At 36.3% G+C, this 286,954-nt stretch overlaps 22 protein-coding genes and 1 non-coding gene across 44 annotated transcripts in view; 12 read left to right on the top strand and 11 right to left on the bottom strand.

The window, feature by feature from the left end:
- Positions 1-3,899: 3,899 nt before the first annotated feature.
- On the bottom strand, positions 3,900-30,398 carry LOC106668561 (follicle-stimulating hormone receptor-like). 9 transcript variants are annotated; one of them, XR_001340768.2, is made up of 17 exons: positions 30,311-30,397; positions 14,214-14,367; positions 13,941-14,015; positions 12,304-12,378; positions 12,155-12,229; positions 12,024-12,089; positions 11,848-11,916; positions 11,541-11,615; positions 10,053-10,170; positions 9,883-9,966; positions 9,458-9,593; positions 9,002-9,107; positions 7,009-7,301; positions 6,601-6,826; positions 5,945-6,322; positions 4,452-5,882; positions 3,903-4,387 (listed from the first exon to the last, which is right to left on the bottom strand). XR_001340768.2 is itself a non-coding variant. In XM_024225296.1 (16 exons), exons 1-16 carry the CDS (start codon positions 30,324-30,326, stop codon positions 5,786-5,788), a joined length of 2,037 nt encoding a protein of 678 aa, XP_024081064.1. In that variant the 5' UTR covers positions 30,327-30,397; the 3' UTR covers positions 3,900-5,785. The 9 variants fall into 9 exon arrangements, 8 of the variants coding, with proteins under 8 accessions (XP_024081064.1, XP_024081065.1, XP_024081068.1 ...); XM_024225296.1 differs by having other exon boundaries at positions 3,900-5,882; positions 9,002-9,101; XM_014397430.2 differs by having other exon boundaries at positions 3,902-5,882.
- A 28,305-nt stretch (positions 30,399-58,703) lies between these two features.
- LOC112126369 lies at positions 58,704-60,950 on the bottom strand. The gene is made up of 2 exons (XM_024225308.1): positions 60,918-60,950; positions 58,704-60,841 (listed from the first exon to the last, which is right to left on the bottom strand). Exon 2 carries the CDS (start codon positions 60,832-60,834, stop codon positions 59,266-59,268), a length of 1,569 nt encoding a protein of 522 aa, XP_024081076.1. The 5' UTR covers positions 60,835-60,841; positions 60,918-60,950; the 3' UTR covers positions 58,704-59,265.
- A 24,036-nt stretch (positions 60,951-84,986) lies between these two features.
- On the top strand, positions 84,987-90,132 carry LOC106670829 (tRNA (cytosine(34)-C(5))-methyltransferase). Of its 2 annotated transcripts, XM_014401461.2 has the most exons (14): positions 84,987-85,254; positions 86,691-86,768; positions 86,836-87,286; positions 87,345-87,485; positions 87,548-87,677; positions 88,209-88,339; positions 88,407-88,557; positions 88,613-88,834; positions 88,898-89,030; positions 89,105-89,182; positions 89,241-89,391; positions 89,456-89,599; positions 89,662-89,732; positions 89,802-90,132. In XM_014401461.2, the coding sequence occupies exons 1-14, from the start codon at positions 85,192-85,194 to the stop codon at positions 89,916-89,918; spliced, it is 2,061 nt and encodes a 686-aa protein (XP_014256947.1). In that variant the 5' UTR covers positions 84,987-85,191; the 3' UTR covers positions 89,919-90,132. The 2 variants fall into 2 exon arrangements, with proteins under 2 accessions (XP_014256947.1, XP_024081051.1); XM_024225283.1 differs by lacking the exon at positions 86,691-86,768 and having other exon boundaries at positions 85,065-85,254.
- A 1,155-nt stretch (positions 90,133-91,287) lies between these two features.
- Positions 91,288-93,485, top strand: LOC106670830 (partner of bursicon). Of its 2 annotated transcripts, none has more exons than XM_014401463.2 (3): positions 91,288-92,878; positions 92,942-93,080; positions 93,151-93,276. In XM_014401463.2, exons 1-3 carry the CDS (start codon positions 92,740-92,742, stop codon positions 93,200-93,202), a joined length of 330 nt encoding a protein of 109 aa, XP_014256949.1. In that variant the 5' UTR covers positions 91,288-92,739; the 3' UTR covers positions 93,203-93,276. The 2 variants fall into 2 exon arrangements, with proteins under 2 accessions (XP_014256949.1, XP_014256948.1); XM_014401462.2 differs by having other exon boundaries at positions 91,298-92,878; positions 92,942-93,066; positions 93,151-93,485.
- A 3,777-nt stretch (positions 93,486-97,262) lies between these two features.
- Positions 97,263-98,064, top strand: LOC106670752 (bursicon). The gene is made up of 2 exons (XM_014401334.2): positions 97,263-97,518; positions 97,590-98,064. The coding sequence occupies exons 1-2, from the start codon at positions 97,488-97,490 to the stop codon at positions 98,024-98,026; spliced, it is 468 nt and encodes a 155-aa protein (XP_014256820.1). The 5' UTR covers positions 97,263-97,487; the 3' UTR covers positions 98,027-98,064.
- A 1,623-nt stretch (positions 98,065-99,687) lies between these two features.
- On the top strand, positions 99,688-103,682 carry LOC106670900 (U3 small nucleolar ribonucleoprotein protein MPP10). The gene is made up of 8 exons (XM_014401569.2): positions 99,688-99,934; positions 100,933-101,455; positions 101,653-101,920; positions 101,979-102,163; positions 102,236-102,382; positions 103,044-103,152; positions 103,217-103,365; positions 103,433-103,682. Exons 1-8 carry the CDS (start codon positions 99,867-99,869, stop codon positions 103,583-103,585), a joined length of 1,602 nt encoding a protein of 533 aa, XP_014257055.1. The 5' UTR covers positions 99,688-99,866; the 3' UTR covers positions 103,586-103,682.
- Positions 103,683-103,720: 38 nt separating this feature from the next.
- LOC106670904 lies at positions 103,721-106,152 on the top strand. The gene is made up of 8 exons (XM_014401574.2): positions 103,721-104,002; positions 104,058-104,187; positions 104,247-104,365; positions 104,442-104,530; positions 104,602-104,722; positions 105,273-105,458; positions 105,530-105,708; positions 105,772-106,152. The coding sequence occupies exons 1-8, from the start codon at positions 103,844-103,846 to the stop codon at positions 106,037-106,039; spliced, it is 1,251 nt and encodes a 416-aa protein (XP_014257060.1). The 5' UTR covers positions 103,721-103,843; the 3' UTR covers positions 106,040-106,152.
- Positions 106,153-117,291: 11,139 nt separating this feature from the next.
- On the bottom strand, positions 117,292-120,705 carry LOC106670835 (probable phosphatase phospho2). Its single transcript, XM_014401471.2, has 3 exons — positions 120,406-120,705; positions 119,885-120,201; positions 117,292-117,709 (listed from the first exon to the last, which is right to left on the bottom strand). Exons 1-3 carry the CDS (start codon positions 120,540-120,542, stop codon positions 117,456-117,458), a joined length of 708 nt encoding a protein of 235 aa, XP_014256957.1. The 5' UTR covers positions 120,543-120,705; the 3' UTR covers positions 117,292-117,455.
- A 48-nt stretch (positions 120,706-120,753) lies between these two features.
- Positions 120,754-130,179, top strand: LOC106670834. Its single transcript, XM_014401470.2, has 14 exons — positions 120,754-121,330; positions 124,049-124,167; positions 124,225-124,485; positions 124,540-124,670; positions 124,803-125,034; positions 125,106-125,205; positions 125,590-125,670; positions 125,729-125,899; positions 125,990-126,479; positions 128,398-128,523; positions 128,580-128,683; positions 128,744-128,970; positions 129,034-129,266; positions 129,325-130,179. Exons 1-14 carry the CDS (start codon positions 121,274-121,276, stop codon positions 129,399-129,401), a joined length of 2,409 nt encoding a protein of 802 aa, XP_014256956.1. The 5' UTR covers positions 120,754-121,273; the 3' UTR covers positions 129,402-130,179.
- Positions 130,180-130,392: 213 nt separating this feature from the next.
- Positions 130,393-136,428, top strand: LOC106670815. 4 transcript variants are annotated; one of them, XM_024225304.1, is made up of 15 exons: positions 130,393-130,634; positions 132,409-132,527; positions 132,584-132,841; positions 132,907-133,037; positions 133,098-133,329; positions 133,387-133,486; positions 133,539-133,619; positions 133,684-133,827; positions 133,886-134,102; positions 134,156-134,266; positions 134,328-134,404; positions 134,467-134,681; positions 134,745-134,977; positions 135,081-135,140; positions 136,010-136,428. In XM_024225304.1, the coding sequence occupies exons 1-15, from the start codon at positions 130,542-130,544 to the stop codon at positions 136,045-136,047; spliced, it is 2,109 nt and encodes a 702-aa protein (XP_024081072.1). In that variant the 5' UTR covers positions 130,393-130,541; the 3' UTR covers positions 136,048-136,428. The 4 variants fall into 4 exon arrangements, with proteins under 4 accessions (XP_024081072.1, XP_024081071.1, XP_014256902.1 ...); XM_024225303.1 differs by having other exon boundaries at positions 130,394-130,634; positions 134,316-134,404; XM_014401416.2 differs by having other exon boundaries at positions 130,394-130,634; positions 134,316-134,404; positions 135,081-135,175; positions 135,706-136,312.
- A 1,005-nt stretch (positions 136,429-137,433) lies between these two features.
- LOC106670813 lies at positions 137,434-145,180 on the bottom strand. Its single transcript, XM_014401414.2, has 16 exons — positions 144,730-145,180; positions 143,026-143,348; positions 142,834-142,965; positions 142,576-142,757; positions 141,480-141,636; positions 141,287-141,407; positions 141,103-141,227; positions 140,872-141,043; positions 140,608-140,800; positions 140,015-140,147; positions 139,834-139,959; positions 139,580-139,761; positions 138,469-138,619; positions 138,288-138,408; positions 137,847-137,957; positions 137,434-137,771 (listed from the first exon to the last, which is right to left on the bottom strand). The coding sequence occupies exons 1-16, from the start codon at positions 144,889-144,891 to the stop codon at positions 137,499-137,501; spliced, it is 2,664 nt and encodes an 887-aa protein (XP_014256900.1). The 5' UTR covers positions 144,892-145,180; the 3' UTR covers positions 137,434-137,498.
- A 556-nt stretch (positions 145,181-145,736) lies between these two features.
- LOC106670812 (DNA replication ATP-dependent helicase/nuclease DNA2) lies at positions 145,737-151,854 on the top strand. Its single transcript, XM_014401413.2, has 15 exons — positions 145,737-145,912; positions 146,985-147,235; positions 147,301-147,435; positions 147,500-147,746; positions 147,809-148,014; positions 148,074-148,215; positions 148,405-148,535; positions 148,588-148,785; positions 148,916-149,323; positions 149,586-149,727; positions 149,791-150,186; positions 150,242-150,435; positions 150,492-150,672; positions 151,100-151,423; positions 151,497-151,854. The coding sequence occupies exons 1-15, from the start codon at positions 145,907-145,909 to the stop codon at positions 151,656-151,658; spliced, it is 3,123 nt and encodes a 1,040-aa protein (XP_014256899.1). The 5' UTR covers positions 145,737-145,906; the 3' UTR covers positions 151,659-151,854.
- LOC106670816 lies at positions 151,852-154,006 on the bottom strand. Its single transcript, XM_014401420.1, has 4 exons — positions 153,294-154,006; positions 153,107-153,223; positions 152,033-152,294; positions 151,852-151,943 (listed from the first exon to the last, which is right to left on the bottom strand). Coding segments are annotated over exons 1-4 (411 nt in total). The 5' UTR covers positions 153,325-154,006; the 3' UTR covers positions 151,852-151,942.
- Positions 154,007-155,256: 1,250 nt separating this feature from the next.
- Positions 155,257-188,248, bottom strand: LOC106670831 (dual specificity testis-specific protein kinase 2). Of its 2 annotated transcripts, none has more exons than XM_014401466.2 (11): positions 187,825-188,248; positions 164,478-164,599; positions 162,917-162,965; positions 159,149-159,298; positions 158,989-159,071; positions 158,644-158,902; positions 158,430-158,574; positions 157,180-157,301; positions 156,601-157,126; positions 156,364-156,539; positions 155,257-156,305 (listed from the first exon to the last, which is right to left on the bottom strand). In XM_014401466.2, exons 1-11 carry the CDS (start codon positions 187,963-187,965, stop codon positions 156,090-156,092), a joined length of 1,989 nt encoding a protein of 662 aa, XP_014256952.1. In that variant the 5' UTR covers positions 187,966-188,248; the 3' UTR covers positions 155,257-156,089. The 2 variants fall into 2 exon arrangements, with proteins under 2 accessions (XP_014256952.1, XP_014256951.1); XM_014401465.2 differs by having other exon boundaries at positions 158,644-158,905; positions 187,825-188,247.
- Positions 188,249-189,920: 1,672 nt separating this feature from the next.
- On the top strand, positions 189,921-191,249 carry LOC106670832 (gastrula zinc finger protein XlCGF8.2DB-like). The gene is made up of 2 exons (XM_014401468.2): positions 189,921-189,993; positions 190,070-191,249. The coding sequence occupies exon 2, from the start codon at positions 190,082-190,084 to the stop codon at positions 191,180-191,182; it is 1,101 nt and encodes a 366-aa protein (XP_014256954.1). The 5' UTR covers positions 189,921-189,993; positions 190,070-190,081; the 3' UTR covers positions 191,183-191,249.
- A 2,752-nt stretch (positions 191,250-194,001) lies between these two features.
- Positions 194,002-202,838, top strand: LOC106670848 (protein AF-10). 4 transcript variants are annotated; one of them, XM_014401496.2, is made up of 12 exons: positions 194,002-194,413; positions 198,502-198,581; positions 198,644-199,009; positions 199,128-199,266; positions 199,443-199,589; positions 199,834-200,118; positions 200,575-200,782; positions 200,847-201,631; positions 201,701-201,827; positions 201,907-202,002; positions 202,066-202,135; positions 202,195-202,838. In XM_014401496.2, exons 1-12 carry the CDS (start codon positions 194,305-194,307, stop codon positions 202,276-202,278), a joined length of 2,496 nt encoding a protein of 831 aa, XP_014256982.1. In that variant the 5' UTR covers positions 194,002-194,304; the 3' UTR covers positions 202,279-202,838. The 4 variants fall into 4 exon arrangements, with proteins under 4 accessions (XP_014256982.1, XP_014256984.1, XP_014256983.1 ...); XM_014401498.2 differs by having other exon boundaries at positions 199,146-199,266; XM_014401497.2 differs by having other exon boundaries at positions 194,006-194,413; positions 199,446-199,589.
- A 2,300-nt stretch (positions 202,839-205,138) lies between these two features.
- On the bottom strand, positions 205,139-224,984 carry LOC106670862 (autophagy-related protein 9A). Its single transcript, XM_014401517.2, has 12 exons — positions 224,650-224,984; positions 220,236-220,416; positions 219,926-220,145; positions 219,716-219,840; positions 219,338-219,653; positions 207,487-207,665; positions 207,276-207,407; positions 207,053-207,206; positions 205,867-206,316; positions 205,547-205,812; positions 205,356-205,496; positions 205,139-205,290 (listed from the first exon to the last, which is right to left on the bottom strand). Exons 1-11 carry the CDS (start codon positions 224,747-224,749, stop codon positions 205,361-205,363), a joined length of 2,259 nt encoding a protein of 752 aa, XP_014257003.1. The 5' UTR covers positions 224,750-224,984; the 3' UTR covers positions 205,139-205,290; positions 205,356-205,360.
- A 6,198-nt stretch (positions 224,985-231,182) lies between these two features.
- Positions 231,183-233,983, bottom strand: LOC106670784 (pre-mRNA-splicing factor ISY1 homolog). The gene is made up of 6 exons (XM_014401373.2): positions 233,894-233,983; positions 232,646-232,668; positions 232,411-232,574; positions 231,692-232,045; positions 231,516-231,625; positions 231,183-231,452 (listed from the first exon to the last, which is right to left on the bottom strand). The coding sequence occupies exons 1-6, from the start codon at positions 233,894-233,896 to the stop codon at positions 231,285-231,287; spliced, it is 822 nt and encodes a 273-aa protein (XP_014256859.1). The 5' UTR covers positions 233,897-233,983; the 3' UTR covers positions 231,183-231,284.
- An 89-nt stretch (positions 233,984-234,072) lies between these two features.
- Positions 234,073-250,423, top strand: LOC106670781 (bromodomain adjacent to zinc finger domain protein 2B-like). Of its 2 annotated transcripts, XM_014401371.2 has the most exons (8): positions 234,073-234,519; positions 242,333-242,410; positions 243,006-243,244; positions 246,522-247,077; positions 247,142-247,279; positions 247,342-248,148; positions 248,219-248,384; positions 250,116-250,423. In XM_014401371.2, exons 4-7 carry the CDS (start codon positions 246,529-246,531, stop codon positions 248,360-248,362), a joined length of 1,638 nt encoding a protein of 545 aa, XP_014256857.1. In that variant the 5' UTR covers positions 234,073-234,519; positions 242,333-242,410; positions 243,006-243,244; positions 246,522-246,528; the 3' UTR covers positions 248,363-248,384; positions 250,116-250,423. The 2 variants fall into 2 exon arrangements, with proteins under 2 accessions (XP_014256857.1, XP_014256856.1); XM_014401370.2 differs by lacking the exon at positions 242,333-242,410.
- Positions 250,424-251,353: 930 nt separating this feature from the next.
- LOC106670785 lies at positions 251,354-259,218 on the bottom strand. Of its 2 annotated transcripts, XM_014401376.2 has the most exons (4): positions 259,154-259,218; positions 258,817-259,079; positions 251,994-252,258; positions 251,354-251,505 (listed from the first exon to the last, which is right to left on the bottom strand). In XM_014401376.2, exons 2-4 carry the CDS (start codon positions 258,975-258,977, stop codon positions 251,452-251,454), a joined length of 480 nt encoding a protein of 159 aa, XP_014256862.1. In that variant the 5' UTR covers positions 258,978-259,079; positions 259,154-259,218; the 3' UTR covers positions 251,354-251,451. The 2 variants fall into 2 exon arrangements, with proteins under 2 accessions (XP_014256862.1, XP_014256860.1); XM_014401374.2 differs by having other exon boundaries at positions 258,817-259,180.
- Positions 259,219-263,119: 3,901 nt separating this feature from the next.
- On the top strand, positions 263,120-275,106 carry LOC106670780 (exosome component 10). 3 transcript variants are annotated; one of them, XM_014401368.2, is made up of 11 exons: positions 263,129-263,412; positions 264,646-264,779; positions 264,846-265,449; positions 265,534-265,677; positions 266,902-267,395; positions 267,455-267,617; positions 273,379-273,588; positions 273,647-273,805; positions 273,865-273,936; positions 274,489-274,770; positions 274,846-275,106. In XM_014401368.2, exons 1-11 carry the CDS (start codon positions 263,344-263,346, stop codon positions 274,909-274,911), a joined length of 2,397 nt encoding a protein of 798 aa, XP_014256854.1. In that variant the 5' UTR covers positions 263,129-263,343; the 3' UTR covers positions 274,912-275,106. The 3 variants fall into 3 exon arrangements, with proteins under 3 accessions (XP_014256853.1, XP_014256854.1, XP_014256855.1); XM_014401369.2 differs by lacking the exons at positions 274,489-274,770; positions 274,846-275,106 and adding an exon at positions 274,111-274,291; XM_014401367.2 differs by lacking the exons at positions 273,379-273,588; positions 273,647-273,805; positions 273,865-273,936; positions 274,489-274,770; positions 274,846-275,106 and adding an exon at positions 270,088-271,273 and having other exon boundaries at positions 263,120-263,412.
- A 749-nt stretch (positions 275,107-275,855) lies between these two features.
- The window catches only part of LOC106670783 (D-3-phosphoglycerate dehydrogenase), a 21,677-nt gene continuing 10,578 nt past the window's right edge, over positions 275,856-286,954 (bottom strand). Inside the window, exons 2-8 of the mRNA XM_014401372.2 lie at positions 281,224-281,375; positions 279,658-279,723; positions 279,308-279,594; positions 278,708-278,814; positions 276,539-277,112; positions 276,338-276,469; positions 275,856-276,263 (exon numbers count right to left, since the gene is read on the bottom strand). Coding sequence (XP_014256858.1) covers positions 276,130-276,263; positions 276,338-276,469; positions 276,539-277,112; positions 278,708-278,814; positions 279,308-279,594; positions 279,658-279,723; positions 281,224-281,375 — 1,452 coding nt within the window. The 3' untranslated portion in view covers positions 275,856-276,129. The remainder of the gene's footprint in view (positions 276,264-276,337; positions 276,470-276,538; positions 277,113-278,707; positions 278,815-279,307; positions 279,595-279,657; positions 279,724-281,223; positions 281,376-286,954) is intronic.
- Positions 278,211-278,283, bottom strand: Trnae-uuc. Its single transcript has one exon. It is a non-coding gene; the product is annotated as a tRNA-Glu (tRNA).

A 286,954-nucleotide genomic window follows, 5' to 3' on the forward strand; every position in this document is an offset into this window, starting at 1 on the left:
GACGTAGCAAAGTTGATTAAAATCTTCTTATTAGTAAATTAGAAAAAATTAATCAAGAAACAAAGTTGGTAGTTTTTTTCATAATGGGAGAAAGAGGAAATACTCAAAAATTAAAAAACCCTAACAGGTATATTTACGTGACATGCTTCAGTAGAAGACAACATAAAACAAGTCATCCGCACTTGGACTTGGAATACTTGAGAAACTGAGACAGATTATTAATGAATAATACAAATAATTGAGGTCCAAATACAGTGCTTTGCGGAACTGCGGAGGTATTTAATCGAAAGAATAATGTACTGCCTGCCACTACTCACTGTGATCGTCTAATAAGAAAGGATGATAAGAAAGAAAAAAGAGTATTAAATAATTAATGAAATTATATATAATACTACACGAAACTCGTGTATATATAATTAAATAAAATAACCAAAGGGAGATAAATTATAATTAATACAACATAGCCTGTATATAAGCTGAATGCTGGTAAGATCAAATCTGCGCACGTACAGACTTGATCCTGTCACTTCTCGCAATCCACCGGCAATTCCAGCTTTTGTAATTTATAAATTACCGGCAGCCCTCGAGAATCATCCACCCAGGCTGTTGGCAGTCTGGGGTCAGACTCGGTCTCATCTATCCAGCCACCGAGGTTGGGCTCTTAGTGCTTTCAACAACTAATTGATTTAAGCACCAAATAATAATTTCCTAAATCAAAATGCATTCAAAACTCATTATTAAAAACATTCTTTCTTATTTACATACCATTCACTAAATTAAAGCCGGGAACACACTTACCCGACGCCTTGCCACGGTTTGATAGGGTGTGCACATCTGCCCGATTGTTAAATTTGATGACAAAACCGTTTAATAAATTGTTAGTTAAATTCATTATATCAGAAAATGTTTTTCCGGTGTTTTGATCAATTTTCTACCAAACCATTAGCATTATTTTTTTAAAATAAAAACTAATGAATTTTTGATCTCGGTATGTTATAATTAATATAACGACAATACACGCTACAATACAGATACTCGCTTCAGTGCTCAAGCACGATTCTCATATCGGGTGGCATTCCCATCGGGTGGGATACATGCTGTCTGTGTGAAGTCAAGGAGTTACACCCTTTAATTAGGTGGGACACAGCAATCTTTCTCTACATGCCGGACACATACGCGGGCATTGGTCCAAAAGTAAATGTCCGTGTGTCAACCTCGCATGGCTTATCCTTAATCGGGTGAGGACGATCTTTCTCTACATGCCGGACACATACGCGGGCATTGGTCCAAAAGTAAACGTCCGTTTGTCAACCTCGCATGGCTTATCCTTAATCGGGTGAGGACGATCCTTCTTCTATGAGTTAGGCTCTCCGAGGGCCACCTGTCGATAGTGCTCTTGATACGTGAGCTCTTCTCACACCGACGCTGCCATTTTCTTTCAATCACGTTTTTTTTAAGTCCGGAGCAGCCTCCCCACCGCCTACACCTTTTCGTTACCCTTCAGACCTATGTGTTTAGGTATCTACGAGATTTTTTTCAAGAAGCTCTCCAGTTCAAGGTATGCCTCCAACAAGAGTACGGACGACCTTAGTAGCGATAGTGTCCGGCATGTAGAGAAAGATTGCTCTATGTGTCCCACCTATACGACGAACATAGTAGTCGTAGTACATTAAGCTAATGGAATCGTAAGTCAATGTTCGGTTCTAAGTAATTTATATAACAATAACTAGGATTTGGAAAATTTTACTTATTACAATTAAATAATTAAACGACTGTTGTGTAATGCATTTTAGTCGAATTTACACTCAAAATGTTTTTTACAATTTTATCAAAATGTGTACACTCTATCAGATCGTCATTAAATAGAAAAAATGAACGATAATATTGTTATCGCTGTCTAATAATGGATAGAATTTTAACTCCTCATGTTATGGATTTTGAAATAAAGAAGAAATACTTTGTTTGTTTTTTCAAAATCAAAATTGTTTATTTCATCAGTTATACAAGACGGTTGATCAATCGGCGAACATATTCAATAAAGAAAACATTCCTATCAATCTAGGACCCCTTCTCCAAACAGCCCATGGTTCGGGATGTTCTCCTTTCCCCCAATGCTTTAAAATCCAGAAATGTGAAATTCTTTGGGGAGAGAAAATATTTGGGAAAATGAAAATGTAAACATTGCCGCAAAGCGTGCCATCGCAAGGCTTGCCGGGCGGAAAAACAGGAAGAACTGATGAAGAGGTCTTGACTTGTCTGAAAATAGAGCTCTATAGGCTCACTCATGGATATAAAATGGCTGAAGAATCACATCCTCGTTATGAAATCTATACGGAATTTATCACAGTAAAGCAAGTAACCAAAGAGTGTGTTAAATATGACCAGGCTAGAACACAGCAACATTGCGTGGCCAGTCAATTGTCTATGATTTTTGGGGATAATTGCTCGAATCTGCCTTTTTACGAGCAGTTAAATTATTGCTCAAAATCTAGATTACTCTAGCCAGCTGGGTATGGGGTGGATTGAGCTTGTTGTGGTCGGCGCTTGTGTCTCGGTGCGGCGGACCCATTTGAGGCCTCGGGATAACTGCGGGGGCCACAGATTTAGAGGGTGTGGATGTTGGCAGTGGCATGCACACCCCTCAGATGATCTGCGAATTAAAAATTCGTTAATTTTTGGAGTAAAGTGGAGTGCCCAGGGGTGCTTGCGTCGTCTCCTTGTCCATTCCCAGAGCTACTCAGTCACCCGGTCGTAAAGTTTATGAGATTGGCGTAATATAACTTGTGGAGGTTGATCACATTTTTATGACGTAGAAAAGTTTTGGAAGGGACTTCACAGATTCACGACGATGAAGGAGACTGTTTTCCATCAGTTTTGATACAGAGTTGAAAATGTAAGCACATATTGTACCAGTTTTTTTCAAGGATGGAAAGATTTAAAGAGAGATAAAGTTAACAGCTATACAATTGTATTAAAAAATAAATAAGTGAAATAAAATAAAACGCTTCAGCTGGATATTTTTGTAAATGTTTGCCTTTTTGTAAATTCAGAACGTTCATCAGCACTAATTGAACTAAGTTTCATTCGATTCGGATAAATTGTCAGTGGGCTAAAATTTTACATAGACCCCACTTATCTGAGGTGTACGCCTCTCCTATTAAATGGAGGATCTAAAAGGGACATCTGTACAATGTTCCGCGACAAACGACACATCTTTTATTAAACTCTTTTCATTGGAAATATAGTTAGATTTCAATTTTGTTTCCAATTTGGTTTGCAAATTTCTCTTTTGTAATCGTAATTGGTGAATATAGCATCGGAAATGGAGGAAGATACACCTCCAGCAAACCAAACCACCCGATAAAAATAGTATTTGCTAAAACCGAAAATGGTGCAAGAAATATCTTGTAATTTCGCTGACTGAAAATGAAAGGAAAAAGTTATTTAATTACTTCAGCCACTTAAAGGTATGTAGAGTGAACAAAAGTTACGCGCCAAGCATAGATGATAAGTTTTTGTGAAAAAGCACGATTCTCTTGGTTGTAAATGGTGAAAAGGGTTTAATAAACATCCAAAACCTTAAAACGTTTGAAACCATTCCAATATCATTCAATCTCCACCGGTCCCTTCCTTTATAGGTCTCTCGTACTCATTTGCACCAATAAGGATCCGGCGGGTATTTTATGCAGTCAACATTTTCAGTATTATTCGGATATCGTGAGATGCGGCCTGGTGTGACGTAGGTTTTAGAAAAACATTTTCTTTATCATGCCAACGTTTCGATCTTTATTGAGATCATCTTCAGGGCTCAAAGTGAGGAAAAATATTTCTAAATCAAAATTAACGAAACCCACAGAATAATGCCTTCAAATTTTGAGTGGGCGCAAGGGAAAACAATAGAAAATAAAATATCTTGGGCACAATTCTTGTTAATCGAAAAATTTATTAAAGAAAAATTTTGAAGAAATGATGTTAAAAATGAGCACCTCACCAACTATATCGAGACATAGACGTCTGGCGGAACGTGACTGAATGGAGTCCAAAATTCCAAATGGCAGAAGAAGATCTTTGAACTGAAGATCCTAGTTCGGCGAAGGAAGACGAAGAATTCCTCCCAAACGTGCAAGCTTGGTGTGTCTAGACAAGCCAGAAGAGAAAAACGAGCCGACAGAAGTGATTGTCCTCGTAAATACCTCCCGGAAAAAGTCAGGCTTCCTTTGTCCTTTTTCTTCGACTTCCTTCTTTCTTTGATCTAGTATATGCCGACAATAGGGAATTTTAAAACATGTCCCTTTGGGTTTTAGCTCGTGATACGTTATGAAACAGCGAAAGTGGCTATGGCGCAGATTACGTGGATGCTGCCGCCGGAAATGGAACATTCATCGGTCTATAAACAAAGCAAAATTTGTGAAATTTGTCTTAAGGGAAAAATGACTAGGAAATCATTTAACCATTTAGAAAATGAAAGGAAGCCTAGGCGAATTTTGTAAGTTGTGAGTTCAGATGTAGCAGGTCCTTTTACACTCTTAACTTATGATGGCTACAAATACTATGCAACTTTTATCAAACATTATTCACATTTTACATAAGTTTACCTACTAAAGAGAAAATCAGAGTTATTTTAGGGAATATCATGCCGAAGTCTCCGCATGTTTTCATAAAAAATATTGTATTTTCGTTGTGATAAGGGAAGAGAATATGTCTCAAACTCATTTATTCAGTACTGTAAGGAACATAGTATCACATTAGGATACAACATACCACATAATCCAGAACAAAATGTAATTTGCGAACGCATGAATCGCACAATACTAGATATGGCCAGATGCATTGCGTGTGCCAGATGCGTTTAAATAAGGAATTATGGAGAGAAGCACAAACATCAATATATATAATTAACAGACTTTGTACAAAAGCAAATGGGAAGATACCAGCTGAAGTTTGGTTCAATAGGCCAGTCAACCTAGAAAAAATGAGAGTATTTGGAAGTCGGGCTTTTGCACTTGGGTATATACCCAAGGAGGATCGAGATGGAAAATTATTAGAAAGGTATAAACAGCTTATTGGATACAGCAAATGGTTATTGATTATGGGATCCTGATGAGCGCAAAGTAATTACTGCTTGTTCCACCACTAAAGTTAGGCTTCAGGGGCTGTCAACATGTAGGTCATTTCATCCCCCAACGACCTAGACACATTCTCACTTATTCTTAAATACAACCTTTTCATTTACTTCTATTATGTTATTTATTTATATACCATTCACTCAATGGTGGTAGAGTACTCATTATCTAGTACTACAGTATAGATCTAGTACTTACAGTAAAGACAACTGTGTATTTAATTATTTTACTTACTCACAAGTCCATTTTAACATTTTCTTTGACCAACTAACGGAATAGATGTACTACAGTTGTTATTAACAAACATGTTTTAGTGTAATTTATTCGATAAGGATCAAATTACAGGCTCATCACTCTGCAGATCAGGAGGAAATCTCACAATTTATATTTTAATGAAATTATTAGTAAAATCATCGTTTCAATTCTTGACATTGTCTTATAAACAGTTAACTGTCTGCATAATTTACTTGTTTTCAAATACTACTTAGTGTTCTTTATAGCAGGATAATTTGTTAAAAAATAAGAACAATGATTTTTTAATCACATTTTGAGGTAAATTATTGTTTATTATGAGCATTTGGATTAAATTTGTAAGAGTGATAATTCTATAATAATATCACAGCTTTTAATATAAATTATTTAATAATACTTTATTTTAGGAATTAAAGTTGTGTTTCACCGGTGTTTCGATTATTATTTGATAATGGCCTAGAATATACAAATGTATATTTTCTAGCACATTGATGACACATTCCATGCCTAGAAAAACCCAAGAGTTAATTATTTGTCGTCATATTTAAAAGAATGTTTATAAAATTTACCTTGCTAGTAACATAACAATGTCCTTTCTGTATTGTCTTGTTAGGATAGCATAAAGAAAAGGGTTGGCACATGAGTTAAGGGGGTAAAAGAATACTAATAAGATTTTTGATTGTGTAACACTTATTAACGGAAAGCCGGCGACTGCTGTGACAGAGAAAAAAGCTATTGGAGCCCAACATATGAAATTAGTTCCAACCAGTATTGTAATTTTTTTTGCAATTGATCCCTCTCCTCGAGTTCTCGTCTCATAGTTCAAAGACAAATAAATTTGTATATAACAAAAGCACATCAATCCGAATCCAAATGCTGCCATCGATAGTAACACAATTACATATGCTAATGAAAACTTGTCACCAATTTCCATTGGAAGGCAAATACTGAAAAAAATCAATCAAAATTAAATTGTCAAAGTGGTAATGGCTATTGTTGGTCTGTGAGTCAGTAAACATGTTCAACTGATCGACACTTGATCATTCTACCAGGTCTATTCTTGTGTGTTTTAAAATTCTCTCAGGATTTCTTCACTGAAGACGACAAAGCCAAAATGTGTATGAGTGACCTCTAAACTTTCCAGAGTAGACAGACCTAGTTTAATCAAGTGTCGATTAGTAATAATAAGAATAATAAATGATTGTCAACTATAATAGGAACTCACCTTGTATTAGAGTAACTGCTAACACCGCAAAGTGGTAATATTGCCATAGTCAAGGAGTAAATCCAACCTGAAGCCATTATCTTAAATGCTAATTTAATGTCAATGATATTACTATAAAGAGCATGCCTTATTGCAAACCATCTTTCAATAGTCAAAACGCAAAGTGTAAACAGTGATAACTGACTGGCAAACACAGTTAAAAACCCAGCGATTCTGCAACCGTAGCCTAAACAAAAAAAAATTGCCATACACACACGTATATATGCATATAAATAAATAAATATATATATATATATGTGTGTGTGTGGTGTGTGTGTGTGTGTGTGTGTGTGTGTGTGTGTGTGTGTGTGNGTTTATATAATTATATATATTACAGTTATATATAATTTATAATCATTTTATTCTCACCTTCTTGCCACATGTATGCAAAATTGAAATATGTCTCAGTAGAAATGAGATCCATTATTGCTAGAAGTAGCAAGTAAAATGCCATACAGAGATCTGCAAATGCCAAGTTGCCCATAAGAAGTCGAGGCACATTTTTTTCACTTCGAATAAATATGTGCACAGCTAAAACTGCAACATTCCCAAAAATTGCAGACGATAAGACTATCCAGACACTTATTCTTAACCATGCCCAACTCATCATATCTTCACATGGGTTTAGGGCATTAGGCTGAGGCCGACAGTCAACTGGTTTCCTTAAAGCATTAAAAGTAAAATATAATCTTGATATTGATAGAAACTTAAGAGGAGAACAACTGATGATAGAAAATGACAAATATAACAAATATATTTTTTCTGATATGATAACAAATTTCAAAAACAGAACTTCAATAAAGTATACTACTTACACTTTACAAACCAACCTTTACGATTCTTCTAGAAATATTTTTATTTGCAAAACAAACCTGTTTCCTCCAAAAATTGGAACAGGGTACCCAAATATTCGATGCCATGCTACAGAAGAATTTTCATATATGATTGCATTCCCATGTGCTCTCTATATGGAACCAAAAAATTGCACCCTCCAGACATATATATCTGGGCACCCAGACCGCAACCACCATTGTTCATGTTATCTCTCCAACAAGAGCACAACAAGAGAGTTGGCGGGGATCTGTCGTGGACAGCAGTAATTGTGCTGAGAGAGTCGGTGCAGTCAAGATAAGCAGAGCCACCATTGTCTCGAATCACCTCAAGCATATGCGAAATCACATATTCAGATTCACGTATTCAGCTGTGAAAACACTGCAGTGCGGTGGGACCATAAAGCTGATGCACGTCACACCCTGACTGATCTTAGGCTCGTCTGTGAAGATGAGGCAAAAACCGGTGTACCTTGATCTAAGTTCTAAGATCTTACTCAGTAAAGGTATGGCAGAATAGACGACTTGGCTAACATGGCAAAATGGTCCCAGATGAGTACAGCCGGAAGGACCCAGGAGATGCCCAGTTCAAATAATGTTTCCAGTGTCATCTCTGCCCTCCCTAAGGCTTCGAGGAAGTATATTCACAGGATCACATCCTGGTCCGAAATCACTCATTTATTAGGCTGTACTGACATCTAAAAATCGCACCTGAAAGCAGTTGTCCCCCCACTTCTCCTACAACTATTTATGTATTAATAGTGAACCATACAGTTGTATATCAACAATTACCTAAAGTTCTTTTTTATTATGTGGTAAGGTGCTCTCTCTCCAAATTTCAGATGCAGCACTCCCAACTCACAGGCAGGCCAAAGGACTTGTTCTGAACACCTGCACACCTCTCGAAAACCTTCATAATAGATTCTATTGAGCTTCTGCAGGTGCATTTCTCAGGCTGCAGAATAGGCTATGCAATCATTAAACAAGGTCGAGTCGAACATTGTCAGGAGGGTCTCGCTCCCTGTCCACTCTTCACCTGAATTGACCGATGAACTTTAATAATGTTATCACTCTTTTGCCTTCAGTGTCAATGTTTGGCTGCCATCTTAATTTTTGATCAAACATGAGGCCGAGGAACCTAGCCAACTCTACGTACCTTAGCGTGGTGCCTCTCAGGCAGAGATGTGGAGGGCTGTGGGCCTTCCTCAAACTGCAAACTTGGACACACTTGGTTTTCAATGCGGAGAAGGTAAATCGGTTCCTCGGCTCTTCCAGCCACAACATTTATATACCATATGAACATCAAAAAAATTACATTTATATCTAGTGATATTAAAAATTTAGCTGTTTTATTATGTTTATTTTGTTGAAGGTTTAACAAGATGCTTCAGACATGTTAAAAATGTTTTAAACTGAATGCATTATAATAAAATCTCTGGTTGAAACAAGATTTAAAAAAATTCTTGTTATGATATGTGTGAAAAATAAAACTAATTTCAATCGTACATGAAGTAAAAGAATTTAGAAAGTACCTTCTTGTTATTTTCCCACATAGCTCATAATTTTTTCCATAGCTGATTGAGGCAGAAATTTGGTGAAAAATTCCATGATGTACCTTTTTTTCAACTTCTCCTACAACTATTTATGTATTAATAGTGAACCATACAGTTGTATATCAACAATTACCTAAAGTTCTTTTTTATTATTGCTATAAACTGATTTTAATACTTTCTTATTCCAAGATAGAATTTATTAAACGTTGTTATACCCATTGAGGCTACTTTTATCAAAGTTTAATTACTTTTTAAAACAAGAATATCAATTGTTTAATGAAAACAACACTAGTTTTCTTAACAGTAATTAGAAACTATTTTTGTATAGTTTATTATTGATATATTACTTTAGAACTTTTTTATATTCAATTTAAACAATTTAAATGCAATTAATTGTTACATAGTTACAAGCCTTATCTAAAACTATCAAGTTACCATCCACATTAGATGGATTGATCAAATTTGATGAATTATGAAAAGCAGGTACTATTTCTCCAAATCCTTCTTCCATATCTCTTTCATTTCTCCTTGAGACAGATTTACAAAATCTATTTAATTGTTCAATGTACACCTATAAAAAGAGAGGCACCTAAAATATAAAATGTCATTATGAAAAATTAGGATTTAATTATTTCATCTAGTTTACCTTGTTAAATGTGACTAAAAGACTTAAGTTAACTAGTTAAATAATTTTTAACTAAATATAAATGGTATATTTTGAGAGAATGTATGATTCAATCGAGGGAAAAACGAGAGTTTAAATCAAGGTAAGTTGTAAAGAATGATTTTACAGCTTCTGTGAGCATTGATTTCTGGAACAACAAATGAAATCTTAAATACATAAAGATATTAAAACTTACTTTGTGCCTTTTGGGGTTGTGCTTCGCTGGATATTGGAATGCACAGCAGTGAAATGAATATGTTAACAATGCTTTTTTTAGATTCTAAAATTTAATAGTTAACTATTATTCATTATCTAAATAAAGTAATCAATCATGGTAATATGCAGGCAGAAAGTTTTTTGACTAACTTTGAGATCATATATTGATGGAATTGTACGCAGTGTCTTGGTATTTTCCAAGTTAAGTATTTCAAGTTCTTCAAGGCCAAGCACTGGTAAATATGATAATGAAGTATCTGACAGGTCACTGAAAGAACATATGAATAATTAAAAAGGGATGAATGTAGCACAGTGGTAAATAAAATGTAGTGTTATTATTTATTTTATGTGACAATTAATAACTTTTTACACAGGACACACAATTGGATCGAGCTTTGACACAATTAACTTTTTTTTGCACATTAAACGTTAGTTTGAGCAAAAATTTCTATTACGATGGTGATAGTGGCCAAAGTAGTTTCTGTCTTACATGTCCAAATAACCGTTAGGAGTTGTGGATGAGGGGTCAGACTACTTTACAATCCTTTTACTTATTATTACTAATTCAATTTCATGTAGTGCCAGGATTCGAACCCAGAACTGCTAACATGGCAAATACAAGTCAGACGACTGCAGTACCCTTAGAATTATTATCATTGTATTTTCTCTTAATATGGATAGATTGATTATTTAATATAAAATATAAACTTCGGGAAAAGGAAAAAATGTATATAACAATTTTTTTTAAGTGACTGGTTAAGTTGAATTTTTGCTATACGAGAAATGCATATTCCAATAAATCTTTAGGCATGAGAGATGGTGTATAATTGATAAAGACATGGAGGATACCTTCTTATAAGAAAAAGAAGGAAAAGGGAAAAAATTATTACAGAAATTGAATTTTGTAGCAAAGGTCTAAACTTTAAATCACAATGCTGAAAAATAGTGTTTTTCAGTTTATTCAGTTTTACCCCGAGGGTGCAGAATTTCACTCAAGGGGTGTTTCCTTCTTTTGTATTGATGGCAACTTGCATTCTACATAATATTGATGTTAAAGGTTGTAGATAGACATGCAAAATGTTTTATTTCCCACTAGCCAAACAATTTTTTTTTAAACTTTCTTTGGGTTTTGCACTCGCACACCATTCCAATTTTTGAATAGAAGCCCCTTGGGGTACTGCGGTAGCCGAGTGGTTAGTGTGGCTCTTGGCTTGTAGAACCTGAGGTCATGGGTTCGATTCCCACCATTGCCTCTGGCCTTTTTTTCATGCACAACTACCCCTAAAAAAGTTTTCCCCTCTCGCTAAAATGCAAGATAAGACCTAAAGGCATTTGGCATTTCTCTATCTTCTGTGCCAGAATGATTGGTAACATCAAAATTACAGATTATTACAATCCAATAATTAAAACAGTGCGAGTTGGTTTATCTGTGTTTCATTTGTTTCAACTTTTAAATACAATTGTAATAATACAATTTCATATTATATTCCAAATCGGTTATTCCCATGAGAAATTAAAATAGTGAAGGTGGCTTGTGTGGTCGCCATTCAGTGTACATCAAACAGGCTTAATGAAAATTGGATATAAATGTTCAGGTCGGCATTGATGTCAACAGTTTGATTGATATGGATAACTTACATCTCTCTTAAACTTTTAAGTCCTTGAAACGCACTAACAGCAATGTCACTCAATTCTTTATTCCCTTTCAAACTTCTGAAAAAATACAAAAACAATTTTTCAAAAGTTTTATTTCATTTAACAGACTTCATATTAATGTCTGAAATATAGCTTTTATTCAATATTTAACAATTAAAAAAAAAGCTTCTTACTTATTCTACAAACTTATCTTTGTCTAGAAGAAGTTATTAAGCTTTCATTAATTTTAAATTCCATTGTAAAAGTTTCAAAATATGTACTTTTAAATGTAGAAGAAAGTGATAATTACAGTTTTGATATTTCAGAACCATTAAAGGCCCATCCTTCAATCGTTGTAATAGCATTGTAGTTCAAAAACCTTTAAAATAAATGTACACAATAGTATATCTAACTTTTCATCTATTACTAATTTAATTAAATTGGAAAAAAAAAAAAAAAAAAAAAAAAAAAAAAACAGGTTCTCACATATCATCTGTTCGTACTCTGACATTATTAGTCCTTATAATCCTTATTTTATTGTTTTCAAAATCTCTGAAAATGTTTAAAAATTATTTTATTATCCAAGGAGTTAATAATAATTTGATAAAATAGCTCACATTCTATGCATTGGAATGTGTACACCAAGTCCACTCATTTTAGGTAATTTTGATAGTGGTGTCTGAATAACAGTGCTGAAAAAAAGTCATTGCAGGAAGTTTTTGCATAAATATTTATTAAAAATTATAAACTTGCATGTCAGACTTACAGAAAGTTCAATTGTTGAAAATCTTGCAATACACCATCATCGATTGTAACTAATCTTCTCATCCTCGTGATAGACCTTTAAAGTGATACAACAAAATGACTTTATTTTTAACATTAGTTTCAAAATATGGGGCTATGAATAACTATGTCATTTTAGCCCCCTAATCAGTTTTTAACCTGAACACACACTCGCTATTTAAAAATGTGGACTGGGATGGGGATATGTGTTGGAAAAATGTCTTATCGTTGAAAGAACTCGCATGTTAAAAATAAACAAATAAAATGTCAAGCTTGCATGCAAATAAACTTAATTAATAAAATTAACTTAAGCGATGGAGATGGGTTGGTGAAGAATGATGTCGGCTATGGTCCAAGGTAATACGCTGATGCAAAATGAAAATGGGTTGGTGAAAAACGACACTGTCTGCGATGACCCAAGATGACAACAATAAGATGACTCAAATTTACAGATGAAGTCGAACAGCAACAACCACATGATGTCAAGATATGTCGTGTAGCATTGTCAGTCCTTCTGACAGTTGTCCCTGGAGGTGAGAAATCGACGACGGATGATACAAAATGGATAGGTTAAAGGGCATGAAGCAGTGCCTCGTCATCAAGGTTGTATGAGGACTGACCATCAATCAAGGCCAAGGATCCACGATAAACAGATAATCCATAGGGTGTTTACCTTTTTTAATCCTTGGTGGGTCGGCGTATATGAACGATAAATTAAGACAAACTAAACATTTATCACCTGATGCAAGTGCAATTAATTAATACCATAAAAGTAATGAAGGAGAAAGAGACCAAATAAAGAAAAAGAGATAGATAAAAAGTTAAGAGAGTTTACATGGAAAATGTCACCTTAATAAACTCTCTGCCAAGAAAATGTCAGGAAAATAAAAAATATGGGTATTACTAATAAAAGAATAATAATATAATAATAATAAGAATTGGACAGGCAGGTGGCACAAATGGCACCTGCCTCAATGGTAGCAAAGTTCCAACTTTTTTGGGATTGTAAGGACCTGTCAGGCACTGTAGAAAAGAACAAAATCTCCATTGCTTGGTTACCAGAGCCGAGAGGCAACGAGGTGTCCAATATATATTAGTCACGGAAAATTCAGTCAGGACATCTATCACTTTTGTGGCATACCAAAATGCCAAACAATTCATCAGACAGTAGGTTAAAAATAAATCCTTGATCCAATGGGAAGGTATAACAGGATAAATGCAAGCAAAGTTCATTAAAGAAACTAAAGACAGAACTATTTTATAATCTTAGGATGTATTAGGACTAGAATGGTAGGACTGTTCACTGGACACTGCAGACTCTAGAGGTATATGTATAAATTTAGGGCAGCAGATATTGATAAGAAAAATAAGAAATAGCAGAACATGTCCTCCTCACTGGCTGTAAGTAGCTGCTTTCCTTTCCGTTTCAACGAGTGAATTGATATACTCACTTCACCTCAATTATATCTATTATTTCTATGAACCTGTCCTCTATTAGTGTGAAGGCCTGGTTTTATTTTTGTTAAGAATAAATTTTTTTTAAACAATTATTTATAATAATATAATACTATAGATGAATGATAAAAAAGCAATATTTGTGTACATTTGTTAGATACTTACAATTCAGACAATGTAGCTTTATAATGCTCCAATGAATTAGCATGTATGGAAGTAATATTAGCATTTATAAATGACCTGTAAATAAGATATTAATGAATGATATAAAAAATATTTAAAACAGTGAAATTTGAAATTTATGACGGCTATATTTAAGTTTCAAAATGAGTCATTATTGATGGAAATAATGAAAAATATAAGAAATTGATTTTGAATTCATAATATTTTTTTTCTTTTCTACTACTGTCTCATCAGTTACCTTCATATAATACTCACAAAGAATGTAAGCGACCAGCATATAAGAATGTTGGAAATGTATCTATTCCTCCTTCACAAAGACACCTATTTTTTCCATCATGAATACATGTACATTCGTTGTGTATAGATCCATAAATTCCAGCTAGCAACAGAGACAGTGTAATTATCAAACCTGTAAACATAAAAAATAATAATAATTAAAAAAATTAAATTAAAGAGGGAAAAAGTTGGTTATGGCGAAATTAGTGAAATTGTGCTATGTGAAGTTCAAAAAAGATAGAAAAAGCCAGTAGAAAAATCTTATAGAATCTGGTTAACTAGAACTGTCTGAAATGTAATATGTAGAGCATGGATTTATATGCAATAAAAATTCTCAAATATAGCACATAATATGCACCAATAAAACCTCAAATATACAATGTTATATACACTAAAACCCCCCCTCAAATATACCATATAATGTGAAGGAAAAGTAACCCTTGACTAATAATTATTTTTTTCTTAGCCTAGACATATATTTTTGCTTTAGTCAAGTGAATTTTGAATGAAAATAGGGCAGAAAAATTTCACTCACACAAAAAATTGTACAATTTAAAATATAGAAAATAAATGATTAAGCATAATTAAGGTCATGATATGAATTAAAATTGACAATAAGATAAATTTCAAAGTTCGTTTATGTAATACTCAGCACCCATCGCTCAACAAATATTTGTAGTTTGAAAAAGACTTTTCGATGTTGCCAAATGTCGCCTCCTACCCTAATCTAAATTTAATCTTAATAATTGTAGGAACTTAAAATTACTAGATCGTTGATCCCCCCCCCCCGGTTAATGCTTTCTTTTGAACCTTATAAAATGCATTTTTGCTTACAATTAAAGTTATGGTTTGGAAAAGTTTCAAAAGTTTTATGTTCTACTACCACTATGTTTTTTCTCCTGCACGAGAGCCTGGGAGATGTAGGAATAGAGAGCAAACTGTCTCTTTTCTCGCAGGGCACATAGAACAATGGGATCAGATCCCTTCTGTAAAATTACAAGTTGCCATTAAGAAAGTAGCAATTGCCATCAATGGATCATGTTGAAAATTCATACCTGTTGAGACAACATCCCTGGAAAGATACAGGCCAAAGACTTTGTTAAGAAAACTAACTTTTAAAAATTAAAGCCTTCCTGCAACAAGGTTGAATAAAATTCAGAATCATTGTAGGTCTGCTCACTGGACATTGCCAACTCAATAGGCACTTAAAAATTTTGAGAGTGACTAGAATGATTTCATGAGAAATAAATCAGTTTCTTCTAATTTAGTAATCTTTCAAAACTATATTTTTGAATCTTTTCACCACCATTACTCTGTCGATGCAGACTTCACTAGTCTTTGACTGTTATCATTAATGTTCTTCTACTTAAAAGCTGACAGCGCAAAACCCAGGGAGGGCACAAGAACTGTAGTTTCAGGAATAAATCCAAGAACTGAAATGACTATAAACGTAGGCAGATATGCTATGATTTTTCAGTCAGAAATTATTGGAATTGAAGACTGTACTGGGGAAATAAAAAAGGCTTGGGATCCACTCTGAAGACCCCATACAATAGACCATTCTCGCCTACCGCGAGGCACCTTGCGTGGTGAAGAATAGATTGCCATGGTGTGATGGTAGTGGCGAGGGGTGGATGGTTAGGGATGGCTTGGGGGCGAGAGAAAGTGGGTGTTTAATTCATCAGGGGACAGGGTAGGAAGAGGGTGAGTTGGGTGTGCGACATATGCCAAGGTTCCGAAGGAGCTTCCATTTTGCTCTAGCATCAGGAGTGGTGGAGAGAGCCTCTTGAAGGTAAGTAATGAAGGGCTTTGGCATGACGGATATAGGATTAGGTTTTATTGCGAAGGACTCGTCTTCAGGAAGTTTGGTGCGACAAAAGCGCCTTCCCGGCTTTTAATTAGGGCTCTAATTTCGTCGTTTAACCAGGGTGCTGGTTAACGTATAGTGTCATGTCACAAACAAGGGGGCATGTTTGTTAAGAGTATTGAGGAGACTGGAGGTTAGGAAGCCAACCATGGAATCGTGGATGAGCCAGAATAAATGTTAGCCCACTCGATTGCCTCCAGATCCGGCATCAACCCTCGAATGAAAGAGTATCAACATGATGGAACCTTATGGTTTTGGGTGCAAGACATTGGGTAGGAATATTATATGTAATTTGGATCAGGTCGTGGGAGGAGAGAAAGGAAATGGGGTGTTGGGAGGAGGTTAGAATTTTATTGACGGAATCCACAACCTTAAGATCAAGCCAAGTGGATACAGAAGCAGTGTGATGTGTGGGATTAAATGGAATACATGAGAGATGAAGGGAGAACCATAGGTTTTCAAGGAGTCTTTTGTTGTAGGAGTCAGAGGAATAATTCGCGTTGAAATCACATGTGATGATCACGTGGACTATAGAGGGGAGTAATTGTTCAGGGTGGAATGGAAGTACTTAGGGAGTGGAACCTGAGGGGGTCGGTAAACAACTACAAAAAGGAGATGGTGGGAAAAGAGGGAAAATGAAAAAATGAAATCCAAATGGGGTGACCCGAGGCAAACCTCAGAACTTCTCAACTCCCTTCCCAAAGGAAGTGTTATGCATTTTCTCAATTGACCATTGCTACTCTAGCAACATCTCTGGCAAAAAACCTCCACCAGTAATACCAACACGAAACAACAGATGGCGTGAGCGTCGGCGCATAAGGTCACCAATAGGAAAGGACCCGAAGACAGGGAAAAGTAAGAGAAAACAATACAACAGAGATTCGAAACCAGTCGGTGTGTATAGGTAGATGTATTTAGATGGATCAAGATTAACCAAGACTGTTTACCACTGTTAGCGGTTAACTTTCGGTTTAGTGGGCCATTATGTAGAGGAGGCATAAGAAGATAGTTATACTGTTGGACGGTCAGGCAATACTGAAAGCATAGCCTCATGAAAGGTAAAGCCAAAATATGTCTGGAGTTGCATGGAATCATGTCCCCTGCATTCCAGGCACTAAGGACACAGCGGTAATGAGAAGACCGACATATTAGCCAAGCAAAGCCAGTATGAAACTTTTCGGTCCTTAATTTTATAATTTGTAATTAAAAGGGACACAAGATTGTGGTGTCCACCTGCAGTTACCACGGTACCCGCTAGTTGTCACCGTTGGTTCTGGAATGTTCTCGCCCTCCACTCTTCAGCCCCGTCAGAGTAGAGCCATTTCGTAAATAAGCACTGGTTTCAGACTCTTCTCCCCGACGAGTTCCCACTTCACACCTTGAGAGTCGTTTCTCCGACGAGTTCTCCACAGTCACTAATCGACCACCGACAACGACAACAAGGGTCTCGCAGGATTAGCGTCGAACTCGTGTACTCAACAGGGCCAACTTGGCTACTGGCCAACCTTTGCTCTCGGTTACCTGCTGCACCAGAGTCCATTCAACCGCTGCAGAGTCAATCGACTCACTACCACCGGACCACTACCAATGGCACACAGACGCGCGCGCGCACACACACATGGTCCCGGTTTCGATTCATCGTTATTTTAAAATCAATTACAAAATAGAACTGGAAAGTGTAAGTGCACATTTCAATCCACATGTGGTATTGGAAGATATTTTATCATAAGGATAATAGAAACGTGTGTGGTGGTACCCAATTGTTCCAGTCGTTTCTTACATATGGCCATACATATCGACTACATATTAGATTGGCGTGGTTTGCATCCCGGGTTAAGCTAGGTTGTGAAGAGAGTCAAAAACATGTTTATGTTATCTTTATGGAATGTAGGGTTTTGGAGTATAAAAACTTTCTACCAGTCAACGGAAATTCAGTGCATATGACCGTGAATTATTAGCTGGTTTTAAAGCAATCACTCATTTCAGACATATGGTAGAAGACAAGGTGATTTCGATCTACACTGACCAGAAAACACTAATGTATTAGATGATGGGAGAAAGTTTTTTGGTGAAAAAAGTTAAGGGTTCCCACCTTAAGTTGTAGAGTTATTGTAAAGATGCACCAATAGCTAGATTGGAAGCATCTGTCATGATTGCTACTGTCTTATTTGAGTTCGGGTGTGCCAGTAGTGCTGCTTCTGCTAGGCTTTCTTTGCATTTTGTAAAAGCCTTTTGGAGTTCTGATGTCCAGTCGATAATTTGTTTACTTGAATTCGGTGGGCCTTTAAGTAGGTCGTGCAGTGGAGATTGAATGAGCGGAGCGTTTAGTATGAATCGACGATAAAAAGTAAGCAGTCCCAAAAATAGCCGTAGTTGTTTTATTGTCTTTGGGAGAGGAAAGTGATTCATTGCCTTTACGTTATTCAGGAGAGGAGTGATGTCGTCTGCTGGGACTGTGTTTTCTTAGAAAGAAACGACTGTTTGTCCAAAATGAACCTGGAAAACATTGGTAACTATCCCGTTATCGATGAGGCGTTGGAAGAGTCTTCGGAGGTGTTCTTCGTGTTGGTCTTGATTTTTGGATGCTACAACGAAATCGTCGAGGTATTGAAAACAAAAGTCGAAATCTCTTGTTATGCAGTGCATCATTCGTTGAAATGATTGTGATGCATTGCTCAAGCCATACATCATGACACACATAAAGCCCAAATAGAGTTATTATAGCTGTTTTCTCGACATCTTCGGGAGCTACGGGGATTTGATGAAATGCTCGCAACAGATCAATGGTCGAGAATATAGCTTTTCTGATAGGTTATGTGTAAAGTCTTCGATGTGTCGACCAGGATATTTGTCTGGTATTGTGCGAAGGTTCAATGCGCGATAACCGCCGTAAGGACGCCACTTGCACCCCTCCTTTTTTGTCAGATAAAGTGGCGAGTACCATGCTCAAGATTTTCTGGCTATTCCATTTTAATCATAGCATCAAACTCTTTTTTCAATGTTTAATTTATCTGGGGCTAGGCGGCTTGCTTTGCTAGATACGGGGGAACAGGTGTTGAATTTACATGATGTAAAGTGGTGTTCCTTAATTTCCGTAAAGGAGCCTGCTGGACGTTTGTGGTTCGGAAATTCGTTAACAGTGAATGGTAAACACTAGAAGTTTGAATACTTTTGATTTGGATGTTCGGCACGTTTGCTGGTGATGAACTTTGACAACTAATTGGGTATTATTGACCAAACGTTTATGGTTGCGAACGTCTATAATAAAGCCATAATGGGCAAAAAAATCGGCCTATTTTGAGACTTTAAGAAGTCATTTTTAGATAGATAATATTACAAATTTGGTTTCATCTGTGGAAATCTCAGAGCTTTGAAATTATGCTATCAGTTGATCACACCATAACCATGGGTTATTTTTCTGGAATTGCGGAGGTTTGACTGAAACCCTGGCCACTTCTGGTTCAATAACAACAGGTTGATCGATTTCTTTCTCGGCCATGATTAAAAGTATTTAAAACTAATTTCTATAAAAATACTTATTTTTTACTTGTGTCCTGGCTTACTGTTGCGCTGACATTTTGGATGATCTGCGTCTGTGGCACGTGGTCGGAGCTTATCTGCTGAAATCGCCTTGAATCCTTCGTATAACGTCGGGGTCACCAATATGTGGTATTGGAAGATATTTTATCATAAGCGATTATAGAAACGTGTGTGATGATTGGATGGTGGTACTTTATCGTGGGGGATAACAGAAGCGTGCAACACCTCGAGAAAAACGGTTTTATTAATTATCTATTAATCCCCTGGTGGCTGGAAACAAAATACAAGTTTGGTGGGTCGCCACACACATATCTCCTTTTTTTAAATTACAATAATCTAATTGAAAAAGCTTTCAAGTGAAAGCTTTCTTTTACTGTTGTATCATAAATGTATTGAGATATCAGCATTATTATTGGACTTGAGGGATCAAATAAGATATATTTTTAAAGAAATCACTCTATAAGAATAATGAATTTGTTAAAGAAGAAAATTTAAGTTTTTGTAACATTCAACATATTTCAGTTTGTAACATCTGGATAGAGGGGTGGTAGAGATTTATGAATTATTTTGTCATTGTTTGAAAGTATTGAATAAATATTCGGTGTAATTTACAAGACAGGGAGCCGCTTGATTAGAGCATTGTTTTACTTAACCAAATAAAATATGACTTTATCTCCTATGGTAGGATTAGCGATTAAGGCAAACATTACTAAATACGAGATAAACACTTTCACGTCCAATTTGGGGATTTGAATTTTTTTTCTGTATTTTAACAACCTCCATTATCCGGGCATATGGTCCTCATATATGAATACGATGTACACAGGTATACCGGGTGTCCTTTGAGGATGACCTGCTGAATTTCTCTTGAACTAATGACGCTAACAACAAACTAAAATGAAAAAGTTATGGCAAAAATTTGGAAAAAAGAATTTCTTTTTTTGTTAATTCCTATAATTTGCTTCTTCACTAAAGTAAACATAAATTGCCTTTATTCTTTATATTTCGTCGTTGTTTGTCATACTCGCATTATGTTTTGAATCTTCAATTCCGGGATAGGTGGATTAGGACCTCGTGGCCGATCACAACCCAGCAACCGCAATTGAAGAACTGCGGTAAAATATAGAAAATGCTTGTCAATCCATCGAACTCTATCGCTCTGTAACCCTGACCGGTGAAGATTGGTTAAAAAGAGCATATCGTTGCATCTTTAGTTATGCTCAGATATGCAGGTAGTTCGAATATGAAATGCGATTAATAAATAGCAAACCAAATGACTGTTTTTTCATACTTTTTACCGTAACTTAGTCATTTTTTGACCATTTTATACTCTGATTGCACCATTGTTTTCAGCGTAAACAATCCTTTAATTTTTTTATAGCGTCATTGCTTCAAGAGAAATTCAGCCGGGCTATCTACAAAGGACACCCGGTATTTCGCGTAACGAGAAGACACTTCTGATTCGAAGGACACCGTCGTTTGTCTTGTTCCTATGAAAATCCCGCCGGTCTGTCTACATTGATCACATTTTTAAGGCGTCGTTCTGGATTACTAAACTCTTCCTCATTTACGGCCGTCGTTTCGGAAGGATGCACCTCTTCTAGAAAATTTTAGGATGTTGGGGTATTGTTGGAATCGAATTGGTATCACAGGGCTTTAGTATAGCATTGTCAACGTTAATGTGAAGGCGGTTTTTGATTTGATCTTTATGAAATTTTTTACGATTTTTTAAAAAATAAATAGATCCTATAATGTCTTCATAATGTGTCTTAATAATTCCTTTTAAGTAACTCATTAAAAAAATAAATTCCATTATCCTGGGTTTCGATTTTCCGTGGACCCCTCCTGGGCCCCGACATTACCCCGGATAATGGAGGTTTTACATCCGTTGGTGAATATGGTAATTTTTTAATACAATTAGGAGAATTAGATCGTTTTTTTTTTAATTTTAAGTTTGTCTCTTGAATATGACATCAGAACAAGCTATATATCTTTTTTCTTCAAATTATTGGCTTAAAATCCCAATGGCTCATTGCTTAAAAAATGTACTTGGACGAATTGAAATCCTGGGTGATGTAACATATTGCAGAGAAACTTAAAAACTTTACACATCCTACATTAAGAGTTACAATCTTATTATTTTTCGAATTTAACGCATAATTTGTATCTGGTATTTTTTTTAAGAAATTCATTTTTATATTTTGTTGGAATGGGGTGAAAGTTAAATAATTCTAAAATTTCATCAGAAAACAGAGGTAGTTGGAGGAAATGCGTTATCCTATGATCGTCGTCGGTCATACAATTAATTTTTAACATATTTTCGAAATTTAGTACATTTTCAAATTTTACCTCGAAGAGAAGTTGAGGTTTTAAATACTGTTGTAAACGTTTTAATCTTTAAATAACTGGTTCCTTTAAATAACTGATCCCGTTTTACTTGGGTACATGACTTGTAATGTACAAATTGTTAAGGAATTTTCAATCTATTTGGTTATCTTTAATTTGATAATTGGATAAATGGAATCGAAATGTTCTTTGCCTCTATTGTATAGGTTTCCTGAGATAAATTTTATAACTGATCCAAGTCCATGAAGAAGTCCTCGTCGTTTTCGGTTGGTTCTGTGGACGCTTATATGGTCAATTTTTTCGTCAATAAGTGATTTGGAATAATTTATTAAACTACAAAATGGTAATGTTTCTTCTAGAATTGTTTTGTTTGTATTGTGATTTTGAAATATTGGTTATTTAAAATGTCCATTTCGGAAGTTAAGTCTTTTAATTCGTAATAATGGATCATGGGTATGTTTCGCGGTTTGCATTCTTGCTTTTCCTAAAGTAATTAGCAGAATTCCGTTTTTGTGCGTCACATCTTTTATCTCGTAGGCGAGGCTGAATTTGAGTACCGCGAGAGTCCCTGCATCATCATCGTGTTTATTGTCAAATTGATAAGGCAACTTCCTTGGACGTTTTGTATTAGATAAATGAATATTCGGTTTCGAACTATAATGAGATTTTTCTATTAAGGCCGTCTTTAAAATAGGTTTTTTTATTTTATCTTTTATTTTTTAAATCGTGGTCTCAACTTATTCTGTTTCTGTTTGTTTTTGATATAAACTGTGTCTCGAATTTCCGTTAATTCTGCTCTCGTCATGTTTTTCTTATTAATATCGTTTTCTTTGCCGATCAAATTATTTTCATTAATTAGTTGGTAATTTTTTTTACTTTCTCTTTATTGTTATTTATATAATTGTTAATCAATTGGGCTTCTAAATCTATGTGCAGTGGTGATAATCATTCTGTTTGACTGTTAAGCGGGAAACACGAATTTTGTGAACGCACGAGGAATTTTGAGGACATTCCATGTTCCATTAAAAAGTGTAAGTATTTTTTGGATTGGAAAATGGATGCGTTATCGGACACTATTTTATACCAAAATCCGAAATGGTTGAAAATTTTGTCCCGTAGTTGCGTAATAATCGTTGCAGCTGTTGGGCTCCGGATCGGCATATGAAATGTGAACCGCGTAAAATCGTCGATGCCACAAATATAAATCGGTATCCATTCGATACTGGTAACGGACCTGCTGAATCTATAAAAAGACCTTCTCCCGGACGATTTGACGTGAAGCTAGACATATCTCGACTATCGATCGGATTCCTTGACAGATAATCCGCTATGGAATTATTTTTCCCCTTAATGTGTTTCACCTTATATCGATATGACATAAGGCGTAACGCGAATCGAGCATACTTTGTTTTTATTTGGCATGTTGATGACGCTTGTTAAAGCTTTATGGTTAGTATGTAATTCGAATTCTTCATTTTCTACGTAAATATGGAACTTCTCTAGTCCAAAAGATATAGCTAACGCATCCAGCTCATAAGCGGCATAATTTTGTTCGCTACCCTTATGTTTGCGATAGGCAAAAGCTACTGGCCAATAAGCCGGGAACACACTTACCCGATGCAACGCTATGCGATGCCGCCCGATGCTACCCGACACAAATCCGAAGTCCAATTTTACAGAAGGTTGTATACCCCCGTGCACATCTGCCCGATGCCATGCAACGCTACCCTACTCTACGCTCTGCGTTCCCAATGTCCAGATTTTCGTCGGATAGCATCGAGTACAGTCGAAGATAAAAGAACCGGACACTCATATTTTTATTCAAACTATATATATACATATATTTTTTTAACTGGGGCTTCCTACATCTAGGTCATTTCAGCCCCCAACTAAGTCAATATTCTATTTACACTTTCAAACACTACATTCATACAATACACTCATATCGTTTGGTCGGTGGAGTACTTGATATTCCTCCACCGACCTATACTCAAACTAAACAAGATTGGGGTCGATGGAGTACTTTTATAAATATTCCGCCATCGACCCCGAACACACACTCATACGCTCACAACGTTCGAGGGGCGATGATGATGTTATATTTCACCCTCACCCCTCGCCATTCACACTAATAAATACATGCACTCAGATAAAACATATAGACACACAACACATAAGAAATATTATATACAATAAAAAAACCCAATTTCCCCTAAAAAGCGGAACAGCGGACCTTGAAACTAGCTGCAGTGCTCAAGTACCATCTTCACATTGGATCCCCCTGTAGGGAGCCAAGGCATGGCATGTTTCCAGTAAGTGGGACACATCGAGCAACCTTTCTCTGCATAAGGGGCACCTGCACGGGCTTTGTCCCAAGAACAGGTGCCCGTGTGTCAACCGTGTATAGCCTATTCTTAATCGCGTAAAGACGATTCCTTGTTTCCGGCTCAGATTCTCGGGGGCCATCTACGAATCGTGCTCTTGACGCGCAAAAGCCTCTCGGACGACCCGGCCCACTGACGCTGCCATCTTTCTTTTATCAAGTTCTTTACTGCTAGCTTGGCGTCAGAGGGCCCGGTCGCGATGGTCGGGTCTGGAGGGTAGGACGTCCCGGCCTTTGCCGCCTCGTCCACACGTTCATTACCATCCAGCCCGAAGTGTCCGGGGATCCAGACAACAACCACCGTTTTTCCGAAGAGCTTCAACTCGGCGAATTTTTCCATCAACAGCACGAGAGGGTCCACAGAGAACCTGTCTCGCAAGACTCAAACAGCGCTCAGAGCGACACCTGTCTTCGGCCGACTTTTGATTTTCCTTTCAACCCATACTCCGGTTGAGAAACTGGTACAAAAAGGGATGTTTTGGAAATCAAAAGTCAGTCTAGATCAGGGGTACAACTAGTAAAGAGTCGATCAGGAAGAGAAGCAGCCACACTCCGTTCGGGACTCACCAAGGGGTCTCAGCCAGCCAAGACCAGCCGTTGCGACTCATCGGATCAGGTCGTCGGTTAAGAAACCGAAAAGGAGCTGATAATGCTATAAGGAGCTGATCGTGGCGAGGGTCGTTTTGGGTAAGTCCCTTTGTTAATAGACTCATCCCAGATTTGGAGTTGTGGCTGACTACTAGATTAATTAAAATTTTGTTGAGGTTGTGTACATTTAAAAAGCAGAATTGTTTTCGAACATATGTTTTAGAATATACTCTCTTATTAAATTCTCGAACCTCACCTTCCCCTACACAAAAATATGTACAGAGGCGCTTACGCCAACTAGCCTAAGCGCTTTGTTCGGCTGTCGGGCCGTCTCCGCCTCTTACCACTGTGTCAGGTGTGCGGCTAGTCTGGTCAAGAAACCATACCAAAAAAAGGCAAGAATATTCACAACTTTATTAAAACGCTTATCTCCGTCCTACAATAAGTCGGAAATAGAAGAATTGAAAGAAAGGTTGAGGGTAGCTCATCAATTTAATAACCGGTTTGAGCAAGTAGAAAAGCAATTACGGGAGCAAGTTAGAGCAGAACAGCGTCGTTCCTGGCAATTGAAATTTTTTGTTTTCCAGACGGAGCCAAAAATGCGGGTATCAAACTCGAAAGTAGACTTTATGGTGGAGTTTGAAGTAATGTCTACCAAACATTCGTATTCACTTGAAGATAGACTGGTTAGCTTTGTCGAAACTGAAAACGGTTTGGCCGCCCGCCCATTCATGGTCTTGGAACGGTTCATCTCGAGCTGTTGGAAATTAGTTCTTAATGCACGTCTCCAAACTTCGAAGGTGTTCACATATTTCAGCAATCGACGTCCCGTTCAAGCTTCAGTTTGTTTTCTTTTTAAAAAATCATTTAACACATGAAAATACTCTACCTCTTGCTTCTCATTAAATTCAATCCAAAACTGGAGTTTTCTTTTGAAGAGGAGAACTTCATCAGCATGAAAAATTTTGAAACTCTTCTCTCACAAAGAACTCATCTCATTCATTTTCATGAAAATGTCTGATAAATACGACGGTATACACTGCCATTGCATAACATTGAAAACGTTGGCCAATTTGACATTGTGGTTCGTAAGAATTCAGAACGTAATATCTGTAATCTTGAAAGTGCAATCCACGAGACAGCCACCTCACTGCTGTATCTATCATCTTGGCGGATGGGAACGGGTAGTGAATCGGTTGCTCCTACTCGAATATGCTTTGCACGTAGGTGTAGGCTGAGCTCGATTGGAGGCTTTTACCGTAGGCGGTACTCCTCTAGGGGGTGGTTAGCAATTCCACTTTAAACAAAACCGCCGCTGGAGCGGATCCGGTAGTTTCACCGCTAGAGAAGCCCCATTACTCTGGGAGGTAGAATGGCCTTCTCTACCTAGGAAGTGCGCGGGAGACCAGGCTGATGTATTTCGGCTTAAGTAGCCCTTTGCGCGCGGCATACGGTCTGATGCTTAATGCAGACCCGACCATTTGGAATGGACAAGCGGGGAGCGTTGTATTGGGTCTTCGGGGCTGAGCTGCCTCTACACCAATGCTGCGGCAGTAACACCATTCTGTCGTATGTGGAGGTGCGTCAGCTCTCATCTTGAGAATCAAAACGTTCGATAAGGCCGAATAGGCTAGGTGCGGACGTTAAAAATCCTCGTTGTCCTTTTTAGGACGACCGAGTATACGGGAAAGCATTTACTTATCATCGAGGGTTGTCATGGCCCCTCGGGGCTGAGCTGCCTCTTCACCAACACTGCGGCTGTAACACCCGTCAGTCGTATGCGGAAGTGCGTCAGCTCTCATCTTGAGAATCAAAACGTCCAATAAGGCCTAATCGGCCAGGTGCGGACATTAAAGATCCTCATTGTCCTTTTAAGGACGACCGAGTATGAGGGAAGCTCATGTACCTATCATCACAAAGTATTGTAAAAAGTCTTGACTTCAATGGCCAGACTTGATATAATTAATAATTTGTAAAGACTCATTCCAAACTTTCTAAGAGAGGCTAGCATGTCTGTGGAGAGCGCATTGACTGCTGCTGCAATACTGCAAAACATTTATTTTAGTAATCACTCTGCTCGTTCAGCCAGTCATTGCTTTTTTCACCATCTGTGCGCATTTCAATGCAATTAGATCATGGAATGGCGTTAGTTGTGACAAAATTCCAACTAACTCATCAATTCGGCTACCTGGCTGAGTAGGCGATAGAGAAACTGAATGCTTCCTCAGAGAGCCAAACTTTAGTCACCGAATCATATTGGAGTAAAAACCTGATTATTGAGAATGACACAAATTGGTAGTGCATTCGCGAGAGAAATGGAAGAAAAGAAAAAGAAAGCTTTGAAGAAACATTTTCGAAGAACAATGGCTTTCAATGTACAGAATTGGAAAAATCCAGGATGTTCCACAAGCAGCAGTTTCCGGTAATGAAGGAATGACTAGGAAACTGATCGACCTAGTCTAGTCCTGTCCGTCTCACTTACCTCACTTATTTTGGTTATGTGAGAAAAGCATAAAAACACTCATTGGCTGCAGCGTGGAACGTAGTGGTGACAACTAGTAGATATAACATGGTATCCACAGTTGTCACCACACTGTATAATCTCTGGTCAATGCTTAGTAGAGCCTTGGCTTTATGCAGAATGTGGTTTATGTGTCTTTTTCATTTGAGCCTTTAGTCATAGGTCATACCTAGGTACTTTCAATATTATATATTCATGAAATACCTTAATTATTTTCTAGAAGTTTTATACTTAGGCTGTAACAATTTACTTTCAGGGTAAGGATTTTCTACTGCACTTCTCGGAGAATGTATATGTAATGTCAAATCTTAACAGTCGATCTGATGAAACCACTAGAAACCCTTTATTATCTGGATGAAGGAAGACAATAGAGTCTTGAGTTTAACAAATCGTAATTCTATTCGAACCATTTGTCACTCCCGGTGTTATCCTTTTCTCTCTAGCAGCGGACACCGCCAATATCAAGCAATCTGTTTGATCAAAGCATCCGTTTCCTATCAGACTTTAAAATATGACAGTTCAATCTTATTTAATGAAAATAATCCTTGTTTATAGGAACTATAACTTTCATTTTACACACACAGCCCACACATTAATAAAATCCTCCCAATAAATAAAAGATCCAGAAAGATTTAAAGGCTTAGAAAATATACGTTTTTGTTATAACTATAAAAATCATCATTAAAATTTGTCCCTTATGATCGCAGACTTTACTGTTTTAACTAAAATAAAGATTTGATTAAAATACACGGCCACAGTGTTATACGCTTTCAGAAAATGATTAATGAATTGTAAAAACAGAATGGATAATGAAAAGAGTAAACATGAAACATAATCTTATCGTGTTTTAGGTAGGTATCAGTCCTGGAATATGTTTTCTTCATACTCAAAATATTCATTCAAAATGATTCATTAGGTAATTCTTTATTGTCTTTGTTTAATGACTGAAATGCTACAACTCTTTTCTTCTTGTCGTGTTCGTTTTAACATAGTGATGGTTCATTTTTTCTTAACTAAATGAATTATGTCTGTTGAGCTGGATGAATCAGGGATGACGATTTTACAAAACATGTAGAAACTCTTAGGTGAAAACATGTCGCTTTTAACAATTTAACATCAAACTAGATTAGTCGATTGCTAGTGCAGATATACAGTAAGGTAATGCCTACTTAAAACTAAATCCACTAACTTGAGTTCTACTTAGATAGCAGACTTAGAACACACATAATACAAATGCAGACAAGAGCTTAACCGAAAATACGGACAACACAGACCCAACTCGCCTATTGTACCCAAATCAGAAGTGAGTGTACACAATACATTAACTATATACCCACACTAATTAGATCCATTTGGACTTTCGGAGTCGAGCTTTGGGGTTCAGCAAAGTCATCCAACATTCAAAGAATCCAATCCTCAAAAGTCCTCCATCCTCATCCTCAACACTCTCTTCTACTTCACTAACCAAACCATTCACAAAGACCTAGACATCCCATTCATGACGGACATGACCCCAATACTGTATAATCCTCTCCAGCTCTCCTTCCACACCAAACAACTAGCTCAAGACCTCTCTTCAACGTCGTCAAACAATCCTCCACGCTGTCTAAAAAGACAGTGACCTCGTGTATCTCGTATAGTGTTTCCTTTTTGAGATTAAATGCATTAATTAGCGTGAATACGTATTGAGAGAGGGCCAATAGTAGATTATTGGGTACGCAACTACTCTACTTGAGTGAACGGTATATAAGTAGGGACAAAACGTATTTTAAAATGCTTAAAATGCGTTTCATGCTGAAAAGACCTAGCTGTTTAAGTGCCTGGAGATAATTTGCCCGGACTCCCAAAGCCCGAGTGGGTTCTCATTGCTTGCTGATTTGTGCACGTGTGAATGCAAATACATGTGAAAAGTTAAGCTTATATAAATCATTAATGATTAATCATATATAAATATAGTACTAATGTCAGTATCAATGCTGTTATTTAAATAATTTTAAAATAAAAAAAATTAAAAAGTACCATTGCTTATATTTAGTCAGCTCTCAACTCCATTGTGGTCTAGATTAATAAGTTTTCAACTTGTTAATCCACCTGCCATTGATTAGACGATAATTGAGTTATCAATACTCTCAACACTACGAGATAAAACTATTAGCTCCGTCCGTTTTTTGTGTGTTTTTGTGTATAACTCGCTTGTACTCGTCCTACCGTTTAAAGGAAAGACGCTAAGAAAGTTTTTTTGAAAAACGTGATAACTGTGGATTGAGATTATTGAAGTTTTTTTGTAAATTATTGTCATGAATAGTTAAGGATCGTGCTTGGCTTAAAAAAATGATGCTACACTGTAAAACATGGGATGGACGATTATCACCCTTGTTGATTTTCTTTCCTCAAGCCATAGCCAAATATGAAATTTGCTACTTTATTTAATTTTTTAAAGTAGCATGTACAAATTTTGTTAATAAAAATCTCTGTGCAAACCGTGAAAAATCTGTTTTTTTTTAAACAAAATTTTTTCATAATGTCCATGTTGCACGTAAAATATTCTAATTTAAAAATAAATAATAGCTCAAGCTATTTCAGCGTTGGATTATGTACAAAAAATAATAGTAGTCGACTCTCGATAATTCGAAACTCAAGGGACCACAAAAATAAATTAAATTATCAAGAGTTTGGATAATATGTTGTGCGAATTATGAAGAAAAGAGATTTTTTTGAATGAGAAGAAGAATCTCTTTTTTTTTTCGATTTACCAAAGTGAACAGCAGATGAGTTTGAATTATCAGGTTTCGAATAACAAGAGCTCAGGTATGTTAATTTCTAGCGCTTACTTGGGGAAAGGTTCATCTTTCTCTCATTCTCCAGAGCGTCGTTGACTGGTTCGACTGTCGTCTAAGACGAGAAACGACTGAATAGATAAGAATCTAGAACGGTTCACCGAGGCGACATGCGCACGCTCTTGAAGCGCAATAATAAAAATTGCCAATTAATTTATGTTGTGAGATTTTTCCGTGTGGTCTGCGGAGTGATGAATTTGAAAATTGGTCGTTACCGATCGTTTTGGCCTGCCTTATGATTGCAGCGTTGTCTGACGCATTTCGCCTTCTTCATACCAACTACCAGAGGAGTGTAAGCAGACCAAAATTAAAAGGGTTATACATTATCGATCCTACACAGGTTACGCGATTTAATTTTAGCATAAAAAATAAATAAATTAAAAAACTTCTGGCTGCTACAACAGGATGATAAAAAATATTACAAACAAAAGTTTGCAAGACGGTTTATTTTGACCTTACCTAGATTCTTCATCAACCAATGACATTTAAGGTTAAAGTTAAGAGAATTCGCCCTCTTTATGACTTTACACAACGCGTCCAATATTGGTCTATTATGGAATCTCCAGTAATATCTAGAAGTCTTCTATAAGTTAAAAGCTTTTTATCAAATCCCAAAATTTTGTTCAGGACTCTCGTAAAGAGTCACTCTCTCAGAGCGAGGGTAAAACAGCGAGAGAGAGAGAGAGAGAGAGAGAGAGAGAGAGTGAGTGAAACTGTATGAGAAAGAGAGAGGGACAGTGTGAGAGAGGAGGGGGATACGTGAGAGTGAGTAAGGATTGACTTTTGTTTTATTTATACATACATCACTCAAGATTTGGTCTCCAGAACCACAATGGCTCTACTCTACTTAATCCTAACAACTTGACAGAAAATAAATAAAAATAAAACAAATTAATTTCTCCGTGCTTAGAGAATTATTTACAAACAATTTACGAGTGCAGTTGTGCAACACCAGATATCAAACACTTCTAACAAAAAAAAAAAATTGCTTTTGAGGTATCATTTTACAAGTCAACAATTATGTTGATTAGCATACAAGAATAAATTTTGTAGATAATTAAATTAAGATATTTTTAAACTTAAACTATATATGTTTACATTCATATCAAGAGACATTTTTATGCTTTTAATTTTTTATTTACTGCATTTAATTTACAAATTTTAAACTTTTTAATCTGTCGGTTTTATATATATATGTTACATACTCGAGTACATCTCAGAGATATTTATTTCGTGCATTTCTCAATACTTGTTTTACCTTATTTCTAATTTTCTTATATTTTGTATTATCATCCTCGCTTTTCGTTCTTTTGAAAATTTTATGCAGTTTATCCCTATATTTCATCAATTCCTTAATATCTTTGTTAATCCAAGGCGCCGGATTTTTTTTTGTTGAAAATAGTTTTAATGGGGTATGTTTGTAGTATAGATCAGTAATTAAGTCTTTGAGTGACTCGATTTTATCATCCAATTTAGTCATATTATAAACTTGATTCCAATCCATTTGCTCAGCATCAAGTAGTAGTTTATTCACATCAATACTCTTTGTGTCTCTATACATTATTTTTCTTAGTTGTCTATTAGTTTTAATATTTATAGTACAGAAAATCATGTCATGGTGTGATATACCTGTAGCTCGTTTTTGTCCATGATGTTTTACTATATTAATATCGTTTACTATGATAAAATCAATAAATGTGTCGGAAATTGACGAATGGTGAGTATTTGTAAAAGGTAGGATTTTTAAATTTAGCTTATTAACCTCTTTCTTCAGAATATTTCCATAATTACAGGTTACATTATTCACATTAGAGTTTAGATCGCCTATAATAACAACATGTTCATATAAAGGGATCAATTTGCTGATATTAGTAAATACATACTCTAAGTATCCAATTTTTGGGGGCTTATAAATCATACATAACAATATCTTTTTACTTCCTATTCTAACATGAAGAAATAGGTATTCAGGCTTTCGGTCGTAATTTGAGGGAGAGGAGTCTATGATTTTACATGAATAATTTTTTTTAATGAATACCCCTATTCCCCCACCTCCTTTATCCGTTCTGTCATTTCTAATAAACTGATATTCGGGAAGGTTTTTCAAATTTACATTCAAATTCGGTTTTAAGAACGTTTCAGATACTCCAATAATATCAAATTTCCCGGAGCCAAACATAATAACAAATTCATTCCAGTTTCTAACTAAAGAGCTAGCATTTACATGGGCGATATTTACATTATATTTATTTTCTTTTACAATATTTTCAGATAGTCCTTCGCTCATTGTGTCTTAAAGAAATAAATATAACAAATCAACAACGTTAACAATACACAAATCTGATAGTGTGATATCAAAACAAAAGCGAAAAATACATTGAGCATGCATTTATAAAAATAAACCAGTGAAGATCAACAACAATTCTACTTTTGATGGTATTGATATTCCAGCAATAACAATGATCAAACAAAACTATATTTACTTTATTTATCGTGCCAAAAATCGAAGCTGTGTTAGTACAAATTAAACATGAATTTTCAAATGAAATACAGATTATTACTTTATTTTGTTGTGAAATTTTTGTGGTATTAGGTATGTGTAAATTTATCATTCTGAGTGTTAGTGTGAGTGTGAATATATATTTTTGTTTCATAATAAAAAGACTAATATTTATTTCAGGGCGATAAAATCATTATTTGTCCTAATAGTTATTACATCACTGTCACTTTCTTTTCTAATGCACAGTTTCATATTTTTATTAAACCATAAGAACGTAATTTTTATCTTTTTTGATGATTTTCGCATCTCTTAACAGTTTACGGTTAGTATAGGTGAGATTATTGTTTATAAAGATTCTCTGCTCTACTTCACAGTTTATACCAATTTTGGATGAAGTCAGTATTAGCCGTTCTCTTTTCACTTTATCCATAATTATATCTTTATCAATTTTTCTTAGTAATGAAACTAAAATTATGCCTGGATTGTTCGTATGTGGATTCCCTTTTAACCTGTAACAGTTGTTTATTCGCATTGGGTCAATCTCAACTCCTATATATTTAAATATATTTAAAGTTGTTTCTAACACATTTTCATTTTTTGAAAAAGCCACTCCGTGCAATTCTAGATTATTAATTAATGTATTTTGTTCAATTTTACTGGTTTTTGCCTCGATATCTGCAATTCTCTTTGTGTTTTGATTAACTAATACCATCATATCACTGATATTATTTAAGATCGATTCGATATGTTTTGAATTTTGTTCAATAATTTCAGAGTTTTTAGCACACATTTCGGAATAATGATTCAAAGAGTCAGTAAACTGCTTACGCATTTCGTGAAACTCACTCCGCATGTTTCTGATTTCCTTAATAATTTCGGAAGAGTCGTTTGATGTAATCGCCTTGTCGAATCTCCGAGATCGTCTTATTTCTTGATTGCAAGGTTCGCATCTCCATACGGTTTCTCCTTGTTTCATAAACATGTAATCTTCCTTTGTAATGTTGACGCATTTAATATGGTGTACCGAAATACATTTTGCGCACTTTAATCGGTAGGCATTGTTGGCAAAGCCTTGTAAACATGTGGAGCATTTGGAAGACATGTTGCCGCAATGACTGCTCGAACTGAAAAAAAATGAGGAATGAGTAAGGAGTGAGAGAGAGAGAGAGAGTGAGTGAAACTGTAAGAGAGAGAGAGTGAGAGAGAGAGAGGGAGAAAGAGAGAGGGAAAGAGGGGGGAGGGAGAGAGAGAGAGAGAGAGGGAGAGGGAGAGAGAGACAGAGAGTGAGAGAAAGAAAGCGGGGCAGGAATGAGTAAGGAGTGAGAGAGAGAGAGTGAGTGAAACTGTAAAAGAAAGAGAGAGAGAGGAGAGGGTGAGAGGGGGATAGGTGAGAGAGAGCGAGAGGGAGAGAGAGAGAGGAGAGGGTGAGAGGGGGATAGGTGAGAGTGAGCGAGAGAGAGAGAGGGTGATGGAGAAGGGGTGAGAGAGTGAGGGAGAGAGAGAGGGAGTGAGAGAGAGTAAGAGGGGTGGGAGAGAAAGAGAGAGAGGGTGAGGGAGAGGGTGAGGGAGAGAGAGTGAGAGAAAGAGAGCGGGGTAGGAATGAGTAAGGAGTGAGAGAGAGAGAGTGAGTGAAACTGTAAGAGTGAGTGAGAGAGAGGGAGAGAGAGGAGAGGGTGAGAGGGGGAGAGCAAGAGAGAGTGGGAGAGAGGGTGAGGGTGAGGGAGAGAGGGAGAGAGAGAGAGAGTGTGAGAGAGAGTGAGAGAAAGGGAGAGAGAGTAGAGAGAGTGTGAGAGAGAAGAGGGGGATAGGTGAGAGTGAGTGTGAGTGAGTAAGGATTGATTTCTGTTTTATTTATACATACATGTCTCAAGATTTGGTCTTTAGAACCACAATGGCTCTACACTACTTAATCCTAACAAAAGAAAATTAACTTTGGAAAATTTTTCGCTTGTACGTTTGCACTATTGTGTATTGATCAAATTGTATCAAAATATGAGAAATTTCTGGTATATTTATTTGGGATCATCCTTATTTATCTCAAACTTTACTCAATCGTGACCCAGGAATGGAAATAGTGCGTACCCCCTTCTGCCTGACGCCCTTCTGAAATAACGATTGATGATTTCTTAAATTTTATTTTTGTTATTTCGTACGGAAAATGTTTGAAGTGCTTTTCTATATCTGAACATGGATTTCAAAGAGTCTGTAAGTCTTTGAGGTTCAGAAGCAAACATTAAATTTCAGCATGTTGTTCCTGCAACAAATTTCCAAAGGTTTACATAACCAAAAATAAATAAAAGAACTATTTTTTGTTAAGGATTAACAACAAATGGACTAATCTCAAATGGTAAACGTTGGTATAAAGTGAGATTATTTCCGCTGCGATTAGGAAATTATTTCAATTCAACAAATAAATTTCATAGATTCTTCAATACTCTTTCCGTTGGTGTAATAAAATGTAATTTAGTACTAATATTCTACGAGATACAGAGGACCTTATGAAAGAAATGGTGAAATAACATGAAAAGTGAAATATCTCGAATAATCTGGATCTCGGAATGGTATGGATGAAAAACGTTAAGGTCATCACCAATGCAAAATTAATGATAAGAACAAATTTACATAATTCAATTTTTAATAGATAGTTTCAAATTTTTTTGAAGACCGAGTTAGTCCCAACATTGCCAAGGACTGTAACACTATAAATTTGCGACCATCTATTAAAAACTTAATTATATCAATTGCAAGCATCTTTAAGATTATTTTGCTCTGATTATGAGCTGAAAATAGTTCGAAAGCTTGGCAGATGACAATTGATTTTTTTCATCCAGATCATACCAAAATCTAGATTATTCTTAAGTAAAACACTGGTTGATATATCTAACACTTTAGAGCGAAATATCTCATATAAAATTGAGAATCAGATTTTGGACAATAGGAACTTTCTAGACATATTGGAGATGTAGGATAACCTCACTAAGTATCGACGGCTGTCATGAGACATCCTGTTTAAATAATTGGATATATTTGCAACGTTTTAGCGCTTTTTTTAGAAAAGTGTTATTTGAATTTAATTTGCAAATGTTTCATTTTCTTGGCATTGTTCAGTTATGAATTTGTTTTTCAAAGCTGTTTTGAAATCGGCCTGATTGCAATGCCATCTTTGGGAATTGACTTCAATTGTATTGAAGAGCCGATAGATTACAAATCGATGTTAATGAAAAATAATGTATAAGGACAGAATACGACATTTATCTACTTTTTCCCCAGTGACCGTCACGGTACGAAGTCTTCGTTGCCCCTTCATCTGACTCGTTTCAATAAAATTCGATCTTCACGTTCCAACCTCCCAATGTTTTGTAAACAGTCGGGTAGGTCCGTGAAAGGTCCGATCGATATTCAACGATCCAAAATGGCCGCTTTTATTCTGGAGCCGTATCTCTAGAGACTCATAACATCGAGGGTGTTGCCATGGATACAATAGCGAGGGGATCACACTGTACATAGGAGGGATAGAAAAGAAAAATGTTAATTGTAATCTAGGCCTTGTCCTTTCGCGCAGCTGTTGCACCTTCTTCGAGAAGGTCGAAACAGCACTTCTTCCCTGTTGCGTACAGTAGTTCCATTCTAGGATTAGATACTATAAGAACTATAAGAATATAACTTGAGGTAGTAGTACTAATGTGTATGAAACCAACCAACCTTCTACTGGTGTTTAAAAGTCCGACGATGAGTTTTTATACTGATGGATTGTCACAATCACATTACTACACTAAATACTAAAACACAGTTCTTAAGTATATTGATGTTATTTAATTTTTTTATCGGTTCTAAAGAATTGTTAATACCGAATGTAGGTTTGAAATTGGTGTGAGTTTTAACTTAACTTAATTTTAACTTTTTAAAATTAACTTTAAACGAATCAACAATAGGACTCAGCCACCCTATCACATCATGAATCATTAGGTTTCCGTTGTTTGCCATACATTGGTGAATTATCGGAAAAAGTTAGTAAAATTTTTAAACAAGAAGGTTTTAGAGTAGCTTTTAGAAGTACGGGTTCACTTAAAAACATCCTCTCAAAATCTAAAGACAAGGTAGGCAACTTGGCAAAAGGCGGGGTTTACCAACTCAATTGTAATGATTGTGATATTAAATATATAGGACAAAGCGGTAGAGAAATAAAAACGAGAATAAAAGAACACTTGCCTAAATCGAGCAAATTTTCGGAATTTAAGGACCATCTAAAAGACACAAAACATAATTTCAATTCAAATTTAAATACAGTATTTACTATTATAATATTTATTTGTGTTATAATTTCCGCGCTTCGCACGTTCAAATAGAGCGCCATTAAAAAAGCTGCTAATTGGAACGTCGCGTTGGCGGGGGTATCAGCGGGTTCATTTTTGCAATTCATGTCGAGAGACGGGGTTGTCGAAGTCCTTCAACCTGATGATGAGCTAAAGGGCTCGAAATCCGGATCGTTTCAAAACTGTGAGTAGGAACTATCCTTTTAAAAAGGACTGCTCCTTATTATTTATCATTCACATTGGTTACATTTCAGTGGAGGTAGTAATATATATTTTTGTATCAATTCGTTGATTTCTACTTGGGTTCTGAACGTCTAGTTTGGTTGTTCCCATCATTTTGGCCTGCCGATCCTATTGCTATTGGTCTCTCCGAGAATCTTGAGTACTGAGTCTGCTAAAATCAAACTAAAACTACAAATCTGTTTTAGCGTTTTTTCCTAGAAACGAGTCGCAATCCAGGCTAGGGGAGCATCGACAGGTTCTCAAATAATAAACACTTCTACCCCTAGCAGACCTTTAATCCACGAAAAACCGTTTGTACGTGATTTCTTCAGATCACTGTTGGATGTACACCAAGCTTTTGACCGGGTACGGCTGTGGAAGCTCAAGTTCATTTTACCAGAGACCGCGGTGGCCAAGTGATCAGGACGTCCGACTAAAGTGGTTCTGACATGAAAACGAGATACCCAACGGTAGTTAACCTAAAAAGGCCTCCTGTATGACGGAAATTACTTACTTTTCCTATTTATTATCTTATCCTAAGATAAAATCATACCTATCGTCACTTACAAATATCCAACAAAATTTTAAGATGTACTATCTAATATCTTCTAGCAGGTGTCCCACAAGGAAGCTTCCCTTTGAATCCTTTCCTCTGATAAAGATGACAGAGCTTCCGATAATGCTCAAGACAATTAAGGTCATCTAACCAACCCAAATCCACATAAAAGTAGTCATATTAAATAAGTAAACGTTCTCATCACAATCTTTCCACAATGTTACCATATTTGTTGCAAACCCACGAACGATAATCCCGGATTCTACCTGGGCAAACGTTTGAACCGGCACATACGACTTAAGCGCAAGTATGTAACGTGTAATAGCTACATAAACTGCTGGCCCTTATTCGGATATACAGACTTGAACTATATGGGACTTCCAAGCGTATCAACTTAACCAAATTCAATCCCTTCAATCTAAAATTCTCAGAACAATAGAAACGCCTTTTTCTATGTTTCCAACCACATCACCATACTGACCATGTTCTCATGTCACCCCGCACCCTCCGTTACAAGAGGTTAAACTAATCTCTCTGGGAAAAACTATCCCATCAAGCGAATCCCTTGGTCATACCGTGCCAACCACTACTTTACTTAATCCTCGCTGGACCACAACTCAGAAGGCTGGTACCTTCCATCTTCTTAGACCTACTGACGGTGAAATATTACAGCTATTCACCTTGCAACTGTAATTCACTCCACATCCCGACACACATGACCCATAGCACACTACCCTCTTCCGAAACAACTTGAAATCGCTCTCTCTCTTTGTCCCTACCACCAAAATCTCACTTGGTGAAGTTAAAAATGGCCATCATCAACCTTCCCAGAAACAAGTATCCCGGCTAATTACCTAGAAAATTCTTCTTAAGCTTCCTCACAAAACTAGAGTACAGATTCTCCCTCCATCCGCGCCAGCTTAAAAAACAAAACAATGTTTCTTTGTTAGCGGTACAAAGTCTCCTACTTATCCTCGGGAAAGTACTTGAGAAACTACCTCTCTATCCCGCCTGCAAGAAGTCTTATCTACATAAGCAGTTTTGTCCTAGAATCTTGCTTGTTCCAAGTGTTCGATAGCGGCATCATGGTATGCTACTGAAACTCATATCCTTCTTTTCATAGATGTTTATCCTACGTTCCTTCCATGTTACTTACCGAACCTCAAAGTCTCTGATTCCATCCTACCTGGTGTTTCTCAAGGGAGCATCCTAGGTTACTTTTAATCCTATATACGACAGACTCCCTCTACACTCTATTATACTCACTCTTAGCTTACACTCTTACGTAACCTTGTTGTTGTAATGCTTTTTACATTGTAGAATAAATAATAAAATAAAAATAAATAATGTTTCTATTGCAGGGTTATAATTTTCATCTCTACAGGCAAGATACTTTTTTTAAAGGTTTGACGAGTATTATCAAATAAGCCACTTTGAGTAAAGAAGTACATCGCCTTTGTAGCCTTATTACGTAAACATAAATGAATTTACCGTCAGAGTTACGAGCAGTATGTATTCTATTAACGAAGTACGATTCACTGTTTTCTTTTGATAGGTAATATCTTCTAACAACTTTGGAGCCTTGCATTTTTAGTTTTAGTTTGAAAAAATGACTTACTATCTATTTGATATTAATATATACATATGTATATATATANTAATACTTAACTTTCGAAGCCCACACGCTTCATCAACCCAAAGGTCTCGAGTGTACTTATTAGTTTTACAGTGTAAATATAAAAATGTATCTTTTTCGCGTTTAAAATTAATTAACAATTAAATAACATCATCTATTATAAAAACTTCTTGCTCATCTAAAAGGCAAATTAAAATAATCGGATTTTATTTATGTACAATATATGAAAAACTTCAGCCTAAGCTGATTTTGCATAAAAAATGGTTTGGTAAGGAGAGTTTTTTTGTTGTATTTTATTTTGCTTTTGTCATAATAAACAAATGCATGTGATGGAATTCCGCCTATGGATCCTAGACATTGTCACCAACGGAGAACACACACCGCAGGCAGGAGACAAATTATAAGAGAGCTTGGAAAGAAGAAAAGAAAAATTACATGGACAAACATAAACGACAAAAAGACAGCACAACGATACAACAAGCACAGACTCGTAAGAAAAATACTTAAACCAGAAAAAAACTGCAACTATCTGGTAGCCAAAATTTGGAAAGGAAAAAAGAACGAAAGAAATGATGGGGAAAGATATTCGTTTTCTGCACTTCATAAACCAAAACGAAAAATAATTTTTTTTTCTGAAATTTGTTTTAAATGTTTTTTAGAAATTCAACAAAATAGCTATACAAAAAAGCCCTTTAAACTACACCTAATAGCATAAATTTTAACTATGTAAATAAATTGTAATTGTTGATGTAAAATTAAAGCTTGAGGATTTTTTATGTCGATTGTCTTAATTTTTCTCACTTTCGATAACATAATACATAAACTTTGTTGATACATGAAAGAAAAAACATTAAGCTTTACAACTGTCGTAATAACATTGAATTTGGATAAAATTCAGAGATTTTAGAGATCTTTAGAGAAGTTATACATGTTTAAGTTGAACAAGGAAATTAGAGAAAAAATTGCCCTCCAGCGGATCATGCCCAAAGATGTCTATTTTTTATTACAATGAAAATCTGTTTATAAAGGCTTTAAATAATGCTTAAAACAAATCCAAATTTGTAAATAGTAGAACAATGTTCAGAATAACAAATCCTAAATATTTCTTTTGCCTACTGTACTCGAAGTGACTTTTGGTTTTAGAAACGTTTTCTTAATTATTTTCATTTACTATAAGATTCTACGGATTACTAACTAAATAGAAAAAAAAATCAACCGATTTATAATAATTGAAATACATGCACTACAAGGGTAGAAACACATACTTTAAATATTCAAGTACTTAATTTTTAGGACAAAGCATGAATGCTCGAATAGTCTAGCATTTTTTGATCACCTAAAAACTTTCATAAAAATCAGTGATCCCACGTCCATAGTCTCTCCTTTAAGAGGCAAGTAATTTACATATTTTACAATCTCTCGATGCGGAATCTCACAACATGTTTTTAATTGAAAATTTATAATATTCATTTTAGTATTCAACCTCTATCTGAGTGTACTTAATCATCCTGGACACGAGTATCGATTAAGCAACCCATGTGCTTTGGTACGGTGCATATTGTTGATCACCTATTGTTCATTCTGAGTCGTTCAACGGGTCAAATCACCTTGTTGAATCGCTTCACAAACTATTCTCATGTCAAATTTACACAAACAATTAATTTCCGATTTGTAATTAAAATAAGCATTTTTATTTAAAAAACTCTAATTTAATTTCGAAAAATTACAGCAATGCAAATATTGGGAAAATGGAAATGTTGCTTATTATGCTTTGATAATAATGAACACATTTTTGCCAATAGGAATCGGTCTGAATTCTTAAATAGTTACTTACAAGAATGCTCTTCTTCAAATATGAAAAATATTTTAAGAATGACATTCCTGTTATCATACGAATATTAAAATCTGTGAAAATAAACAAGATTTGAGGTTTTAACCACTCGTCAACATAATTTACGTAACAACGAAGGATGGTCTCACAATTTAACCTGGCTTAGGCGGCTATTATGCAATAAAAAGTACTTCGGAAAGAGTATTTATGAAAACCGTGTTACATAATATGTAATATTGAAGTTTACTTTGTATCTGTAGACTTTATGTTTTGTTTGAGTCAATCGAGCACTGCAGTTCACAAACAACGATGCTGAAACCGCTGTTTTATTATTATTATTATTATTATTTATTTTTAAATATGGGTTAAAAACATCAAGATCTACTTACATTTTGCTCAATAATTCATCATTGACTCTCATAATTTTTTTTTTCTTCAGAGCCTTCAGTTGTTCTTCAATGTTCGTCCCCGCAATAGTGAAACACGCAATACCTAATGAATGCCGTGTGGGGAAGAATTCATAAACGTCAGTTTTCATTTTTACGGGAAACTTCAAACTTACCTGCGCGTTTCCACTAGGTTGGGAGCATAGCCACCTCCGTAGAGCGTGATTATTAAGAGATCGTGGACGGACTAATCAAAATGAAATTTCAAGGCTTATGTCTCTATCCAAAGATTTTTTAAACCAGCTCAGAGCAACAACTATTCGTTGAGTAGCTATTGTCGGCAGGCGAAGCAAAAAAAAATCTATTTATTTATTATATGCTACAGATACAATACATAAATTTATGTTTGAATATTACGGCCTGGACACTTTTATTCAGTCAGCCATTTCTTCCATTCTTTCGACAACGTTTGACATAGATAGATAGAAAGCTAAGTAGAAAGATAGTTAAATAGTTAAAAGATAGATAGATAGAGAGTGAGAGAGAGAGAGAGAGAGAGAGAGAGAGAGAGAGAGAGAGAGAAGAAAAAGCTAATGTAAACATAAGTTAAAATCTTTTTATTATTATTTTTGACAATTATTATTTTTTTATTTATTTATTATGTTATTTATTTTTTATTTATTATATTATTTACTACTACGTCCACCCGGGATAAGCCTTGATAATGACCAAGAAATGTACAATTTTACGGTACTTTTTTCTCAAATTGTTATCAGTTAATGTTCCAAGGGCTGAAGAACTATAACAAAATAAATTAACGTGATAATTATAACAATTGCCTAGTACGCTTACATAAAGGATCAGTCAATTTTAGGGTATGCTGAATCTCTTGACTTGTCTTTAATTAGAGTTGCGTTGGGATAATTGGTTCCTCCAATCTTTACCTTTGCACCTTGTTTAATGTGTATGTGGAATCTTTGACTTTTCCCACAGCAAACATTGGCTTAAACAAATTAAGAAATGTGTGGTGTTTAGTGACCGTTAGTCAATGATTATTAGGAGATCGTGAGATGCGTTCTGGTGTGACGTAGGTTTTAGAAAAACATTTTCTTATCGTGCCAACGTTTCGATCTTTATTGAGATCATCTTTAGGACATGGGATTTATAAACATTGTTTAAATTTTACAAATACATGTATGAGGTGAAAAAAAAACGTTGGTACGACAAAGAAAATGTTTTTCTAAAACCTACATCACCCCAGACCTGATCTCCCGATCTCCGAATAACCAAATTAAGAAAGTTGAACAGAAATGAGCTTGTCCAAAAAGCATAGTAACTGAGTGGGATGTTTGTATTATTTACTGTGTCTTTAGAAGTTTATAACAATTAAAGAACCAATTTTATATTAGACAGAAGAAACAGCTGGTCTATAATAAGCAATTCCTTTCCCATTTGTTTATTAAATAACAAGTAAATAAACAACGAAATAAAACAAAGTGGACCTTGGTGGCCGAGTGGCTACCTACTATTTGCCATGCTAGCGGTTCTGGGTATTTTAAAATTGTTTGACTCCTTGTACGCGACACCAACGCTGGACGTTAAGTAATTACTTTGTTATTTGAACTAAGGATTAAACATAATCAAGGATTGAAAAATATTCATTTATGAGTTCATTGTCCATTTGACCTTGGCGAGGGGTCACAAGCTGGATTTAAAACACGGCGCTGCGCCTAGGCTAAACCATCGCAACACATCTGTTTTACATGATAATCGCTGTTCATATTAAGGGAGGTTCCACGTATTGTCGTTCATATTGTCGTGGGGCCCAACGCAGCACAATGCAATTATTTTATTTAAAAAGAAGTTTTTATATTTTGTTACACTTAATTTTTTTATTTACATTAATTTTGTTTAAAAAATTAAGGCACTCATTCTTAAAACGTAAAATTTCACTGATTAACTAGAAACTTAGCTGCTAATAGTTTAAATTATCGCAGGTCGGAAGTGTTAAAACAAATTTTACTCACTATTACATTAATACCCATAAAATTTCAGATACTAATGGTTTTAATTATAACTAGGAAAGGTTGGGTCAATAGCTGGCCCTAGTTTCCCTTCCAAAGGACAGAATAACAAAGGACGGAGAGGAACGTAGCCAAGTCGATGTTGTTTCCTGATTAATGATTGTTACAGAGTGGTAATGACCCCTACTCGCCTTCAGGAGATAATAATATATTTTACCTGCTGCCCTCTTCAAGACACAACTTCACTCCAATCCAATTTAAATCGAAAAGCATACTAGCCCAACGTAGTAAAATAATCACTTTATTACTGGCGCACAAAAAAATCAGACAGAATACAAGAATATCTAGGAGATACGGATCTAAATGAAGAATTGCTATTATTTAGTTTCGTAATCAAAAGGACAAACGGCTAAATAGTAAGTGGTACGTTAATATAACAATATACTAAATAAACTACACTTAAATTAAGGAATTAAGCACGTTTTAATTAAAAGCCCGTCAGTTTGTTTACATAGTCTAAATACAAAAGGGTTATTACTATTTGCAAGGGGTTTTATCATATTTTAGGACAAAAAAGAAAATATATAAACGGAAAAGAAGTGAATACGTTTAAGTGTTACAATGATTGGTCAAAACTTGAATCAGCTGACTTACATCTTTTTTCATTTGACTAAATTTACGACATTGAAAACTTAAATGCACTAGTGAGACAGATGATATATATATATATATGTGTGTGTGTGTGTGTGTGTAAAAAGATGTTTTTTTATTTATTTATTTGTTGTTGATTGTAGTCCTTTCTCAACTTTATCTTTCAATGGTGAGTAGTACTTTTAACCGCATTACTGTTGCGGAAGCCCAACTTCACTAGAGGGAACTTCCTTTTCAGAAAACTTCTCAACTGTTCCGACAAACCTTGGATATAAGGAAAAGTGACATAGGAAATTTCAAAATCATTTTCATCTTCTAGGTTTTCCGAATTTTCGTTTTTGTTTGGGTCTATCTTCCATAAATTATTATAGTTACTGAATTTATTTACCATTTTTCTCGGGTACCCATTTTTTTTTAAATTTCCCTAACCAATATTTTGTGTTTAGTGGTAACACCTTTCGACGACAAATTGAAAACCCTTCTTAGTAATCCCATTAGCACGTTAACTTTAGTTGACCATCAATGGGAGGACACATATAGTATTAGCCGGTTCGATGCCATGGGTTTTGAGTACCAACTCGTACTCAGATTTCCATTAACCTTATGTGTTACTTTCACATCCAAAAACACTATACAACCGTTGCCCTCCACCTCAAAGGTGAATTTTAATCTTTCATGGTAAATGTTAAGTATTTCCAGTTCCTCATCAATTTTATCAATTGGAAGGGCCGTCGAAATGTCATCAACGTATAAATACCAAAAGGGGGGAGGGGCAAAATCATGTTTCGCCAAACACACGTTTAACAATTCGGACATCACCAGATCAGACAGCACTGGACTCAACGGATTCCCCATTGCCACTCCAAAAATCTGTTTATTTTTGCCATCATATTGCAAGTAATCAGAAGAACAGCAAAATTCTAGCAATTCAAGAAATCTATCTTTTGGTATACTTGTGTGTTCTTCGATTAATGGCCATTGATTGTTTACAATTTCTAGTATCAACTCAATGGACAAATTAGTAAACCAGGAACTCACTTCAAAAGATACCAATTTATTATTAGGTAACTGAAAGTTCATTATTTTCTCCTTAAATTCAAAATAGTTAGGTACGTTATAGGAATTAAATTTCCAAAAATGGTACAGAGTAATGATGGGCCTAAGTGGGTAGTTTTGTTTAAGAATTTTCGGCAAACCGTATGCTTTCGGCGCAACCAGGTTGTGGCATTTTAAGTGATATCCTTCTGTTGAGGGGAAACAAACCCGTCCTTTATTATATTAGCTATTAGCATATTGTTTTTCTTTGGAATACTAGGCGTGATATTTTTCTAGATAAATTGTAAGTATTTATTTTATTATATTTCTAACGGCAATTCTCGGTGTGCAATTTTTCTTTGTTCTTCTGCCTGTTTGATTCCTCTGTCAATCAAACGGCAACAGTTTTTGAAAAATAATAAAACTCAATCAAGTCCAGACCAGTTGAACTCAATAACGATCAACGAAAATACATCTGCCTTTTGGAACAATTCAAATTATTCTGCTCGTTTGTTTAAACAGACGTGAAAACAACATTCCCTTATTTCTTTCATATTTAATATGTAGTTCGATCCACTCGGAATTACAAAAAGGAGGGAAAATTCGAAAGGCTGTAGGTTGAGATGGGGAGTGTCGTGTAATTAAGTTAGATCATTCGTCCAATTTCTTTGTTTATTTGGAAATATAGTGTAAGCTGGGCGACCACCCATCTACAACCAAATAATCGGGCTTACAATAGTTTGGTATTTGTATTATTATTAAGAGTATTATTTTTGATTTGCAATTTTTATCTAAGTAATGACTCGGTATTTACTCCAGTTATCACATCAATTTGTTATGAGCCTTATTTTTCTCACTATTAGAACATTTTTGCCAAAGATTGAAAGAAGAAAAATTAAGCTTACCATCGTATTTGTATAAAACCCAGAGGAGTTACGAATTTGTAAGTGCAACACCAGACATCAGTGACAAAAAAATTTCTCCCGACTTATCCAGTCAAAAAATATAATTATTTCAAAAATCTGAATACTAAATTTAGTAAAATTTTTAAAAACGTAAATTTTTAGTCAAATTTGTCGCCTTCCAAACGCTTCTAATTATTTCTAAAATTACAAAAAATGGATTTTACTTTAAAACGACACCACCGATGATATAATTGGATATTATGATATAATAATAATCGGGGATATAAACTAAAACGTTTCAAATTTTTTGTTGATTTCATCCTTATTTTTATCACTTGTAATGACATAAAATCTAAACGTTGTTGATATGAGGAGAAAATAGAAAGAACCAGCTTTCCAACAAGTGAAAATGAGAAGAGAAAAAAATTTTTTTGCCCTGGGGTGACCATACGAAGGCAGAGACAAAGGTGCCCTTGTCAAGGTCAATCGAGGCAGGGAAGAGGCCGAAGACGAGAGGGCAATTTTGGAAGCCGGAGGCCCAGCCAGGGATCAGCGGGGACATTGGCGAGGAGTGGGGCACGGCCGGCGAGGACAAGTTAAAAAATTGAGATGAAAAAGGACTGTTTTGTGGCCTATTTAATTATTTTGGGACTTTTTTTCATCGTCGTGGAGTAGAGATTTCGCGTGGGCGAGGGGAGAACCGCTCTGGAACGAGAAGGAAGAAAATGTAGACGAGGTTCGAACTTTTAATTTCTTTTATGCGATTGGTTTTCTGACCGTTTTGTTTTTTTGTTTTATTGTTGAAGAGAGTTGTTTTATTTCTTTTTTTCCATTTTATTCACAATACAGAGGACATTGATATTTTACTTTCTTGTTTTTTTTCTGTTTTGTAATTTCACCCCGAGGGTTTCACTGTTTCCCGTAACGGAAAAAACAGTGTAGCGCCCGATTATTTTATTTTTTTGAAAGCTCTTTTAAAGTTATCCGAAGAGAGAAATGTGCTTAATTTATGTGATTACTCACAGATTGGTATCAAAAACCAAGGAATACAGATCGCTACCTCAACTTTCCATCACACCATCCTCTTCATGAAATAATAAAAACGGCCAAAGGGTGACTGGGGGGGGGCAATAAACTTCACAGAATTATTACCCTAAAGCGGGGAACACACTTACCCGATGCAACGCCATGCAACGCAAACCCGACGCAAATCCAAACTCCGATTTTCCATAAGGTTGTATTACCCCCGTACACATCTGCCGATGCTATGCCACGCTAACCTACTGCTACGCTCTGCGATCCCCACTGTCCAGATTTTCGTCGGGTCGCATCGAGTATGGTCGAAAGTTATTCGTTTGGAACACCAAAGGCCGTTTAAAAAAAAGATTTATTTGCTTTAAAACATACAGAGAAGATTACAGAACAGAAATGACGCGAGATTCGTCAGAAGGATGTCGTACGTCCGAAGAACGGGGAGAAATACGCGCTGTTTAAGTTAAGCGCCGGGTTTATATGAACTCGTAATGCAGAGTCAGCTGGGGCAGTTCCTTCAACTCTTTACTCCTCCATCCCCAAGATTGAAGCTGTCCTCAACTTGCGATTTTTGGCAATGCTTCAGAGGCTGGTACTGTAGGAGAATGGCAATTTCCTCTGAAAATTTTTTCCAAAAAATCCTACTACATTTACAAAATAAATTCTTATTGATAAAATACTTACAGCATAGCAATATTAACAATATTATTATTATTGTTGACATTACTATTGTTGTATAACTGTTAGTATTTTCTTCCAATTCCTTTAAGGGTTTTATATTCATGTTAGCCTTATGAATTTGCTCAAAAGTGAAATTAGTATAGTGTTTGAGTGAAGGAAGTTCTGATGGATCACTTCACTTTCCCAATAAGTATATGGTTTAACAATATTTCTGACTTATTAAGAGCTAACAGTTGAGAAAACTTTGGCTATACAGTTATGTTTACATGATTAATATTAATAATAGTTTTGCTTATATTATACATAAGAAATTTATTAACTATTGGAATATATTTAATAAAAGGTTTGACATGGTTTATAATTCAGTTTTTACAAGTAGATAATTCTTCATAATCTAATAATTCACTAATACATTTATTTTAATTTAATTATTTTAATTAAAATAATTATTAATATTTTAATTAAATTTTAACAACATTTTTACAATAATATTTTTCATTTATCAAAGTGCAGTTGCCTGTGAGTAATCCTTATATCTCAGGACAAAGGAGGGATACTCATGTATAGCAATTGTTTCATTGTTTTTATAGAAAGGATAGGACAAAAGAAAAAATGTTTCATAAACAGGTGATTGCAGGGGTAATTGAATAAAATAGGAGATGTACTCACTGTGCATAGAACAATGTACAGTACTTAGCTGCCATAATGTAGCTATTTCGTCTGAAATTAAAGATATTTTGGAGGTGCTGAGGACGTTAGCTAATTCTTTATCAGATAAAATGCTGGAATGAATAACACTGAGTTTACAATATTCTATACTTGTCGTTAGGTCGACAATTTTGTTGAAAAGAACCATAAGCGTTTGAAATAAAAACGAAACTTGCTGGTTATGTTCTAAAGTGCATGACTCATTGGTAAGATAACTGAAGTAGTTGCTAACTTTTAAATTATTAAACCGAATGAGTTGGATATCTTTATTGAAACTGCCTATTAATTGTTTATTTACTGATAGTTGCTTTTCTACATTATGCTCTATATGATACTCATTAGCTTGAACCTTTTCAAATATTTTATCATATTTTGCTTTATCATTTGCATCCATGTTACCTGTAAGCCAAGAAATTCAATCACTAAAGCTCTCCGTGGCCATTTCATTTGTCGTCGAGAATCCAATCCGATTACACGACATTTGAAAAATGGCAAAAAGGAGGGAAAACTAAAAAGGTGGGGTTGAGATAGAAAGTTGGTGTCCTAGTGGATCGAGGTCACGATAGCTGAAGTGGTGGAGCAGCCGCGTATCTAGCCGAATCCCGCTCGTGCCATTGCCTTTTTTATCTCAATTAAAAACCTTAATTAATTGTAATATATTAATTGGTCAATCGGACCACGAAATTAGTGAATTTAATGATATAATAACCTTGAAATATATGCACAACAAACAACATGATCGTAAATGAAGCACACTCACGTCGGAAGTTTAAATCTGTAATGGTAAAATAGTTCGTGCTGTGCTGCTGTAAATCTTTCTAACGTACAACATTATTGACCAAGAGATTTGTAAAGTACAAACTAAATGAAAGATATTTAATAATTAGATTCGATGGAGTGGAGATAGGCGTTATATCCATTCAATTCATCCCACGAATGTCTGCCATGTCGAAAAGACACGCAATGATTTGGGTGTCATCGAGTAATGGACAGGTTTCCTCTTTCAGTTTTTTCGTGCAGTCGACGGGAAGGATGTTCCTTGAACCCTATTAAGTGAGTTTCATATTTAGTTCCATCTATATAAGTTTTTATTTCAATCCACACCGGAAACATCCTGAGCAATTATCTTCACATAGTAGTGAAGTAGGGTGATTTTTTTTAATGAAAATGTTGAATTTGTTGCCTTTTTTGAGAAAAATTTAAATTTAAGAGATAGGTTCCATAAACATGTAATTAGAATAAGAAGATCAAACCTGAGATATTCCCTCTCAGAAAATCCACACAAAATAAAACCCCAGAGGTGCCAGATGGAGTGAATTTATGGTTAACAAACTCACAACAAAACTGGCAAACACATGGCTACAGCTAATCCGGGTCAAATTCAAGAGAAGCATCTAAGAGAAAACAGCTACGATCTGGATACTATCAACGATAACCCTATTTGTAATGATGCTGAGGAGGAAAATAACTGTCACCTATTATCTTCGAATGCAAAGCAAACCGCTCATTGGAGCTTTGAAAAATAATCGCCGCAAGAACAGACTACTTTCCCCTTATAAAGTTGAAGTGAACTAAATAACATGTAAAATTTCAGTAAGTCACAATGCTGCAGTGCTTATGTACAGAATATACAGGATGTCTTGGCTAACGTCATACAGCTGGTAGAGGTTTTTTCTTTGACTGTTGGAGATACAAAAATGTTCAAATTGGAACTCGCCTTTAATATTTAAAAAAAGAATTCAAATCGTTAATTAAATATATGTAAACCTTATTCCATGTTGTGTGATTTCTAAAAAAAGATTATAGTTTAAAAAAAAGAGCTGTGATTGATGAAAATCGGACAAAAACACTTGAAATAGGTTTCAAGTTGAAAGCATTCATGAAAGAATTCTTGTTCATAATCCATGTTCTGTTTATTAAACTACTTTTAAGCACGGTTGTGAGCAGGATGTTGAGTGAACTTGATGGAACGGTGATTTACGTCAATCCATTGTTATAAACTGGATGTTTACTAACTTGGTACAGTGTAATTTTAACTTTATTATAAATGTCCAAAACGTGTCATTCAAGTAGAGACTGCAGTTCATTAATTTAGAGTAGCAGAGAGCTCTCGGTATTTTCATTATGCAACAATGGTCTTCCGACCGTCCAAGTCGATGTAAAATTCAAACTGCTTCAATTGGGCAGATGAGAAGGAAAATTCTAAGGAACTTTTCGAAACCTTAAAAAAACCATTATGGTCGTTTAATGTTCGTATTTTTATAACAGTCCAAACAATCAGGCTAATATTTGAACTTTGATAATTCATTTTGAAATAAAATTACCAACATCTTACAACAAATATAAATGATAAATGGCGAAGTGAGTGTATTGTTCAATATTTTTTAAAAATATAGTTCCTAACCACAGTTAGATGTCTTCAACGATCCGATAGCGCACCATCAGGTTTAAGGAATTTACAACTACGTCGGGGTTCGAACCGGCCAAATACGCCGCTGCTCTAACTAGTTGAGTTGTCGTTACTTCGATCCACTCATAACACTGACTTTTTCATCTCAACCAAGACCTTAGATAAAACATATAAGTAGTTGAAATAATTAATACGGCCAATTATGATTGCTAAAAATATATGTATTCATATAATAATTACTGTTTAAGCGTTTAATAATGATTCGAAAGATGTTGCAGAAGAAGAAATTTAAAGAACGAATTTAAATAAAGATAAATCAATAAGGTGACTAAGTTTTACATAAATAGGGAAAAATGAACCAAATAATGTTCAGCCCGAGAATAATCCAATAAGGACTCAAGACGAAGACACAACTTCGGGCTCGAGTTCGAGGGAGTCTCCAGCTAACAGCTTTGGCGCATGTTCTTGGAATTGAACTTGTTCTTCTCGGCAAAATATAACAGTGTATCATATGCCTACTCACGAGAGTCCAGGAAACTACCAGAATCCGAGTTCAACGAATATCTTTGCGTGTGTCACCCCTGAGTTGATCCGCCACGATTTGTCAGTCAAGTTGCTAAAATGAAATAGGGAAAGCACTCGCAGGGAAGTTTTGATTAAATTCAAGCATCCTGTTTACGTCGTCTCTCGGAGCCCTGAGTATCTGATGGTCTTTCCATAGTTTGTTGCTGTCTCTCCATTTTAGTTTTATTCCTGTTGGAGGTTTCTCTTTGGTAAAATTAATGATGATTTTCTGCGCTGTCCTTATTACCATGTGGTGTAGAGGGACTAATCCCAGTACTTTTTCCATGCTAATTGTAGGACATGTTCTCATTGCTCCCGTTATGCAGATGAATGCAAGTCTCTGTATTTTTGTGAGTTCTTTTCTTTTAGTTACTTGTTCTGCTTTATCGGCCCAGGATGTAGCTCCGTATGGAAGTATAGGTCTTACTATCATGGTGTACATCCATAGCAAAGTTTCCGGTCTGCATTCCCAGTTCCGTCCTGCTATTCTTCTGAACACCATCAAAGCTCGCGTCGCCTTCATGATGGTAGAGCCGATGTGTTTCTTAAATGTTATGTTTTATCTAGTGTGATGCCCAGATATCTTTTTTGATTTGTATCACAGTGTTATGGAGTGTTGTTTGCCTCATGTGATATAGTTTCCTTTTCCGTGTAAAAGCGACTATAGTTGTTTTATTAGGGTTGATTCCTAAATCAGCGGTTTTACACCATTCTTCTATGATTTTTAGTCCTTCTTGAATTATATCACAGAGAGTTTCCTTGAATTTTCCCCTGGCAATTAGGACTATGTCGTCCGCATATCCCTGACATTTTATCCCTTTACGATTCAGGGTCTCTATCAGTTCATCAACTGTTAGGCACCATAGAAGAGGTGACAGTAACACCCTCGAGGACAATACTTTTTAAAAGGATAGTTCCTACTCACAGTAAGTTGTTTTGCAACGATCCGGATTTCGAGCCTTTTTGCATGTTTCTTTGTTCTGCGCTCTATCTAATTATAATTTTTTTCAACATGTGTATGATGTCTTTTATTTTATTTTGTTACGATAACGATTGTTAGTTTCATTATCGTTATATGTATAAATGTGTAATTTAAAGAAAACACGCAATCTTATTAGGCGTTTGGGGTATGAAAGAATAAGCAAAATTATGTTGTTCTGTAAAAATACAAAAGTAATTTATTACTAAGAACAAATGTAAATAAAAGTTTTATAGTACAATTTGACCTGTAAACATACAAAAGAAACGACAATTAGAGCGATTTTCAACCGTTTAACAACATCAACGTAACAATTACGTCAACAATTATTTTCAACACAACATAACAAAATTTATATTTATGGAACAAAATCCCGATTTTATCTTCTGTTTTCCAACCCTCTGTACAGTATATTAATCTTTTTGTGTGAATGTCTGTTATGGCTTCGACGATCCTGCTGGGAAGAATATTTTTTCTAGGATACTCTTCATCTAGTGCATGCGGCCCGATGTATTGTATATGTTCAATAGCTGTATTGCCGTATTTGGTGTTTATACGTTGGAATTTTTCTATTTCGTATTCAAATCCAATTCGTAATTGTGAAATTTTGCCAATGCAGTTGTCTTTTTTTGCCATCGTCGACATGTATGAAGCGAACGGGGAGGACATCTCGCTGCGCCTTTTTTTTATATATTGTTCTTCTATACATCCTTTGTATAAAATAGACGATAATGTATAGATAAGTATTATTAGCTAGAGCATTGTATCGTGGTTAATAAGTTAAAACATACTTACCAATACGTGTGTATGCACACTTCGAAAGTCGGTGATAGAGTGAGTCGCGTAAGACATGATCGTACAAGTTTATTTCGTCACACCCCCTCTACATGCCCAACCATCCTCCTCTTACATATGCGCTCGTTGCCCCCTCTATACACAAACCTATGTACTTGATCATATCTCCAACTCCGACTGAATTTTTAAACTCTTCTAAAAATTTTAACTAACAATTTTAATAAATGTCATTTAACTAAAATTAAAAAATAGCTAAGCTAATTTTAATAAAATAAATATCATCATTCACATCTGTAGGAAATATGCTTTTATTAGAGGTCGAAAAGCAACTTCTCGCTTGTATGGATTTCTCAATTCGTAGAAGTTACCGTGTTATCGCATTAAAATAACATCGTGGAGACGTTGATGTGAGAGATGTGGTACCATTCTTTCGTTGACGGTCGCGGGTTCGATCCCTGCTTTATCCACAGATGTTTTAACAAAGGTGGTCAGTACGTCCTTACAAAGCAGCAGTTGAGTTTAATAATTTTTTTTTCATAAATTCGTTTTATAAATCTCCCCATTCTGTTTTATGGAAATTCCGATTGAGCCAGTTATTTACTCGAAGACTGGACACGTTTAGTTCGCATTCCTCTGGAGGTTTGAAAACCCAATGTTGACTTGAAAAGTGATCCAAATCTAAAATTGACAATTCTTTTATAATATATGCATTTGTGCTGTCGACAAAGCATTGCATTTCAACGACACATGCTCTGTTTGAAGTCATGATGGCGAATGAATCGAATGTGCTGAGTACATAAATTCATACCATTCTACGTACGATATTCGTGAAAGGATTATATTCTATTATTTTTCATGTATGATTAGACAAAAAACGGTGGTATCAGAAGGAAACGGTTTACTAGCTTCGAATTTGAGCCTCACGTGTACTAGACCAGTTTTTATGGATTCGGACTGATTGGCACAATCGATTATGATAAGTGGAGCATCGTCTCTGAATTGAGATAATGAAAGTAGAGGGGATGGAGATGAATCAGCGTAGAAATTTTTTTGGAAATTTTTATACATATAGAATAACATTCCGCATTGGTTATTTGAAAAATGTATGTTTAACTCATCATATGAATAACATTTTGAATTTAAGTAGAGTTTTACATTCGTCAAACAGCAATGATCAAATTTATTTGAATCCACCAATGAATGGATTTGGATTGGCATTTCTAGATAACTGGAATGCCAAAATTACGAAACGAGGTTTTTCCATTTGAGTAGAAGTTTTAACCGCCCCCAACCACCTCTGAGTCAGAGGAAGGAGCGGGTTCGTACATTTCCCAGCTTCTAAATGGTACAGATATAACTTTCTCCTTTTTTAAATACTTCAACATTAAAAGTCTTTGATATTCGTTTCAATAGAGACAAGTAATTTTCAAAGAAAGATTCGTCAACTCTATTTTCGCTTTTTCCGAATTATCTGTTGAAATGAAAGACTCATCTCTGGACCGTATCAGTATGAGCTCTTTTTTCTCGTTGATGATCTTTTTTTGGTAATCTTCTGCAAAACCGAGTAGCAATCGTAATGGGATGCAAGCATTGAAATGGCCTTCACTCGAATTCAAACTTAGAGTTTTAGATCCTGGTGAGATCCAGCCAACGTTTTCATTTATGCCGTCACGCTTGATAGAACATAAACCCTTTAAAGTACTTGAAATCCCTTGATTTTTAATCTTATATATTTCTGTTCCACATATTTCGTATCTAATTTCATCAAATAAAAAAGCGAATGCATTCTGAGTTAATTTACCATTCGCTGGTACACCCGATCCGTCTTCTTTTAAAAATTTCCCTTCTAAATAGAGAAAACTCTCACATGGCAATGTGTAAATATCTTGGTGTTGAACAGTGATTCTAATCTCATCACCAGGCTGTAATTTAATGCATACTGTTAATGTGAATGTAGTTCAATACCTTCTATGATCTCATCGAAACTTGGACGTTCTTCTACATTTAACATTTCCATTGTGATTTTGATGACTTTTATCCAAATTAAATATTGCACATTCGTTTGTACGCAGTTTCTTAGGCAGATTATTTCTCATAAAAACACCCCTAAAACCCGAAATTTTATTTGAACGACCTATTCCAGAAATGTCAAAATTTGTTAGGCTCCATTTTGGACAAGTACGTAATAGATCTTTCGCTTTCTTCGACAAAGGGTATAATTTACAACCACCGATTTTCTTCGGAGTTATTCGTTTAGATTTGCGTCTTCGGGCCATGTTCATTCGTTGGGGGTTCCACACAAACTGATTAAAATATTTAAAAAAAAAACGATTGTTTTATATGTTTAAATTTTTCATATCGACCCAACTATTGTGTGTGGAATCGAAACCGAGCCATTTTACTAGGGCTTTTCCTTTATTTTTCTTAATGACTTTTTCTACTAAGTAGCTGTCTGGATATTCAGCTGTAATTCTTCTTGATAAAACCCTCTTGCTATTTCCTGGCCTGTTGAATCCATCAAGATATACGTCACAGGATTGTTATTTTTAAATTTACGGCACTGAAGATCTCTTTTGACCAACAGGGAGTGTAACCTTTACTAAATTCTGCTTTGTATTTCGATATCCTTACGTGATTCCCAATTTTGAATTTTCTTTTCTTTTTATTAATTTTATGTTTTAAAACGAAAATATTTTCTAATAAATGGGTTTCAATTTTACAGCTGCCGGTGCCATGCCTATAGTTCGATGTGTTTTACTGTTGAATTCATTGAACAGCGATTGCAGCAATTGTAACCATTTGTAAGATCCTTGGAGGCTAAATGTTGTCCAAAACATCGTTTTTAAGGTTCTAATCGCTCGTTCTACGATGGATTCCCTCATATTACTGAAGGTGGAATAATGATTTATATGGAATTTTTTAGACAGAGATTTTGTTTCTTTATTGTAAAATTCTTTACCTCGATCGGTTTGTAAATTTTTTGGTACACGAACCTCGGATGAATGTAAGATTTTCTTGAACGCGCCGCTTATTTCTTTGGCCGATTTTCTTTTTACTTCCATCGCCCAAATATATTTTGAAAAACAATCAATCACGACCAATATATATTTGAAACCTTTATTTTGGTTACTGTGAGGTATCACTTCTATCATCCGCTTGCCATAAATCGTCGATTCCCTTCAATATTACTTTTCGCTTTTTGAAATTTTTTCTTGCGGCTCGATGAATTTCTTTTCCGATTTGTCGTTTTAACTCTGACATGTTTGTTACGTGGATACCAATGAGGAAATGATCAGTATCGATGTGATATGGGATTTTATACTATTATCCGAGCTTTTTGAAGTTTATTTTCAATAAATTCTATTTCAGATTTACTAATCTGGTCACGAGAGGTCAATAAAATTTTTAACCTTTCTATTAGGTGATTGAAATCTACTACCCCGAAGCCACGTTTTGGTTGCGGAATCTTAGGCAGCCCCGTTTTTGACTTCTGAGGCTAGCATTTAAACATGGAGGAAATCACAGGCCATTTGGGATGCGTACGAATAGCATATTTTATATCTGCACTGCTACTGTAACGTTTTTTGTGAGCGTTCGTATGCGTTAGAATATTTTTATAATGTTTTCTATCATGAGCATCCACAAACGTCAAATTCGGGTTTTTCATGAATATCAATTCCATGAGTCCCGGTGTAGCGATGCATCTTTCTTCCCCAATCTCTAATTCATTATTTCCAATCGTGTCTATACTGTCACCCATTGTAAATTATTTTCCATCGTAACTTACCCCATAAGTTTGATTCAACCCTCCTAGGTCATTATTTAAAAATTTCATAACGTACTTAGATGGAGTCTCACCAACTTTTTCCAGAAATTCAAAAGCCATTTTTATTCCTTCAGGAGTTCTAAATCCTTCTCATATGTAATAAATCTTGCTTAAAAATGATAAGTAAGTTGACATTATCTCTTATTAAATGTTTTGGGACCCTCGAGTAACTTTGACATAGGTAAAAAGAATCTATACCACTATGCCGTCCCATGCAAAAATAAGATCTAACCCGATCCTGCTTATCACAAGCTATATCATCGAATATGAAAATTAATTACAATTAATTAAGGTTTTTAGTTGAGATGAAAATTGGTCAAGCGGGCCACGAAATTAGTGAATATATGAAAATTAATTTGAAGATACATTTCTATCTGCGGGGACAACGTCATTATTTTTGAACAGATAAAGACCGATTTCACTTAATTTGGAGAATACTACTTTAAGTTGAGGGTATTTTGGCTGATACAGCGATTTACTAAATATAAAAACATTTTGAAATGATAAACCGTTTGTATTTAAAATAAATTAAGCATTAAATGTGTTTTCCCGCAATTAGACGGTCTAGATATTAAACATCTTACACTATCAGGGGAAAGTACTCCTGCTACGGTACTCTTTAATTGATGGTTACTATCTTACTTAAGCCAGAGTCACGTGTTCCTTCACTAAACGCATCTTTTAGACTAGTCAAAACTCATATCATCAATCCATTTTATACATTCTGATGCTATGTCTTTCAACTGTCATTTCATCATGGGTTCTAGAGTATTTCCGCAGAAAGAGCTCAATAAAAAGGTTCGAATAGACATAACAACAACATCATTTTCAATAAATATATATTAACAAAATACGATCAATACGTCAACACAATAGAAGAATAACATCAATACAACTGTTACGAAGGTCAATCAACGCTGCCCTACTGGACCTACAGGATCAAGAGAAAAACAGAAGAGGGAGTCTTACGCTGATCGCAGTACCGTGAACATCGGCCAAAATAAGTGAACATTTTTATCAACGGTGAGCCATAAAAAAAATACTCATTCGGGAGAAGAGGATCTATTTTGTTTGTTCATTAAGGGAGAAAATTAATTTTTTGATTCATAATTATATTTTGATTGTAAGTTAATTTTTTTATTTTTAATTAAAACGTTTATTGTAAAAAAGGAAATCTTTAGTTTTGAATTTACAAAACAAATTATTAGGAGGTTATATATAAAAAAGAGAAAATTATTTTTTTTAAATTTATTTAAATTTAATACTTTAGGATATTACTGATAATTATCATAAGAAATTATATTGTTCATGTATATTTTTTTTNATTTTTTATTATAAAATGACTATCATAACCGCTCAAATTGTGAATGATCACTGGAAGGAAATTTGGTACAACTGCTCTTAAATTACAATTTTTATGGGCAATACCCCTGAAACGACCCGTTATGTGATTGTGATCACAGACTGATACGTCAGACGTTTCAATTTGTTTACCGCAAACGCAACAAACATTAGAATTTTGAGCGGCTAGCAGTTCCTCAGGAGTAGGGGGTATCATAGTTTTCTGATTTTTGCAGATGTCTCCTACCTTAACAGCCAAATCATAAATGTATTTCATAAAATGTTCCCCGGCATTCGGACCTCTGTATAGGTATGGACAGTGTGGTAAATCATTACTTTCATTTTTTACTTCTTCCGAAATTTTCAAATATACACAAAAGCTCATTAGTGAGTGTTTGTTCCACATACGTGTGTATCGATAATTGGGATTCGGTTGACAATCGGATATTGGCTTGAGAATACATTCGAAATCGGCATATACAACATATGGAAGTTTGTACACCCTTTCCACGTTTTTGAATTCAACAAATTCTATGTCTTGTGGAAGGATGACCCTAAAAATTCTGACCGTTGAATTTTTCTTTATTCGGGCAGTGATGAAAACAGCGCTTGCAAATGAATATTTTCGATTTATGGTTGGAAATTTGAGAGGACACCAACCTTTCAAAATTCGTTATAAACACATAATGATTTGTCCCTTCACTGTTAGAAATGACTAACAGATCCCTATGATCTTCCAATTCTTCGTCAACAATTTTTATAGGATACACATCTGATTTATCATTGATTCCAAATATATTTATACTTATGTGATTAATTTTTTCAAACAATGATACATCTTTGATGTGGACGGGATATTCCACGCAATCAAAATTATAACCGTGTGATAGGTTTTTATAGTTATTAACCCTGTGAGGGTTTTTGCGGACTAATTTCGCTAGGATGGCATATTTAAAACAGAGTGAATCAGAGTTTTGAACGTTTATGCATGCTTTTCTATTATTGATTTTCTTCGGCAACGGTAAATAGCTATTACATCGCAGGGGGTTGAATTTATTAATTTTAATTCTCAAACCGTCTATCGCTTCCAAAAACCACCCACTTTTTTTCATTTCGGCTTCTTCCAATTCTCTCTTTAGTTTATTAAATGCTACATTGAGAAACGAATCTAGATCACTAGTGATGTATACTTCAACGTTTCGTGTTTTAAATGATCTGTCACAAATATCGTGTACTGAATTTTGGAATACACATTCCAACACGAAATTAACTTTTAATGACTTAAATATTTGTAATGCATTTTGTATATGCATACATATTGTTTCTTTAATATCATTTAAAAATAAATTAATATCATTATTGAAACGTGATCGTAAAAAGTAAGATTTCAGGCTACCCTCACATGCTGTTTCATACTCGGTGCCACGGTCGGCCAACAGAGAAGCTTTATTAGGCTCACCTTTTAGTCTTTTATTTTTGTTTTTTCCACAGAATCCTTCATGTCTTTTTAGATTGTGGAAACTATGGAAAACACCATTGCATTCTTTGCCACATGACATTAAAAATAAATTTTGGCATTGCTTTTCACGTTCTTCGCGCTTATTCGATTGGAAGAAAGCATGTCCGCATTTACTACATCTATAGGACCTTTCTTCCAGGAAGTTTTCTATGCACTCTTCTTCATGTCTTATACATGTGTAGACGTTGGCAAACGATGAACCACAATATCCGCATAAACATGCAAATATTTCGGCCATTTCACTTTCTTCCTTTTCAGTATCACAATGCGCTTCATGAATATTGTCTCTGTTGCATTTGCATTCATTATATGATTCTTCACTATCTCTTTTGGTAAGTTTTCCACATGACCAACATATCTCGCTTGACATTTTGTTGAAGGTCTCTGTGTCCATATATTCGGGCAATGTTCGATGTTCTATAGAAGTACGGCAAATTTTTCGTTCATGTCTTAATAAATTGTCTCGACGAATGAATTTTCTTCCACATTTCGAACAAGACAAATTAACGGCCGTATTGAAACTTCTACGACATGAGGATGCGAGTTCATGTCGCGCAAGAGTGTATTTATTTTTGAAGAAACGTCCACACATATAACAAAGCATGATGGAGCTGCAAAAAATGAAACACTTCAGATTTAGAATGAATACTTTATAATAGCAGTGATATATATTATAGTTTATCTTACCGTTAAAATAATTTCAGACTTCAGCAAAACAATTAAAACTAACAAAAGAATCAATCTTATATTCTACAAAAAAAAAAACTATAAATAAATTAGTTAAATAATTCACTACATGCAATGTCTGTCACCGAAAACTTACAATACACTAAATCAAACAAAACAACGGAAGAATGAAACAATTAAAAAAGAAATTGATATTTCCTGCAATAAAAATATTATTTAACGTTGTGTACAATCATACATTTTAAATACATAATGTATTATATTCTTACACAACTGGAATATCAGACGGGTTAAGAAACAGTTTAAACACAGGTGTTGTTTCAAGACCAGTTCGAAACTAACTGAATGCAAATTTANATGCATAAACGACTCTAAAGAGGAAATTCTCCACACGACAATTTGAAACTTTTGGAACGTTTCAACGCTTAGTGACGCCAAACGCAAAACACGGTTAATTGAAAATATTGGAGCGCTCCACCATTTAATACTCTCAGGTAAAGCTGGATGAATGAACCATCTGGATTAGTCAAATGTGCCATTTAAAATTGGTCGACGTCAAATGTGAACCGGTGTTAAACAAAACCTGAAACTTTTGGAAGGTTTTATCTTTCAATGCCGTCAAACGGTGTCAAATGAATTCCTGAAACTATTGGAACGTTTCAATGGTCACTGACGTCAAGGCCGAAACATGTTGGCACGATGATTTGAATCTATTGGAACGTTCCACTATTTAGTTGCTTTCAGATAATAAAAATAGTTGAATCGACTATTTGGAACAGTTGGAACGTTTCAGAGGTTGAAAAAGGTTAAATGCCATCTATAAACCTGAAATTTTTGGAACGTTCCACCGTTAAATTTTCTGACTTATTCACCAGAATATGGTGGTTTTCTTAAGATTTTGATAATAATTAATTAGATAACGTCAAAATTTGAATGATATGAAATAGTTTCTTACTGTAGAGGTAAGATTTAGCACAAAATTGCAATTGGATATAGACAGATAAAACCAGCACCCTCTGGTTTTTCTCTTTCAATTGGATTCCAAGTGGTTTCCGGACGGGCTTGCACAATAGACGCGAACCATCTCCAATGACCACTTGAACTTTTCTGGTCCGATCCGGGGGGAAGACACTTCAGCCGCTTCATTATCCGATCGATTCTTTGTCCTTTTGAGGGTGAGGTGGGGGTAGAGAAAAATCTCGACGGGCTTGTTTGTCGACGAAAATGGTTGATGCCTCCAGCCTGATACCCCATACAAGGACAAAGCGGGAATCCGAAAAGGAGGCACCCAGGATCGCGTCTCACCCCTCGCGGAGGCGGTGGCACGGGGTGGGATCCGTCCCCGAATCGATTCGCCTGAGACCCCCCTCGAACCGCAGTTATTCCAAACTGGGTCCGGCCGGCCGCCCCCTGCAGTGAAAAGGCGAGAAACTGTTGTAGACTCTTTGTTTTGAGCGATCCACTGAATAAGAAGTGAGGCCAGGTGAAGGCCCTGTGATTGGCCCGAAACGACCACTTTAATATTCAACTATTGGAAGTTTAAACATTGTGAAGTTTTAAAATTTAGAACCCAATTAAAACGAACGAATTAGTCGAAATCATAAAAATAGAGTGCGCTACTTAATAAGGCCTACTTCTCAGTGGAAATGTTTCAAAAGTTTCATGTTTCAGTTAACTAATTAGGCGAAAACGCCAGTTTTATCGCTGATGAGACTAACTGTTGGAACGTCCAATAGTTTCAAATCACCGTGTAAACAAGATTCGTCATCGAGGTTAATAGCAGTTGAAACGTTCCAAAAGTTTCAAGTTTTCGGATAACGAACTATACTTTCGATGTCTTTCAAAGGATATGTTCCAACTTTCAAATGGTTGATATAGTCGGTTTTATCGCTGATGGGACTAAATGTTGGAACGTTCCGATAATTTCAAGTCACTGTATAAACAAGATTCGTATTAGATCGAGGTAAGTAACAGTTGAAACGTTCCAAAAGTTTCCTGTTTTCGGTGAAAGAGTTATACCTTCGACGTTTCGAAGAATACGTTCCAACTGTTCAAATGGTTTATACAGCCAGTTTTATCGCTGATGGGACTAAATGTTGCAACGTTCCGATAATTTCAAATCACTGTATAAACAAGATTCGTATTGATCGAGGTAAGTAACAGTTGAAACGTTCCAAAAGTTCCAGGTAGTTGACGCCGTTTCACCTATGACATCATTAACTGTTGAAAGTTCCAACTGTTTCAGTCGATTTCGTGTGAAGCCATCTCATCTTTTCGTTTAATACTGGTTACTTCCAGAGCCACCACGTCTTTGTCTGGTAATTAAAAGAATAACAACGTTTCCTAGTGATAGAATGTTAAATAAAATGTATTTCCGAGCGTCCCATTCAGGAGACGATTTATCTATAATTTATGACTGTCCATAACAGTAAAAATGTGTTGAGGAACTCCGGTGATTATATTCCTCTGGAGTACATCATCTTTAAACTCCAACAACAGTTGATACGATCCAACAATTCCAGGTTTTCGTTTGGTACCATCAAAAGTGAAGTTTCGTTGGTCAACAAAATTATCCAGAGTAACGTTCCAACTATTTCAGGTGTTTCCGTTTGAATCTTTTACACCTTTGACGTCAGCTACAGTTCCAACTATTTCTGGTTTTCGCATAACTCCTTTTTACCTTTGACGTCAGCTACTGTTGGAACGTTCCAACCGTTTCAGATTTTCGATGGAAGACTGTCACCGTTGACGTTATGCTTTGCTTTACGGCATTTCACTGTTGACGTCACAGTCGAGATTTGAACGCCTCTCAAAAACCTTCACTTGGATTTTAATTCGGGTTCCTTTCTCAAAAGCCTGATTGGAAAACTTCCCGCATTCGGAAATTTACGGCTGAAGCGAGGCCGGGCGGGCCCAAAAAAACACCGCAGATCCGAGGAAGAATAAACACAATTAGCCCCCGGATCGGAGGGTGAGAAGTTAATAAAGTTAATAGGGGGATGGATTCAGACCCTAGCCGGTTACAGACGTTAATTTCAACTTTTGACGGGGAGCCTTGGCACCGACCTATGTCCGAGTGTATAATTTAAGTTAAAACGGAACCCTAGACTCGAGGTCGAGCCGTTATTTTCCAACTCGAATCGAAATAAACCACAAATTTTGGACAGAAGGGTGAAGATAATGGACTAGGTGGACAACGAGGAGCAGACAGCACTCAAAACCTTTCTAATTAACGCGATACAACCCTAAATTAATTATTAAAACCACCCCACCTTGTAAAAGTTTTTTGTTTGTTTGTTAATAAAGGGTTAATTAATATTGAACCCCCTCTCAGAGGTGAAATACAAGAGTGTAATTACAATTAATCTCTTAATAACACTGGGAAAAATTTAGCCGAATTGCTTACAACCCCCAGACAAGCCGAGTTTAGGAAGAGAAGGGTTAAATAAATTAAGTATAATTAGTTTAGAGAAAAACCCACCACTTGTAATTTTATTGTGTAACTTTTGACTTACCCGGTGTCGAAGGCGATTGAGGAATTGTAGAGGAGGCGTGGGTCGGTGTTTGCCGTGTGCGAGGCGGTGGGCAGGAGAGCGAGCGAGGCGAGCAAGCCGGCCAAAATCGACGTGGCGAGCCTGGCCGTCATCGCTGCTTCCCATCAGCCACCACCTTCTTTTTCTTCTTCCTCTTCTTCTCCTCTTCTTCTTCCCTTGAGCTGGACTTCATTCCGACCCGAGCGCCTCACCGGACCACTGGTCGAAACGGCGACGGCAACGCATCGCCCCGCCTCATCCGCCTAGGAATGACACGATGAAGACGAATCAGTGACGTTTGGAAACCAATGGCGAGGTAGTTTGGTGGAGGGGTGCGGATAGTTGTTGGGAAAAGAGCGAGGTTCTTAACGCTACGTGATGGATGTAGGTTACCAGGGAAAAAAGTGTCAGAGGTGACTGCACGTGAAGTAGTTTATGGGACTAAGCTGAAAGGGGGAAGTTGTTCACTACCGTGATGGATGTTTTTTTTACTAGTCTAAATGGGAAGAAACTAAGAAGTTTTTTTACGAGGGTCTTTCAACTACGAGGTTATGTGAAACCTCCCGGTGCCGATGTTTTTTGAAAAAAAAAAACATTTGTGAGTGCTATGCATTTTCTCAATTGACCGTTGTAGCTATAGAAACAGCAAGCACACACACCCTTCACAGATGGCGCGAGCGTTGAGATCAGCAACTAGAATGTTCGCATCACACTACAAAGCCACCAATCAAAAAGTAGCTCCACCACTCTGGAGGGGTCTTGTCACAAGCTAGCCTGGCTACCAGTTGGGGGAGGGATAACAACTGCCCTCTCCTGCCTGAGGATCGAATAGGGCTCAGCCCACAGGTGTGCACAAGACTTGCTTGGAGCTAGAAGGTTGCCCTCAGGACCGACTTACAATACAAGTACATTGTGTTGGTGTGTGGTCGAGTTTAGTTACTTACGTTACTTCCCAAGTGGATTCGAGTTGTGAAAGTCGAACAATACAAAATTCACATTTACAGGAAGGGATAGAAGTTGAATAATGATGAATAAGATTGGTTCACTACATATGTTAGATGCTGGCTACTAAGTTAAAGGAAAAAAAAGAGCAGAACGCTGTTAGAGTTACAGGGAAAAATAGTGGGCGGTTGTTTACAGCACGTGATAGACGTCAGAAGAAAGGGTGGGAGGTTGTTCAGTTGTCTCGGGGAAATTAGTGGGGGGTTGGTCAGTGGCCTAGGAGAAATTAGTGGGAAGTTGTTCAGTGGTCTAGGGGAAATTAGTGGGAGGTTGTTTATTAGATGTGATAGGGGTTGTTTACTAATCTAGGAAAAATTGTTAAGGTTGTATACTATAGGAGAGGGAAAAGGAGGGTTTGTTTATTTGCCTTGAGTAGTGGAGATGAGGTTGTTTATTAACATTGCCTTGAGAAACTGAATGCATAATATAAGTTAACATTTTGGGTGTTTTTATGTAAGCTTATAATTTCTATGTGTGTATATATATTTTGAAAATTTGTGCAAGCGTTCATATTTTTTGTTTTTTTTTCGATGCCTCCTCGGTGGATTTATAACGTTTCAGAACAATCGAAGTCCCCCCCCCGCCCACGAGCACCGTTATTCAGCTGTGCGGAGGCATAGACATTAACCGTTGTTTATTGGAGCCATGCTACGTACCCTGGCACAAACGGTGAAATACCGACATGTCAAAACCGGCCATAAAGTAAAAAAAAAAGTGCAAAGGTTCAAAGAAAACAAAAACAAATTGCAAGTCAGTTGTTGCAACAAATTCTTGGCCACTTCTACTTCTACTTTTTCCATTTCCCGACTCCGACCGGTAATAAAATACCCCTGGAAATCGTTTGGAAAGGGGCCCTCCTTTCACCTTCCAAGCTAGGGGTGAGAAAGAATCAATCAACGTCATAAGTGCACGAACGGTTTCGGTCGATTCAAACGAACCTGGCAGTAGAAGAAAAAAAACCGAAGATCTTTCCGACTCTTGGTAAAGGGGGAAAAATAAAATTTTAAATAGTGGCGAGTGAGAAAATTAAGAAGTTACAATTAAAAGTTTTTCTAATTCAAGGCTTTATTTAATGCGGAAAGATTCCGCAGGGGGCGACACTGAGAAATAGGCTTTGCACAATTTTTTCAATATATTTTAGATATTTTTTTCTTAAGAAAATCACAAACCTTTAACATTTCACGGATAGCCGATTATAAGGGGATTTCGAATTTAAAGATAATAGCATTACCATACGACTAAGCCGGCCTTAAGGCCCCGAAAAGCCCCGCTGAAGAAGAGAAAAAACCTAATAACCGTAAAGGCCGAGGCAATGTCAGAATACATGAATAAAATCCCCGTTTTGGTGAGTGGTAGGTTCAAAACCACCCTTTATCAACTTTAAAACTTTTCATTATCGACGAGGAGGCGACAAAAAAATTGACTTTATCAATCTTAATCTGACAAAGGGATGGTTCTTGTTTCTAAGGGAAGCTAGGGGTTGGACATCAGAGGTGATCAATCATGGAATGAATGATGAGAGTTTTTCTTTAATAATTGAAAAAAAGGTTTTTTATGACCGCATGGGTTTGATTTTGTCATTCGTCATCAGTTTCCCTGTCGCCCGTTTGTCTGTTTGTTTTCGCCGATAGGAAATCCGCGTAAATTGGCCGTTTATTCTACCATATGGACCTTTTTTTCATATTGTATCTGATATCAGGCGTTTCTCTAATATTGTTTTTATATTCTCTGTTATAAGCTGATCACATCGAGCGTTTCCTCGCAAACCCGTCAGCCCTCTGGAGACACCCAGTTCAGTCGCTCCGAGGGTTGATCCATTGTTGCTGGAAGAACCCAGTCGAGTAAATGATTAGCACAATCTGTCCAATGTAAAACCTTCAAGTTCCGTCAGAAGGCGCCAGGGAAAAGTGGGCTTCGGGCATTTATTGTCACGATGTATGTTCCACTTTTTTCTCATCATGGTTATATAATTATCTAGATGGTTGGTGGAGAAAAGAATTACACCATTGGCAGTTCCGATGTGCCATCCTCCAATCTGATTCTCCGATCTGACACTATCATCAACGATAGACTCTAGAGTTTGTAAATTTGTCCACGTACGGATTTATACGCCGATTTGGTAACGGTGGATTGATTGGGCCGTTAAACGGCCCTTGTTAATCTTCCCTGACGAAGAGCCCGGTATTGGCAATCGACGAGGCCATTGTGCCTCAAAACGGTTTGGATTAGCTTAATTGATCCGGCCGGAAGGAAAAATGGATTAGCGTCCGGGTTTTTTCTACCCCCCTCCTACTAGTACAAAGCCCGGCGGCACGTAAAATTAATTCCCCCCCCCAAAAAAAATATCTCTGATATAATGGGTTTTTTTTCAGTTAGTCGATTGCAAATTTTTGGAGTCGTAATTTGGCGGGAGCTGGGTACAAATGTCATTTTTTCGAAATTCCGCCAAGTAGCAGCACGGTAGATTGAACCGTGTACTGAAATAATTTCGCTTGAATTTGGAGGGGAAAGCCGTGTTTTTTAAAGTCCGCCGAAAAAGTGGTTCGAGATGAAATATACTACTTGAATGGCAGGGCGTGGAAATACTTTAAATCCCTCAGATGGCGCCACCTGATGTAACACTCTCTTTAAAAAAAAAGCTAGTCCAGGCGATGAAGTGTGCTTAAAAGGGTAGCATCCCTTTCTCTAATGAATATTAAATAATCTTATCAATCGGAAGATTTTTAAGAGGCCGGGTAACGATTTCACATTTGGTGTTAAGTTAGAAGCAGGTACGAAATTCGGCGAAAATGGGAGATGGGTTGAGAAAAATCATGGGACCGTATGGTTTCTCTTTTCCCCCTGGATTTTTTTTCATCGATCCTTTGGCAATAGTAAAGGTCTCTAGGCCTATCTTCTTTCCAATTAATTTTTTTCTCAGAGTATGGGGACCTACGCGGGAGTCTAATCCGGGCAGAAAATTTCATTAGGTTACAGAAGCGACTAGGGGTATACTGAATATTATTGTAGATCAAAATGAAATTGGGATTTTATCAATTAATTTCAAGCCGAGGCAGGAGTTCCACCAGGAATATAGAGAGAGAGGCGACACCTGTTATCCACCGACTTTCCCGACACCTGTTAGTTCAATAAATATAGACCTCTGTTCGTTCGGGATGGTCGCGGTACTCCTCGGTTTAACCATTGATCAAGTATGACGTCACGGTTACTCTATGGCCTACCCAATTGAGACGTGATGTCATTGATTTTCTTTGGTTAAATATCCGAGAGCGCAAAAAATTGTCCTTGATTCAATTTACACCATTGTTCGTTTTGTTATTGACGTCTGTGTGAAATGTTCCGGCATATAAATACGACGGTTTTTTAACGAGGGAGAAATAAAACCGCTCAGGTCAATAAAAGAAGCCATGGGACTCGGGTCTATCCATAACACGAAAAACGGAAAATCTAATATCGCCTCGATCCTTTAATTCCGTTTCGTATAAAATATTATTGGATTTTGCCTTTGTATAAAGTAGATTATTCAACGTCTAAGGCGGGAGAGATTCACATTGGGAAAGTTGATATAGAGACTGCTAAACCTAAGGAAAAGGTGAAAAAGTCAAAAGTTAGCTTTGAATCTCCCGCTATCAGAACGGACAGAAGAGTCAATATAAAAATGATAATTAAAAAGTTAAAAAAAGATAAGGTAAAAGATTAAAAGATAATTAGTCACTGAGAGCCGTATTTTTGAAATTCCGCCAGTTGGAACCAGTACGGATCGTGATATGATGACGTAACATGGAGGTAATTGTAATAAGTTGTAATTCCGCCAGCTGGCACTACTATCGATAGCCACCTGATGAGGTAATGCGGAGAGATCTGAGGAAAATGTAACTTTTTCGAAATTCCACCATGGTTTGGTGGCACCACTATGGATTGCTATATGAAGACGTAACTTGGGGGAGCTAACAACTAAAGTAATATTTCTGAAATTCCACTGGGCAGCACCGCCATCGATTGTAATGATATTATGACGTAATTTGGCTGGAACTGAGGACGTTTTTACAAAAAAGTTTTTTTTTTCCTTAATTCCGAAATGTAACTATTTGATGAATACGAGATTTGACAGAATGCTCGCTCTGTTTCTCAACCTATAAAAAATTCAAAATTGTTATTTCAACTAATCGGTAAGAATTCTCCAGGAGGTTGGAGGAAGAGAAGAACGTTGTGAACGACGGCGCCTTGTAAAACTGAAAAAAAGGAAGAAAGAATACGGCAATAATCGTGTTTTCCGTATGTTCGTTTCCTGCCGTGTCGGCGGAAAACCGACGATTCGTAAAGGGAGGAAATGAACCAGCCTGGGCGAAATGGACTTTTCCTCTCGGCCGATTTTCAGGGGCCAATGAATTCACGATGTAGGATTGTTTTGTCACTCCTCCCCGCATCCGTCACGAGTGGCTCTTACTATTAATATCCTATGAAGTAGTAATTAAGGCGGTCGTCTGTGGTAGGTGAGGGGAGTATGCAAAAAGGTTCAAGGAAGCAAAACACGAAAGGATACGGGGCATATTCAATTCATCCATGTCTCATAACAAACGGAAATGATTTTTAATAGATGAAAAAAAACTAAATTAAAGGTGTACCCTAGCTTAGAGAAAAAAGACTATTGTACCCAGCTCCCACCAAATTACGCCATGACCACTTGGGCAAATTGGTCGTTCCACCTGGCGGAATTTAAAAAAATCGACTTTTGGCCATCAGCTCCCGCGAAATTACGTCAAGACACCTTATAATCGATAGTGAAGTAACCTGGCGGAATTTCACTCATTCATACTCATTACAGTTGATAGTGGTGTTACCTGGCCTAATTTCAAAAAATGTACTTTTGGTCATCTTCGGCGGTGCCACCTGAGGGAATTACGAAAAATATGACTTTTTTCGCCACAGTACTGCTTTTAATGGTTGATAAATTTGAAATGAAACTATGCTGTTTTTGAAATTATGCTAGTTTTTCGGACACACATAGTACTACGCGATGAGTTGATTGAAAAAAAGAAACGGATTTTTATTCCGCAATGTGGCGCCAGAACTACTTAACACAGATAATTTCCAATCTTCCACGGTTAATTGACCCTCGCCGAGTGAGTTAATTTTCCTTGTAACTTTAACTCCAAAAGAGCATAAATGGTTTTTATAACTTGCCAGTCTAGGCCGTAAGACCCACTTCGCCGCCGGCACCCGGATGAATATAAATGCACCTCCCCTCGACCCGTCTCCAACCCCTTTTGAATAATCTCCGGCGTTATCGGTGGCTTCCCCCCTCGTCTTGGTAATATGGCACAAAACCGCCGGCGTCACGGAGATAAGATTAAAACCGAGGGATACGGGATGATCAGGTACAGTCCGGTCGGGATGAAACCCATGTCCCCGGCGATTCCGTGACTAGGCGCCCTTAAATAAGGGCAAGGGTCGCCTTTAGGGCCCCAACGTGATCTTTGGCCCGGAATCGTCCTAAAACCCGCATGACGTTCCCTAACGAAAGCGTTTCAAAGTGAATGGGAAAGAGAGAAAAACATTGTTTTGTGATAAATTTTGAGCATCTCTAGAAATGTCGATTAGTATTGAAAAGCTAATGAAAATATAATAAAAGGTCCAAGATAGCAGGAACCACTGTGAAATACCGAGGGACTGTAAGGAATAGGACGTGTAATCCGATCTTAGCCCGTTGGTGGAAAAATTCAGCCTTCCTGTGAACTCTGGACTGGTTGAATTCATATTTTCGAAATTCCTCCAATGAACAATAAAACATTTCACCTGCTGATCACTGAAACGTTAGATTTTGGAAATTCCGCAAGGTAGACTGACTATTGTAATAAACTGTAGGCGCTGCCTCAACTTTGGCTAGTCGATCTCAGCTTGTTCGTTTCACTTTGTTGAATTTTGAAAACCCGGCATGGCATTTCGTTCTCAATAATACGAAATTAAATATGGCAATGTACAATCGATGGTAGTGACACCTGGATGAATTTTAGAAAATCGACTTTTGGTCATCAGCTCCCGCGAAATTAAGTCACAACACATTACAATCATGGTGATGCCAGCTGACGGAATTTAAATAATACGACTTTCCTTTAATTGAGCTGTTTTCTGCTTTGTGTTTCTCGATAAATCGAATACAATTTGATTGCAATACTCCTCAACTTGTTGCTTTTTCTGTCTCATTAGTGCGATCCGATTAAACGGCTCGTAAAGGCCAAACTATATTCCAACAAGTCCCCATTGTCTGATGCCGGATACAGTTTAACTAGGCATTTTCCAGCCTCCGGTGCGGGGGTCAAAGCCGGCTGGAATGTCTGGACATCCCTGACCGAGGCGCCAGTCCAGGTGTACGCTGGAATGTTGCCAATCTAGATATTGAACTGATTGCGCTTGGCTCCACCCCCGGAGTCGGCTCTGGGCTGTTAGTTTTGATTCTATTTCATTAAAAATGAAGAAGGGGGAAAAATGAAAATAACCCTCTTCCTCTACCTGGCCGAGCCCATTAACCAATTTCACGCCCGGCCGGCCATTTCTAACCCTCTCTCACTCTCTTTACAACCGCCAAATAAACGAACGGCTAACCCTTCCGTTGGAAAAAGGGCCTAATTTGTCCATTTCGCGGCATCGTGTTAAATTTCAAAAAGGGCAGATGGGACCGAGGGACAAAGCGATAAAAGCTTTGTGCAAGTACTAAACGGCTCAGGGGGCGGTGCGCGGGGGTTAAGACAACATTGGTACAATACCGAACGATACAAGAGCCCCCCCACCCCGATAATTGTGCCGTTTATCTATATGCTTGAACAACGGCTACAATTGAAACGCATGCGATAACAGGAGAAAAAGGATTTTAAACTAAAATAGGCGAGACCACACGCACCCAACAGGGTACAAACAAGCGACCATAATATTCTTCACCACCGCTCACATTAACAAAAACAAAAGACAAGAAAACTACAAGTCAGTAGTTAAGGTGTGATCCTCCCTGGCTCCATCTATCGGAATTAGAAGGATTTGGCTGTCAAAAACCTAGAAAACAGCGAAACTGTACTCAGTATTATTGGCCAATAATAAAAAACAAAAACTGGATTCGCTTCATAGATCTCAGTTGATAAAATGCTTCGTGGCTCCTTTCTATTGAAATTCACAAACAAAATCGTATATCGCTAGAAAAAATAAGGATTGAGTCAGTAATTATGGTGAATCTCCGTGTCTCTATCTTACGTTATTTCAAAAAATACTCATGTATTAAAATTAAAAAGGAACATTTTATTTTGTAGGCAAACTTACGAATGAGTAATTTGCGTATCTAATAACCTCTAATACTCAACACCGAATTCATCTTCACGAAGCTTATGATTGTACACTGTTAGTCAAACAGACGGAAAGAGGGGTACGGAGGAACAAGATCTGTACCTGTCACCTCCTAAACCCTAAGAAGTAAGAACCCTATACCTAATGCCCCAATCTAAGGTGTTCTGCGACCCGTGCCGATCGATGGATGGTACAGGAATAACTGTAACAATATCGGAGCCTCAAGAATACGGTGTGACTCCTCTTGGGGAATCGATCTTACACCGGAGAGAGTGCTAAAGATTCCCTCTTACTGGTGGAAATCATATGGATAGATAAAAAGAAAACAAACAACGGAGGAACATGCAAAGGAAGACCTCAAAAACTAACTTATCGAAATTGAAGAGGGCTCCAAACCCTCTACAACTCCCATTAATCAAGAATTGGACGCCATTCTCCTCCCGTCACCTTCTGAAGATGTGGCGATCTTCAGGAAAAAGCGAAATCCGAAAACTAAACCACTCAAATGAAGGAGACAGAGAAGGTTGAAAAACTCCAAGAAAGTCTTAGGGTCGCAAAGGCGTAAAATGGCTTTCGTACGAGTCAAACAAAAAGGGGAGCATTCCTGAAAAGAATCAGGAAAGGGAAGCAAAACCCTAATGTTCACTTTCGGACTCCGGCACCGAGGTTGAACACTGGAAGCGTTAACCCCAAAAAGCCAAGGCCAACGTCAACCAAAAGTGGTAAAAGGTCATTGGCCCTTTTGAAATGGGGGGTAGGCACTTCCATCCTCAAGTGGAATTGCTCCTAGGATATGTGGATTGATGTGGAACAAACCATCCAACTAACATAGTATATGTATATCCTTATGTTATACATTTATGATTATATAAAACATTGCCAACCCAATAGTACAATTATATTTTGAGTTAGTTAGGAATGGTTAACACGCTACCTGCGTTATATGACCAGTCAAGTTCTGCTATTAAAAGTTGACAACAGGGTCTCTCAACATTTCCCTGTACGTTCTAGGTTAGACAGGGTTGCGTCCTTAGCCCCTTGCTGTTTTCGTTATTTATTAATGATCTTCTTGACTTTTAAAGTTTGGAATTCGCTGTTCTAGTGTAATAAGCCTTCTCTATGCTGATGATGCAGTCATTTTGGCCACATCTCCACCTGCTTTCAAAAGAAACGACGCTTTAGAAAATTATTGCTATCAATGAAACCTGGTTTCACCTCGCGAATTTCACATCCAACTACATGCTGTACTTGAAACATTAGCTGACGTTTTATTTGTATACACCTTCAAACTCCACCTTTCATATCTAAGCAGGACCCTCTCACTGCCTGACTACAGACTCCCCAAAATTACGGCAGTTGAAATAATTAGCGATAATTTATTTAAGGCACTCAATTCTCTAGCCCAAGATCTAAATATTAACAGCTTATTTTGCTTTAAGAAGACTGGATCCCTAAATTTTCGGCTTTGAGGAGTCGGCTAGAAGTCAGTAAGAGTCGACGAGGAGTCGGCCAGAAGTCAGCCAACAGTCGGCCAGAAGTTTGCCAGGAGAGCCAGGAGTCGACCAGGAATTGACCTGGAGTTGGTCAGGGGTCGGCCAGGAGTTGGCCTGGAGTAGGCCAGAAGTCAGTGGGAGTCGACAAGGAGTCGGCCAGTTGTTGGCCAGGACTCGGCCAGAAGTTTGCCAGGAGGGCCAGGTGTTGGAGTTGAACCTCCAGTAGGACCGATGCTGGCATTCCAGTACTGTAAGTACAGATTTGTCAATCAGTTGGCGGGAAAGTTAGAGAATAGTTGGAGGCGATTTCGAGGCTGCGGCCGAATCTTGAATAATATGTTCCTCAAGCGGCTTAGAGTAGACTAGCTCACTCGGAGCACCCTCCGCACGTCCTCGATCGAGCCGCTCACCACATCCAATAATATTCTAAAGCTTTCCTCTATCAATTTAACCTGTTTCTTCAAATTCAGGTGCGCACTTATCTGCCTTAATTGCGCCCTCTGAGAGATGGTGTCCCATTCTCTCGGAGTTTCTACTTCTTTTTTTGGGAACTACTAGAGATTTGAGACCGTGTTTGATCGGAAAACTTAATTCCCCAGATTGCTTAGACCTGGTTGGGTTTGCAAATACTGTACTGGAGTATGTCAGAGCAGTTTAATTTTTCATTTTATATTGAGAAGCTCTAGCAGTTTTAATATAATTTAATTTTTTTAAATTAATTTTTATTATTATCTTTGTATGTGCATGTTATCTTCTACTCAAGTGATTCTCAGCCGACCACCACCTCCATAATAATAAATACTGTATAAGAACTGTTTTTATTTTTATTTCGGTTACACTTCCTTAAGTATACAAATGTATTTTCTTTTTGTAAATAAATTTCTTTCTTCATTCATTCATTATGTTTTGAAAGCGGTTTTTTTAAAGAATAAAGGAAAGAAATCGCTGCTTTCCACCGAATCCCATTATCGGCTTGTTTTCCCGTCAGACGTGTTCAACCTAACACAAAGGCCTCGACGGGTTGCGTTTGATTTCTAAGCAACATCGGGAATTATTCATCAGCCTGTGGGACGATTCTCTGATAAAGAAGAGAAGAATCGGGATTTAAAAAAAAAAAAAAAAAAAAAAAAAAATTTAATGATCCGGAAAATTAAATTTGTTGGTGGGATCTAAACTTTGAGGCACAATCGAGAAAAGAGGGCCGGATTAAATTTCCACGAGCTGAAGAAAGAAAGCAAAAAACAGCGAGTATCGGCGGGAAGGGGGATTACAACAATACAAATCCGTTTAAGATTATCTGCTGAGGCAAGTTTTTATCGGCCGAGACCGAGAGGGGGCGAAGTTCGGGAACGGTATCGGACCCTCGATCCTGGGGGAAAAACAAATTGTTGTGTTTTTTCGCATGGTAGGTAAATTTTTCCGAAAATGGGGTAATGTTTTTTTTTCTTGTTTCAGCCCTAGTGGAAGTTTAGACTCCGGGATAGCGGAAAATTTTGAAATTCCGCAAATAGTTTGAAGGGTAGTTTGCCACTTCGGGCCGACCCGAGGCCGTATCAAACCGTACAAATTCAAATATTAAATTGGCCAAATTTCAGGCTTGTACTCTAACAAAGTGAATTGTTTAAATTCCACTAGATGGAACCGGGAAGTATAACACCATTGCTTTGTTTTTATCGGTCAATAATAATACGATGGGAGCGTTCAGTCTCGCTTTTTTTTTCTGACGAGATTCTTTCAATTCCATCATAGGAAAGAAGAAAAGGACAAAATTCCGGTAGAAATTTTACAACTTGAAACAAATACGTTAAAATCTTTACCGTTTCCGACTCTTTTTCAAGATCAAAAATCCTAAAAATAAAAATTTAAATAAAATACCTGGCCGAAATAGAACAAAAATGAATATCTCATGCTGGTTTGTTTACAATTTTGGATGGTAAAATTGAGGCAACGATTCCAAAGGTTATCTTGAATCATGCAATTAAAATATGGAGAAATTTGGCAAATTTTTTTGTCGGTTGTAAAAGCAAAGGTTTTTGGGAGAGTACAAGAGAAAGAAATTCTCACATATTTGTTAATTTCAGCAAATGTTTATGAGAAACAAGATACCAAATCAAGCATTGGACCTGGCAATGGAATCGAAGGAAATTTGACCAATTTTGGTCGTTTTTCACCTGCTCTCATTTCGTAAGCTAACTTAGAGGAAATAAGTTTGTACAACCTTTTATACAGAATAATATCAAATTTTGATAGGAAGTCAATATGAAAACATTATAGTAATAGGGATGTTGCATCTACCGAAAAATTATGTGGAATTTTGGCTAATTTTGCCTTTTTCCTAGCCCACAACCGCCAAATGGTAAATACATATTCAGAAAAGAAAACCGTCAAACATTATATTAAAAAAAAAGTCGGATTCTGATATAAAATTAATAGGAAAAGAAAGTAACTCGTCGAATCTTGCATTAACCGAAAACGCTTGGGAAAATCTGGCCAATTTTGGTTCTATTTCCTTGCCCACAAAACCAAAATCGCAAATTACCTGAAAGGAAATAAAATTAGCAAAATTAACCACCTTTTAAAAGGAAAGAAGTCAGATTTGGATAGAAAACCGACAAGAAAACAACGTGCCAATTGCATCTACCTTTAAACTACGCAGAAATTTGGACATTTTTGGCTCATTTTCCTGGCCCACAACCAACAAAAAGTTACCTTTCTTGAAGCAAAAAAAAATGTTTAAAATTTTACATCGGAAATGACTTATTTTCATAACAAATCCCCCTAGTTTTTGCCAGCCCAAATCCCCCAAATCGTAAATCCGCTTAGAGGAAATAAAACTGTCAAACTTTATACGTATAAAAAGTCGGATAATGAAAGAGAAAGTAACAAGTCGGTACACGAAACTAACGAACAACTATAAGTAAAATGTTTTGTATTAAAAAAAGTCGAATTTTAATATCTAACTAGTAATATAACAAGGTAACAAATTGACTGTTGCATCTACCAAAAATGGAATTTGCCCATTATTGGCATTTTCTGGTGACAACAACCAAAAATTCGTAAACTTTCTTAAAGAAAATGAAACTTCCAAACCATTTCTATTAAAAAAATAGATTTTGATACTAAACCGAGAAGAAAAACAAGGGAACAAGTCGAATAGTGTGTCTACTGACTACTAAGTTATTTTGCCATATTGGGTTGTTTTCACTCGGCCATCTAACGAAAATCGTAGGCTAAGTTAGAGGAAAAATATTGTCAAATTATTTAATATATAGAAAACTAGAGAAAACCGTATTCCCAATCGATTATTGAATTTACCTAAAAATGACGAGAAAATGTGCAAGTTTTGGCTGTTTTTCCTAGACGAACTACCCCCAAACTATTTGAGAGGAAAAACGATATGAAAATTAGTCACCATATCAAATGTTACATCTAAAGAAAAAATACAGAAGGATTTAGGCATTTTTGGTGGGTTTTTATAGCCCAAATCGTATTCCTCCAGGTTACTGAAATAAAAACTAATATGAAAAGAAAGTAATAAGTCTGATGTCGGGGACAAAAACCACCAAATCGTAAGCTAAATTAGAGAAATAAGATGTTATAATTATTTATATTGAAAAAGTTATATTATGATAGCACAGCAAACCAATATGAAAGTAACGAGTCGGATGGTGCTCCTAACGAACAATTATGGTGGAATTTGGTCATTTTTGGATCTTTTCTTGACCGAAACCCCCCCCCATGTAAAACGTAGGTGTAAGAAACAAAATTGGCAAAATTTTTATACTAAAAAAGTTGGATTTGAATAGCTATTTAGTAAGATAACAAGGTAACAAGTCGAATGCTATATCTACCGAAAACCTATTTGGAAATTTCGCCATTTTCTGGTGGCCACCAACTCTCAAATTTAAACTTGCTTGAAGGAAATAAAAGTTTTAAACTTTTTATATTTTAAAAACTCGGATTTTGATAGTAAATCAGGAAGAGAAAATGTAAAAAGCCAGTAAATGTAAAAGTGCATCTTCCGAAAGAAAAAAAAACTGTTTGTTAATTTTTAATACCAAAAACTTTCAAATCGTAAACCTACTTAGAAGAAATAAAAAAGTAAAACATTATGCATAAAAAGTCCGATATTGAAAGAAAAAGTAACAAGACGGTTGATGCAAGCAACGAACAACTATGTGGAAATTTGGCCAATTTTGGTCATTTCAACTCGAAAATCATAAACTACCTTAAAGGAAATAAGATTTTCAAATATTTTAGATTAAATAAGTACGAGCTTTGAAGACAAAAAACAATTATGAAAACAAGGTAACAAGTCGATCTACCGAAAAACTATGTACAAATTTGACCTTTTGTGGTTGCCAATAACCCCCAATCGTAAACTTTCTTAAAGAACATACTTTCGAAATTTACATATTAAATAACTCGGATTTTGATAGTAAAACAAGAAGAAAACTATGCCAAATCGAATATCGCATCTACTGACAAACTACTAAGATATGTTACAATTTTTATCCACTTTCTCTTATCCCAAATCCTCAAATAGAAAATTTTCCGGAAGAACATTCAATCGGCAAAGTTTTATAGTTATAGAAAGGTATTATGGCCAAGAAGAAAAACAAGATAGCAAGTCGAATGTTGCATCTTGCAAAACACTATGTGGGTAAACTTGGCCATTTTTGACATTTTCTTGGGGCTAACAATTCCCAAACAATACACGTATATAGAGAAGATAATACAATAAAACCTTTTGTATTAAAAAAGAACGAATTTTGATAGCAAACTGTGAAAAAAACAGTGTTAGAAATATACTACATACTACGGACATAGTTTGCCCTTTTGAGGAATTTTTCTTGACACAACCCACCGATCGTAATATTGCTTGAATTAAAAAATTATAAGTTAATTTAGAAAAAACAAGATTGGAAAATTATTTATAATTAAAAATCGAATTGTAATAGCAAACCAATATGAAATCGGGGTGAAAAGTGGGACATTGCATCTACCTAAAATTTGGCCATTTTTAGATTTTTTCTAGGCACACCACCCCGAATAGTAAACTATATCAGTTAAAAAGATTGTAAAATTATTTATTTGTAAAAAGTCGAATTAGGATAGCAAACCGATATGAAAATTATGAACTGAAATATTGGGTCTACCGTAATACTAGTGGGAAATTGGCCATTTTTGGCACTTTCTGATGGTCACAAATCACATATACAGAGTATATAAAACTTTCAAATTTTTTAAATAAAAAAATTGAATGAAATCCCCAACAAGCAAGAAAACAAGATAACGAGTCGAATCGAGAATAAAATATGTTGTTAAAACAATACCAATTTTCATTATTTTCGCCAAATAAATACATGTCATTGTTCAAAAAATTCGTCAAAAGAATATAATGCTGTTTTTCACAAGTAAAATTTGATTCTTCCCCTAAAACTCTTTTCTAGAATTTTTTTATCAGGTATTACATTATAAAATTGTATGGACCAATAATTACAACCGTTTTCACATCTTTTGAGGTTTAACCTCTCGGGTACTAACTTATCACAATTTCTCTTTTCATAACCTTTTACATCTTTGGCTGTTTTACGAGCCTATCTCCACTTAAAGCTATACATCACACACTCTAATATGTACAAACAAGGTAGTGTTAAAATTTTAAACCTTATAAAATATTCTTTGCTAATTTACATTTCCTAAAATTCGCAAGGCTTTTCGCTCCTGTTTGAAGACAAGCTTAGAATGACTGGAGTGGCCCCCAGAGCATTAATGCATAAGTCATATGAGTTTGGAAGCAAGAATAATATACAACGAGCAACACTTCGTTTGAGACGTTACACTTTAAGCGTCTTAATAAATATAAGTGTATGCTCAGTTTTGAAACTAGAAATTTAAAATGATCATAGAATTTAAGGTCTTGTTCAATAAATCCTAAATGCTATAACATATTTTCATCGAAACCATCAATATTCGAGGTTTTTTGTTTTACAACAGACACTAAACTTGAACTTCTTTTTGAAGGTTAGCTCTCTTAATGAATCTTCATTTATTTGTGAACTATCAGCAATGTTGCATCTACCAAAAAACTATGTGGAACTTTTGCCATTTTTGGCTTCAAATAAACCCAACTTTAAAAATTGCCTAAAGGAAATAAAATTTTCAACTTTATTAACTATAAAAGTGGGCTTTTGATAGAAAATCAAATATGAAAGCAAGGTAACAAAGTGAATATTTCCACTACCGATATACTGTTGAGTAATTTGGCCATTATTGACACTTTTTCCTGGCCTGCGACCCCCAAATCTTAACCTAAAGTAGTAGGTTGTACACTTATTAATAATAAAAAAGACGAATAATGTTAGCAAACCTATATAAAACGAGCAGAAAAATGGGATCTTGCATCTAACCAAAATACTATTGGGAAATCTGGCCTATTTTCAAATTTTCAATTTTTGCAAATAAAAAAGTCGAATTGAGATGGCCAAATAATAAGAAAACAAGGTAACAAATACCAAGTCGAATGCTGCATCTCTCGAAAAATTATGTAAATTTTTTTTGCTGCCAACAACCTCCAAATTGAACGATTACTTAAATGAAATAAAATCCTAAACCTTTTATTCTAAAAAAGTGGGCTTTTGATGGAAAATCCAATATGAAAACAAGTCAAATATTGCTTTTACCGAAATACTTTTGGGAAATTTGGTCATTTTGGTCTTTTTCGTGATCCAAAATACCCGGATCGTAAGTTACGATAGAGGAAATAAGACTGAAAAATTATTTGAAATGAAAAATCGGATTAAACTAATATGAAAAGAAATTAACAAATCGGATGGTTCATCTAACGAACAACTATGTGTAAATGTAGCCAATTTTGGACATTTAGTTGCCTTCAACTACAAAATCATCCAATAACTTAATAAGAATAAGATTATAAATAGATAAAATAATAAGATTTTGAAGCATTTTACTTTAAAAAAAGACGGACTTTGGGGAGAAAACAAACTATGAAAACAAGGTCACAAGCCGAATGTTGCTTTTTCCGAAAGACTGTGAAATTTTGTCTTTTTGGCTTTCTTTAAGGCTACCAACAACCTCCAAATTGAAAAATTACCTAATAAAAAAAAACTTCAAACCTGTTATAATAAAAAGTTTTGCTTTAATGAAAATTCAATATGAAAACAAGGTAGCAAGTGGAATATTCCATTTACCACCATACTATTGGGAATTTGGTCATATTTTTTTTGGCTCACGTCCTAAATTAGAAGATTGACAAATTATTTTTTAATTAAAAAGTCGGCTTGTAAAAGCAAAACAATATGAAAACAAGGTAAAAATTTAGATATTGCATCTACAGAAATACCATTTGAAAATATGGCAATTTTTGGTGGCCAACAACCCCTAAAACGTAGAATTGTTTGTAGAATATAAAATTGTCGAATATTTTATATTGAAAAAATTTGCATTATGATAGGAAACTCATAGAAAAACAAGTTTTACAATCGATTATTGAATCTGTCAAAAATATCTTTTTTCTTGACCCACAACCCCCAAATTTTATTGCTTGAACTAACATAAGATCGTCAACTTTTCAACCTGGAATAATCAAGTCCCATCTGAAATCCCGTGATGGTATAAAATAAACAAAAGAAATTTGGAGAAAAAAATTGTTTAATGCAATGTGTAATGTAGGTAATAACTAAGAACCCTTACCCTTACGAACAAAAATTGTTAATATTAATTGTTGGTTGTTATTTTATATTGGGTGGAATGTTGAATTGGGGGGGCTAGATGCCAAATTTTTAATATTTTTTTTGGCGGTGGTGGCTCGAGGGGTGGGTGTCATAACCTCGATTCTAGGGGGTGCGTGACCTACTTTTCGCCCCATCGCGGCTTTTCGAAAAAAAAACATAGGACGCCTTAAAAGACAAGACGAGAGAAAAAAAATTGACCGCCTCCCGCAGGGAAGAGAACGGCCGAAGGCAAATTATCGACCAAGGCGAGGCACATCGTACAGGGCAAAGTAGGAATTTGCTTCCTTGTTTTGATACTTTATTGTCTGTTTGGCTTTTTTATAGTATTCGATTGTTTGAAGGTGTTCTGTGCCGAATTTGACCGAGGTGGGATCGTTTGAACGCTTGTTCGGTTGTTTTGTGATGTTTTAGTTTTGTGTACTTTTCGTTTGATTTGTAGGTTTTTTTAGTTTGTTTGATTTTTTTATTTATTTAAATTATTGAGGGCTGAAGGTTTTTTTTATGTATATTTTAGTGTGAAGGTGTGTCTTGTCGGTACTTACCGCCTTCCCTGGATCCTTGGCCTTCGTCCTTCGTCCTTCGCCCTTCGGTCAAGTCTCTCCAACGCCTTTGTGATCCTCCGGGTCGATTTTTCTCCAGGCGCGCGGTCTCTCTAATATCCCCAGTCACAGACTGTAGGTCCCCTGGCATCCTTTCGGCATCGTCGGCCCCTCGGCTAAGGGTGGGGTGTCGACGACTCCAGGGCGCATGTCGACCGCCCCCCGAACGGCCTCCGGACCCGGGGCGGAGGCCCTGCCTTTTTCAACCCCCGAGACCTCGGCCGGCTGCCGGCGGCGCCTTGGTACGCCCGGAACGCCGCCCCCGGGGGCGAGGTACCGCGCGGCGGATGCCCGACGAGGTCGATACCCAGGTCGCCGGCCGAAAAGCGAAAAAACAACCCGGGAGAGAAAATTTCAAATCAAGAAACATACAGGATATACATATAGGATATATAAACATATAGGATTATTCTTACACAAAAAAAACTTAGGATTTGAGCGTAGTAGGCACAAAAGATTACAAACATTTTGGAGTTGGTGGGTACCAGAAATGGCCACATTCAGCATAGTTTTTCGGTAGATACAACATTCGACTTGATATCTTGTTTTTCTTGTTGCTTGTCAGTTTTGTTTCCTCCCTTCTAATCGGTCTTTTTTTTATATAAAACGTTTCAATATCTTTTTTTTTTTTAAGTTAGTGGTTGATTTTATTGTTGAGGGATTCGGAAAATGACCAAATTTCAACATAGTTGTTCGTTAGATGCACCACCCGATTTGTTATTTTCTTTTCATATTAGTTTGCTATCATAATCCGATTTTTCAATTGAAATAATTTTTCAGTCTTATTTCCTCTATCTTAGCTTTCGATCCGGGTATTTTGGATCACGAAAAAGACCAAAATGACCAAATTTCCCAAAAGTATTTCGGTAAATGCAATATTTGACTTGTTTTCATTTTGGATTTTCGATCAAAAGCCCACTTTTTTAGAATAAAAAGTTTAGGATTCTATTTCATTTAAGTGATTGTTAAATTTGGAGGTTGTTGGCAGCAAAAAAATTTATATAATTTTTCGAGAGATGCCGCATTCGACTTGGTATTTGTTACCTTGTTGTCTTATTATTTGGCCATCTCAATTCAACTTTTTTATTTTAAAAAATTGAAAGTTTGAAAAAAGACCAGATTTCCAATAGTATTTGGTTAGATAGATATCCCACTTTTAGCTCGTTTTCATATTGGTGTGTTATCATAATCAGACTTTATAAACATAAATATATTGATTTTTTTGGAATTTGAAATTAATTTGGTAGGTTGTTTTCTTGTCTGTTTTCTATCCAAATCTGATTTTTCCTTTTAAGAAGTGGTTAATTTTATTTCCTTTAAGTTAACTTACGATTTTGGTATTGTGGGCAAGGGAAAAAAATGGCAAGATTTCCCCAAGGGTTTTCGGTTAATGCAAGATTAGACCAGTTACTTTCTTTTCCTATTAATTTTCTATCAGAATCCGACTTTTTTTAATGTAATAATATAAATATAAATATAATAAATAATTTTTAATATACTCAATATATATTTACCATTTGGCGATTGTGGGCCTCGAAAAAAAGGCAAAACTGGCGGAAAATCCACTTAATTTTTCGATAGATGCAACATACGAATCGCTATCATGTTTTCATTTTTTTTTTTTTTTCTTGGCGTTATGAACTATGCATATTAACCATGTGACAATTCGTATATGTGTGTTCAAATTTGGGGGGGTTATTGTGAAAAAAGGGCCAGGGGCAACGGTGGGAATCGAACCCACGACCGCGGCGTGAGAGTCTCTCATGCTAACCACTCGGCTACCGCGGTCCCCTATGTTTTCATATTGACTTCCTATAAAAATTTAATATTCTTCTGTTTTCGTTCTATTTCGTCCAGGTTTTTTATTTAAATTTTTATTTTTAGGGTTTTTGGTCATGAAAAAGAGTTGAAAATGGCAAAAATTTCAACTTCATTTGTCTCAAGGTGCAAAATTTCTACATGAATTTTGTTTTTTTCTTCCTCCCTATAACGGAATTGAAAGAATCTTGTCAGAAAACAAATAAAGAAACGAGGCTGAACGCACCCATCGTATTATTTATTATTGACTTATAAAAACAAAACAAGGTCAAAGTGTTATTCTCCCTGGCTCTATACACCGGAATTTAGGCAATCCCGTTGGATGGAGTACAAGCATGAAACAGCGAGACTAAGCAAACCCATTTTAGTATAGAGAAGAAAAGAAAAAACCTTATTTTTAAAAAATGGACAATTTTGTAAAATTGTAAGCGTACATACTACAACATTATTTCTTGGTTCCTTTGGTCAAAACCAACTGGCCAATTGCTTTTGCTGCCCAAATTAAATGTTTTTGGATATTTCAAACTTGTGAGCGACATCAATTGGTCAACAATGTCGTCATCATTCCTAAGTTATAGAGGCCGGTAGAGAGTCGGCCAAACCTAAAGCGTGCCACCACTCTTGCAGTGCTGGAAAACTGGAAAGGTTGCAACCACGCGTGTCAAACACATTACACAGTACTCGCTACTCAGTAGTTCGTCAATAGTTTCTTTAGTAATAGTAAAGACCGGCTGAAAAAAATGGGCGGTGGGACGAGGCGTTTTAAGAGGAAGTTCAAGAAGAAAACGGTCAAAAAGGGCGAGGTGGGTTGAAGTTTAGACGTATGGTCACTTTTTTTTTTAATAAATAGCCGACCGAAACCAGATTCCACAGTCAAATCCAACCGGGAACCGTCTACGGATTTTCTACCTTGTTTTCTAATTCCATGTCAATCTGATCCTGGCTTCCAAGTCAAATATACCCCGATAAAGAACCTTTCCTTTGCTCTCTGGTTCCATATCGACCAGACCCTGTCCTTCAAGCCAATTCTAACTCTCATCGAACCTTCCAACAGGTTCTCGCATTAAATCCAACAAGCTAGCAACTTTGGCCTGGCTCTCTGGTTCCATTCATTGCTTACTGACCCTTTTCATGGCCGTCTGGTCTCATATCCAGCCAACCAGCTAGGACCTTCCCTGGCTCCATGTCAACCTAACTAACCAAACCCTGGCTTCCTAAGTCAAAGCCAACCAGCCGGGACCTTTCCTTGGCTCCCTGGTTCCAAGTCAACCAACTAACCAAACCCCTGGCCTCCTAAATCGAAACCAACAGCCAGGACCTTCCCTTGGCTTCCTGGTTCCACGTCAACCAACTAAACAAACCCTGGCTTCCTAAATCAAAGCCAACCAGCCAGGACCTTTCCTTGACTCCTCGTCAACCTACTTAATCAAACCCTGGTTTCCTAAGTCAAAGCCAACCAACCAGGGGCCTTTCCTTGGCACCCTGGCTCCATGTCAACCTACCTAACCAAACTTTCTAAGTGAAATCACACTAGCCACAAACCCATTCCCTTCTTCTCTAGTTTAATATCAACCTTTCCCTGGCCCTCTAGCAATCAGAACCTGGCTTCCTAAGAGAAATTTAACTGGTGGCAAAACCTTTCCAAGGCTATCTGGTCCCATATCAAACTTATTCTGGCTTCCTTAGTCAAATCCAACTAGTCAGGAGCTATACCTTTGCTCGCTGGTTCCATATCATCCTACTACAGCTTCCTAAGTCAAATCCAACCAGTCACTGGCTTCTATGTTAAATCCAATCAGCCAGGAACTTTCATTTGGGTCTCTGTTGAATATAAACCAGACCCTGGCTTTCTAACTCAAATCTTTGAAATTTGGCTTTGAACCTTCCTTACGGGGGTTCCTGAGGTCAAATCCAACCAACTACCAAAACTCTCCCTGGCGTCCTAAGAAAATTTCTCTTGCAAGCCTCAAACTTTCCTCTGGAAAAATCATACAACAAACCTCTCTAGTTGGGTTACAAGCTCTCTAGTTTAATACCAACCAGAACCTGGCTTAGGTCAAATCCAACTGACCACAAATCCATTCCCTGGCTTTCTTGTTTTATATCAACCCGACCTGGCTTCCTAAATCTAATAATACCTGCCATGAACTTATCCCTGGTTTCCTATTGGTTTGTCTGAGTGAACCAATGAAAAGTGATGGTATTTATTTGTCATATTACTTTAGAGTGTTTTCTTCAGGAAAACACTGAAAATGGGGAGAGAAGGAGTTACAAGGACATCGTCAGAGAGAACAAAGAATTTGAAAGCTACTATAAAGTCTGTACCGCTCATTATTTTTAATATAAATGTTATGTGGGTAATAAATGTGTTTTTTGTTTTATAGATGCAGAAGATAGTTCCAGACGAAGAGTGGGACACTTTTTTATCCTACATGAAGAAGGACCTGCCAACTGCCTTTCGTATTACGGCATGTTCAAAAGAGGAAGCGCGCCTGCTCCTCAAGATAGTCCAGGGCGATCTGTTCGCGAGCCTCCTCGAGGCCGAGGGCTGCCGAGCCGACCTCAAATGCCTCCCCTGGTACCCGGACTCGCTCGGCTGGCAGTTGACGATATCTCGCAAGGACATACGCCGCTCTGAGATGTACTTCCGACTCCACAATTTCCTCATGGCCGAGACGGCAACAGGCAATATATCACGCCAGGAGACTGTCTCTATGATCCCACCACTTATACTTGACGTGAAGCCGCACCACAAGGTGCTTGATATGTGCGCCGCGCCTGGAAGCAAGACGGCTCAGCTTATAGAGAAACTCCACGAAAACGATCCAGTCCCAGGTAAGAGATTGTTGACGTTCCATTAAATTATTCAATAAATTAAATTTATTATTGTCAGATGGTCTCGTAATTGCAAATGATGTTGACAATTCGAGGTGCTACATGCTTGTTCATCAGGCAAAACGTTTGAACAGCCCGTGCTGCATCATCACGAATCACGACGCTTCAAACATGCCCAATTTCATGGAGAAAGCCGAAGGTATTATGAAGAGAAATAATTGGAACGTTAAATGGTTAATTTATTTTTCATTTATTTTATAGATGGGACTGAACGTCCAGTCAAATTTGACCGTGTGCTGTGCGATGTGCCGTGCAGTGGTGATGGAACGCTAAGGAAGAATGCTGACATCTGGGTCAAATGGAACATCAACAATGCCAACAGCCTGCATGGGTAGAAAAATTTTATATAACTGCCCAAAAGTGTATCTGTATATCCTTGGATTAAGGTCAAATTCAACCTGCCACTAGGCCGTACCAGTGTACAAAGATAAAAGAAAACCTGCTCTTATGTTTGCAAAATCATTTTCAACATTCCCATGGTGAAATCCAACTTGACATCTGTTATTGGTACCATGGTAACAAGGTCAAATCCAAATTGCCTTGATTTGCTACCACGATTCTCAAAGTCAATTCCGATTTGTCGTGGGCCCCAACCCAGGTTACTAAGATCAAATCCTAGGTAATCTTAGCCAGGGTACTAAAGATAAAATCAAACTTGGTCTTAGGTTCCCAGTATCATTTAATTTCTCAATATCAAATCCAACTTGCCTCCAGGGTTCCAAGGTGCAATCCAACCTGATCTTAGTTTCCCAAAGTCAAATCCAACTTATTTCCAGTATTCGAGGTCAAATACGACTTACAATGAACCTAACCAATGTCATCCAAAGACAAATCAAACTCACTTTTCATTAACCACTTTCAGCGTGCAGTATCGCATATTAAAAAGGGGAGTTGAGATGCTTGCCGTGAATGGCCGGCTCGTCTATTCGACGTGTTCGCTCAACCCTGTTGAGGATGAGGCAGTCATCCAGCGCATACTCCACAAGGCTAAAGGTATAATAAAAAATTTTTAAAAAATACAGCGGTAAGAAAGACATGGTTAATTGTGTGAATCTGATAGGTGCGCTCGAACTTGTCGGCGTTTCTGGTTTAGTCGAAGGTCTCAAATACAGGCCTGGGTTGAGGAGGTGGTCACCTGCTTCGAAAGACCAGGAGAGGATACTCGAGAAAATCGGCCTTGATAATGATGTCGACTACAAACTGGAAAAATGGTGATTTTTTTCCCTAAACAATTTGTTTAAATTTTTGTTAAATTTATGTTTAAAGCCTTAGGATATTGCCGCATGATGGCGATACAGGTGGTTTCTTCGTTGCCGTAGTCCACAAGCTTTCAGCACTGCCTTGGGAGGCGCAGCCCAGAGTAGATGATGATCTTTCTACAGGGGACAAGCCTAATTTCAAGAAGGAAAAACGGCGCAGGATACTCGGCTACAGGGAAGACCCGTTCGTCTTTTTCAAAGGAGATGAGGAAGTCTGGCATTCAATACGGTTAATTGATTTTAAAAAATTATTAATTTTCATTTTATTAAATTTTTTATTGTAAAACTTTAGGGAATTTTATAAAATTGAGGATTTAGAGCCGACCTGCCTTCTGACAAGGTGTCTTGTCGGTAAAAAGAAGAATATCTACTTCACTTCCAAATCCGTCAGGGATCTCGTCGACCACAATCAGACCAAGATCAAAGTAAAAAAATATATTGTAATAATAATAATAATATTCAAGTCAATAAAAGAATCATTTTATTTTAAATTCCTTAGATTATAAACACTGGTGTGAAAGTTTTTGCAAGGTGCGACAACAGGTCGATGCAGTGCCAATTTCGTCTTGTACAAGAAGTAAGTCAATGTTTAATTTTTTTTTTTTTTTTGTTAATTATTTATCGTTGAATTTAAGGGCCTGTTCAGGATCAAACAGTACGTCAAGGGGCGCAGGGTAGTCGTACCAGATGAAGATATACTGAAATTACTGCAGAATTTCGACCCGCACAACCCGACTGACCTGTCAATCCTCACAGAGGAGACTAAGTCTGGGGTCGAAGGGATTTGTGAGTTGATTTTTTAAAAAAAATAATAGTAATAAGGCACTCTATGCTGATTTTTACCCCTCAGCTCAAGGCAGCTGTGTAATTGACTGCAAGGGACTTTCAACGTCTTTCGTTGGATGGCGCGGTAACAAAAGCCTCCGGGTGTATATTTCCAGGCCTGAGGCGATCCACTACCTCCGTCTCCTAGGCTTCGACGTCTCGATTTACGGTATGAAACACGATGACCATTGCCAAAATTATTTCAACTGATGATTTTGTTTTCTTCCCCAGATGTAAATAAATTCAAAAAGGAAGTCAAAGAAGACACCAAAGATCCAGATGCTGTCGAAGAAGATAAAACCGTAGATAATAATTTTATTTGATCTCCCCCCCCCATAGATTGTTTTACAATATGTTTTGTCCTTCTACAGCTTACAGATGGGCAGGATGAACTGAACAAACAGCCTACGCCGGATGGAGAACTTCAAAACCCATATGAAAAGCTGGATCCGGTAGTGGAAAAGAAGGACATTGAAGTTGCTGCCTAGTTCTGATAACGAACGATCGACTAGGTGCTATCTTTATAGCAAAGACGCTTCACTGTTAGCGTATGGCACATAATGCTATCAAAAAACCTTGATACGAACATATCTATAAAAGCTGTGAAAAAGTTCAACCTGAATATATATATACATAATTTAATTCACAAGATCATCCATGTTCAAGCGATATCCTGCAGAATTATACAAGATTATTAAACAACAGTGTATTTACTTTAAGACTCCTATTTTCATAACATTCTGTCGATTTGCACAATAACCACATTCTCATTATTTCCGTATGAAAGAATTTTCAAGCAATATTATGCTGATTTAGACAAGATTCTACAGGTTTATATACAAATCCTTGAGAAAATTGTGCAAGATTTTTACTATTTGCATGATTCCCAGAATTTTTAAGCAAGAGCCTGTAGAATATTAAAGTAAATCTGAAGAATCTCTCCTAAGTATGCAGAATCTTGCCTTAATATGCTGGAATCCTCTGCAAACGCGATGTCTGTTGGTATAAATATGCTATTAGATATATAGTAAACCAGAAGAATTTTATCTGAATGTACAGGATCAATCATAAATCTAAGGGTCATGTGTAATATTCTTAGGGATATTTTCTATATTCACAAAATCTTTAAGTAGATCATGTATAAAATGTGTCTCTCGCTTAAATAAGCTGTAATCCTTTGTAAATCTGGGAATTATTGTGTAAATTTGGCAGAATTTTGTGTAAATCTAAGGAATGTTAATGTGATTCTGCAGATATTTGAGCAAGGTTCTTCAGGTTTGCTTAGGGTTCCAGTAAAATAAGGAATCTGCATATTTAAGAGAGATTCTGATTTTTTTAAGATTCTGCACACTCGCTTGGTAAGCAAATTTGAGAATCCTACATGAGATACTCAAAGGTATTGGGCAAATCTGCAGTCGTCTTGCTTCAATCCACTGGGAATCATCTGTAAAATGTAAATATGATAATCTTGGATAATTTTCTGAAGGATATTTTGAAAATCCGCAGAATTTTCAAGTAAATCTGTAGAATCTTACATATACCTGTAGATTTTTTCTTAAATATGCTAGAATTTTTCCTAAGTGAAACTGCAAAATATTACAGTAGATATGAAGAATTAGAATTCCCTTACTCTTAACTTATTTGGCTGGAATCCAACACCAACCTGAAGTCTTTTGATAAAGATTTTAGATTTATGGACAAATCCAGCATATTTAATTAAGCAGGACCCTGCTGATCTAAACAATATCAGTGAGAAAATTGTGTTATAAATAAATATTTATTAAAAATAATATTTATAAATAATAGATATTATTTAATTTATTATTTGATGAAATAATATATATTATATAAATATTATTTATAAATATTTATTAAAAATAATAAATATTAATGATTCCCAGTATATTGAAAAATAAATATGTAGAATCTTTCCTTATTTGGCTGAAATCCTACACAAACCTGAAGTCTCTTGCTCAAAATATGCCAGAATCTTTCAGTTAGATCAAAAGAATTTTGCCGAATCCTGTGTAAATCTGCAGGCTCTTGCTCCAAAAAAAAACTGGGCATCAGCTGTCACTATTGCAATCTTGCATAATTTTCTGAAGCATATTGTGCAAATCTGCAGAATGTTAATGTAATTCAGCAGAATCTGGCATAAATTGGCAGAATCTTATGAAATCTGAGAAATCTTAAAGATAACATGCATATTTAGACTAGATTCTTCCCGTTTACTTTAAGATTCAAGCATATTTAAGCAAGAGACTTTGAGCGAAATTCTCAGATGTAACTAGATTCTAGCATATTGAAGCAAGTCTCCTTATTTTGTCCATTTTGTACAGATTCACTTAAAGATTCAGCAGATATACACAATAATCCTTCAGAAAAATTATGCAAGATTGACAAAAATTCAGCTGATTCCCAGTTTATTGGAGTAAGAGTCTGCCGATTTATAAGGGATTCTGCATATTTAAACAAGATTCTTCTGTTTTATTTTAAGATCCCAGCATATTTGAGCAAGTGACTTCAGGTTTGCAGAGGATTCCCACCAAATAAGGCAAGATTCTGCATATTTATCTTTCAATATGCTGGATATCGTCAGTAAATATGTTGCATGATTTTCTCAAGGATATTTTGTAGATCATCAGGCTCCTGCTTAATTAAATATGCATCATCTATAAATCTAAAATCTTGCCTAAATTAACAGAATCTTCAACTAAATCTGATCTCACTTGCTCACATATTCTGGAATCTTAAAGTAAACCTGAATTAATTTATTTCTCCGATTTGCCAAAGATGACAGGAACTACTAACAGTCAAGAGCTAACGACCTAGGCTAAAATTTTGAGAGAAAAAAAATTGTGTTGTACAATTTAAATAGACTTCTTTCCACAGTCTAAGCTGTTCATATATTATTAATATGATATCTTTAATTGTTAAAACTTTATTTTTTTAAATAAATTCTTACAATTTAGTGTTAGATTTATGAAAGATTGTTTTATTTGTATTTCATGACATTTTAATATTAAAAATCTTAATTGAATGTTTTATTTGTTATTAACCATTTAGAATTTTATCATCGAATGTACTAAATAAATTATACATTTACTAGAATCGTCAGAACTAATAAACCACCCCCCATTTTATTAAACAGTCAATTTGTTAATGATTATAATTTAACAGCTGGCATTTACACCAGCTTTCAACATGCAATAAGATGTTATTAGGGCAGCTTTCAGGCACAGCAGGTGCCCCCCCCCCTGGTCTCGAGAGGGTGGCCGGTTTATAAAAGGCCGGTCCTTCGTCGACACCATGCCAGTGGGGTTGATCCTTCTTGCAAGTATGCACGTGAACCAATTCGCCCTGGCGCTGGCCTGTGTAGCCTTGGCAAGGGGCCAAGGACAGGACGAGGCCTGTGAGACCCTACCGTCTGAGATACACATAATCAAAGGTATACTGTGAAAATATATATATATATATTTTTTTTTTAAATAAAATATTAATTTGTTCTTAGAGGAGTTTGACGAGTTAGGGAGGCTTTCAAGGACATGCAATGGTGACATAGCGGTGAACAAGTGTGAAGGCGCATGTACATCGCAAGTGCAGCCGAGTGTCATAACGCCTACGGGCTTCCTCAAGGTTCGTATAGTTAGGTAAAATCTTTTTTTAAAAAAGTGTTCACAAAATACCAAATGATATTTATTAATTTACACGTCCATCCAGGAGTGCTACTGCTGCAGAGAGAGTTTTCTTCGTGAGAGGATTGTCACTCTAACACACTGCTATGACCCGGACGGTATGCGCCTCGAACGGGATGGCTCGTCAACTATGGACGTGAAGCTGAGGGAGCCTTCGGACTGCAAGTGTTTCAAATGCGGCGACTACACACGATAGGACTTTTTTGTTTGTTTTTTGTTGTTTTTTTTCTCCGCCCCCATCATTTATTTTATTTAAGCAATAAGTCAGTGCTGTAATTATAAAATTATTATAACAATTGTACTGTATAAGTTATAAGGGAATTTGTGCATTTATTCAATTGACACATTTGAAAAAATAAATTTATCGCTATATCTTTGTATTTTTTCTTACTCTCTCTGTTCATATTTTACAATTCCACCATAACATCTGACTTAAATAAAGTTCTTGGTAAAGTTAGATAATTTCACCTTTGGGAGCAATGAAAGTGTTGAAAAACTGTTTTTAAAAAAAAAACCTTAAATTAAAATAAGTCTTGACTTTTTCCAAGACTTTGGTTATGTCTAGACTACTTGTTTTTGTGTTAAGACACAAAGGAAACGGTGAAAAGCTAGGAAAGAAACAAACAAACAAAAACAGTGAAAAGCAAGGAAAAACTAGAAAACACCAAGAAAAGCTACATGAACTGCTATCCGCAAATTTTCATCAAAATTATGGAAAAATAAATAAACTTTTTTTGGAAAAATAAATAAACTTTTTTTGGAAAAATAAATATAAATATCAACAAAAAATGACTCTTTCCACATACTTAGTTAAGTTCAGAATGCTTATTTATGCCCAAAGGTCCAACAGTATCCAAGCTGGGACAACAAGAAAAACCCTGGAAAAGCTCTTATCCTCAAACTTCTGTCAAATTATCTAAAAGTAAGTATAAATTTAAACACAAATCTCTTTCAAAGTTCAGACGATTTGTTGAGATGCTGAGAAAAAAGAGAGAACCCCAGGAAAATATTCTGAAGCTGTCATTCTGTTACTTTCAACAAATTAAGCTAAAATAAGTTTAAACTGATTTTTTCTAAGTCCTTAGTTTATTAGAAGTGAAAAATGATGTTTTCACAGTCTTCAGTTAAGTCCAGAATGCTTATTTTTGACTATAGATACATCAACAAACAAAACTAGGTGGGAAAAACGAGAAAACCTAAAGAAATCTTTCAGTAGCTCATAAACTAATATTTTCATCAAATTAGGCTTAAATAAGTTTAAATTTCAGTAAAAACTGATTTTTTTTCCAAGTCTTTGATTAAGTCCAGAATGCTTATTTTTTACTATAGATTCATCAGCAATCAATCCTAGGTGGGAAAAACAAGAAAACCTAAAGAAAAATGTCAGGAGCTTACATACTATATTTTCATTAAATTAAGCTTAATAATTACCTTATTATTAAGCTTTCTAAATTAAGTTTAGAAGTGAAAAATGATGTTTTCACAGTCTTCAGTTAAGTTCAGAACACTTATTTTTGTCTGGATATACAACAGCAAACAGTCCTAGATAGGAAAAATGAGAAAGCTTAAGGTAATCTGTCAGGATAAAAATATAAATAAATATTCTATAGCTATAAAAATTGATCTTTGAGTAAAATCTGACTTTATAAAGTCCAGCATGCGTAAGTTAGACTTGAAAGGTATGAAAGTCTAGAGATGCTGGGAAAAAAGGAGAAAGAAATCCAGTAAAATGTTCTAAAGCTGTCATTCTGTTAATTTCAACAAATTCAGCTAAAATAAGTTTAAATTTCACTGATTTTTTCAGGCTTCAGTTAAGGCCAGAATGTTTGTTTTTTCGGTGAAGAAAAACAACAATCTAGCTTGGAAAAACGATAAAATCTTTGGACATCTGGCAGATCTTGTGCTGATATATGCAGTACAAAGAAAAAGGAAAATTAATTAAGAAGAAAGAGGTGATTAATCAGGCAAATGAAAACTAAAAATTTGTTAATTTTTTGTCATTAACAAAAAAGAGAAATAATGAAATTAAGAGGTGAAAAAATTAAATCAACTAACACAAGAAATGTAAAGTAATAATTACCATATTCTAAAGTGAAGAATAATATAAACAATTTAAATGTTATAAATAATTTATTTTTTGTCTGATATCGATACGTCTAAAAGTCAATGAATGCATAATAAATAGATGGGTGGTGAGGGTTGTTGTCCGGGAGTGGGCGGCTGGGGGCGGCCCCATGCTGAGCCGAATGGCTCTTAACAACGTTTTTAGGGTGGAGGTGGCTTTTAGGCCCAGCAGCGTAAACAGACGAGGGCGTGTAAACGTGTAAGCATGTCCAGGGTCCGCTAAGTGCCCTCGTTTGATATGTTGAGGTAGCGAGGAAAAATGAGAAATAAAATGTACATAAATTATTAATATATCAAATATAAGATTTTCATAATCTTATTGTTTCACATTATCTACTATTTATTATTGGATTACTTTAAATAAAGGAGGAGGGGCTATTAATTAATTTATTTACTATTCTGCGTTTCTCTTTATTCTGTCTTTGTCTGTTAGTTGGTCTACATTAATTTTCTTTCTCAGTCATTGACCTTCTGGATTATCTTTGTTTCTTTCCTCTCTCCTGTTCTCTCTTAACTAATTCATTGACCATTCTCTTTTCTCTTTATTCCTTCCTTTCTGTATTTTACACGCACTTCAACCTATTTTATTTCTTTAATTGGAATATCTCTAATTTTTTATTCCTATTTAGTCTCTTGTTTTGTCTTTCACCTTCTCTTATTTTACCAGTTTCTCATTATCTCTCTGACTAGTTCGCTTTAGATCTATCTTTATCACCTTTCTGCTCTTACGCTTCTTTTTTCTTTTGATTTCTTTCTCCTATGCTGGTCCATATTTCATTTTCTATCTCACCATTTCTGTTCCATCTTCAGAAATACTATAAATAAAGTATAAATTTATTACTATAGCGTAAATTTGTACTTATTTTTGCATTATTTTATGAGAATATGAGTATAACAGCTCCTGTTAATCTATACTTACTTAAAACTCAGAAAAAGTCAGGATTTGTTGAAATTTAAATTTATTTTAACTGAATTTGTCAAAAAAAAGTATCAAGATAACAGTTTCTCTTAGCTTTTCCTTAGGGGTTTCTAATTTTTTCTGAGCTTTTCACCATTTCTCTTGTATCTTCAGTCAAAAACAAGTGTTCTAGACTCTTGCTATATTTCCTGGGTTATCTCTTTTTTGCCAGAATCTCTAGACTTTCATTGCTTCCAAAGACTAAATTATGCAACTTGACTAAGGACTATATCTGAGTCAGGTTTTATTCCAAGATTAATTTTTTATGATTTAATTTGATGAAAATATCAGGACAAGAGCTCCTGACAGATTTCCTTAGGTTTTCTCATTTTTCCCAACTAGGACCGATTGCTGTTTTATTTTCAGTCAAAAATAAGCATCCTATACTTAACCTGAATACTTTGAAAAAATCAGTTTTTGCTTAAATTTAAACTTCATGTTAGCTTAATTTGATGAAAGTAAAAGGATGACAGCTTATTTCAGAATATTTTCCTGGAGTCCTCCTTTTTTTTCCCCAGCATTTCTATACTATGGTAGCTTCCAAAATCTGAACTTTGAATGCTAGACTTTACTAAGGACTTTATCTAAAACAAATTTTATTGAAATTTGCATTTCATTTAGCTGAATTTGACCAAATTATCAGATATCAGATTTTGTTAGCTTTTTCCTTAGGTTTTTTTTTTAGTTTTTAACCATTCTCTTTATTTTCAGTCAAAATCAAGCATTCTAGAACTTGGAAGTCATTTTTTGTTTAAATTGAAACTTGTTTTAGCCTAATGGGAGGAGTACCAGGACAAGAGCTTCTGTTACCTTTTATTAAGGGTTTTCTAGTTTTTTCTGGCATTTCCGAGTTTCTGTTGATCTTCAGTCAAAAATACGATTTTTAGGGAAAAATAATTTTTAACTATTTCTTCTTTATATTCAAACAAAAATAAGCATTCTGGATTTAACTGAGGGCTTAGAAAAAAATCGTTTTTTGGTGAAATTTTATTTTATTTTAGCTGAACCCCTTTGATCAACATAATTGTACAATTATCTTTTTACAAATGGTCAAATGTGAATAAATATTTCATCTATTATAAGAAGCGTTTTGTAACAAATGGCAAGCTGGATTCTTAAACAATATCCCCCTCACACCGGGTGGTATGAGGGAGGAGAGATGAGGTCTGGGGATTGGACAGGCAGCAAGCTGAGTCCCACCTCCCCCCATTACACCATACCTCGTCTTATAAAACTCACTCTCCTTTTGCTGCGGACCTAGTCTTACAGCAGAGAGCGAGATGACAACTTCCAACCTCTTCTGGGATATAGGTAAGTGAAATTCAAGATTAAAATTTATGCCTGTTTGAAATATATTTTTTATAATTTATTTCTGCTTTCAGTTCTGCTTGGAAGTATACTAATGAGCCAGACAGTCTTGTGTGAGAAGCAGAACAAGCCGAGGAGGCTGGACGAGTGTGACGTGACGCCTGTGATCCATGTCCTCCAGTACCCAGGCTGCGTCCCAAAGCCAATACCTTCATTTGCATGCCAGGGACGGTGCAGCTCTTACATACAGGTCTCTGGCTCAAAGATATGGCAGATGGAACGGAGCTGTATGTGCTGTCAGGAAAGTGGCGAACGAGAGGCGAGCGTATCTCTATTTTGCCCCAAGGCAAAGCCGGGCGAGAGGAAATTCAGAAAAGTCATGACAAAAGCACCGCTTGAATGCATGTGCCGACCTTGCACCGGTATCGAGGAGAGCGCAATCGTGCCACAGGAGATAGCCGGATTCACAGACGAGGGACCACTCAACAACCACTTCAGGAAACCACAATAAACATAACAATTTTATTCTATTGTAATATTTTGTTCACACCTGAGAAAATAATAATAAAAAAAATATTTCCAAGCCAAACTACATCACTTGAAATATAAACAAAAACATCAAGGTAAATGTCTGCCATTACCTCAAAGACTATTCTTCAGGAGCTTTTTAATCAAAAAGTTTTATTTAATTGTAAATATGTATTTAAAAATATCATGTACTATAGAAGTTGACACACCCTGTATTTAATATTGCATTCATTACAATTAAGTAGATAAGCCCCCCGCTTTTTGATAAGTTGTCAATTTTGTCTTTAGGTTTTGAGAGAATGTTCCTAAGTGAGCATGTACCTCTAAAGCTACTGTACTAGTAGCGGTATATTGGAAATTAATTGTTGAAATTTATATAAGTTTATAGAGATTTCTCATTTTTAGACTTGATCAATTTTTTTCTCTTCATTCCCTAACATTTCTTTTACAGTCAATGGGATTTTGGGGTAATGAGCCCACCTCAGACAAAAGGGAGGGCATAAGTATGTGTAATAAATCTAATTGATAATCACAAAGGCATGTCAGTGATATATGAGGTGACTGTGGTTCATATTTGTGTGCCCTATACATAATCGACATAGTACGAACTCAAGCCTGGAAATTTGGAAGAATGTTTCCCAAGGTTTAACAGTCTCATTTATATTTTGTAATTTATTAGAAATGGTTTGTTTGCACTGATTTTCCCATTTAAGTATGAAAGCAGACTTTATATCTTCAGGATTTATTAAAACTGAGATGATGGGATTGTGCTGTGCAGCTTAGTCAGCTAGTTCATTTCCCTTATTCCTGACATGACTTGATATCCAAATAAAGAAAACAGAAAAGCCATTCAAAGTTTTGCAGTCAGTGCATTCAGAACTAATGAATTTTTGTAGTACGGATTCTAAATTGTTTGAAGCGCACTATAAGAATTGGAAAATATTTATTTTATGGTGACTGATAGAGGAATCAGGGATCATCTAAAGAATTTAAAATGGCAAGTATTTCTGCATTATATGAACTGAAAAGTAAGGGTTAACGAAAAATAGAAGGGTGACTCTCAAATCTCAATTACATAAGAACAACCTACCATGTGTGATTTTTTGGAACTATCAGTTAAAGATCAGATTAAAGCATCATCATTACATTGGTTTAGTTCAAGGCATTTTTGTTTGAACTCTGCAGGTTTGTTTCCTGTTTTCGCGTATTTGTAAGAGAAAAATCAAATTTAACTTCTGAAGAATCTGAAGTAGCCAGGGAGATCTGATAGTTCACCAATGTATAGCAAGCAACGAAAACCTAATGATTAATTTTTTGTGGGGTAGCCGAATCCGATTGTTGCTTCTATTAAAGATATTTTTTAAATTCTTTTTACTAGCAACCTATCATTAAATATTTCTTGATATCCACCGTTTTTAGCTAAAATTATTGTTTTGTATATTTTGTTATTATTGATATGATTTTTATTTTACTATGTTTATAGAACTAAATTTATTTCTAAAGTATGTGTATATTTTAGAGTGTTTAAAGCCTTATTTGCACCTTTAAAATAAATAAATAAAATAAAATATCAAGGAAAAGGCGAGGCGGCGGACCTCGCTGTAAACCACGATGCATCGATTTAAAACATCGATTAATTTATATAAGCCATTGGCTGTTATATACCTGTCAGGTTCGGCCGCATGTCTTGCTATGGAGTATGCATGATCCTCAAACCTTCCTTTCATTCAAATTTAACTCAAATTTTATTTATTTATTTAAATTCACGATGAGTCAAAAATAAAATTAGAATAAGGTGTAAAATTGTGGGCGAAAAAGGCGAGATGGAAGTTATCAAAAACGTCCAAGATATTCTGGACCTGCCTGAAAACTACCCACTGGACTTCCTCAGGTGAAATATTTCTATTCGTATTATTAACCCAATAATTAAACTTTTTTTATAGTTTTTCTAAACCGTAAAAAGATCAAATTTTGAGAGTATTTTCCTTTTTCTGTTTGATTTTGAGTTTCTGCAGTGAGACACGTCCTCTCTGGAGTCTCCTCCGTTTAGGTCCATATTGTCAGATTTGACAGTAAACTAATTTTTTTTTACTATAGAACAGAACAGAATTTTATTTAAAAATATCTACATTATACATTATATACGATTATTTGGAGATCGTGAGATGCGGTCTGGTGTGATGTAGGTTTAGGAAACATTTTCTTTATCGTGCCAACGTTTTAATCTTTATTGAGATCATCTTCAGGGACTGGGATTTTTAAAAATTGTTTAAATTATACAAATATATAGGATTTGAAAAAAAAAGAGTTTATACAATACTAGAAATTTTAGACTCAATCAAAATACTTGTACTGTGTAGATGTGCCATTATTGTGTGTCGTGGGACAGATTTACACAGAAAACAAATACTTTGAGTATAGAATTTCTGGCATTGAATAAATTCATTTTTTCCCCATGCTACATGTATTTGTATAATTTAAACAATGTTTATAAGTCCCAGGCCCTGAAGCTGATCTCAATAAACATCTAAACTTGGCATGTTAAAGAAAATGTTTTTCTAAACCTACATTACACCGGACCGCATCTCACGATCTCCAAATAATCATTAACTAACAGTCACTAAACACCACACATTATACACAATGATAAAGTGAAGTTTCTGTCTAGCGACGCTTATCTCCAGCTAGTTAGAATATAACAAAAATTTTATTATTTACATTATTTTTTTATTGAGGGAGATGCTTTTATGAAATGATTTAATAAGTTGTTTGATTAATTTTTTTGTGTGTATTTTTAATTGTTAATGAATGTTTTTTTTATTGGTATTGGATTTGCTTGGTGGTTTTGGTATAACAATTTTTAACGTAATGGTTTTGATTTTTTTTAAGAGGGGAAAAGAGCCAGGAAGCGAGGATAAAGAGTGTAATTGAGTCGTTGTACAATGAATTGATCCAAGGGAGCGATGAATATGACAAACTCCTTGTTGAAGGATTCATGAACGAGCAGATATGGCAGCAGTTGGACCGTGTCAATGTCGAGATGGATGGACTTGTCCCGACTCTTGCCAGGTGCGTTTTGCACAAGGGCCGGCTTAGGTACCCGGTCGAGACAGTTGATCCAACAAGGCAGGAAAACAAAGATGTGCTGGAAGACAATGATGAGGTGGAAGACGTGGAAGAGCAGGAACACAAGCCAGTGCGGAAGAAGGTCACATTTCAAAATGAAGAGCCAGCTGAAGAGAAAAAAGATAGGTTTTTCAGCCTGAGTGACATGGAAAAATTTGTTGAAATGGAAGAGAATGGCGAGGATAATGATGACGATGATGAGGTCGACATGTTCCAAGACATACCTTCTGACGAATCAGACACCGAGCAGGCCAAATACGATGACTTCTTCGGAAGCCCCAAAGAGGTAAAATCCCATTTCAAAAATCCAATTTTATATTTTTTTTAGATAATTTTAATTGATAAATTACTTAATATCATCAGATTTTGTCCATCTTGAGGTTATGTTGACTATTCTTTCTCAGAAATGAGGTTTAATTTATCTTTCTTAATTTTGTTTTTGGCTTTATTTAAATGAAAGTAATCATTTTTGACTTTGTGAAGGATTCGAATCAGGATGATGGGTACGAGGAGTCGAGTGGAAGTGAAGGCGAGCCATCAGAGCCAGATGACGAGCCCGAAAGCTTGACGCCGAAGTTCCAGTCGAGCTTCGAGCGGCGCCAGGAGAACCTGGACAGGCGAATACGCAAGCTCGAGGATGCAGCCCTGTCAGAAAAGCCTTGGGTCCTAAAAGGCGAGGTAGACTCGTCAAGCCGTCCTGTTAATTCTTTACTCGAGGAGGTTGTAGAGTTCGACATGACACAACGGCCTGGTGTGTTAGAACATTAAATCTCAGTCTAGCTCAGTCGGCTAATCTTTTGATTCTACAGCTCCTGTCATTACCGAGGAGGTGACAATGAAGCTTGAAGATATCATAATTAAGAGGATTCGTGACGAGACGTACGACGACGTTGAGAGGAAGGTTAAGCCTATTAAGACACCCAACGATTTGAAGAAAAAGATCGTCCTTGATCAGGAAAAGAGCAAACTGTCCTTGGCGCAGATATATGAAAATGTAATTTTATTTATTTTTTTCCTTTTGTTTGACACACTTCTGAAATTTTCTCTTTTTTCCCCCCACCTTCAGGAGTTTCTCAAGCAGAAGACGAAGGAAACGAATGATGTCAAGACTGAGGAAGAGCTGTCTGAGGAAAAGAAAAAGATCGCAGCACATATGAAGAAACTCTTTTATCAGCTCGACACACTCTCGAATCTACACTACACGCCCAAATTGGTAAATTTCATATTGTCTTTGTCAGTTGGAGGGATGTTTTCCACTCTTGGTTCTAATCGTCTGACTGATGGGTCTAAATGAAATGTTTCATGGATCTGGTTGTTGGAAATGACTCAGATCTAAGTTGTCAGTGGCCACAACTGGTGTTCACAGTGACTTAACTGAGGGGGTTGGAAAAAGTCATTTTTGTTGAAATTGGAACATATTTTAGCTGAGTACAACCAAAATATCAGGATATTAGGTCCTGTTAACTTTTCCTTTTCGACCTATTCACAGTTTCTGTTATATCATCAGTTAAAAATATGCATACTAGGCTTAACCTATGACTTAGAAAAAGTAATTTTTTGTTGAAATTTATACTTATTTTTGCATTATTTGACATAAGTACAGGATAAGTGCTAATGACAGATCTCCCTGTGTTTCCTCAGTTTTCCTTGCTTTGACAGATATCTGTTGGCTCTTTAGTTGATAAATAAGCATTCTGAACTTAAATGCGGACTTGGAAAGAGTCATATTTTGTTGAAATTTCCACTTATTTTTTTGTTTGAAGGAAGGATAAAAATAACAGGTCTTGTTAGTTTTTCATTTTAGGAAAATAATTACTAGTTATCTGTCATAGTGCTGTCTGTCAACTATATATAATTTTTTTAATATTTTTCAGGGAAACACAGAATTAAAAATAATAACGAACACACCCGCCATCAACATGGAGGAGGTAGCACCGATCGGGATGGCAGACGCCAACAGCCTTGCGCCAGATGAAGTAGCAGGTTTGTTGATAAAATAAACACATTTTTAAGAGTAATGCGTTATTATTTTCATTCATGTTTACAGGGAAGTTCAAGAGGGACTTGATCGGCAAGGAGGAGAAGACAAAGACGGACAAGAAGAGGGAAAAGAGGAAGAAGAAGGCACTCCAGGCTAAGAAGGCCAAGTGGAACCGGGAGAAGTCTGGGAACGGTATCAAGCTCACGAAGGCCAACGTAATTAAATGAGACATTAAAGTTGGTCAAACTGTTAAAAACTAAACTTTTTTTCTGTTGTTTCCAGACCTTGGAGAAAGACGAGTCGGGCAAGACTGTTAAATCGTCGACAGCGTTCTTCAACAGACTACAGGACGAAGTGGAAAAGCAAATAAGGAAGAAGAGGCAGCCCGAGAAAGTAGACAAGCCCAAGTTCGACACCAAAAGGCTCAAGCTTTAAATGGAGTGCACCTGGCGGGAATTTGTGTATTATTCTACACTATATATTTTAATTTTTGTTTATTGTTTAATATTGTAAATAAATTGTTTTATTCCAGTTTTCTGTGTTTATGTTTAACTAAATCCATATGATTGTGTATGTGTTTTGTTTTGTTTAATTATTTGTATTAGAGTTATTTGTACTTTAATTTTTTTTAGATTTTCAATCAACAAGTTTTAAAGGATTCACCTTTTAGTTTGAGAAAGTAAAAAAAAAAAGATGGTGAGGTTGAAAAAGCCGATCGATAGCATGACGCTGCCATCGATGGTGAGACGCTGTCACCACAAGGTGAAGGGCAGTGAGTTCGTGAGAGAATCAAAGGATTTAAAACAGCTCAAAAAAGATCGGATCGAGTTTGCCGAGAACTACTTTTCAATGGTAACAACTACAGCGGTCTGTTTTAAGACGAGCTAAACAAACACGTCATCTTCAGAGGCTGCTCAATCACGACAGGCTTAAAAAGTCGATAACGCCGAAGCAGTTCAAGGCAGTTAAGAGCATCCTGAGCATGTCGCAGAATTCGTCTGTACGTACGGGGGAGAACAGTTTTTTCCCAACACCAGGCAAGCCATTACAACCTATCAATAATTCCCCAAATTTAATCAAATTTGAATATTTTTAGTCCCTACGGTTGTAAAGAGTAAATCGTCATCATACAGCATAAGTTCCTTTGATTATAAAAGCACGTTAATTTTAAACACACCATCATCTTACAAGCAATTGGTCAAAAGTGCATTTCCTGTTAAGTAATTTAATTATAAATTTTAAATCCACACGGTGTAAGTCAAAAATAACAATTTCTTCCCATAAATAATAGACACCGGAGTTCTCGGTCGACACATACACCGAACCATCATACAACACTAAGGCGTCGACAAAGTCTAGCTACGATGAGACACATACAATGTGAATTTCTACTTAAAACCCCAGACCCATGCAAGTTTTTTTTTTTTTTTTTTTTTTTTTTTTGCCTCCAGGCAAGCAAAAAAGGGCTTGTGGATAACACAGGATATGATCAAGAACTGTACATTCGGGAAGAAACAAAAGACCGCAGTGGAACTTGACTTGAGCAATGATGAGGTGGATGACTTTTCTAAGGTACTTTTACTCATTTATTGTCTGAGGTCATGTGTTGCTGTACGCTGTTGTGGGATGGTTGTGTGTGCGAAGGTTGGTTGACGATAGGCTTGAGCAGTTTTCAAGTCGAGTGAGTGATGTTAGCTGGTTGCACCATTAGTCTAGTTTAATCAGGTTTTAGTGCTGGGTATGCATTAGCTTCTGCTTGGAAGGTCTACTTATTTTATCATTAAATGTGTCAGCAAGAGCTCGGTGTATAGGAGGGCAAAAAATTCAGGACCTCCAGCATTAGGATGCGAAGAGTAAGAATAAGCAATAGGGCAGTGGGGCATATAAATAATTAAAGATTGCCTGGAATGTATGTTAGCAGTAGCAGTAGGTTAAACTTGCTTCTTGAACATACACTATGTATGAATAGCAGGCAGAACCCTATATTGAAAAAGTATGCTGGTACTCCTTGAATATGTATGTATCAGGAGAACAGAAGTACGCAGGAGCTACTGGATGCTAAAACTACACAAGATCTCTTGAAAATAGATGTTTTGTTTATACTTTTATTTGTTTTAATAAGGTCGCACGCGAATTCCTCAGTTGGGTTGACTCTGCTGATTTTGGCAAGCAGAAATTCGACGAAGCTGGTCTGAAGCAGCTGTTCACCGTTGGCTTCGATGATTTCACGAGGCAGTCATTGTTAATACAGCACAAGGAATTGAAGTGCCTACCCAAAAATATCTCATCAATTTTCAATGACCCAGATGTAAGTTTCTTTTGACATCCTTATCAAGTTCCATATTTGTAAGATGACATTTTTGTCCTGTCATGTCGCAGCAATCAATTCGAGCTGCAATCCACAGGCAGATTCTATGGGACATTTACTATGAGAATAAAATGAAAGATTCTTCGAAGAAGAAGAAGAAGGAGACTTATGTTGAGTGGTTTGAAACAAGCATTGTACCTGAGGAGATCTTCGACTTCAGCTTCTTCTGGAAAGACATGCTTGAAGAGAAGTAACAGATTTGGATTTATATACTTTTAACCTTCGTATCATCCTTCTGATCCTCATGTTTCAGCATAATCAATGACTTTGCCACCTGGCTCATCTCCCACCCTGAAGAGTACAAGCCCAAATACCTGGAGAAGGTGGGCCTCTTCGACAAGATTGAGAAGGAGCTCAAGGGCAAGATGCCATTGTCATTGAAATCATTGAACGAGCGTTTCTCCGATTTGCTCGCCCCAGACAAGAGGGATAGGTCCAACTTCGAGTTCCTTGCCTACATGGAAGAGACTTATGGGCACATATCCACCCTTACGGAGGACGGTTATGTCGAATTGTGTTGACGCAATGTGGGACGCAACCGACACCGCCAACGGATGCCACAACAGTCCGCAGTTGTTTATAATTTCCAGTATTTCAATTACAATAAAACCAGTATTGTTCATATGTGTACAAATTGGGTTGTTTTTTATTTTCATTATGTTCGTTTTGTCATATAAGTCGTCGTCACGTATGAAAAAAAACTAGAGCATCAAAACGTAAAACCTGGGTGGCCACGGTGTTTTATGGTCGTTGCACAGTCTATTGATAGACTATTCGCTATGTCCATAGTCATACAGTCATCCACATTGGAACTTCTAACAATGTAAAAAAACCATCAACCCGCTTTATATAAAAAAGTCTCTGGAAGATAGTCAAAACACATCTGACAAAATAAATCCTATTGTGGAAAAGACAATTTATTTTCTACCCATCATCTTATTATGGAGTTTAATAAAATCAAGATGGACACCAACAAAAAATCAACTTAATTGTAATGATAGTGATATATAATATATAGGACAAAGCAGCAGATAAATTAAAACAATAGTTAAAGAACATTTACCTCACTGAACAAATTTTCTGAATTTAAAGACCATCTAAATGAAACAAAACAAAATTTAAATTTAAACACAATAGTGTTACCCAGTTTCAACAAAGGGCGGGACTTGGGGGGGGGGGGTGAGAAATTAGAAATGGGAGTACCCTGTTCCAATTCTTGGAGGGAAAAGGGCTGTTTTATCGAATATAGTTTTTGTGTCGCTAGCATGTGCTAAGAATGAATTATTAGTATGAATGTTTAGTGTCCATTTAGTCGATGGCGGAATATTGAGTATCCCATTGACCCTCAATTAGGTTTGATTTATAATATGTGTAGAGGGTAATGGAGGAATATCGAGTACTACACCACCCTAATTAAATTAATGGTATATAAATAGGAGAGAATGTATTTAAGAATAAGTGTGAGTAAATGAGTTTGGTACTGCATGGGGTGGGTGATGAATTGACCTAGCTATTGTCAGCATACAAAGGCCAACCCCGGCGGCTGGAGTGATAAGACCGAGTCGGTCTGCCTCTCAACAGCCAATATCTGGGGTGGATGATTCTTGCGGCTTCTGGAAATTTATTGTAAATTGCAAAAGTAGGAATTGTCAGCGGACTGGGAGAAGTGATAGGCTCAACCATGTACATGAGTGTATATAATATGTATGTACATACATGTGAGGATTTGAGCTTATTTTCTCCAATTTCTTCCCATTCAAGAGAATCTTCTTATTATAATATATATAATAAATATTTATACTAACATGCTCACTAACCTGACTGCCAGCAGAGAGAGTTGATTTACCATTTGTAAATCCCTCCTGGGAAAAGAAAAAATTCAGTTAAAAACAGAGAATAGAAGACAAGGTGCATATAAAAAATGCATGTTGTATAAATAACATTTACCCCCTGAAAACAATAATCCTCGCCTTAAAATAGCTATGATGAACCAGCTTACTGTACACACTCGCGTTCAACACTCACAGAACAACTTAACGCACTGTTTAATACCGCTTTTTGAAAATGTAGGAATAAAAACGGCACAGCTCCACCTAGAAAATAAAAAACACAAAAAATGTATAAAGGTTACAATAAATGAAATATAGTTTACATAAATTTTCTATCAAATCATAGACAAAATTGTGTTAAATACACAAACTTACAAAAAGAGAATAATGTAATATATTGTGCAAATACTAAATAGAATTTCCATACAAATAATTTTAAAAAATCTTATGTAATTTTGTTTTGACCTTCAACGGCAATTAACTTTTCCCCAACCAATAAAACGTAGATTTTTGACAACATTGATATAATGTATAATACAATATTGTACCTGTAGTGTTTATTATTGTAAAAGAATTTATTTCAAAAAAATAAAACTGACTTAATATTACCAAATGCTTTTGTTGTGGGTGCAAGAATCAGTTCTGATTATGATTTTAGTGGAAAGTGCAGAGTGATTGAAATAAACAGCATCAATTGTATTTTTTATTTTTTTATTTATATTTTTTTAACACTCATTGAAATAATTTGTTCAAATTCAGTAGATAGATGAATTAGTCAGGATGCATATTATACGATGCTCTTCGAAAATCAGTACATATTCTTATACATTTTATCTAAGGTCTTGGTTGAAATGAAAAAGTCAGTGTCATGAGCAGGATTGTTGTGCCGAAGGACATGGGTTTGAATCCCACTTGTAACACTAACTTTTTCATCACAACCAAGACCTTAGATAAAAAGTATAATCAATTGAAATAATTATACTTTTTTTTAGTGTTGTGAGCGGGATTTGAACCAACATCCTTAGGCTCAATATGCCATTGCCCCAACTACTTAAGCTATCATGACTTCACGAGTCAATAGCTCACGTGGTGAGAGCTGTGGCATATTGAGCCAAAGGCCATGGGTTCGAATCACCGTGTAACACTAACTTTTTCATCGCCACAAAGACCTTAGACAAAAAGTATAATTTATTAAAATAATTTTATTATAAAATAAAAATTTTATTATAATAATAAAAATGCTTTTTTCTCTTGAAAAAATATTTGATTTGTTGGTAACACAGAAGGAAAATTTTACCAAAGTCACCAGACGACCCGAAGAGGTTGAACCGACTCATTGTGTCGCAATAGTACAACCAATTAATCTATATGTAAAACTGGCGTTTGATAAATTATTTCATTAACGATTTATCTAAGTTTTCAACGAAAAAGCAGCTTTTATTAATGTAAAATTATATTTCCAAATAAAAGCTCACCGTAAAAAAGCCGTGTCGACCGCCAGTTGAAACCTGAATCGTTTGGGAATGGCGGGAAACGGCCAGTGATACAACGACCCTTCTGTGGAAATAAAAAATTTTACATACCCCCAAACCCATTCCTAAAATTAATAACAAAAAATTAACGAAGATTTAAAAACTAATTAGTTATTTTTAAATTGAAATTAATTATTATAATTTTTAACAGAAATTTCGAGGAACTATCAGGTCAATGCCAGCTTGATTAACAATCTTCTGAATGTAGTAAATTATGGTTAAAAATTTTTAAAAATTGGACCTAATTAGAAAAAAACTTGCTAACAGTAATCGGTTAATATTAATTTGAAACATTTTCTAACTTTCATAAAATTTAATTTGTGAGACAATTGTAAGATTAGTTATTTATGAATAGGTGGAGAATAACATTTCCGCCATTCGCCCTCTGGCGGCCAACGAGTCGAATCACAAATTTTCAGTAAAGAAATAAATTGCTCAAAAATGATTAAGGATATTTGTAATTTATTCTTATTCTATTAATTTTAATTAAATTAACCTATATAATCTTGTTAGTTCGGTAAAACAAAATAGAAAATACAAACCAAAAAAAAAGTAAATCCTCATTTTTAATAATGGATTTACTTAATAATAGTTAAAATTGCTCATTTTGTAAACAAACACCTTTTCTCCATTTTAATCCGGTTGTATTCTCTTTAACCGTGGAAAGGCATAATCTTGAACCAGAAGTTCGTAATATTATTGAGAATGAGGTCACCGGCAAGTGGATATCGCAGAAACAGTTGGCGTTTCTCAGAGCGTGGCCTCCTGGGCTTTAGCCTGATTCCAAGAGACTGGAAGTGCCAATAGGAGACCTTGTAGTGAATCTCAGTGTATTATGATGCTAAGGGAGGACAGAAATATTGTCACTGCTACAAGACAAAACTCTTTCCAGATCCTAAACGAAGTCAAGTTGTTTTGGCAAGGCCTTTAGCAACACAAACGATTGTGGAAAGTTGGCCTCACATCATATGGCCCTTTGAGAAGACCTGCATCAATAGCCCGCTACCAGCAATTCAGGAGAATATGGTACAGCGAGCATCTAGAAGAGAACACCAATTGGAATGCTGTTATGTTTACTGATGAGTTGTGTTTCTATCTGTATAGGGACAGCAGGTGCCGAAGAGTCTATACCAAGAACAGGAGATATGTACAATGCCCCAGTGCTACCCTCAGTGCAGTTTGGAGGAGCCAGTGTAATGGCCTGGGCTGGGATTTATACAGGATTACGAACAGGACTTCATATTGTTGAAGGCGACCTCACCGCAGTCCTTTATGCCCGAGAAATTACCGAGGGATACATACCTCAACCAGGGATCTCATTGCAGGGATTTTCAATTTGAGGATGACAATGCCAGATCTCATAGAGGCGGAGTTGTTCATCGATGTTTAGAAAACCTGAGAATTTCCCATCTGCCCCTTCACCATTATCTCCAAACCTCAATACCATTGAGCATGTGTGGCATGCGTTGCAGAGTTCAAACACTCTCCACAGCCAGTTGACCTACAACAACTAAATGCAGCATTGCAACATCAACGGGGTGAAATTCCTGATGAAACTAGTGACAGCCTTGTTAACCATATGCCTAATAGGTGCATAGAGGTTTTAGCTAACAGGGGGCATCATACAAAGTATTAATTGTTAAAACATATTATTATGCTCAATAAACAAAATTATGGAATTAAAACCTTTTATTTTTAATTATTATTTGGAGAGCATGAGATGCGATCTTGTGTGATGTAGGTTTAGAAAAACATTTTCTTTATTGTGCCAACGTTTCGATCTTTTTGTATCGTTCTGTGTCATGGTGCAAGTGTTGTGCAAGACTGCATCTCACAATCTCAAAATAATCATTAATTAATGGTCATTAAATAATTTTTTCAACCTTTTTTGGTATTTTTCAAAATCTCTTAATTAAATTTTCCTTTTGGTAAAAAACATGATGTTCTAATAAATTTTAATGCAATTTATAATAAAAATAAACTAAAAATGCTAGGGAAAGTAAATCCTACCAAATTGGCAATATCCCTATTCATTTTTGAGCAGTTTATATACTAGTTGATCATTTTATTCGTTATGTAAGGATTTTAACGTGAAGTACATATGTTACAAATTATTTTATCAAATAAATCGAACCTGTTGCAAGGCAGCAGGAAATAAAAATATTGTTAGTAGAGGAATATAGTGTATTAAAAACAAAAAAATTTAAACAATATTTAAAGAAGATGAACATCCAGTTGGTTTTTACATCAGTAAACAACCTCATCAAATGGCTTGAATGAAATTTGTGGTACAATAAATAATAACCGAAATGATAATCATACACCATGGATGAGAGTAGGTGATTTATGTGCAAGGAATTTAATGACACGCTTTACATCCAAATAAAATTGTCACATATTTACTTACTAACTGGAAAATGTATGAAATTGTACTAACTACTTTACAGAAAAAATATGCCCCTGAGGCAGATAGAGAAGAGGCATTCCAGGGCAAAGACAAAAAGTTTTGAAAAGAACAAGAAGAGAATATAACAAACCCAGAAAACAATATGAATTTCAAGAAGGGGATCATGTGTATGTATCAAATAGTAATTATTTAAATAGAAATAAATTGGATGAAATTAAAAATCAGAAATAATGAGTTATATCTACTCCAGAATAATACCATTAAATAACAACAACTCCAATATAGCAGGTATGCTGGAGGAGGCAGAAACATTAGGACGCTACAGAAGTTCCTCAATATAGATTAAAAGATAGGGAAATAATGACGACCCTTAGATGACCATTAGGCAGGGACACTTCAGGTGTTCATTGATATAAATGCAAATATTGGGGAAGAACAATGATGCTTCTTGGCTGACCATGAGGCAGGGACACCCCAGGAGTTAATAGCCGACTGAGAATGTATTTATTGATCTTCCTCTTTCCTTTTTCAGCAGGCTTCCCTTGGCTTTGGTTCCCCATTGTTTCTCACTCATAGTGTCATCTCCGTTGGGGAACTCCTGTGGTGTCCTGAATGTTGTGCCCACCTCCGTCGTATTTGTTATATTGAACTTGTTAATATTTATTGGAATTATTCTGGAGTGGATACAAATCATTATTTCTAAACATAATATACATATTTAAATGTGAAAACAATTTGGGACCATTTTCAACTGAAAATATCTTAATGACATTTCTACCCGCCTTAGATTTTAAAAAAGTTGTATATTTTTCCTGTTTATATATTTCTCTCTTTGATTTGACCGAAAAAGCAGCTTATATTTAAATAAAATTATGATATTTGAAAAAAAGCATACCTAAATGAGTCACGTCTTGACAATAATTCCAACCTGAATAGCTCATGAGAATGGCGGGTAACGGCCAAGGATGCAAGGGCACTTCCTTGAAAATAAAAAAATATTACATTCCTTAAAATCCTTTCCAAAAATATTACAAAATAAAATTAACTAATAGTTAATAATTAATTATTTATTTTTTAAATTAAATTAATTTTGAAAACTTAACTTAATCGTCGGCCTATCAGATCAATGGCAGCTTGATCAACCATCTCACAAAAGTACTAAATTATGCTTAAATTGTTAAAAGAATTGGGCGTTAGAAAAAAAAAAAAAAATACAATATTCGGTTGCTATTATTTTTAAACATTTTCCTTTCTTTTTTAAAATTAATTTGTAAGAGAATTGTAAGATTATTTATCAATAGGTGGGGAAATAATATTCCCGCCTTCCTCCCTCTTTCACCAAGGCAGCAAAGTATCAAAGTCACAAATTTTCTCTCTTGAAAAAGGTAGTTTTCATTTATGACATTTTTTTAAAGATTAAAATATTCTAGATCTGTGTTTTTTAATGAATTGCATAGCAATTGATCAGTTTTATATTATTATATAATTTGGATATTGATTTATTTTGGTCAATGAATTAAAAGCCTGTTGGTACTTGGCTACTGGCACCTCCGGTTGGCTCAAATGGCAAGTATGTTAAAATTCCATATAAACTATAAAAAAAAGTGTTTTCCTTTTATTTATAAAGAGAAATTTGTTCAATTTTATTTGTTTTATTGTTGTAATATAATTTAACAAGTAGGCTGACATTTTATTCGCATGAGTCTTTAGTGACTGGGAGATTTTTGGTGGCCCTGACAAGGGTTGGTGTTGTTTTGAAGCATGGCATTGACACGATGAATGAGGCCAAGACTGAGTGTGTTGGTAGAGAGAGCAGTTGGGAGGTCTGGGGATCTGAGTTGGCTTACTATATTGGTTGAAGGGACTCTGGTGCAGCAGGTAGCCGAGTGCAATGGTTTGCCAGTAGCCAAGTCGGATATGGTGAGTAGACTTGAAGGCTATGAGCAGATCACTCCGCCTGACACTTGTTTTCATAAGCTTTCTGTGAAACTTTTAAAAATGGACAGAAGTGACATTTTTGATGGCGATAAATAAATTGAATTGGTTCAAACATATCCCGTGCTTGGGAACAACAGTGCATGATTAAGGGGATAAAGTTAAAAAATAAAATGCATGGCAAAATGTGGGTGAACCCACATTTCTCTACTTTTACTTGTTTTTATCTAAAAGACAGCCAAATAGTTACAGCTTTTAACTCGTCCATTATAAAAATATGACAAAATCAAACATCTAGATAAGATTATATAGGACCCAGCCTCCTCATTAAGCTTGAGGCTTTTTACCTAGAGTTCATATCCAACTAGAGCATTTCTCGGTATTTGTAATTCCCACCAACCTAGGCAATTGTTGGGAACACCAAGGCCCATTAATGTCCATCTATATCCCTAATAAATCTAATATAGCATCTAGGTCTTTAAACCCCTTGGAAGAGGATCGAGAAGAGATGGAGGGGAGGTGACTGAATCTAGTCACCAGGAGAACCGCTTGGATACTTTTGTATCTCCTACCGGTATCACATACGCGTCTCTTGTACTGATCACCTCCATGTGAACCAGGCCTAAAAGTTGATAAATCAATTAAATCTGTCCAACATTTTGATGATTTGTTCGTTATGTTTTGAATAGAGATGTGTAATTTATTTATAATAGAAATAAAAATTGCAAAATCTTCAAATTTTTTAGACGCTATTGGGTCTAAGGAGATAACAGAGATAATCATCAATCCTACTTCAAGGTGATATTCACGAATATGAAAAAAGTAGGAAGGGAAAATGTACCTGCAATATTTTAAAGAATTTCCCACATAATTAAAACCTATTGTATCAGCAAGTTAAAAGTAATATAAACTAGATAGCTTAATTTTTTTGTGATGTTAATATCAGTGTGTGATGGGAATATCAGTTGATGGGTATTGGTATAAAGAAGACGACTTCGTATCCTGGCCGACCTAAATTGAAACGGCCAGGATACGAAGTCATCTTCTTTATACCAATACCCATCAACTGATATCCCATCACATTTATAATCAATGGTCATGTAGAGTTATATTAATTTTTTTTAATTACATCCAATTGTGTTAAAATATTAAGCGTTCAGATTGTTGGGCAAGCTGGCTTGAAATCGGATAGGCCAATGATTCCCTAACATCATTAATTTTTTTGTGACATTAATTTTGGAAAGCATTTTGAGGAATATAATATACATTAATTTTTTATTTTCACAGAAGGTTCCTGACATCAGTGGCTCTTTTCTTGCCATTCTCACGGACAATTCAGGTTGCAACTGCTTTAAAGCTTCACTTCTTCGTGGTAAGTTTTTTTTTCTCAAAATATATTTTTTGTCACATAATGTGTATACTATGGTGATTTGCCACCTGGACGATGATGAGTTATCACCCTCTCACCACCGATTTATAACCAGTGGAGAGATAGAAGAGCATGGCTAAATAAACAAGGAAAAAAGAAACATAATGCCAACCTTTGGGGTAATAAATAAAATTTAACAAATTCGTCAAAATAAAATCCAATATAGATATTTGGGTTTTGCGCTTGTCTTGCTATTCTCATTACCTCACTTATACACAAAAGTCAATCGCTCAAACTCACCTGCCTTCTAGCCGGTGACAACCTTGTTTTATCTATTATTTTAAACTCATTTATTCTTTTTAGTTCAAATTTGAATAATTTCAGCATCACATTTCAAGCACACTTGAGGAACATTTCTGCTTTTTAACAATTTTACAAATAAAACAACACAACATGCACAGTGTAAAAGTTGACCTGGAAACTGTCAACTGTGATGTTCACTTTTCAAATCATGTTAATGTAACTCACCATTTGAATTGAAGTTTTCATTTGAGCTATAAAAGTTTGACTGTATCAAAGTTTAGTTGATCACCTAAAAGTTGATGAACCAAAGTTTCTCACAACAGATTTACTTTATTTTTTATTGGTCAAAAACCAATTTCTTTTAAAAAAAAATTATACAAAAGGAAAGAGAGAAAAAATATATACAATAGAATGTTTATAACTAACTCAACATTAATAAAGAATAAAATACTAAACTATATATCAATGAAAAAGAACAACATAAAGATTTAATTAAACACCCAGTCTATACAATTATAATGACCAGGAATTATACAAAAAATAATATAATAAAGCTTTATAAAAACATGCATAGTACTTTTTTTTACTAAATACAATTATTATGCTTTAAGTAACTGATGTTTTAATGAGGAAACAGAAGAATTAAATAAATCAACATATATTGCATATGTTGTTACATTCTCTCATCACGCAATGCATCAGGGAGAATATTGAAAAATTGGTTCATAATTAATTTCTAGATCATTGCGCCACCATGGACCCTCACACACGCCTGTGAACATCTGAAGAGCTGGTTTTCTCCTACTCAGGGTATGCCTGGGCTATCCTTTTTTTTTTCAAGGAGGTTAGTTACCAAAAGAATGCATTTATTATTAAAATAAATTTAAGGGTTAACAGGAAATCCGTCGAGTTAATGGTGTGGGACATATGCAGTTATTAGGGTTGCAACTATGTAGCATTGCTGGTCAACTCCGATTCAAAAAGAACTTAAGAACCAGAAACATGGTAAAATATAAAAATAAGGGGAAAAATAGGAAGTACACCTTGATCTTTCTTGTGGTTACGATTATGTCTTAGAAAATCTTGAAAGAGATTACACTGATAAAAAAATCTACATAAGATTGGACAGCCAAGCAGCTATTTAAAGCATTAGCATGAAAAAAAATCACATCAAAATTAGAGAGTGAATGCATTCAAAATCTCCAAAACCTGGGGAAACACAACAAACTGATATCTTATTACCAGGACACAAGGGAATTTTGGGTAACAAAAAAGCAAATCCAATGGCCAAAGGTGGATCTGCATTCCATAAGCCTTGAAACTATTCTTGGGATAACAAAATCAAACAGAATATTCTATCATAGAATGGATAAAAGAAATACATAAGGAGACATGAATAAACCATAGGGGCACTAGACATAGTAAGCTTATGCTAAAACAACCCTCATCATCAAGACTAGCTAACTCATGGCTAATAGGACTAGCAGCCACTGGTTTCTGCGAAAACATTTACACAATATGGGCATATTCAATGATCTTACTTGTAAGTTGATGCAATTTATGCGATGAGGAGGAAGAAACAGCCATATCATCTTTGAAACAACTGCTCAATGTTGACATTACCTAGGATACAAAAAACAAAGGAAAGGAATTGTAGGAACATCAGTCCATGACCTAGTTCTTCTTAGGAGAAGGATTGACTCAATTGCACTAAACTAAGGAACTAGAAAGTACAATAAGCCAGAAATCTGCAGTGCTTGGTGAACAACCCCCCTCCCCATTTCCTAGTAATCATCATCATCATCAACTATTGTAATGATGGTACCTTTTATTCAAATGTGCCGAGTGGGACAGTAATAATAATAATTAAAAAAATATATTATTTAGCAAATCTTTGCTGCGCAGTGGAAATAATACAAATAAAATAAAATCCAAATTACAAAAAAAATATTACAGTCCTTTCTATAAAATAAACAAACCAAATTAAATTATTCAAAATAAAATAGAAAAATCTCAATTCAAATAATCATACAAAAGAAAAAATATTTTTGCCAACCTGTGAATTGTTTGATTTGATATAAGTAGACACGTCTGCTCTCATGTGCTACTTCTTGTTATAGCGAGAACAGCGCTAGTTTTTTAAACTATTTGTTGGGCCGGTGAACTATTTACATTTTCATATAGTAAAAACAAAAATAACAAAATTTTGTTGACCTAAACAAATTAAATTTAAACAAATACAAACTAATAATTTGTTTTATAAATTATTGTTTGTTTGAAAATAAAATAATATTTGATTTATCATTAATAATAAATTAACCTGAAAATGGAAACATAATAAATTGATTATTACATAAATTGATTAAAAATTTTCATGACACCTTAAACACAAAAAAGATCTACTTTAATATTTTTATTATTCATAACATAAAAAATATAATTAGCTTTCAGCCTTATGTACAAGTGGTGCTCTTTGGCGTATAAAAATGTGACTGATTAAGGGGGAGAGCAGATGAGGAAAATTGCTATTTACATCTTGACGAGGCAGTATCACAGGGCTTGTCACAGTGGGGCATACTCTTTGATCACATCCATTATCTCCCTTGTGTGCGACCATGGGCAGACAGTTGCCTTGATTTCATCACATTCGCTGAGCTTCCTTGCCAGTGGGAAGCCAACCCTGGGGAAGACGAAGTCGTCCTTCGTCAGTCTGAGTGACGGGCAGAAGTCATTTTTTCCATCCCCAATGTAAAACGTCCTCGAGTATTCTTTGCCATTCAGCCTGTTCCGCTCTTTAAAAGAGTCCAGGATGTATCCTAAATTGAAAAAAATAAAATACATAAAATAAAATAGAAAAATAAGTCTGGTAAATCATATGAAACATTAATTAAGTAGGATTTTATGTTTTTTCTTCTTCTACGAGAGTTTTGAAAGTAATAAGAGGTCAATGCGAGCGAGAGAGAGAGAGAGAAAGAGAGAGTGAGAGAAAGAGAGAGTGAGAGAGAGAGAGAGAAAGAGAGAGAGAGAAAGGGAGAAAGATTGAGCGATGTGTGTGATAACTCAAGGATGGTAGTTTGTTGGATGATGACTGGTGCGCAGGAGCAGTGTGAATGACCCTGAGAGTGCTCCTGAAACTACCACAACACGTATCTTCATCTGGGTAGAGACGAGAGCCACAATGCACAGGCAGAAACAGGCTCCAATAGCTTATTTGCATAAAAAGGAACAATTGAAGCTAAAGGTCTAACTTCAGATGAACAACAATATTTTATTGGGTTGTCCGGAAAATAATGCAGGATTTTAAGTTTTCATTAAAAAAAATCTATATAAAATATTCTGTTTACGTTTACAGGATTACTCATTTGTATGAATGTCNTATTTTGATTAAAGAACATTGCTTTAAAGTAACTAGTTTCTTTTTTTTTGTTTAATACCAAAATCCTGCATTATTTTCCGGACAACCCAATACATGTTTCTAGGGATGTCTACAACGACACGGCTTACATTTAATAAAAAATTTCCAAATTAATGTTGACTATGTTCAGTATATATGTCTTTAAGTCAGAGTATGCATCAGGAGCTGGTATGTATGGAAATAAACCAAAGACTAGAATGTTTAAAAACTTTGGGCAATATGCCACTTTCTATTTAACGTGTGTAGAGATTAGTGACCGTTAATCGATAGTTATTCAGATATCGTGAGATTCTCCCGACCACATCTCACGATATCTGAATAACTTTCTATTTAACACCAAGGAGATCAAAAGGCTACACAGTGCAGAGGGACAACTAGGAAGCCACTGGGGGAAGAAAAAAGAAAAATATATATATAAGCTTTTGGATCTGATAAAATACTTTAAGGTTAACGAAGAGTTGAAGATAATAATAATTGCACGACAGACCAATATTATTCGCTTTAAATGGCAAAAAGGAGGGAAAAACTCAAAAGGTGAGGTTGAGATAGGAAGTTGGTCTCCAAATGGATCGAGGTCACGATAGCTCAAGTGGTAGAGCAGCGGCGTATCAAGCCGAAGATCGTGGGTTGGAATCCCGCTCGTGCCATTGACTTTTTTATCTCAACTAAAAACCTTAACCAATTGTAATTATTCGCTTTGTTCATTCGTTAAATCAGTCAGTGAATTATTCACTAGTTCAATAAGCAAGTCAATCGATGACTCTTTCACTCTGTCAGTCAATGAGTCATTCACTAGGTCAACAAATCAGCTACTAACTCACTCAATCCGTTAAAGAGAAGTTCACTAGCTAAGTAAAACAGCCATTCACTAAATTGTTCTCTCCTTCAAAGAGTCATTTACTAATTATATAAATCATTAGTCATACGTTAATACACTCCATATGACAGGGTCGTTAATTAGTTCAGTAAATCACACAGTTCATTGGTAGTCATTTGGTCTTTTACCCAACAAATCGTTCAGTTACTGATTAATTCTGTCAAAACTGAATATGTATAAAGATAAAATCACATAAAAACTGGAGGACATTCAGTATTAAGAAACCAATGCAGGTATTGCCAGGCAGAAGAAGAAGCAGCAGAACATGTCCTCCATATTGGTACAAAGGCCTATGCAGGCTGAGATTCCTCCTCTTGGAGGAATGAAAAGACAAGGCTCTTACTTTGTCAGCTTTAACAAAGCTTTAGGATGGACAAAACCTTAAGAAGAGGTCTAAATAAAAATAGAGATTGCACAATAAACCAATTTTGATCGGGTACAGTAGATTACTTTTATCTTACAACATAGATTACAAACGTAAACAGAAAATTTAACTTATTTGCATGTGTGTCTCATCAAGTAACAGATATACTTTATCAACAAATTATCATCGGTCAAAAAGAGGTCAAAAGTATAAACTTAGTGAAAAGGGATGAGGAAGAACATAAACAGTTGATTAAAAAATTGACTTTTGGCCCATCAAAGTATAAAATTTTCAAAAATATTTTACAAAACAATTAACAAGTTGTTTCGACTCACCCTTGCACAAGTTGACAGTCGAGTGCCTGCACCAGTCTTGGTTCATGTACTCTTTAATGAGCAATACTCCACGTTCAAACTCAGCCGGGTTCGTGAAAACGTCTGCGATGCTGTTGAGCAGGTCATACTCTTCGAGCCAGGCTCGTATGAAGAAAGAGTTCGAGTCCGATATGATGATCGCATCGGCGTTGAGGTGTTTCAGCTCATGGAAGAACGTGAGGAAATCCGGCACAGGTGGTATAGAAGATATCGCCTTCCTGATGTGCGTCTCTGTGTAACCATCTTTTGCGACAAGGCGGAACACCTCTTGCATATACCTATTCATTAAATATTCATACATAAATTGAACTTCAGCTTGGATCGATTGATCCATTGAGAAACCTTAATATATTGGCCTAAAAGATGGATGATTGAGAAATCTCTCCACCCGGGTGTCAGTGGTGGAGAAAATTAAAAAGATTAATTGATAGATTGATGATTAATCTTTCTTTAATTTAATCATCTTTTGTATGTTTTCTTACCTCGTCCAACCATTTTTGCTGTGTAGGTTTTCAACTTCGCTTGGCACTCCGCCCCTGAGCAGGTCCCGGACAACTATGTCGCTGTTGTCGTCTATGATCGTATGATCGAAGTCCAACGTGACAAGGGCCGGATTCATGATTATGATGAAGAGTTGAAGATCATGAATATAACAAAACAAAATATGAAGTTATAACCATATAGGAACTTTCTAGATAAAGAGACAATGCGCGCAACTTTGATAATGATAACAAATTATATTAAAAGTATTTTGTTAATTTTTAATTTTCTTATTGATTGTTTTCTTCTAATTTTGTTTCTGTATTGATTTTTTTACCTTGTTAGCTATTTTGCTCGAACTTATTTCGCCATGTTTTTTCTTTTGTTTTGTGCTTATTAACGAGTTTTGATTTTTTTTAAATTTGAGTTTTGAATTTTCGAAATTGATTTTACTTATATTTAAACACGCAATTATAGTTTTTGTTTCGTGTTTTGTTTTTGGTTGTTGTTTTTTTCCCCCGGACGCAATGTCAAGCCATCGCGGCAACACTGTCACCAACCAGCCGCAGGCCGACGATAATTACATACGACGTCCGACTGGTTTGTTCCTGACCTTAGGTCCTGGACGACGAGGGCGAAAATAGAGAACATAAAAAGAGGTGGAAGACGCACAGAAAAAAAGAAAAAAAAATTAGAGACGGACGTAAAAAAAAACTAACACTACCCAAAGATTAAAAAAAAAAAAAAGAAATAAAAAAACAAACTAAGGGAAGAAAACGTCGATTTACCCCTTTCGCGTAATGAAAGGGGGCTTCGGTGTTCTCGACAGACGACATCCCGGCCACCTGACCCAAAGCGGACGGAGGAAATATGAATTTGAAGAAATACGGCAGGCAGAACTTACTACAGAAACTCTACAACAGACAGGTAGTTTACAAAAGACAGTTTTAATTTTAACAAACAGAAAACTTTAAAAAAAATTAAAATTAAAAAACCTGGAGATATGTTGTTCAAAGGGACTCCAGAGCAGGATGACACCCTGATTGACTTGACAAGCAGAGCGATTCAGCAGAATGGGGAATCTCTGCTCGCAGTCCACTTGTCGGATAATTTTTCCATTTTGACAACCGGTGATATTGCTAGATGTTTTACACCTTCAGAGCAAATTAATTTACTGTTTAAAAAAAGACCCCCTGTGGTCAGTTAATACTCGTTTGATCATTGTTTAATAGCCTGCAGTCTTTTGTACAAATCATCATGTCTATCATGTTTCCTACTACAAAAGGGAGCAATACTGAAGGGTGTAATGGTCTGTTTTGAAATTACATGCCTAATGGCTGGACCCCACATCACCGCACCAGGTCCACACTGTGTGGTGACCAACAGTCGGCTGACTTGCAGTGACTGTAACAAAGGACCCCACTTGTCCTTACCGTGTTGGACAACACACTCAGTAGTACAGTAGTTTCAAAGCTACATTGTTTGAAGCATTTCGTTGAGGAAAAAGTTAAGCAGTTTTAAAAATAGTGAATTAGGGATGATAGCACTTGCTTTAGAGGAAGAAGATGTTAATTGGCAAAGAAATCATCGCAGAAGAAGAATGTGGGTTCACGACGCATGGAAAAAAGTTGTGTTGAAGGGGAATTTTACTCGCTGCTTCCACATCTAAAGTGCGAAGAGACAAAGTTTTATGTAAAATTGTACTAAGATTATAAAAAGACACTAGAGAATAGGTAGATAAACAAAATATTAAAAAATAAGCTCTTTGCTGGAGCTTACATGATCCGTGTCCGTCAAAAATTAAACTAAACTAGTTGGGCCAGTGCGATGTGTAGGTGCCGAGTCGGAGCAGAGGTGAGGACTAGCTGACTCTCTTCCATTGCCCTAATCGCTCTGCATGAGATGCAAGAAGATGGCCGTCACACGGTGGGGTCTAGCCTTAAAACATTTTCAAACTAATAAAATATTTGTGGATCATCTGCGGCCTTTTGTAAATGTTTTGTCATGTCTGACATATATCGAATCTACTCGTTTAGGACTTAATAATGGTTTGTATTGAAATTGCCTTAAACATTTGCTGACTCGAACGATATTGCTGATCATCTGTGGTGTTTATTTGTGATGATACAAGGAAGCAGGGTTTGTGCTCCCCAGACAACGTTCTGGCTTATTGTACCTTTCTAGTTCCCTAGTTCAGTGCAGTCTATCAATCCTTCTGTAGAAGTATTGTCATTGACTTTTGTTGCTACAATTTGATTTCCTAGGTTCTTCCGTATGCTAGGTTATATCCCCATTGATCTGTTGCTTCACATTCGAAGATATGGGTGGCTGTTTCTTCCTCCTCATTACATAATCTACAGATGGGATCATTGTTATATACGCTTGTTATGTAGATGTTTTCTCAGATGCCAGTGACCGGTTAACAGTCCTATCACTACACTAATTCTCTCCAACTGCAGCAACGAGCTTGCCAGTCTGTGTTCATTCATAATACATTTTATATCAAACCTACTGCTGAAGGGTGTATAATGGTGACATTCTTTTTAGAAATTGAACATCTAAAAAGTTTGTCAACAGTTTGATGATGATCATACCAGTGATCCATTAATGCAGCTCTTTGTGTGTCACATACCCCATGAGAACAGCCATGGAGGTCAGGCCATTTTTTTCCTTTCAATAATTACTCATCCACTGTTGTAAAAAAAGTTTGAACGTCATTATTTCTGACATGTGTCAGTTTTACTGTGAAACCCGAACAGTCCGTATTATATTCTTTGTTCTGTCGTTTGCCATGTCTCATGAAACATATTACTCATTTCTCAATGTTCAACAATTGCCCAATAGTTTAATCATCGCCGATCTTCCTTCTGCATTTGCCATTTCCAATAAGTACCTTTGGAGGACATCATTATCAACATTAAAAAAATCTAAACTGAACACTGTTCAAAATGTCTGGCTGGTTTGGTACATGTGAGACTTATCAAACAATAGAAGTGATGATCAGCTATGATCAAACTTGTATCGTGAAGGCTCCTTGAGAGGTTTTCTCAATTAATTTTTTTAATAATTGGTTCTGGAAATTTAATGAAGTATTCGTTTACAGTTTAATCATTGTTGGTTTAGTTCTTCATTGGCCAATGCTGGTAGGATTCAATATGAGACCAACCTTGAAGATCTTTAAAGATTTTCACTGTTCTTCACTCTGTTTTACATCTTACAAGTATTCATCTAAAATAAAAGTTTATCACTGCTGATCATCACCTTCTGTCATAATTTTTTGTGTATCAATTATTCATATGACAATGTTTCTCCGTTAAGATATAAGGGCTGCTCATCATGATGAGCAATTAAAGATGAACGAATCAATCATCAATGATTTTCCTGGCTGTCATTTGTTAACTCTTGTGGGTGTTGTCTTAAAATGGTCTATTACGACTCCTGACAAGAAGTTTTTTTTTTCTTCAATTAATTAATCCTTCCAACATTGTTATCCTTATTTCATTTATAACATAAATGTAAAAAAAAATTATCCCTAAAGCTTAAGTTAAGCTTTGATGAGGAGGTTATATTGCGGTTTTCTTTTTTTAATATCTAGAAATCAATAAATTGTTATTTTTAAAGGTCATTAACAGATGTGTATTTCAGATATTTGGCCAGTTCATTCGTGGTGTGTCAGTTCACCATGAGCCGACGAAGCAGCTATTTTCAAAAGTGCCCGACCGTCTTGTATTCAGCCTGTGTGACACCATACCAAATGTCGGAAAGTAAGTACAGCGAGCACGTCAAGTCTTATCTTGATTCTGAATGACTAATCGTTTCAGCCATATACTCATGGGAGCGACGCGCTGCGGACAGATCCTCCTCACTTATACGTACAGCGTCGACACCTCTACAGATTTTGCTCCATCGTTCTTGTACAGGTACAGGCTCCACTTTTGGCTGTTCCGGCCGGGTCGGCCTTCGGCCAAGATAGCGGAGGTGCAGCTGTTCGATGGTGCTCAAGTCACGGAAATGCTCACGATCGGCCTTGTACAATGGCCCCACGACAACAGGAGACTTTTAGTGTTTGGAAGCTGCCAAGGGTAATTTTTATTCAAATTTAACATAATATTCTTTTCATATAAACATTTTTTAAGGCCGAACAGCGTTGACATCTGGGGAAGCGATGTGGAGTTTAAAAGTTCGACTTACATCACACTGACAACACTTCCTTCGCTGCAAGGCTGTGACAAATGCAAACTGGTAGCCTCCACATTCAGTGAAGACGGTACGAGATGTTCTCATCTTGGTTTACTTAATAAATGAATCAATGTTTGTTGTGCGATCAACCAGCTTTCATACGATCATCATCGTCAACATCGTAATAAATGAATCGTGTAAACTTTAATTCGTTTTGTAGAGATGGCGGCGAATTGGGATGCGGGTGTCGGCCTGACATGCTTTAACCACGGACTCACGATTCACACCCACTTCTCCGCCCCTCACGTCTACACGTTCGACCCGGAGACGTGCCTAGCATCAGATGGCAGGATTGTCTTCAACACCGGCTCATTCCTCCACGTACTTTCGATGAGCGTGGAAAATGGTCTTGAGACGCCAACGTATGATCACTCAACAGTTATTAAAAACAGGTAAAATAATATCATTAATGTCCATTAGCAAACATAAATTGACAACTCACCATTTTTTCCCCTTCCGTTAGGCTCACATTTTCATTTTTGAGAGATCGCAACTATTCCCTTTTCCTAAGTGAATACTGGGATTGCAACATGATTCAGTTCCTCATCAAAAAACTCCGCCAGGTATATTTATTATTTCTTAATGTGCTTATGATTCACTGCTTGTGAATGTGAAGGTGTCTTGCCCTATCAAGTGTAACATTCTAAATTGTAATTATGTCTGGTATTTCATTTGCTTGTTACGACTAAAAATTGCAGCTGTAAAAATCATAATAAATATTTACAAAAAAGTAATAATAATTTTTCTTTAAATTAAAATGAAATACAATAGTTTATCACTTTTATAACATTTTTATTTGCTGTTATTTAACCTTCCGTGGATGCCTCTAATATCAATTTCAGTTTAATATTTTTATTAAAGACTGTACTTAAAAATACAAAAGGGAAAATTTGAATTATTCAGTCAGACATATTTTACACCCTAAAAATTATACATTTATTTCTCAGGGCCTTCAGATCGATCAGAGTCAGTTGAATATTTACCTGCAATATGCCCTTCAGAGGCATCTCTTAAGACATAGTGCCATGGTACGTCGTATAATAAATATGAATGATATCTTAACTTAACTGTATATTTCATTTTTAGAAATGTAAATTTAGGAAGGATAAGGATTTGATGACTTGTGGACAGTTGGCTGTGATGTTATTAGATGCCAATAGGCCGAAGCATAAATGGTTTAGTTCCAATAATCGAGGAAGTCTACACTTGGGCGTGACGCATTCCAAACCTGTAAAACGTTCTTTCAACGCCGACAATGTAAGTACCCTTTAGTTATTATAGTTCATAATAGTTTGAATGTATATCCAAGAATTGGGAGATTTTATTCTGTATTTTGTTATTTGACAGGTGTATGATTTCATGGAGTCAGAGGAGATATGCTGTGAGCCCAAGTTCAAGCTGTACCGTAGGCGTTGCCTTGCCGACAAGATGTACGAGTTCAGGAGTGACGAGGAGCTGGTCCCGCTTGGTAAAGAGGGCAACGAAAACATCCGTCCCGCCGAAGTGCCGAGTTTGAAAGACAACGATTCAAAAATGGGAGTGAACGAAAAAGACTGTGTCGGAAGGCCGCAGTTCAAGACTGCCGAGCCCAGCATTGTCAAGGCGATAATCGCTGACTGGGACCTGGGCGCCGAGCCCGAGACAGAGGCTGAAAAGAGGGAGAAAGTCGTGACAGGCTTCCTAGCTGGGCTTGGCAAGGGTGGTGTTGAGAGGAAGAAGAAGTGGTCTCCGCTCAAGCCGCACAACAAGGAGCGGCCCGGCGACTGCCTACGTGTCGATTTCAAGTCCGCCCAGGCTAGGAATCGCAACCAGCAAAGGGCCAAAGTTGAGCTGACAGGTAATTATGTACTTTCATTTTTTCCCCTAAATCGTTTTACATGAGAAGTGGAGTTAAAACTAAAATTTAGGTTTTAATTAAGGTTTACAGACTAAAAATAAGTTAGTTACACTTACGTTATTTTGTTATTAGAATGTTATTAAAATATAATTCAAGTCCTTTGTACTTTTCTGATGGCTCGGCTGAATTTCTTTTGAACCAATGACGCTATTTAAAAAAAAAAGTGTTTAATATTTTTTAGTTGTTTTAAATTTTTCCTTTTTTTGTAAAAAGATTTACAGGGTACCTTAGGCCCAGTTCAACTTAAACATTTCAAATAGGACCCTATACTTTCTGTCATATTTTAAAGGTTTTTTTTTATGCTGAAAACAATGGTGCAATCGGATTTTAAATTAGTCAGAAAATGACGACGATATGGTAAAAAGTTTGAAAAAAATACATTTTGTTTGTTTTGTTGTTAATTCCAATATTTGCTTCTTCACTAAAGTAAACATTAATTGCCTTTATTGTTTACGTTCTGTCATTGTTTGTAAAACTTGCATTTTGAGGGCAAATTTTAATTCCTGGAAGTAAATAAATTTTACAATAATACCTGTTCATTACATTCTGCATTCCAAAGAGCACATTTTTCCGATCAACAGCAAGTTGGCATTTATGACTATGACTGCCTTGTTGATAGTGGTGGTATGGCAGCGCGTAATGCAGTCGAGTTGTACTCCCAAAAATTTTCTGATCGCCCCAGAGTAAACCACAAAACATTCATGTTGCTCGCAAAATGAGGAGATACGGATCAGTTGCTGTTCCACCACCAAGAAACCAGCAGAGTAATTTCAACAAGGAGTTGAATATTTTACTGTATGTTCACGAAAATCCGAATTCGGTTTCGAAAACGTTGAAAGGGTTTTTTTTTCTTTTTTCAAAAAATAAAATTAGAAGTGTACTACGGACTTAGAATTTTAACCCATGTCACACTCATCTCATCCAGGGACTTCGAGACTCCGATTACGATGGGCATCTAACATTCCTTGTACAATGTTGATTTGGGAGGCTGAAGAAAACATTATTCCATACATCCTACGGAATGACAAATCCAAGTTCACTTCTACGGCATACTCTAACCATTGGAATTTTCGAACATGGGCAGAGGAAAATCCGATAATTTTGTACTCTTGTCATCATCAGGCGATTCACAGTATCAACATTCGGTGTGGACTTCTCGGAAATAAATTAATTGGGCCTTATTTGTATGAAAATAATTTAAATTGTGTTCAGTACCTCCGCAACAATGACAGTAGGACCTCATGGCCCCAACTGTTGCCCTCCTTGGTCACCCGATCTAACTCTGCTTGACTATTTTATGTTGGCTACATTTAAAAGACTGTCTACACCAATTGTAACATAATCTCATATGAAGAAGTGCAGCAAAGGATACAAATTGGTTGTCAATCCATCTCCCCTTACTCTATCACTCTGAGCACTGGTAAAGAATGGTTAAAAAGAGCAAAACTATCTTTACACAAGGCAGGCAGTTAGAATATAAAATGTGATTAATAAATAGCAAACTAAATGACTGTTTTTTTGTTTTTTCACTATCAATAAAACAGTCATACATGTCAACTCGCTTAAAATCCAATTGCACCATTATTTTCAGCGAAAAAAATTCCTTTAAAATGGTGTGTCAGAATGTACAGGGTCGTACTAGAAATTTTTAAGTTGAACTGGGCCCTGTATATTTTTTCCAAAAATGAAAAGAAAAGAAAAAAAGGTAAAAATTTGGAACCAGACAAAAGAAAATATTAAAGACATATTTTTGTTTTTTGTATAGTGTCATTGGTTCAAGAGAAATAAAGTCGGGCCATTTAAAAAGGACACTATATAGTAGGTGTATTTTCTATAGAAAAAATTGCAAATATTTCAGATGAGATGCGCAAGGAAATCAAATCTGGCTTAGGCCATCAGCCCGTGACCGGATGTTCCGTCAGATTTGCAAGGAGCTACATCGAAATAGATCAAGAAATCACATCGACAATCACAGAAATCGAAGGTTTGTATTTGTTCTTTAATTACCTTAATAAATTAATTCAAATTTTAAAAAATCAGACGATGACATCGGTCCGGGTTTCCATTGTGCACTGCCAATATCAGCACATGGATCAAGCTACAGCCAGATGGAAATGATATCCAACCTGAAAGCCGAGAAACTTGTAAGTGTTCGGATAAATTTGATATTTGCCATGTTGGATTTAAATACAAATTTGTTTTAGACGTGCCCTTTGGCCGTAGTGCGCCAGAGCAGCCTTGACATCGAGCAGTTCTGTTTTAAAGCCGCTGAGGCGATATGCGAAATGGAAGGCTATAAGTTTTGGTTCTGCAGCGACTACGACACAGAAATCGTCAAGGTGTGTCAAGTCACCGGTGAAGTCCTTGGCGTACTGTTTATAAGGCTCAATGCCGAATACTGGGACAAGTTATGGGACGATGGGTTGAAAAGGTAAACCTTTTACATCCAGAATGTCTTTACTGTATTAACTTTTTAAATTTTGTTTATTGTCAGGAATAGAGCGGATTTGCGTAACTTCTACGAAACAGCATGTCTCTACATATGGAACCCGTCGACTGGCGGCGTCTACCTCGAGGGCTACAAGACGCTGCGCATGGTTCCAATGGTTGCTGTGCGCCCTTGGTGTCCGGCCGGAAAGGAGGCGAGTATACTTAGGCAGAGCATTAGCTTCATACCGTCACTCAGGCCGAGATTCTTCATACACACCGTCAAAGAAGGGATGCCAAGTGAGTATCTAAACATATAATACACCTTCAAATTTTCAACTTGCTGCATTTGTTTCAGTTCTGCCAATGAACCTCATCCTCGATCACGAGAACCTGATTGGGTTCCGTCGGATGCCTATGGACTCAAACCATTGACTGCCCCCTTGGCCAGGTCGATACGATTGCTCACCAGACGGACAAACAGTGTCCGTTCAACTTTGTTTTCTCTCTTTGTAAAGTCTTAAAGTTTTATCCCCATCCCTTCCAATAAAGCAATCCTTTTAAAAATATTTAAACCTCAGAAAAGGAAAAAAAAACCACTCCTCCCATATTGTGTGTGTTCTTTGTGTGAGAATTTTTTAAATAAGACGTTTATCTCTTTTTTTTTAAATATTTTTAATCATTATGACCATTGAATTTTAACGAACGTTTTTTGTATTACCATAAAAAATTTAAAAAAATACGGGGAGCAAGCCTCGCATGAAAAATCGACTGTACGGCCTACCCCATTTCCCATGTCAAACACCCATCCATGTAATCACCCCTCCCCACACAGTCCTCCCCCCTTTGTAAAAATTGTGATATGCGATTGAAAAGTCTTTTCTTTTCTCAATTTTTTTTAAATTATTGAATTAATTAATCGAAGTGAATTCTGTTTCTGTGATAAATTAGTTTTGTATATTATATATTATTATTTTTTTCTCTCTCTATCTCTTGTGTCTTGAAATGTCCCAATGTACTACCCACTCCTTGTTAGATTTTTTTGTGATGTGTGCTTATTTATCATGAGTTTCTTTATATAAATATTATATAATTTTTATTTTGTAGAAAACAAAATTTTTGTTTTCCCTTGGTGGAAAAAAAAAGAAAGGATTGTTGAATTTTTTTCCCCTGTAATAACGATGACTGTAATTATATAACGATAATAAATAAACAAATCAACGGTGGTTTTTTTATTATTATTATTTTCTAAAATAATGATCCTGGACCTTGATTTTGGGCGATTATGTCCAGCATTAATGAAAATTAATTATAACAGATTTTTTATAAGAATAAATTGCTTGGCCCCCCTCCGAAGTTTACTGGATGAATGTTAGTCGATTTAAGTTGGCAACACTGCTCGGCCTGTGACGGGAGTCAACCGCCATTCCATTTCCTTTTTCCTTCATTTATCCGTTGGCTTCCGTCCCTAGTCCGCGACGGTCACAAAAAAGGAAGACAGCCGGGTAAAAAAAAAAGCAAATTGTAATAAATAAAAAAACGTAGTGAATCTGAAATAAAACTCGTTTTGACATAATGGAAGGATCGCTCCGCGTTTCTGCTTTGGCAGAATACAAATCGAAGAGATACTCCAAGGGAAATCTCCTTCGGAAACTGTACAACAGAGAGGTCTGTTGAAATTTCCAATCACATTTTAAATTAAATTATTTATGTCAATACATAGTCAATAGATTTATTAGAATAATTTACATAAATTTGTATAATGTACGGTCAATAACTACTACCCTATTATTTATAATTGTGCGTGAACTTCTAATATCACTTATCAAAGTTAATAAAATAATTTATGAAAGGAATTGCTCCATATTGTGTATTCGTTAAAATAGTAAGGTTATATCCAAGTTATTCATCCCGTTTATAATCTTGCATTTCATAAATTATTCATAATAAAAAATTAGAATAGACCAACTTGCCAGATTTCAATCCTTTTCACAATAATAAGAGAAAACAAAGGTTAAAAAAAAATCATTTACCCTGCACTTTATGAGAATTCACGTAACAGAATATTCCTAATAATATTCCCCCATATTTAGTTCAATTAAAATAAAAGCTATCAAAATAAATAAGTGAATTAATAGCACGAATTGGGGGCGTCGGTGGCCGCAACGGTTTAGGTGTTGACACGGCGCTCATCATTGTAAGGTAAAGGTGCCGGGTTCGAATCCAACGGCCCTGCATTCGAACCTGACATACTTACAAATGGGCTTTTTTTCAAAAACACCGGCACCCAGAGGGTTTTATATGACCTCTGCAGTTGCGAACCCTCGTTAAAAAAAACACGAATTGCTTTACATGATATATTTGCGAAAAATGGAAAGGTTATATCCAGGTTATAACCTTACACTGACATTCATACTACAGAATATATACAATAAAAAAATATAGTTTTAATTAACATTTCAATATGGCGTATTTCCTCCTCTTTCCTTAATTACATCTCAAAGACGCCTCGGCATACTTTCTACCAATCTGGAAATCTCTGCTGGAGGTTAGCCCATTCTTCACGAAGAGACCTTTAGGGATTGTCGATCTAGGTCAATTCAGCATCTAACGCATGCAGTTAAGTTCCTATATCCAAACCCATTCACACTCACATTCATTCTTAAATAGATGCCCTATTTACATACTGTACATTCAATTAAGGTGGTGGAATACTCAATATTCCAGCACCCTCATTACATGTGATGCAACTAACCTAATTAAGGGTCGAAGGGATACTCAGTATTCCGTCATTTATGCTCTCACACTACACATTCACTCTAATAAATACATTCACACTTAACACACACTAGGGGAGGCACAAAACTATCACTATTACATACAGTAAAAAAACAATGTTTTCTCCAACGGTTCCATAGGGAACCCTGATACTCGATAATGTGCTCAAGCACAAGTCTCATATCGGATGGCATATGTGTTCTCTATATGGAGCCAAGGAATTGCACCTTCCAATTAAGTGTCAACCTCATGGGTGAGGATGACCCTCTTTTTACAAGTCAGGTACTCTGAGAGCCACTGTTCTTTACGTGAGTCTTTCTCTGCTGGCCCACCGACCCTGCCATTTTCTTTTAATTGTTTTCATTGCGTTTTTAGCATCAGGGGCTCGGATTGTAGTGGTTAAGTCTGGAGGTTGTCTCATTGGCCTTTTCGTTGCGGAATACCTAGATATGTACTTGTAAAAAAGGTAAAGTTATATCCAGATTATATCCTTGCCCTTTTATAAGTAAGTTGCTTTATATGATATATTTTACTCACAGTACTCTTCTCTAAAATGGATAGAATATCGATGAAAGTGGAATTTTGATTAAAATGAAATCATGCTTATATGTGTAATGTATGTACATAATACTTTATATGCATAATAATAAAGTTTTTAATGCAGGTATTTGGCCAATTTATTCATGGCGTATCCATTCACCATGAGCCGACAAAGCAGTTATTTTCAAAAGTGCCCAATCATCTTATATTTGGCCTGTGCGACACCATACCGGATGCAGGAAAGTAAGTAGTACAATGATGTTAAATCCAAACCGATAGCAAACTGTCCGACTTTCCAGACATATACTCATCGGAGTGACACGATGCGGGCAGATCCTCCTCACTTATTCATTCAGGGTGTACAGCTCGTTTTTCTCTTCATCTTCCGTGTACAGCTACACCCTCCACTTCTGGCTTTTCCGACCGGGACAGCTTTCGGACATGATAGGCGAGGTGCAGCTTTTTGATGGTGCTCAAGTCGAGGAAATGCTAACGATAGGCATCGCCCAATGGCCTCATGACAACACAAGGGTCTTAGTGTTTGGAAGTTATCAAGAGTAATTGTTTTTTAGTTCGAAATTAAGATAATATTTTTTATATGTAAAGCTTTTTTGTTTTCTAGGTCGAACAGTGTTCATGATTTGAGAAGCGATGTTGAGTTTAAAAGCTCAACTTATATCACACTGACGACACTCCCATCGCTGCAAGGCTGTGACAAATGCAAACCAGTAGCCTCCACATTCAGCGAAGAAGGTAGGAGACTTTTATTATGTAATAAAATTGTGTAAAAGGTTTTTTTTCTCTTTTCTATAGAGATGATGGCGGATGGGGATGTGAGTGTCGGCCCGACTTGTTTCAACCACGGGCTCACGATTCACACCTACTTCTCCGCCCCTCATTTCTACACTTTCGATCCGGAGACGTGCCTCGCTTCAGACGGCAGGATTGTCTTCAACACAGGCTCCTTCCTCCACGTCCTTTCGATGAGAGTGGAAAACGGCCTCGAAACATCTACTCATGACAGCTCGACTGCTTTTGAAAACAGGTAAAATATACTCTTAACAGACGTTAATAAACACAGATTGACATCTCACCCTTACAGGCTCACGTTTTCCTTTTTGAGACGGCACAAATATTCCATTTTCATGAGTGACAACTGGGATTGCAACATGATACAGCTCCTCATCAAAAAACTCCGTCGGGTAATGTATATTTATTTTACTGAGTATTCTCATACAAGTATTATTTTTACAGGGCCTCCATACTGACAAAAGCCAGTTGAATGTTTACCTGCAATATGCCCTTGAGAGACATCTCTTAAGGCGCAGTGATATGGTAAACTAAATATGCATTAAAATAAAAATAATAAAAACCTATTTAAACAATTATGTTTTCATAGAAATGTAAATTTAGCACGGATAAAGGTTTGTCTTGTGGACAACTTGCTGTGACGCTGTTGGACGCCAATAACCCAAAACGTAAATTTTTCACCTTATATAATCATAAGGTGAAACGAACGTATTCGTCATCGAACAAAAAAGATGTAAATTGTAAACAGGGGGAATTAGTGGATCTTAAAAAATATAAATATTATATTACAGAAGTTCGATTTTGTGAAGTTGCTTGAGGATGATGAAGGCAAGCCATCGGCAATACCAACGTCTGTCCCTTCCCGAAAGAAGGAAGAAAATGTGAAGAAGCGCACCAAAGTCGTGTCCCTTTTCCTGTCTGGTCTCGGCAAGGGCGCCTTCAGCAGGAGGAAGTCGAACCGTCGCACCACAAGACACAACCACCCATCCAACGAAGCCGAACTCACAGGTGTCTCAAATCAATAACGGCCTTGAACCATGTTATAATTTGAAATCCCGTAGGTGAAATGATCATGGAGAACAAGACAGGCTTGGGACACCAGCCCGTCAGCGGATGCACTGTTGTACTCGACAGGAGGTTTGCTGATCACGATTCTTCATCACAAATAGAAGGTGAGTCACATTACTGTGTTAAGTTTTTTAAAATAGGAAATGTCAGCAGGTGATGAGCCAGATGCTCATTGTACTCTCCCTATATCGGCCCATGGATCGAGGCGTATGACGATGATATCTGACCACGTCAATAGTCTGGTATGAATTAATATCCATGATTTTGGCCAAAACTAAATTCTCGGCCTTTATTTTATTTATAGCCAAGCCCTTTGGTCCTGGTCCGCCAGAACAGCCTTGACGCTGAGCAACTCGCATTCAAAGCTGCCACAGCGATTTGCAAGATGGAAGGTTGTAAATTTTGGTTCTACAGCGACTACAGGAATGAAATTGTCAAAGTGTGCCAGGCCACGGGCGAAGTATTCGCTCTGCTTTTTATTCGGCTCAACGTAGATTATTTTCCAATCACTTCAAAAAGGTGCATACCGTGTTATACCACATAAATGAAACATCAATTTTCATTTTATTTTATGAATTTAAGGAATAAAGCAGACTTGCACAATTTTTACGAGACATCGTGCCTGTATATATGGAACCCAACAGACGGCATCGTATACCTTCAAGGCTACAGCGACCTTGAGATAGCGCCGACGGCCAATGACAGACCTTGGCGTCCTGCTAGAAAGAATGCGAGTGTGCTTAAGAAGACCCTGAACCTGTTGCCAGCTCATGCGCCAAGATTGTTTATTCACGACATTAAAACAGGAACTCTGAGTGTGTAATTTTTAATTTTTACGCCCGAACCCTTGTGAAAATTATGTTGTAAAATGCATTTTGTTACACCATCCAACCGTACACTGTCGATTGTCTGTTTTAGGTCCGCCGGCAGACCGCATCTTGGACCGCGACAATCTTATAGGGTTCCGCCTTCATCCCAGTTAGCATTTTTACAATGATCTCCTCAATTGAATGGTTTCAATTGTTTATTTATTATTATATATTATATTTTTGAGTTTAAAAAAACAAACTTTTAATATAAAGTCTATTTGTATGAAATTAAATACATAATTGTTAAATTTTTAAATTTCTAGTTAAGTTGTCTTTGAGCCAAAGGAAAAATTTTACATCATAGTTAAGATAATTTTTATTATTACATTTTTCTCCCACGAGGGTTTTCAAGTGTAGAGATCAACCCTTAAGGTGCTGGTGTTTTTGAAAAAAAAAAAAAAAAAGGCCCCCTGACCTTTACCTTAATTTACAGTAATGAGTGCTGTGTCAATGCCTTAACTGTAATGGCTTTTTTTTTTTTTTTTTTCTTTTTTTAATTTTTTTTTTTATTGTTCCTTCAATGAGAGCCCACATCCTCAATGTGCAAGGAATCGTAGAATATAATCTTGTTTGTTGTGAATATAAGGTTGTTCATGAACCCATGCCAATTGGGCGATATTATCCAACCAAGGACGATGCGCCGAATACGGTGGTTCAAGATCATGTCATTGCAGGTTGACGTTTCCTTACACATTTCCCTGTACTGGGAGGGTTGGTTTAACGGTTCATATCCACCTTTCACTGTGAAAAGGTCTCTTTCTATTTTATTTCAATTTGTGAAAAGTGTTGATATTTTTCAATGTATCCTGATCACCGGTATACATGGAATATTTCTCATCAATTTGATTGCATCATCAAAACAAAAAGAGTTTCAGAAGTAACAAGAATGATTTAATCAGCCGTACGTTTTTTTTTTTTTAAATCCCTGCTCACTGTAATCTTCAAAGCCAAAGTTTCATTGGTTCTTTCTTTCTCCAGGAAGTGTGATTCTGAAAGACGGCTTAACTCGGAAATGATGATGACCATTGGGAGGATGAAAATGCGTTTTCATCACACCACCACTTGTTGACGAACTAACTGATGAAGATGGTGGAGATGAGGACAGCGGAGGTTTCATAAATAATTCGATCACAATCAGTCGGTGAGTGGTGCAGAAGCAGTTTTGCCTAATAATGTACATATTGGCCCCTCAAAATACAATTTTTCTGGATATTCTGAAAATAGAGAGGAGCGGGTTTGGATAGATGGAGATCTATTTGATCCCATTAAAAAAAATAAAAACATGTCTGATGTTGGGCTCTTTCAGCTTTTCATCGATAAAGAAGTAAATAACCTTTTTTAAACAAACTAAGTAATATGCCCTGTTGAAAAAATAAAACTAATCCAAGTAATTATTCTTTTTATCTAAGGTTTTTGGTCGAGATGAAAAAGGCGACACAAGCAGGATTTGAACCCACTTTGGTTCAATACACCGCTGCTCTAACCACTTGAGCTATCATGACTTCGATCCACTCAGATACCAACTCCTCATCTCAATCTATAACCTTTCGAATTTTACTCTTTTTGCCTTATTTTCAAAATACGGAGAAAATTTGAACAGTCGTAGGTTGAGATAGGGAGTTGGTGTCCGAGTGGATTCGAAGTCATGTTAGCTCAAGCGGTTAGAGCAGTGGCGTATTAAGCCAAAGTGGGTTCAAATTCCGCTTGTGTTGCTGACTTTCATCTCAATCAAAAACATTAGATAAAAATAATGATTACATAATTAATATGGTCAATTATGACCTCTAAACAAATACAGATTAATGAAACTAATATCAAGGTTTCTGCAGAGGAAATTAAAGCTCAATGTGTAATGTCCAGGGGGAAAAATGTTACTGGAACATGAAGCCTGACACGAAAAATATATTGGCATCAGAATGTATGTGAGGGAATAGATTCTTGTTCATCATCAAGTGTTTTCATATTGATAACAGTGATGATAATACATAGTTTTCAAACTTCGTACACTTATAAATCTCAAAAGCAGATGCTGGAAAGCAGGACAGCTTTTTCTGTCCTGAATTTGAGACAAAAAGAGAGAACCTTTTCAAACGGATCTTCCAGCAGAGAGAAGTGCCTTTTAGTTATGAAACCTTGCTGGCAGGCAATGGTGTTGTATACAGGCTCCTTTTTGATTTCTTGCAAGATAGCGGAGTGGATATACCTGGCTGGGCAGCCATTGGCTGGAGGAGTGGAGCTCAGGATGCATTTTGTCCCGGGATGTGGACATCTAAATTTTATAGGTTAAGTGTAGTCGAGATGAAAAATAAGTGTCATGAATGGGATTTGAACCCACGAACCGCACCCCCATTATTCAATTTAACTTCGTACATAATTAGAATTATGTCGAAAATGAACAGTTATTTGTTTACATGTGTTAATTTATTGGCATTTTTTATCTTCTCTGGTTTGCCATCATCGCTGGGTTTTATATATCATCCTCATCATCCATACCAAACCCTCCGGTCGTCATACCAAACTCCATTTCTTCGTCTTTCGCCGTCTCCTGGACGGAGTCGTGTTCCGAGCCCTCCTTGGGCTGTTTCTTCCTCTGAGCAGACCAGTCAGCCCATTCCTCGCCTAGGTCGAACATCGACCAGGACAGGGCGTTGAGGTCGGACGAGGCAACCGAGTGGACGGATAAGTGCTCGCTTACAATGTCAATGTCCTCGCGTCGTCTCCTCAGCTCCAGGTTCAGCGACTTAAAATATAGCAAGTCAGAAATAATAAAAAGATCGGAAAGTACAAGCTTCTAGGTCTGAAAAATAAGCTTCACCTCTGTTATATTCCTTGTGCCATCTTTTGGTTCTAGAGTGTAAAAAAGTGTCCTTTGCTTGTATCCGCAGTACACACGGTCAATAACGCTTTCCAGGCACTTCTTTCTCACCTGGTCAAATATTTTATTTCAATTTTAATAATCCATATACATTTAGCAGTCATAATTGACGGTATTAATTTTAAAAGAAAAAAAATTGAAATTTCTTTCAGTTAATAATTATTTTTTATCTCAGGCTTTGGTTGAGATGAAAAAGATAGTGTAACAAGTAGGATTTGAACCCACGACCTTCAGCTCAATACACCATTGCTCTAACCACTTAAAATTGTAGTTAAAATAACAGTGACACTGACTTTTTCACCCCAGCCTTAGGTAAAATATAATAATTAATTGAAAGATATTTCAATTTTTTTCTTTTGTATTTAATTTTTTTTTTTTTACCAACGTCAGGGTGCACCGGCTTTGTTCCGAGGATGTTATCTTCGTGCCTAGCACGCCAGGGCATTTCATCGTCAGGGCGACAATCTGGTTGAGCGAGGCGCTCACATGTTCGTAATGGTATCTGAAAATAGTTTCTTTAATATGTATACATTTTATCCAGTTGATATTTATAAATCGCAACCTCAAAGAGTTGTGAGATTGGAGCATGATAGCGCCAAGCGAGTCGTAATCCTTCCTGTTTAAAGACTTCATCGCCTCATATGTCCTCATCATCTCCTGTATGACGTAGTTGCCTCTTTTGTACATCCCAAAGCTCATGCAGTCCTGTTTCTCTGGGAAAAAAAAATTAATAATGAAAAGATAGTCATGTCAAAGCTCATTTTTCTTTTGTGTAATTTTATTTTTAAACATATTTAACATTGTCAGAGTGAACTAATCAGTAACTGAACGATTCGTTAGGTAAAGGACCGAATGAACTAGCGAATGAGTGATTTATTGAATTAGTGAACAAATGTTTGACTGAGAGAGTCACTGATTGACTTGCTTACTGACTTAGTGACTGATTTAGTGAACGAATCTTTGACTGACAGAGTGAAAGAGTGTCACTGATTGACTTGTTTACTGAATTAGTGAATGACTCAATAACTGGTTTATTGAATTAGTGAACGAGTGTCACTGATTTGTTTACTGAACTAGTGAATGAGTGATTTATTGAATTAGTGAACGAATCTTTGACAGAATGAAGAGGTCACTTATTGACTTGTTTACTGAACTAGAGAATGGCTCAATGACTGATTTAGTAAATTCAGTAAACAAGTCAATAAATGACCTCTTCAATCTGTCAAAGATTCGTTCACTAATTCAATAAATCACTCATTCACTAGTTCAGTAAACAAACCAGTGACACTCGTTCAATAAATCAGTTATTGAGTCATTCACTAATTCAGTAAACAAGTCAATCAGTGACTCTCTTTCACTCTGTCAGTCAAAGATTCGTTCACTAAATCAGTCACTGAGTTTACTGAACTAGTGAATGAGTGATTTATTGAATTAGTGAACGAATCTTTGACAGATTGAAGAGGTCACTTATTGACTTGTTTACTGAACTAGAGAATGGCTCAATGACTGATTTATTGAATTGGTGATTATGCATAGCTTACTTTGAATGGTTTATAATCTATGCACAATTTTCATGATACTTTTTATGGCAAGACTTTTATCAAGTAATTTACTATTTTACACAAATCAGATTCATTCTCGATGAGTAAGAGGACTAGTTTTTTTACACCCACCGTCTAGCATTTCGACGTTTGCCTCTCTCAGTGACTGAATTCCAAGTACAATGACCAGCTCTTCACACTCAGTCTGCCGGTCTGGATACTTGTCGTCAGGCATGATCTTCTCCTCTGGGAGGGTCGTCAGGAGGAAAAGGTACTCCTCCTTTTTGAAAGGTATCATTTCAATTTCTTCCGTCCTTCAGAATGCATAGGGAAGAAGAAGATTAGGATTTTTTATTAATTTAAAGGAAGCCCTTTGAGCAACACACATGCAATCGATGTAGGTGAGGTAATCCTCCTCAGCTGCTATTATTGTTAGGTAGTCGGCGTATGAGCACTCGTTCTCAGTGTATTCGTGCTCGGCCAAATAGCACTGGCGCGCTTTCATCGTCCACCTAGGTTGAATATAAGTTAAAAAAAATTAAATGTCATACACTTGATTCAACTCACTTAGGTGTCTGCTGTTTTGTCACTGCTTCGAGGAAAGTGTAGAAGGCGACAATGACTGAGCTGTCGCGTCCAAGGCCGGACGCGTCTGGGATCGTGCTCACAAGCACCAAATCAAAGCCCTCTTTCAACTCGCCTAAATTTAAATTTAAATAAAGGTAAAAGTTATTACATTTAAATCGAAACGTGTATCTTACATTGATATATAATCAGAAAAATTTATAGAATAGAGTGAATGAGTCAGTGACTGACTGATTTATTGGACTAGCAAACGAATCTTTGACTGAATGAGTCAGTGGCTGACTGATACTACTGTTCATCTACCTACTTTTCAACACTGTAACCCTTACATACTAAGCCCTACTTTCTCGACTAGAAACTTGTGCATAATTTACCTGGGTTCTATTTGAAAATGCAAATTTTAACCTACTGTAAATAAACTTTTCACTTCAAATCCCATTTAGGCACATTATGGCCTACTCATCAACCAACAATATTTATATAAGTCAGCTTTTTAAACTGTAAATTTAGACAGAAAATCGTATTTTTAGGACTTCACTGCAGTGAACTCATGAATAATTTGATCCACGACAGACCTTGAAACTTCAACAGAGTGCCGTATATCATGTTGGTCCAATGGGACTTGCTCTTCCGGAAGTCGACTACGACAGGTAGCGTGACACAGAGGAAATCACCCCCGCCCCCACCTGCAAAGTCCTCGTCGACATATATGTTTAGGAAGTTGGTGCAGTTCCGCTTGCCGACTATGATAGTCGATAAGGGTATCGCCTGAAAGTGGTCACAATGGATAATCATTGAGGGAATTTTTTAAAATAATTCTGCCTTTTTTCCCTCCTTACCATTTGCAGCATGAAACCACTGTGCGTGCATGTGTGCTCGCCGAGTATTGTGACCCTGCCCGGTGCCTGTACCGCAGTGTCCGGGTATCTGTTGTACCTCGCAAGGAAGAATTCAACGGCGTACTCGAGCTGGGTGGATATGCTGCCGATTATCGTCAATGCCCGCCTTTCCCTGAGAATTTACTTTTTTTATCAAAAAAGTTCTTTTTGTATTTTACAAAATGAACTTACAGGTTGAAGATCATGTAGCTGATGTCATGCACCCTTTCGGCTGGCTCGGCCAGGTAGAACTCCGCCTTGCCGGAGAATTTTCTCTTCGTCGCGACCACCACCTCATCCACGGCTGAAGATTTAAGCTACAAAAATTGTATAGAATTAAATTCCGTCCGTTTTTCCCAAATTTAAATAGTCTTACCAGTACTATGATGCACCCACCGAGACCAGGTCCGAACATCTTGGTCCCATAGACACCGTTGATCTCCAGGACGATGTCGATCAGCTCGTCAATCTCGGGTATCGTCACTTCGCAATCATACCTGTCAATTAAGCCGGTCGATTACTCCTCTTCCCCCCGAACACCTACGCTCTACGATTCAGCTTTTACGGACTTGAGCGAAGTCTGGCTCTGGTTCATGAGCCGGCCCAGGAGTTTGAAGTCATTTGCCAGCATTGCCTGCACAGCACGCTCGACCCGCTTGATCTCAGAATGTGCGTGCCTGGCACGCATGTCGCGCTCTTTGTCCTCGAGAAGTGGTGTCTTGAAAGCTAAACACACACGCACAGACATAATATCAGGGACAGCCGAAAAATAAGTCATTCAACCAGCTCAATGATTCGTTCACTTAATCAAACACTCGTTTAATCTTTCACTCAATTCAATCCATGAAACTTTCACTTAGTAGATCACTAAATCATACAGTAAACGTTAGAAACTTGCATGGTGAATTGTTCATTCAGACCACAGAATCGTTCACTCAATCAATATAAATAATTGTCCACTCAGGTCAACCATAAACGCACATTTGGTAAATTTATGGATCGTTCCCTCAGCGCAACGATCGTTCACTTAATAGATCATTGAATTGTTTACTAAGGTCTACGAATAGTATACTATATCAATAAACATATCGTTCACTTTATCAATCCTTGAATAGTTCACTAAGTTAAAAGGATCACACATTTGGCAGATACATGGACCGTTCCCTCAGCAACGATCGTTCACTCTGTCAATAAATGAATCGTTCATATCAATAAATGAACTGTTCACTCAATCAATATAAATAATTGTACACTCAGATCAACCAATGAACAGTTCAATTTATGAATCAATGAATCGTTCACTCAGTGGATCATTGAATTACTCATCTACATGAACAGTTCACTATGTCAATAATATTTCATTCAACCAATAAAAATAATCGTTGGTTCATTTTAGTTCAATCAATGGATAGTTCAAACAATGAATCGTTCACTCAATGGACCATTGAATTGTTTACTTAGGTCCATGAATAGTACACTATATCAATAAACATATCGTTCACTCCATCAATCCATGAATCGTTCACTCTGTCAATAAATGAATCGTTCACTCTGTCAATAAATGAATCGTTCACTCTGTCAATAAATGAATCGTTCACTCAGTCAATGAATCTATTAACCATTTACTTTGCGGATCAATGAATCTATCAGCCACTAGATAGATACCTTTGAAATGCGCTGTCTTCGCTTCTCGTATCGACGTGAGTCCCATTATCTTGGCCGCGTCATGACAGAGCTGCTTCCTCGACTCCATGTCCTTGTCGGTGAACATGCTCTGCTTGTTTGAGTTAATGATCAGCACGGAGACGTCTTTGACGTTGAACGGTATGTACTTGTAGCGCATGTCCCTGGTTCAATCGGAAAACCTCTTTTTCAAAATATCCGAACTAGCAAATTGAAAAAAAAAAAGCGCGTTTTAAGTACCTGCAATCGAGGCTTATGGCGTAGTTCTCCTTCGAGCAGAGCAATATGTAAATGTCCATGATTCCGGACGTCTTCTTGTCCGGGTTGAACTTCTCCTCGGCCCTCATGCACCTGTACGCCTTGTCCCTCAGGCTGGCAGAAAGAACAAAGAAGTGAAAAAATAAAATAAAAAAGTAAAAAAAAGGCCCGTACTTGACTGTGACCTCTTTGGTGAACGCCTCGAGGAAACTGTAAACGGCGATGCAAAAGGCACTGCTGCTTCCCAGGCCGACTTTGAGGGGTATCCTAGAGACAATGACCATGTCGAAACCCTCGAGAATGTAGCCCTTGAACAGCTCAATCGTCCCTTTGACGTAGTTGCTCCACGAAGGGCCGCCCTGGGCCAGCGGCTCGATGCTGGGGATGGGGAATTCGATGTAACGCTGACTTTCCTCGATTTCCTTGTTGTCCGTGTGGATACGGATCGTGTTCAGGTCGTTCCTGGCCCCGACGGCGATTATGTAGAGTGGTATGCTCTGAAGGAAAACGGCAGTATAAACGGTTTTTATTGGGGGGGGGGGAGATGAAAGGTGCCCACCCTAAGAAATTAGCTTAAACAGTTCCTGTGTAGATACGAGATGATTGAGGAGGTATTGGATGTCGTTTCGTAAGCTAAAGAAGAATTATCTCAATCAGTTAATTGTTCGGTGATGAATGAATCAGTATGTTGACTCAGTGAACGATTCAGTAAGTGGATAATTTGTCGACCGACTCACTGAAAGATTCGGTGAGTGAATGATTGGATGACCGGCTTACCGAACGTTTCAGTAGGCAAATGATTGAACGACCTGCTCATTGAATGGCTCAGTAAGATTCACTGAACGGTTCAGTAGGTGATTGAACGAGCGATTCACTGAACGGTTCAGTAGGTGATTGAATGAGCGACTCACTGAACGGTTCAGTAAGTGAGTGAATGATTGGACGAGAGACTCACTGAACGGTTCCGTATGTGAATGTATAATTGGACGATCGGCTTACCGAACGTTTTTGTAGGCAAATGATTGAATGACCTGCTCACTGAACAGTCAGTAGGTAAATGAACGATTCGACGAGCGACTTACTGAATAAGTGAGTGAATGATTGGACGACCGGCTTACCGAACGGTTCTGTAGGCAAATGATTGAATGACCTGCTCATTGAATGTTCAGTAAGACTCACTGAACGGTTCAGTAGGTGAATGAACGACTGGACGAGCGACTCACTGAACGGTTCATCAAGTGAGTGAATGATTGGACGAGCGACTCGCTGAACGGTTGGGTGAGTGAATGATTGGACGACCGTCCGTTTCCGTAGGGAAATGAATGAACTTAATTGAAATGATTTGCTCATTTAACGGTTCATCAAGTGAGTGAATGATTGGACGAGCGACTCGCTGAACGTTTCTGTAGGGAAATGATTGGTCGACCTACTCACTGAACGGTTCAGTAAGATAACGATTGGAGGATCGACTCATTGAACCAAATTTAAGAAGCGTATGGTTAGACGACCGTCATAGAACGTTTCAAGAGAATGGTTGAACGGTTCAGTAAGTGAGCGAATGATTGGACGTTTACCGAACGTCTCAGTACTTGAATGATTGAACGACCCCAAATGAACTGTTCAGGAAGTGAGTGAATGAATAAACGAACAGCTCAGCAATTAAATGATTGAACGACCGACCAAATGAACTGTTCAGGGAGTAAGTGAATGAACGGTTCTGAAATTGAAGATTTTAAGTTCGACTCGCTGAATAATTCTGTACGTCCGTCCGACCAAACGGTTTTATCACTTTTGGAAAGAACGATTCATTTATTTCATAATGGGCCGATCGTACGACATTTTCTTGCTGATTTATTTAATTATGAACCCACGACTCACCAGGGACAGGACCATCCCGTCAACATAGGCGATGTGCTCGCCTATTATGTTCGCTTTCGTAGGCGAGCAGACAGCGATAGTCGGGACGGAGCCATTGAACAGAGTTTTGTACGTTTCTATGGCCGTCGCGAGCAGGCCCTCCACTTCCTCGGACATGCCCATCTTCGGCGAGTCGGATGACTAAAATTGTGACAAGTGCGGGGACAAAAACAAACTAATATCTGGCAAACTAAGAAAAGAGTGAATACAAAATTTTCAGGGGAAATTTGGCAACACTTTTGTAACGACGTTACAGCTGTTGAAGGAAAACATGTGTACGTTACGTATAAATGGGGATTTTTTTCTTTGACCAACGCGAATTTTTAAAACTTGGCCGTAAACCGAATTATTTTGCATGGAAATTCATGACTCTACCTAGTTTTAGACTGCACGAACTATTCAAAGACAGCACGGTACGATTAGTGAACGGTCAATTGAAGCAACGAACGATTCAATGAACTGAACGATTCTGTTACTGACTAAGAGAACGACCTAGTAAATGAACGATTCAGACAAAAAGGAGGAATTATTGTAGTGAAAGGTTGAGTAACTTGTTAGAGGAACGAACGACCGACTGATTCTTGATGATTAAATTAGTTTTTCTTTTTTTAAATTGTTTACTCATTATGAACCCACGACTCACCAGGGACTGGACCATCCCGTCAACATAGGCGATGTGCTCGCCTATTATGTTCGCTTTCGTAGGCGAGCAGACAGCGATAGTCGGGACGGAGCCATTGAACAGAGTTTTGAATCTTATCTAATGCTTTTATTCCCTCGTAAAAGATAACCTGTCAAAACCTGACTAGTCCATGGGTCAAACGATGAAATTGCTTATTTCATCAGTTAAAACAATATAATTATTATGTTTAAAAAAGTGTGATTACTTTTCATCACAATTAATTATTTTAGTTAATGATAAATTTTTCTGAGTTAACTCGTTTTGTGGGCATACTTGGCGGTGTTTTATAACCACACGTGAACCTCTTCGAAACTTGGCGGTTCTGGTCTAGCTTATCGACCGGCGACTTCACGTTAGACGGGTTTTTCTATTCTGTTTTTGTAGTTTTTTTTTTTCCTAAAATAAAATGTGTGATAAAATGTAATAATTTTTAACTAGAAAAAGGCCGACGTCGTCATGAAGGTAAGAGGAAAAAGAATTGTAGTGATAAAGAAGGGGTTCCCTAAGAGACAACGCAAAACTGTGTGCCTAAAAAATAAAACGAGGTTTTGTTTGATTTTTCTTTTAAAATTAGTTTATTTTTATAGTTTTTTTAAATCTATCGTTTATCATTTTTTGATTTATTTCCCGTAACGTGGTTCGATACACCGAACGATATATTGAATAAATAGCTGACTGAACGAGTCATTGAGTGATTAGTTTAATAAGTGGCCGGCTAGAGAAATATTCAATGACTGAACGAATAATCCGGTAAATAGTCTAGTTTTTGAATAACTAGTCTTAGACGACTCACTAACTGAACGATCCATTAAGTAAAAGAACGACTCGTTAATTGAGCGAACGACTTATAGACTGATGAGAAGTACAAGTGAGTGACCGTTGATTAATGAGCGGCTCTTTGACTGAACGAGTCATTGACTGATGATTTATTCAAATAATGAACGAACGTCTTTTTTTACTGATACTGTGAAATCAGTATCAATAAATGACTGATTTATTGAAGTATTCAACTAGTCAGTGATTAATTTACTAAAAGACTTTGTCAAACGGAGTGAAAGAGTGACTAATTTATTGAATTAATGAACGACTACTTAACTAATAGAGAGAAAAAATTACTTATTTACTGAACTAACGAACGACTTTTTGACGAAGTGAACGAGTCATTGACTGATGATTTGTTGAAATAATGAACGGACGTCTTTTTTTACTGATATATTGAAAGTATCAGTAAATGACTGATTTATGTGAACAAGTCAATGACTGATGACTATTCAATTTTCTAACTGAAGTAATGAACAACTTTTCGACAGAGTGAACAAGACAATGACTGATGATTTATTCAACTTTCTAACTGAACTAGTGAACAAGTCAGTAATCTTATTTATTGAATGATTCTTTGTCTAATGACGTTAAAGAATCATCAACAATAATATATTGTTTTGTTTAAAATGCATTTCATTTGATAATAGTTAAGTGATTATTGAAAGAAATGGTTGTTTAATATTTCTTTTCTGATTCTTTATTTTTCCTTCAGAAAACAGCGCAGAAGAAGCTGACAAATTACTTCACCCTTAACGAACAGAGAGTGAAGTCGCGGAGTGACACTGAAAACATAGAAGCCGGCGCGCCGCCGGCCCTGAAGCGCCAGCGCGTTTCCACTCCACAAAAGCCTGTGCTAAAGGAGAAGAAGGTGCAGTCGCACATATCGCCTATGAAGTTCGTCGAGAACTTTGGCTCCGTTTTCTTCGACGACGACTTTGGCTTCGATGATCTCAAACGGCAAGGGTGTGCATTTTTGTTTTAAACAATTTATTATTATTTTATTATTAATTTTTGTTTTGTTTTTACAGGAGTCTTAATTTGGAAAAGTTACAGCGTTTTGAAGTTCTGGCAGTTGAAGTTTTGCCGAATTCCGATCTCAAGATTGAAGTTAAAGCGACCAAAGATCCGAACAACTGTGGTACCTGCACCGTAAAAACACCATGGTGTGGTTTTATATATATATTTAATTGTGCTGTTATCTCTAATATAATGGTTTGTTCTAAAAAGGAATGGGTACGCTATAAAAGAACGCGATGTTGTAAGCCTGAAAGGGTGCAAGACTGACGATGGCTGGGTCGTAGAATGGGGCGGCCTTTTGGTCGTCAACCCTGACCATCTTGTATCTACAACACAGATCGTACAGTCATTGTACTGCACTCGTAAGACTGTCCTAAGCGGGCTATTTAACGAAATCGGCGACCGAGGCCCCGACCACATGGTCATAGGTTGCATCGTACATGAACTCCTCGAAGTGGTGTGTTGAAGCATGATTTTTTAACTTTTTTAAAATTATTATTATTTTTAAACAATCCATAGGTGTTAATGAAAAAATGCACGATGCGCGACGAGATAGAAAAAGTCTGCGATGAATTGACGAAAGGCCAAGGATTCACGGTGAAAATGTTCATGGAGGGCATGGACTATGAAAAAACTGTTGAAAGGGTCCGCTCGTACTTGCCCAGCATATTCGACTTTGTAACCAGATACATGGCCTACAGTGGAAAACACCCAAATAGGGCGAGGTGAGTTGATCTTAGAAATTAATAATGCTAAAACTTTTAAACTTATAGCCTTGAAACAGGGTCGATGGTGAAAACTGGAATGGTGAGATCGCTGATGTGATTGACATCGAGGAGAACATATGGTCGCCAACCCTGGGCGTAAAAGGGAAGATCGACGCCACTGTGCGAGTACGCACGCCGAACAATAGGAACATATTGAAGGTGAACACTATTTATATGACTATAAGGTAGGTTATAAATAGGTTTTTCATATTAAAAAGTATGAAATAAGGAGGTTTTATTCTTGATATTATGTTACAGTGTTTTATGTTATGTTATAGTTTTTCTTTACTTGTGACACTTAACTATAGAATAAGTAATTATAGAAACATGTAAATTGAATATTTTCAGTTGATGCCTCTTGAGTTGAAGACGGGTAAAGTGTCATTCAGCCTTGAGCACAGGGGCCAGGTCATCCTCTACTGCATGCTTCTACGTGATTTGGGCGAGCGAGTCGATGCGGGCTTACTCCTCTATCTCAAGTGAGTCGAATACTGTAATTGTGTTTTCCTCCTAATCCACGGCTTTTTAAAGGGACAGTGGCGGTATTAAGGAGATAGCAGCGGCCGAGAGGGAAATGAGGGACCTCACGCTTCTGCGCAATGGCCTGTCACAGTCAATATGCGAAATCGAAAAGGCGCAGAATGCCCGTCCTCCCGTATTACCGAACCCGATCAACAGGAAGAGCTGCACGTCCTGTGGACACCTCATCGCCTGTTTTTCTGCTTTGAGGTATAAAATCTGCACTTTTTTTATTTATCGATAACCTCCTTGTCTGACTGTTTACAATAAAATAACCTTCTTTCATAGTTTTAAGGCTTTTTAATAAACCGCTTAAAGATTTTTTTTTTCTTTTTTGAAGGATAGACGGTTTGAATAAAATCGAGAGTGATAATATATTGAGGGAGGTCGGCCCTGGGGCGACGGCCCACCTGAAACAATGCCATCTTGAGTATGTATTCCGCCTTGTCGCCCTTCAGACGTTAGAGAACGGCTCGTCGAAGTCATCGGCTGCTCGTATATGGTCGGAGGAGGCGAAAAAGCGTGAGGAGAAAGGCCGTTGCTTCGCTGGCATGGCGGTTGAGTCGTGCACGCCATCATCATGCGGACGGTACAATGTGTCATTCGTCAAAGCAGATTCATCAATTATATCTGCTGAGACGTTCTCAGTTGCGCAGACTGTCGCTGTAAGCCAGGGTGGAAGAGCGGTCGTTGCAATGGGCTTCGTGAAAAGCGCAGACTCTCGTTCCGTTCAACTTCTTCTGGATAGGTATGTTACTAGATTATAACCATAAGAAGTAGGTTATTCATATGTTACCTGTTTAATGAATAAGTTATATTTAAAACCATCAGTTTAACATTGTAGGTTATTCACTGGTTGTCTTTTAATTTTTAAAAGTAGGTTATGTGTGTTACATTGAAAGTAATAAGTTATTATGCAAAATTAATCCTATACTAGATTTTTCCGAAGGTATCAGGTAAAACATTATGTCGTAATAATGAAACTTGAATGTTCATGATATTTGTTGTAGGTGCTTCAAACCTGGCGATAAAGTCGAGTTAGACGCATATGAATCTAATGCCCTGCTCTCATCTGTACTTTCAAACATCGGTTTGTTTCTTGAAAATACTCCAACAGCCGAATTCCTGCGTGAGAGCATAATAGAGAAAAAGGTTTTCCAATCTCGCTGCAGTCATGTTTTATTATTTTCATTCGCTCAGGTATAATTTTTTCAGATACCAAAATTTGCGCCGAAGCTGACCTCGAAGGTGAAGAAACTTGGCCAGGGCGTCCTCGAGAAGCTGAACAGGGAGCAGTGTCGTGCTGTACTACAGGCGCTCGCTGCCGAAAGGTACATCCTCGTCAAAGGCATGGCCGGAACTGGCAAGTCAACTACGCTTAGGGCGCTTATAACACTCCTTCACAGTCTCGGCAAGCGTGTACTCTTAACTGCGTACACCCATTCTGCTGTTGACAACATACTGGAACGACTAGTCGACACTGTACCCGTACTAAGAATCGGGCCAGATCACCGAATCAAAACATCATTGCGTGACCACTGTGAGTCATCTTTAATACGAAATATGGAAGGCATCACCGTAGAGAAGCTTGAAAAAGCTTTTCAATCATACGTAAGTTAAAAACACATTTTTTTTTTAATATAGACTTTTAATGAGTTTTAAATAGCAAGTAGTTGGTGTGACTTGCCATGGCGCAAGCCATTTGTGGCTACAGCGGCAGCGGTTTGATTATTGCATAGTCGACGAGGCAACTCAGGTCACGCAGACCGCCGTTCTTCGGCCGTTGTTCTTAGCTGAGAAATTCGTCCTCGTCGGCGACCCTAAGCAGCTCCCGCCTCTTGTCCTTGATGAACAGGCCAAGTAATTACGATTTTAGATCCCTAGTAATTTCTAACCTTATCAATATGATTTCAAAGGGCTCTAGGACTCGGGGAAAGTCTTTTTCAAAGGCTGGACTGCCCGGCAGTCACAACGGTTCTCAAGGAACAGTACAGGATGAACAGGAAGATCAATGAGATTGCCAACGGGCTGTCTTACGGAGGCGAACTCCGATGCGCGAACGATCACATCGCTGAAGCAACAATAGCTTACCCAATTGTAAGTAGAAGGTTATTTACTGGTTATCACTATCATAAGTTTTAGGTTATTTAGTTAAGGAAGTAGTCATTTTGTGTTTAGTGCCTGTCATACACAAGTGGCATCCGGACAAGTGGTAAACCCTGAATGGCTAATGTAGTAATACGAGAGATGTTTTAATCACTCATCCACTCTTAAATAATATATTTGTGTATTATTATTATTATTTTTTTTTTAATTGACCTGTAAAAGTATAATAATGAAATTGATCAGTGTAAAAAGTAGGTTATTCAACATTATTATTATTCAATTATTATTATCTTTCTTATATGTACGTTATTTATAGTTAACTTCCTAATAGGAGGTTAGGTTTGGAATATTAGTCTAAGAAGTAAGTTATTCATAGGTTTTAATTACCTTTAACGAAGTTTTTTATACTTTTTTAAAGCGAGATGATGCACCTGCATGGCTAGTTAAGGCACTGTCTGGGGACATCCAAGATTCCTTTGTAATTGTCGACATCCACGCCGAGTCGAAGATGACAAATTCAAATGAACTGGAGGCGACGGCCGTCGAGCGGATCGTAAACGAGCTTGCTGCATCTGGAGCTGACAGTTCACAGATCGGAGTCGTGGCAACGTATAGGGAACAGGTGAACCTGATAAGGCGGAAGCTGAATGAACCAGCTGTCGAGGTGAACACAGTCGACCAGTACCAGGGAAGGGACAAGGAGATCATTTTGTACTCGACTTCGAAAAACACTAATCACAATGTAAAATTTAAAAAAAAAAATTTATTATTTTAAATTTCTCTTTTTTTAAATATATTTTTCATTATTATTACAGCATGATGATATCACTGCAGATATGAACCGGCTCACAGTCGCAGTGACAAGGGCAAGGAAAAAATTCATACTCGTCTGCGACAAAGCGTTCATAACATTGTACTCCAACTTCGACCAGCTCATCCGGCACATACCAGCCGAGAATACAGTCAAATATTTTTAAAATATCTCTTTTATTTAATTAAACATATTCATTAATACTTTAAATCACGCTAAAGGGCAGGAGAAAAAAATAACAGAGTCGATGAACGTAAATTTTTTTTCGTTCGTTTCCGTAGACTCGCTCAAGCGTAGATTCTCAAGCCTTACAATTCATCGTAAAATGGGAAATTATCAAAATAAAAACAAATAGACAATAATTTTTTATTTTTTTGGAATTTGGCGTCTGTTTCCTTTTTCCTTTTTACTGTTGAAAAAAATAAATATAATAGTTTCAAACAGTGATCCCCTGAAATGAAGAGAAAGTTGAGTTTAATCTTTTATTATTATTTTTTTAAATATATATTTCTATTTCTGACGACAGTGTCTAGTACATACTAATATTGCTTAACTAAGGTGCAATCGGTGTTTTCTTGGCTTCCTTCATCGCCGGTCTCGCCCTTGTCGCCAAACAGCTTGCAGATGATCTCGTCCCTTTGGCCTGACTCCTGTATCCCCCTCAGGAACGGAAGGGCGTCTTCGATCACCGAGAGCTGTTCGAGTGCTGAACAGAGCTCGAAGTCTATCTCGCCAAGTTGGGCGTCGTCGAGCGAGTCGGCATTTATGATCTTGGGCGGTTCTTCGGACTCCACCTGCTCGGCTGACAAATGACAAAACTTTAGAAAATGTACGTTAAAATCCCAAAATTGAATAATGTATACGCAGTTAAAGGGTATAATTAACCTTGAATTATAACCTCTTTTCTATCATAGTATACATTAATGATAACCTCCTGATATTTGCAGGTTGAATATTTAGAAAAATCACCAACTTCTGCAACGATGGGCAGGTTTAGTCCACTAATGAACATATTAAACATGACATTTTCTATTTTAAGGTGGCATGTTGCATGGGTCAGAGGTCTGCTGAATACCATGAAATGCCCAACAATTTTGTCTGTCATTTACCATCTAGGTTGGTTGGACTGATAGTAACCTTTTTATATGGTTATAATTTTAATCCGCTACCGGAAAGATCTGCTTTGGTTCATTTGGATCTTTTTATTGACTCCGTAATTTATTACTACTGCTCGGTTTTGTACACTGAGTTCTTATGCCAATGCGGTTCCACATCGATTGCAGTACACATTCGTACGAGCTATTTGGCCTGCCGGTAAACAAATGGCAGAGGAATCTCCTTCTGGGTAAGTTCTTCCAGTTTTTGTATTTTGTATATACGCCGAATGTCAGCTTAGACAGGGTTACCAGCCCAGGAAGAAGAAGACTGACCCAGGCCACCCGCCGCATAAACAAAACGGTCCCCGTAAATTTTTAAGCCGAGTATTTGTCATTGAGATAATTGTGAAGTTTGTCAGACAGTCTAGTGAAACTATTCAGTCAGAGGGGTATCGAGATGAACCCTTAAAAGTAGATCAGGTTGGTCCTAATAATAAAATGTTTAAAAAAAACTTACCTTCTTCATCCTCCCCGTCGACCCTGTAAAAGTCGATCGTAATGCGGTAGCCTTCAGGCAGCATTTCTTGTATCTGCTCTACTGCCCTGAGCAGAACGTCTTTGTTGCTCATCGGCGCTTTTATTTTATTGAAAGAAAAAAAAAATTTGTGACTTTTTTCTAAAGTAAATGTTAACGTTCAACTTACGATTCAAACTCTCTCTGATGTACGGAGGCATGTTTATTTATTTTATTTTTTTTTAATTTTATTTTTTTGTTTTTTTTTGTGTTGGGGTTATATCAGGAAACTTTGGATTTTTTTAAAGGAGGGAAGGGGAAGTGGTTTAAAATTAAAAAAAGGCTATTTCTTTTTTTAAAAAATTATTATTTTAACCTCAGGTTGTTTTATTTATTTTTTTAATTATTAAAAATAAAAACCTCAAGGTGTGTTATTTTTGTTTTTCTTTTTTTTCTGCACAAATACACATATGGTTCATGTGGTGTTTGAACTTTGGTGGTGGGGGGAGAGGTTGAAAATAAACAAAAAAGAGAAATTTAGAAAATAAAGAGACAAAAACTGTCAGGGCCCACCTAAGTCGTGTCACCGGATGCCTGGTCACACCGTCACTCCTATGCCGGTACGGATTTGCCTATGGGGGCCGCGTGCGTCGTCCCGGAAACGTTTTCCTTCTATCGTTTTTTTCCCTTATCCTTTCTCAATTCTTATCTTTCGTCGTCTTTTTTCCTTTTTCTCTTAAGAGGGGGATGATTTGGAGGGAGACGGTGATGGAGGGTTGTTTTCCGCCACGAATTTTGCCCTTTCCGCGTTCGGGGGTCAGTTGTGAGAGAAATTTTGCAAAATGGAACTTCTTTCCAAAACACGATATTTTAAAAAAATTAAATTAAATTAAACAAAAAACAACATAAAAGCAGGTGATTTCTTTTACCAGATTTACTCATATGTAAAAAAAATAAATAAAAATCAGTTGATTGAAAATAAGAAAAGATAATGATTAGGTGATAATAAGGTAGGTGGATGGGAGGAGACTATGGAAGAAATTCTGAGCCTATCCATGTGTAGATTTCCCCTGCTGGATAAGGATAAACCACAGAAAAAAGAACCACCAGGCTATTGAGACAAACAAAATTGTATCTGGGATGGTGGTGATGAGGGGGTCTGGGTCGGTGGCGCATTGCGGTGATGCCAGGGGTGGCCTGAATGTTTTGCCTGTTTTGCCCCCTGCATTTCACAGAAAATTTGCACTTTTCCATTTGACAATCATAATGGAATTGGTTTTTATCATTTCTTAGAATGAGATAGCTGATAGCTCTCAGGGTGGCAGGGTTTTAGTGTATTTTTGAATACAGTGATGCTGTATTTGAACCCACAACCTTTACCTTATGGTGATGAGTGGTATGTCAATGCCACTACCGTGGCGGCCAACAACGCCCATTAGTAAATCTTCGACTACTGTCGCTTACAGTGGACTTTAGATGGAACACAATAAGTGTCTCAAAAGACTGATGAATGTGACAGATTTTTCAGCATGCCCCCCTCCAAAAAAAAAAAAAAAAAAAAAAAAATCCTGACACCTTTAACTGGGGAACACACCCGACACTATGTGATATGACCCAAGGCCACCTGACACAAATCTAACATCCAGTTTTACATAAGATTGTATTCCCCCCCAAACACATCTGCCCGATGCCATGCAATGCTACCCTACCCTACAGTGTAGAGGAATAATCCTAGTCTGGTCCTTCTGTCGTTTTTCGTATCACATTTTTTAAAAAAAGTCGGAGCTTTTTTTAATGGCTAAATGTAGACCGAACATAAGTTAAAATCGGACCCAGCACCTGATTGAAAAAAATACATTTTAAATTGAATAATTTTTAATATGTAATAGTACATATACATAATATATAATTTTTTAAATTACAATTTTTGCTTTTAATAATAATTATAATAATAATTCCACTTTTCCCCCCTGTTTTAATTTACTTTGTTTTTTTCTTCAAAATATAAACAAACTGTAATAAAAGACATCACAATATAGACACAACCGTTCATACAAAATTTTTGTTTTATTATTTTATTTATTATTATCGTTTTATAATATAACAACAAATTTCTAAATATATAAATATGTATATTATATAAGACGGATTGATTTTTTTCTCATTTTTTTTAATTTTTATTCAAAATTAAAATAACGATTGCCTAGACCCTTAACTATAGTTTATCCGGCTGAGGGCCGGGTGTTCAATATATTTTTTTGATTTTTTTTAATTTTCCATTTCTGGCGGCGAATTGAGCACGACGACACGACTGGCGTCGGTGGTGGAGGAAGACCGTTGAAACCGGGACGGCGGAGGCGTAGCGGCCGAGGGACGAAATGTTAGAAATTGACTAGAATCGAAAACGCTTAACTTTTTTTCTTTTTTTTTCTCCCCCCCTTTGAATCTCTTTTTTTTCTAAAAAGAGAATAAAAAGGCATTTAACCCTTCGCACCTCGGCCCACGACATCTGCCGTTACGGATGACGTTATTTACAAACAGATAACAGCCTGGAAGTTTTAAAAAAAGAATGAAAAGAGAAAAAATCTAAATTAACAATTACCCATTAAAAATAATAATACATTGGAGAAAATAAAGCAAAAAATATATTTCAGTTATTAATTTAAAAAAAAAAAAAAGAAAATAAACCTTAATTAAACCAAAAAGTAAATTAATTCACAACCGTAAAGCTCAAAAAAAAATATTTTTTTTTGTTTCTAAATATATTTACATAGGGAAAACTAATTCCTGGGTAGAGGAGAAAAAAAAGGAAAACTTTGGTACTTGAGACTTGTTTTCTACTCGCCCTCGTTAATTAACACCCCATATATGTTGACAGGGGGTGGCACCGAGGGGGGAGAGAAAAAGTAAACACGGAGTATAAAGAATCTGAAGGGAAGACTTTTCAGGGCGGGAAGAGGCCGAAACGGTCGGAGTTCGCCGTGCGTCACTTCTTGTCGAAGATCTGCAGCTTGCTCCGTACGGCGCCTTCGCACACAATGAGCCTGTGCATTTGGGTTGGGCGTCGCGGCCGGCACTCGTGCCGCAGGTGTCGGTAGTAGTCGCGGTGTTCGCCTTTGCGCTCGAAATACTCGACCATTTTCTGGATCTGCTGTTGGTGCTGGCTCTGCGAAAAGGCGCACTTCCCAACTTTTTCGTCCACCTAGATCACAATTTTTTTTAAAAACTGTAATTTGAAAACGCTTAATCATGATATTTACGATGTGATCGCTTGTTATTGAAACGTCCTCTGTTGAATCACTCGACCCATTCAAGGCGTTTCTTATGTGATGGCAGTACCTTAAGCAAAAACCTTCGCAACTCCCTGAATCGAGTAGGAGGGACGAAGCGGCAGAACTCGACGATAGAGTCACAGACGAGGCGATCAGATCGTTACCTTGAAAGAAAAAAATTAATTACAGGAAAAAATATATCGTAGCACAATTGTAATCTTTTACTAGGGTGGCAGAAGTCTTCTCCAACGCTGGAGAAGAATCCGCTCTCGCATGAGCCCCTTCTGTGCAGGACGGTCGGTATAGCGTGGTCATCCAAGAAGGCGAGGTTTGACCCTGATGAGAACGTCCTGTACGACTGGAGCAGTGAGGATTGTGGCTTGTCCTTTGAGTCGGCCCTCCTCGAGAAGGTCGGTGATGAGGGAAGAGAAGGTGGCATGACTACTGGCAGGGTCCGGCGCCTTCCGTCGCACCCCCCTCCCTTGCTGCAGCCACTGCCTCCTACACCGCCGCTCTCATCCTCGTCCGTCTTCCTCCTGTCACGTTCAGACGGTGAGCCTAGGCTGAAACACCGCCCGGAGAAGATGGCATCGAGCAACGATGCTTGGTCCATCTTCTCACGCTGGCGGATGCTCTCGAGCACCTTGGACGGTTTGACTACCGGTTCGGCGACGACAGTGCTGCTCTCCACGGAAGCGTCGCTCTCAGACGTCGTGGCCTCAGTCGACGAGTTGACAATTTTCTTACCTCCCTAAAACAAAATTAATTAAACAAAAACGATAATTGCAGAATTGAAAATAATACCTTAAAAGCGGGAATGTTGGCAAACGGGTTCTGCGCAGCGGGTTTGTAATGGACGTCCTGCTGAGCCATGGTCTCGCCTAAAACTCGTATCACATCATCTGAGAGTGATCTTCTATGGCCGACTGAAAAAATAATAATAATAATTTACACCTATTTCCAAACCGTCAAAGTTCACGTCATTTATTCATTTGTGCACTAGTTAATCATCTGAAATAGGCACAAAATCAGTTAATGAATCAATTCAATCGTTCAGTAAATATGGGAATCGATTCACTAGTTCAGTAAATACAAGAATCAGTTCACTTGTTCAATAAATGTAAGAAACGATTCAATTGTTCAGTCATTCTAGGACCCGATTAACTCGTTCAAAATAAGTTCAATCGTTCAGTCATTCTAGGACCCAATTAATTCGTTCAGAATAAGTTCAATCGTTCAATAAATGTAAGAAACGATTCAATTGTTCAGTCATTCTAGGAATCGATTCAATCGTTCATTAATCTAGAATATTGAATCAATCGTCCAGTTAACATGGGATGACAGATTCACTAGTTCAGTAAATCTTAGAAGCAGTTTACTGATTCAGTCATTCTAGGACCCGATTAACTCGTTCAGAATAAGTTCAATCGTTCAGTCATTCTAGACCCAATTAACTCGTTCAGAATAAGTTCAATCGTTCAATAAATGTAAGAAACGATACAATCGTTCAGTCATTCCAGGAATCGATTCACTCGTTCAGGCGAATGTATGAATCGATTCATTCAGTCAATCATTGTAGGACCCCAGTCAATCGTTCATTAATTGTAAGAATCGATTCAATCATTCAGTAAATCTAGAAATTTGCTAACTCGTTCAGGTCGATGTATGTTTGAATCATTCACTAGTTATGTCATTCTAAGAATCGATTGAATCGCTCAGTAAATATAGGAACCGAGTCACTTATTCGAATAGATTCGATCGTTCAGTTAATCAAGGAATCGATTCATTGATACAGTTGGTTTAAGAATCGATCCAATAGTTGAGTTAACCTGGGAATAGATTCACTGTTACAGTCGGTTTATGAATTGATTCAATCGTTCAGTTAATCTAGGAAATCAGTTCATTGTTACAGTAGGTTTATGAATCGATTCAATCGTTGAGTTAATCTCACGGCGTATTCACTCGTTCGTCTAAGAATCGTTGAATCGATCTTCAAATACACTGGTTAGACTCTATCATTATTCATGACAACCGTTCAATTTTAATCGGCTTACGTTTTGTGTGAGGCGAAGCATCTTTCGAGAATTGCGTGGAACAACTCGCGTCAGCCTCAGACTTGTGAGGACCTTTCGCGTTCCACATGATGTTCTCCAGCTGGGGCACAATCTCCGCGAAGCTCGGCCTCTGCCTCGGCTCGTACTGCGATCAGTCGTAAAAAAATATAAGGAAATTAAAAGGAAAAAAGAAAAAAGTCTTGGTTTGACTTACGTTGCAGCAGGTGAAGGCGAGCTTGAGGAAGGCGGAGGGCGGCTGCTCGGCCTGGCAGAGTTTGGCGAAAGCGATGTAATCCAGGCCGAAGTTTTCCGTCCTAGTGAGGATGTCGGGGTCGGCCTCAACTCGGGCGATAAGCTCGCAGAGTATGATCCCGTATGAGAAGACATCCGACGACTGATCATACCACTCGCCTTTCAGGCATTCGGGGGACATCCAGTAGGCCGAGCCGACGGTCGTCAGCCTGTAGCCGCACCTGCTGTGCACCATAGGAAAATGTTAAACAACAGTCCGGGGAGGGGGAAGAAAACCAAAAAGAAGAATAAAAAACAAGAAAATTACTTCGGTATTTTAGCGGCGAATCCGAAATCGCCGACGACTGCCGTCATTTCTCCTGTTTCGTTGTTCGTCTTCACCAAGACGTTCTGCGGAAGGACAAAAATAAAATACAAATGTTAAAAGAAAAAGAAGAAAAATTAAACCTAGGAAAAACGTCACCTACCTTTGAGGTCAAGTCCCGGTGGAAGATGTCCTTGCAGTGTAGGTATTCCATACCCTTTCCGATGTCGAGGGCCAGCTTCATCCTGACCGAGAATGGCAGAGGTATCGACCTGTTCTGGATTATCTGTTCAAGGCGACCTCCGTTTATGTACTATAAAGTGAAAACAAATCAAATAAGAAAAAGAAAGAGAAAAAAGTACATTGAATCGTTATTTGTCACGGTGGAAAATCCAGTACGTGGACGTTGATGAAGAAATCGTTCGCTTCGATTCGTTCACTTAGTGGGGCAACGTCGGTAAACGAATCTTGGGTCTGACAATACATAGTTCGGTTAATAAACGAATCTCGTTCGTTCACTTGGTTTGTACATGGATCGTTCGGTCAGTTAACGAATCTTGTTCAGTCAGAAACTAGTCTGCTTGGTCTGTCGATTAAAAAAAACTCTTTCACTTGTTCTGTCAATCAATTGTTCAGTCTAAACTAATCTCGTTCACTTTTACTAATGAACCCTCAAGTAAAAAAATCTTTCACTTGGTCCTTTGATGGATCGTTCAGTCAGTGAACTAATCTCGTTCACTTGGTCTGTCGATGAATCGTTCAGTCAATGAACTAATCTTGGACCAATGAGTCGTCACGTGGAAAAACTATCGTTCACTTGATCTGTCAATGGATCGTTCAGTTCCTGACTGGTTCACTTGGTCTATCGATGAATCGTTCAGTCCCTGACTGGTTCACTTGGTTTACCAATGAATCGTCAAGTAGAAAAAAACTATCGTTCACTTGATCTGTCAATGGATCGTTCGGTCCCTGACTGGTTCACTTGGTATGTTGATGAATCGTTCAATCATAATGAACTAATCTCGTTCACTTGATCTGTCAATGAATCGTTCAGTCCTTGACTAATCCGCTTGGGCTGTCGATGAATCGTTCAGTCAATGAACTAATCTCGTTCACTGGTTTGCCAATGAGTCGTCATGTGGAAAAAACTATCGTTCACTTGATCTGTCAATGCATCGTTCAGTCCCTGACTGGTTCACTTGGTATGTTGATGAATCGTTCAGTCAATGAACCAATCTCGTTCACTTGATCTGTCAACGGATCGCTCACAGTCCCTGACTAGCCCACTTGGTCTGTCAATAGATCGTTTAATCATTGACTCGTTCACTTCGTCTATCAATGAATCGTTTAGTCCTAAACTAATTTCCATCAATTCACAGATTGTTTAATTACAATATTTTACTCATTCGTTCCCTCTGTCATTCATCGAATTTCATTCCGTCAATGACGATTCATTCGTTCACTGTCAGTCTACGAATATGGTGCAGTCAGTCAACTCATCGTTCTCTGTCAATCTACGATTCTTCCAGTAAACCAACTCATCGTTCACTGTCAATCTACAATTCTTCCAGTCAGTCAGCTCATCGTTCACTGTCAACCTACGAATCGTCCAGTCAGTCAGCTCATCGTTCACTGTCAATTTATGTATATGGTGCAATCAGATAGCAGATCGTTCTCTGTCAATCTAAGAATCTTTCAGTCAGCCAACTCATCGTTCACTGTCAACCTACGAATCGTCCAGTCTGATTCAGCTCATCGTTCACTGTCAATTTTGTGAATATGGTGCAATCAGACAGCAGATCGTTCTCTGTCAATCTAAGAATCTTCCAGTCAGCCAACTCATCGTTCACTGTCAACCTACGAATCGTCCAGTCAGTCAGCTCATCGTTCACTGTCAATCTACGAATCGTCCAGTCAGTCAGCTCATCGTTCACTGTCAATCTACGAATCTTCCAGTCAGCCAACTCATCGTTCACTGTCAATCTACGAATCGTACAATCAGATTCAGCTCATCGTTCACTGTGAATCTATGAATCATCCAGTCAGTCAGCTAATATATACTCAGCCTTACGTCGAATTGACCGTTCAGTCGTTGATCTGTTGACTCTGTGAATCAACACATCATTCATCCTGATACGCCATCATTCTTATTGTCTTTCTCTCTTTCGGACTTCTCCAAGGGGACACAATACAAACATACGAACTCTTCCCATCCGAGAGACGGTGTATTCTTCGTTCCTACCTTTCAACGGTTGCGCAATTTGTTAGAAAACCGAAAATGAAAAGGTTTCTCCCACGGATGTGAACAATTATTTGCATAGGAGGAAGGAAAGAAGGAAGGAAGGGATCTTTGGGAAAATTTTAAAACCGGAGGGAAACCCCCTGAGAGTATTTTATTTTTATTTTGTATTTTCCACCTTTTGGAAAGTGGCCGATTAACAATTGTAATCAAACGCCGTTCTTTTTTTTTTTTTATTGTTTGTTAAGGTCCTCTTAAGCTAATTAGAAGCAGACGAGAGTGAAAACACCGTGGAACGGGACTGCACGTTCAAATAAGGGCATCGTTCAAAGGCAAAAAATAAAAAAATATCCATATATCCTGGGGGTGTCGCTTTTTTGAGGATGAAGGAGAAATAAAGAAATTTTTTTTTGAAATTGAAATTAAAAGTAAATAAAATAAGCAACAAATTAATTAAATAATAAATTAATTCATAAAAATTAAAAACACCCCTCTCCCCCTATAAAAATCTTGAAATGCAAGTCGTTCACAACTTACGAACGGGTGAGTTGTTTCTACACAAATACACACACGTGCGCGCATGTGTGTGTGTGTGAAAGAGAGAGAGAAGAAGAAGCAAAAGGATTACATGTTATAAAATGGGGGTGAAGGAGAGTGAGTAAATAAAGTTGTATGTACATGTGTATGTACGTATGTGTATATGTACGCATATGTATGAATGTGTGTGAGTAAATATGCACGTATGTATGTGTAAGAACGCACGTGTGTGTATGCATATGTATGTATGTACGTACGTATGTATGCATGTGTGTATGGTTATGTATGTATATATACATATATATGTAGATCATTATAATATAAGTAATTAGCAAACTATTATTTAACAAAATTGATCAAACATTATTAAAACAAAATATCTAATTATATGACAAATAATCAAGGTTAACGTCAAATATAAATTTAAAAATTTATAATGATTTTGTTTATCATAATGTTAAATGTCATGTATGTGACCCGGGGTAATAATACTTGTACACAAAACTGAATGGACGATGTATTATTTAAACACTTGTAATCTTAATCGGGGGCAGGTGGATTGTCTTCCCTCTCGCAAGGGTTGCTTGTGAGAGAAAAAATAATAAAAAAATGGGCACATTACCCCGGGACACATTCCCTTTTATATACAGCAGCACATTAACGAAATCATGTATGTCGATAACAATGTCGACATACATGAAATTGTGTGTTTAGTATTAGCCGATTAGGGATTCTGGGATAGTAAGAACATGCCTAACTAGACGTAACAGTTTCAGTTTCATAAATTCCGAGATCATGAGTGCCTCCTCCTCCCCTGTGGGGTACGGAGGTCAGTATATAGAGTTCGCCCAACCTGTCATTAGATGGCCCTCCCAATACACCTACAGTTCCATACTACCATGTTTTTTAAATATTTTATTATGTTAGGTAGTTTTCAAACCGACTGCACACGCAAACGCGCGCAGTTGGATCTCGTCTTCTCCCCTTTCGTAATTTGGACACGGCTTCTTAACGCTCGACTTTCTCACTTTCTCGCTCGCATGCACGCCCACTGCATAAATTTTAAAGTGACTGTCTGTCTGTCTGAGATAGAGAGAGGATAAGGGGAGAAAAAATATATATATACATAAAAATTTCAAATAGCTTCTAGCTTACCTCGGTCAATGCGTGAAGCTGCCCCTCGTGAACGCAGACACCCATGAACCTGAAAATAGAACGCAGTGAGAAAAATATTTCACGAAAAAAATTAATACATTTTTTCTTTTTTGAAAAATAAAAGTAGGAAAAACGTGGAAAGACTGCTCAAAAATGAATAGGAATATTTGTAATTTATTTATTTTTAAGGGGCATCCGACCGCTTGGTCATTACAGACCGCGTGCATGCGAAATACAACGATAAGCACTCACGCAAATAAATATATTCACAACTATATTGCATTCGTTCTATTTAGTAGATGGAGTGCTCAATATTCCTCCATCGACCTGCGTACAATTATGAATTGATCTAATTGGGACACTTTATCAATATTCCGCCATCGACCCAAGTCACGTACCATCATCCCCTCCCCATTCACTCTAATAAATACACTCGCACAAAACACATATTTTGACGGAAATTTATCCTTATTCTATTCATTTTAATTGAATTAATCCTCATTTTTATTAACGGATTTACTTAACACGGAAATTATTCATTTTGTAAACGAACACCTTTTCTCGTCTTTTCTCCAATTTAAACCAGTTTTATTATCTTTAACCATGAAAAGACATCATCTTGAACCTGAAGGTGGATATCTCAGATGCATTTTCTCAATAATGAGAGACTGTTAGTGCCAACAGGAGACCTGGTAGTGGATCTCAGCGCATTACGACTCTTAAGGAAGGACAGAAATATTGTCGTGCAAGACGGAACCGTTTCCATGTCCAACAGATCCTAAATTAAGTACGAGATGCAAGGCCTTTATCAACGAATCGTTTGTGGGAAGTTGGCCTCACGTTTGAGGCGACCTGCAGCCATTCAGGAGTAGAGATGGGCACAGGAAACGAGAATGATTCAAAGAATCGAGTCACGATTCCCAACTCCCAATTTGATTATTCGATTCTTCGTTTATAAATAGATTCTATCATTCAGTTAATCTAGGAATCGACTCATTGTGATTCTATCGTTCAGTCAATTTAGGACTAGATTCATTGTTACAGCCAGTTTATGAATCGATTCTATCGTTCAGGTTAATCTAGCACTAGATTCATTGTTTCATCCAATTTATGAATCGATTCTATCGTTCAGTTGATCTAGNAAATGATAAACTGTTTGAACAACTGAATCGATTCATTAACTGACTGAACGAGCGAATTGATTCATAAACAGATTTATCCAGGGAACCACTCATTTGCTCAGTGTTCATCCGGCCAGTCGGTCATTGAATCGTTCAACATATAACTAAGCCGGTCAGTCAGTATGCAAATGATTTCCCGATTACGCGGATGAGGTTGAACCCCGTTTTTCCTTCCTCCGGAGCCCCGTGTCCCTTGCCCCAGTTACGTGGGCACTGACGAGGTTGTGCAACACCCTGTATATGGCCGGGGTTTCCATCTTTGGCCCGGACGGCCGTGGCGTTGAGCCGTGTACGGAAAGTGAATCAAGGCCCCCATCATCACCATCGTGACAAGAAAACGGGATGGGGGAAATAAAGTGGTAAACAAAATTGTGACTCACCCCAGAATGTTCGGGTGGCTCAGCTGGTTCATGAGCTGAACCTCCTTAAGCATGTTGGGCCGGTTCGACCTCAGGAGGTTCATCTTGAGAACCATAACTTCTCCTGTGACTTTGTGCGTCACCTGAAAAAAAAAGTTAAAGGTTAATCAATTTAAAACAAAAACCACACAAAAAACACTCTTCTGCTCATTCTCTAAATCAAGCAACGTACCAAACCTTTAACGAGCAAATAAAACCTTATGTGAGCAGCAGACTTACAAACGGTCACGAATCGTTCAGTCTTTACGTAAACAAATTGATCTGCTGATAGACAATTATTCGTCAAAAGCTGACGACATCAAAGAATCCCTCCTTCAGTCGGTTAACATTCACTCTGTCAGCACACGAATTCATTAACCTTAACAGCCGTACCGATTCTTTCGCTCATATAGTAAACGGTTCACTTGCTCCACCAATGTAGGAATCGATTCATACGTTTCGACAGTTAATGAACCGTTTCAATTGTTCACTTCATCTATGAATCATTTCACTCTTTCATCAGTTCCAAATCTATTTAGTGTTAGTCATTTTATGAATCCGTGGATTAGTTCGGTCAATCAATGATTCCGTTGAATCGTTCATCGTTTACAAATCGATTTACTGTTTCTTACAGACATGTTATGAATCCATAGAAGAGTTTGGTCAATCTATGAATCGATTCAATCGTTTTCTGAATCGTTCATCAATTACATATCGATTCACTTACAGTCATTTTATGAATCCGTGGATTAGTTCGGTCAATCTATCAATCGATTCAATCGTTCATCTTTACATATCGATTCACTGTTACAGTCATTTTATGAATTAATGGATTGGTTCGCTCAATCTACGAATCGATTCAATCGTTCGTTGAATCGTTCATTATTTACATATCTATTCACTGTTAAAGTCATTTTATGAATCCGCGGATTAGTTCGGTCAATCTACCAATCGATTCAATCGTTCTTTGAATCGTTCATCATTTATATACCATTTCACTGTTACAGTCATTTTATGAATCCGCGGATTAGTTCGGACAACCTATGAAGCGATTCAATCGTTCATCATTTACATATCGATTCTCTGTTACAGTCATTTTATGAATCCGTGGATTATTTCGGTCAATCTATGAATCGATTCAATCGTTTTTTGAACCGTTCATCATTTACATATCGATTCACTGTTACAGTCATTTTATAAATCCGTGGATTAGTTCGGTCAATCTATGAATCAAATCAATCGTTCTTTGAATCGTTCATCATTTACATACCATTTCACTGTTACAGTCATTTTATGAATCCGCGGATTAGTTCGGACAACCTATGAAGCGATTCAATCGTTCATCATTTACATGTCGATTCTCTGTTACAGTCATTTTATGAATCCGTGGATTATTTCGGTCAATCTATGAATCGATTCAATCGTTCTTTGAACCGTTCATCATTTACATATCGATTCACTATTACAGTCATTTTATAAATTCGCCGAATAGTCAGTATGAATCGATTCATTCTTCAGTTAAACAACGAATCGATTTACTTTTAGTCAGTTTATGTATATACTGATGGATTCATTAAGTGAATGAATCGATTGACTCGTTCAACATCCGTTTATCCGCTCAATATGCATGTAAACTAAATCAAAATAATTCTGTGACTACTAAATTAATATTTTCCAAGCACAAAATCATTTCATGAAGGGCGTTTTTGTCAATTCACGTGATACCGCTAGGCTTTTTTTTTATCACACCGTTTGTTTGTTAATACGACTTTCTTGTTTAGGGCACGAATTTTAGTCTTTTTTTTGTTCATATGGATATGTTTTTTCTATTTTTAAAGCGGGGACGTGCAGATAAGGCGATAAGGGACGAGATAGTTCTAGATTGAGAGCTTTAAACACACTTGCAGTTATAAATGTCTTTTTTTTTGCTAGGTCAATTATTTACTGTTTCGATCTATCGGATTGATCCTAACGGGCTTCCAGTCCACCAGGAGCGAGGCGACCAAAGCACCAAAAGGGGCGCCCCCACGGTTAATTCGAAAGGAACTGGAGCTTCCGCGACGCAATTGGGGACGTTAATCGACGCCAATTACGCGAGGCGCCCGCGTCTCGCGGGCCGCTGAGGAAAAAGCTGACCCAGAAAGCAGGCGAGAGGTGTGCGCACAGCAGGTCCGTTCCCCGTTTTCGAAAAAGAAGAGAGAGAAACGGAGGCGAAAGTCGATTTGCCGTTGTCGGACGTGAGCCGGCAGCGAGGGGACCGAAAAACACCTAATCTCCACTGTCGAAGATTGGATTTTTATTTTTAAAAAATAATAATAATAATAGTTGCGTCGGGTAGAAAACCGGCCAAACTGAGATTCGGGCCAAACTTGTTGTTGTTGTTTAGAAAATGCCCAAGAGGCTTTGTGTACAAACCGTCTCTGGCCTGCCGGCCGCGGGCTTTACGCCAAAATGCGTCTAGTTACAGAAATAACGAGACCGTGCAATATTTTAGCACCTACCCACTCTGAAATAGATATGGAAAAATATACCCGGGAGGGGGCGGCGGGCAATTTTTAGAAAGGATCGGGTTTCCTGTTGAGCGGCTCCGAGGCGATGCGTTTTGGGGGGCGGAAAATCGGGGCGGGCGACGAAAGGCGGTCGCTCGTGTGTGGCTCCCAGTAACGGATTAGACTCGTGACCGAATGATACGGTCCATGAACAAATCAATCTGAACGGAAAGACAAACGTTCAATTCAATCTGATGAAATGTACGAACGATCGGAGAACTATACAATCAATTTAAGAGAATATATGAACGAACCACGTGACGGAACAGATGAACGAATCAGTCTGAAAGAATGGATGAACGAACGAACTATACAATCAATTTAAGAGAATGTACGAACGAACTATCAGAGAACTATACAATTAATTTAGGCGAATGTATGAACGAACTGTCGGAAAACTGTACAATCAATTTAAGACATTATACGAACGAACTATCAGAGAACTGTACAATAAATCTAAGAGAATGTATGAAGGAACGGACTATCAGAGAACGGTACAATAAATCTAAGAGAATGTATGAAGGAACGGACTATCAGAGAACGGTACAATCAATTTAAGAGAATGTACGAATGAATTATCAGAGTACTACACAATCAATTTAAGAGAATGTATGAACGAACTATGGAGAACTGTACAATCAGTTTAAGAGAATGTACGAACGAACTATCGGAGAACTATGCAGTTTAAGAGAATGTACAAACGAACGGCAATCAGAGAACGATACAATCAATTTAAGAGAATTTACGAACGGACGAACTATCAGAAAACTATGATCAATTTAAGAGAATGCATGAACGAACTATCAGAGAACTGTACAATGAATTTAAGATAATGTGTGAATGAAGGAACCATCAGAGAGCCACAGAACCAATTTTATGAGAATATAAGAACGAATGAACTATCAGAGAACTATACAATCAATTAAAGAGAATGTATGAACGAGCTATTAGAGAACTACACAATCAATTAAAGAGAATGTATGAACGAGCTATTAGAGAACTATACAATGAATTTAAGACAATGTGTAAATGAAAGAACTATCAGAGATCTACACAAACAATTTAAGAGAATATAAAAAGGAACGAACTACTTGACGGAACAAATGAGCGAATCAGTCTGAGGGAATAGATGAACGACAGATTAAATCTGAGAAAACGGATGAACCAACTAATCTAATTAAGGAAATACATAATCGAACTATCTGAGGAATCAATGAACCATGAGAGCAATATAATGGAACAGATGAGCGAACGAATCAACCTGAGGAAACACATGAAGGAACGAACTATCGGCACAAACGAACAAATCAATCTGGGAGAACGATGAACGACAGATCGAATCCGAGTGAACGGAAGAACGAACGAATCCAATTAAGGAAATACATAAACGACTCATTTTCTGAGGAATCAATGAACCATGAAATCAATCTAGTTGAACAGATGAGCGAGCGAATCAATCTGAGTGAACGGAAGAACGAACGAATCAGTCTGAGGAAACGATGAACCATGAAATCAATCTAATAGATGAGCGAGCGAATCAATCTGAGTGAACGGATGAACGAACGATCAATTTGATTTAACAGTGGAACAAATTGCAATTAACCCGTTGTGAAATTTCATTTAAATGCTTGGAGAGCAATTGTTATCTTAAATTTTTTTTTCTACGATTGTACAAAAATGAATTGGTATATAAAGACGCAACAACTTATGTGATTAGCCAATTATATGATTTGCGAAAGGCATAATGGATCGTTACGATTAGATAACTGAAAAAAAATGTACTCGGCGGTATGATTAGATAAGGGTACAATATATAGTGCAATGAAACTTTTTTTTGGGTTCAACGATCGTTATTATTTTCCAGATTCCTCCAAGACACCCCATGGATCAAAAGGTTCCCGGTAGGGAGGAAAAAAGCGATAACTCCTCGTGGGACCGACGCCGTCTTGGTTAACAAAAGGCTAAGAAAAATTAATAGATCGAGAAAACAATCTTGCGACGTCCTTGTTACCAAAGAAGAAATTACGCGAGTGAGAGAGAAAAAAAAGAAGACGTCCTTTCCACTTTCACTTTTTCCGGTAAAAGCCTTTCACATGGACGCAGCGCACGCGGACACACACACACACACACACACACACACACACGTGCACGCACACGCTCACGTGCCTAGGTAATTGGCCTGTGCAATTACCAAGACCGCTAACGATCCCGCCTCATAATCCCCAGCATAACTTGTCCAATTTGCGAGTTGAGTAACCTGGTCATGGGTGATTTTCTCGATTTTATTTTTTTGTACGCAATGGGTCCGCTCGTCTCGCTGTTCGCCCTTGGCCCAGCATACAGTTTAAGCAGCAGAGAAGCAATTTGATAAAAATTGACCTTTTTCAGCCTCATGTAACTAGATCGTGGTACTCAAAAGGCCATTACATACACTTGACCAATAAGACAATATTGGAACAAAAAAAAAATTTCGCAAAGGAACATAGATCATGACCACAAAAGTTTCTTTTTTTGCAACTTAACTAGACCATATTGGGCAAAAAGGTTGCTTTTTTGGTCGCTTAACTAATTATGACCACAAAAGATTCTCCTTTTTATGTGACTTAAACATCATATTGATAGATCATATTGACAAAAAAAAGAATACTTTTTTGCCCACAAAGCTAGCTCATGAACACAAAAAATTGCCTCTTTTTTCGTCACTTAACAAGATCATGACCACAAAAGCTTCTCCTTTTTTTGTAACTTACCCAAAAATTGGGGGTAAAGTTGTTTTTTTGGTCATTTAACTAGATCATGATCACAAAAGCGTCTCCTTTTTTGAACTTAAAAAATCATTTTGAGCTTTTTGGTCATTGAACTAGCTCATGAACAAAAAATGGTGCCTCTTTTTTTTCGTCACTTAACTAAATCATGACCACAAAAGCCCCCCTTTTTTCTGAAACTTAAACAGACCGCTTTGACCAAAACTGTTATTTTTTTGGTCACACAACTCGATCATGACAACAAAAGTTTTTTTGTGAATTAACCAGACCATAGTGACCAACAAAAGGTTGCTTTTTCTGGTCAAAACTAAATCCTGGTCACAAAAGCTACTTTTTTTAAGAATCACAACCGGATCATCTTTACCACAAAAGTCAACGTTTTGGCTGTTTAACGAGACAAGATCATTGACTGTATAAACTTCTTTTTTTTATCATCATGCAACATAAATCACGATCACAAAAGTATGTTGTTTTACCACTTAAAAAATCACAATTTAATGCTCGACGTATCACATTGACCTGATTGAAAGTTGGATCTTCTTTAAGAATGATAATTAATCATAGATCATGGATAGAAAGGTTTTTTAGACCCTCAACTGGATCTTATTGTGCTTAACTTTTCTTATCACTTAGGCTGACCACAAAAATCACTTTTATAGAGGGTTACAGTAGTTTACGGTAGGGTAGGCCACTTATACTACAAAAGTTTCTTTTACTTTAATTTTTGTTGTCATTTTGAAAGAATGTCGCCCAAATTTGTTCACTGTTGGTTATAATATTGTTTGTGTGAATTTCTCAGAAATCCGTCCATGCTGTCCTAATATTTTTGTTGGTACAGGAAAACCCGAGTTTTCACCCCAGGCGGGGGGGGGTCGAATTTTGAGTGAAATTTAAATACAGGTTGTTGCGAATCGTCCGATTTGGAGGCCGGCCAACGGGACCGAAGGGAAAACGACAAGCTTTCCTCCAAAAATAAACCCGCCAACACCGGTTTCCGAGCGCCGCTTGGCCAATTTTTCGCAACAGTCAAATTTTTACACAAATTCCCACCAAAAATGCCAACAGAGAAGGAAATCAGCGCGAAATTGGGATTGGCAAATGAGACGGAGATAACGTTCTTATTGTCTTTTACTAGAATCGATGCTTTTCTACACCGGGATCTTTTGGCCCTTTTGGACCGAAGATAAACTTTCATTGTGACACGAGTCCTATTTGCCAACCCGCTCACCCGCCATTTATCCTTAACAAAGCTCTCACAAAATTCGTCAGAACCGCCTTTTGTACCGCCGGTTCTTACATTATTAACGGTGGTCGTATGGATAAGATTACAGATAAGCGGGCTGCCCACTTAATCTTGGAGATTATCCCGTCCCGATAGGGTTCGTCGGAAGTGAACGGGCTCTCGTCCTCCGGTTCTCGCTCTGTTTGGCATAATTAGCTCGTTTAAGATATTGGGAGTTTTATTTATTTATTTTTTTGAACCGATATGATCTTCAAAAGAAAGTTTTTTTTGGTCAAGATCTAACTATCCAAAGAAGAATTACTAGAATTTCTTTGATCTTCAATGTAATAATTTCAATTGTTCAATATTATCAACATTTAAACAGAAACGTTTACAAAAAAATTTACAAATTTCTAAAGAATTAGGACAAAAATTTAAACAGAATTTTATTTATTAATAATTGGGCTACTTTGAACAGAATTTTGTACAAAAATTGGACAGATTTGAACGTCATTTTCTACGAGAAAAAAAACTTGATAAATTTGTATAAAAATTTGAAGAGAATTTATTATATAATAATTGGGCTACTTTGGACAGAATTTTGCACAAAAATTGGACAGATTTGAACATTAATTTATAGTAAAAAATTGGATAACTTTGTATAAACATTTGAACAGAATTGTGAACAAAAATTGCTGATTTTAATAGAATTTTATAGAAAAAATTGACAAATTTCTTCAGAATTAGGACAAAAATTTGAACAGAATTTTATTTAAAAATTGGCCTACGTGGAACAGAATTGTGTACAAAAATTGGACAGATTTGAACAGAAAAAATGGATAAATTTGTACGCGTTATGGACAAAAAAGTTGTTAAATTCATTCAGAATTAGGACAAAAATTTGAGCAGAATTTTATTTTAACTCTGGGCTACTTTGAACAGAATCGTGTATTTTGAACAAAAATTGGACAGATTTGAACAGAATTTTATAGAAAAAAATTGGATAATTTTGTACACATTACACACAATACACTTTGAGCCCTGAAGGTGATCTCAATAAAGATCGAAACGTTGGCACGGTAAAGAAAATGTTTTTCTGAAACCTACATCACACCAGACCGCATCTCACGATTTCTAAACACATTTTGGACAAAAATTGACAAATTTCTACAGAATTAGGACAAAAATTTCAACAGAATTTTTTTTAAAACGAGGTTACTTCGGATAAGATTGTGTATGAAAATTGAACAGATTTGAACAGAATATTATAGAAAAAAAAGTTGGATACATTTGTACACAACAGAATTTTACACATTAGTAAAGGTCTTAATTTTCACAGTGTCGAGTCTCAATTTTTCATGTCTTTTCCGAAGAAGCCTTCAAATCCAGGCCTGATCCGATTAGGACGGATCGGGATCGATCGACGTTTCGAAACGGTGCGGCCAAGCGGACCCAATGATAGACTGCGGCTTTTCCCATCCGTATATCATTTTCTTTTTTTATCCGTACACGAAATTTAAAAACATGGAACGAAACCGGCATTGCGCAATTCATTATTGTCACTTGACCTTTGAATAAAGGCAAACGTTGCGCAATTGCCTACTCTTCGAATACTGCGAGAAAAATACCTTTATTGAAAAAATAAGTACATCATTAGTATACATTAGTATATTTAAAACGGGAAAGGGATAAAAGAGCGACTGTAAGGTAGGGATAGGGATAAAAGAGGAGGCCACAAGGCCTTCTGCACCTCGACCTGACAAGATCTATAGGGCTCCTCTGTTTTTTCTAACTCACTGACCAGCTTCAGGTTATTAATCAACCTCCGTAGCATTGCCAGAGATTCCTTAGTAGGAGCTTGCTTGTAAATTTTCCTGTCCTAGTTGGAAGAACCTGCACCTACACTGACCCTTCCAAAAACATAAAATGTGTTCTGCGGTCTCCTCCTCTTCCTGGCAGAATTTGCGCTGTGTTTCTTCTGTCTTTACTCCTTCCGGTGCAAGTGCTTTCTTAAGTGGTAGTGCCCTGTCAGGAGTTTAACCAGAATCCTGGTTTGCGGTTGCCTCCCGTAATTTTGCGGATGGCCCTTCTATGAATCGCTTCTTGTGCCTCATTCCGGTGGTATTGTTCCACCAGTTTTTGGACTCCATTTTAAGATGTATCCTCTTTGGTGGCGGGATGCTAAGGCACAGTAGGGTTCAGGACCCAGAGAGTCCATGACCCTCTTTGGCCAACATGTTAACCTTTTCCTTGCCTCTATGCCCCGAGTCCCCAGGGACCCTAGCTAAGGTCAGGTCTTTAGTGTCACTGGCTTCTGCCAGAGACTCCATTGCAGTTCCAAACAATTTTTACCTTCACCTCGCATGAGGCTAGGGCCTGACTGTCCGAGAAGCTGGCTGTCTTCCGGGAATCTATTCCTAGCCTTTTTATTTCCCTGGTGTGGTGTTCAATCTTATATGATTTCAGACTGTAAAACTGTGGCATATTTGCCCAGGTTTACCGACAGTTGAATCTTTGGATTCATCCTGAAGGCTTTGTCGGTATTGGAATCCTCATTGTACCAGGAGTTTGCCTTTAGCGGTTTTCCATTGGTCCATTCTTCCCACACTGTATTTTTAGTAAAATTGAACTTTATTACTTAGTAATAATTGTACTTTAGTTATAGTGGCATCGATGTCTAACATGGCATCTGCCTGTATCTCCTCCCTGAGTTTCCATTGTTTATTTACATGGCCTATTAATGCAGGGTATCCATGGTTGTCAATTTATAAGCCTGTGGCCTACTGCTCTGGTTTCTCCTTGGATTAAAATATGAAGTTGTGAGAGGTTTAACAACACCTCCAGGCCCGCAGTCGGCGTTGTGCTCATGGCTGCAGTGACACTGAGACAAGCGTAGCTTTGGGTGCCACTTAATAGCCTGATTGCTTTGGCCTGCTATGTCTAGGTCCACCACACACCAACCCATATGTCAACATCGATCTTAAGACGCAGGTATCTTGTACCTTTTGGGGTTCAAACCCCAGCTCTTGGAGCAGAGCCTTCTGCACCTCCCCCAAGTGGTTCTTTGCGACAGTCAGAACGTTGATGAGTGAACTATCTGTTGAATAAAAAAAAAACCGAACGATTCTGCGACTGACAGTGAAATGCTGGCGCACCGATTGATTTACTGATTGAACGGCTCCGTTATTCATTCACCGGGTGACCGAGTGAACGTATACTGAACGAACTAACAACTGTACGACTTATAGAGGTCATCTATTTCTTTTTTTTAAACGGATATTATAAACTCGATATTCTTTATTTATTTTGAAGGCAATCGTGAAACACACCTCGTTCAAACTGTCAACAGGTAATCAACAAACCTTCCCCCCTCGAAACGCATTCCGTAATTCGTTATCTCTCTTTTTATCACGACATTTATGCGCATTATCAACGTAAACGGCCGTTTCCGCGGCGCCGACCCATTTTTTCTCTCCCTAACCGATTTGCAAAATTTTTCAGTATTTCATTGTTTCGGAACGCTTTCGAGGACGATTTTTAAGCAGTAAAGATATGCGAAATTTCATAATTGTTATATTACTGAGCGTAATTGCCGTTTTATACATGGGATACTTTCTCCACTTTTTTTTTCACTCTCACCTTAAAGCTCATCGTTGGGTGGATAGGCACTTGTTTTATTGTTTCCTTTCTCCCCCCGCCAAACAGCAAAATGAGTTAATTAATTAACAAACAATGAGGCAACGGGGCTCTGGAATTTTAAACACGTACAGGTTGTTAGGGGACTCGAATGATTTTTTACATAATTTCAATTTTGCAATTTTTTTTAAACGTTTTATTTTATTTATCTTTTTTTTTATTGAGGCAATTAGATTTTGAAAGAGTTCTGAATAAAGGCACCTCAATATTAAAAACGATTCAATTCCGCAGTACTTAGGTCAATAGATAGAGCTATATTTCACCTATATTCTCAATTATTCCTAAAACGTTAGAAAAAAAATTTATAATAAAATTAACGCAAATCTCAGAATTATCATCAACAAGGAACAACCCGGTTTCACTAAGAACAAATCTATATAAACTAATAAGTTGCTAATAATAAGTCGATGTGATATACAGGGTGTATCAAATTCTATAGACCACCCATTTAATCCGAAAACAATTAAATCTAGGAAAAAATGGTCTTATACAAACACCGAGTTAATTTTGGATAGGAATCGCGTGGTGATTAGATTCATTGTATTCTCATCTAGCTGGATAATGACACTAGCTTTTTATTTTAAACGAAAATTCCATAATTTTATTGCACAGTTCGATTCTAGAGCTTATTTTATGACAGTTTTACTGAAGGGAACATTTGGATAGGATCGACCGTTTATGAGTTATGCCTGATATTTTTTTTTGTAAGAAAAAAAAATATATTCTCACTTACACAGGGTGTTCGGCTACAAAAACTTTCGGAAATTTCGAATGAATTTATTTAACTTTTTGTTTTTATTTTGGTTTCGAAACCGAAATAGTGCAAGTGTTGTACGTATTTACCAACACGACTGCAATTTTGATTAAAAAATTATTGTATTATTATTCCAGAGAATTGTAGAGTTTTAAGATTCAAAACGTTTTTAGTCATGTACTATCACATCTTAGTGGAAATTGAACGTAGTTTTCAGCGGTATCAACGGATTTGTCCCAAAACTTTTAGTTTTGGAGTTATTGTTTATTATTTAAAGCAAGGTCGTGAAATCTTAAAAAATCAGAAAAAGTGGAACAACTCCGAAACTGCTGAGATTCGGACCATAGTTAATTAGGACTTTTTAGTTCATTTTTGAAACGGGCAAAGATTGTAACACGAGTAGCCGAACACCCTGTATAGTTTATTTAATTTTTTATTATGTAAATTTGTAAATATTCTTAACTAAAGCATCTTTATTATTATCACTATTATTATTTGATTTGAGCAATTAGAACAGCGATAAAAAAAAGAAAAAAAGGGCAAATTTCAACTTTTTAAAAAATTGGCGAAACCAGTGCCTATTCACAACAAGAAGTGGCGGATACGTGTCTGATATTTTCGAGTGTAGAATCACAAAAAAAAAATTTGGTCCAAATTCGTGACAAACACAACCTGGTCCTCCCTTTGTGAGTAAAATCGTTCAAAAATGCCGTCTTCTCCAAACCTCTCGTCCTTCATAAGGCCTCGAAACCACGACTCATCCGAAAACAAGATTTCAGTATAATCTTGCACAGAGCAATTGATGCGATTTCTTCGGTAATGGCCTTTCAATGGGCAAACCGGGCATTTGTAACTGGTTGGTCGTTGGTCGATCTCAACAGAGGTAGAATGTCGATTAGGTAGTAGATTCGAAACAATTAATCTATCAGATAAGATGTGACATGATGACGGCACGTCACCTCAAGTATCACGGTATGGAAGATCGACCCTTTGGACGTTGGTTCTGGTTATGTTAAGTACCCTGGCCACATACGCTTCCAGTAATGCTACGATTCAAGCCCAGTCTGTATCACTTAAAAATCATCCGTCCAATTTGAAATTTAAAAATGGTAGAACTTAAAAAAAAACAGCCAATATAGAAAGAAGCGTTACAGAAAAACCAACCTACAAAGAACAGATTGAACACGAATGGGAGATTGGCTTTTTTTGCCTCAGTGTAGTTCGTCGGTCCTCGTTTTCATTCTCATCTAAAACCAAGTTAAAACAACGAGATAGGGCGGACCAAAAAATTAAGAACATAAAACACTTTATGTTCAAATAGCCGATTCATGACGTTAGGAACCGAAAGGATCGATAGATCTGCCCTCGCTCCTTTTCGTACGCGTTCTACATGGGTCAAAAGGCTTCCGAGTCATTTTTAGGTAAAAACAGCTAGAAAAGACGGACCCCAAAATTTAATACAAAAAATACGTCCCACAGTTATGTAGTTCCATCGAAGATCCGATTCGCGATGAAAAGATTAAAAAAAAGAACAAACGAATCCAGTTCTCTCTTGTTCCACCGGTATTTTTTACAACCTACCAAGGTCTTCCAAATATGACATTTTTTTTAATTCCACAAGAACATCCGGATCAAAGATCTGATTCTAAATGGTTTATGATCAAATAGAATCTAACTGGATCCGGTCCATCAGTTCTCGCTTCGTTTTATTCCCATTCTAAGCCACCGCATGAAAAGAACGTTATTTTTTCAAATGATCACAGATTGAAATGAGTCCAGTCCATTCGAGTACTTCGAAGATCCGAATCTCACGGGGTCCGTTTTTCCTCGCTTTTTCCATTACGATATCGTTCTCCCTCCACGGTTTTTCCTTTTTACATTTTCTCTCCATCGGCGAATCCCCTACGCTTTGAACGACCGAATCGCTTTCGTTTCCACATAAGCGACTCTGGGAAAAGTTGCCTCCGGCCGTTTCGCGGGTTTCCCCCTTTTCCTAACTCTTTAAGACGATCTTTACCCAAGAAAATAAACAAAACAGATAAGAAACAACGGCGGGGAAAGAGAGAGGAAAAGAAGGAGGAGAAAGCCCGATAACTCGAATATGTTCCCGAGGTATATTGCGTAACTCAGCCTTCCTGGGCAATCCTTTTTTTACAGATTTGCCTTCCCATTTCACTGTATAAACCGCCGTGTGTGGTGGGGAAATGGGCCAGGACGGAATTTTAATCAACCCGCGGTCCGTCCCGTCTCGCTGTTGTGTTCAGCGCGAAATTGGGCGAGAAATCGAAAATTGACGCCACGACAAAACGCCGGGGATCAAACGGACGGTATTCGTTTGTACGGAACAAAATCCGACGGTCGACACTTGTCGGGGGAAAAAAAACAATTTTCGACCCGATTCCAAAGGATCTGATTTAATACTGGCGATAAATAAAGGTTTCAAATGTGAGGAAAAGAAAATCCCTTTGATTTAAAGCCGTTTATTCGATGCCGACGTCGATTTACTATTTGACCAGTGAATATAAAAAAAGCTAATTTTTAAAGGATTTTGTACCATATTTTTATTCTTTATACTTTACTTTTTATACTTTACTTGATGTAAGACTCAAAACGGTTGAGTTACGGAACAGGATCGAAACGAATAAGGTCCGTCAGCCCTCGCTAAGTTTAATTAGTTTTCGATCCTTCTTGGTCGATCTAAATACGAATTAAGCTCGTAAACCAAGTAGTTTCCAAAAATAATTATTGCCTTTTTCGATGTAAAACGATCTGTTTGGTCTATTTAAATAAGAATGAAGCTTGTAAACCACGTAGTTGCCCGAGAAAAAGGCAAAAAATCGAAAAAATGTATTGCCTTTTTTGATGTAAAACCATCTGATGGGTCGATTGGAATAAGAATTAAAGCTCATAAACCACGTAGTTTTCGAGAAAAAGACAAAAAATCGAAAAAATTATTGCCTTTTTAAATATAAAACGATCTGTTGGATCGATCTGAATACGAATTAAGCTCGTAACAAAGTAGTTTCCAAAAACATTTTTATTGCCTTTTTCGATGTAAAACGATCTGTTGGGTTAATTTCAATAAGAATTAAGCTTGAAAACCACGTAGTTTCCCGAGAAAAAGGCAAAAAATCGAAAAAATTTATTGCCTTTTTCGATGTAAAACGATCCGATGGATCGATTGGAATAAGAATTAAGCTCGTAAACTATGTGTTTTCGTGAAAAAGGCAAAAAATAGAAAACAATTATTTATCTTATTTAGCCTATGTCATTAATCTGTCACAAAACAAGCTTCTGAAGAGAATGCACGCTCTCAAAATTAATTACAATGTTACATTGGAATTACTGAGCTGCAAGCTTTTATTTACCCGACAGTACTGTACGAAAATAAAAGAAGTGCGTCTATCGTATACATGGGCAAGATTTTCAAATTTGGAGGAAAATAACAATTTCAACCATTTTGGACCCGAGGTTCAAGAATATTCGTTTTACCAAATCAGCAGCTTGGACAAATGCTATGAGTATCAAGAAGAATATGGCAAAAGCGGGAGAGACGCACAGCACATCATCATCCTCAGATCAACAGCAACCTACGACTTCTGCCAGACCCACAAGCAAAAGGGAAATGTACATAGACAGAACCGAAAAAAGGGGTCAAGGTCGAAGGATGGTCATTATACATCAACAGCCCACAGCTTCTATAAAAAATGATCCGCTAAAAGAACGAGAGGACATGAAAAATATTTTCCCTGGTCTTTACAGACAAGGAGGGTTGTTTTAATGATGCCGACGACCTTTGTGCCCAGTGAGCTACTCTTCTCAAAAACTGGACAAATTTTATGTTATAAAAGAAACAGGTTGTCCCCAATATAACGTTAATGAACTTTTGTTTCTTCATGGTGTAGGGGATGAATACTGTGGTATTTCCCAAGCCCCAAAATGAAAATATTAATTTGTATGGAGGTACATGTTTTTTTTAAATTTTACTAATTACATAAATAAATAAGTACACAGTTTCCTAATTTTTTTAAATATTTTACAGCCAAATACACTCCAAATGTTCAAATACTAATTGCTAAGTTTTTAATTTGATAATCACCAGTATCGAATATTTTCTTTCGATACTTGAATAGGATCGAACACTTCTTTTGATACCGGTATCGAGTACTTGTACGGAATTTTCTTCAGTATCGCACGTCAATACGTAAACCACGTAGTTATCGAAAAAAAAGGCAAAAATCAACAACAAAATTATTGCCTTTTTCGATGGAGGTCGATTTGAATACGAATTAAGCTAGTAAACCACGTGTTTTAGAGAAAAAGGCAAAAAATCGAGTGAGAAAATCGAAAAAAAAATTCTATCGCCTTTTTCAATATAAAACTTCCTCCTGGGTCGATTTGAATATGAATTGAGCTCGTAAATCACTTAGTTTTCGAGAAAAAGAAAAAATTTAATAAAATTAATTCAATTTGTTTAAATATAAGTTCGACTAGTGCACAAAAGCCTCAAGGATGTAACGCTCTTAGTAAGATGATAACAGCTTATGTGTAATACTTGCCCGTGTGTGTGTGTTTATAAATTTAAAAAAAAAGACAAGTCCAAATGGAAACTATGATTAATTTCGACACATTAGTCACAAATCGTTCAAAACTGGCCCATTGTGGAGTAGGTCTACGATCTAAATCATCATTTATATCGGAATATTAAAAAAAAAAACGGCTTGGAAACGACTTGTTAGGTTTTATCCGAGTAAACATGCCAAATTTGACTTATCTGGCCGAACAATTGAATCCGGACGGGTTCATTTCAGTGTTTCTTTTTAATTTAAAATCGAACTAAAAAAACTATAAAAATACTACACATTTTTCACCCTCTTGGAATTTTGCCTTCTTAACTCGTAGAAGATTTGTGTTTTTGTCGACCTCGCCGCGCAATTGCAAATTGCCTCACACGATAAGTAAACATATCAAAACTTCAGTAAATTAATTTTTATTTATTTATATAAATAAATTAATAAATTACAATAGAAAAGGTATAATGATGAACGTTCACACTGGATGGAAGTTTGTCAAGAGTATAGCAAAACCTGCCTTGATAAGTTGGTAGTCTTTTGCCAATAAAAATACAACTATAAATAAATAATAAAGGAAATAAATTATTTGGTGTTATTTATTTAAAGAAACAAGAGGTATACAAACTTTATTATACTTTTTCTTTTAATTTATTAAAAACGTGCTATTTTAAGGGCAGAAAAATATCACTAGGACATTTAAGGATAAATACTGTTCGTTTCTATTATTATTTTACTAGGGTAAAATTAAATTTCACATATGAAATTTGTTTCTAAATAGTGTTAATTACATAATAATTAATTTATAATAAGTTGGATGATTATTTAAAAAACAGGGAATTCGGGCGGTTGGTAACACTGAATTTCACACTGTCACACCTATTTGAAAAGGAACCGTATTTTTCAATGGAAACCTTGTCAGGATAGTCATGTATTTTTTCCTTACAATTAAAAAAATTAAATAAAGTTTTATTACCTATTGATTTTGTCGTTAAATAATCTTAACTTATATTTTGCTCACATCATAAAAAAAAAAGTTTCTGGCGGTTGGTAACACTGAAGTTCACACTTTGTCAAAGCTAGTTGAAATGGAATCATATTTTTCAATGGCAACATACTCGGATAGTTATGTATTTTTTGTTCTGTAGAATTAACAAAATTAAATTAACTTTTATTACCTATTAAATTTTGTCATCATATAGTTTTAATTACATAAATCTTAATTTATATTTTCCTCACATCATAAAAAAAATCTCGGGCAGTTGGTAATACTGATTTTTATTAGTAACTAAGTAAAACACACACACACTTTTTTTACAAGAATTAGGATAATAAATGTTAATATTATCTTTCTTTGTTATTTCTTCTTTGTTATATTGTAATACTAATGGAATGGGTACCATCCGATATTAGGTGCCTGAGCAATATTTGGATCCCCTGTTCAGATTTTTGAAATAAATCGGGCTGTTTTTATTTTATTTAGTACTTAGTATCGTGCTTCTTTTTTTGTATATATTGAGAGTGAATGTATTTATTCGTTTACTCTGGACGATGGTATTGATGAAAAAGCAAATTCAGTTGTTACTGCCAAGCTTTCGGCCTATTTTAAGGTCAGCATTGACAACAATCTTAAATACGTCTACAAATTTGACAAAATTAAGTTTTTCACACATGATTTCCAATCATTTCGAAGACCGACAAAGACCCAACTTTGCCGAAGACTGTGATTGTATTTATTAGTGTAAATGGTGGCCCTATCTACCCAAATCAAATATTAGTGATTATGTGCGTAAAGGGTTTGGGGGGAATAATCTAGTATTTCACAACCCTACTTGAATGATGGTTGTTAATTTAAAAACTGAAAAAAAATCACTAGTTTCGGGGTCCGCTTGACCAATTAATATCTTACAATTAATTAAGCTTTTCAGTTGTGATAAAACAGTTGGTGGGAAGTTGGTGTCAGTGGATCGAGGTCACGATAGCTCAAGTGGTACAGCAGCGGTGTATCAAGCCGAAGATCGTGGGTTCGAATCCCACTCGTGCCATTGACTTTTTTATCTCAACTGAAAACCTTAATTAATTGTAAGATATTAATTGGTCAAGCGGACCACAAAACTAGTGAATTTAATAAGTTTAAAATGAAGTATACCTTCACTAAAGCTCTCCATGGCCATTCCATTTGGCGCCGAGAATCAAATTGATTACACATTTGAAAATGGTCGTAAGGAAAAATTCATTTGACAAAAAAACTAATCTAAAAAGGAATATAAACAAGTACGATGTAATACTGTTTTATATTATTGTATTGTCTTCCCCCCCCCCCACTTTTCTTCGGTTATTCCATGATTTCATAAGTTGCGTGTGAAAGGCAACTTTCTTATTTAATAACCCCCTCTCCACGCCGCAACACCACCGGGGAAAAGAAAATGCCATTTCGAGGGAAAACACCGGCGGGCATATTTAATTTTTTTTGTCCTTTTTTTATTAATTCGATATCCTAATTCATCGAAGGGATTTGGATTTCAAATCTTATTTGTTTAAATGACTAGAATGAATAATTTGACGAGAATTTTTCGGTAGGAACAACCCTGTTTTCAACCATATTGGAAAAGTGCAGGTAGAATGCTTGCCCAATAAAAATAACTTTAATTAACCAACTTAACTAATGAATTATTTCTTAAGAATATTTTTATTTAAAATTTTGAATTTTTCTTCTTTTATGTACATAATAATTATAGCGCTCTCTCTATCTCCCTAATTAGAAAATCGGTACTCCGAAAATTCTAGTAATTCAAAGTGGAAAAAATTCAAGAAGTAAAAAAAAAGAAACAAATGAAAATTTTTTCTAGGGGTTGGAAGGGGGAGATGTGAATGAAGTTTTATTTAAAAATTTCGCACATTTAGCGAGGGAGAGAGAGCATCAATGTGAGAAAGAGAGAGTGGGTGGGTGGGAGAGTGAGTGAGATTGAGAGAGCGTGAATGTGACAAAAAGTAGAACGTGAATGTGAGAAAGAGTGGATGAATAAGTGAGAGTGGGAGAGCGTGAATGTGAGAAAGAGTACCCGGGTGAGTGAATGAGTGAGGGAGAGAGAACGTGAATGTAAGAAATAGTGGGTGAATGAGAGAGAGAAGGGGGTATGTAAAAAGTTTTCCCTTTCAGAAAAAGTGGCTCTAGAGTTGTTCAATAAAAATATGGGTTTCTCATTTGCAGTACCCATAGTTCCACTCCGTATGTCCATATTGGTTTGCAAGCACCTACATAGACCTGACCAGAAACATAAAATTTGTTCTGCTGCCTCCTCCTCTTCCTGGCAGTATCTGCACGGTTTCTTCTGTCTGTACTCTTATACGATGCACGGGCTTTCTTAAGAGCAGTGCCCTGTCAGGGGTTTGACCAGAATCCTGGTTAAGTTTTGGTTGCCTCCAGTAATTTTGCACATGCCTCTACCTGATATTGTTCCACCAGATTTTGGACACCATTTTATGATGCATCCTCTGTTGAGGCAGGGTGCTAAGCAACAGTAAGGTTCATGTCCCTCTTTGGCCAACATGTCAACTTTTTCCTTGCCTCTATGCCCCGAGTGCCTAGGGACCCATGCCAGGACATGTCGGAGGTTGGATAGGATTCGAATTAGAGGATAGGATTGCGGTGTCGTCCGCGTAGGTAGTGATAATATTGTCAGGATGAATTGGTAGGTCAGCAGTATAAATAATAAAAGGGTACGACCAAGGATACTCCCTTGTGATACGCCAGCCTCTATCTATTTGACTTTGTTCGCCAATATATAGTAAAATATTCAGCTCCTCGTAAGAATTACTCTATCGGTTTCTTTTTGCCACAACTTTCTCATTTTTTGACCGATCGCACCATTGTTGTCAGCGTAAAAAATCGTTTAAAATGGCAGGATGTAGGGTCGTACCTGAAATTTTTAAGTTGATCTCGGCCTGAGAAACCCTATACATCGATGGCGCATTTTCCAAAGTAATGGCTATAAGCTATAAGGGTTCAATGACAGACCTGTTTAGCTGTGGAGGAAATAATTGTATTCTGCATCAACCCCCAATTAAGTCACAAAAAAAAATCCCGCAGTAGCAAGTTTTCAACCGTTTATGTTAAGTTATGGAAAAACATAATTATGAGGGGAAAAAAGGCGGATCGATGAATGCTGAGAAAAGAGGAAAATCCATCGCACCCGAGGTCGAACGGTCCCAAAGATGCAACCCGGATCATCCCCCACCAATAATTAAACAAATAATAATAAACGTAATATACATTGTTTATTATTCCGTGAAAAGGGAAACTGCCGCGGTTTTTCCCTTTATTTCACGGTTCCCACATACAGCAGAGCAGTTTTCGTCCCGCGGCGTTACGCAACCCAGGCGGGAAAGGGGTTGCGTGTAGGAGAGAAAAAACCTTTCCTGCAAGTATTTTCTGCTTAGAAAACTGAGATTAACTTAATAGTAAAACTATTAAGCAAAATGGGATGAACATAAGAATAGGGGATAGGGATAAATAAGGCCTTCTGCACCACGACCTGAGTAGATCTATTGTGCTCCCCTGGTTTTTATAATTCACTGGCCAGCATCAGGTTGTTAATCAACCTCCATAGCCTTGCCAGCGGCTCCTTAGTAGGATCTTCCTTGTGGTTTTTCCTGTCCTATTTGCAAAAACTCTCGTCTGAGGTATGGAAGGATAGGTAAACTTGGTAGTGCTCTGCATAAAGGTGGTAACTACAGTTCTGTATGGAGTCGGAGAGGTCGTTAATGTGTACACTAAAAAGGTGGCAAAGATGCTAGAGCATTGGGGAACGCCAAACGAAGGAGGATGTACATACTATGCGTCAGGAATAGTGACGGCTTGAAGGCTATTGGTGAGATAGGAGTGGAACCAACGAAAATAGGTTTCTAATTTGGATAGGAGTGATGTGTGGCGAAGGCTTTGGAACAGTCAAGGAGAATTAGGATCGTAACTCTCCGGTGGTCAATCATGGTGTGGAGATCACTAGTGATTTTGGTGAGGGCGGACTGCGTGGAGTTACCTTGGCAGATGGCCTATTGTAGGGGATTGGAAAGACGCTAATGTTCTAGGTACCCGGAGACCTGGGCTTGGACTAAACTCTCAAGGGGTGATCTTGGCAGATGCCCGATTGTAGGGGAGTGAAAAGATGCTAATGTTCTAGGTACCTGGAGACTTGGGCTTGGACCAAACTTTCGAGGGTTTTGGAGAGAATGGATAAGAAGGATATGGGACGATAGTCCTTAGGGAAGAAGGATAGGAGGTTTTGTTTGTTGATGGGATGGACAAGGGCTTTCTGTAAAGAGTAGTTGTAAAATATGAAGCAGGACAGGAAGAATGACAGGGAGGCCGAGTTTAAGGAATTTGTTAGGGAGGCCTTCGGCTCCAATGGCCTTGGAATGGAATTTGGCCATTGCCTCAAGTATATCAATAGGGGATAAATAGAAGTAAAAGATGAACTGTATGTGGGGCCCGTGGGAACAATTAAGGAGGCGTGGCTGAGTTGATGTAGGCAAAATGGTCAGTTTTGTTCATCCTGGGAGACAGGAAAGAAAGAGGATGAGTTGGTAGAGTGGCATAGATTAATATGTAAATCGAATTTTGTGAAAAATACCAACAATCCGAACAGAGTGCTGGTGACCTCATCTCCCATAAAGACCAGGGTAGAACAGCTGCATAGCCAAGCTGAAATCTCTTGGATACACGAGACAGTGAAAAATAACACTCACACACAAACTCCCTATGCAGATCTATAGGCAATTATGACACGAAGAAACTATAGAGACGTAAAAGCATAGAAACTATTCTACCCCTAACATAATCCATATAATGTGTTTACCGTTCAATTTTATTAACACTGTGATAAAATTTACTGTGATGTTTAATTTATATATATTTATATTTATTTATGTACACTTATTTATTAATCTATCGGCTCTTTCAACCCTTTTTTTCATGATCATTTGAACGGCCTGGCGTTTTAAAACATTAACATACGTATAGATTTTATGTTAAAATCATTTTTGTTTACATACATTTGAAACGGGAAGGTTACAGACTCGGTTCAGGTTACGTTCTAATCCTATCTACATTATCACCCCCAGACCGTTTTTCTCGTCTTTTTTCATTGCTCTTTAAATAATTAACAAGTCATTATAATCGTTTCAAACAGCCTGGCATTTTAAAACATTAATATTCGTATAGATATTATGATAAAATTTAAGCGTTTAAAATTAAAGCGTGTTTACATACGCTTGAAGCAGTAAGGTTACAAACTCGGGTCAGGTTACGTTCAAATCTTGTAGTAATCATCATCCCAGACCGTTTTTCTCTCCTTTTCTCATTGCTCTTTAAGTAATTTACAAATCTTTATAATCGTTTCAAAAAGCCTGGAATGTTCCAACATTAATATACGTATAGATTTTATGTTAAAATTGTTTTTGTTTACATACATTTGAAACGGTAAGGTTACAACTCGGGTGAGGTTATGTTCAAATCCTGTAATAATTATCGTCCCAGACCGTTTTTCTTGCCTTTTTTCATTGCTCTATAAGTAATTTACATGTCTTTATAATCATTTCAAACGGCCTGGCGTTTTAAAACATTAATATATGTATAGATTCTATGTTAAAATTATTTTTGTTTACATACTTTTGAAACGGGAAGGTTACAGACTCGGTTCAAGTTAGGCTCAAATCCTGTCGATTATCACACACAGACCGTTTTTCTCGCCATTTTTATTGCTCTTTACGTAATTTACAAGTGTTAATCATTTCGTTTTGATCGACGTTTCAAAACCGTACATATATTACATATTTCTAATGTGTATTACTTCTGTTTTGCATATCACAAAGACAAATACAATTATTATTGTAAAAACTCTTGTAAACCGACGGTTGTACACATAAAAACGTTTATTTATTTATTTATTTATTAATATCTGATTGGAATTTTCAATTATTCGTGTAATTCGGTTCTATTTCTTTTTGGTCGGTTGTAGATTCCTTACGGGTTGCAGATGTCAAAAATTATTAAAATTTTATCTTCTATGGGACTTCAATAAAAACTGTTTTTCTTTGTTTGAATTTTTTTTTTTTATTTCCTAATAAACGTTGACTGCTTTACAGGAATAAAGATTTTTTAACGCTTCTAGGTTTGAAATAGTCTATTAAACCCGCTTTTGTTCATCGTTCATATTCGTTCATTACTTCTGTTTATAACGGGGAGGTTGCAGATTCCTTACGGGTTACAGATGTCAAAAATTGTCGAAATTTTTAACCACTGTCGAGTTTCTTTTTTCCGTCGAGAACTGTTGTTTAAATAAAAGTAAATTTTCAAATTCGATTAAATTCGCCCCAGGTTTCGAGGCTTTTCGACGGGAAACAGAGTTGTTTTTGTTTTCTACAGTACATTGAGGCGGTGGTGAAGAGGGAGGGGTCGCGTCTCTAAATCGGCCCATTATTTTTGGCCACCAACCTTGAAAACCCACTGAAAAGGGTTGCAAAAAAACAAATCCAGCGGGTTGAAAATGAAAGGCGGAAAACAATAATAAAGTATGATAAAGATGGGGTGTGAAAAAAGTTAATTTTTAGGTTTCTTTTTTAATTTATAAATTTTAAGAGTTAAGATTTTGATACTATTGGTTGGTGGAGGTTGCCCCAGGGCGGAAAAGCCGCCTGAGTGGCCGATGTGTTTTTATGTTTTTTTTTTTTTTTAATGTTCTTTTTATGTTTAATCAAAATTAAACTTTTCTTACCTTGAATACTTCTGAGAAGAAACCCGTACCGATCTTCTCGCAGAAAAAGTCGTCGAGCCTGTTGAGGGTGGCGACGGCAGACTTGAGGGCGAGGCAGCTCGACCCGGTCACCCGCGAGTCCCGCCGCTCCTCATCCGACATTACAGCGGTGGTTTTACTTAGTCGGGTTTGTTTGTTTTTTTTTTTTTTTTCACCTAGGTCACCATGTGGTCCGGACACTTTTTCCACCGCTGTCCGTCCGTTCTAGGATTGAGAAGGTCTGTTACTGTCAAGGCGAGGAGACGTCAAAAAAAGAACCGTTCGGGCACAATACTCGCGGACCTGTTCACGGTTCACACGGTGGATGAGGACTGGCCGTCCATGTTGACGGGTGTCCCGGACGGGGTGGGAGCTGCCGACTGGCGAGGGTGGACTGTCGCGACGCCCGGCGGCACCAGTCTCCAACCGACTGCCCGCTTATTTTCAAGAAATAGTCTTTATGAGACAGCATAATAAAAATGATTAATGTTGATAAATTGAATAAGAAAATTAACTGAATAAATTAATAAATTTTCCATTTTATTTTATTATGCCTCAGGTCATTCACTCTTTCAAGAGCCCAAATCATTGTGCTGTTAATTGTAAAGATCCCCAGGGTCTCATAAGGTATGCTCGCTACGCCTGGAAGTATAGTTACCATTTAGTTCAGGAATTTAATTTTTAATTTCGTATACACCTTTCCTTCATTAAATACACAATCACAAAAAGTTAATGATCTGGACGAAAAACCCATTACTTTTCTGCGAATTTATTGATATTCTACAATTAATGCAAGCATATCCAGTTTTATGTTTAATTTTCAATTTCCAACTATGTGTGACAATTTACAACGATCCCCGACGACAGACGGATTTAATTCCATGTTGTATGTACTTTTATAAATATGTTTCGTCATGTGCCCAAAGTTGTAAAATAAAGTATTTCTATCTGTCTCTCTATTTAATGATAACTGTTGGATTATGTTGTTCAATGCTTATAAAAAGATAGTTCCTACTTAAAGTTAGTTTCTAACTATCTGTTCTCTAAAGATACGAGCACAATTGTCGTAAGAACATGTTTTTATTTGATGCTAATGATTTAAATTTGTGGAATACTTCTAGACCATAATTATGATAAATTCTCTAAAAGAAAAGCATGATGTCCCGGTAAGATATTGTTAAGAGATGGATTGTGTGTTGATACGTTTGTGTGATGATCAGGTATTAGGTAAGAGAAACATAGCTTGACATGAAGTTGGCAGCTATGTTTCTGTAACCTGATTATTTACACAAACAAATGTATTTATTTATTTACAGGAACTTTCGACAATTATACATTTTATACTTTTAATCACGGTGAATTATTCTTTTTATCTAAGGTATTTGGTTGAGATGAAAAAGTGAGTGCCAAGGCGGGATTCGAACCCACGACCTACGGCTCAATACGTTGCTGCTCTAACCACTTGAGTTATTGTGCCTTCGATCCCCTCAGACACAGAGCAATTAATTGAAATAATTAATATGGTCAGTTAGCCTACTAAACATAAATGGATTAATAAAAGAGATTGTTAGACTTTGGGAAACATCCTTCCAAATTTCCTGGCGTAATGAGTTCGTACTATGCCGATTACGGATAGGGCAGACAAAAATGACCCACAGGCACCTCATGTAAAAATCTGTACCACCGATATGCCTTTGTAATGATCAATTAGATGTAATATGTATTAAACATAATTGCGCCCCCTCCCTTTTGTCTGAGTGGGCCCCCAAAATCCCCTCGACTATAAAAGAAGTGTTAGGGAATGGACGGAAAAAATTGATCAAGCATTCGAAAGTCTAAAAATGAGAAATCTCTAATAAACTTTTTACATAATTTCCAATAAACTAGAATAATAATTAAAAAACTTACTTAAGATAGAAGGTTTAAATGTTATAACATGACCTTAGGCATTAAAACGCATTAAAAATTGATAATAACAATAATAATAACTAAAATTGTGTATACATTTTTTTGAGTACGTGAACGTGTGATCATTATACAAAGGACATAATTATTAATTTGTCTTGCCAGCCTGTCTGTGAACCATTTGATAACCTTCACATTTTTTATATATTTTTCTTATATGTGAGACTAATTGTTTTTCCATGTAAGGTCAGTCTGGTATTATTATTATTAAAGAGTTAGTAACAGGTAGATGGAAAAAAATTTAAAAAAGTCCATTTTTCAGATATACAAAGGCATGGATCAGCAGGTGTCCTGCAGCACGTCAGCTGAGGGCGTAACGCAGGACAGCAACATGTATCTATGCGTCGAGTGTGACTTCAAATTCGATTCCAGCTCGTCGCTCAAGGCCCACGTAAGGCTGCATTGTTCGAACGAAGCCGTGAACCGTCTCGGCGGTGAGGATAACTTCTCGCTGTCGTGTAGTCTTTGCGATTACAGATGCTCGGAACGATCGGACCTCGACATTCACGACGAGAAACACAAGGACAAGAAGAGGTTCTCGTGCAGTCTCTGCGATTACAGATGTTCCCTCAAACACCACCTAAAGCGGCACATGCTCTTGCACACGGGCGAGAAGCCCTTCTCGTGCTCCGCGTGCGATTACAGATGCTGCGATATGTTTGATCTCAAGAAACACACGCGCATACACACAGGTGAAAAGCCGTTCGAGTGTAGCCTCTGTGACTGCAGGTTCGCCAGGGGGCACCATTTGAAACAACACCTTTTGACGCATTCGAAAGAAAAGCCGTATTCTTGCAACCTCTGTGATTACAAGTGTTCACAGCAGAAGGACTTAAAGAGGCATATGCAGGTGCACACGGGCGAGAAGCCATTTTCATGCAGTTTCTGCGATTACAGATGTTCAAGGTCATACCATTTGAAACGGCACATGTCATTGCACACGGGGGAGAAGCCGTTTACGTGCGCAGACTGCGGTTACAAATGCTCGCAGCTTTCGAACCTAAAAAGGCACATAAGGATGCAGTCGGAGGAGAAGCCGTTTTCGTGTACTTTCTGTGGTCACGGCTTCTCGCAGCAGTATGACCTAAAGCTGCACACGCTCACTCACACTGGGGAGAAACCATTCACGTGCGACGTGTGTGGTTACAGGTGCTCGAGACAATCGCGTCTCAGCCAGCACATGCGTACGCACACGGGCGAGAAGCCACTGTCATGTGATTTCTGTGAGCTGAGGTTTTTCTACCCATCTTACCTCAAGAAGCACATGGCGAAACACATGGAGCGAGAGCCATTGCGATGTGCTCATTGCGATTACACATGCATGACAGAGCCGACAATGAAAAAACACATTTTGGAACGTTGTCAAAAACGATGAAACTCCCTCAAAAGAACCTCTAATCCTATAATTGTTCTAATTATCTAAATGTTTACAAACTTTTATATATATTTTATAAAATAAATTATTTATTTTTTTATAACAATTAACAATTTTCTTTTTGTTCATTTAAGATCGCCCATTACTACATAAAATCAAGACCACGCTGGTCAATTTCAGGGGTAGAAACATGGTTTACTTATCACGTCCACCTTTACTCATGGGTTGGTAGAACTTAAACATGTTTAGGCATTGTGCCATCTTCAGTGAAGAATTACAAACCGACCCCACTATACATTACAAACTATTTCAAAAGCGTTACATGCAATTTTTAAAAAATTTACTGTAATATATACTATTCGGAGATTGTGAGATGTGGTCTTAGAAAAACATTTTCTTTATCGTGCCAATGTTTCGATCTTTATTGAGATCATCTTCAGGGCTCAAAGTGTTTTGTTTTCTGCGTAATTTTGCCATTCTTGTGTGTCATGTTGAGAGTGCCCATGGGCTTTTTCCAGGGCACAGGCGTTGATGGCATATATTTCTGCTTGAAAGACTGAAGTGTACTTCCCTAATGAGTTTGATTACTCTATGGGCTTGTACAAAAAACACCCAATCTGGTTCCAGCCATCTGTATACCATATCATTGTATCTGATGTTGTCCTCAGTTCTTCCTCTCCTTTATAACCCATTGAGACTTTATAGGATGTTGTAAAGAGTGTTTCCAAGATTATATAGTCAATCCACATCTGACTAGCCATCATACATTCTTGTTGATCGAGGGACGTATTATGAATCCATTGTCTAATGGATCCGCATTTTTGGCAGTTTAGTAAGCAACTGGTGTCCTCATTGAACTTTCCTTGGCCAATTTATCGGCCTCTTCGTTGTCCCTGTGCCCTGGCACTCGACAAGGGTAATTTTGTTATTTTCCCCAAAGTCTGACTAATGCAGCTCCAAACTGGACTTTACCATGAATGCAGTAATTGTCTTCAGTGCTGCCTGGCTGATGGAGTGGATGGCTACTCTTCTATTGACGATCCCCAGCCTTGAAAGAAGGTGGCATATTATGATAAGGCTTATATGAATTCTAGTTCTTGGTTTATTTCTGTAAATGCCAGCTCCTGACGCATATTCGATTTTGAAGCCATCTGTAAACCAACAATCGGCATTAACTGGGATCTGGGGGGAACTGCTCTACAAAATATTTTGATTAGAAATTTTTTCTCAAAACTGAATTTAGGGGTCATGGGTTCAGCAGGCATCCCAGCCTGTCTAACTGAAGCTCCCCTTGAAACTTCCGTTGCCACTTATGTGAACAGGCTATCGGAGCCTGTCCCTGGATAAAGATGTGTGGTGGCGGTCGATTCAGTAGGACTTCCAGGTCAGCAGTGGGGATAGTTCTCTTTACACCAGAGATGCTCAGACACGCCAGCCTCTGAACAGTACTGAGGATCTGAACTGCCCTTAGCTTAGGGAAAGAAGAGATAAATTTTCGGGGTTTAGACTATGTAGGTTTGATGTATCGAGTGTAATAATTGAGTTATATGTATGTTACTTATATTGAATTTGATTACTGATATTACAGTAACTGCGGCTGAGTTTACATGTGTCTCTTCTATAATTGATGATGTGTTTATCTCGGTTGATGTAAACCATTTTTTAAAGTTACATTTATATTTGTTTTGTTCTGGGTTTAATAATTTTGGATTGTTGAAATCCAAGTTGTGTTCGTGTTCACATTGGTGGGTAGCTAAATGCTAATGCTGTAGGATTTTTTTTTTGCAATCTTAGATACATTGTTTTACCCTCTTATCCAGATATTGGGATGTAATTCCAATGTAAGTTGCCAGACAATTTATATTTTGTTGTTATATTGTTTAAATTTTGTAAATCCTTACCCACTTCTTTAAAAATAAATAAATAAATAAATAAAATAAAATAAATAAATAAATAAAAAATCACAAACATTCAACTCACCTCACAACACATCTACTTGACTTTGAGTGTGTGTACAAATACTTTGATTAAACCTAAAATTTCTATTTTGTAAATACATTGTACAATGTAAAAAAAAGTCATAACTTATATGTATTTATATATGTATGTTTCTTAGTGACCGGTTGTTTCATAATTTGTTGAAGTTTATTAACTAACGGTCACTAATCACCACACATTTGTTGAAGTTGACCACTCCTCACAAATTCAACAAATGTATTTGTATAATTTAAACAATGTTTATAAATCCCAGGCCCTGAAGATAATCTCAAAAAAGGCGAAACATTGGAACAATAAAGAAAATATTTTTCTAAATGTAAGTCACACCAGACCGCATCTCATGATCTCCAAGTAATAATTAACGATCACTAAATACCATAAAAAAGTATAAAAGTGAAATGTTTGTTGTGTAAAATAAAAGTAATTTCATTACGGAAAATAATCTGTTTTAGATAAGAAGAGCATAATGGTAAGACTTACATGTTTCCTGACTTTTTTTGCCCAGTGCATATTACTACCATTTTTTTCCTTTTTCCGCCATTTTTTTTTTTTTGTCTGGTAACCGGAGCCTTCCTATACCTGACAATATTGGAAAGTAAGTTTTTTTTAATTAAAAAAAAAAGATTTGTAGTGATGAAACGTTTGAAATTAATTGTCAATATGGATTTTAAATTGTTTTTATTGTTTTCTTAGAGATTTGAATTGCTGTTTATTGGCGCGTTTTACCCTCTAGTAACCAGAGATGTACGGTAACCCCCCACGAAGAAAAAAAAGGAGGATTCAGTTGTTAATGGAATAAAAACGTGTGTATTGGGTGTAAAATGATAAAATGAAGTATTATGATATTTGAGTTGAAGAATTTGGGTAATTTGAAGTAGTTAGGTCTGTTTGAAAAAGTTCGATATTTGGCGGTGTAGATTGTACCCGGTTAGTACGCGTCCGTAGCGCTGCAAACGCGTAGTCCGTACCGGAGACGTCTACCCTATCGGACCGTCGTCGACCTCGAGGATCGCAGAGTTCCCGGTGTACGGCAGGGCGAGAGAGAAAGGGGCGAAAGAGCGAGGAGAGGCGGACCCGAAATGGGACAGGTCTTCGGCCGAGGGAGCCAGCGAGAGTGAAATGCCATGAAGGAGATGGTCGGCGGGTGTTGTGTTTGCTCAGACGACCGCGGATGGGCCGAGAACCCGCTCGTGTACTGCGACGGACCGGGGTGCACGGTCGCCGTACACCAAGGTAAGATGGACGGGGAATCTGGTGTCCCGGGGCCCCGGCCGCCCCCTTTGTTTACCCCGGGCGGTTACCCGCCATTTTGAGCTTAACCTCGACCCCACGCTCCTTCCCATCATACGCCGGGAAACGCCAGTTAAAATAATAAATAAATAAAAAAAATTACTAATTTTTCAAACAGTTTTCTTTATTATAAACTAAAAAAAATGCTGTCAAAAAACCTTCTCTCACAGTTTTCCTTTAAAACCTCAACAAAACGACCCCCAAGACTGACAGAAGAGTATAAACTGCACAAAAATGAATTGGGATATTTGAAATTTAATCTTATTCCATTAATTTTAATCAAAATAACCGATATAGAAAATTAAAAAAATTGTTAATCCATATTTTTAATAACGGAGTTACTTAAGAATAGTAAAAATGAAGTTCTCATTTTGTAAACAAACAACTTTTAATCCTTAATCCGATTAATTATTCTTTTATCTAAGGTTTTTGGTTGAGATGAAAAGTTAGTCTCATGAGCGCGATTTGAACTGTCGGCTCAATGCGCTGCTGCTCTGACCACTAGAGCTATTGCGATTTCGATCCCCTCGCAGACTCATCATCCTCATCTGTGATGTTAGTTGGATTAAATAGAAAATACAAACCAGAAACAACCAAATGTTAATCCACATTTTTATTAACAGATTTACTTAAGAATAGTAAAAATGAAGATAACTCTTTTTGCAAACACCTTGTCTTGCCTTTTCTCAATTTTAATTCAGTTGTATTCTCTTTAACCATGGAAAGACATCATCTTGAACCAGAAGTTGGCAATATTATTGTTTGAATGAGTCATCGAGGTCATCGGCAAGTGGATATCGCAGAGGCGGTCGGTGTTTCTCAAATCCGAGAGACTGGAAGTGCCAATAGGAGGCTCATTAGTGGATCTCAGCGTGTTACGATTCTAAGGAAGGACTGAAATGTCATGCAAAATAGATCCTTAATAAAGTACAAGATGTTTTTGCAAGGTCTTTATCGACGAATCATTGTGGGAAGTTGGCCTCACATTTTTCGCCCCTTTGAAACGACTTGCAATAGCCCTCTATCAGAGACTCAGGAGAATATGGTGCAGGAAGCACCAAGGAGAGTACACTAATTGGACTGTTATGTTTACTGATGTCGCATTTATATCTGCATAATTCAGCAGGCGGTCCTACACTAAGAGAGAGAGAGAACACCGAGAACAGAAGATGTGTTAGTGCTCCCTTCAGTGCAGTTTGGAGGAGGCGGTGTCCCCCTAGGCTGGGAGGACGAACCCGACTCCATATTGTTGATGGCGATCTCACAGCAGTCTGTTATGTCCAAGAAATTATCGAGGGATACATCCCTCAAACTAGGAATCTCATTGGCATGGAGTTTCTATTTCTGGGTGGCAATGCCAGGCATCATAGAGGCAGTTGTTTATTGATTTTTAAAAAAACCTAGGAATTTCTTATCTGCCCCTTCACCCATTCTCTCTAGACCTCAATGAGTGCAGGTTCAACATGTGCAGCCAGTTGATGTTAAATGCTAATTGCTAAGTTTTTAATTTGATACTAGTATCAAATATTTTCTTTCGGTATTTGAATATGATCGAATACTTCTTTGATACAGTATTGGGTTCTGGTATCGAATATTCTTTAGTACTTCGCGTCACTATCTGTCTATCTTAGATAGAGATAGGGGGGAAATATATATACACAAAAATTTCAAAGAGCTTTCCGCTTACTTCAGTCAATGCTTGAAGCTGCCCCTCATGAACGCAGACACTCATGAACCTGAAAATAGAAAGTAGTGAGAAAAAATATTGCAAGAAGAAAATTAATATATCTGTGTAGAGATTAGTGACCGTTAATCGATAGTTATTCACGATAAAGAAAATGTTTTTCTGAAACCTACATCACACCCAACCGCATCTCACGATATCTGAATAACTATTAATATATCTATTTTTTTTATTTTTGAAAAATAAAAGAAAGAAAAATGTGGAAGGTCAAGTGATGAACAGCTCAAAAATGTGTAGGGATATTTATAATTTATTCTTATTCTATTAATTTGAATTCAAATAACCAATATAGAAAAAATGAAGATTGCTCACACAAACACCTTCTCTCGTCTTTTCTCCATTTTAATTCAGTTGTATTCTCTTTAACCATGAAAAGACATCATCTTGAATTAGAAGTTGGCAATATTATTGTGAGAATGAATGGCTGAGGTACCAGAGAGAATCACAGAGGTGGTTGGTGTTTCTCAATTCCGCTAGACTGGACGTGCCAATAGGATGCTCCGTACTGGATCTCAGCATGCTACGACTAAGAAAGGTCAGAAATATTGTTGTGCAAGGAGGAATCCTTTCCGACAGATCCGAAATGAAGTATGAGATGTTTTGGCAAGGCCTTTATCAAGTTGGCCTTGCATTGTATGCCCCCTTTGAGATGACCTGCATCAAGGAGAATATGGTGCAGTGAGCGCCTAGAAGGGTATACCAATTGGAATGTTATGTTCTCTGATGATTTGCGTTTCTGTCTGTTTATTGATAACAGAAAAAACTGGCACTCGCAGACAGAAACGTGACTCGTCAATGAATGTAAACAGCATTCCAATTGGTGTTAACAACAAACTGTAGCGCTACACTTGGTGTGCTTAAGGATGTACAATGTGGCCATAGAAGAAATTCAACCATTGAAACCAGGCCTACTAATCAAATTCCTTGATGAATTAGGACTCATTGGTGTGCTATAAGACACATAACAAGGGTTACTTAAATGGCACAGTATATTGCACACCCCAATTAATACATCTTCATCCAAGCCCTCAGGCTTGATTTTCCAACCAGAGATCTACGAGAAATAATGGATAATTGCATATGCAAAACAAAGTTCCTCAACATCCCAACCAGAAGTCCACATAGGAGTGTGTAAATTTTTTATCGTTGTCATGAATGTCTGGAAAGTCTAGCAAATTTTTTAAGTTGTATTGTACCCTTAGGTCGTGCAAACTGACCGAATATGAAAACTTATAAAAGTAGTTTAAAAATTGGGTTCTGAAGGACATGGCCATTCCACACACCCTTAACAATGTGCTGAAACACATGCCGACAAGCGAACACGTTAAAAATCCAAACCTGCGTTACTTCATGATGTAAACTGCTCAAAAATGAATATTTATAATTTATTCTTATTCTATTAATTTTAATTAAATTAACCGACATTTCTTGATTAGTTGATAAAAAAATAGAAAATAAAAACAAAATGTTAATCCACATTTTTAATAACGAATTTACTTAAGAATATTAAACATGCAAAGAGTAGTAAAATTCTCGTCTTTTCTACATTTTAATCTTGAGGTATTCTCTTTATCCGTGGAAAGACATCAACTTGAACCAGAAGTTAGTAATACTATTGTGAGAATGAGTCATCGAGGTCACAAGCAAGTGGATATTCAGAGGTGGTCGGCGTTTCTCAATTCTGAGAGACTGGAAGTGCCAATAGGAGGCCCGGTAGTAGATCTTGGTGCATTACAACTCTAAAGGATGACAGAAATATTGTCGTTGCTGCAAGACAGAACCCTTTCCATTTTTGTTTTGTCTGAATTTTTTCATCAATTCTGCAATATAAATAGGTTCCCTTACAGTCAATTTAACGTTATATCAGGTGGCACAAACCAGATTTTTCTAGCCAGAATTTCTGAAGTTGATAAACAATTTAGTGGACCTAAGTCGGGGAGAAAAAAATAACCAAAACCTGAAATTACGTCTTTACCATTGAGATTCAGACAGGGGTTTATAGGAAGTTTTTGTTGCATATAGAAACACCTCTTGAAATTTTCAACACCTATCGCCAGTCGCCCTATATATACAGTACAAATTATTACGTTTTCGATCATGGTGAGGCCCTAGGTTTCTTTATTTTCATTGTCTATTAGAGTAAATTTGAAGATATGGTTACTCGGGTTGTCTAGCCTCCATCTGGTTTGGGTCGTGTGCCCTTGGCAAAGCTTTGGAGTGGAGATTACCCTTGGTGATTTTAGTTAGTAGTAAAAAAATATTATAATGTTGGATTTGTTTGTTCCAGCTTGTTATGGAATTGTGACAGTTCCGCTGGGCAATTGGTACTGCAGAAAATGTGAAACTGAGGATAACACCATTGAAGTTGTAAGTTAATTTTTTTTCTGATTTTTTGTTTTAATTTCAAAATTTTTTATTTTTTATTTTAGTTCTGCGAGCTTTGCCCAAACAGGGAGGGAGCGTTGAAGCCGACGGACAACGATGCTTGGGCGCACGTCGTGTGCGCCCTTTACATACCAGAAGTTCGTTTTGGCAACGTCACAACGATGGAGCCTATCATATTGGCCCAGATACCGCAGGAGCGTTACAACAAGACGTGCTACATATGCGAAGAGGCGAACCGTGGCAGTAGTAGGTCGACGGTCGGCGCTTGCATGCAGTGCAACAAGGCCGGTTGCAAACAGCAGTTCCACGTCACTTGCGCTCAGAGAGACGGCCTCTTATGCGAAGAGGCTGGTAACTATATGGACAACGTCAAATACTGTGGCTACTGCCACCACCACTACACTAAACTGGTAAGGAAATATTTAATTAATTAAATTATTTTTTCCTTAAATTTTTGATTTTAACTTTTTTTTATTACTTTTGTTGTATTTTATTTTTAAACATCAATGATATTAAAGTGTAAGACAGTCTATGTTGGGTAAACAGAAAAAAGGTGGAAATGTCAAGTCGGTCCCACCATACAGGCCGATTGGGAATGACTCGCCAGAGACTACACCTCCAAACAAGGATCCAGAACCGACGAAGACGACTTCAAAGCGTAAATTGAGTAAGTTTAGTTTTTCTTGAGTATATATATATTTTATATATATAAAAAACTTTTGTAACTCGACTAGTGCATGTTAAGAAGGTCACCGGGAAGAGTTGGTGTTGAAATATTTCCCCCATTCCCCCCCCAATCCTTAAATTGAAAACACTGACGAATCTGTTTGACATCCGTCCAAGCAGGTACTGGATCGACAAAGGGCAACAAGACAAATGCGACAAACCAGGATGACCAGACAAACCAGGAGGACAACCTGAAGGAGCCCCCCGCCCCACTTCCCCATAATGTCACACAGGAGAAAACATCAAACCTAAAGCGGAAAAAAGGTAAAAAAAAAAAAACCTGGACGTGACAAAAAAAACAAAACAAAAAGAGATGAACATTAAGGAAACACCATAATGAACAAAATTTAAATAAAACAAATTATAAATGATTATTTGGAGATCGTGAGGTGCGGTCTGGTGTGATGTAGGTTTTAGAAAATATTTTCTTTATCGTGCCATCTCCAAATAATGATTAACTAATGGTCACTAAACACCACACACAAATTATAAATGTATATTTTTTTAGGAGGGAGCAGAACGCCACCTACTACGGGTCCTGCACTCAGCCCGGATGCATCACCGAGGCCGATCACGCCGCAGAATCCAACGGCCGTGTCTCAGTTGTCGTCGATGAATCCGGTGGTCGCGTTGACAGGGATCAGCATCCCCAGCATGTCGGGCAGCGTGAGCACAACAACCATTACGTCAACACTGCCGGGTCAGGTCTCGGCAGCGGCGCTCGTAGCTTCAACGCCATCTGGCGGCTCTTCGGGTCCTTCAAGCGTCGTCGAAGCGAAACGACCTTCTCAAAGTACGTTAAAAAAAATTATACATGCCTTCTGTTCCTATCTCGTAACATAGCTCTTAAACATATAATTATTGGACATTTTGTTATAATTTATTATTTAAAGTTAAATTCGACTTGAACTTTTCCTTTCAAAAAATGTAACCTCTCTAAAACCTCCAAGAATAGACCAACAGTTATGCCACCCGATTCTATTATTCAATGATAAGTTTGTTATTGTTTAATTTTATTATATCCACATTATTAAAATGTTTTTTCTTTTAAAGTCTTTTACCTTTAAATTATTGTAATACAATATTTCTTATTGTGTCAGATTTCATAAAATAAATTATTTTTGTATGTTGGTTGATTTCTGAGGGGCAGGGGTTCTACTGATGTGCTGATCCATTGCAATTCTGAAATACTCTTTTATATATATATAATTTTATTATATAATAATTAGTTTTAATTTTTTTTGTTTAGGTGTTTTAAAAGAGACGAGACCGAATTCAATTGTCGTTAATGTGCCTTTAGAGGTTGCTCTGCCAAACGCAGCACCGAGTGTACCGCCAGTGCCGACTGCAAGTCCCGTTTTAGTGGCAGAACCGATTTCTCCTGTCGGTTCCAACTCAACTCTGATGGAAGTGACGCCGGTGCAGTCACAACCACATCCACCTGTAAAACGTGTCAGGTATTTATTTGTTCAATTGCGAATTTTTATTATTTTAATGTTGTAATTATTGTTTGATATATAGATCTCAATCTTCTGAGAAATCGGATAAGTCGTTGTCGAGGAGATCTTCGAAGAGGAGTAGCGGTTCGTCGAGTTCTAATTCGGCGATCGTGATTGGCAACAGCGGGAAGATGTCGAACCACATGTCCCTGAAGAATGAAAGCCACTCGCACCACAGCAGTTCGCACAATTCGCACAGTATTCACCATTCGAGTTCGAACCATCACTCGTCCTCAATCTTAACACATGAATCTCGAAACGAGAAAAAGAAGATTACGAGTGGACTGAACATTTCGACGACATCGAACCACGTCCCGCCTGTGAGTGCGATCAAGGAAGAGAAGGACATAAAGATCCTCGCGTCAAACGCGCCTCACATGCTTGGCAACACACTCAACCCGGCGTCGTCAATGGCGCAGAAGATGTGCGACACGCTTTCCCAGGAGGTCGTGGCTCATTCTATATTCTCGACATCCGACCACTGTGGGAACCTACACCTTGTCGGGCCACAGAGATCTGTTTCGAACGTGAACACGACTCCCTCGTCAGCAGGTTCGAACAATTCATTCTGGTCGAACAACTCGATACCGCAGACTCTGGAGCAGCTGCTCGAACGACAATGGGAACAGGGATCTCAGTTCCTTATGGAGCAGGCTCAACACTTTGACATTGCTTCTTTGCTCTCATGCCTTCACCAGCTGCGTGCTGAAAACGCCCAGCTTGAGGAGCATGTCGCCACCCTCGTCGCACGACGGGATCAGCTACTTGCCGTCAATGCCAGGCTTGCCATTCCATTTACAACTGGCCGTAAGTTTTATACTTATATTTTTAACCCGATATAAATGGGAAAATTTTGATTTTGTTTTTCTTTTACAGTGCTTATACCGACGACAAACACGATGACAAACACGACAAACTCACAGGTCAATTTACCAAATGCACAACCAGTCGAAAACGGGATTTCAATCAGTTCACCGCACACTCAAGAGTTCAGGTCTATAACGTAAGTTGTATTAAGTTCACTCTTTTTTTCTTTTTTTTAATTAAGTAATTTTTTAAATATTTTGTTTCATTTTGTCCAGGCGTACTCAGGGAAATGGGCAGAATTCCATTACATACCAGTGTACTGCGCAAAATAGCGTATTGGTGAGGACGAATTCGACAGACGTGACGCGAAGGTAGTTAAATAAAAATAAAACAATATATTTTTTTTAAATAAGTAATTTTTCCTTTGTGGTCAGGTCTTCACAATCGCCAGCGAGTGGCGTGTTCAATTCGACGTCCGTGACTCAACACCAGTCGCAGTCGCAGGTGAACAAATCCGTCGCATTTATTCACAAGGGGTGGGTCTGATTTTTATGCATTTTCAGATGATAAGGCGTAGCGGCGAATCGGCTTCATCTGACGGCCAACACCATTCCCAGTCGTCGCGTCAGCACAACTCGAACAGCTGATCCGAGCGCCGTCCTACTCCGGCTCAACGATACATCATACAGACAAGACGGGGGCAGATACGCAAAGCCTGAACCGTCCGTTACCGTTGCATGTTTCTTTTGTCTCCTTTTCAAATTTATTTTTTCCTTATTCCTAAAAATTTTTCTTTTCTTGCGTGCGCATGGAATCATAATGTTCTTACCGATAGGGTGAGTCTTGCCACTATTTACCGAGGTACATCATATATTTTTTTTAAATCTTGAAAGCGTTTTTTAGTTTAATTATCAATATTTTAAATAAACAGTTTAATGTATTTTGTTTTTCTTCTATATTATTTGTGATAACCATAGAACAGTGTATACATGAATGGGGTGGTAAGTTGTTTTCAAGTTACCAGGAGCAAAAATCATACCCTGTATTTTTTTTTTTCTCCAAAAATGAACTCTTATAAGCAAAAAAACAATAGGTCCAGTCTTTTTTCACCATTTACTTGCAACGTAATATTGCCCTCTGTTCCCTTATGGATGTAAATATTGATTTCTTTGTATATAGACTGTGTGCTTTGTGTATATGGAAAAAACTTAAAGGACTGCCTTGCCCCGTTTTTTATTTCAATTTTTTTTCTCTTAAAATATACGTTAAAATCTGGTGGCGTCTGAACTGCTATTCTCCCTCGTCTCACAGTGTATATAAGTGGCTGTACATTCAGTCAGTAGAACAACGATCCGAGACGAGGGACCTTCTTCACCACTCAGGCTAGATTTGATCAGTGGTCATTGGGCCCCTCATACCCACCGCGCCATATAACAACGGGGTTTAGTGAGTAATTTATTATGGCATTTTACAAAAATAAATTTTAAAAAATTGTAGAAATGTTTAGGCATTTTAAAAAAAACAACACATTTTTCCTGTTTTAATATTGAATTTAGTGTTTCTTGGTTAAATTATAAATAATTAGTTCGATAATTTTTCTTTATTCATTATGAACATTTTTTAAAGACAAAAAATATTCATAATAAAAAAACCTAAGACTTTTAAGAATTTGAAATTTTATTATTAAAACAAACAAAACGAAAATACATGATTGAAGACGAGGGATCAAAATTTCTCTTTTTATTGTCATTATAAATTATTAATTATATTATTTTTTTATCCAACTGCTCAAATATTAATTTATTTTTATCATTATTAATTTCAAATTATGCATTTTTAGGCAGTGTTAGTGATGTCAGTTATTGTTGTAATAGTAATGATTTTTTTTGTGATTTGTAATTTCATTTAGATAATAAAAAATAAAATGCAAAAACAAAAACTTTTTTCTTTAAGTATATTTGGTTAAATTTAAATTATAATTTTCAAAACAATTGTCATAGTTATTTCTCCCAAAGTCCCAACCTTGAAAATTAAATTGAAAAATTTATCGCCGTTTTTATACAGCTTGGATGGATTTTTATACCTTAATGTGTCGATAGCCAACGTTATAACTATCGATCGAAGAAAGAAAATCGATATTCACCTTTATCGACCAGTACATCTTCAAAATTGAAAAAGAATCAATTTACACAAGATATCGGACATCAGGAATTGATAATTCTCATTATGTAACATCGATATTAAAAACAAAACATCTATATTTGTAGATATCGAATATGAAAAATATAGATGTATATCTCGATCATTAGAATTATCAATGTGTCGTGTTATTTGATCATTACATTTGCGAAACTGAAAAAAAATCTTACATAACACTAGATGCTGTTTAATATCGATTTTTCGACATTTATCTATACTTAACGAATCGATGCTATAATAGATAATTACATGTTCGATACGAACTCATCAATTACTTCGATGTCTAGTTTTATAATGCATTGTTTTGTTCGAGATTGTTGATCAAACGTGACATCGATAGTTTTATTGTTCGATATGGACAATTATCGCTAGGTTCGATAAGAGAAATAACCGATTAATCGATACCTCATTATCGATCTTTTTGAATTTTCTTGATCGGTGGCACATTGCTATGATATAATGATCAATAATGGCGAATATCGAGTTTTGATGATAGAAAGTTCATATTGATTGATTATTCGATACAATCTATTATCGATACTTTTCATATTCTACATTGCGAGATATCGATAGATATATGATGAATATCAAGTTTTAATTGACAAGTGATTATCGATTGGTTATATGTTCGATTCAGGAAAATATCGATATTACATGTCACAGCATATTCGATAGTTTCCAATATTGCCAGATAGCTCGATAATCGCGAATATTTATCTTTTTGAAGCTAAATATCTATTTTTTTCATTTTCGTTGATGCAAATTCTTCTAGCCTTTGGTTTGATTTCCTTCTTTTTCCCGATTTTCACGTAATTTTTTTTTTCAATTTTAGAACGTATCGAAAATCGATTTTTACTTTTTAATCGATTTTGTGGTTGATCGTGTAAAATCGAATTTTTAAATGTAAAATGAAGGATATGAGGATGAGAAGGATATAAAAAGCAGAAAAACACTTGAAGTAGTGAGAAACAAACTCGACGACTATTATTTACAGATCCGTCACTGTAAAAACCATTTGGAAAAAAATACAAGAAAAGAAGAAAAAAATACAATGTACAAAAATATATACACACATAAACACTGACAAAGTTTGTTTAAAAAATAATTAATTACAATTATCGATAATTTGGCGATGTTAAGTTTTTTGTATTATAATAAAAAAAAAGCTTTTTTTTCTTTTTTAAGCGTGGGGTATGACTTAGGTTGATGAATATGTTTTTAAACCAACATAAAGTAAACTTTTTTTGTACAATTAACAGAAATTAAAAAAAGACCTAATTTATCTACTACTTTACGGTTGACACTGTAGACCATGAGCATCATGGCTGAAAGTTTATGTTGAACGATGCATCGCGACGCAGGATGTGCGATGGGGGAAGGGGCACGGCTTTGTTGAGATCGACTGTCTTTCCAAGAATGGTGATGCGTCTCCGTCCTATGTTCAGAGGTGGAGTAGCGGGCTGGATAAAAGACGGGAAAAAAATATTAAATATTTACAAATGTTACGTTGTATTTCCTCTCTTACCTGTGTCATGATAAATGCGTAGGCGATCTTAAAAGCGGAAGCCTCTCTTGTTGGTAGAGTGACTGCACCGCACCCTGCTGACCCGGTGGGATTTGCAGACTGCAACTGCCCAATGTCGGCACGCCACGTCTTTGCACAGTCCTAACATTTGACAGATTAGGAAGATTTTTTAAAATATAATAATATCTTACCTGTGATGCATCTCGTGCAGGTAGAGGGCGTGCATGCTCATGTCCAAGGCCGTCGCTTCATACTGTTCTTGAACGCCCTCCCTCAGAGGAAAGACTGATGCACCGAAAGATGGTGACGCTAATCCGCCCCTGATAACACCACCAGGAAACAGATGCGCGTCACCGATCGGCCCTTCGTTCCTGCTCACATTCATGACATGACTCACCGCTCCCCTGTGCTGCGGATTCGGCTCCGTAGTCGTCATCATATTGAGCAAAGTGCTTATCTAGAAACATAATTTCAATAAAATCTGATCAAAACAAAATGCATTAGCTCATACCCCTGCTGCGACGGTTCCGAGGGAGTTCTCATCAGAAAACATGGTCGCGTTTGGGTTGATCTCGTGGAAAATCCTCTTCCTCGCCTGCTCCCTAACGCCGTTTACAAACGTGCTGCACTCGACTGGCGGCGACCAGTTCGGGTTGGTAAGCGTGAAATGGACGAGCGAAAGCTCTGTTTTACCCTCCATGGCCTGGTTGTGTAAGTTGGGCGGCGGCGTCGAAACAAAGTTGTCCTGGTCCTCGGTTGTCGTCGACGCCATCTGGTTCCAGTCCGGGTTGCCGTGTGTACGAACATCCATCTGGGCGAACGAGCAGACATCGCCGACACCGGCAACCTGGACTGTGAAACACCGGTAAAAGTCGACAAGGTCCAACGCCTTCTTTCGCAGGTGAAAAATCAAGACGAGAGGTGTCGCTATTGGTGAAATCAACTCCACAATCAGATATGTCTGTCAAAAGACCATGTGTTAGAGCAACAAGGTAGTTGTACAATATAATTCTTTTATTGTTAATCTATGAGGCAGGAGAAAAAGTCTTATCAGTCATGACAATTTCATATGATTGTTACTTTTATTAACAATAGTTAATATATATTAATATAGTANTTTATATATTAAATATTTTACTTAATATTTAAAGCAAATAATATTTATAATTGCCAAATTATTCTGTATTAAAAACTTATCGTTGTTTTTAGATTACAATTAACTCCATTAAATTCACTATTTTTCGTGGTCTGCTTGACTAATTAATAACATTCAATTAATTAAGGTTTTAAGTTGAGATAAAAAAGTTAGTGTCACGAGCGGGATTTGAACCCATTCACTTGTCGCCAAGAATCAAATAGATTACACGACATTTGAAAAATGGTAAAAAGGAGGGAAAATTCAAAAGGTGCGGTTGAGAGGGGAAGTTAGTGCCCAAGGTCATGGGTTCAAATCCCGCTTGTGACACTGACTTTTTTTATCTCAACTTAAAATCTTAATTAATTGAATTACAAATAACACTAGTTTTAATTGTAAATTGCAAATATTCAGAATTAAGGGTGGAAAATGTCTACAAACAGGGTAGCCAACATTGTACACTTTACATTAATGCTTTCATGCGGAACTGTTTTAGGATTAGGAGGAAAATTATATTCTTGTTTTCATGGATTACTATGTAAAAGTTAAAACAAGATCTTACTGCTGTATATTGGAAAAGCTGGCTAAACTGACTCCTGACTGTCTGTGTGTGCGCCTGCCCACGCCAAGAAGCAGGCAGGTAGTGTACGTGTGCCAGGACTGTATTCATCAAGTGTTCCGGCCACCAAACGAGGTGTTCATCTGGAATCATTGCCCTAGAAAAATGACAATTTGTTTAAGTTTTATTTAATAAACAAATAAAAAATATTCGATCGAGGGGGAACCTGAAACTGGCGACTACAGCTCCGAGTATCGTTATCGTGCTCAGCATATGCTCTACTGACAAGACGTCCTCGTCGTATACGGTGAGAGCAAGCAGGACTGCTAAAATCGATCCCGATATAAACACGATGTTCCTGTTGAAACAAACAAACAAAAGTTTTTTTAATTTATTTTATTTTATTTTTTAAATTAAAACTATATAAGTGTTTTTACTTAGCGATCACAGCCATCGTAGGAGAGGTGAAAATGTTCATGTATTTAGTGGCCGGCCGGTAGGCACGGTTCAGCCTGATGTTCAGCTCGTGGTCTAGCTCGTTGAAGTGCCTCAAGTAGAGTTTACCGTAAAGTGACCATTTCCTGACGCCCAGGGCACCTGGCTGGCGCTTTAAAATCTATTTAAAAAATCTATTATTATTTTTTTAATTATATTATGTCAGTTAGTGAAATGTTTCAGGTCTTTACAAAGAAGGTTATTTATATATATTTTATATCTAAAACTTACATTACTCATAACATGCATGTGTTATTTTTATGGTGAAAACAAATAGTCAACATTCTGCATAAAGTCAAAACTTTACTAAGCATCAGACAAATATTACGCTTAAAAACTTGGGAATAAACCCCACATCGGCTTAATGGTTATACATCACAATGGTAAGAACCACAGTGACAAAAAAACACCGAACAAGGAGATATAAACCAAAGTACAACATCTACAAAAGGCTATCCTGTCTCTTTACAACACATTTGCCACGCTACAGCAATATAAACTCTTCCATCCTTACATATTTATGTGCAAAAATTGGCAAAAGACGCCCGCATCAAAAGGAAATAATGCCAAATCCAAGGAGGAAACACCGCAAAATTCTAAGCCACCTTCCTCAGGGTCTACAACTTATATATTGTCACGAGGCGCTAGAGGTAGCCTAAGGACACGTTTAGGTGGGACAAATGCCCCCTTCCATCACAGAAGGTAGGTCAATTAAATTTCGGGCTAATAAGGACTCGCCTCATCTCTGCAGCGGACTGATCCTAGCTTCTCTAACTGGTTAAACCGTAAGTGCTTTTTGTCTCCACCGATTAAGCTCCTCCGTTCGCTCAATTATCAATTATTAATTACCACAAGAAAGTTTGAGGCCTGTTTATTTTAGTTTGTCTAAATTTTACCATTAAGTTAATAAATTTATTTTTGGTCAAGAAGGTTTTGTTTTACTTTTGCTTTTCATTTTACTTCTCTTTATTTTAATTCCCCCACGCTTTCATCACAGCGCACTCTGCTGATTTCGCTGTACGTGGGCTTTGGAAACTGCCGAACTTAAGGTAAGTTTAGGTAACCGAAGTCCGTCGCAGGATAGAGCAAAGCTGACACCTGGTAGCAGAGCGTGGTTCACGGCAAAGCTAACACCTAGTAGCTTGAACGTGGAAAGATCTCCTGCCACAGAAAATAGCAGAGATAAATTTAAATACACCAAAACTTACTTGACCACTTTGGCGTAAAAAAAAAAAAAATTTCAGGAGGTAAAAGCAAATTTCTATAAAATTTTAAATTTATAAATATATTTTGCGCCTAAATACCCCTTATAGTTACTACCCAAAAATGTCCCAGCAACAAATAAAAACTACCGAGTCAGAATCAGCACAACGGGGTGCTGTCCCCAAAGTTCCGTGCAATTTTTGCGATCACGCAGTCACGAGCGAGTCCGTTAAATGCAACAAATGTGGTAAGTTCTACCACTTCGAATGTGAACCCAAAATCCGCAGTACGGAAAAATGGATTAAAATGTCCATGCCCCGTAGGGAATCTTTCAATTGTACCGCATGTTCAGTCCAGAGTCCGGACACACTATTAACGGCCGATCTAGAAAAATTCAAATTAGAAATAGGGGAAATATTAAGGATAAATTTAGCTCCTTAAAGAAATCGTTAACGGACACATTAGACAAAATACAACAAAATTTTGTAACTCATCTAGCGGCACTAAACGCGAAAAACGGAGAATTAGAGAAGCAAATTAAGGCCATACAGGAGGAGAACAAAAATATCCTTAAAATTTTAAGCGAACAATACACATTAATCAATAATTTACAGGGACAATCCCAGGCCGAAACACGGGACAACGGGCAATTTGAAAATTTAGACACGTTAATTTCCCCACCTGATTTTAAGCCCATAGCTTTTCAGCCCCAAATAGCTAATAAACAAATTAAAATTCCGAAATATTTAAAGGATTTGGCCGCCTCAGTCCCAATTTTATCCACAGATAGCCCCTGGGATATTTTAAATTTTATTGGTAAATTATATGATATTAATGCTGCAGCCCCCGAATATTTTAGCGAATTGGTAAAACGGATAGTAGTGAGACACAATAACCCCGTATTTCAACAGATATTAAATAATATTAATGCCCGAGAATTCTCCTTTACCGAATTAAATGAAATCATTCTAGACACCTTAATAAATTTAAAAACCAAAACATTCTTAGTAACGAGAAAAGTTCTGAGAAATCAAGAGCCCCACGAAACCTTTAGAACATATACCTGAGATAATTAAATTCTCTAAAATTTTGGCCGACTACGACGAAAGGGACGTCGTAGATATAATTTTATTAGGGGTTAACACAGAAACGAGGGCAAGATTTCATACACCGAAAAGCCCACCACTTTGGCCCAATTGCACAATTTACTGTGGCAAGTCGAAAGACTTGAAATTTCGGCCAAATCCGAGATTAAGGGGAAATCCAAACGATCAAATAAATCTTTTCGGTACAATAAAAACTTCCCGGCCTTCACCAATTACAAAAACGCCAATTCGAGAATTTCCAATTACAAAAATTATAATCAGGGCATCAGCCTGCCTTCGGGAGGCAATTTTAATAGAAACCGCGATGCAAATGGCCACAATATTATAGGGCAAATTTCAACCAGAATAGGCAGGAAAATTTTAATAACAACAATGATTTCAGTTCGCGAAGTACAAACGGCCGAAACTGTAATACCCAATATAACAACAAACCTAAGCAAGGAAAGTTAATCCCCAAACTCGGCCGACATAGCAGCAATTATGATCCCGGCCATATTAACAAAATACACACTAACATCCCCCAAAAATACAATAAAAATCTCGAGCCACCTAAACAGCCAAGGAAGCCATCGGATAAATATAGGCCCAAAACATTAGACCGGAACCCAACTTTAATCGAGAATAGCTGACTCGGAAACTATCGTCCACCGATGCCTTCCATAAGAAAAAGGGATGACCGAAGCCCAAATCCAAAAAACTCATAAAGAGGGTCTATAATCAAAAATCCAAACCTGCGACACAATTAAGGCCACACCAAATTATCAATTTAATTTCGTCAATTAACTACGTGCCGATCCAAATTCAAAAACAGCCGTTTTTAGCACTAATAGATACCGGGTCATCAATTAGTTTTTTGAAAAACTGTCGTCCGATAAAATCGCTAGAATTGAAGATACTAGCGAAAAATTTCTAGTCACGAATGGCCAAAATATTTCGACCTCTTATAAGGTCACTTTAATAATAAAAATTGATAAATTCACGTGGGCACATGAATTTTATACCCTGAAAAATTTAACGTCGGACATAATTCTAGGATTGGATTTTGTAACAAAGTCTCGCACATGATTATAGACCCGTCAGAAAATATAATATACTTTAAATTTCGCCCCTCTAGTCGCGTGGCCCTTTCCTCCAATGAGGATAAATTATTACTAAATCCTATTGCAGGCTCGGATTAACAAATGTTATGAGATATAACATTAAATTACTCCCCAATACAAATCGAGACGCGCGGCATTCCCGAGTGTTACCGTATTGGCCCACAGCGGTACCAAATTATCAAAAACAAAAAAAAAAAAAAATTAAAATTAAAATAAAAAAATAGGGCCATCTTTCGCCCTGGACAAGGCGGAAAACTATCCAACCAAATGAAAAAGGGGCAAAATAAAAAATAAAAAATAGGGCCATCTTTCGCCCTGGACAAGGCGGAAAACTATCCAACCAAAAGGGGCAAAATAAAAATAATGATAAAAAATAAATAAATAAATTAATTAATTTAAAAACAAATAAATAAATNTTAAATTAAATTCATTTTTTTAAAATAATATTAATAAATTTGAAGTTTCAGACGCATGGATCGCTGCTGCTCGAGGAATCTCAGGCTATATATACAAAAAAAATATATATATAATAATAATTTTTTTAAACATTACTAATAACGCCTCATTTCAGATTCTCGAGAGATATATATATTTTCGGATCCTCTTGCAGCCATCCAGTATCCAATTCACAGGCCAACGAAGGACAACCAAGGCTGTTCGAGACGGGGACCGCCATCTACAACCAACCACTGTGGTGCTGTCCAGGAGTGCATCCCACTCGAAGACCACAACTTTGATGATGGCAAACCGCGGACGCGAAATAAAAATAAAAACTTATGTAAATAAAAATAAATTCACGCGTCCCCGAAGAGTTTTGCGTAGCCTGGACGTTTAATTAATACGCGCCAGGTTGCTTTCTCTTCAATACCCCACATGTAACATGAAGACAATCAGCACTTCAAAATAATATTAAATAGCCCCGACATTCTGCAAATAGTCTGCAGAAATCAATCAATAATTTCAACAAAAAATATTTTGGTCGCATTAGATAACAAGTAAACTTAATTTAAAGTGAATTACAAAGCATTTTTTCTAAATTAAATTTTTTTTTAAGGGATTCGGAACAATAGCAATAACCCTAGTCCGATCAATCAAAAATACTCAGACAGACTTATAGCAACATAATTATTTTATTTTTATATACACTATACGTCTAAATGTATTTTTATATATATTGTGTTGTGTGTGTTAAATGTTGCATGAATCTTTCATATGTTCACCACTGTGATTTTCCAATTGAATTAGGACTGATGGCAATAAAAAAAAATATATATAAAAAAATATAACCATATATTTAAATCGGTATATAAAAATATAAATAAAACGTATTATATTTTAGGGACTTCACAAGTGACCCTCACATACACACACACTGGCCCAACAAGTACCCTTCAACCCTAACATAGTTTGATTTACATGCGGAGAAAGTTGGTTTTATTTTGATACCCCATATTATTTTATTTTCATTTATTGTATTCAGTGGGTAATATGTCTGTCAACCTTAAATTTAAGGGGACCAGGGTTTGGCACACCCAAATTTTACATTGTTATGTTGACAATACATGATTTGTTTTCATTTGGTCCCGATGTAAATTGTAATTTTTTTTTTTTTCGCCCGCCAAGGGTTAAAATTTCTCCAGGGTTTATGGGCCTGGCCTGCTTTAGGGACCCCCCCCCCCTAATTATAGCTGCTTTACTTCCTTCCCAACGGCAACTAGCCGACTTAACCCCTAGCAGCTCCGATGTATGGGAGGGGGATGTTGGCTTGATGGAAGCCCTATTCCGGCCCACGTAGGCTTCAAGTTGACACGCCTCCCCTTCCAGCCTGCCGCCGCGAACAGCATCATCCCTTATCCAAAGGGCTTAGCTTTCAAGCTATCGCAATCCCTTATAGTTTTATTTTTATATTTAAAAATTTTTTATTTTTATTACTATCTACAGCGCTTCGACAGTCCGTTAATATGCAGAATTTAGTTTCATTCCTTTTTTTTATGTATTCAAGTGCTTTAACTATGGCGGTTAATTCCGCAGTGTAGACAGTAAATGAGTTTGGTAGAGCATACTGTTCTTTATGTTCACTTTTGTAATCGAAATAGCGCAACCTGCCCTGCCATCCAAGAGTGATCCATCCGTAAAAATTTGCCGGTGGTCTGGATAGTTTTCAGCCATGTCTGCTATAAATTCCTTCTGTACTAAGTTGAGTGTTGAGCGGACTTCGAGTAGTCTTTTAAAAACACTGTGTCAATGTTATTTGTCAAAGTCCTATAATCTAGCTGGTATAAAGGGTGAGCAAAGCTTTTATGTAGTGAGTATATGTACAGGATTGAATGTAGAAAGGCCGAAACTAAAGTGGGGGTCTTTTTTTTATTCCAGTACTTGCAGGTTTGAACTTTTTCTGTGAGAGTAGTTATATTGTTAAAAACCGGGCTCTCCTGACTGAGTAGTTTAGTGAGGAAATTCAGTGCCAATTTTAATCGCCTTTTCCAATGGGGGCTCACAAGATTCAGCCGACAGAGCCACGATCGGAGTACTTGGCAACCCACCATGGATCCGTCTTAGGCAAGCATTACGCAGAATGTCAATTTTTTTCAAGAACGAGTGTGAGGCCTGTCCATAAAAAATTGATCCAAAATCGATCACTGCTCTAATGGATGATTTATAATATAACATGCCTATGAACGGGTCGGCACCCCATTTGCTACTGCAAAAACATTTTAGTATGTTGTACAATTTTTCTGCTCTTGTTAGTAAATGTTTTATATGAGGATTCCACGACAGCTTACTATCCAAATGAAGACCCAGAAACTTGACATTATATTTTACTGGGAATTGGTAATTTCCTAATTTTTCTACGGTTGCGCGATTGGCTTGGCGCTTATTCGAAAAAGGGCAAGCAGGGACTTTTCTTCAGATATCTCCAGACCATTTGCATCCATCCATTTTGATAAGTTATGCATAACTACATTTAACGATGACTTGCATTTTTCTATGGTGTTTTCTATAGAATATAAACAGACATCATCCGCATATTGGATGATTTTTACCCCGTCTGTGACTACTGTATCCAGGTCTGCTGCATATATCGAGTACAATACCGGGCTCAGAATACCCCCTTGTGGAAGGCCCTTAAAGGTCCTCTTGGGACCATAATAAGACCCGTTAAGGCAAAAAAACATATTTCTTCCCATCATTAATGCCATAATGTTTTGAACGAATTTGTTTGGAAGGCCCAGTTTTATTAATTTATGGCCTAAAATATGAATGCTGACGTTATCGTAGCACCGCTTATGTCTAAGAATAATCCCAATACCGTTTTACCCTGAGTAAACGCCAAATTTATATCAACAATTAATTTTGCCTGAGCATCCAAAACAGATAGGTTCCTCCGAAAACCATACTGGCTATTTGGGAGTTTATGATTTCTTTCTAGCCACCATTGTAGTCTACATTTTATCATGCGTTCATAAGTTTTTCGAACACAGGAAATCAAGGAAATTGACCGGTAAGAGGTGGGCTGATTCGGTGGTTTATTTGGTTTTGGAATAGGAATAATAATAGAGTCAGACCAAGACTTTGGGACCTCTCCTTTCGCCCAACATTGATTTTGTTAGTTTAATAATTTAAGTTTAATTATGCCAGGAAGATTGCTCAGCATACTGTAGTGAATACCATCCATCCCTGGGGCGCTATTATTTGTTATTTTTAATGCACTTTCCAACTCTTTTAAGTTGTAGGGGTTTGTAATATCAGGACATGATGAATCTGTTTTTGGGTAATCTTTGAACCTTGTGGGCACAAATTTGATTTAAAAAACCTCCAACCATTCCCCATCCACTGTTTTTTAGCATTTTAAGTTTGGACCAAATATATTTTATAGGAGTGGTTCTATCCAGCGAAGAGCAAAAGTGTTTCCATGCATCTCGTTTGGTTTGACGAATCAGAGATTGAGTGGCTGATTCTCGTTTTTTATATGAGTAATAATTTTCTGAGGTAGGGTTTTTCAAATAAATTTTAAAAGCTCTTTTTCTACTTTTAACACTTGATTCGCACTCCGATTCCACCATGTGTTGGCGTGTAATTTTTTCTTTTGCCTGTTATGTTTTGGGGACGGTATACTAACTTTACACACTTCTGTCATTAAACTTATGAACTGATCGTAACTCTTGAAATCCGGCATGTTGGGTGACATTTTTTGGGCCCAGGCAGTCTTGAAAGCTTCCCAGTTTGCCTTTTTAGGGTTCCATTTTTTCCCCCGGGTTTGTAATAACTTAACGTCTACATTATTTAGAATGCATTTTATAGGGAGATGATCTGAACCCATAGGATCATCTAACACTCTCCAGGACAAAAACAAGGATATGTCTGAGGGTACCAGTGTGATATCGACTGCTGAAAATTTTTTTTGCGTAGGGGTTTTTACTTTAGTTAGTGAACCATCATTTAACCACACGATGTTGTTTAGATCAAGGGCGTTTAGTAAGTCATTTCCTTTTTTGTCTGTCCATTCCGAATCAAATACTGAATTATGCCCATTAAAATCTCCTGCCACTATGAACGGCCTTGGTAGAGCTTTAAAGAATCTATCCCATTCATCTTTTGTGATGTTATGGTTACAATCATTGTAGATTGAGAGAATAGTTAATGAAGAGAAGTCGTTGAGAATAACTTGGATAGCTACAGCCATAAAGTTATTGAGGTTGTGGGAAACTATGACATTTTTGAACTGGAAGCTATTTTTTATAAGAATGCCGACTCCTGCGTATGAATCATATCTGTAATGTCTAATAAACCTATACCCTGTAAATTTGTATATAAAGTTTGTGCTTAACCGAATACCTTAATATGCGTGTTCTTTCGGGGGCACCCTTTTTAGAGGGGGAATTGTACTCTCTGCTTGCTCGGAGTTAGGCTTTTTTGTCGAATAGTTACTGTTTTTTCTAGTAAAAAGTTTTTTAAATATTCGGCGGCCACTTTTTTCTACGTTTTGTTCCTGGGGAAGTTGAGGAAATTCCTCTTCTTTTTCCCGCATTAATTCTAATAGGCTAAACTTGTTTCTAGACAGGATCGATGCATATGAAGATTCCGTGAATTTTTTTCTATTTTCCTCCTGAACTTTTTGAAAAACTTCACATTTTTTATCATTTGTGAGTTGATTTTTTGAGCAGTGGACACAGATTGTGTTCTCTGACGTACACTCCTTTAATACATGGTCTTCCCCGCATTTTAAACACCTTTGTTTACCACGGCATTGGGCTGAGGAATGCGAAAACCTGAGGCAGTTTCCACACTGCCTTACTCGAGGCACATAAGGATGGACTGGGGAAACTCCACCATATATAGTGACGACCTCGGGAATTATTTGCCCCGTGAAGGTCACTACACAAGTCTGTAGTGGCATAACTCTAAATTGGTCACCATTTTTGACATATTTTTTCATGCGTTCCACTGAAAGGACTGGGATTGTAGGTGGGGCCTAACTATAACCCCCAGCAAAGCCCCTTGGACTAACCCCACCAATCTTTCAGGCTGAATTCCATATACTCTGTGTACAGTAGTTAATAAAAATAAGAAAGGTGCACAGATCTCAAACAGCCAGGCAATTAAGGCACTAAATGCGTACGCTTTCAATGCCTAAACTTGTCTAGGAGTATGCAAATTGCCTAATGACAGAAAAAATTAATTTACTCGGACATAAACAGGATGACCAACTGGAAAAAACACCCCTCTCGCCCAAGGGTCCAGAACTGATACTGGGTGCATCAGAATGTGTGGCTTAAGTTAGACCTGGAAAAATGGCTAGAGAAAGAAAGATTCGAGCACCAGTTCTGAGGCAAGTTAAGAGATTTATGAATCTCTCAAAAAGGAAGGCGAAGAAACTCCTCTATCTCAGCAGGCAGGATTTGAGAAAAAATATAGCTTAGTCCTCTATACAGGTCACTGCCTTCTTAACTATTATCAAAGAAGATGGGCAAAGCAGAGACAGAAATATACCGATGTTAGGAGGAACCTGAGAAATAACACGTCCTTTGAGGATTTGAAGCGACAGTTATTTCGGTAAGGCAGTACTCACGCCAAAATACGAGTTACAGGAGGAGTATGAAGAGGCGAGGAACGTGTTCTGACTCATAAAATATTGCACTTTCTAAGGTATATCTATAATTTATAGGGTTTCCACAATAAAGCAGGGAACACACTTACCAGATGCAATGTGACCCGACGCCTTGTCTCGTTTTGATAGGGTGTGCACATCTGTTCGACATCAAGTGCCCGCCATGTACAGACACACAAATCAGTATCACAATCTCAACGCTTCTTTTGCTTTTAAAGCATTATTATGAGCAAAACCATGTAATAAATTGTTAGTTAAACTCGTTCTGTCAATAAATGATATTCTGGTGTTTTGATCAATTTTCGGCCTAACCATCATAAGTAAATAATTTTTATAAAAACTCATGAATTTTTGATCTCGTTTAATTTGGCTTACATTAAAATAACCATATGTAATTAATATAATGACAAAATTACATATACATGGTTTGAAATAAACTACAAAAAATATGGGTGTCTGGTTCTGACACTACACGAACAAAAGGGTGTAATTTTATGAGCAAAACTATATAATAAATATGTAAGTTTCATTCTATCAATGATGGTATTCTGGTGTTTAGATAAATTTTTTACCAAACCATTAAAATTAATTTTTTTAAATAAAAACTCATGAATTTTTATCTAGCTTAATTTGGTTTATAGTAAAATAAGTATGTACTAATTAATATAACGACAATAATACATATAGTTTGAAATAAAAATATGTTTGGTTCTTTTGTCTTCGACTGTACTCGATGAAAATTGGGACAGTAGTAGGGAACTTGGTTGCATTGTTGCATAGTGTAGAGTAGGGTAGGGCAGCGTTACATGGCATCGGGCACATGTGCTTGGGTGAAATATAATCTTATGGAAAATTGGACATTGGATTTGTGTCGGGTGGCTTCGGGTCACATCGGGTAAGTGTATTCCCCACTTAAATCTTTTTAGGTCACAGTATAGGAAAGGATTTTTATAATTTTTAATCACACTCCTAAACTTTAAAAAAAAGTTTTTTTTATAAGTTTCATGTCTTATAAAGGAGTATAATAATATAATAATGTACGTTATAATGTATTTTAATTAATAAAAAGTAAGATATGCTATGGTTTACTAGGTATAAAATACACACTATCCATTTAAAAGAAAAAAAAAAGAATAGTGTAGTGTGTTGTTCAATCTTTTTAAAAAGATAGTTCCTTCTCATATTAATTTTTTTTTTGGTGTTTGCATGAAAAATGGCCAACTGTGGAAATGCATATTTTCCCAGCCTTTTAAATCTCACACCTGCGCTAGGTCTCATTTTTTTTTTTTTAAATTTACGCTGAACAAAATGGTTTTTTAAATGTTTTCCTAACTTTAGTCATTCATCAGTAAATTCAAAAATTCAGGAACATGTTACTTTCACATTTTATACGAAAACTTCAGCCAGGAAATAACAAGCTTTCAATTGCTCAACTTCCACTTTGTCCAATTTCTCGTTTCGAGTTATTCGTGATTTGTAGGCAAAAAACGTGGTTTTTATGTGTTCACAGAACAAACCGATTACTCTCTCTCCCGATTTTCCCATACATTATTTCATTACATTACTTGAAGCCAAAGTGACACAACACCTATGAAATGGCAAGGAAAAAATTGAATCATGATGAGGTAAACAAGTGTTTGTTGACAGCAGAAGCATTCTGCATCCCAAAAGGCCAAAGTGAGAATTGTCGCTTCCCGATTAACATTTTTGAAAAAGTCCTTGGGAAAAAAGTTATAGAGCGTAAAATTTGCAAAAACATGATGGTTTGAAATTTATACATTCTTGAAAATCGAAAAGTAAGTGATTGGTTTTTTCCATGAGCACATAAAAAACCATGTTTGTGCCCAAAAATCGTGAACAACTTGAAAACGGTCAAGAAATTGTGCAAAGCAGAAGGTGACAATTGAAAGATCTGATCATTAAAATTTCCTATCAATGCTCAAGGTCGATTTCCTGTCTCCACGGCTCAATTTAAAAAAAAAAAAAAAAAAAAAAAAAAAAAAAAAAAAAAAGTGCAAACAACATGTTCCTGAATTTTTGAATTTAATAATGATGGATGATTGAAGCTAGGAAAACATTTAAAAAGCCATCTTGATTAGTGTATTTTTTTTTTTTTTAATGAGTCCTAGCACAGGTCTGTGACTCAAAAGACTGAGAAAATATGCCTTTTCAAAGTTGGCTATTTTTTTCGTAAAAGACTCTTTTTTTTTCTTTTTTTTTGGCAGTATATTACATAAATAAAAAATGTTATAAAAAAATTATTTAAAAAACTGACCTCGCCATAGTTAAAGAACGAGTAGAGTATCTGCCAAAGTAGGATGAGTGGGCAGAGTAGAAGGTTTGCCAGCGCAACGTACAATATATGCTTTGAGAGGAGTGAAGCAAGCTCCTGGCGCTTTGATACTTTCTTGTAGTCCTCCTTGAGGTGCCAGCTGTTCACGAAAGGCGACCACGGCCCCCAGAAAAGCAAGAACTCGATGTTTGTCTTGAGCCCGTGGCTCAGGTAGACAATCTCTGAGCCGAAGAAAGGTAATTTGAACCTCGGCGGGAGGAGCGACTTGTTCACCATGGCGACCATGTAATTTTTAAACCTATAAGTTTATTTTTTATTTATTGATAAATTTATTATAATTTATTTTATTTTTAACATTACCGTAAGATTCGGTGGTAAATGTCGAGCTCAGAGAGTTCCCTTTTGTGTATGCACATCTGCTGTTCAAGTTGTACCTCGCGTATCCTCTTCTGAACCTCGTGCCATGTCATGTTTTCAAGTTCAGACTGTTTAAAAATTAAAAATAAATAAAATAAAATAATAAATAAATAAATATTTTTTCTAATTTATTGTTTTCCTGACAAAACTTACATCGCTTATTTTAAGTGCTGTGTTAAAGAAAGCCTTGACATCCCAGAAATGGAAGACATGCAGGAGGACTCGCACGAGCCTTATGAGCCAGAATACAACTGCCAGGATGATGACCGTCCACCAAAAGACGCCCATATGCTCAACGCATACGTCCTTCGTGTATATGACATCTGAAAGGGCCACCTTGGTTGTCGCAGTCACATTTGGCAATGGTTTGTCTCTTTATTATATAGAAAAAAATTAATTAAATAAAAATAAAATAAAATAAACGAATTTAGCAGAATCGTTTCAACATTCGGATCTCACCTACTTGAAAAGTATTGCGTAGTCAACACAGTTAAAGAGGAATACTGAGAAAAAGACAACGAATATAAACTGGAAAAGTTCGAGCACCTCCTGGAGCACCATGCACATGAAACCGTTCTTCTGATGGTACTTGTACACCCTCGTGAAAAAACTGTCCAGATCTTCTATGTGGTTCCATTTTGCAGCTGTAATTTACAATTGAAAAATTAGTTCAATCTAAAATACGAAAACAACTCTTAATGGAAATTAATATTTTGAAAATGTACAAAATTGTGTCAACCATAAATCAGCTTATGATGCCGGTGCTACCTTTTCTTTACAATATTCTTTACGACTCGTTTAGGGCGTCAAACGGACCCAAGCTAATACCGTTTTTGCGAGATGCTCCAACTTATCATGTTTTCTAACAGTAAGATGAGAGGACCCACTGAGAATCTTTAGGGCCCATAACACACTCTGGATTGTACCGGGTACACATTGGTGGAAGAAAATAAAGCAAATACCTGGATTCCTAGACCTAAGTTCAAGGAACTTGGTAAAGGTAAACATCATAGGTTATCTTTAGATTAATAAAATTTTAAAATCAAACCAAAACAAATGAGTGTTTATTTTAAAAATCCACAGTCCACGGAGAATTAACATTAAAACTTTTTTAATTGAAAATGTGGACAGAAATTTGCTATTACAATTTTTGGAAAAGCCAAATGAAAGCAAATAAATGTTCTGTAGTTAGTGAATAGTAGTTTTTTTTTCACAATTGAAATTTTTTTTAAATGAAAGTATGAATGTATAAAAACTTGCGACATGTAATTTTATGGAAATTATTTGACACAATCCAAGTCCTATAAGGTTATAAGACCTGTTATAACGTAAGATCATTACCATGCTGAAATGACTTCAAATTACCATGACTCTAATTACAAATATTGTTTTGTAGTTATTAAAAGCAGTTTTTTGAAGATGCAATTGTAATTTTTTTTTAAATTTAAATGGATGAATGCATAAAAACAAATCACATGCAGATTATTTGACATGACCTAGGTTCAAGAAGGTTAAGGAACTGTTATAACATAAGATCACTACCATACCAATTTTTTGACAAGCTGAATCAATGCAAGTATAGACTTTGTAGTTATTAAAAGCAGTTTCTAAACAATTTCACAATTTAAAAAATATCAATTAAAGTATGAATGCATAAAAACATGTCACATGTAAATGCATGCAGATTATTATAGACTCAAGAAGGTGAAGGAACTTATATAACAAAAGATCACTAACATTACTGTTTTTTGGAAAAGCCGACTTTCAAATTTCAAATGTAAATTGCCCTCAAATTAGTAGAAAGTTCGGTTTAACCCGAACAAAACCACACTAATACCATTCACAAAGATTAACTTAATATAAGAGCACCTTCTTTTAAAAAAAAAAAAATATCTTTCTCCAGGGGAAAATGGAGTAACAATATAGACAAAACAAGTCTAGGCCAAAGATTTTGAGGTAAAACATAGGGAAATAAATAAAAAAAATAGCTTACTGGCTAAATAAAAGAAGCATTAAACCTCTGATCACATAATTGAACTGACAAAAGAAAATACAGGCAAACTACTCTGTCTTAAAAACAAAATCTAAAAGTAAGCCATCATAAAATCAACTACAAAGATCTAATGGATTCAAAGGACCAATTTTTATCAAGCCCTCAACATCATTATTTCAAAGATGGTGTTGAACTGAAAAACAGAACTAAACATATAGCGTATGTAGAACAAATTTTCTGCTGGGTCCCAGGTCATATGGGAGTAGAAGGCAATGAGAAAGCAGATACCTATGCAAGAAAAGGGGCTGCTATACCACTGATAGAACCCGAAACTTTCTAAGGCATAGGAACCCACATTACCAACGAGTACTTCGGACAGATAAAAAGAGAAAGAGGTAACAATCGAACTCACTCATTGGACACAAATAATCCAAGAACCTCCTAACCAATTTTGTAAGGAAAGAAATAACAGATATCAAGGAAAGCAGGAAAAAACTGTGAATCCTAACAGGATTCTTAACAGGACAAGGGCAAACTAAACGGACATTTAAAGAAAATTGGCATAACCCAACACTGTAAATTCTGCAAAGAAGTAGAGTAGACCCCAACACACCTATTAACAAATTGTGATGCTACATTTGTCTGCAATATGATCGTAGAAGAAATTAACTGCTGAAACCAGGCCTACTAATTAAATTCCTTGATGAAATAGGACTCACTGGTGTGCTATAAACTGGGGATATAACAGCTCTTAAAGGGCACAATATTTTTTGCATGTGCAAAGCAAAGTGCCTCACATCCCAACCAGAAGTCCACACAGGAGTGTGTAAAGTTTTTTTTATAGTTGTAATGAATGTCTGGAAAGTCTAGCAAATTTTTAAAGTTGTATTGTACCCTTAGATCGTACAAACTGACCGAATATGAAAACTTATAAAAGTAGTTTAAAAATTGGGTTCTGAAGGACATGGCCATTCCACACACCCTTAACAATGTGCTGAAACACATGCAGACTAGCGTACAAGGAAAAAATCCAAACCTGCTTTACTTCACAACATAAACTGCTCAAAAATGAATATATGTAATTTATTCTTATTCTATTGATTTTAATTAAATTAACTGATATTTCTTGTTAGTTGGATAAAACAAAATAGAAAATAAAAACAAATGTTAATCCTTATTTTTAATAATGGATTTACTTAAGAATAGTGAACATGCAAAAGAGCAAAGTCTTGTCTTTTCTCCATTTTAATCCTGCAGAAAAATATCATCTTGAAGATTCACAATATTATTGTAAGAATGAGTCATCAAGGTCACCAGCAAGTGGTTATTGCAGAGGCATTTCTCAGAGCTTGGTCTCACGGGCTTTGACCCAATTTAGAGAGACTGGAAATGCCAATAGGAGGCCTGGCAGTGGATCTCAGCGCATTAAAACGCTAAGGGAGGACACTAATATTATCATGCAAAACAGAACCATTTCCATAGTGCCCAACAGATCCTAAATTAAGTAAGGTAAAATGAAGGTCTTTATCAACGAATCATTGTGGGAAGTTGGCCTCACATCGTACGCCCCTTTGAGTCAACTTGCAACAACCCACCATCAGGGACTCAGGAGAATATGGTGCGCAAGCGCCTAGGAGAGTACACCAATTGGAATGCTGTTATGTTTACTGATGAGTCACGCTTATATCTGTATAGTGATAGCAGCATGAAGAGTCTACTGAAAACAGGAGATGCGTTCATGCTCCCTTTGGGGCAGTCTGGAGGAGGCGGTGTAATGGTGTGGGCTGGGATTTACACTGGAGGATGAACTGGACTCATATTGTTGAAGGAGTCCTCACTACAGTCCGTTACATCTGAGAAATTATCGAGGAATAAATCCCAAACAAGGAATCTCATTGGCATGGATTTTCGATTTCTGGATGACAACGTCAGACCTCATAGAAGCAGAGTTTTTCATCGATGTTTAAAAACCTTGGAATTTCCCATCTGCCCCTTCACCCATCGTCACCAGACCTCAATACCATTGAGCGTATGTGGGGTGTGTTGCAAGGTCCAACATCCACAGCCAGTCAACATGCAAAAACTGAGTGCACTGTTGCAAAATTCCATCGAGTGAAATTACTTAGTGACAATTTTATTAACAGTATGCCTAACAATTGCAGAGGTTTTAACTAACAGAGGACAAGATGTAGATGTATTAGTCAGGTGTAGTATACTGAGCCCTTTGAGAGCTATTGTGCCTATAGTACACCTATTTCATCAAGGAACTGATTAGTTGGCCTGGTTTCAAACAGGACAATATATACGGTATTAATTGTTTAATATAATATTAAATTTTAATGCAATTTATAATAAAAGTAAAATAAAAATCCTAGGGAAAGTAAATATTACAAAATCTGACATTCATTTTTTGAGCAGTTTAGTTATCGAGGAAAATCTTTGCAAATTAAAAACGGGAAGTTTCCTGTTTTGAAGGATGACAAAGTATATTTTACATACTTGTCACTGATTTGGTTGGTAGGTTCGGGGGGGGGGAGTTGCAGGTGTTTATTTTTAACTTTTAATCAACAAAAATAGAGGGGAAAAACAATATTTCGTCGGATGTTTTGTTTTATGGTGTTGATACTAGTTGATTTGATTTTTTTTTTTTTTTTATAATGAGCTGATTATCAAAGAAATTGTACGAAAAAAGATATTGGCGGAGAGGGGGAGATTCATGAGGGCCAACTTATGACTCACCGACCAAAAAGAAACACACGGCTCAAAAACAAAAACAAAGGAATTTTTTGCGTTGAAAAAAAATAAGTAGAGGGAGCGTGTTTTTTTTGTTTGTTTTATCATTCTGATCAAAATTATTTAGTATTGCGATTTATTTGTTAATTACCTTTTCCGCATTCGGGCACAATGTGGATCATCCCCTGTGGGGTGTCCTCGGAGTCATCCGTCCCGAACTGCTGGTAGCTAGCCTCGAAGGTGCCCATCATTTTTTCTCAGTCGGGAAAACAGAAAATCTAAGTTGTTTTTTCCTTCTTCGGATCCTGATTTTCAGAAATTCATCCCGGAATTGGATCGTCTAACGCCCTGTAAGGCGGAATATGCAGAAAAGGTCACAGCCATGAAGGGGTCGGAAATCGACACTGGGATGAACTACGAAGAACGAGAGGTGGTGTGACAGTAAACCGTAAGGTAAAGACTACAGAACTACTGTGCTGACTGCTCAGCTGGGCGCCCCATGACCCCACCACTGCCGATGTCCTCCATAGGGTGAGGCGCACGCATCCGGCGGACTTTTCGAATCATACTAATTTTATTAGGTTTCGTGGTCCGCTTGATGAAATAAATTCATTTAAATTAATTAAGCTTTTGGTTGAGATAAAAAAGTCAGTGTCACAAGCGGGATTCGAACCCACGACCTTCGGCTAAATACGCCGCTGCTCTACCACTTGAGCTATCGTGACTTCGATCCACTCGGAAACTAACTTCCCATCTCTACCCCACCTTTTGAATTTTCCCTCCTTTTTGTCATTTTTCAAATATCGTGTAATCTATTTGATTCTCGGAGACAAATGACATACTAAATANTATTTATAAGATCATACATATATTATCTGAAGGGGCAGTAATAAAATATTAATACTAACATGGTCACTTACCTGACTACCAGCAGAGAGAGTTGATATACCATTTGTAAATCCCCTCTGGGAAAATAAAAATTCAATTAAAATCAGAGAATAGAAGACAAGGTACTTGTAATTAAAAGAAGTTATATAAATTAAACTTACCCTCTGAAGGCAACAATCCTCGCCTTAAAACAGCTTCAATGAACCAGCAACCTACACACTGTTCAACACTCACGAAACAACTTAACACACTGTTTAAATAGCACTTTGTGAAAATATATATTTAAAAAAAAATGAAATTAAATAAATAAATAAAAATGTGAAAATGGCAAACACCCTTAGAAAAAGAAATCAGAAATGTAGAAGACATAAAATAAATTAAATGTAGATTAGCCTCAAAAGTTATTTATATGATCATACGTATATTAGTTGAAGGGGTAATAATAAAATATTAATACTAACATGCTCACTAACCTGACTACCAGCAGAGAGAGTAGATTTACCAGTTGTAAATCCCCCCCTGGGATAATAAAAAATTCAATTAAAATCAGAGAATAGAAGACAAGGTGCTTATATTTAAAAGATGTTATATAAATTAAATGTACCTTCTGATGGCAACAATCCTCGCCTGAAAACAGCTTCGATGAACCAGCTGCTCCCTCACTGCTCAACACTCGCGAAACAACTTAACACACTGTTTAAATATCCTTTTTTATAAATGAAGATATAGAAACCGCACAACACCACCTATTGAAAAAAAATTATATACATAATATATATTATATATATAGAAAATTTGTGTGTGCAAACTATATTTCATTCCGGCGGACTTTTCGAATCATACTAATTTTATTAGGTTTCGTGGTCCGCTTGATGAAATAAATTCATTTAAATTAATTAAGCTTTTGGTTGAGATAAAAAAGNTATATATATATACTACAATAAATGAAATATAGTTTGCACAGACATATATAATTATATATGTGTCCTAAATTAAATGAAATATAGTTTGCACAGACAAATTTTCTATTAGTTAAAAACAAATTGTGGGTGTATTAAATGTAATAGAGATTTATAAATTGGGACAAATATGTTTTACAGTACAAATACTAAACAGTATCTCTGCATAAGTCATTTAAAAAAATGTTTTGTAATTTTTGTTTTAACATTCTTCGACAATGCATTTTTTGTTAACCAATAAAATGTCATTTTTAATAGCATTGATATAATAGCATAGAGTACATTGGAAGAAGAATTAAGCTCGTAAAGCCCTTACTTTTGGAAATAAACGAGAAAAACTGAGCAAAACGTAATTTTTTTATTTTCTTTTTAGAATTAAAACGCCTTTTTAGAACTAAAACTACCTGCTAGGACGAGTTGAAGTAAACACGAAAAATCGAAAAAAAAATTATTTTCTTTTTCGATGTAAAACGACTTAATGGGTTGATGGGAAAAGAATTAAGCTCGTAAAGCCCTCATTTTGGAAATAAACGCAAAAACTTTTTTTTAAGGAATAAAACGACCTCTATCATTGATTGGAAGAAGAAATACGCTTGTAAAGCTGTTAAAAAAATTAAAATAAAAATAAATCGAACGACTTAGAAAAAAAAGGAAAAATTTTTCATTTTCTTTTTCGATGGACCGGCAGGATTAATTGAACGAATAATTAAGCCCGGAAACCCTTATTTTTGGAAATAAACAAGAAAAACCGAGAAAAACGTAAATTTTTTTATTGTCTTTTTAGAACTGAAACGACCTGCTATGACGTTTTGAAGAAGATCAAGCTAAGGCGTAAAGCCCTTTATTTCCAAGGTAAAAATCGTAAAAATATATATATTTTTATTGCATTCTTATCTATTGCAGGTTTTGAAAATTTGATTCATTTCCGTAGGTGCTTGTCATGTAAACGAAGGTAAATCCTCGAATCTAATTTACGGATAAGAGAATATTAAATAAGAAGAATAAGTACTTTTAACTATTATCTTTTATACAAAACATTTTATTTTATCCATTTACGTTTTAGCGGTCAATTGACCAAGTTACTTCTTTCAATTAATTATTCTTTTTATGTTTTATGTTGGTTGAGATAAAAAAGTCAGTGTCACGAGCGGGGTTCGAACCCACGACCTTCTGCTAAATACGCCGCTGCTCTATTATGTTAAATTTTATAAGATTGAGGACCTGAGAAATTAAACATGTCCAAACTAGATTTTCGTTAAATTTATTTGTACGAATTTAAACTTGGGCGATGTACAGCTCAAACCGCCCTTAACATCAATTGATCAGGTTGATATGTTGGCCAAAGAGGGAGCCAACATGAACTGTCCAGATCCTGAACCCTTCTGTCGCTTAGCATCCTGCCACAAAAGGAGATACATCTTGAAATGGGATCCTTAATGAGTCCAAAACCTGGTGGAACAATACCACAGGTACGAGGCAAGCGAGGAGATTCACAGAAGGGCCATCTGTACAATTCCTGGAATGCAACCGCAACCGAACCAGGATTCTGGTCGGACTCCTTCCTGACAGGACATTGCCACAAAAGAAAGCACATGCACCGGATAGGAGTACAGACAGAAGAAACACTGTGCAGAAGTTGATACTGCCAGGAAGAGGAGGAGACCGCAGAACTTATTTAATGTTTCTGTGAAGGTCTATGTAGGTGCAGGTTCTTGCAACTAGGACAGGCGCAAGCAAGTCCTACACTAACGAGCCGCTGGAAAGGCTATGGATGTTGATTAACGACCTAAAGCTAGCAAGTGAGTTATAAAAAAGCAGAGGAGCACAATAGATCTACTGAGTGCAGAATGCCTTTTGGCCGCCTCTTTTATCCATATCCTCTAACTCTATCACAGCAGAGGAATATTGCCGAGAAGGTTTGGGATGTTTAAGCTATAGGTTACAAAATTTGAAACTGCAACGTCTTTGTCCAGCATTGGTAAACCGTAAGGGGCCGCTTCTTCTTCACTATATCGGCACGTCACATGTCCCAATGCCGACCCTGCGGAAACATAGGCTGGTACTGTCTGTAGACGAATCGCCGATCTTGTCGGTAGACTCTTGCGGAACAAATCCAACACTATCTAGAACCTTTGTCATAACTGCACAGCTCAGTTAAACTACGCTACCCATAAAAAAGACCGACCACCTGGCTTTTGCACGAAAAAATGGCCAAATTTGGAAATACATATAGCCTTTCATTTTTTAGAAAATTGTATACTGAACAAGATAGCTTTTGTCCTTGCTTCAAACATTTACTATTCTTAAGTAAATCCGTAATTAAAAATGACTATTAACATTTGTTTAATTTTGGTTTGTATTTTCTATTTTGTTTTATCCAACTAAGAAGAATAAATATGTTAATTTAATTAAAATGAATATATTACAAATATCCTTATTTATTTTTGACCAGTTTATTTGAAATAAATTTCCTATTTTTATAAAAATTAAAAATAGTTTTGACTGCCATTTCAAAACCAGCATTATTTTTGCACCAGCCCAATTAAAAAAACAAAAAAGAAAAAACAATATTCCGATTATATTATTGTCAAACATTTTCCAACGTTTTTATTTTTTTATTTAGCTGCAATAGGTTTTAATTATGAGGGATATATTTTTTGCCGGCCAGTCATTGGCCGTGCCGTTTTTTTTGTCTTTACCTGTCAATCATCCGCCATGCTGTTTTTTTCCACATTCCCATGCCGACCTTGAAAATTTGCGAACCAGGATGGACGATTATAAAAATGTCAAACCTAATTAATTTGCAATTTTTACTTTTGTTATAATTAAGTTATCTCGATTCAAAACTTACAAACGGAACATCATCAACATGTTGGGCAGATTTAATTGATTTATCAACTTTTAGATGTGTAGTTCGAATAATTCAATTTAGAATAAATGATGGCTAAAAGCTGACTCTTGATCTTCTATTTCTCTTAAATGAGGCCTGAGTATTCGTTCGTTTGATGCGAATGCAATGTCAGCCTACTTATTAAATAATATTACAACAATAATTTCGAACAAATTTCTTTTTATAAATAAATAGAAAAGGCATGTGTTGAGGCTTTAAATGAAATTTTAGCATCTTAACCGATGAGCCGACTCGAAGAGCCAGTAGCCGAAAAACTTCCGATCTATAACCCAAAATAAATCAATATCCTAATTATATAACAACTGAAAACTGATCAATTGACTATTTTCAATGTAATTAATTAAAAAACACAGAACCGGACTTGTATAAACTTAATAAATGTCAAAAATTAAAAATACCTTTTTAGAGGAAGAAAACTAGATATGGAATCGATGGCCGCCAGGAGAGAAAGAGAGCGAATGGCGGGAATATCACTTCCCCGTCCCCCCACCTACTGACAATTAATCATACACTTCTCTCACAAATTAATTTAAACATCGGAAAATGTTTAAAAATAATATAAGCCGGATATTTTAAGTATCTTTTTTTAAATTACACCCGATTCTTTTAAAAATTTAGTACTTTCTGGAGATACTTGGTTAAGCTGGCAGTGAACTGATAGACCGATGATTCTCCGTTTAGAATTTGAGTAATTATTTCATTTTAAAAATAAATAATTAATTCTTAAATATTCGTTAATTTTTTGAGCTATTATTTTGAGAAAAGATTTTGAGTAATGTAATATTTTTTATTTACATGGAAGGGTCCTTGAATCATCGGAAGTTTCCCGCCATTCCCAAGGACAATTCAGGCTGCGAATGGCGGTCGAGACTCGGCTACCTCACGGTGAGCTTTTATTTCGAAATATTATAATACAATAATAAAATAGTAATAACAAATAATATAAGTGTTACATTTTTCAACACTGGTAGGGAACTAGATTGGTTTTTAGAAATTTGTACTTAAAAGATGTAAAATTGAACATGGAGATAAGCGCATTAAAAATATGAGATTTTGATTTACCTTCGATTTTAAATATGTACCTAAATAACTTTAATTGTACAAATTAATTTTTAATATTTAATTTTATCGTTAATTCCACTTTCACAATTCATGTCAATTCCTTCAACTTGATGAGCTGTAAGCTTGAAACCTGAAAGGCTGCGACCTTTTGGTTGTTAAGCCTTGAGTCTATAAAAGTCAACGGTGCAGCCCAGCCCCTTCAGACCGAAGCCCCTGCAAACCCTGGCGCCTTATTCCTCCTCTCAGAACTGATGCTTTTAATATTAATACTGCACGCAGGGTTTTATTGAGGAGGGCCGTGTCTAGTCATTATTGACACCTCCTCCAAGCTCACTGGAGATTCCTTTATCCCAGAACTTTCTTTGAAATTTAGTTCCTTTAATATTTAATTCAAATTCAATTCAGTAGGGTTTTTTTTTTTTTTTTTTTTTTTTTTTTTTTTTTTTTTTTTTTTTTTTTTTTTAAAGTGTAAAAAACTTAATTGTTGGATCACATGTCCGAACTGAATGTAAAGTTTTTCAAAGTCCTGAGGAAGGCGTCAAATATAGCTGAAAACTCGACAGCAGAAAAACATGTTGGTTTTTTTCACCTAGATGGCTTCATCCCTGATCACTTTACTTCAATATTTATCATGAAGGCCGATACTATACTCAACGATAAAAAAAACTTACTTTCACATTTACCAGGGTGCTATTCTGAGCAGTATGAGCTGATTTCTTCCAAGGCCATCTGAACACAGATTTGATCTTTTATGATGTTTTTTATAGTAAGTAGCTAGATCACAGCATCAACACAATTTTAAAAGAAACATTAAATTAAATCATAAAATAAATATTAAGGGTTTGATTAATTTATTAAAAATCATAAATTTCATTTTTATATTTTGCACAATATTAAATTAAATATTTACAAAAATATATACAATGTTGGTCAATTCTATTCATCCCCCACTTTTGTATTTACATTTCAGCTCTCTTCCTCGTCTTCCTCATCTGGTGCGTACCTGTCGAGCAGTTCTTGTTTTTTCTTTCGCAGTATGGCATCCTGGATGTCCTTCTGTGTCGGTACAGGAACATGGGCCTTGAACGATTCCAACGTCTTGGCTGTTATTTCTGAATCAGAATCGCTCGAACTCTACAAAATACGCATACACGTAAGTAAAATATATTAGTTAATACGCAAATGTATGAAACATACTTCATTCTTGTCGATTTTGTATATGTCTTCTTCTTCTTCGTTTTCTTCATTGTCCTCGCATAATTTCTTCTCTTTTTCCTTTGTCCATTTATCAACAGTTTTTTTAATAGCTAAAAGATTTATTAAAAAGTGATATAGTGATGTTACGCGTTAAAAATTATTATAATTTAACTAACCTTTCTTTTCTTCGGCTTCTTCTAACGGTATGAGTATGCCGTCGTCATCATCCATATAGCCATAGTAAGAGGCGTCGATGTCGCGCATCAGTTCACCCCTTGTCTTGTGTGGAGGAGGCGGTGGTGCCTGTTCGAACAGCTCTCGCACACCGGGCAGCTGCCTTGCCGCACCGAAGTATTTGTAGCCACGGTTGCCAGGGACTTCTTTGCCTTCGTGGTCCAGCATGCGCGGCCCGGTCCTTGAATGGTCCGGGCCGCCCAAGTCTCGTATCTGTGCTTCCCAGTGGCCCTTCTCTCTCAACAACTTGTTGATCTCGTCGTTCAAATCTCTGATTCGAAACTCGCCCAGCCCAGCTATTAAACAGATTGATTTAACAATTCAAATAAAAAAAAATTCAATTAATTGTTCTTTTCATAAAAGGTCTTGGATGAGATGAAAAAGTTAATATTACAACCATTAACTTAGTGTTACAAGTGGGGTTCGAACCCATGACCTTCGGCTCAATACGCCACTGTTCTAACCACTTGAGCTATCATGACAAGTGAATCATAGTTAGAGCAGCGGCGAATTGAGCTGAAGGTCATAGGTTTGAATCCCACTCGTGACACTAACTTTTACATCACAACCAAGACCTTAGACAAAAAGTACAATTAATTGAAATAAGTAATTTGGTCAATTAGACCACTAAACATAAATGGATTAATAATAATAATAATACCGTTCTGAATCTGTGAAACTTTCTTCGCTATTTCTCTTATAATCTGCATCCTCCATTTTTCACACTGAGGAAGGTCGTTGCAGTCGGTGGCGAGGAACGGCCTGCGTATCTTTGATGCATCACCTTCACCAAGTTGTGCGGCACGCCATCGCGCCAGCGTTGTCCTGTAAAAACAACCATAAAAATTGATCAAAATAAAAAAAAAAATAAAAAATAAATAAATAAATAAACTTACATGGCTTTTTCTGCATTCCTGGCCTGAAGAAGGAAAAAAGGTTTATATTTAGAAGAACAAATACATTTTAAAAATCATAAGCCACATATACATCTATTTTATGTAATTATTTGGAGATTGTGAGATGCAGTCTTGTACGTTGTAGGTTTTAGAAAAACTAATTATTCAGAAATTGTGAGATGCGGTCTGGTATGATGTAGGTTTCTAACAAACATTTTCTTTATCGTGCCAACATTTTGATCTTTATTGAGATCATCTTCAGGGCCTGGGATTTACAAACATTGTTTACATTTAACAAATACATGTAAAATGTGGAAAAAAGTTTCTACTCACTCAAAGTGTTTGTCTTCTGTGTAATTGTGCCATTCTTGCATGTCGTGTTGAGAGTGCCAGCGAGATATTGCTGTTTTATGTTTACATATGCTGGATTTTGAAGGGGTGGGGAAGTTAGTCGGTATAGAAAAGACATTTTTGTATAAGGTGTCGGCTTCTTCGAGGTGAAAAGAGCCAACGAAGGAAAAAATGTTGGTAATGGTTCGGCCAGATTATTCTTTCAGGATTATATAGAAGGGGATAAATAGGAAAAGGAAAGCTAAATTGTTGAAAAATTAGACTATGTGAAAAACGTTTGATGTATGGAATGTGATGTGATGATATATGTATGGGTTTTAGATAAAGTCTTTCTTGTGCCAACATTTCAATCTTTATTTAGATCATCTTCAGAGCCTGGGATTTACAAACATTGTTTGCGTTATACAAATTATATTATTATATCACATACTTTGACAGAGAACAAATACTTTGAATAAACCTACAACTTTTATATTGTGTATATCACTGTATAAATTCATTTTCACATCGTAGATGTATTTGTATCTTCCAGCCCTGAGGAAGATCTATATAAAAATCGAACGTTGGAACAATTAAGAAAATGTTTTTCCAAAACCTACATCACACAAGACAGCATCTCATGATCTCCAAATAATCATTAATTAACGGTCACTAAATACTACACATTTTATATAATACTGCTTTTAACGCTAATAATATTGACAATTTAAAGGCGTTATTATTTAAATTAATATCTAATTCGGATATGATTATTGTTATTATGTTTTCTTTGGTAGAGCTGATTGTCGAAACGATAAAAAGCAATTTAAAATGTTAAGTAGACATTTACAATTTAATATTTATTATTTACATACAAATCTAAATGTAATTTTATTTATAAAAATATATACAAATTACCATTGTGCCTGGTGATAAACAAAACTTAAAACGTGAGGAAACAGGTTTGTAAACTATTGTATCACAGTCATGGAAGGTTATCGCTTTAAGCTAATCATATAGGCATTGTTAATTAATTTATTTAAACTTTTTTTCTTTATAATTATTAAAGTTGAGTTGATTGAGTTTTTAAGTTTTTTGTAGTTGTTTTGAGGTTTTTATTTACTGTGACGTTTGGCTGCCCTTTAGAAGGGGTATACCGAGTCGGTAGCGCGCATTATTTAAATTTAAAAAAATCCCAAAACGAGCGGAAACGTGCCGGCCGGTGCCGCCGACGGTGCCGAGGGACGTTTTCGCCCGGCGGGCCGCCCTCCCTGAGAAAATCTGCCTCTCCTAGACGCCGGAACCGCCCCCGAGCCCTGGCCGAGTCGGGGATTTCGGACTGGACAGACGGCCGCGGCGGACATGTTGCCTCGCCGCCCAGCCTAGCCGCTTACCAAGCCGGGAGGAGGTGCCGAGTTCGGCCCGTTCTCTTCCAGGGTGCCGCAGGATGGGGTTCGGAACGGGAGGAAAAGAGCGAGAACAAACGGACCAGGACGGGCCAACATCGTCCTCGGCCCCCGAGGCCGGCCTGCACGACAAACCGAGTATGAAAACACAAAAATAAAATACGAAAAATCCTTGACCATTTGTTATATCACTTAATTAAGGCAAACAATAAGTATTAAACAAAATAATTTATCAATTTTATTTATTTTAAAACAAACAAATTAACCCACCAAACTTTTTTTAAATTTTAAATTTTTTTAAAATAATTCATTAATAAAACAATTTAAACTTATTCACACCCCCATATTTTCCGATTTTCACTTACGACTTCTTTCTCAATGGCTTCACCGCACAAACAGCGAGAGAGGTCGGAAGAAAGTCTGAAAATTATAAGATCATGAAGAGGTGAGCGAATAGAGAGAAAGTACGAGTCGGTAACATGAGAGGGTTAAGAGACATAGAGCGTTCATGGTATGAGTGATAGTGTCGAGAAGGCTTGGTAAAAAGTGTACCTGTCAAATAGTGTAAATGAGTGCGATTACAGTATCACATGATGAGTATGAAACAGAACAGACAGTATCACTGATCTTTCTTCTATATCACAGATTGTATAAGGAAATTATAGCTCCATAACCGAATATGAGTCAGAAGCTGGCATTTACCAAAGACTTGAATTCATTTAAGGCTTGTGCAATATGTCACCGTCTTTCAAGCGGAAACTGTGGCTATAAGGAGATAAAAAGGCTGGGGATCATCAATAGAATAGCCATCTTCCTGGACAATCAGATAAATGAAGTCTAGAATCATTTGGGACTGCATTAGAGTCAGAGACAGTCAGACATTGTGGAAAATAACTTGTCTGGTTGCTAGGGCAGAGGGGAAATGAAAAGGCCGTTAAATTGGCCAAGGAAGTTCAGTGATGACACTTGACAATGGCCCTGAACCCTTTTATGGCTTACCAAACTGCCAAAAATGCGGCTCCATTAGACAATGGATTAATAATAAGTCCTTCGCTCAATGGGAATATAGCCCAGGACAAAGGTGTGTAAAAAAGTTTATCAAAGGGCCGTCACAGAAACTAACAGCAGAACTATTAAATCTAGGATGTGCCAGTGCTAGAATAATAGTTGGACTGCCAACTGGATACTACAGACTCCATAGGCTTAGACTCGACAGAAAAAAATAAAGAAGAAAAAAGTGGAACACATCCTCTGTTGGTGCGAAGGCCTATGTAGGTGAGATTCCTAATCCTGAGAGAGCACATGCCAGGGCCTGAAGGATACACATGGACGCCCTTGAAAAAGCTTTGGGGTCTGGTAAAAAGCCTCAAGCTGAATGAAGAGAAAAAAAGGAGATGCACAATAGACCAATACTGGTCGTGGTGGACAGGCCATAAAGAGGCCAGCTCTTATATAATCTAGTCTAATCAGGAAATTGATATATACAAATTATTATTCTTGTCTTTGTCAAAAAGTCTTTCACATCTTTGTTGATTATCTGGCTTGTACCAGTCATCGTTGTGTTAACATACCAGCCTTTTTTAGAGTATAACGTTTTATATAGAGAGAGAAATATAAGAAGAAAAGTGTGATGGAGGAAAAGACATTAAATTGGATTATTATAACAGAGGAAAAAAGTATAGAGAAAGTCTAGAAGAAGAAATATACAAAACTTGATTACTAAAGATAAAGATTAATAAGCCAGAGAGAGTCTTGGTTTATTTTTATTTATACTATGTGTCTATTATTATGACATTGTCGTCCTTTCCAACATACACAGTACCTTTGTACATAACTTTTGTTTTTTTAGGTTGCTTTATTTTATGGAATTGTTAGTTAATTATGGAATAATTAATAATTAAGTTATTAAGTTAATAATTAACATGGAATTGTTACGACTAATCCATCATATTCAAATTTATTGGTTAAAGTCAGATTAATTTGTGCAGATGCAATTAATGTAAAATATGAATATTAATGTTGTGCTTCTGTATTTTTTATAAATAATATTTGCTATTGATTCCCGATACGCCCAAAGTAAAATGTTTTTACTTTATTTAAAAATTACACATGGAAATGTCTGACATTAACCAAAATTTTTTTTTAATATTTCACATGAAATTAAACATTTTACAATTCAATTTAGAACAAAATAATGCAATTTGCAATTTTTCAGTGCTTAAATTTCATTAATCGTCGTAGGTAGTTATAGATGATACTATGGAATTGGCTTCCCCAGGAAGTACTGCTTCCTCACTGGCTTGTTTCAAGTCCATGGCATCTGAGTTTTTAAAAACAACATAAATCATCTCCTTTTCTTCCCTCTTCCTTTTGTTTTCCTGTTACTCTTTTTCTCTTTCTGCTTTTCTTTCATAATATGGTTTTATCATTCGATTATTAATGATCAATATTTTAAAGAGTATATTATTGTCTTTATATTTTTTGTACATTTTATTGCATGTTTTACTATTATTTTTGTTATTATTATTTTGTTATGTTCATAAAACTTAATTTATTTTTAATATAAGTATATATAAGGAGCATAAAGCTGTATTTGTACCTTTAAAATAAATAAATTAGACCTCTGAGAGAATTTATGCATTAAAAAGTAGTGTGCATAATTGTCAGAGAGGATCCTAAATTTGTACTTATAGAAAAAAGTTCAGGTCTCTCTCTCTCTCTCTCTCTCTCTCTCTCTCTCTCTCTCTCTCTCTCTCTCTCTCTCATCACTTTTCACTGTATATACTTGCAAATTGACCGATCTCACCTCTACCTGAGGTGGGAATGCCCATCAACCTTAATCCCTGATGAGGTTCCCTGATGAAAAGAGAGAAGTATATATTTTATTATATATTATATTTTATGATTTAAAACAATCTACAAAATTATTGCCTTTAATTTGTTTAAATGTATTAAAATTTAGATGAAAAAAATCAATATTTGGATATATTTTATTTCCTTTCTCACAATTCTATTTATTGGTGAATAAAATATGTAATTTGTTTTACAAAAAGGTACACTAAACTTAAATTAATGCCTCATAGCATGTATTGTTGGGACATTGAAAGTGATACATGAAATGAGGTCAGTAAAAATTAGTTGACCATTGATTTTATTGTAAAGAAATACTAGATCCCTTCTGTCAGCTAGTGGTGGAAGATTATAGAGAGAGAAAAAGACAGTTCTGAAACGAAAGGAGAGGAAATTGAAAATGAAGGATTCTAATAAATTTATTTTGAACTTTATCTAAATATTCGGAATGAGAAGAAAAATGTGGATTCCATACAACAGTAGAAAATTCGAGGATAGGACGAATGAGAATGAAAAACCTATGTCGATGATGAATTGGGATTATGAAAATTACGAGTGTTTCTTATAATAAAACCCAAAATTTTAAGACCTTTTTTAAATTGACTTTGATAAAATGCTCCTTATTCCAATTTGCTATTAAACAAGACCCAGACACAGGATACTCTGTTTATTGTGGTCTTGTCAAGAGAACAATTATGTAGAATGGTGTTGGAAGAACGATTTAAATTTGAATAGTTAATTTGATGTTATGTTTATCGATAGATTGCTGCAAGAGAAGAGAGTCTTGTGTTGATTTTATAGATAGGAAATCAGCATATAACATAAATGGTGTGCTAAGGCCAGGTTATTTATAAAGATTAAAAATAATAAGGCCGAAATGTGATCCCTGAGGTACACCAGACATAACTGAAATTTGTTCCCTTCAAATTTAAAAATGTTATTTATTTTGCTCTGTTCCAACTCTCTCACTCACTGGCTTGTGTTTTTTTTCTTGCTCTCGTACAGTATTTGCGTTTTTATTGCCTCTTCTTCTTAAATTAAAAAAAAAAAAGAAATATACTATATAAATACTGAAGAATATTGTTATGTAATATATTATACATTATTGTTTAAATATTAAAAAAAAGGGAAAATATATCGTCGAAACGTTGGCATTGATAAAAGAGCATTGTTTGTTTTATTACCATTTATTTTATTTTTATTTTACCACAACCTAATCCACAAGACTACATTGCATGCTATTACTAATGGCTGGTCGATTGTGTAGAAGATAGAAAAATATTTTTTTTTAATCAACGAAATTGGGTCTTCAGAATACTTTTTACAATTACTGTTTTCTACTATATTTTTAACCACATCAAAGTGAAATCTTACGTTATTTTTCTCTCTTCCAAAAAAAATGTATAAGTGTGTGTTTCATACTTTTGTACTTTTTTTGTTATTACTTTTGTTGAAGTCGGCCCTGAAGATGACCCAAATAAATGTCAAAACGTTGACAGAAAAATGAAAAAATTTCTAAACTACCTCATTTTTGATCTCATGACTTAAACAAAAAATGTATAAGCATGAGTATTTCTAACCATGAGACTTTTTAAGGCTCTGTCACTCCTTATCCAACTTTTTATTTTATTTATTACTGTTTTCAGTATTGTAAGCATTGACCACTTTTTCATTTACAAACTAACTGGATCGAGAGGTACGGTCTTGAAGAAGAAAGCAAATTTAGTTGCTCTTGCCAAGCTTTCAACCTATGTTAAAGTGTTGATTCAGGGCAAAACAATCTTAAATATTCCTACAGATTGACATATTTAAGTTTTTACTACTCAAATTTCCTTGACAGATTCAGTCCCAACATTACCAAGGGCTGTAACAATTTGGGAATGTTGGGTCTTCAAGAAAATTTGAGATCGCCTGTAAAAACTTAAAGGTTGTTTTGACCTGGTGATGACCTTAAGCAAGGTCAAAACTTAGCAGTAGCTTTTCTCATTCAATATTTTTCACCGAATGTTCTGTGGCGTAATTAATTTCTTTTCTCTCGGTTTGTCTATTCACCTTCTTAGACTGTATTTCATTAATTCTATAACTTGTCAATTTTTGTCTGTACTCATTCAATTCAAAATGTATTTCTTGTTCTTACATCTCTTACTCTCTCGCCAACTAACTCCTATTTCTTGCACTTTCTATGCTCTATTTGTTTGCGCATCTGAAATAAATATGTATTTGTAAATATATATATATATTTTTTTTTTAAAATAATTGTTTAGTTGAAAGAATGGTTGTATATGCTTGGAATTTGCCGTTTTATTTATATTTTTTATTGATCAAGAAAAAACATGCACCATACATGGATATAACATATTGATAAAACAATTATGCAAATAAAATAAACAAATATATTTTTAACGGAAGCTTTATTTCAAGAAATAAAAATTAAATTTCTAATTGATTTATAAAATTAATAAACAGTCTCTGAGGTCTTCTTCTAAAACTGTTGTTCAGAGACCAGCTATCCTCGACCATAGCACACTGCCGGGATAATTAGGGGTGTTCTATGTCTTTCATAAAGTGGGCATTCTATGATGAAATGAAAGAAAGTTTACACAACAGCCTGGCTTTGCAGTTGCCACAACCTGGTAACACTTGCTTACGTTTCTGTGTTCTGTGTAATTTTTTTTTTTTTTTTTTTTTTTTTTTAATTGAGAGTAGATACTGCCAGGTCTACCTGCCCTTCTGTGAGGTACAACTGTTGTCTCTTCCCGCTCATCAACGGCTGAGTGTATCTCATCTGGTACTCTTGGGACATTTGCAGCACTTTATTTTGGCATGTTCATCCTTCTCAGCTTCTTTAGCCAAACAGTTTGCATCATCATCACTGTTTATTCCTACATTCGACCCAATGGAAAATTGCCTCTCCACCCATTTCATTAACAGTGATCAGCTCTTTCCGTATGCTTTCTACAAGAAAATGACATTTCCTGGGATTTTTAAAGCAAACACGAATATCTGGCTGTCATTCAAAAAATATTTTTTCTAATTGGCGTAGATGTTTAGCTTGTTTTTGCGTTAGTTCCAATAGATACCTTTTAGAACTTAGAAATTCCGCCTTGTTGTTGGAGCATCCTCAAGACTATACTTTCCAAATGCTATTTTCATGTTCACTGCATAATTGCTGTATACAACATTGCCAGGTGATGAAAATGGTTTTCAGCAATCAGGAGTCTTGTCAGATGTATTTCCATGCTATTTTGTGTTGTCATGTTTGATTAGATGTGGTAGCAACCAAACTACATAACCGAAACTCTGTCAGAAGATTAAAAAGAACAAAGCCATATAAACTAGTTTAGTTAAAAAATAGTGAAATGTAAATCTTATTGTACCAACAGGTTTATAACCATTTATTTATTCTATATATATTTTGTTGAAATTGTGAGGAGCAGTCAAGAATGAGGTAGTTTAGAAAAACACTTTTTTTATTTTTTTAAATTTTGCCGATGTTTCAAACTTTATTCGGGTCATCTTCAGGACTTACAAAACATACGTTGATTGGAAAAAGTACAATTTAAGATTTAAATATAAATTTTGAACCAAGTATTTCATACTCACATAAAGTGTGGTGCTATTCTTGTGGCGTCATGGTTTTGTGCGAAAGCGCGAAACAACCCAAAACCAATATGACAAGAAGCAAGAAATAGCACCACAATTTATGTGAGTATGAAATACTTGATAATGTTCTCTTGGTCATTATCAGAGATATGATCAAATAAAATATTTTTAATTTTAAATCTTTGCCTAGCTTATGTCATTTTCTTATATATATTAGACATTAAATAGGCCAAAATTAAAATGTATAATATATCCATTTGTGGAGCCCTGAAGAAGGTACAATAAAGTTCCGAAAGCTAGGCGAAGATTTAAAACTAAAATATTTTATTCGATCATATCCCTGATAATAACCAAGAGAACATAATCTGCATAAGGGTCTATAAATCTAAAAAACATGAAACACTTGGTTCAAAATTTATATTTACATCTTAAATTGTATTTTTTCCAATCGGCATATATTTTGTAATTTACACAGGCCCTGAATAATATAATAATAATAGTATACTTTATTATTTGTATAGTACATAACAATTAAACACAATTAATTAAGTATTATACAGCATGGAAAAAGAAAATCCCTAGGTCATTGGCTAATATAAAGAAGTGATAGTGCCCTCTTTTTTACAATTAACGGAAAAAGTAAGAATTACTTAATAAGGAAAACAGTTAAAGAAAACAATGATGATAAAAGAAAAACAAAGATTCATTAGAAATTCCTTTTTTCCTAAAGTATTTTGCCAAACCATCTGACCCTGAACTCTCATAAAATAGTGCACACTGTCACATAGTCCTCTATTTCCTTCCTATTACACATAGAATATAAATGTCTTTGTTCAGAACGGTTGATATTATAATTCAAACCCAAAATTGTCCTCTAAGTTTAAAAATTACACACATAAAATTAAAACTATTGTTATCAGAAATATAATGATTGTATCCTAGTTCTGAATTCAAATCCTAGTACAAACTATGGAAAAGAGATTGTTGCGCTTTTTACATTTGACTATTTTTATTTAAATAATCAAAAGCTCCAAGTTGCAGACGATTACAAGCACTTACGAACTCTTTGTACCACAGTTTCTTCTTTTGATTTACCTCGGGCAATCTAAAATCCAGTAATGATAAAACTTTTCCAATGTACTTATAATGCAAATGGAGAGGAATTTTGAATATTGGATAATGATTATGACAACAGTGTCAAATAAAGAGTCGTTAATTATAATTCGCTGTTTAAAAACAATCATAGAAAATAAATTTGGATTGGAAGATAAGAAGATCTACATTTAAGCAAACAGTGAGAAATACACAACTAGTATTATAATGTCCCCCATGCTAATAAAACAATGAAATTATTAACTTTAAATATATACAAATATATGCGCTGAAGATGATCCGAATAAAAGTCGAAACGTCGGCAAAAAAAGGTGTTTTTTTAAACAATACTTTTCCAATATAGCAGTTATTTTAACATGTTTTATGTTTTTTGTTTGTTTTGCAGGTACCATTCAAGGTGTTAATTGAAGGGGTGATGAAATTGTACATATTGGTGCAAAAATAAAACAACTTTTTATAAATGGTAAAACATCTAAAATATCAAAAAAAAAATTCAAAACAGTAGTTGTTTTAACTTTAAGTTTTATTTTCTTGACCGCACCTCATGAATCCAACAAATTTTTAAAACTGGTCACTAAAAAAACACAATATATACAAAGATGTAACAGATTTTGTGCCTTGACAATTAATTAAAACATCATTTCAAGTAATTTGATGCAGGTTTCATAATAGAGTATGTCAAAATTTTCCAATGTATTTGTAGTGCAAATACTATACTCATAAAAATCAGAGCTAAGCCTGTTTCTAAATATATAATATAATTTGGTGTATTATATGGGAGATTAAATAATCTATTATATTATTGTATATTAAATAATATTAATTATTGTATAAATATATTATTTAGACAATATTAATAATATTATTAATATAATTATAATTATTATTATAATTATATTAATATAAAATTATTTTCTTAATAGGCCAGTTTTAATTAATTAATTTTAAAATTTATTAAGGGAAAAAGAGCGAGATTAGCTGTCAAATCTCATTTGTTTAATTTTTTGTTTGTTTTGAATATTGGCGGTTTTTAATGTTTACGTTATGTCCTTGAATAGGCAACTGCTCCTCGCGGTTCGGACACGTTTTAGATGAGCGATGCCGGCGCCCTCCGTCGGGTCGTCGCCCTCGACACCGCCGCCATCTTCGCCGAGCCGTTCAGAGACGAGAAAGCCCGGCTCTCAGTCCGACACCGTTTTTAAACCTCATCCTCCGGACGACAATCGGCTCCCCGGGTGTAAAAAGCCGCCAGACACCGGGAACAAGGCCTGCGATCGACGACCAACGCGGAAACCGGGTGAGTCGTCTCTCTATTTACAAACTAAGTCGCGTTACGCACTCTTCCCGCCGTCGGTTCCGTACAGAGCCGGCAAGCCGCGACTTTCAAACCCGGACCTTTCTTTCCACACAAATTCATTTCCCCTTTTGATTATATGTTTTAAATCTTTAAAATAAAATGTTCAATTATTAAAATAAAAAATCACTATTTTTCAATGATAATGAACGCTAAGGTTATATTGTTTTGGTTTAGCCTAGGCGGGAAGACACTTCAAGGTCAGCGTTGCTAAGGCAACCCAATAAACTTTACCGACCCCTCCCCCTTTTGTTAATAAGTCAAAACAATTCCCTCCATTACTTTAAAAAAATCTCATCCATTAAACCCACTGAAAAATTTCTCCGTATAAAAAACCCTCTCTCATTAACAGAAGAAAAACCACCCTTTCCGACACGCATTAAAAAAAAATTGTTCAAAACAAAATTCCGTCGCGTAACATAATTTTTCCAATTGTACACCAAATTTTCAAGTTTTTGCTTTTATTAAAAGGTATTCTGTTTGTGTGAAAACGTAAATAGGCTTTTCTGTTATTGATTTTTTTGGAGGGCTTTTGGTTTGGGATCACGGCGCTGTGCGGCACCACGCTCTCCCCCTCGTACCTTCCTAAACCCCCCTCCCCCCTCCAAGGGAATTAATTATAATTTTCCACCAGGAGAATTAATCTTTTTTCTTTTAAATTGAGTTTTTTTGTTTAAATTATTTTTTGACTTAACGAGATCTCACTTCTTCCGTCGGTTTTTTTTTTTTTTTTTTTTTTTTTTTGCGGGAATTTCACCCCCTTTTTTTATTGGGTTCCGTTAGCCTGGCCTTAGTAACGTCTTATCCACTTTTAAAAATATTCACCACTTTTCAATTTTTTTAAAAGGAAAATTAGATTGAAAAGAAATATTAAACTGAATTTAAAGTTAAAAATAAAATTGCATAGAATGCTCTCTAAATCATCCTAACTATTTCTTATCCTATTTATTTCTTCAAGGGTATTATTCAAATTACTGAAACATTCGGACTTACACATACATATGTTAAAAAAATTAATTAATTAAAAAAGTATTATTCCATATACAAAATGTTAACTCAAAGTACGTATATACTGTAAATTTTTCTTCAAACAATCAGTTCAAAATATAGAACATTTTGTTAAATAGAATAATTTTTTCGTACATGTATTTTTTTTAACACCTTCTGTTATACAAATACACCTCTGCAGCAATTAATTCGGATTTCACTGAAAAAATCGAATTACTGAGGGGGCTAAAATAATACATACATATGCACACAAAAAAATTAACTAATTTAAAAAACATTATTCTGTTTACAAAATGTTAAACCTAAAATGCATGCATAATGTACTTTTTTTCTTCGAACAATCAGTTTAAAAAAATTAACATTTTGTTAAATAGAAGAATTTTTTTGTTCATATGTATGTATTTTTTTAACACCTTCTGTAATACGAATACATCTCTGTAGCAATTAATTCGGATTTTGCTGAAAAAATTCGAACTACAGAGGGTATTAAAAAATAAGTACGTATGTACAGAAAAAAATTAATTTATAACAAAAAACTTATTCCACACACAAAATATTAAACCTATTGTAGTACATATATGCTGTAAAATTTTCTTCAAACAATTAGTATAAAAAAATTAACATTTTGTTAAATAGAAGAATATACAAAACGTTACAGCTATTACAAAACATATATACTGTAAATTTTTTGTACAGTCGGTTTAACAACGTTTTGTTAAATAGAACAATTTTTTTGTACATATGTACCTATTTTTTTAACACCCTCTGTAATCCGAATTTTTCAATAATCTCAATACACACGGGCATAGAGGGTGTATAAAAAATATATGTATGTACACAAAAAAATTAATAAATTAAAAAAACTTGTTATTCCTTATACAAAAGGTTAAACCTTCTACAATACTGTAAATTGTTCTTCAAACAATCACTATTAAATAAATAAAGTAAAATAAAGAAAAAAATACATACTTAGCATTTTTTTAAATGGACGATTTTTTTTTGTACATATGCATATATTTTTTTAACCCTCTCTGTAATCCGAATTTTTCAGTAATCTGAATAACCCCCACACACAGCAATTAGTTTGGATAACAAAAAATTCGGATTACAGAGTGTGTTGAAAAATATTGTACTTATGTACAAAAAAAAAAAAAAAAAAAAAAAACTTTTTTAACAAAACTTTTATTATTACTTTTTAAATACTGGTTGAAGAAAAATGTACAATAATGTGTATTATAAAAAGGTTTAACATTTCATGTATGGAATAATTTTTTTATTGTTTGCTTTTTATTTATTTATTATAAATAAATAAATACCCCTGCAGCAATTAGTTTTGATTACTGAGAAATTCGAACTAAAGAGGATGTTAACAAAAAATTATTGTTCCATATACAAAATGTTATACATCTTACAGGCTGAAGATGATTATAAAATAATTGGAAAGCTTCCCATGTAAATAATCCTGCTGGAACTAAAGGCATATATTTATTTATAAAAAACACCATTATGGAGTTCCACACTCAACATCTTTATTATAATACTGTAATATTTTTTCTTCAAAAATCACTTTTTTTTTTAAATTACTTAACATTTTGTTACCTAAACATTTTTTTTTTACATATGTATATATTTTTTTAACACCCTCTGTAATCTCAATTATTCAAACTAATTGCTGAAGGGGTGTTCATACATGTGTTACTCCATATATAAAAGGGTTGATGTTGCTATGGTTTCCACATGACTGAATCCATTCGCCATTGATGAGGATGAGCCCAAGGATGGCTAATATGTTGGCAACCAACATTCGTCCCAGTATATTCATTGTCTTTGATTAAACATAGTGTGTATGCACCTTTAAAAGAAGTTCCTGCGATTTTTAATAATAAAATTTGGTGCTATTTTGTTTTGTCATTCCTCTTTGTTTTACCTCTTGTAAATATTGTTCTTGTAAAACATTTCTCACCTCATCGTTATAGGATGTAGGACAGTCAAAGCCTTTCTTGCGATGTTCTCCAGGCTGTTTGCCTAGTCACGCAACACCCATCAATTCCTGAGAGGCTTCCATTACACAGCCCCCCCCCCCAGTTGTCAAGCATTAGATTTACAGCCTATCCTAAAAAAATCAAAAAAATCTTTAAACTATTGCTTCATTAACTATTAGTTCAACTTATTTACTTTATTTCATGTTAATTAATTTGTTTTTCTCTCCCAGGTTTAAAATGGATATGTATTTTGAGACTAATAGTGACATGCTGTCGCTGAATGAGATGCTGGAGGGAGATATGAAGTACTCGCTTGAATTCGAGGTCGACCTGATGAAAGAAAATGGCCTCGGCTGCATCAATGGCGGCATTGGCGGTGGGTTCAACGACGACTGGCACGACTGGACTGAACAGTCGACACAGAACCTTTCGCTCGACCTGCTCGCTGTCGACGCCGGGCCGGGCCTCATGGTCAATCCGAAGCTTGTTATACCAGTCAAGCCATACTCTCACTACAACGTCGAAGTCAACGACAGCCTAAAGGCCAAGAAGATGTTGAATGCTGTTGAGACTCGAACGGAGAAGAAAATGGCCGAAGAGGAAGAGGAGGATGATGAAGAGGTTGAAGACGATGAGGAAGAAGGCGAAGAAGAGGAAGACGATGATGAGGAAGAGGATGATGAGGAGGAGGAGGAGGAGGAAGAAAACGAGGATGAAGAGGAAGATATGGAAGTCGAGCCAAAAACGTCAAACATCACACAACCTCAACACAGCAATTGGAACAACGTAAGAAATTTAATCTCCAAAATATTTATTTGTTTATTCTTATTTGTACTTCTTATTTTTTTAGATTTTAAAGACTAGAGAAGGAAAAGACTCATCGGGACGGCAAGAACAAATGGAAGAAATAAAACATTCACCTTTCCCGATTAGGCCAAAGCCGGTCGAGAATGGCATAAAAGTGTCAGGTGGAAAGCCGATATCAATGGTTTGTTGATTTTTTAATTTTTACTATTATTATTTTTTTTAATAATGATTTTTGTCTTGTAGATGATTAAACCAAAAAGGCCACAATTGAAGATGCAACCAACGTATATTAAAGTGAATCAGGTGGAGTCTCTTATCAAACAGCACAGTCAGAACCAGAAGGCGAAAAAGATGGCTCAGATGGCAAAATCGACGCGTTACCTTGAAGACTACCCAAAGCCAGCGTACTCGTACTCATGCCTGATAGCCATGGCGCTTAAGAATTCGAGGACGGGCAGCCTCCCGGTGTCAGAAATCTACAATTTCATGTGCGAACACTTTCCTTACTTCATATCGGCGCCGTCCGGCTGGAAGAACTCCGTGAGGCACAACCTTTCGCTCAACAAGTGTTTCGAAAAGATTGAAAAAGGCAATCCAGGAGGAGGCGGATGCCGGAAGGGCTGCCTTTGGGCGATGAACCCGGCCAAGATCTCGAAGATGGACGACGAGGTGGCAAAGTGGTCGAGGAAAGACCCGAAAGGTATAAGGCGGGCGATGCGTTACCCAGATTATCTTGAGAAGTTGGAGCGCGGAGATTTGAAGCTAAAGCCTGTCGGGAACCGCAAGGATTACATCGAGCTCATCGACGGTTGCGACGAGGACTACATCGAAGAGATTGAGGAAGTCAACGATGAAGATGAAGAAGAAGAGGATGATGATGATGATGATGACAATGGAGATGAAGACGCAGAGGAGTCTGAAGAAGAAGACGAAGAAAATGACAGGACGGTAGTGCAGGTTGGAGACACCGATTCCGAAGACGAAGGCGAAGTCCCACCATCCCTCAAACCCTTCGACTCCAGGCTAGCCGACATGGACCTCGGAATCGACGTAAGGAATTATAGGAAGAAATTACATTTATATAATATAATATATTTTATTTTGTCAAATTAAATAACAGATCCCTGAGGACATGTACAAAGAGCTGGACCTCCTTCAGGAAGTGATGAAAGAAGAGGACATCTACCGGTCAGCCAAGAGGCAAAGGCTGCACACGGTCACGATATCGCCAGCGCTTCAGAGACAGTCTGTGAAACCTGTGTGATACAAATTTTTTTTACCCTTAAGTGAGTATTTTTCAGTTAATTTCTCTTGTCTTTTTTCAAATCTTTGCATTCTAGTTTACACCTGCACAAATAGTTATCAACAATTACGTAATAATTGAGAATACAGGGTGTCAGACTACTTGCATCACATACAGTTGGCCCCGTTGCTATGTGGAGAAGGGTAGGAAATTGTTGAGCCACGGTATTTTTGGTAAGGGATAAATACCGAAACGGGGGGGGGAAGGAATAGGGTTAAAGAAAGGAAAGGAGAGAAGAAGGAAACTAAAAAGAGAAAAAGAAATAATACCGGAGTTAGGAGTTGAACCCACAAATTTCGAGACCCAAGGCGGTGATTGTTACCACTAGGCCATAGGCGCCAATCGAGCCTTGCCGCATCCAGCCGGCTCATCCGATCTGTGCCCGTGATCCCAATCGAAACTGGGGCCAAATTCAATCTCCGGACTAATAGAAAAAGAGAAAGAATGAGATACCACTGCCCCACTCATAATGGGTATTGTGAGGGGCACTATTAACAAATCAGCGTTAATGGCTGGTTGAAAAAAACAAAAAACAAATTGTCATTAATGACGGGTTGTAAAAAAATTAAATAAATAAATAAAATAATAAAAAAATAAACAAGAGAAATCCATATACAACTTATAATTATTCAGTAGAATTATGTTATAAAAAAAGGAGAAAACATGAACAAAGTAAATAAACCTACCCTTCGCCGGCCTTTAACTTATCCACAAAATCATAAAGGTTAAATCCTACATTTATAAACTAAAATACCTTAATTTAAATTAACACGTAAACTTGAAATTTTTATTTCTAAACAGCTATATGTATATACAAAAGGAACAAACAGTTCAACGATCCATGCAGAGTAACGTTCGGACAGCAGCCTTGGTCGGTGAAAAGCTCCATCCTCATTGACCCGAAATCCTCTGGCAAATCTTACCATCGACTCGACTGAGGGAAGAAGGCTGGGTCTTCTGAGATGAAATCCATGGGCTGTTCACGCTTTCTTGCTCGTCAAGTCCTCTCTCTCCTCTCTGACATGTTGTGGGCCTCGACGCCCACGCTCGTGCTGTCTCCTGACACTCACAGCTTTCACGCCAAAGTTTAAATTTTCACAAGCTTAAATAAAAACTCGGATATTTCTTTTTTTCCACACGCAGGCACAGGCAAGCCATTATTACTTTCCTTTAAATAAACGTAATATGACAAATAAATTTCCCTGTACAACTGTCTGATCATCAGCTGTAAGGGAGGAATTTCAATTTTTCAACGATTTTGTGAACAACACCGTTGAAATAAACTTTAAATTCCACCCTTTGTCAGACCCGTGAATTATTTTCCTAGCATCCTAGAAGTCACTTGAAATATGGGAAAAAATGATTTTCTGAATTCATTTATTTTTTAATGCCTTTGCGAATTCAAGGAAGCAGCAAATTTTACAAAAAAAAAAAAAAATCCTCCATTTAATATTCTTTTCAACTGTGTAATTACTTTTTGAAGTGAAACTTCCTTACACTCAATAGAGTAAAATCATTCAATGTGATGAAAAAAGTGAATGCCACTCTACGCAGGCGCTGACAACTGTTTCTCACTTTATAAAAAGATAGTTTCTACTTACAGTTAGTTGTTTTCGACACTCTGGATTTCAAGCTTATAGCATTATATATAAAATGCACAGATGTTTACATACTCTGATTAACTTATATTCATTCTCTTTCTTCTCTGTTCCAGGTACATTTTACCAGATGGTATAAAAAAAAGTGAAAAATAAAAATTAAAAAAAAAAAAAAAAAGGACCGACTGGGAATATGATGACGACGACAACTTACGCGTGTAAGAGAACACAAATACTTCTCCTTCATAAAAAAAGCAAACAAATTTAAATAAGCATCCCCTCACCTCCACTGTACAAACATAAATCAACTACGCTGAGTTGAATTTTATCTTCATTGTCCTTGTTTTTCTTTTTTTGTTAAAATTTTTATATTTAAAGGGGGAAAAAATGAAAAGGAAAGATAGGCAAAGAATTTGGGTTTGGATTAAAGAAAGTGAAAAAAAAGAAGTTAAAATCCCAGTTTGCCACCCCACCTTCTCTTATCACCCTTAAATTAGTCGTATCCATTTAAAATTTCTTGACTTTTTAAATTTAAATTGATCAATTTGACAAAGAAAAAGTATTAATTATTTTATAATTTTTTTAAACTAGAAAAAATTATTGAAAAAAATTCCATTTTACAAAAAAGGGAAAAAAAATTTTTTTTGTAAAATATAAATTTTTTTCGTATGTTTTTTGAGACTGACTTATTTGTTAAGACAGGTCAATATTAATTTTTTTAAACAAACATATATATATATATATATATATATAAAATGTTTACACATACATATATATTAAATGAAATGAAAATGTTTTCCTCTTAGGATTAAATTAAATGTAATTAATTATTAATTATTGAGCCTGAGCCTACGATAATTTTTTTTTGTAGACCTTTTTGAATTGGACAAATCTGAGCTTGTGATTTTTTAAAAAAAATCTTAATCGAAAAAGAAAAAAATCACGATTTTCGATTTTATTATTTCTACCCCATGCTGTTCCTTTAGGCGTATGACATTGCAAGGCTCGCTTGTAATAATATGGGTCGGTATGGTTTTATTCGACCGATGTTCGACCCTCCCCCCACCAACCCATTCCCTCCCACATTCAAGAGGCAGATTTTTATACGAAGGCCGTTGCGCCCCCCGGCCAAAAGATAAAATTTTTTATATATTGAAAATTTGATTTTTTTTTTTTTTTTGTAGTTTGTATTTTGTAAATAAAACTTTTTTTACGATAATATACTGGGTAGATTTCCCCTTTTTTCTATACATCCCTCCCTCTCGACGATTTGATCCTTACCTATCTTAACCTGTCGGGTAAGGATCAAATTTCACATTCATCACCTTAAGGAACAAATGTCAAGTAAACAAAGGTAACAAAATATTTTTATTAACATATAATATTGTTGATTATAATTAACTTTTTTTTTTATAAACGGTGATTCAGCAGGTCCGGCTGTACTGGTGCCAGTCAAATCTGTATCATGTCAACAGTGTTGTCTGGTGTTGAAATCTCTTCAACATCCTGCAACAGGAAAATGTAAAAAAATATTTGAAAAAAAACCCCCACAACCAATGGAATATCGCTTGGAACCTGAATCGAAGATAATTTTATACCTGCGATATCCGGTTCTTGATTCTATGGTCAATATGTGTAAAATTATAACATAAAATTACATCAAGAAGGAAAGTGTACATTAAGTTTAATAAATATGATATTTACCTATGTACAAGAGAGATATTTAATCTTGGAAAGTCTTAAGGTATGTTTTCTTAATTTAATTTGTCAGTGGGTTAAAAAAAAAAACAAACATGTATTTAAAGATGTGAGATTCTTATCGGCTAGTTGATTCTGTGCCACCTTGTGTATAAACAAATTCAAAATCTCAAAAAAAATTTGTGATTCGGATTCTCAGCAACACCTGAACTCATCGGACTAACACAGTCTGTCAGTGAGATTTTGAAAGCGCAAACGGCAAAGAGATTATTGTGTAAGAGAGGAAAAAAAATTACTTTCAGCCTTTCTTCCACCCTGGCCATTGTTTTGGATGCCTGAATGAGAAGTCGGGCCGTGTCGTCGCAGATCGGCGTGCCCAGATCAGACTCTGTAATGCTACGCGCCAGGTCGACTATACGGCGTAGGTCGTGCAAGTCGCCCTCCGATATTCTCCAAGCGGGCAGGTAGAGCGATCCACAAAGTCCAACTAACTCCTTGCACCGTTCGTCCAGGCGATCCGTCTTGGTTGGCTGTTTTTCGACAAGCCTTATACGAGTATGACTGTTTAAAACAAAAAATCACAAAAGTAAGTTGAAATAAAAATGAAATTTACGTATAAAAATGTTTTTTAAATAAAATAAATTATAAGTGTGAGTAGGTTGTAATCTTGAATTATTGGACTCTGTGAGCGTTCTTTTCCCTCCTATTGAAGAGAGGCAGAGGTTATACCGATCCTAAGAACTGGCATACTAGAAACTGAAGTCTAGGAGGAAAGGTAATGAACTGAAAGAAACTGACATGGCATTCATCAACGGAAGGCCTGGGGGGTGGAATTGGATCTCATCGACCCTGAATTTGGTTCTAACCCCCTTCAAAAATGTTTCTTCGATGGAATTAATTAATTAAATTCACACACGTGTTTCGAGCCCCCAAAAATGGAGTCAGGAATAAAGTACAATAAGCTGTACTAAACAGCTGCAATGCTCAGGGAAAACTCCAGTTCCTGTATCCTTAAAAAAAAAAAAAATTTATCAAGAAGAGAGTATATTCTATGCGGGACAAGTTTTACAAACAGCTCCAATAGTAAAATCCCTGGGGAGTCACTTTTAACAGAAAACTAAAGTGGTTTCCTTATGAATGAATGAAAACTGTTATATTTACAATATAAATCAAAATATAATAGAGAGAAGAAAAATTATAGTATCTGTTAATACAGCAGTGTTGAACCATTATTATAAACATGTTTTTTTGATAGACTATTAACGGATACTTTACATACAACAATCATTTTTACAAATTTGGCACAACTATTTGGCATAGCCATGGGTAGCAACCTAGGGCCCGATACTTGCAGACATAATTATGACACATCTATTAAACAGTTATACTAAAACTTCCTTTCATATTAGCCTCCCTCACTAAATACATAGATGATACATTGACACAGTTATCCCAGATCAAATTCAAACTACAGTAGATATATTTAACAGCTTTCACCCATGCCTACAGTTTACACATGGAAAAAACACTTGAGTTAAAACAGCCAGATGGGACATTAATCACAGATCAGTATCCAAAACCTAGAAACACAGATCACTACCTCAACTATACATCACACCCTTCATACAATAAACACAGCCAAAGGGCTACTTCACAAAATTATTACCCTGAGCCATGAATCTTTTCACCACAAGAGCATAAAGATATACAATGATATACAAACATATCCTAAATAACAATATCTACCATAAATATCAACAACTACAACTCAACACTAACACCATCCACTATCACTAATAACACTACTTCAATAATATCAAAGGCAAATCAACATACATTACATTCGTTCACGGCTTATCACAAACACATTTCTTTCTTCTGATAACTTAAAAATAGCCTTCAAAAACTGACTGTAAAACTATTCATTTTTTTTTTTTTTTTTTAATTAAAAATCCCACACGTGTAACACATAAGTTTGATGTAATTTACAAATTCAATTATATAAATTATCCAGCAACTTACATCGGAATTACATCCCAATATCTGGATAGTAAAAAAAAAAACCTACAGCCACTGGCTATCCGCCTTTTTGAACACCAACAAATTTCAATTTCAACAACCCAAAAAACATCTTTTTAAAAATGGTTACATCAACAGAGATAAACACAGCATCGGTTACAGGACGGACACATGTAAACACTCTTTGGATATAAATAACACACAAATATAATACATCTTATAAAACAATCATTACCCCCACACATCAGACAATTCTACATAGTCTAAATTCCTGACAATTTATCTCTCCTTTTCCTAATAATCCCATCTATAATAATCCTGAAAGGCTAACTAAGCCCGAACGACAAACCATTACATTTTTTTTCCATTGTCGGTCTCTTTCACCTCAGAGAAAAATGAATTTCTATCCCTACTTCCTTCCTCACTCCTTCAAAATCAAACATATATAAAAAAATTATATCTTACTAACACTCATAAATGTGACACATCTACACAGAAAACACACTTTGAGTGAGTACTAATACTTTGATAAAACCTAAAATTTCCATGTTGTATACATCATAGTACAAATTCATATTCACTTCTTGCAAGTATTTGTATAATTTAAACAATGTTTATAAATCCCAGGCACTGAAAATAATCTCAATAAAGACAGAAATGCTGGGACGATGAAGAAAATGTTTTATAAACCTACATCACACCAGAATCTACACCTCCAAAATTTCTAAACAATCAAGAAAAAGAAGAAAAGTAATTTTCTCTAGATTGCGAACAGGTCACATCATGCTGATCCATAATAGGCAACAACCTTCCAACTTGTCATCGATGTATTCAAAGTGGCTGTAAAACATATTTTGGTCGAGTATCACACTTTGCAACCGTTAAGGGAAAGGTTCAACATTTCGAGTGATTTAAAGGAGTTACTAGGTCGTCAGTGTTTGTTAAATTTATTGGAATTTATAATGAGATCTTTTCACAAATTTGAATGTTTGTCTGCTATGTTTGAATGAGAGTTCTGCATGCAAGATTTCCTTCCTTTTTCAGAGATTTTGAGGCTGCCGGAGTGAAAAAATAAAATAAAATGAAATTAAAAAAATACAAATTGCAGGGCAATAAATTAAAATGCTCAAAATTGCCATTTTAATAAGGAAAAATAGCTAAAAAAAAAAAAAAAGTGTTATTGTGTTTTTGTTTTATTATTACTGCTAAGAAGCATTAATGTATTTATAGTACTGTAATCCCTTAACTCTCAACGGTTTTCACTATTCACGTATCACATTTTAATTTATTTCAAAGTGACAATGTGATTTAAATTTCATGATTAGGCCTAGTGTAAAAATAAAAGAGGATCTGGACAATGAGGACAGTCGAGTCTAGAAAACAAGTCTATTCCGTGTAGATGATAGACAAAAGAGGTGGAAGATCCTGACAAGAATTTAAAAAGTGTTGGATTCCCTAAAATAGATTGCTTTGGTACAATCAGATTGACTGTAAATAGTGAGTACCCATCCACCCTTGGCAGTCTGGCAAACGGTTTGCATGAAATTACTGTTTATTTAAATTTAAAAAGTTTTGTTTGTTTAAAATTTAAAAAGGAAATTGGGAAGTTTTGACATTTGCAGAAGTCTGATTTCTTTATTCACCAAAAAAAGGTTGTGTAAACAATTTTTGTATTGAAAATAATTATTTATTTAGAAATCGTGAGATGCGGTCTGGTGTGATGTACGTTTCGGAAAAATATTTTCTTTATCGTGCCAACGCTTTGATCTTTATTGAGATCATCTTCAGGGCTCAAAGTGTTTGTCTTCAGTGTAATTGTGCCATTCTTGCGTGTCGTGTCGAGAGTGAGCACTCTTCTAAATAAATATCGATTAAAGGGTCACTAATCACCACACATTGAAAATAATTCTTTAAAAAAATGGATTGGAGGCTCCAATTGACTCTCAGAAAACTTCTGCCTGCATTCCATGTTCCTCCTTTCTTCTCATTTTGTTTTATTCTCTCGTGGAGTTTGTGTCGCAAAATGCCTAAGAATAACAATTTTGGACATATTACTTTTTACATTTTCTATGCAGGCCAAAGCTTTTCTTCAAAACAGCTCAGGGAAATTTTAACCTCGAGGGACCAGCTTATTAAAAGAGCAATGGATTTCAACCCATCTTTAAATCTAAGTTTTAAGTTTAAAAGGAATGTTGAGGACGTTTCAAATCTTTAAGTGATAATTCTTAAATAAATTAATTATTTGGCGAAACAGCGAATAATTAAGTCATTTCTTTCCTTGCACATCAAAAAATACAAACAATGAAACAACATGTTCAAACACTGTTGTCTTCTATTACGTTTATTTTAATTCAATAATAAACTTTACATTCATGGCAGTTTTCTGGAACCAAGCACCTGAAAATGTTAAGGGATTACTGTTTTTGAATAGAAGAATAAAAGGATAATGATAAGCCTGTTGCTCTATACTCCATTATTACTATTATTGGCCACACGACCCTATGGAAATGTTTAAATTATGGAACAAAAATTCAAAATTCTAACTAAAGAATAGGAATAAATTTTATAATTTAAAATGGGATTTTTGCAAGGGTGGATCCCAGGTTGATCATAAAAAAATCCAACCTTATACCCATTTTTATTCTGTTTTATTTGATTTATTTTTTAATTTATTATTATTATTATTTATTTATTTTTTATTTTTTATTTTTTTTTTAAGGCAACAGGGGACCTAAAAACATGCAAATCGAGATAAAACTCTACACATTGTTTTTTGTCCTGATGCAATACTTTCTCCTCCTTCAAAGGTAAAATTGAAAAAAATAAAATTTTAAAAAACCCTCACAACAGTAAGGAGTGAAAGGTAGATTTCTTTCTTTTGCAGATTCCAACCAGCAGGGGTAAAAATTTGCTTCTTTAAGAGTGAAAGGTAGATTTCTTTCTTTTGCAGAATCCAACCAGAGGGTTAAAAATTTTTACTACTTTAAAATTTATGGTGTATATTATTATTTATTTTATACATAACATAACGTCATAAACATATTGCAACAGGATAAAAAATAATAATAATTAAATGTTTTTGTTCCTATTAACAGCTTACGTTAATTAGATTCGGTTCATTTTTCCTCGAATCCACTCAAAATAATCAAAATAAAATAATAGTTTACTAGTTAACTACCTAATTTTATTTAAGGTATTTAATTAATTATTTTCTCACGACAATATGAGATTTACAGAAAATGATGTGTGATGGCCACATCATATTTTTTAATAATATACACAATTTTAAGGACTTTTGTTTTTTACTGCAATTTCTCTATTAATTTAAAAGAAATCTTAGCATATTTGGTAACAAGAAATTAACAAACGTCTACGGTTTCATTTTCTTATATTTAAAAAAAATTAATTTGTGCTGTTAAACAAAAGAAATCTGGTTTGGAAGTACCGTATTTGAGAAAAAATATCCTGATTAAAAATGGTATTTTTTTCAAATTACTTTAACTTTTAAAATATTGCTTGGATTTGAGCCAAACCAGGCTTAAAAGTCGCTGGAAGAATCTGGTACCAATAAATGTGAAAATCCAATAGTGAGGGGGTGAAGTTAAACAAACCGAGCTGGTGGTGGTTGTGCTTACAAATTAAATATATTCAAAGGACAAATGAAAGCTTTGGATGGCAATAGGAATGATTAGTTTATGAGTGAATGTTTGGAGTCAGAGCTTTATAGAACTCAGAAGTTATATAGCTAACTTAAGATAGAAGGTTTAAATGTTAATGCGTTAATGATACCATCTTAGCTGTTAAAATGCCCTTAAAAATTATTAATAAGGTTTTGGCCAGAGCAAAATAGGCCTGCACTTTGACCCTTTGAATCTTCTGATAAACCTCTCCCTTTGTCCTTTTTGCAGTAGTTCTGATTTCTCTGTCTCCCAGTGTAAATCTATTGTGAACGAAAAACCTCTTCTCAGATCACCTCTCAACACTTTTTTAAAAAACCTCTCCTGTGAGAACCTCTAATATTCTGCTTCAATTTTCCTTGAATATTTCCCAAATTTCCCATCCTATTCTTCACTTCCTGAACTACAGGTTGTTCTATGGCATTGCAATGGGGCCCCAACCTCGCTATGACCTTCAGTGAATGATTTTTTTTATACAGTCCACGCCAAATCGTAAGTTTTTTTCACTTTATTTACATTTTATTTTAATATCCAGCCAAAACAAATAATAATAATTATTATTATTGAAATAGTATGTATAACTGTTTTGAATTATTAAAGGGGCAGTGGCATTTTTCAATAATGGAGTCTTGAGTAGTTTAGATAATTATGAAGTAATTTATTTGTGTTAATGGTGATCTACTTCATAATTTTCAATGTAAAGATAATAATGTCAATAAGATCATCAGACATGGTCTCTCAAGGTATTTATTATATTATAACTATATTTCAATTGACAATATTAAATAATTGAGAAGATCAAATAGGCATAATTGAAAAAAGGCTTAAGTCAGGGCCTTGTTTGTTTTTGTGGTTGAATTCTTGTAAACAGTGTATTTTGGATAGTAATAATAAAAAACAATAAAGAAAAGATGGAAAAAGTTGGAAATGGAGCCGTTTTGAATGAAGAGGACAATCTTTCGGAGAAGAGCGTATCAATGGAGGCGCTGCTTCTCTCTGACGACAGCGAAGACGGCTATCTCACCGACTTGGGCGAAAGCAATTGTGAGCCTGACCCTCTCGGTACGGAGATGAGCGGAAGCTTAAGAAAGCGAGCCGGGGTGCTCGAAGCATACCGAAAGCTCCAGTCGTACCTTTACTCCGGCCCCACCCCAGTACAACGCGGCATGACCAAATCTGACGTTCTCGTCGAAGCGTACGAACGACTCAAAACGCTCCGGTCTGAAGAGGCGAGACAGGAAGTCGTGCTCGAGATGCTCGTACAACAGAATTACGCTTTGAAATGCAAGCTCAAAAGGAGCAAGCGTAAACGCGATGCTTCAGCCAAAAAGAAAACTATCTGTTAATAATTTTTAATAAATCTCTCTTTAACTGTATGGTTTTTGTTTTCAATTAAAATCAGGCTTAAAAATGGAAATTTTACCTGGGACGCAGGCGCAGACCTCTACGCAGGATCTTGTAGCGACAGAGGGCGACTAGCACAGCGAACGAAGACACGAACACAACGCCCAGAAGAAGAAGCAGGAGGCCCAGGAGCTTCTCCATGTCTGTCAAGCCTGGACAATAATCAGTAGAACATCCCATCTGACAACTGTCAGCATTGACAGAAACCACCTGTTGTCGTTATTCTCCCTTTTATATTTTCAATACAACCCATTACAATCGACACATTTGAACTCCTCAAATCTATAAGATTTAAAAAAAGGTAAAGATCTCATATATCATCATACATCATAATATAAGTGTTATTGAATATAATCCTGTTCTATGAGTTGTAATTTGTAACAACAGTGATATGTCATCAGACTTGTTTCTCACGGCATAAATTCCTATTGGATCCCGCCTTTTTTGTTCAAATTTTAAAATTACATTTAAGATGAGAATTTTTTTAATCCTATACATTTGTCTTTATTTTATAGTGTCGACTCTTGTTAATTCGAATTTCTTGGTAATAAGAATCCCTCATCAGGTCACTTTGGTGAATCGACAATATTCTGTCCATTTCGATACACTCGGTAATACGAAATATTTTTCCTAACAGGGGAAAAAAAATTAATGAAACGAAAAAGTTTTCTAAATTTGAACAAATTGTTTACTTTTCTCACAGCCTAAAATTTCTTCGAGTTTTATCTTGTTTACATTCTGCAGTCACTGTTTTGTTCTCAGCACTGGTCACTTCGAAAGATCATTTAAACAAAGGACATCAGGACAGTTTGAAACAAAAACCACTTCACGATTTTTATTTGTTTTTAATAATGTGTAACAATGTTCAATTTTACACAATTATTTAAAGATCGTGGCGGTCTGGTGTGATGTAGTTTGTAGATGTAGATGTAATTTCAGGGTATAGTATACTGCGCCCTTTAAGAGCTATTGTATCCCCTGTGCTCTGCCTAAAGCACATCGGTGAGTCCTATTTCATCAAGAAACTTGATTAATAGGCCCGGTTTCAGTGGTTGAAGCTCTTCTATGGTCACATTGTACATCCCAAAACACTTCCTCCTGCGGGCTAGTGTAGCTCCGCAGTTTGTTAGTAAGTGTGTTGGTGTCTCTTCTGCTTCTTTGCAGAATCTACATGTGCCATCTTGGATTATTCCAATTTTCTTTAGATGTCCATTTAATCTACAGTGTCCTGTCAGGAATCCTGTTAGGATTCGCAGTCTATTCCTGCTTCCTTTGACACATTCTGTGATTTCTTTCTTGCCAAAGTTGGTTAGAAGATTCTTGGATTGTCTATGTCCAATAAGTGAATTCCAAAGTTCGCTCATTTTCTTTTTGTCCTTCTGTCTGAGATATTCGTTAATAGTGTGTATTCCTATTCCACAGAAGGGTTCGGGTCCTATTAGCGGTGTGGCAGCCCCTTTTCTTGCAAGGGTGTCCGCTTTCTCGTTGCCTTCTACTCCCATGTGTCCTGGGACCCAGCAGAGGCTGACTTTATTCTGCGAACCTAATATGTTTAATTTGGTTTTGCAGTTCAGCACCATCCTTGAACTAATGGTATTTGAGCTTAGTGCTTTGATGGCTGCTTGGCTATCTGACATGATAGCTATATTCTTGTTTTTGTATCCTTTATTTAGATTGAATTGGATACATCTTTCAATTGCGTGAATCTCAGCTTGGAAGATACTGGTATGTTTTCCATGGGTTCTGAGTATTTGGTTCCGGGTCCAAATACTCCTGCCCCCGTACCTTCTTGTAGTTTAGAAAAAACATTTTTCTATCGTGCCAATGTTTCAATATTTATTTTGATCATCTTCAGGGCCTGGGATTTATAAACATTGTTTAAATTATACAAATACATAAAATATGTGAAAATGAATTTTTGCAACGATGAACACAATTACAGAAATTTAGGTTTAATCAAACTATTTGTGCTCATTCAAAGTGTGCGTTTTCTGTTTAATATTTATAAAAAATATGACACAACACTTACAATATTTTAATTGCATTTGTCATGTTGAATATGTCCTTATTTTCAATTGTTGTTATATGTATATTATTATTATTTATGTTTCAGTTATTCATTATTACTTATGTATATTTTAAACTCTTATAGAACTTATAACTGTGTATATTTACCCATATAAATAAATAATTTAATAAAATTGAAACAGGGAATTCAGATACTCAAATTGGGCGGCAGACCTACACACTCTCTATATAAAGCCAAGGAGTTGAGCCCTTTAATTACGCATGACGTACCGAGCAACCTTTCTCTACATGCTGGACAAATCCGGCTTTGGCCCAAAAGACAAAATGTATAGGCTACCCCAATTTTTTTATAAAATCATATTTCTAGAGATGAAGACTAAAAAATTAATTTAGGCTGTACAAAATTTCAAGTAACAATGTTTTAGTAATAAACATTATTCCTGTAACAAACTGATTTGGAAAGAAAAGGTTGGAAAATTTCAATAAAGTAGATTAAAGCTTTGGCACACAGGGGAATGAAGAAGCAGACTGAAAGGAAAAAAGCAGCGATAATCGAGGACCTAACAGAAGCTTTCAACCTGGTACCGATATCACATATAGTAAGAACATCAAGAGAGAAACTTCAACTAGAATGGGATGAAATGTGGCTGAACACTGACAACGGATGTCACACCAAAAAATTTTATCCAGCAATAACACAACATCTAAGAATAGAGATCAAATACTCAGATTTTCTCTGGCCACGGAAAAAATAAAGCACACCTAAAAAGGTATTAGATTATTGAGGATGATTTGCGGATGAGCATGGGATGGAGCCCAAAATTTGACAAGGAAAGATTCAATTTGATTCGTGGGACCCAATCAATTAATTCGTATTACAAGAACAATGGCCACCAACATTTTTAGAATTAATTAACACATTTAAAATTTTTTTTTTTATTTATTAAAAAACTCAACTTTGACTTAATTTAAAATATTCAAGATGTAATAGTTTTAATTCAAGACATCTACGTGCAATGCTAATAATTATATTTAAAGTGTATATAAATATATCATTGTAAAACACATGTCATATGGAGAATGTGGTAAATAAATTGTCTCTTATTAGGTGTACCAGTAAGAGGGAAGGAAAAAAACCTCTCTGATAGCACTTTCCCCCTAGACATAGTAAAGAAAAAAAAAATTAGCGAATATATTATTCAAGAAGTGGGTAAAACACAACACTAAATTAAAGATGATTTTCACAAGAGGTTTAGTTAAAGACTGAAAATGGCCTATAATTTTGTTGCATGTAAATATTGATGCAATACCAAATATTCGTAAACAAAGAAGCAGATAGAATGAAAGAAGAAATTATAACTGTACTTTTGTAATTAATGTTTATTTAAATATATTTTGGTTAAATTTTAATGTTTTGTACAAACTAATAATATATTGGGTTGTCCGGAAAATAATGCAGGATTTTGGTATTAAACAAAAAAAAAGAAACTAGTTACTTTAAAGCAATGTTCTTTAATCAAAATAATNCATTCATACAAATGAGTAATCCTGTAAACGTAAACAGAATATTTTATATAGATTTTTTTTAATGAAAACTTAAAATCCTGCATTATTTTCCGGACAACCCGATAGAAAATGAAGTGAGGCCTATAATTTTGCTGAGGAGTGTAAGTGTCAGTGTGTCGACCTCACACGGCATATCCTTAATCAAGTGACGATGACCCGTATTATTTGTTTTAATTATTTATTGTATACACTATTTATTTGTTTATAGTTAAACCTCTTATGTAATTGTAATAGCAAGAGGAATGTCTTTCTTGCTTTGTAATATATAATGCCGATCTGTAAACTTTGTATATATATTAAACAATAAAGACATATAGTAGTAGTAGTATAATTGTAACTGAGTATATTTGCCCGTATAAATAAAATACATTTCAGGGCGCCCTACACCTAAAATGCAACAACTTCGCCCTTCTGGGTTTGAAATGTTTTTGTTTAATATATTTTTAATAATAATTATTTTTTAAATACAATATTATGGAGTATTTCCTGTTAAATAAAATAAATGTGGGCAATTTAAAAATGGCGGGAGTTCGCGGCCATGCCCATGATGAAAAACATTCCTCATTTGACCCGCCTTTCAAATTTTAATAGTTTTGAACACTAACTATTGTTAAAAATTTTGTTTTATAGTTAAATATTTGTTTATAATTTTTTTTAATGGAATAAACTAGTTGTTTATTAGTGTTACAAAGTTGTAGGTGGACGCCAGTGCCGACAGGATCGTGGGACTGAAGACTTCTTGAGTAACCTCCCCGGCTCGGTCCAGTCCGTCCCTCCGGCCTACCTCGCCATCGAACGCCGTCATCGTTTTTTAATTTCCGTTTGAGGAAATTCGTTTAAATCTGTCGAGGTTTTTTTAAATATATTTTTATTTTGGCTCGGAGGCGAATGTCCAGGGCTGATAGAAGAGTACGAGATTGATCCAGAAAGGACAAAAGTCGACGGCGACCAGATGGACGACGCCCTGGTACAGGAGGGCGACATCCTCCCCGGCTGCGCCAACTTCGAGGAATTCGTTCAGGTACGGCCTATTTTCTTTTATTTATGAAAAAATGAAATAAAAAGAAAAACGTTTGAATGTGTCCTGCGTAATAAAACTGCACGTATGTGTTTATTTACTGTGAAGTAAGTTATACACTGTTGCCCCCTCAAATTGAAAATTTAGAAAAAAAATCAGTTCTTCCAACCAAGAAAAAGAAAATAAATGAATTTGTACAATGCTAGAAATTTTAGGTTCAATCAAAGTATTTGTACTCGAAGTGTTTGTTTTCCATGTAGATGTGTCATCCTTCTGTGTCGTGTTGAGAGTGCTATGACACAAAAGAATGACACATGTACACAGAAAACAAACACTTTGAGTAAGTACAAATACTTTGTTTAAATCTAAAATTGTATAAATTCATTTTCTTTTTCACATCCTACATGTATTTGTAAAAATTAAATAATGTTTATAAATCCCAGGCTCTGAAGATGATCTCAATGAAGATCGAAACGTTGGAACGATAAAGAAAATGTTTTTCAAAAACTTACCAGACTGCATCTCGTGATCTCCAAATAATAAATAAAAACTTGATTGAACAATTTTTATGTTATGTAGGATATTTTAATAAGTAAAAAATCTTAGTGAAAAGAAAAAAAGAATTGAATGTGTCCTGTGTAATAAAACTGTATGTACCTTTTTATTTAGTCTGAAGTAAGTTATACAGTGTTGACACCCTTTAAATTGAATATTTAGAAGAAAAAAACAAGTCTTCCAACTATTAAAAATAAATAGAATATATATTTTTTTAAAATTGTAATCTTAAAAAGAGTGCCTTAAAAGCATAAATAAAAACTTGATTGAATAATTTTTATATTATGTAGGATATTTCAACTAGTAAAAATCTATGTGAAAATAAAAGATTTGAATGTGTCCTGTGTAATAAAACTGCACGCATCTTTTTATTAGTAAGTGATACACTGTTGCCACCCTCAAATTGTAAATTTCGAGAAAAAATCAGGTCTTCTAATTGATAAAAATCAGTCGAAATGATATATGTTTTAAAATTTTATTGTCAAAAAGTGTGCATAAAAAACATAAATAAAAACTTTATCGAACAGTTTTTATGTTATGTAGGGTAATTCAATCAGTACAAAATCATACTGTAAAGAGGTAGTACTTGACTGATTGTCACTTAATAGATGATAGCTATACATAAAATCATCGATTCATTCTTATTGCTTTGTTTCTATGTTGTTTTTATTGTATTCGCAGGCTGCATACCCAATCGTCATGAATGGTGTACGCCTTTCGAACAACCTGCCCAGCACGCAGCAGTACAGCTATTTCAAGACTTACAAGGAGTTTGAAGACATTATGAAGGCCCATGGCAAACGCCTTCAGGATACGTAAGTTAATGTTTGTTCCAAGTTTTTTTTTTTTTTTTTAAAGTTTTTTTTGTGCCTGTTTTAAAGGATCCAAATGCTTTTGGTGCATATGGACACAAAGAGGACAATCCACCATCAGCCAGCTGACGAGAAGTTCGAGCTGATTGTCGACACGAACGACAAGCTTCTTGATAGGGCGCACAAATCGATGTCGGAGATGGATGGGACGAGGTTCAACCCGGACGAAGACTTCGGCGAGAGTAGCCATCGCCAGATATCCGGCAGTTGGAACAGGAAGAACCTCGATTCGGTCAAATTGGCTGATAAGGCGGACGACGTTGTCAAGCTGACAGTGCAACAACGCACGATAAGGCCACAGGCGCTGTTCAAAGACAAGATAGACAACAGTAACCGGCCTTGGGAGCCGAGGATCAAGGAGAAGCCCAACGCCCTCAAGCCCCTATCGGTCCTGCTCACGGTGAACGAAAGAGGACAGGAGACGTACACTCACCCGTACGAGTTCGAGCTCGACATGTGGAAGCCAAGTGAGGAACGCCTCACGCTTGTACATGTGGTCGAAGAGCCCAAAGACCTCGAAGAGACCCAGCTCATTTACGTCCAAACGGAAAAAGAGCTCGAGCTCATGGTCGCCGATCTACTCCAGCAGAATGAATTCAGTGTCGATCTTGAGGTAAGCGAAAGAAGACCTTTTTTAATAAAATAATACAAAAGTAACAGCAATTTAAAAAAATTGATTTTTCTTTTTTTATTCCAGCATCACTCGTACCGGAGTTTCATGGGTTTTACCTGTTTGATGCAGATATCGACCAAAGATACAGACTTCATCATCGACGCATTGAAATTGAGGCATAAAATGCACATTCTTAATACTGTTTTTACCAAGCCAAACATATTAAAAGTAAGTATAATTGGATTATGATTATTAAGCTTAAAATTCAATTAATCAAGTTCTGTTTTTATCTTAGATCTCTGTTTAAACCTCATCCCATGATTACCACCCAAAATCCCCACTTCCCTCCTTAATCTCCTTCCCAGATTACCACCCAAGTATATTCCCCCCTCACATGATACTTCCCCTTCCACAGTCTTTCCCATTATCATGTTTAATATCCCCCCACTATTCCTTTGTTAATCCCCTTCCACGATTACCACTTAATTAAAATCCCCACTACCCATCAAATTTTCCCTCCACTGTTTTTTAACCTCACCCTACTATTCCTTCCTTAATCCCCTTCCAAGATTACCACCCAACTATTTCCCCTCACATGATACTTTCCCTTCCACAGTATTCCTTTTATCATGTTTAGCCTCCTTCTATGATTACCACACAAATCCCCACTTCCCATAATATTTCACCTCCACATTTTTGCCTCACTAGTATTTCCTTAATCCCCTTCCACAATTACCACCCAAGTATATTCCGCCTCATATGATACTTCCCCTTCCACAGTCTTCCCCTTATCATGTTTAGCCCTCCCACTATTCCTTCCTTAATCCCCTTCCTCAATTACCACTCAAAATCCCCACTTCCCATTGTATTCACCCTCCATGGTTTTGCTTGAACCTCACTATTTCTTCCTTAATCCCATTCCAAGATTACCAACCAAGTATATTCCCCCTCACATGATGCTTCCCCTTCCAGTCTTCTCCTTATGTTGAGCCTCTCCCACTATTCCTTCCTTAATCCCCTTCCTCAATTACCACTCAAAATCCCCACTTCCCATTGTATTCACCCTCCATGGTTTTGCTTGAACCTCACTATTTCTTCCTTAATCCCATTCCAAGATTACCAACCAAGTATATTCCCCCTCACATGATGCTTCCCCTTCCAGTCTTCTCCTTATGTTGAGCCTCCTCCTCCACTATCCTTCAATAATCCCTTTCCAAGATCACCTCCTAAGTATATCTCCACTTTTTATGATATTTCTCCTTCCATTGTTCTGTTATCAGTATTTTTTTTACTTCCCATTTTTCCTCTTTTAAACATTGTAACCATACTTCTTTCTCACAATTTAATTCTTAATCTTGTAATTTTGCTATGAATGAAGAAAATTTCATTGTGCTTTACAGTGTATCTAAATTTTATTTTAAGCTAATACTGATTTTATCTTCTTTTGATCAGATTTTTCATGGTGCAAGTAATGACATCGACTGGCTCCAGAGAGATTTCAGCCTCTATGTCGTGAACATGTTCGACACATACCAGGCGGCGAAGGTTCTCGATTTCCCAAAGCTCAGCCTCGCGTACCTCCTCAAACACTACTGCAAGATTGAAGCCAGCAAAAAGTTCCAGCTGTACGACTGGCGGATACGTCCACTGCCGAACAAAGCGAAGAACTATGCCCGTGAGGACACACACTACCTCATCTATATATACCAGATGATGAACAACGAGCTGTTCGCCAAGGGCAATGGGCCTCGTCTCATAGATGTTGTTTACAAGAAAAGCATTGAGACTTGCAAACAGGTCTACATGAAGCCACTCCTCGACGAGAACAGTCACATGAACCTTTACAGGCGTATGGGGCGCCCTTTTGACACAAGGCAGCTTTTCGCCCTGAAAGAGATCTACAAATGGAGGGACAATGTTGCACGCGAGGAAGACGAAAGCCCTGGGTCAGTATTTAACAAAATGTTGACGTAATTGAGTGTGACACAATTTAATCAATTTCCAGGTACGTCCTTTCGAACCACATGATGATGCAGATGGCGCAGACGTTGCCGAGGGAGGTGCAGGGTATCTTGGCATGCTGTAACCCGATACCACCGCTCGTGAGACAGCATGCGGTTGACATACACAAGATCATACTGAAGGCGAAGGAGGTCCCGCTTGTCAAGGTGGGTCACGTACGACTTAATTCAGCCAACTCTTTAAATTCATTTCCCGTGATTCTCCACCTGGGTTTCCGGTAATCATACGCGTATGCATGTCGACGCTATAGCTAGACAGGTGCTCTTTGCCTTAACAGGACGGGAAAAAAAAATTGTTTTACAGCTTCATCGTTGGGACGTCAGTTATTATTTTTAACCAATTATGTTGTAAGTACATTTTTTTAATATAATTAATTACCATCAGACATTGCTACACAAATTAATTCATCTTGTTTTAACAATCATTTTGAAATGAAGATCACATTATGATACAATAATATATTTTTATATAAATAAATAATATTTTTTGTTATTATAAATAATAATAATAATATAAACTACTACTAATGTAACACAATCTAGGCTATCAGTCATGAAAGGAATGCTATTAATTATTAATTATTAAATTAATTATTAAAAAACTATTAAGGTAGGTTATACATAGGATATCAGTTTAAAATTTAAACGGAAAATGAGTTGTATAAAGGAAAATGAGGAAACAAGAATAATAAAATTCCTCCTTGCACATTTCAGCTCAGGAGACAAAATTATGGATAAATTTCATCGTCCAGCGGCCCTGTCGAAGAAAGCCAGTTGAACTTACCATAATCGTTATATGACGATTTCAGCCTGAAATGAAGGCTGTATGTAGAGTTTAGTCCAAAATAGAGGTTATACAAGGGTTTCAGTTTAAAATGGAAGTTTTGGTGTAAAAATCTGAAGGATATATATTGGGTTTTATTAAATTGAGGTTATAATTTAGCTTAATTTCAAAAAGAAACTTGTATGTATTCTGTAAAGAAAACAGTAGGTTATAGTTAAAAAATGGGTTATTTGTAACCTTCATTATTACTGTAGGAAGGAAATGGTGGTTATATATTATAAAGATCTCATTTTTAAATTGAGGCTATACGTTGGTTTCGGTCTAAAAAAAATGGAGGTTATATGAAGGTTCTTAATTGTAATTTGAATTTATACGTTGGTTTTAGTTTAAAAATGGAGGTTATATGAGCAGTCTGAATCATAAATTGAGGTTGGTTTCTGTCTAAAAAATGGAAGTTATATAAAGGTACTTAATGGTGATTTGATGTTATATGTTCATTTCAGTCTAAAATAATGTAAGTTTTATGGAGGGTCTAAATCGTAAATTGAGGTTATATGCCGGTTTCAGTCTAAAAATGGAGGTTATAAGTAGTGTCTTAAGTTGTAATTTGTGGTTAAACGTTGGTTTCAGTTAAACAAATGTAAGTTATATGTAGTGCCTAAATTATAATTTGGGTTTATGCATTGGTCTCAGTTTAAAAAACGGTGGTTATAAATAATGTCTGAATTGTAATTTGTGGTTATACGTTGATTTCAGTTTTAAAAATGGAGGTTATATCTAATGTTTAAATTGTAATTTGCGGTTATACGTTGATTCAGTCTAAAAGTGGAGGTTATATGGAGGCCCCAATATTAATTTGAGGTAATTCGTTGGTCCCAGACTGAAGGCCGGAAGCCTGCCAAGTGATTAAAGTTTCTTTCTTCTTTTTTGACCGTACACCAGATCAATATCTTACACTATATACCACTGGTTTATAACTCCACATAGTTTCATGTTTATGCGTGGTAGTCAATTTTACAATGGAGGTTGTTGGTTTGGGACTGAAACATAGGTTGTATTTTAAATAGAGGATATATGTGAGCTCATGTCTAAAAAATTGTGGTTATATGTGGTTTTAGTCCAAAATGAAGGTTATACAATGGTGTGGTGTTTAGTGACCGTTAGTTGATGATTATTTGGAGATCGTGAGATGCGGTCTGGTGTGACATAGGTTTTAGAAAAACATTTGCTTTATCGTGCCAACGTTTCGATCTTTGAGATCATCTTCAGGGCTCAAAATGTTTGAGAGGGCACTCTCATAATAATTACACATTTACACAGAAAACAAACATTTTGAGTGAGTACAAATACTTTGAGTCTAAAATGTCTAGCATTGTATAAATTCACTTTTTCCACATCATATATGCATTTGTATAATTTAAACAATGTTTATAAATCCCAGGCCCTGAAGATGTTCTCAATAAAGATCGAAACGTTGGCTCGATAAAGAAAATGTTTTTCTAAAACCTACGTCACACCAGATCGCATCTCACGATCTCCAAATAATCGTTATACAACGGTTTCATAGTAAAATAACTGCCGTTTTAATCAGAAGCCATTGTATAATTTCATTTCGGACTAAAATCATATACAACCACAATTAGTTTTGATACTTGGTTGGACATTTATGGGTTTCGGTTTAATTATTACTAAACGGGTATTCTTAAGATACACGGGGTGAAAAGAAAGAAAGATTTGGCTGGATTTTAAGTCAGTTTTTAGTTGTTTCGTAGCGATTGTTTATTTTTCGTAGCTGTCGGGTGAATGTGTAAAATGAATTTTCCATCGTCGCAGGAAGACTCGGAAGTGAGCTGCGAGAGCGAGGGGGAGACGGAGGAAGAGGAGCCGGACACGTCCGACGAAGACTGGGAGGCCGGGGAGGACGAGAGCGATTCGTCTGGGGCGGAGAGCGCCGCCGAAGACGAGTTCGTCGTCGCCGCCATCAAAAAGAGGCAGAGGATCGACAAGTCTAAACCGCCGTACATCAACATCGAAGACGCCATCAACGACTCGAGTTTCTCGCCCGAGAACGACATCATCGTACTCGCGACGAGCGCCGGCGACCTCCTCCCGTTCACATACGGGCTCAACGCGTGCAACGGGCTCGGCCGGATCGAAGCGCACACCGACGACTGCCGGGTGGTCGAATTCTCGTCCGACGGAGGTCGTCTCTTCTCAGGCGGAAAGGACAAAACCGTTGTCGTCTCGGATCTGGAAAGGCGGGACATGATTTCTTTCTACCAAGACGCCCACGACGAACCCGTCTCCGCTTTGACCGTCTTAGACGACAATCTCATATGCACCGGGGATGACGGAGGGAATTTGAAAATTTGGGACCTAAGGGAGCGAAAATCGGTCGCTTCAAATAAACCGAGAGACATCAGCGATTATATATCGAGCGTGGTTTACAAAGAAGGCTCGAATTTTGTAAGCTGCACGAGCGGCGAAGGCAACCTTACGATATACGATCTCAAGAGATTGACCATCTGTTCTCAGAGCGAGCATCACAAATCCGACCTGACGTGCTCGGTTTTGATAAAACGTGAGGACGAGATCGTGTGCGGCTCGTTGACCGGCGAGATGATCATGTACAAGTGGGCCGGTACGGCTGAACCCCTCGGCAAGTACGACCCCGTACCGAAGACTCCGGTCAACTGCATGTTGGCCGTGTCGGAGAATCTTATAATCACCGGCTGGGAAGACAAGAAGATCAGGGCGTTCCACTTGTACCCGAACGAGGAGGTCGGGATCGTCGGGCAGCACGACATGCCCGTCGAGGGGTTGGAGATGTCGAGGGACGGCGATCTTATCGCCTCGACGTCGGCGGAAAACAAGCTCAAGTTTTGGAACATCGGCTATCTCGAAGACTACGAGGCGAACAAGAGGAAGAAGAAGAAGAAGGGAAGGCAGTCTGTCAACTTGCCGTCCTCCGCCGTCGAGGACCGAGGATCCTTTTTCTCAGAACTTTTATAAATTAACAGAAAAAAAAAAGTTTTAACATTTATTTAGAAAATATCATAAAAAATTATATATTACATTTCTTTTGTTATTAATATGTATAATAAATGAATTTTAATTACCTTCTAACTGAAAGCTCAGTGCATAAAAATATCTTAAGTACGTACCACTTTAAGACTGATAACCTATGTGCAACCTACTTTGTAGGACGGATAACCCACAGCATTTCTTTTTTAAACTGATAACCTATGGGTAACCTACGTTTTAGGTCTGGTAACATAACTACATCCTAATTTATAGAGATGCACCTAGACCTAAATGCAACAGATTACTTACCTCCATGCAACCTGCATTTTTTTTAAACAGATAACTTATGTACAATATACTTTGTAGAAAAGGTAACTTATACCTCCCCTTCTTTAGACAGATAACCTACATGTGAAATCTTTTTCGGTCTTGTAACTTGCATTAAACCTTCCTTTTTAAATAGACATATAACCTGCATGAAACCTAGTTTGTAGAAAACGTAATCTTTGTGAAACTTGTTTTTTTGACTAGTCAATTTTACTTAAACTCCTTTTTAAGATCTGGCGACCTATGTGCAATCTGCTTTTTTAAACTAATAACCTATGTGTAACCTACTTTTTAGGTCTGGTAACATAAGTAGATTCTAATTTATAGAGATGTCCACCTAAGTGCAATATACTTTGTAAGACAGATTACCTATCTACATGCAACCTGAATTTTTTTAAAAAGCTGATAACTTATGTACAATATACCTTGTAGAAAAGATAACCTTTATGCACCCTACTTTTTTAAGATAGATAACCTATTTGTGAACTCTTTTGGTCTTGTAACCTGCGTTAAACTTCCTCCTTTTTTTAATGGACTGATAACCTGCATGAAACCTAGTTCCTAGAAACGTAATATTTGTGAGCCTGTTTTTGACTAGTCGATTTTATTTAAACTACTTGTTAAGTTCTGGCGACCTGTGCAATCTTTTTGTTAAACTGATAGCCTATGTGTTACCTACTTTTTAAGTTCTGGTAACATAAGTACATCCTACTTTGTAGGAATGGTAACCTAGGTGTAAATGTATCTGAAGATATTTGGTAACCTTTGTACAACCACTTTTGGAAAAATTACAACCTATCTGCAACCTTTTCATTTTTCAAACCCATAGTCTGTTAGTAGCCTGGTAACCTACATGCAACCTTATTTTTTAAACTGATAACCTATGTGTAACCTACTTTTTAGGTCCGGTAACATAAGTATATTCTAATTTATAGAGATATCCACCGTGCAATATACTTTGTAAGTTTGTAAGACAGATTACCTATCCATATGCATATTTAAAAAAAAAAAAAAAAAACCCTGATCTTATGTACAATATACTTTGGAGAAAAGATAACCTATATGCCCCCTACTTTTTTAAGATGGATAACCTACTTGTGAACTCCTTCGGTCTTGTAACCTGCGTTAAACCTTCTCCTTTTTTAATAGACTGATAACCTGCTTGAAACCTAGTTCCTAGAAATGTAATCTTTGTGAGTCTGTTTTTGACTAGTCGATTTTATTTAAACTCCTTTTTAAGTTTTGGCGACCTATGCAACCTTCTTTTTAAACTGATAACCTATGTGTAATTTACTTTTTAAGTTCTGGTAACATAAGTATATCCTACTTTGTAGGAATGGTAACCTAAGTGTAAAGGTATCTCAAGACATTTGGTAACCTTTGTACAACCACTTTTAGAAAAATTATAACCTATGTGCAATCTTTTCATTTTTCAAACCCATAATCTATTATTAGCCAGGTAACCTACATGCAACCTTCTTTTTTTTAACTGATAACCTATGTACTACCTACTTTCTAAGTCTATGTTCATCCTACTTTGTAAAAATGGTAGCCTAGGTGTAATGTACCTCTAAACTAGTAGTAACCCTTGTGAAACCTATTTGGGAACAATTGTAACCTATGTGCAACCTTCCCATTTTTTCAAATTGATAACCTAAGTCCCCTTTTACAGGCAAGTAACCTAAGCGCAACCCACTTTTTAGGATGAAGGATGTGTTTTTTTAGTAAATAACATAAATGTAATATTAAATTCGTTGTTTTATTTTCATCCAGACGTTTCCAGAAGAGACTGTGAACAAGTCGAGCTCATTTTCAGCAAGCCGCGACCTCGAGTTGGAAGTCCGTCTCAATTACTATACCCACGACAACTCGGGCGTCGAGTACCGCGATGACCTGCCGACCAAGCTCAATGGGAAGATACGCGAGCCAGACGACCCACCTCACGTCCGACCTGTTCTCTCTGTACTCGCCGAAAAGAATGATGTATGGATTAAAAAAAAAAAAGTTTAAATCCATCATTTGTGATTTTTTTTTGGTGCAGGACATCGAAGAGGTTGTGGATGAAATGATGAAGATCAGTTTCGTATCGCCGTATGAGCGGTACATCAAAGTTCTGCCTTATTCAATACAGATGGAAAGGCAGGAGATCGAGAAACAGATGAAGCAGGAGGCTGAGATGGCGGAAAGGCGGAGCAAAATCGTAATTAATATTATTATTATTTTGTTTTAATCCACGTACATTTTTGGTTTCTTTAACAGCAAAACATGGATGTGACTGCCATTAAAAGGACGCAGGACGACGCACGCCTCCTCAACAGATTCGCAAGCGAGGTAAATCTCATTTATTGATTTCTCCTCCAATCAATTGATTGATTTTTTTAAAATATTAAATCTGTGGATTCTTCATTTGATTGATTTTTTTGCTCCATCTAATAGAATTTTTTATTAATTTTTTTTTTAAAATAAATATTTTAAATCCTTCTAACGACCATTTTCTTTGCGCAGTGCCGCTACATCCAAGCCCTGTGGAAGCTCTGAAGCCCTCGGGGATTATTTTGACGTGTGGTCGATATTTAAATAAAATTTACCGCGTAAGAAGAGAGAGGGAGACCAAAAAATTATTAATTACTTAAAAAAAGAGTCAAAAATGAAGGATCCACATGTGCAGAAACACACACACATACAAAACAACAACAACAACACAATAAATTATTTTATAATTACTGTTAATTATAACAAATTATTTTTCTCAAGCAAGAAAAAAAAAAAATGTTAACTTACATGATAGTTTTGTGTTTTATAAAATGAATAAAATTTTGTTTTCATATCTATTTTTATTTTTATTTGGTCATTGTTACATTTTTGAGTTGGTTTTGAACACAGCTGCCTGAAAAGAAGGCGCGGCTGACTGATGATGACAGGCCGGTGGGCGTTACAGTGACTGAGGAGGAGAAGCACAACGTTGAGGACGTGGCCTTGCAGTCATTCGGCGTCGTCGGTGGCGAGATAGCGGTTGCGAAGGAGAAAAAGCGTGCCAAGAGGAGGAACAACGCGCTGAAAGACTTTGAACCATATGACTACAGTGTTGTCAACTTTAACAAGTTCCACAGCTCGCCTGGTGGCCAGGCGATGCGCGTCACCTTACCAAGCAACAGCAAAAATCAAGTGAGCATCTCCAACATAAAAATCTCCCTTTTTCTCTCACCAAAAAAAAATCAAACAAAAAAACTTTTTTTCCAGAACAAGAGGAAGCTCCAGTTCCAAGGGAAACACCAGATGAAAAAGAGAAAAGGCCAGAGGTGGTGAAATACACCTCCTGTACCAACTCAAATTTGTGTAAATTTTATTCTCTCTCACCGTCTCTTTTCTTTTATTTTCTGTTGTTTTTTTATACACACTGAGCGGGAAGAGTGACAAAGAAAACAAAATCTGTAAATTAGTACTGTGAACTTTAAACTTTGATTAAAAACAAAAAATATATATTAACAGGTTTTCCTTTTTTTTGTGTGTGTATAGTTACATGAAAAAATAAAAATAAACCCACCTAACTAATTTTTTTAAGATTGAATTTCAGCATTGAAGCGTAGATTAGGCTTGAAGGTGTAGGTTATGCAAATGTTATCAGCCTGTAGGTTATACTATGGTTATTCACGTCTTTGATCTGATATTAAGGTTATAAGAAAGTCTTCCGTCTTAAGTTTTGCTTATACAAAGGTTATCATTCTGGAATGTAGGTTATTCAAAAGTGTAGAGGTTGTATTACACTTTAAGAAAGGCTCACGCCTGAAATGTAGATTATACTGTAGTTATTGTCGAGCCTGATAATAAGGTTATAAGAAAGTCCTCAAGTGTGATATTAAGGTTATAAGAAAGTCTCTGGTATGATAAGGTTGATAATAAGGTTATAAGACAGTTTCAGATTGATATTAAGGTTATAAGATAGACTTCAGTGTGTTATTAAAGTTATAATAGCCTTCAGTCTTATATTAAGGCTACAAGAATGTCTTCAGTCTGATATTAGTGTTATAAGAAAGTCTTGTGTTGATATTAAGGTTATAAGAAAGTCTTCAATTTGTAATTAGGCCATGTTCTAGTTTCCAAATAGAAGCTAAGGAAAGGTTATCAATCTAAAATTAAGTTAATATGAAAGTCTTCAGTCTTAAGTTTTGGTTGTACAAAGGTTATCAGTTTGAAATGTAGGTTATGCTAAGGTTATATAATGGTTTTTAGTCGAAAAATTAGATAGAAAATACAAGTCATACCGCACACATAATATATTTGTCTAATACATATTTTTTTCTTTTTCTTGACCAACATTTTTGGATGAATCCCACCTTTGGAAATAATGCGTACATTTCAAATTGGGGTTTATCGGGACAAATTGAACTGAATTTTTATATATTATTTATATTTTTTAATAATTTGAAAATAAATGACATGGAAAAATGAGTCTTCAGTCAAGAGTATGTTGATGGCTGATGATAACGAGGGGGTGAAGTGAGAGGCGGGTGATCCCTTTCACTCTCATACGTACGACTTCAGGTTGTCCACTTTGACCTGCCTCGTGAGCGGCGAGTGCGTCTGCACCGAGATCCAGACGCTCTGCCCGAGTGCGACGGCCATGTTCGTGACTGAAGCGCCGTTCTTCACCATTTCACCTGTCGGAGGGTAGAAGACGTTTAAAAATAAAAATAAATAAAAAAAGATTGGTTTGAAGTTGAAGTTATTTTACCGATCAAATTGGCGCAGTCTTTCGGAGCGTCGGACCCTTTGAAGAGAAGGGTGTTCTCGTTGAGCGGGACGCCCGAGCTGAAGACGCTGTCGTCGATTGACAACAACCAACTCTCGCCTCCTCTGCTCGTCCCTTTATTTTAAACATTAAAACATATTATTAACTAATTATTAATTAAAAGATTAAAAAATAAGTGAATACCTGCGAGAGTATGGGTTGAGGCGTTTGTGACGATCTTAAGGGAGACTTGTTCCTGTAGATCGTCCGAGTCGGCCGTGTGGTTGAGCGATAGCTTGAGCCCGGCTTCTTGAGCGAGCAACGGCGCGTTGATGAGGTTGAGCCCGTTTTGGCACCTTGAGCCGAGCATTCCGGAGAGTACGGCAGTCGTGAGGAAGCGCATCTTTTTCGTCATCACGCCCTGGGTGAGGAGCTCGAGGGTGACGTCTGCCCATTTGGTCTCGGGGCCGACCAGCTTTGCCGCGATGGCGCCCATCGATTGGCCGAGGGAGACCCAAGGCGCGTTGGACGGGTCGCGGAGGTCGCCTAGGATCGGGGCGTTGACGACCCCGGTCACGGAGAAGCCGGAGTCGGGCTGCGACAGGGCGACGAGCTGCTCGGCGATCTCGACGGCCACCCTCACCTGAGCCTCACCTGTGCTCGCGCCGAGATGGGGCGTCGCGAGCACTTTCGGGTGACGCACGAGCTCCAAGAGCCAGGGCGATTTAGGAGGCTCCTCTGAAAACACGTCCAACGCCGCTCCTCCACAATGATTCGCCTATTAAAATTTAATAAAAAAGCATAAAGATTTTTGGTGGACTTAAAACTCATTTTGAAAATTTGAGTCCTAGTGATATAAGATTTTGAATATCACGAATATTTTTTTATGATGTGTGTTACGTTTATTGATTAAAATTTTGAGTTTTTTGATGTGATTTGATTTGGCCGAATAGCTTATTTTTGTTGGTATGTGTAAAATTTGTGTCTGTGTATGTGTAAAAGGGTGTCAGTTGAATTTTCAAGTTGTAATTTCAATATTTGAAATGTTTGTTTTAAATTTGTGAGTGGCCTTTTTGTACGTTTTTGACGTTGGTTGGGTTAGCGCAGCGTTTGTGATGTTAAAGTTATTTTTTATGTCAGAAATTGTTGTTTTGTATGCGTTTTATTAAGAAAATCCGTTGATTTGTAGAATATGCTAATTAATATCCGGTGGTGATATATTTGTTAAAAACCCATGTTGGTTATGTTGCTCTCCGGTACATATGGGTACTTTTTTTAGTTACCGGTTTTTAAAATAATTTCTTGGATTCGTGAGGAGCGTGAATGCGATAGTTTTGGAAAACACCTTGTTCATTTATTTTAATCGACGTTTCGACCTTTATTCGGGTCTTCTTCAGGGCATAAAGTTGTGCTATTCTTGCGGTGTCATATCGATGTTGTATGAACTTTTTGTGCTTGTTTACAACTGTGTTGAGTTTTTTGTACGTAGTCACCCTTATTGAACTGTCCACTGTTCGTTTCATTTTTTCCGCTCAAAGTATGACCATATCTGGGTTATTTGTAAGGAAAACGCACACCCCCTCACGCCTCTTCCGTCGGGCATAATTCATAAATGGTCGATCATATCAAAATTTTCCTTTCGGTAAAACAGGCATGAAATAAGCTCTAGAAACGAACTAAACAATAACAATGTGGGATTCTCATTTAAAATAACAAAGTTAGTGTCATTACCCAGCTAGATGAGCAAGAATGTCAAATCTGTCCCCACCAAGTGATTCCTAGACAAAATTAACTCGGGGCTTGTAAAAGTCCATTTTTTCCCTAAATTTAATTTTTTCAATTAATTAAGGTTTTTAGTTGAGATAAAAAAAGTCGATGTGACGAGCGGGATTCGAACCCACGACCTTCGGCTAGAAACGCCGCTACTCTACCACCTGAGCTATCGTGACTTCGATCCACTCGGACACAACTTCCCATCTGACCCCACCTTTTGAATTTTCCCTCCTTTTAGCCATTTTTCAAATATCTAAATTTAATCGTTTTCGGTTTAATTGGACTATAGAAGTCTTTATAGTATCTTTCAAAAGATATATGACCACTAATCATATCAAAAAAATCCACGTTACGTAATAAAAATTATTTACTAGTTTTTTTCCCTTATGATCTATGCATATTAACCATAGTGATGAATTCTTGTATGTGTGTTCACATTTGGGGGGGGGGAGGGGGTTATCGTGAAAAAAGGGCCAGAGGCGACGGTGGGAATCGAACCCACGACCGCGGCGTCTATGAGCCGAGAGTCTCTCACGCTAACCACTCGGCTACCGCGGTCCCCCATTATTTACTAATAGTAGTAATAAAAAATAAAATTACCTTGAGTGAGTTAAGCAGGGCTTTTTCGTCGACGATCCCACCCCTGGCGACGTTGACGACTTTTACCCCTTTCTTACATTTCGCCAACGTTGTTTCATTAATTAAATCTAAAATAAAATCAAACAATTAAAAAGAAAGAATGATGTGGAATAAGAAAATATTTGACTTGAATGCTTGACGTGAAATATCAAGCAGTACTGACCTTTGGGGTCGGTCCAACTCCAAGTTAAAGTTAAGTTTAAAAAGCTTAATAATTTAGTTATTCAGATATCGTGAGATGCGGTCGGGTGAGATGTAGGTTTCAGAAAAACATTTTCTTTATCGTGCCAACGTTTCGATCTTTTATTGAGATCATCTTCAGGGCCTGGGATTTGCAAACAATGTTTACATTTAACAAATACATTGTTTGTAAATCCCAGGCCCTGAAGATGTTCTCAATAAAAGATCGAAACGTTGGCACGATAAAGAAAATGTTTTTCTGAAACATACATCACACCCGACCGCATCTCACGATATCTGAATAACTATCGATTAACGGTCACTAATCTCTACACACATAATAATTTAATTAAATTGAATTTTGTAAAAATTTAAATTTACTTCTTGTCTGTGGGATGAGGGGAGTGTGTACTGTGATGTAGTCGGCGACGGGCCAGATCTGCTCCAGATCCGCCTTCTCGATTCCGAGCGCGCGTGCCTGCTCGGCGTCGACGAGCGGGTCGAACCCGACGACCTTCATCCCGAACCCGCGCATCCTCGACGCGACTTCGCGCCCGATTCGGCCGAGCCCGAGCACTGCAAGCGTCTTCCCCTGGAGCTCGGAGCCCGTGTACAGCTTCCTGTCCCACCTGCCTTCTTTGAGCGACTGGCTCCCCTGGGCGACGTTCCTGTCCGGGTTTGAGACAATTTGAACATTTCGACTCGGAAAATTGAATTAAAAAAAAAAATACCTGGCCAGGCTTGTTATAAGGGCGCAGGTGAGCTCGCAAGCGCTCACAGAATTTCCTCCCGGAGTGCTGAAAAAATACAATTTTTAATTTAAAAAAATTTAAGAATTTAATAATTTATTTACAAATATGTACAAAAGTGTGATATAAATGTTTCAGGCTCCCTGCCTATAAACTAACTAAAGTTGTACAATTGAAAAAGAATTATTTATTTGTAAAGGAAAAAAAACCTTAACATAATTTAAGAGTAACCTTAAAACAGAAAATGTTTATTTTATTTTTTTTACGAGGGTTCTCAACAGCACAGGTCATATAAATCCTCAGGGTGCCGGTGTTTTTGAAAAAAAGCCGATTTGTAAGTATGTCAGGTTCGAATGCAGGACCGCTGGATTCGAACCCGGGACCTTTACCTTACAGTGATGAGCGCCGTGTCAACGACGAAACCTTGCGGCCACCGACGCCGTTAGGTTAGGTTGGCTTATTGTTTTTTAATAATGTGGTACCAGAATAGGTAATGGTCCTCCGGGCCGGATGGAATCATACAATGATTTGCTTTAGCCCTTAGACTAAAAATCTCAAGATAAAATTAATGGCGTTTCGTTTTTAGTTGAATTATTTTTGCTAGTTATATACACTGATAGGCAAAAAATTACACCCAATTGATTTTTTTTTTTCATTTTCTCGATAAAAGAAAATTCTGCCCATAATTTGTCTCAATGTTTTTACCTATAAATATTTGTTTATGCTATGTTTTAATTGATTAAGGTTTTTAGTTGAGATAAAAAAGTCAGTGTCACGAGCGGGATTCGAACCCACGATCTTCGGCTAGGTACGCCGCTGCTCTACCACGCTATCTTCGATCCACTCGGACACTAACTTCCCATCTCAACCCCACCGTTTGAATTTTCCCTCTTATGTTTTAAATTGGGAATATCAATTAGAGGTAAACACACTTAATCCTTAATCCAAAACAAGGATAAAGGATTTTTCAATGTTTACTCTTCAAGGAATTTAAAATTTTTATTCAGTCTCATTTGACTTCTGAAGCAATAAACTGTTTAGTTTTGATCTTAATTGTAATTTTGAAACTTAAAAATGTCACTTAGTGCTGAGGATGTTGGGCGTGGTGTGGCACTTGACGGATGTTCCATCGGGTATACGGCTATTGCCATTAGAGTTCCCTATGAAACTTCGCGAGAGCCGTTAGACCTTTTATGTTTCAATACAGGATGAAAGTATTTTTTTGTTAGTGTTAGAACCTGACGAGAGTAAATTAGTATTCATTTTATGTATATTTTCAAAATAGCAGGCAACAGTATTTGATTTATGATTAGGACTATATGCATAGTTGTTTAAGGACTGGGAATTATTTAAAATAATAGGAAGGATATGTACAGGGAAAAAATTCAAATCGAACCAAACTGACGCAATTGAACACCTAATTCAACGATAATGTCAAGGCCTCGTGGATTAAATAAAATTACGTAAACTGATTAAAAACCATTGATAAGAATAAGAAAAAAATTTTATCTTCGAAACCGTGAAAATGTTGTATAATATGAGGCTCACTTGAGCACGATGACTCCGCGCCTTGTCGCCGCTTCTGTGTCGATGTTGTCGACTCCCGTGCCCGCCCTGCCGACGACTCGGAGCTTTGCGGCCGCCGCCAGGACTTCGGCTTTCACCTTCGTGTCAGACCTGACGATCAGGGCGTCGTAGTCCTGTTGCAAAAAAAAAAAAAAAATCGAATTTATTTATATGAGCTTTAAAAAAATAAGAAGTTTGAAATCCTGTTTATTTTGATATAAAAATTATAACTGCGCGAGAAACCGTTCTTGAGAAATTTGCCTTCAAAGTTAATAAAAAGGCCCCTTATCAAAATGAGAGAGAAAAACACCATTTTTTGCATCTAATATTAGGAATATCTTAAAAATCTATTGAATGAAGTTTGTACAGCTTGAAATTCTGGTTCTTTGCGTACAAAAATTATATTTTTCCAATAAAGTATTTTTTGAGAAATTCGCTTATAAAGTGAGAACATGGCGATCAAGTCATGACCAAAGTATAATAAAACAGCATATTTACGCGTTTTTCATTAAGAATATGTTAAAAATCGATTAAATGAAGTTTGTTTAGATTGAAATCTTGTTTCTTTTGACACAAAAATAATAATTATGCAATAAACCGTTCTTGAGAACTTTGCCTTCAAAGTTGATAAAAGGCCCCATATCCAAATTAGAAAGAAAACACCATTTTTTGCAACTAATATTAGGAATATCTTAAAAATTGATTAAATGAAGTTTGTAGAGCTTGAAATCCTGGTTATTTTCATATAAAAACCATAATTTTCCGATACAGTATTTTTTGAGAAATTCGCTTACAAATGGAGAACAGCGAATATGAGACAAAACCAGCATATTTATGCGTTTTTCATTTAGAATATTTTAAAAATTTTATAAATAAAGTTTATAGAACTTGAAATCCTGTTTCTTTTGATACAAAAATTATAATTGTGCAGGAAACATTGCTAAGAAATTTACCTTCAAAATTAATAAAAGGCAAAATTAATTAAAATAATCGAGACAGCATTTTTTTGATTTTAATGTTAGGAATATCTTAAAAAGTGATTAAATGAAGTTTGTAGAGCTTGAAATCCTGGTTTTTTTCATAGAAAAATTATAATTTTCTGATAAATCTTTATTTAGAAAATATCTTACAAAGTGAGGACATGGCGATCAAGTATGAACATGGGACAAAACCCAGCATATTTATGCGTTTTTCATTACGAATATCTTAAAAATTGTGTAAATAAAGTTTATAGAACTTGAAATCCTCTTTATTTTGATACAAACATTATAATTGTGCAGGAAACGTTCCTAACAAATTTACCTTCAAAATTAATAAAAGGCCCCTTATTAAAATAATCGAGACAACAGCATTTTTTAAAATTTTAATGTTAGGAATATCTTAAAAATTGTATAAATAAAGTTTATAGAACTTGAAATCCTGTTTCTTTTGATACAAACATTATAACTGTGCAGGAAACGTTCCTAAGAAATTTACCTTCAAAATTAATAAAAGGCCCCTTATTAAAATAATCGAGACAACAGTATTTTTTTAAATTTTAATGTTAGGAATATCTTAAAAATTGATTAAATGAAGTTTGTAGAACTTGAAATCCCGGTTCTTTTTATACAAAAATTATAATTCTCCGAATATTGTTTATTGAGAAATTCGCTTACAAAATGAGAACTTGGTGATCGTGTCAATTCGTTCATGGGCGCCAATATTTTGTGCGAATATTTCAATAACGGTTGAATTTTTAAATAATTTTTCAATAACGGTCCATAAGTATAATTTTTATTAAATCCATCCATCGTGGTCCGATTGACTAATTAACTTTTTTTCAATTAATTAATATTTATGAAAGGTACTGGTTGAGAAAAAAAAGTCAGTGTCACGAGCGGGATTCGAAACCAAGACCTTCGGCTAAATACGCCGCTGCAAGTAGTAGAGTAGCGGCGTATTTAGCCGAAGGTCTTGGGTTCGAATCCTGCTCGTGACACTGACTTTTTTATCTCAACCAATACCTTTCATAAATATTAATTATAATTTTTATATTGAAATGACGAGGATTTCAAACTTTACAAATTTATTAGACAATTTTTACAATATTTGTAAAAAAAAAATTGCTATTTTTAACAGATGGCTATTGCGTCAGACTTAGACTCCTGATAACTCGAAAACGGCTTAAAGAGCAATTATGATTTTTATATAATTACAGCCAGCATCTCACCCTCGACGAACTCTATTTAAATAAGTTTTAAGATATTCTTAATGGCAGACATAAAAAATTGGTGTTTTGTCACATATTTTGATAAGGAACTTTTTTCTTTTTTTTCTTAGTCCAATAAAGACATCGTAAAATGTTAATTTTATCAAAATAAGCAGAATTTTAAGATATATAAACTTTATTGAAACAAGTTTTAAGTTTTAATAATAAACGAAAAAATTTATTATTTTCTAAATACTTCGGTATGGTGTCATGCACTTGAACGCAAATTTCTCATTAACGGCTTGTCGCAAAATTATAATTTTGATATCAAAGAAGCAGGATTTTTTGCTGTATAAAGGTTATCTGAATTGTTAATACATTCATAATGAAAAACGCAGAAATATGCTGTTTTATTATACTTTGGTTATTCATACTTGATCGCCATGTTTTCACTTTATAAGCGAATTTCTCAAAAAATACTTTATCGGAAAATTATGGTTTTTTTATATGAAAAGAACCAGGATTTCAAGCACTACAAACTTCATTTAATCAATTTTTAAGATATTCCTAATATTAGTTGCAAAAAATGGTGTTTTCTTTCTAATTTGGATATGGGGCCTTTTATAAACTTTGAAGGCAAAGTTCTCAAGAACGGTTTATTGCATAATTATTATTTTTGTGTCAAAAGAAACAAGATTTCAATCTAAACAAACTTCATTTAATCGATTTTTAACATATTCTTAATGAAAAACGCGTAAATATGCTGGTTTCTCATATTCATACTCGAACTGACATGTTCTCACTTGTATAATATGAATATAGTATATATAATAGTATATAGTATAGTATATATAATATAGTATAGTATATATAATATAGTATAGTATATATAATATGTAGTATAATTTTTATGCTAAAAGTTTAAGAATTTTAACCTCTATAAACTTTACATAAACAAGTTTTATCATATTTTTAATGGCAGACGCAAAAAATGGTGTTTTTCTCGGTTACTTTGATAAGGGGCCTTTTATTAACTTTGAAGGCAAAGTTCTCAAGAACAGTTTCTCGCACAATTATACTTTATATATATATAACAGGATTTTAAGTTCTAGACACTTTATTTATCCAATTTTTAAGATATTCTTGAAGACAGAATGAATTTTTTAACTTATTTTGATAAGGAGCCTCTTGTTGAATTTCTAGGAAAATTTCTCATTAACACCGCAACGCACAAGTATAATTTTTATGTCAAAAGATTAAGAATTTTAAGCTCTATAAACTTAACAGAAATAACTTTTACGATATTTTTAATGATAGACGCAAAAAATTGTGTTTTCTCGCTTGTTTTGATAAGGGGGTCTTTATTTTGAAGGCAAAGTTCTCAGGAACGGTTTATCCAAGCACAATTATAATTTTTGTATTAAAATGACCAGGATTTCGAATATTACAAACCATTTAACAACTTTTGAGACATTTTTAATGAAAAAACGCAAAACTGACTTTTGTCGTTTATTTTGGTATGAAGCATTTTGCTGACCTGTTGGTAAATTTATCAATGAAGGCTTACCACACGTTTTCAAGCTCTACAAACTATATTATACAATTTTCATATATTTCCACAAAAAAATGAGGTAAAATGATAATGAATAAGCTTAGAGGCAAATTATCTCCAAAGACCCTAATTTTGAAATTTTTGAATTTTTCATATCCTGTCAATGGTATAACATGGCTGGAATAATTTTCCGAAGTGATTTCCTTAGTAGTTTGCCTTCGGGACTTGAAAAACACGACGCCGGGTCGTAAAACATGCGGGTTTTATTATTTTTGCATTAATCGTACAAAGCTTGAAGGTTTTTTCGAAATCCCGTTTCAAATCGATCGTTCAAATAGCTATTTGATCGGTGTTGGAATAATAGTTGAGATTTGAGCTGAACGCGAAAAAACCCCTGGCGTGGTGAATTGTCGATGTAATCGTATTTAGAGAGCAATTTCGCTTATCTCGAGTGTTGGAGATAAAAAAAAAAAATCAGCAAACACAATAGATGGCTTTCTTCTCTTTGAACGTCCAAGGTTGCCGGATGATGAATTGGAATCCCGGAGGACCAAAACAATTTAAAAATTTGGCGAAATCTTTTTGCACAGAGCTTTCTTTACTCTGCGAGGATTTAGGTTTTTTCCTTTATCGGTTGAGGCCGGGGGTTTTTTTTTCTGACTTGCCTGGACAGTGCAAAGACCCCTTGCAATCGGCCTTGGGCGAGAAACCGATAAACCTCATCACTTTTATATTTTTCGAATTTATCGTACGGTTTTAAAATTGGCAGGTTTAAGTCCAACGTGGCAACTTGAAACTTTGAGCTTTTATTAGGAATATCGTAATAAAAGCTCAGAGTTTCCAAAATTGTATAAGTAAAGTTTGTAGAGAGTAAAATCTTTTTTAGGTTGGTACTGAAATTATAAATGTTGGTTTTTCTTGAGAAATTTGCTCCAATGAACAGAACAGTGCGCCCATAAATGAATAAGTACAAAAGCGCAGATTTTACCTGATTTAAAAAAAAATTAATATAAATATCTGACTATTGTTTAAGTGAAGCATGAACTTTTGGTTGTTTTTTATACAAAAATTACGATTGTATCGATAAAACTTCAAAGAGAAACCTACTAAAAAAGTCAAATTAAGTGACAAAACAATCAATTTTTGCATTTATTATTAAGAATATTTTAAAACTCGTTTCAATAAAGTTTATAGAGCTTAAAATTTTGATTCTTTTGCTACAAAGGCTTTTTATTAAAGTAAGTGTACAAAAAATTCCATTCTTGCGTTTATTAATAACAATGTCTTAAAAACCGTTACAATAAAATCTGTGCAGTTTAATAGCCCGGTGATTTTGAAACAAAATTTATTATTTTGCGATAAAAAGTTATTGAGATATTTTCCTCTTAAGTCAGAACAAGATTCCCATGTTCAAATGTGTCCAAAATAGCCCATTTTACATAATTTTTGTGTGCAAATATTGTGAAAATTATACTACTAACATTCTAGCATAGTTTGTAGGACTTGAAAACCTGGTTCTTTTCAAGCCAAAAATAAAATTGTGCGATAAATCTTTACTGAGAAATTAGCTTGGCAAAGTGAGAACGTAACAGTCCAAGAATGAATATGAGAAAAAGTCAGCATATTTATGGGTTTTTCATTAAGAATATCTTAAAAATTGATTGAAGGAAATTTGTACAATTTGAAATCTTGGTTCTTTTCATATCAAAAATATAATTGTACGATAAGCCGTTCTTGAGAAATCTCCCTCGAAATCAAGCACAAGGGCCTCATCGAAACAAGAGACAAAACAGTCCATTTTTATGTTTATTGTTAGAAAGGAATACCTTAACAATTATTTAAATAAACTTTTTATGTAAGGTTTTGGTTTAAAGGAAAAAGTTAGTGCCACGAGCGGGATTCGAACCCACGACCTTCGGCTAAATACGCCGCTGCTTTACCACTTGAGCTATCGTGATTAATTAATTGAAAGA

This window comes from Cimex lectularius, unplaced genomic scaffold (genome assembly GCF_000648675.2).
Source record: "Cimex lectularius strain Harlan isolate CLEC.00 unplaced genomic scaffold, Clec_2.1 scaffold21, whole genome shotgun sequence".
In the NCBI taxonomy this organism is placed as follows: domain Eukaryota; kingdom Metazoa; phylum Arthropoda; class Insecta; order Hemiptera; family Cimicidae; genus Cimex; species Cimex lectularius.

Coding starts and splice junctions, on each gene's coding strand:
- LOC106670813 (XM_014401414.2), bottom strand. CDS start 144,891: ATGGGCATGTCCGAGGAAGTGGAGGGCCTGCTCGCGACGGCCATAGAA. Junction 141,637..142,575: donor GAAGACAGCGCATTTCAAAG/GTATCTATCTAG, acceptor GTGTGTGTTTAG/CTTTCAAGACACCACTTCTC. Junction 140,801..140,871: donor GTGGTTTCATGCTGCAAATG/GTAAGGAGGGAA, acceptor GACCACTTTCAG/GCGATACCCTTATCGACTAT.
- LOC106670815 (XM_024225303.1), top strand. CDS start 130,542: ATGGAAGGATCGCTCCGCGTTTCTGCTTTGGCAGAATACAAATCGAAG. Junction 134,103..134,155: donor CAACGAAGCCGAACTCACAG/GTGTCTCAAATC, acceptor GAAATCCCGTAG/GTGAAATGATCATGGAGAAC. Junction 134,267..134,315: donor TTCTTCATCACAAATAGAAG/GTGAGTCACATT, acceptor AAATGTCAGCAG/GTGATGAGCCAGATGCTCAT.
- LOC106670829 (XM_014401461.2), top strand. CDS start 85,192: ATGGGCGGTGGGACGAGGCGTTTTAAGAGGAAGTTCAAGAAGAAAACG. Junction 87,287..87,344: donor CGAAAACGATCCAGTCCCAG/GTAAGAGATTGT, acceptor TATTATTGTCAG/ATGGTCTCGTAATTGCAAAT. Junction 89,183..89,240: donor AATTTCGTCTTGTACAAGAA/GTAAGTCAATGT, acceptor GTTGAATTTAAG/GGCCTGTTCAGGATCAAACA.
- LOC106670752 (XM_014401334.2), top strand. CDS start 97,488: ATGACAACTTCCAACCTCTTCTGGGATATAG. Junction 97,519..97,589: donor CAACCTCTTCTGGGATATAG/GTAAGTGAAATT, acceptor TTCTGCTTTCAG/TTCTGCTTGGAAGTATACTA.
- LOC106670812 (XM_014401413.2), top strand. Junction 149,324..149,585: donor GTTCAACTTCTTCTGGATAG/GTATGTTACTAG, acceptor TATTTGTTGTAG/GTGCTTCAAACCTGGCGATA. Junction 150,436..150,491: donor GTCCTTGATGAACAGGCCAA/GTAATTACGATT, acceptor ATGATTTCAAAG/GGCTCTAGGACTCGGGGAAA.
- LOC106670862 (XM_014401517.2), bottom strand. CDS start 224,749: ATGATGGGCACCTTCGAGGCTAGCTACCAGCAGTTCGGGACGGATGAC. Junction 206,317..207,052: donor AGCTTTTCCAATATACAGCA/GTAAGATCTTGT, acceptor GTCTTTTGACAG/ACATATCTGATTGTGGAGTT. Junction 205,497..205,546: donor CTGCACGAGATGCATCACAG/GTAAGATATTAT, acceptor GTCAAATGTTAG/GACTGTGCAAAGACGTGGCG.
- LOC106670900 (XM_014401569.2), top strand. CDS start 99,867: ATGGAAGTTATCAAAAACGTCCAAGATATTCTGGACCTGCCTGAAAAC. Junction 101,921..101,978: donor CGACATGACACAACGGCCTG/GTGTGTTAGAAC, acceptor TTGATTCTACAG/CTCCTGTCATTACCGAGGAG. Junction 102,383..103,043: donor TACACTACACGCCCAAATTG/GTAAATTTCATA, acceptor AATATTTTTCAG/GGAAACACAGAATTAAAAAT.
- LOC106670781 (XM_014401371.2), top strand. CDS start 246,529: ATGGATATGTATTTTGAGACTAATAGTGACATGCTGTCGCTGAATGAG. Junction 247,078..247,141: donor AACACAGCAATTGGAACAAC/GTAAGAAATTTA, acceptor TTATTTTTTTAG/ATTTTAAAGACTAGAGAAGG. Junction 248,149..248,218: donor ACATGGACCTCGGAATCGAC/GTAAGGAATTAT, acceptor ATTAAATAACAG/ATCCCTGAGGACATGTACAA.
- LOC106670780 (XM_014401367.2), top strand. CDS start 263,344: ATGGACGACGCCCTGGTACAGGAGGGCGACATCCTCCCCGGCTGCGCC. Junction 263,413..264,645: donor ACTTCGAGGAATTCGTTCAG/GTACGGCCTATT, acceptor TTGTATTCGCAG/GCTGCATACCCAATCGTCAT. Junction 265,450..265,533: donor AATTCAGTGTCGATCTTGAG/GTAAGCGAAAGA, acceptor TTTTTATTCCAG/CATCACTCGTACCGGAGTTT.
- LOC106668561 (XM_014397430.2), bottom strand. Junction 10,171..11,540: donor CTTAAAAGTTTAAGAGAGAT/GTAAGTTATCCA, acceptor ATGTTCTTTCAG/TGACCTGTCAGATACTTCAT. Junction 6,827..7,008: donor TGCATACATGTGGCAAGAAG/GTGAGAATAAAA, acceptor TTTTTTGTTTAG/GCTACGGTTGCAGAATCGCT.
- LOC106670830 (XM_014401462.2), top strand. CDS start 92,740: ATGCCAGTGGGGTTGATCCTTCTTGCAAGTATGCACGTGAACCAATTC. Junction 92,879..92,941: donor TGAGATACACATAATCAAAG/GTATACTGTGAA, acceptor ATTTGTTCTTAG/AGGAGTTTGACGAGTTAGGG. Junction 93,067..93,150: donor CGCCTACGGGCTTCCTCAAG/GTTCGTATAGTT, acceptor ACGTCCATCCAG/GAGTGCTACTGCTGCAGAGA.
- LOC106670832 (XM_014401468.2), top strand. CDS start 190,082: ATGGATCAGCAGGTGTCCTGCAGCACGTCAGCTGAGGGCGTAACGCAG.
- LOC106670834 (XM_014401470.2), top strand. CDS start 121,274: ATGAATTTGAAGAAATACGGCAGGCAGAACTTACTACAGAAACTCTAC. Junction 125,900..125,989: donor GTTCTTTCAACGCCGACAAT/GTAAGTACCCTT, acceptor GTTATTTGACAG/GTGTATGATTTCATGGAGTC. Junction 126,480..128,397: donor GGCCAAAGTTGAGCTGACAG/GTAATTATGTAC, acceptor CAAATATTTCAG/ATGAGATGCGCAAGGAAATC.
- LOC106670816 (XM_014401420.1), bottom strand. CDS start 153,324: ATGCCTCCGTACATCAGAGAGAGTTTGAATC. Junction 153,224..153,293: donor CATCAGAGAGAGTTTGAATC/GTAAGTTGAACG, acceptor ATAAAATAAAAG/CGCCGATGAGCAACAAAGAC. Junction 152,295..153,106: donor CGACGGGGAGGATGAAGAAG/GTAAGTTTTTTT, acceptor GTCATTTGTCAG/CCGAGCAGGTGGAGTCCGAA.
- LOC112126369 (XM_024225308.1), bottom strand. CDS start 60,834: ATGCTTTGTTATATGTGTGGACGTTTCTTCAAAAATAAATACACTCTT.
- LOC106670784 (XM_014401373.2), bottom strand. Junction 231,626..231,691: donor AGAAGCCGAAGAAAAGAAAG/GTTAGTTAAATT, acceptor TAAATCTTTTAG/CTATTAAAAAAACTGTTGAT. Junction 231,453..231,515: donor ACAAAATCGACAAGAATGAA/GTATGTTTCATA, acceptor CGTATTTTGTAG/AGTTCGAGCGATTCTGATTC.
- LOC106670848 (XM_014401496.2), top strand. CDS start 194,305: ATGAAGGAGATGGTCGGCGGGTGTTGTGTTTGCTCAGACGACCGCGGA. Junction 199,010..199,127: donor ACCACCACTACACTAAACTG/GTAAGGAAATAT, acceptor AGTGTAAGACAG/TCTATGTTGGGTAAACAGAA. Junction 201,828..201,906: donor CAAGAGTTCAGGTCTATAAC/GTAAGTTGTATT, acceptor CATTTTGTCCAG/GCGTACTCAGGGAAATGGGC.
- LOC106670831 (XM_014401465.2), bottom strand. CDS start 187,965: ATGTCGGATGAGGAGCGGCGGGACTCGCGGGTGACCGGGTCGAGCTGC. Junction 162,966..164,477: donor AGCCACCCGAACATTCTGGG/GTGAGTCACAAT, acceptor TTCTATTTTCAG/GTTCATGGGTGTCTGCGTTC. Junction 156,306..156,363: donor CAATAACAAGCGATCACATC/GTAAATATCATG, acceptor ATTGTGATCTAG/GTGGACGAAAAAGTTGGGAA.
- LOC106670785 (XM_014401376.2), bottom strand. CDS start 258,977: ATGGGATGTTCTACTGATTATTGTCCAGGCTTGACAGACATGGAGAAG. Junction 252,259..258,816: donor GGTCTGCGCCTGCGTCCCAG/GTAAAATTTCCA, acceptor TGTTTTAAACAG/TCATACTCGTATAAGGCTTG. Junction 251,506..251,993: donor GGGTGGAAGAAAGGCTGAAA/GTAATTTTTTTT, acceptor TTCCTGTTGCAG/GATGTTGAAGAGATTTCAAC.
- LOC106670904 (XM_014401574.2), top strand. CDS start 103,844: ATGGTGAGGTTGAAAAAGCCGATCGATAGCATGACGCTGCCATCGATG. Junction 104,531..104,601: donor TACGATGAGACACATACAAT/GTGAATTTCTAC, acceptor TTTTGCCTCCAG/GCAAGCAAAAAAGGGCTTGT. Junction 105,459..105,529: donor CAATTTTCAATGACCCAGAT/GTAAGTTTCTTT, acceptor GTCATGTCGCAG/CAATCAATTCGAGCTGCAAT.
- LOC106670835 (XM_014401471.2), bottom strand. CDS start 120,542: ATGAATCCGGCCCTTGTCACGTTGGACTTCGATCATACGATCATAGAC. Junction 120,202..120,405: donor AGCAAAAATGGTTGGACGAG/GTAAGAAAACAT, acceptor TTTAATGAATAG/GTATATGCAAGAGGTGTTCC. Junction 117,710..119,884: donor GACTGTCAACTTGTGCAAGG/GTGAGTCGAAAC, acceptor TTTTCAATTTAG/GATACATCCTGGACTCTTTT.